Genomic DNA, 288,358 nt, shown 5'->3' with positions numbered 1-288,358 from the left:
ATCATTCAGGCGAGAAAAAACATCACGCAGATAGGCCAGTCGTATGAGAAACTCGCTATCATCAAGTGAAAATTATGGTCAGTAAAGAAAACTTTAAGCTCTCTCTCAATTAAAAAAAAAAACTTTGTCAATATTTTGTCCCTTGATAACCCGTGTTGTAAAAGCTTTACATGGCACCTGCCCATGTCATTGCATAGTGCAGAACATACACGAGAGTTCAGGGGCCTTGCTTGGACAAAGTGAACCTTTTCCACTGTAGTGTCCTAAATGTATTTCAAGCTGTCAGGCAGCAAAAGCCTCTCGTGGATGCTGCAGTGTACCCAAGTGGTGTCGGGAGCAACTGTTTGCACGTGTGTTACCACTCTACTATGTCTCCCTGTCATGGCTTTTGAGCCATCAGTACAGATACCAACATGAGCAGCAGCTATGTTTGGCTACATACGGACCGTTAGTGGAATTCCCGCGAGAGAGTAACGGTTAATGTGATTGGATGTTAATTATTTGACTCGGCTACCTGTATTTGACATTGTGTTGTTATTTCGCTAAACACAAGATGGTTTAATTTTATTTTAGGCAGTGAAACGAGGCTACTCAGGCGAGAAAAAAACCTCACCCAAATGTATATCCCCTTTGGAAAATATAAATGGACTGTTTGAAAATGCGATTTATTTTTTATTTTTTTTAAATGTGAATCACATTTTTATTTGGCGTAACCCCAACGGCATTGCGCGTAACCCTGGGGGTACAGTTTGGGAATACCTGTTATAGATCAACTGATGCTCAACCTTGGCTCATGAACAAGTCTTGAGTTACAAGGCGACCAATGTTCTTTAGAACTTTTAAATGAGCCTGTCAAAGCTGAATCCCTGGGATAGTCACAAAGTTAATTGCTTGACTGGGTGAGGAAATCTTTTATTAGGGTTTCAAGGAAGAAAGCCAGGATTCATATAACCTGAATGTCAAACACAGACCCAGACTGGTTTTATTGTGGGTGATATTTACCCAATAGACATGACAGCTGATGAACACATTCAATTTTACTGAACAAACATGTAGTGTTTAACAGTGTATGTCTGTATGTGTTGGTGTATTTGAACTGTATGTTGATACATTTAAGTGCACACATGTCTCTGTTTGTTCTGGCTAGCATCAGCTACAAAATAATTTACTGTCTTGAATTACATAAGAGAACCATATCAAGATACAGACAATTAATCAAACCTCTTGGCATTGATTTGTGAAACATTGTGTTCTACAATAAGGCCTAAGGCTTGCCATACATATTCGGAAATAATTTTTTGCATTATGAAATGCTGTAAAATAAAAGCTTCTGCAATGAAATACTGTTCCATGAGAGAAACATTTATTAGAGAAAGGAATCTACAAATTTAAAGTATCATATGGTGTTATTACAGTGTAGAGTCCACCATCTGAGTGCATCATTTGATGTGGTGATCACAGTTATGCAAACACACAAACGCTATCACCCGCTATCACCCGCCGCGCCTTGCCATCCCTTGACCTCTGACCTCTTACACTTGATTTTCTACAGTGCAGAGCAGCACCATTGTCAGTGGATGTGCTCCACTTGTGTCTCCTCTGTCATGCACCAATAGCCAAACACACAGCAGAGCAGCGCAGCAGAGCGGAGCAGCAGAGCGGAGCAGCAGAGCGGAGCTCCAGAGCGGAGCAGCAGAGCGTAGCAGCACAGCAGAGCACCAGAGCAGAGCACCAGAGCAGAGCACCAGAGCAGAGCACCAGAGCAGAGCAGCACAGCAGCGCACTCGTGGATTTTCACCAGGCTCATCACGCATGACCGATGAACGTGTCCTGGGAGGATAAGCACTGAATGCAAATATTTCCCCCTATAGTTCAAGGCAAATATTTCCCCCTATGGTTCAAGGCAAATGTTTCCCCCTATGGTTCAAGGCAAATGTTTCCCCCTATGGTTCAACGCAAATATTTCCCCCTATGGTTCAAGGCAAATGTTTTCCCATAGGGTTTACGTTGTCAATGAGAAGTTCATATGGATCTACATTATGTGGGTGAAGTTGTAATGATTTCAGGTTGAATAAATGGGCATGTGGTTGCCTGCCAATACAATAAGGTGGGTTGGGCTAACTGTGTGCTAACATTATAATGATGTGCCATGCAAAATGTAGTGTGCCCTTCAGAAATTGGAAATCAGAATACATTTTTCTGCTGGGCTGGCAATGACATCAACAGGAGTGGGTCACAGCTGTTCAAATAGATACGTCTCTGGGCAGTACAACCAGGAGCATGTTTGTATTGCCAAGGATGTGACATGAATAGGATGACTTACAAGGCCTGAGGCCAAGGTTTTTCAAGACAGAAGGACAAACACATGGACTCTCTTCGGCTGTTGTCTCCATTCGTGTTTCAACTCAATCTCCCGAATCACTGCAGAAAGCTCTGACTTAACAAGAGCAGAAACAAATGTGATTAGGTAATAAATGGGATTGGTTAAGATTGGTTAGGGTTGGGGAGGAATGCAAAACCAGCGCCTTTGTGTATGGAAAATCATGACCATTTTACACCCTAGGAATATATTCGGAACAAATATTAATTCAACCAAATGATATCTTAAGGGGAACATGTTTGTCACAAAGCAGAAACTGAGTAGGGATGATAGTTGACCTAGATAGCGTAGGGTAAAGCTCTGATGCACTAGTCTTGTTGTTAAGTAAGATGGAAGTTTTAAAGACATGTTATACTTAGTTTTTTAAAGTAACATAGTACATCACATTGTTATTGACAGCCAATGCTAATACCTTACAATACCTTATATGTTATAATATATGTTCTATAGCTCAGTGTTCTGGTTCAGTGCTTCGATAGAAAACTAGTCATATGCATAGAGGTTACGGTGGAATGATCAATAAGGACGAGGGGTGAAATGAAGCCATAAAATATTCTTATCTTGTATGCAGCTTTATTAACAGTTAATTGTTACACCCTCTTTGTCCTCTGAGGCCTATGCATTCATCACCCCACAATGGCCTTGCAAAGCTACTGTTGCCTTGCAAAGCTATTGTCAAAAATTAACTTCTGGCTCTAATAACCATTGACTTTGACTAAAACTAGTAAATAATTTACCCATGACATTAAAGGGGCAATCTGCTGTTCAAACAATAACCAAGCGAACGCCCCCAGCACTGATATGGTAAATAGCTGAGGGATGGGGGCAGGAGAAATTGTAACCACTCTCAAAATTATAGACAGAGCTATGGATGCAAGGACTGACCATCCATGAAATAACAAATACATTTTCAACCATGTTGTAAGGCTATAAAGTGTTTGTTTACAATCACTTTGTTTACAAACAATATAATAAATCAAGCTGATATTTTGGAATGATTGGGCATTTATAAGTTATATTCTTCAAGAACCAGTGGGTATATATCATGAATTTACAAGTCCAAAAATAGATGTAGCGATCACAGATTTCCCCTTTAAAGCAGGGAATACTGGTTTTATAATGTGGACAAATGATACACGTAATCTCCAAATGGCAATGACAGAGAACGACAAAAGAAATGACATCACATGAAAGTCACAGAAACAAAACAATGTTCTAGACATAATGCTCTGTGGAATGATTCATAGGACATCAAAATAGCTATTTGTGACTTGTTTGGGACCACCATTAAGTCACATAAATCACAAGAGTAGTCAATAGCTATCATCTTACAAGAGAAAAGCACATCTACTACACAGCGTCAATAGCTGCTGAGACTCCAATCATGGGCTTATTTCTTTCCATTTTCTATCCAGGAGAAACCAGATACCACACTAAAAACCCAAATTTGGTTTCTCTCGCAACCAAATAGTGACAAATGGACTGCTGGTGTGATTTCGGGCTTTCTTTCTCATTCATTAGTGTTGTCTACGTGCCTCATGGTAGAGCCACACCTCATAACCCTACTTGGAGGCGCTTTGTTGGGCTTGGAAAACACAATAAATAAAACATTATGGTCCAAGATGTAAACGATATGGCTGAGAACGCTCCGGTGCATTTCACCATTTGTTTATCTTATAGCTCACCATTTCTTTTACATTTTAGATTAACTCTATATATTGTTTAGAGCATAGCATAACCATTTAATCAACAGCAAATAGATGGAAAATGACACTGACTCTTGACGGTGATATCTACTGAGAGCACAAAGCATTAAGAATAACTTGCTTTTTCCATGACATAGACTGACCAGGTGAATCCAGGTGAAATCTATGATCCCTTATTGGGGTGGTAGGTAGCCTAGTGGTTAGAGCGTTGGACTAGTAACCAAGAGGTCGCAAGATCGAATCCCTGAGCTGACAAGGTAAGCATGTTGTTCTACCCCTGAACAAGGCAGCTAACCCACTATTCCTAGGCTGTCATTTTGTTCTTAACTGACTTGAGAATGAGAATTTGTTCTTAACTGACTTGCCAAGTTAAAAATATTGATGTCACTTGTTAAATCCACTTCAGTGTAGATGAGGTTCCCCATTCAAAGGCACTTAAATCTTTTGTCTTGCCCATTTACCCTCTGAATGGCACACATTCACAATCCATGTCTCAACGCTTAAAAATCCTTCTTTAACCTGTCCCCTCAACCTCATCTACACTGATTGAAGTGGATTTAACAAGTGACATCAATATTTTTAACTTGGCAAGTAGGTGCCAAGCGCACCGGTTTGTCTCAAGAACTGCACCGTTGCTGGGTTTTTCACGCTCAACAGTTTTCCGTGTGTATCAAGAATGGTCCACCACCCAAAAGACAACCAGCCAACTTGACACAACTGTGGGAAGCATTGGAGTCAATATGGACCAGCATCCCTGTGGAACACTTTCGACACTTTGCAGAGTCCATGCCCCGACGAATTGAGGCTGTTCTGAGGGCAAAATTTGGGTGTGGGTGCAACTCAATATTAGGAAGGAGTTCTTATTGTTTTGTATACACTCTTCAAAAAAATGTGCTATCTAGAACCTAAAATGAATAATCAACCATTATGGGAGACAGTGGGAATGGCCCGTCCGACGACGCTGCTACTAGTCCGTCCGGCGCTGCCGCAACTTCGGCAGCTGCAACTGGGCTGTCCGATGCCGCCACAATGGGTCCATCTGACGACGCAACTTCAGCAGCTGCAACTGGCTCATCCGATGCCGCCACAACCGATCCATCCGACGCCACTGCAACTGGCTCATCCGATGCCGCCACAACCGATCCGTCCGACGCCACTGCAACTGGCTCATCCGATGCCGCCACAACCGATCCGTCCGACGCCACTGCAACTGGCTCATCCGATGCCGCCACAACCGATCCGTCCGACGCCACTGCAACTGGCTCATCCGATGCCGCCACAACCGATCCGTCCGACGCCACTGCAACTGGCTCATCCGATGCCGCCACAACCGATCCGTCCGACGCCACTGCAACTGGCTCATCCGATGCCGCCACAACCGATCCTCCCGACGCCACTGCAACTGGCTCATCCGATGCCGCCACAACCGATCCGTCCGACGCCACTGCAACTGCTCCATCCAACACCGCCTCAACTTCGGCAACGGCAACTGACCCTACACCTGTCCCCTATTCCCAGTAATTAGTCATTGTATAAGTGTGCCCTTGGTTTACCATTGTCCTGTCGATTATTGTTACAATGTCCGTTGGTGCGTGTGAGTACCTGTGCTGTCTGTTTTGGGCTTTCGTTCCCTTGTGGATTGTGCAGATGATTACGGGTCTCGTCCCGTGTGTTAATCATTGTGTGCGTGTGTATTTATTCGAGGTACTCCTCGATCTTTTGTTTGGGTTTCAACCCTGTGTTTTGTGTATGTGTTTGTTTGGTCTTCGTCCCACTGCCCTTACACGGCACACCGTAATTTGGGGCTTAATAAAACCCCTTATTACGAATTCCTGCGTCTGTCTCCTTAATCTCTTCATGCCAACGTGACACCTACATAGGATCACTCTTATCCTTTGACTTAATATCTATGTGCTCAGTTGGCATCTTTTACTGCGTATGTGTTAAGAAAGCTTAAATTATCTTTTGAAATTTGAATCACCTTGTTTACAATTATTATTATATTTTACAGTATTATAGCCAGAGAATTAGGAATGGTTGAGCCCCAAAATATCCCAAACCTCTCAATGTTCACATTCAATAAGTGAAGCAGACTTTTCTCCTCAAACATCATATTCTACAGTTTATTTTACAACTGCTGTCCAGGGACAAAAATGGCAACTGGCAAATATCATGTATAGCCTACGCTCTCTGGTGTGAATGTCTCACTCTAATCCTGGGATATGACCCAGTCAGTGGAGCTGTGGCCCCTGTGCTGAAATTTGCACTGCAGCTGTCCCCCATGGTGAGTGCCCTTTCACGTTCAATCTCTTTCAGCCCTGGTTCACACAGCACCGGTCCAGCCTGGTCCCCACATTCTCCCTGCCTTGGGCTTGTTTTTAGCCTAGAATGCAGCCTCTGTCCTGGGAAGCCCTTCACAGCTTCCCCCCTGCCCCAGACTGAACATTTCTTTGACAGAACAGAACATTTCTCTCTGAGGCAGTAATGATCACCTTTCTGCAACAGTGCACATGCAGTATCATACTCCTATGGCATGGTATGTGAGACGCACTGTGAATGGATATGGATTTTGCAGTAAAGAGGCTTCACTGCAGTCCCTGGTTCAAATCCAGGCTGCATTGGCTGTGATTGGGAGACCCATAGGGCGGGCAACAATTGGCCCAGCATCATCCGGGGCAGGCCGTCATTGTAAATAAGCATTTGTTCTAAACTGACTTGCCTAGTTAAATAAAGGTTCAATACCATTTTTTTTTCAAGTTTGGTGGTTCAGGACAGAGTTCTTTGAATCATGATCTTCAGGACCAAAAGGGATGCTTCTGTTTTAACCTGGAACTAACAAACTTCATTCAACTAATCAAGGGCTAGATGATTAGTTAATCAGGTGTGTTAGTCCTGGGCTACAACAAAGTCTCTGTAGGTCCTCAGGATTGAAAGATACTGTTGTAGGAAAGGAAATAATGGCTGTATAAGCAGAAATGATTGTACGATAGATGCCACGTTGAATGAGTAAACATTTACAAAGCCCAATATGACATTGAACGAGGTGATTAAGGATAATTCTCTGTTAGCTGATGATTGCATGTACCTTGCAACATTTTTATAACATTTGAATATCATCCTGCACTGCATTAGAATGAAAACACCCCAGAGACGACAAACAAATCTTGGACCATGATGACATTTTGGATCAATAAGAGCATTGAGGAATTTAAATGAGCGTTTTCTCCACATCGCTGACGATTCACATATTTTCCATTAACCTTTTGATATCAACCCCAAGAAATGTATTAAACAGGAATGCTCTCATTGTGATATTAGCACAAATGTCACGGAAGCTATTAGAGAATAATTATCGACAGACAAAAAGTAATTGTACCCTTTTAAGATGCAGATGGGGATCTGTTCAATAAACAAGGTTACACTCTGTTTGATATCTTCCAACTGGTATTTGGATAAATTGGTGTTTTGTTGAAACATCAAAACATTTAAAAGGAATTCATTTTTGGTTATAACTTTCCTTGAATGTAGCCCTCAAGTGCTGCTTGCATTCATTCAAGCTAACATAGCTAACAAAATGTTCATAATTTATGTGAAGATAAGTGCACTAACATATTTCATTGGAGATGAAGGCTACGCTGTGTTGATTAATGAGTTCAAGGCCGTCAGTAACAGCAAGAAATTGAACTTGTCGGTTTTTTAATAAATGTTCAGTCGTAAACTGATTCCTTGCAACTCCAGCTTCAATAATGGACGTGTGCAGTTATGCTTTGTGACACTTAATCAGAAGTCTAGCCTAGTCTTCACCAATCAGCCGGAGTTCCTCCAAAAATGTGTTCACGACTGACTTGACACAAAATGAAGTATCTGTTATTGTCAAGACATTACAGTTGAGATAAATAGCAGAAATTATTGCAGTCGTTGGACACAATTTGAGCATGATGAAAAAGTGTATTTCATCTGATGTGTGCTGAGTGTACGATGGCTTGATAAGCTACAACTCTCTGCTGTCACGCTGCCACTCTCCTGTCCCCATTCCATCAGACAAGCCCTTAATATGCCCCCCCCCCCCCCCCCCACACACACGCAGGCATGCAATCCAGGCTGGTCACTAGAAACAAATGTCATTTTCGGATGCTTGAAAAGGTTCCGAGGACATATGCCGTCCTCGGGGTTCACCCACCCAAAAAACGCAAACTACACTCAATTGGCAATTGGCCAGATTTCTTCCACTAGCTAGCTCAGTTCAGGGTTAAGAAATTATGCCATTTCCGTCGACTGTCCCCCAGTCAAGGTCATGCTTCAGGGAGCTAGCTAACAGGTCCCTGAATGTCTCTCAAGCAACCCTGAACACCTCTCCTACCTAGAGTGAACCCCATTGAATACAATACATGTAACTTCAAAAGCACCTTGTGAGAGATGAAGGAAGGCTAAATGAGAATGAAAGAATCACATAAGAGCATGGCTAAGAGTGTTGTCTATACTGATGCAGCCATGTAGCCAACAGCCATACTGTACTGATACACAGTAGAGCAGTTAGCTGTGCCTCTCTCAGGCTATGTACTGCTCCCCTGTGGTTTGAAGCTGGTCTGAAGCCGTTGAGCCTCAGTGCCTCGGAGCATCTCTGTCTTCTGGGAGAGAACCAAAACCATGGCCCTGATGGGCTGTCAGCTGTCTGGCATCTGCCTCCCCCTGCCTGCTGGGTAAATTAGTCCTGCCTGTGGGGAACATGATAAATGGCCTCCATTTTTGCTGGGTTACCAGTGCCACATTCACCCATCTCAGAAATTCGGTACTTCTCCACCTTTTAGAGTACCTCTGCTTACCAGCCAGGGTGGAAAGTTAAAGGAACAGCCATGGGCATGAGTTTGGCCACATTTAGTGTAGAGATGTCCTATTAATCTCTTGGATTTCACTGTCAACAAACCAAGATGTTTGAATATAAAAAGCTTCTTATTTCCTGGGCTAGCCAGAATCAATCACACTCCCATCTCCCAGCACTGAAACAGCCTTTTACCTCAGCTCACCACAGCAGCAAAGAACTGCCACGGGCAAAGAGTTGGGCCACATTTAAGATTAATCGTATTAATCTCTTGGATTTCATTATCAACAAATATGTTTGGATATAAATACCGGTAGGGGTATTTATATAATGAAATGTTGCCCTTTCACGATGCTGAAGGCTTTGCGGTACTGTGTACCTTGCTACTTCTTTACAACCGTATCAAATACAACAATAAATAGCTTGCAACATTTGTTGTTGTTCACATCACTCTGACAATAATTGCAAACCAAGACTCTGTTTCCGATAACTGGTGATCACAAATAAATAAAATACCTCAACTTCTCAATGAGGACAACATTTCTTGTGAGCTAACAGTTGTAACAGTTCTGAATAATATTTATTCTACAGACAGAGTTAATTTCATCTGTTTAATATCTCCATCACCAGGGGCAGATAGACTAGGAGGCTAGACTATTTCTTTATACACAGTCTGCCACCAAAATTACCATGAGAGCTATTATCATGTTATCTTGGTCAGACCCATTCATCTAACTCTTTAGAGGTACAGTATAATGGGCTCAATATCTCTCCCACTGGTTTGATTGGCCTTATTATGGAGATATATTGTCCTTTTGCATTCCCTCTCTTTAAACCACTTCATCTTATTTGGGATATTGATGCAATTTTTCAGCATGAAGGTTAACCTACTTTTGGGGTCATATTATGTAACATGAATGCACGTAGTGTTTATAATGCACTTAGTGTTTATAATGTACTTAGTGTTTATAATGTACTTAGTGGTTATAATGCACTTAGTGTTGATAATGCACTTAGTGTTTATGTTTGCATTCTTTAGCACACCAAACATGAGGAGACATCAGAGATATACTGTTTTGGAAGTCAGGTTGAAGACTGTGTTTTTGCCCCATCTTCGAGAGAATACATTATTTAGATGCACTTTTCTCTCTCTGCAGGGGTTCTGGTGTTCTGATTTCGTAGAGCTGCTCTGTTTAAAACAAAATATGTTTTCTTTGCTTCACACTGATCCAAAAAGCCTTCTTTGAAGACTACATAAAAATAAGAACTTGTGAAAAGACTGGCATGTCTATAGTAAATTAGTTGAGGGTAGATTGAGAGGATGTGTAAAGGTAGGCTGATTACATCATCACTGAATATCAAACTTGAGCACAGCCATGACTTTTTCACACACTAACTTGTCTATCCTTTACTAGCCATATACTCATAGAGATATTTAATGTGCAATTCTCACTGCCAATTAGATATGATTCAGTCCAATATGTGGAGATCAAAGTATGGTAAAATTGCTAAGCATAATTTCTGTGTAATTGTGATGGTATATACAATTTCTGAGACTACTCGCTTAACTGTTATTGAGGCAAACATAACTTAATTTTTCTCATGGGTTTTAACACTCTAAAAATAATTGTCTTCTGCCTCATTCCAATTAAAAAATCAGAATGAGTTTTTGAGTGAACTCTTTATATCATGGACGAGGACGCAGACGAGAGCGTCGGCATTATGACAGCCAATCAACACCAATAATTTGTAGTCTTTTTCAGGAAGTAGGCTAGACCCATTACTGCAAAAGAGACTCTTTTTGTTTACCAAACCAAAGCAACATGTCCGACAAGTAGCTGCTAATGTTCACATACAGATGCCGGAATCTTAATTTGATCACATCAAATTTTCCTACGAATCACAAAATCACGAATGAAATACATTTACTGAAAACCTGCAGTTTCCTTTCTCTCCATGCATGGGCAGTCGAGACATTCAGACCAGTGCCAGCTATCAAAATCATCCTCCCTATTTAGATTGCTCAATCGCTAAAGCACCAGACAAAATATGAATATATTTCCTACTGCTAATGTAGGCATATAGATCCTATTACTGCAACATTCAAATGTACATAAAGGTATCTCAAATGCATCCACACACATCAACAACCTTAATAACACAAGATAGATATAGGTCTCTACTAGACATACAAGTGTCAAGTCTACCAGAAATGCAGCCGTACAGTAGGCTACACCTCGTAAAACCCTCGTAAAACTGACTATCCTACCGATCCTTGACTTCGGCGATGTCATTTACAAAATAGCCTCCAACACTCTACTCAGCAAACTGGATGTAGTCTATCACAGCGCCATCCGTTTTGTCACCAAAGCCCCATATACTACCCACCACTGCTCCCTGTATGCTCTCGTTGGCTGGCCCTCAATACATATTCGTCACCAAACCCACTGGCTCCAGGTCATCTATAAGTCTTTGCTTGGTAAAGCCCCACCTTATCTCAGCTCACTGGTCAGCATAGCAACACCCACCCGTAGTACGCGCTCCAGCAAGTATTTTCACCCCCAAAGCCAACACTTTCCGCCTTTCCTTACAGTTCTCTGCTGCTGGAACGAATTGCAAAAATCATTGAAGCCTTATATCTCCCTCTCTAGCATCAGCTGTCAGAGCAGATTTGATTTATTTTCACATTTATTTAACTAGGCAAGTCAGTTAAGAACAAATTCTTATTTTCAATGACAGCCTAGGAACAGTGGGTTAACTGCCTGTTCAGGGGCAGAACGACAGATTTGTACCTTGTCAGCTCGGGGGTTTGAAGTTGCAACCTTCCGATTACTAGTCCAACGCTCTAACCACTAGGCTACCCTGCTACCCTTACTGATCACTGTACCTGTACACAGCCTGTACACAGCCAATCTGTAAATAGCACACCCAAATACCTAATCTCCATATTATTACTTACCCTTTTGCTCTTTTGCACCCCAGTATCCCTACTTGCACATCATCATCTGCACATCTATCACTCCAGTGTTAATGCTAAATTGTAATTATTTCGCCTCTATGGCCCATTTATTGCCTTACCTCCCTTCTCTTCTACATTTGCACACACTGTACATAGATGTTTCTATTGTGTTCTTGACTGTACGTTTGTTAATGTATAACTATGTGTCGCTGTTTTTGTCGTACTTGCTTTGCTTTATCTTGGCCAGGTTGCAGTTGTAAATGAGAACTTGTTCTCAACTGGCCTACCTGGTTAAATAAAGTTGAAATAAAAAAATAAAATAAAAAATATACAGGATATGGATATATATGAAACTATAGCCTACTGTAGCCTATCAAAACTAACTGCACACAAAGGCCTATAAAATCAGATGTGAAGACCAGATGAAATTGAGAAAAGTGAGGTAGCCTATGGAATGGACTGCAATGGAGCATGAAAAAGAGTGACTCTGCCCATGATTTTTGAGATCTACAGTATATGTTATTGAAAAAGAGGACATCTTAAGGTTTCTAGCGAACCTAAGGTTATGAATCAACTCTCAAAATTTTGTTCAATTGTGGTCTGGGGTGGTCTAGTGGTTAGGACCGCTGCCTTCAGCACACACATGTAGGTCTACCAGGTCACCCTTCTGGCAAAAATAACTCAAACCCCCCGATTGACTTGACTTAGTTACACATTTCAAATATGGACAGTCCAGGTATATTTTACCCCCGATCTTGATAAATGACCATACCAGTCACTTGTATTTTAAATACAGTTGAATTTGATGGATAACATAAATAGGAAAACAAATAAAATAATAACTGTAGGCTACACCAACATTTGTTTCTATTCATACAAAGTGTCGGGTAAATTGCCACAGTAGATTTGCTGTGGTAAGCCAGGAAATACTTGTATTCAAATAGATAAATCGTCCTTAGTCTGTTCAAAAAGGACTACGTTGATCTGATGATAATTGCAACCAGAAGGCGGTAATGAGGTAATGAGGTGACCAATAATGGCTGCAATTGAGATCAGCTGTGCGTGTGAATTTAGAACATATTGATGGTTTAACGAGACATCAGCTGGCAATAATCTAGTGCCATCAATGGTTGTAATAGGCCACTTGTTATTTGAATATATTCCAATACATTTTAAATACAGCCTATCCATTGTCACATAATTAAAGGTGTGAAAACCGATTATAGGCTACTGTTTGTGTTTCCCTGGCTGAGCTAATGAGCTCATTTGGGACATCAGTTGATTGACAGATGTAGGCCTCCTCTAGAACTATAAACTTTCCTCCAGTGTGGATGCTATGCCATGTTTTATAGTTAGGCTGTGGATAATCTGTCAAATTACTGTGCATTCGGAAAGTATTCCGACCCCTTGACCTTTTCCACATTTTGTTACATTATAGCCCTATTCTAAAATGGATTAAATCGTTTTTTCCCCTCATAAATCTAAACACAATACCTCATAATGACAAAGCAAAAAACTGTTTTTAAGATTTTTTTCAAATGTATAAAAAAAACAATAACTGAAATATAAGTATTCAGACCCTTCACTAAGTACATTGTTGAAGCACCTTTGGCAGCAATTACAGCCTTGATTCTTCTTGGGTGTGACACTACAAGCTTGGCACAACTGTATTTGGGAGTTTCTCCCATTCTCCCAAGTGGTGCAGCGGTGGTGCAGTGGTCAAAGGCACTGCATCTCAGTGCTAGAGGCATCACCACAGACCCTGGTTTGATTCCAGGCTGTATCACAACCAGCTGTGATTGGGAGTCCCGTAGTGCGGCACACAATTGGCCCAGCATTGTCTGGGTTAGGGTTTGGCCGGGGTAGGCCGTCATTGTAAATAATAATTTGTTCTTAACTGACTTGCCTAGTTAAGTAAAGGTTAAATAAATATATGGTGGTGGCAGCATCTTGCTGTGGGGATGTTTTTCAGTGGCAGGTGTAACAGTATAGCTTCCGTCCCTTTCCTCGCTCGAACCAGGGACCCTCTGCACACATCAACCAGTCACTCACGAAGCATCGCTCCACAAAAGCCGCGGCCCTTGCAGAGCAAGGGGAACCACTACTTCAAGGTCTCAGAGCGAGTGACGTCATTGATGTTAACACAATTAGCGCGCACCACTGCTAACTAGCTAGCCATTTCACATCGGTCACACTCACACCCCTTTTGACCTCCTCCTTTTCCGCAGCAACCAGTGATCCGTGTCAACAGCATCAATGTAACAGTATAGCTTCCGTCCCTCTCCTCGCTCGAACCAGGGACCCTCTGCACACATCAACCAGTCACTCACAAAGCATCGTTACCCATCGCTCCACAAAAGCCGTGGCCCTTGCAGAGCAAGGGGTACCACTACTTCAAGGTCTCAGAGCGAGTGACGTCACCGATCGAAACGCTATTAGCGTGCACCACCGCTAACTAGCTAGCCATTTCACATCGGTCACACAGGGACTGGGAGACTTGTCAGGATTGAGGGAAAGATGAACGGAGCAAAGTACGGAGAGATCCTTGATAAAACCTAGCATTCAGGATGTCAGACTGGAGCGAAGGTTTTACCCTCCAACCGGACAACAATCCTAAGCACACAGCCAAGACAATGCAGGAGTGGCTTGGGGACAAGACTCTGAATGTCCTTGAGTCGCCCAGTCAGAGCTCGGATTTGAACCCGATCGAACATCTCTGGAGAGACCTGAAAATAGTTGTGCAGCGATGCTCCCCGTCCAACCTGACAGAGCTTGAGAGGATCTGCAGAGAATTTAAAAAAAACATTTTTTATTGAACCTTTATTTAACTAGGCAAGTCAGTTAAGAAGAAATTCTTATTTACAATGACAGCCTAGGAACTGTGGTTTAACTGCCTTGTTCAGGGGCAGAACAACATATTTTTACCTTGTCAGCTCAGGGATTCAATCTAGCAACCTTTCGGTTACTGGCCCAACGCTCTAACCACTAGGCTACCTGCCGCACCATGCATCAACGTAGGGATGGTGCCAGGTTTCCTCCAGACGTGACGCTTGGCATTCAGGCAAAAGAGTTCAATCTTGGTTTCATTGGACCAGAAAATCTTGTTTCTCATGGTCTAAGATTCCAAGTGGGCTGTTATGTGGCTTTTACTGAGGAGTGGCTTCCGTCTGGCCACTCTACCATAAAGCCTTGATTGGTGGAGTGCTGCAGAGATGGTTGTCCTTCTGGAAGTTTCTCCCATCTCCACAGAGGAACTCTGGAGCTCTGTCAGAATGACCATCCGATTCTTGTTCACCTCCCTGACCAAGGCCCTTCTCCCCGATTGCTCATTCTTGTTAGTTCCAAACTTCTTCCATTTAAGAATGTTGGAGAACACTGTGTTCTTGGGGACCTTCAATGTTGCAGAAATATTTTGGTACCCTTCCCCATATCTGTGCATTCACACAATCCTGTCTCAGAGCTCTACGGACAATTCCTACAACCTCATTGCTTGGTTGTGGGACCGTATATAGAGGGACCATATATAGACAGGTGTGTGCCTTTCCAAATACTGTCCAATCAATTGAATTTACCACAGGTGGACCCCAGTCAAGTTGTAGAAACATCTCAAGGATAATCAATGGAATTTTGATTCTCAACGCAAAGGGTCTGAAAACTTACATTACCAGTCAAGTTTGGACACACCTACTCATTCAAGGGTTTTTCTTTATTTTTTACTATTTTCTACTTTGTAGAATAATAGTGAAGACATCTAAACTATGAAATAACACATGGAATCATGTAGTAACCAAAAAAGGGTTAAACAAAGCAAAATATATTATATATTTGAGATTCTTCAAAGTAGCCACCCGTTGCCTTGATGACAGCTTTGCACACTCTTGGCATTCTCTAAACCAGCTTCATGAGGTAGTCACCTGGAATGCATTTCAATTAACAGGTGTGCCTTGTTAAAAGTTACTTTGTGGAATTTCTTTCCTTCTTAATGCGTTTGAGCCAACCAGTTGTGCTGTGACAAGATAGGGGCGATATACAGATGACAGCCCTATTTGGTACAAGACCAAGTCCATATTATGGCAAGAACAGCTCAAATAAGCAAAAAGAAATGACAGTCCATCATTACTTAGAGACATGAAGGTCAGTCAATCCAGAACATTTCAAGAACTTTGAAAGTTTCTTCAAGTGCAGTCGCAAAAACCATCAAGCATTATTGTGAAACTGGCTCTCATGAGGATCACCACAGGAAAGGAAGACCCAGAGTTACCTCTGCTACAGAAGATACGTTCATTAGAGTTACCGGCCACCGAAATTTCAGCCCAAATAAATGATTCACAGAGTTCAAGTAACAGACACATCTCAACATAAACTGTTCAGAGGAGACTGCGTGAATCAGGCCTTCATGGTCAAATTGCTGCAAAGAAACAACTACTAAAAGACACCAATAAGAAGAAGAGTCTTGCTTGGGCTAAGAAACACAAGCAATGGGCATTAGACTGGTGGAAATATGTCCTTTGGTCTGATGAGTCCAAATTTGAGATTTTTGGTTCCAACCGCTGTGTCTTTGTGAGAAGCAGAGTAGGTGAACGGATGATCTCCGCATGTGTAGTTCCCACCATGAAGCATGGAGGAGATGTGAGGGTGCTTTGCTGGTGACACTGTCTGTGATTTATTTAGAATTCAAGGCACATTTAACCAGCATGGCTGCCACAACATTCTGCAGCGATACGCCATCCCATCTGGTTTGCGCTTTGTGAGGTTTCCATTGCTAAGCTGTTATGCGACGGCAAAAGTAACAAAGGCCTACTGTACTTTCAGTTTGATGCCAGCAGTTGAAGTTGTCCTTGCTGTGAGGCTTTAATATTTAATTTCATAAAGCTGTCAAGATGTTTATGCAATTGAGCCTATCCAAAGATTATTTGGTTGAGCTGAGACACTTTTATTTGATGTGTAAAGTATCACACTATTCATTTTACATTGAAATAAATGCAATTGACTATATAAATTAAGAAAATATTTTACTTTCTGATGTATGAACTCCTCCACTCATTCAGTGCTTGAATCAAATGTGAAAGGGCAAAATTGCAAAGAATTTGCGGCTTAAAGTCCTTTAAAGTTTATAATTTCCGCCTCGAAATCTCTGACCTGAAGCACAGCATATAGAGTCTATTTTCTATTTCTTTGTTTGTTTTCTCTTTCATTTGTGCAATCAGTTAGCATGCCATCTACTGTTGCTTGTTACAGACATGGGATCGTAATTGAGCCAGTTTGATACAGCAGGAAAATAATCCTGCAGCAACGGGAAATGTAAATTATTATGTGGATTATAATTCATGTACATTTTTGTAGGGATTGATACATTTTTCGTACTGCAATCAAGTCTGAAATTTCAAAGTGTAAATTAATAACTTAGAAGCCTAAAGTGTGTGATCAAGTTAAGAGCCTACATCTGTAGGTCTGTGCATGAATCAATTTAGCCTATATTACCTTGTATTATTACTAATCATGTTTTATGTTGGATGTGCGCTCACAATCTAACTGTTATTTGCCCAATGATTTTCGTAAATAATTTCTTAATTTTTTTGCTTTCATTGAAGAGATAGAACAGTGTTGGAAAGACGGGGAAGATAGGGGGAGGTGGAGACAAAGGGCAGTGGGCCGGATTCGAACCCATGTCGACTCTGGCATACAGAACGTGTTTGGACCCTACAGGCACTGAGGCCACCAATAATTTATTCTATCTATTGCTTGCCTTGAACTAATGATAAAACAATTGATCCCCAAAAATATATGGATTTTCCCTAACAAAAAATACATCTACCCCCCTACAAATATGTCAAATTATTATAACCCACATAAGAATTCACACGAGACGCGCTGTAGCCTGCGCTAAGTCTAAGGCTACTTCATCTGATGGTCCTGCAGTAAAGGTACAATGTAGGTACCATTCTGCGTTGTAAGCAAACACCGCTTCCATCTGCCCCCTGGCAGCGATTCAAAATATCTATTTAGATTTTCAAAAACTCCTGCTGCAGGATTAGTTTCCTCCTGTAATGAAATGGGTCAGTTTAAGATCTGACAGCTGCAGGAAATGTTTGTTTCCTGATTCACCCACAAAGTCCTTCTCTCTCAGTGCCATAGACAGTGGCCGGGCCTTAGTAGCCTACATTTCCACCGAACAACCCTGGACATCAGCATTCAGTGGAGGTGTATGCAGCCAATCCAGATAGGGACGACATGGATGGACATGTTACAGCGTCAACTAGAACTCTGTGACAGACATTATATTACTCATTTACAGAGCAGCTGCCCTTATCCAAAGCAATTTCCATTGCTTACAATTTTCATACTGAACATTTTCAGGGCATATGGATGATTAGTGTATTAATCAAGGTTAATTGCTTCTCCCCTGGGTAAACCAGAAGTGTTCCCTCTGGGGCCCTGAGTTTTGAAACTTCAGACTACAGTCTTGACAAATCACAACACGGCTCATTGAAACTGCTGCATCTCAAGGTTACCTTTTTGACGCAGATACAAGTGGGGCTTGAAATTATTGACACCTTTTTTATGTAATCTGATCAAAGCACCGGTTCCAATCCAAGTGCCAATGCTGTGTAGCGAACTCCAAGCGTTTACATTTGTTGGATGACATGAAAATAGACCTCTTTGGCCACTTACACCAGTGGTGGGTTTGGCGTTGTAATGAGAACGCATAAGCAGAAAAGAACCCCATACCTTCTGCAAAATAAGATGCCGGATCTTTGATGTTATGGGGCAATTTTGCTTCCACTGGTCCTGGGGCCCTTGTTAAGGTCAACTTCACCCAGTACCAGGACATTTTTTGCCAAAAGCCTTTGCCAGGAGACTGAAACTTGGCCTCAAGTGGATCTTCCGGCAAGACAATAACCTCTAGCACACATCAACAGTTATCACAAAATCAACATTTTGCCCAATCTGAAACCCAATGAAAACTGAAAACAGTGGTTTGAATTGAAGAGGGCAGTCCATAAGCGCAATTGAATGATATCAAGGATCTGGAAGGATTCTGTATGGAGGAGTGGTCTAAGATCCTTCCCAATGTGTTCTCCAACATTTTAGATTAAGGCTCAGTGCCATTACCCTCGCAAGGTAAGCTATTGAAAGGTATTGAAAACAGTGGAGTCAGTCATTTTGTAAATTTGTTTTCATTTCTTGTTAAACAAAATATTTTTCTCTGAGGAATTGTATTTGTATAAAATAATATCATTTCCCAATTTCTTTGAGCATACAATATAACTCACTATTTGAATTATTTATTTTATACAGTCATTTTTGCTCATCTTTATCAAGGGTGTCAATAATGTTGGACCCCATAATACATTGACGTAAATTAGTACATAGAGTGCCGATTTTAGCCTGTAAATCTTGGTGGGGCAAAAAGAAAAGAAGTGGAATGCATGCTAGCAAAGCCACTACACAACACAGCACTAAACAATACAATTATTGCACTATAACGGTGACAGACGGTTCCCACAAACTGTTAGGGCCTACATAAAGCTGGTTCAACAGCAGAGTCCCAACAGCAGTCCCGACATCTTTCCACAGATACACCTGGCTATCAGCGGAGCCTTGTCTGGCAGCGAAACAGTTCATTCAGCCTCATTTACTGCCTTTAAAAAAACATCGCTGATTAAGTTGACTTGCTTAAACAAAAGTGGTTTCTAGTGACAATTGATATGAACAAACTATGGCATAAGGGGGTGACAAGCGGATAAGAGGCAATCTGTAATTTCGATTAAGACAATGAGCGAGCTAGGACGGACGTAACGTTAGTCAATATAACTATTTGATAAGCAACAGAATTCAGAACATGGGACATTCTTGCAGTGCTCTCCCTGTACACCAAGTCAGAACCATAGGTAAATAAAGGGGCAAATAAGCAGACAATGACAGCTCTTACAATATTCAATGGTTACATTTCTCTAAAACAGGTGATAGGCTACAGTAGAACAGTCAGAACAGTGGGCAAAATTAAGAGGGGTAAACATCTTACTACACAACATACACTTAGTATTACTTTCTTAGCTACAGTATACATATCTCACTGGCATATTACATAATTTATGAAACAGCATACAACACATTTTTGGACTCACATTGTTGTGTTCGGCTCACTTGAACAGGAAGGTGGCGAGGTGGTCCACCAAGTTAATAGTTGTTTTGAATGTGGCACAAATCATGCTTCATTGACAGCAGGCTGAAACACCTGCATTTTGGAACTGCCTTACTCAAGAAAACAAAAAAGAGACCATGTTTGTGTAAGGCTTTATTTACTCAAACACATATATTGTTTTTTACATTGTTTGCAAACTGATATGTGACATGTATTAATGCCATACTCATTCAAAGGTTTTTCTTTATTTTTACCATTTTCTACATTGTAGAATAACAGTGAAGACTTCAAAACTATGAAATAACACGTGTGGAATCATGTAGTAACCAGAAAAGTGTTAAACAAAGCAAAATATATTTAATATTTGAGATTCTTCAAAGTAGCCACCCTTTGCCTTGATGACAGCTTTGCACACGCTTGGCTTTCTCTCAACCAGCTTCACATTGAATGCTTTTCCAACAGTCTTGAAGGAGTTCCCACATATGCTGAGCACTTGTTGGCTGCTTTTTCTTCACTCTGCGGTCCGACTCATCCCAAACCATCCTAATTTGGTTGAGATCGGGGGATTGTGGAGGCCAGGTCATCTGATGCAGCACTCCATCACTCTCCTTCTTGGTAAAATAGCTCTTACACAGACTGGCGTTGTGTTGGGTCATTGTTCTGTTGAAAAACAAATGACAGGCCCACAAACCAGATGGGATGGCGTATTCCTGCAGAATGCTGTGGTAGCCATGCTGGTTATGTGTGCCTTGAATTCTAAATAAATCACTGACAGTGTCATCAGCAAAGCACCCACACAGGATAATGCATCCTCCTCCATGCTTTACAGTTGGAAATACACATGCAGAAATCATCCATTCACAAAGACACGACGGTTGGAACCAAAAATCTCCAATTTGGACTCCAGACCAAAGGACACATTTCCACCGGTCTAATGTCCATTGCTCGGGTTTCTTCTTTTTATTGGTGTCCTTTAGTGGTGGTTTCTTTACAGCAATTTGACCATGAAGGCCTGATTCACACAGTCTCCTCTGAACAGTTGATGTTGAGATGTGTCTGTTACTTGAACTCTGTGAAGCATTTATTTGGGCTGCAATTTCTGAGGCTGGTAACTCTAATGAACTTATCCTCTGCAGCAGAGGTAACTCTGTGTCTTCCATTCCTGTGACAGTCCTCATGAGAGCCAGTTTCAATATAGCACTTAATGGTTTTTGCGATTGCACTTGAAGAAACTTTCAAAGTTCTTGACATAATCTGGATTGACTGACCTTCATGTCTTAAAGTAATGATGGACTGTAGTTTCTATTTGCTCATTTGAGCTGTTCTTGCCATAATATGGACTTGGTCTTGTACCAAATAGGGCTATCTTCTAAAATGTATTCCAGGTGACTACCTCATGAAGCTGGTTGAGAAAAAGAGTGTGCAAAGCTGTCATCAAGGCAAAGGGTGGCTATTTGAAGAATCTCAAATCTAAAATAGATTTAGATTCGTTTAACACTTTATTGGTTACTACATGATTCCATATGTGTTATTTCATAGTGTTGATGTGGTCACTATTATTATAGAATGTAGAATATTGTAAAAATAAACTACTCTTGAATGAGTAGGTGTGTCCAAACTTTTGACTGGTACTGTATAAACTCATCAAAAAAAGAAACGTTCCTTTTTTCAGGACCCTGTCTTTCAAAGAGAATTCATAAAAATCCAAATAACTTCATAGTTATTCACTGTAAGGGTTTAAACACTGTTTCCCATGCTTGTTCAGTGAACCATAAACAATTAATGAACATGCACCTGTGGAACGGTCGTTAAGACACTAACAGCTTACAGACTGCAGGCAATTAAGGTCACAGTTATGAAAATTTAGGACACTATAGTGGCCTTTCAATGCAAATAGTCCGGGTAGACATTTCCTTCATTGTTCAGCAATCTTATGGCTTGGGGGGTAGAAACTGTTAAGGAGCCTTATGTGCCTAGACTTGGCGCTCTGGGTACTGCTTGCCGTGCGGTAGCAGAGAAAACAGTCTATGACTTGGGTGGCTAGAGTCAGATTTTTTGGGGTGCCTAATTAAGATCTTAATGGTGAATTCTCATGTTTTATTAGTGTTGATGTGATCAAAGACTTTATCAACTTCAAAGGTTTCATCGACTGAGTCAGAAGCAGTCAGTGGGTCAATTGGGGGGAATCATTGTCTTTTGAACCTGCAGCGTGAAACAATGAAGCTTTACACAAGCAGTCGTTACACTCAGAGAATAATAATCAAATATAGTATGGGTCATGGGTTTTTCACAATTTCAAAAGTAAGGGATCAGAAACTATAAAAGGTTTATTTCTGTGAGTTATTTGTTTATCCTCCATATCTGGTGTATAGGCAACTAGGGAAGTTCACCATTAACGTCTACAACTCTAGGTTTACTGTACACACTGACCACTATAAAGACTGTAGCGTACACAGGCACTATGCCCTCTGGTGGCCACTGGGCACACCTTAGCGCTGACCATCATCAATGGCTCCAGTGCAATGAGTAGTGGAGTGACTCACAGTAATGACTGCAGAATGTGGAATAAGGGGCAGTAGCAAGTAGGCCTAGATTATTGTAATCATTAACATAAAAATAATAATTTCTCACCATGATAGACATATTGAAATGGCTTCAAATAAAATCATGCTTTGTAAAAGCTCTAAGGAGATAGACTTATCTACTGTCAACCAATACCCTTGTCTGCCAAGCAAAACACTCCATACAGTATAAGTCCTAAAATATATAGAACATTGCCTACAAAAAGTACTTGAAAGGCTTCTTTTCAAAAATCACTTGAAAGACTTATTTTCAAAAAGTACTTGAAAGGCTTCTTTTCAAAAAAGTACTCATAGAAGCCTATATTGTGTCGATGTACTAATTTACGTCAATGTATTATGTATTAGGTCAATGTATTATGGGGTCTAAAATTATTGACACCGTTGATAAAGATTAGCAAAAATCACTGTATGAAATAAATAATTCAAATACTGAGTTATACTGTATGCTCAACAATTGGGAAATGATATTATTTTATATGCATACAATTTCTCAGAGAAATATATTTTGTTTAACAAGTAATGAAAACAAATCTCAAAAAGAAGGGGTAAAAATGATTGACTCCACTGTTTTCAATACCTTTCAATACCTTACCTTGCGAGGGTAATGGCACAGAGCCTTAATCTAAAATGTTAGACCGCTCCTCCAAACAGAATCCTTACAGATCCTTGATATCATTCATCTGCCCTCTTCAATTCAAACCACTGTTTTCAGTTTTAAATGGGTTTCAGATCCGGAGAATGGGGTGGAAGAATGTTGATTTTGTGGTACATTTTGATGTGTGCTTGGGGTTGTAGTCTTGCTAGAAGATACACTTGCGGCCAAGTTTCAGTCCCCTGGCAAAGGCATCCAGTTTTTGGCTAAAATGTCCTGGTAATGGGTGAAGTTCATGATGCCGTTTACCTTAACAAGGGCCCCAGGACCAAAGGAAGCAAAATAGCACCATTACATCAAAGCACTTTGAAGCCTTCTTTTCAAAGGCATGTTTTTAAAAAGCACTTTCATGGCTTATTTTTAAATGCTTCTTTTCAGAAAATACTTGAAAGGTGTTCTACCACAAGGATTTCAAGGAATGTCGGTAAGTTCCCAGGACGTCCACAAACCGTTAAATTGGATGGTGTCAATGGTGGCTGAACAGCTGCCTTATTTGATAAATGAGACATTGAGTGAAACTACTACGAGCAGCATCAAAGATTACTGGTGAGAACATCCAATGTCTGTCCGAACTAGGTGATGAGCTGGGCTGTGGCATGAGAAGACGCATTACGGCTTTCACTAGTGCTGGTTCAGCAGAGTGGCCAGGCCTCACTGGAGGAGCCTGTTAATTGGAACTGAGAGGATTGTCCTAAAATGGAAAGTTACGACAGAAGCCGCTGTCCATCTCTCTAATATTAGACCTCAGAGGAGTCTAGCGGCTGCATCTACCTGCACTAACAACCAGCAAAGACGTAGTGCAGAGCTCATCTTATCCAGAAGGTTCATGGTAGAGAAATAGGCTTAACTTCAACAAACAAGATAAAGTACTAATGCCAGCCATGTTGGTATGGTACGGTACAGTATCTCTCCCTGGGATCCATTCCCATGTTTAGCTGCTAATGTTTAGCTGATCCTTACAGATCCTTACCTTAGATCATGTATTTTTTTTTGCAGTGCAGTAGAGGGTCTTTATTGGGAAAGAAACAGCTTCAGAGCATCAGTATGAGAGAGCGTTCCCTTTCTTTGATTTCACTGTATAGTCACGTTCCTATGATCAACTCTGTTTCTCTACACAGAAAATGCACGCGTACACACGCGGTTAATATGCAGTGTGGTCAGTCATTCCTTTATTATAGTGGCAGCAGCCTCACAAAATGGCCTCAAGTCTGGTAAAGTAATCACTTCTGGCAGCTGGTCAGAGTAATGCTTCCTCTCTGCCGTAAATAAAGCAGACCCCTCTAATTGGGCAATGATTTAAGTCATTGTCCCGTTAGGAGGACAAGCAGGACATGGAAGGATTCATTGCTCTACAGTGTAACATCTCAAAGTGCTCAACATTACAGCTCAGTCAACCAGGTGTGTTTTGTCTCTATTGTACAACATAATTATTACTGTTCCTGGTATAGAGCTGAAAGAGGATGAACTCTTCTGTTTTCATGGGCATTATGACATTTCATGTCTTCCTACATATTTCAACATGTCCATTTCTCCGTGTAGGGTTTTAGGTTAGGCACAAACAAACCTTGACCCTAACCCAACAACCTTAACCTTCACCTTAATCCTAATACTAAAGCTAACCTTAAACCGTCTCTTAACTACTGTATGAACCTCATCTCTATCTCAAAACGTAACCAAAGGAGAGGGGAATGGGTAAATCCAGTGGGGTTAATGGGTGAATCCGGTTAGGTGAATGGGTGTATAGGTGAATCCAGTGGATGAATGGGTGAATCCAGTGAGGTGAATGGGTGAATCCAGTGTATGAATGGGTGAATCCAGTGTGTGAATGGGTGAATGCTGTGCTGAATGTAGCTGATCACTCACCCTCTGTGGTGGACAGTGAGCCTCCCCTGGAGCTTTCTCATCCCACTCTCACACAAACATGGATGATCACTTTAACTAGGTGATACCAGCTAGAGCCTGCTTACCCCACAGGCAGTAAGGGTGATCGCCAGTACACTCAGCATGCTTTCTACCAAAGCAATTTTTAATCTCTTTACTTTTTACTTAGAGTTAATTTCAGACTAAAGCCAATGTACTATACTAAACTTGACATGCTATGGTATTTTGGATGGTTGCAAGATATTTATTGACTGGGTGAAAAATCTGTTATGTGCACTTATCCCGAACTGCCCCTGTAAGTCGCTCTGGATAAGAGCATCTGCTAATGACAACTTAAAAAAAAAAAAATGTAATAAAGCACGTACAATTAATTGTTAATGGTAAATACATTGGGGCAAAAAAGTATTTAGTCAGCCACCAATTGTGCAAGTTCTCCCACTTAAAAAGATGAGAGAGGCCTGTAATTTTCATCATAGGTACACTTCAACTATGACAGACAAAATGAGAAAAAAAAATCCTGAAAATCTGAAAGACCAAGCCACGTTTCATCTTCAATGCCCTTGCTGGTGGAAGGAGGTTTTCACTCAAAATCTCACGATACATGGCCCCATTCATTCTTTCCTTTACAAGGATCAGTCATCCTGGTCCCTTTGCAGAAAAACAGCCCCAAAGCATGATGTTTCACAGTAGGTATGGTGTTCTTTGGATGCAACTCAGCATTCTTTGTCCTCCAAACACGACGAGTTGAGTTTTTACCAAAAAGTTCTATTTTGGTTTCATCTGACCATATGACATTCTCCCAATCTTCCACTGGATCATCCAAATACTCTCTAGCAAACTTCAGACGGGCCTGGACATGTACTGGCTTAAGCAGGGGGACACATCTGGCACTGCAGGATTTGAGTCCCTAGCGGTGTAGTGTGTTACTGATGGTAGGCTTTGTTACTTTGGTCCCAGCTCTCTGCAGGTCATTCACTAGGTCCCCCCGTGTGGTTCTGGGATTTTTGCTCGCCGTTCTTGTGATAATTTTGACCCCACGGGGTGAGATCTTGCGGGGAGCCCCAGATCGAGGGAGATTATCAGTGGTCTTGTATGTCTACCATTTCCTAATAATTGCTCCCACAGTTGATTTCTTCAAACCAAGCTGCTTACCTATTGCAGATTCAGTCTTCCCAGCCTGGTGCAGGTCTACAATTTTGTTTCTGGTGTCCTTTGACAGCTCTTTGGTCTTGGCCATAGTGGAGTTTGGAGTGTGACTGTTTGAGGTTGTGGACAGGTGTCTTTTATACTGATAACAAGTTCAAACAGGTGCCATTAATACAGGTAATGAGAGGAGGACAGAGAAGCCTGTTAAAGAAGAAGTTACAGGTCTGTGAGAGCCAGAAATCTTGCTTGTTTGTAGGTGACCAAATACTTATTTTCCACCATAATTTGCAAATAAATTCATTTAAAAATCCTACAATGTTATTCTCTGGATTTTTTTTCTTCTAATTTTGTCTGTCATAGTTGAAGCGTACCTATGATGAAAATGACAGGCCTCTCTCATCTTTTTTAGATGGGAGAACTTGCACAATTGGTGCCAGACTAAATACTTTTTGCCCCACTGTACATGTGTAAGATCTGTGAAATTGCATTTTGGTAGCAATTTCCCAAAGCATATCCTGACAAAAAAGTAAATCATATTATGTGAAGCTTCTATAAAATGTCTTGTCGCTGTAATATTGGTTAATATAATATTGGCTTATTGACAGTTACAAAGCAACACAAGTAGTCGAAAGCGCCTCACGGTCAAAGTTCAGTGTTCCCCTGGATGGATTTGTCCAGAAGAGGCTTATTTACGGCAGTAACATTTTTATAACAGGCTAGGGCTGGTAATCCTCTTGTCGGCTTGGGGAGCTGAGTGGAAACCACCACAGTACAGTTCAGGGTTCAGGTCCACACCAGCCCATTAACAGGAAGGAGGAGGAAGCAACAATAACAGAGCAGCTCTGCCACCTACCCAGAGCAGGGATAAAGCACATTGTGTCAGTCTGGGAGGTGGATGTCCAGTAGACCAGGGGTTCGCAAACTTTTTCACACGGGGCCCCCTTCCATCATTGGGGAACGTCCCCCCCCCCCCTGTGTGCACGCGTCACGTTCATTTCTATGGACACAAGCACTGTTGATGACACAAACTGTTCACACCACTCTTGTTGGTGGAGAGAATTTAGCAGGTTTAAAGCTTATTTCCTGCAATTCTACACATTTTGTCAAGGGCAAATGTTCTTGCAATTCTATACATTTTGCCATGTCTAACGTGTACTCGTGATATTTGAGTGACTAAAAATGTACAACAAAATCTATGGGATAAATAACCTAAATAAAAAACAGCTGACATGGGCTAGTTGATTTGGAATTTTAAAAGGTATGCAATGACTAACATGACAAGAGGAACTGATGATGCACTACCCAATTTCGAAATTGCATCTTGTGCATTCTAGTATTACCACTTTCAAGAGTACGTTTAAAGCCAGACTGAGTTTCTTAAAAAAATAACATCCTACAGCTCAGCAGCCTTGCTTGGCAGCCTGTAAATTTGGCACATCGAGGAGAATCTGGTCTGAGCTAGCCTGAACAGAGTGAGCATTGTGTGAACGGCACAGAAAATCTAGCCTGGTCTGGGAGCTGAGAGACTGAGGATCAGGGTGATAGGGACACTGACTGGCCACTATAGGGCCGTAAGTCGATGGGCCCTGCTGACTGACTGACAGATGAGGCTCCATAAGGGCCCTAACAGGATGAGGCTAGGCCACCACCACGTGGCCAGGGAGGGATTACGCTGAGCGAGCAGAAGGTAAACAGATTATTTCCGAAATGGAGCTTGCTTTTTGAATCTCGTCACCATTGTCACACTTATACCGACAGTGGAGTAACTTGGAGTTCCTTTCCAAGCCCTCTCACCTTGGCACCTTTTTCAATCCTTCGTCCAGGTCTGCAGGGATCATTGACTGACTCAACGATCAAACCAAGATTCTAACTCCAGGATTCTAACTCCATCTCCTAAAACCTAACTCTAGCCAAGACAATAGTGAACAACCCCTCTTTTGGCTCCAGAGCCTAGAGACTTTGTCAACAGTGACAATACATTTTTCGTCATGGACTCGAGATAAAGGTTTTCAGAGACTTTCCTTTTGTTTCCAAATGAAAACTTTTTGGCTCTGAAAGGACCTAAACTATTCCATCATGCATTTGAGAACGGGACTGTTCCTCACCCTATTTCTCTTTACACTTGCAGCCCCTCGAATCAAAGGTAAGCTCTCACACCAGGGACCTGTCTGGCTTGTTGTTTTGTTTCCTGTCTCACAGTGTAATTGAAGTGAAAATACAGTTGTGTTCTTTCACAATGATGGAGATATAGTGTGCATGCTTGAATACAGTACATTCTTGATGGGTCAGATCAGAAGGCAGAACCATTGTGATGGTATGGCAATTTTGACAAATTGACTATTTGCACATCTCTCATTAAAAGTTTATTCATACTGCAGAACTGAATGGAACCAACTTGAAAGCAAAGTGTATTTTAATAAAGTTTTTGACCTTCGTGCTGCATTGCGTAGGAGGACTTCCACAGAGAGCAGTGTGAGCCACTTGACTTCGACCTACACTCAATCAAGGGCAACAGCATTTACAGCTGCTTTAGCCAGCAAATACAGCATCAGCTCATCCTACCTGTCAAACTTGAATCCATGTGGGTTTTTTTGCATTGATTTGAATATACATTCCTATAAAATGTAATAAACATGGAGGACAAACTGTTAGGCCATATTATACAAGTCACTATTGGCTACTTTGAGCTAGTTGATCCCTATGGACACAATAACTAAAATTCTACAAAACTTTTCTATTAACCAACTTCTGTTGGGTCCAGATTTTGGCTGGATTGTGTCTTTGGTCCGTTCATTATCCCAAAAGAAACAAAGGCATTCTGTTCTCAGTGGCTCTGGACACTAATCTTTTCTGCCTTGTAGCTCTGTTCTGTGAGGCCCTCACTGTGGTGCTCCGCATTAGGGGACATTTCCCCTGCAAGCCCTCATGCTAGCCTATGTGCATTTCAGAATACTCATTCCTCACTGAGCACATTTCACATTGTGTCTTATTTGTTTTTCAAAATGTTCCCTAATTGGACAATAAATCTGGGTTTTGCGGCTAATGGTCCCCATTCTGAACCTAGCATTTGAACGTTGAAGTTTATTAGTGTCCAGTTGGGGTTGAGTGTTTGGGTGGTTGTGGTGGTGGTGGTGGGGGGGGGACATTGGGCATTGTCCCACCTTGGCATTGGGCATTGTCCCACCTTGAGACAAACAATGGATAACATTCTTGTCATAAATCTCTCTGTAACGGGCCAAATTGGGACCGGCGGCACCTTTGATCAAAATAAACATGGATCCTTATTACGGTTGGCATGTGTATGATATCACACTTCAATTAACCCAATGTTTCTGTGACAATGGGAACTGGATATCCGGATACTGGACAGTGAGAGACACAAACTATAATGTTGTGACTAAACAAGCTAGTTTTGGGAATTACCATTTCAAACAGCCTTGCCATTGCAGTGGATTAGCAGTGTCTGTCTACCGACCAACTCTGCTACTGAGCTTATACATGGTAATCTCTCAAACAAGGCACATTTTGGCCACCTCCCTGAGGTCAAAGTATAAGTGTTTATATCGTTTACACTGATTTCTTTGTGGCCTCTACTGCCTAATGCCGAGACATGGCAGGCAGATCAGATGAAGCCCCTAGCCTCTGTTAGGAACTCATTGCGCATGGGACTTAATGTCTTTAAAGGTCAAATACAACCGTTTTTATCTCAAAATCAAATCATTCTGGGACACAATTAAGTACCAAAAAATTAACAAAAATACTTCTTAGCAAAAAGCAATTTCTCAAGCAAGAATTTAGCTAGGACTGTCTGAGAGTGGTCTGTATGAGGGACCAGATTGGATGAGCCAAATGGGAGGAATATGTAACCTGAAAACAAGCTATTACTGGCAGAGAAGTTTGAAACTATTTGTTATTGGTCTATTAACTTATACCGCCTGGTGATGTCGCCAGGCAGGCCAAAACCCCATGCCTGCAAAACTAGCTGACGTTTTTGGCGGTCTTTTCAAACAGTTCATAATACACTATTATTACAACCTCATTGAAAAATATATATAAAACACAGGAAAATCCATTATTTACTGCACTTCCCCTTTAACAAAGCCTCTCTTTGAATGGAGTGACTGTATTCGCTGGCCTAATTTTCTTTCATAACACATTGGCACTACCTGCTGCGACGGACGAGACTGTGAAACGGGGGAAGTGGAGATCTTGTGTTTCCTGAATAGAGTAAAGCCAGCTAGGTCATATATAGCATTTCAGCAATTGGGGATATGTCTAATACGGCAATGATCTGAAGGACTCTGAAATAACATTGGTCAGTCATAATTGTTACAGTTAAGGTGGTCTAACCTGTTATTGTCAAACTATGTCATTCACAAAGGACCACTGAGCTATAGCTTTGTGTTGAGTCACTGTACAAGGATATGATGCCATTCAAAACAAATGCTGAGCATTGATGACTTTCAATAAAACACTTGCTCTTGACTCCCTTTGAAGATGCTCTGTATAACGCAACATGAACTAGTTCCATTGTGCTTTCAAAATTAGACTTAGTATCCTCAGATACTTCACCTTGCCACTTTAGTGTCTATTTATATCCAGTGACAGATAGGGACAGTTGTCCACTTAAAACACTGTTCAGTAGCCATTAGGTACAGTAAAGTATTTTAAGTAGCTACCATTTTACATAATATAGTCAGTTCAGGTTAGTCCTGAGATACTGTTTGGGAAAGAAACCAGCATACATCATGTTTTTTTTTTTTTTTTACCTATATTTAACCAGACAAACATAGCAAACGACAAAAAAGTTTTATTGTTACATACATGGCTACGTGCAGTGAAATGTGTTGTTTTACAGGGTAAGCCATAGTAGTACGGCGCCCCACGAGAAAATTAGGGTTAAGTGCCTTGCTCAAGGGCACAGACAGATTTTTCACCTTCTCAGCTTAGGTATTCGATCTAGTGACCTTTCGGTTATCGGCACAACACTCTAACCGCTAGGCTACACTATATTTAGGCATATTTGGCCAAAGAGGGATGCTAAAGATAACCATTTCTAATGTGTCTTTTGCAGACCTACAGGTCCAAGACTCGTTTGAAATCCGAGATGTCAAATACAAACACTTCCTAGAGAGTCTAAGACCAGTCAAACACACCACCAATGTCAAAATGATAAAGGACCTGGACAGGCAACGGACGAAGAGGTCGACGTTCTTCACCACGGGGGTGAAAATATGTCCTCAAGAGAAGATGAAGGAGGTCATCTCCAACCATCGGGCCTACTACAAACTTAGAGGTAAGGGCATGGTGCTAGCGGCGCGAAGGTTGTGGGTTCAATTCCTGCTGGGGTCACATGCGCTAAAAATGTATGCACTCCCAGTACTGTCACTTTGGATAAAAGTGTCTGCTAAATGGCATATAAACTCAGCAAAAAGGAAAAGCCCTCTCACTGTCAACTGCATTTATTTTCAGCAAACCTATACATGTGTAACTATTTGTATAAACATAAGAGTCAACAACTGAGACAAACTGAACAAGTTCTACAGACATGTAACTAACTGAAATGGAATAACATGTCTCTGAACAAAGGGGGGTCAAAATCAAAAGTAACAGTCAGTATATGGTGTGGCCACCAGTTGCATTAACTTCTTGATGACAGGGGGCAGTATTTCACATCCGGATATTTCACATCCGGATGAAATTCAACTGCCTGCTACTCATCCCCAGAAGATAAGATATGCATATTATTAGTAGATTTGGATAGAAAACACTCAGATTCTAAAACTGTTTGAATCATGTCTGTGAGTATAACAGAACTTATGTAGCAGCTGAAACCCAGAGGAAAAACCATTCCGTTTTTTTATTTTTTATTTGAGGTCACTCTCTTTTCAATGGGTTTTCATTGGGAATCCAGATTTCTAAGGGACCTTCATGCAGTTCCTACCGCTTCCACTGGATGTCACCAGTCTTTAGAAATTGGTTGAGGTTTTTCCTTTGTGTAATGAAGAAGTAGCCCTGTTCAAAACGAGGGTCACTTCAAGTGTACTGTTTGTTAGAGGCACGTGACCAGAAAGGTAGCATCAGTTTATTTTCTTCCTGTATTGAACACAGATCATCCCGTCTTCAATTTGATTGATTATTTACTTTAAAAAATACCTAAAGTTATACTACAAAAGTAGTTTGAAATGTTTTGGCAAAGTTTACAGGTAACTTTTGAGATATTTTGTAGTCACGTTGCGCAATTTGGAACCAGTGTTTTTCTGGATCAAATGCGGCAAATAAATGGACATTTTGGATATATATCGACGGAATTAATCAAACAAAAGGACCATTTGTGATGTTTATGGAACATAATGGAGTGCCAACAGAAGAAGCTCGTCAAAGGTAAGGCATGATTTATATTTTTATTTCTGAGTTTTGTGTCGTGCCTGCTGGGTAGAAATATGCTTCTCTCTCTTTGTTTACGGAGGTGCTATCCTCAGATAATAGCTGCGTTTGCTTTCGCCGAAAAGCCTTTTTGAAATGTGAGATGTTGGCTGGATTCACAACACGTGTACCTTTAATTTGGTATCTTACATGTGTGATTTCATGAAAGTTTGATTTTTATAGTAATTTATTTGAATTTGGCGCTCTGCATTTTCTCTGGATTTTGGCCAGTTGGGACTCGTCCCACATATCCCAGAGAGGTTGAGTACTGCAGTGCATCTCCTCCTCATAGACTGCACCAGATTTGCCAGTTCTTGCTGTGAGATGTTACCCACACTCTTCCACCAAGGCACCTGCAAGTTCCCGGAAATTTCTGGGGGGAAATGGCCCTAGCCCTCACCCTCTGATCCAACAGGTCCCAGACATGCTCAATGGGATTGAGATCCGGGCTCTTTGCTGGTCATGGCAGAACACTGACATTCATTTCTTGCAGGAAATCAACATTGTCATGCTGAAGGTTCATGTGCGGATGACCCTGCAGGAAGGGTACCACATGGGGGAGGAGGATGTCTTCCCTGTAATGCACAGCGTTGAGATTGCCTGCAATGACAACAAGCTCAGTCAGCAAACCATGCGATTATCTGAGGACAGCACCCCATCAAACAAACACAGACAATCATATTTCATCCCGCCAGGCGCGACACAAAACTCAGAAATAACGATATACCTCATGCCTTACCTTTGAAGAGCTTCTTCTGTTGGCACTCTAATATGTCCCATCAACATCACAAATGGTCCTTTTGTTCGATTAATTCCGTCGTTATATCTCCAAAATGTCTATTTATTTGACGAGTTTGATCCAGAAAAACACTGGTTCCAACTCACGCAACATGACTACAAAATATCTAATAAGTTACCTGTAATCTTCGTCCAAACATTTCAAACAACTTTTGATAAAATTAAATGTTAAATTAAATGTTCAAATAATCAATCAAATTTAAGTCGGCATAAACTGCGTTCAATAGCCGATAAAAACAAAGTGGAGCGAGCTTTCAGGTCGTGCGCCCCAACCATAACAGTTCACTAGACTCAACCCTCGTTCTGAACAACCCTACTTCTTCATTTCTCAAAGGAAAAACATCAACCAATTTCTAAAGACTGTTGACATCCAGTGGAAGCGATAGGAACTGCAAGCAAGTGCCTTAGAAATCTAGATCCACTTAGAAAGCCTATTGAAAAGAGAGTGACCTCAAATTCTTTTTTGCCTGGATGGTTTGTCCTCGGGGTTTCGCCTGCCAAATAAGTTCTGTTATACTTACAGAGATCCTTCAAACAGTTTTAGAAACTTCAGAGTGTTTCCTATCCAAATCTACTAATGATATGTATATCCTAGCTTCTGGGCCTGAGGAGCAGGCAGTTTACGTTGGGCACACTTTTCATCCAGACGTGAAAATACCACTCCTAGCCTAGAGAGGTTAATTGTTCATGATTCATTGAACAAGCATGGGAAACAGTGTTTAAAACCTTTACAATGAAGATCTGTGAAGTTATTTGGATTTTCACTAATTATCTTTGAAAGACAGGGTCCTGAAAAAGGGACGTTTCTTTTTTTGCTGAGTTTAAGGGTGTGGATCTAATGGGAACAGGAAAATATAACATACAGTGGGGAGAACAAGTTTTTGATACACTGCCAATTTTGCATGTTTTCCTACTTATTAAGCATGTAGAGGTTTGTACATTTTATCATAGGTAGGTGCACTTCAACTGTGAGAGACGGAATCTAAAACCAATATCCAAAAAAATCACATTGTATGATTTTTAAGTAAATAATTGCGGGCTTCTAAGTTATGGTTGAGACTTTACAATGTGGGAGAAGTTTGACTTGTGTTACGTATGCCTTTTGGAGGAGGGAACGCAACACCCCGCTACATCTCAACTCCCATGGAGAATTTTTTTTATGTGATCATAGGTGCGGGGAAGGACTACTGAGGCAGAGAAAAATACAGTTTACAGGGAATGTATTATTCCTAACACATGGTGATGTGGGGAAAAGGGGCTGGATGGAACCAAAGCAAAGGAAGTAAAAGTTAAGGAATCCCCTCTCCTACCTTGCCTGCCTTCCCACTTCTAACCTTTAGCACCACCTGGCGCGCTAACCGAGACAGGGAATTGCCATCCAGGTCTTACCTAGTGTGCATAAACAGATGAAATACTACAAGGTATGTAGGCCTGCAGGCCTCTTGCCTTAAAACTCATTCCCCTTCCAATACTCTGAAGGAGTGGCTACAAAATAATATCAAAAACACTTTTGCTGACCGCCACAACAACCAACACAGGACATAAAAAGAAGCTCTCCTCTTTGAGGAAGGAACACTGGCTTTTATCAAGCTGGAGGAGTTGGTAATTGAAGAAACAGCTGTATCCCCTGACGAGTGGGAGGGGTCAGAGCTCCCATCAGCGATGGGGCCGACCAGTCAGCTGCTTTAGGAATCCAGGAAGCCCTTTCCTTAAATAGACACACATACAAACCCACAACCACACAAAAACTGGGGAACGTAACACGTCCACCCCAAATTTGCAAACTCCCAGTTTTCAACAACAAAAACCAACACGCATCCCCAGTTACTAAAGCCGTGATAGAGCTTCGACAATCACGTTTGCCGAACCCTTCACATAGTGAATCTATAAATTGTATCCCTGTACAATCAGAGCCCAGCGCATAAGGCGGCATTCCTGATTGTACATTTGCCAAAAAAAACACTAAAGGATTATGGTCCGTGAAGACCAGAACAGGCAAGGCACTGGAGCCCACAAATACCTAATAAAAACTGTAAGGCCAGCAATAAAGCCAGAGTCTCTTGCTCAATGGTGGAGTACTTTGACTGACACGAGTTGAACTTACGGGAGACGAAACTGATGGGCTGATCCACTCCCTCATCTCCCTGCAAGAAAAGTGCACCCACCCCCACTACACTAGCGTCTACCTCCAACTTAAAAAGGTTTGTCAAAGTTGGGGGCGGCAAGCACTAGGGCACTACAAAGTAGGACTTTGGTGGACTCAAAAGCATAGTTACATTCCGGGGACCACATAATTGGTACTTTGGGACTAAGCAGAGATGTAAGGTACTACCATCAAAAAACTCTTACAGAACGTACGATTGTACCCTACCATCCCCAGCAATCTGTGCAACTGGCGGCGGATCGTGGGAGCAGGAAAAGCAACAATTGCTTCCACTTTGTCAGTTATTGGGCGCACTTGACCTCATCCCACCTGCTTCTCTAAGTAAGTCACAGTAGCCTTCCCAAACTCACACTTTGCCAAATTGAGGGTTAAAGAAGCATTCTCCAACCGCTGAAACACCCTTTTCAAGGTGGCGGGATGATCAGACCAAGTAGACAAATTAATCACCACAAGGTAAGCAGTACAATTTTGCACATTCGCAAACACAATGTTATCTAGGTGCTGAAAAGTAGCAGTTGCATTACACATTCCAAAGGACATCACAGTATATTGTACTAAGTTATCAGGTGTAACGAAAGCCGAGATGTCAGAAGCTCGAGAGGTCAGAGGCACCTGCCAATAACCTTTAAGCAAATCTAACTTACTTACGTAAGCAGCAGAGCCAATTCTATCAATATGCAGTCATCTAAGCGATGTAGAGGAAAAGAATCAGACTTTGTAACGGTATTTACGCCACGAAAGTCCGTACATAAGCGGGACGTGCCGTCAGGTTTAGGAATGATAATACACGGGGAACTCCAGGAGCTGTTACTGGGTTTGCCATGTCATTCTATAATAAATAAGCTACCTCACTTTTCATTACCTCCCTTTTCTTAGCGTTAACCCGGTACGGATGCTGACGTACAGGAGCAGCGTTCCTCACATCCACGTCATGTTCCAAGATGGATGTGCGACTTTGAGAAAAATATTTATCAATAGGATAAGATCATTAGTTTGATCGTTATCCAAATGTTCCATTTGCGAGGGTGACTTTTTCAGCATCGAATTACATAAGTGTTCACACCGCTGTAACGTATGGCTTAACTCCAATCCGTTCTCCTTATCTAAGTCCCAGCCAGGCTTCAGCACCACCGCAGCCACACCCACACTGGAGAGGGTGGGCAGGACTGGCTTACCTGAGGAGCTGTCTGGAGAGTCACTCATTTAATACGCTTTCAGCATGTTAACATGGCACACATGGGAAGAAGGCCTACGATCTGGGGTCTTTATCACATAATTGGTGTCACTGAGTTTCTATTCCACAAGATATGGCCCAGAAAAACGTGCCAACAGAGATGAGCCAGGGAATGGCAACAAAACTAAAACTTGATCCCCTGGTGCAAAAGAACAGCCAACAGCCTCTTTATCATAATGTATTTCATGCGTTTTCTGAGACGAGGAGAAAGACTCTTGGGCTAACACGCATGCGGCGTGCATTCTCTCCCGCAACTTACTGACACAATCCAACACATTTTTTGGGCGCTACTGGGTGTAGGAGATAGGATATGGCCTTCAAAACCTTTAGCGGCTCCCATGGGGTGTGTCCAAACACAAGGTCAGCAGGGCTGAACCCAAAGGATTCTTGTATTGTTTCCCTGATAGCAAATAGGACAAATGGCACACCCTCATCCCAATCAGTACTGGCATCCATGCAATACTTGCATAGCGTCGCCTTAAGTGTCTGATGTCAGCGTTCAAGGGCCCCTTGACTCTCCGGATGATACATACCGGAGACCTGATGGGAAATACACAGAGTCTTTAATACATGAGAAAAGTTTTGACACAAAGTTGGTTCCCTGATCAGTTTGGATTACTTTAGGGAGTCCAAACGTAGAGAAGAACTTACAGTTTGGAAATTGCTCCCTATGACGAACCAGACTTGTGGAGTTCTACACTTTTTTTCTGAGGTCTTGGCTGATTTCTTTTGATTTTCCCATGAAGTTTACATACACCTTAGCCAAATACATTTAAACTCAGTTTTTCACTTTTCCTGACATTTAATACTAGTAAAAATTCCCTGTCTTAGGTCAGTCAGGATCACCACTTTATTTAAAGACTGTGAAATGTCAGAATAACAGTAGAAAGAATGATATATTTCAGCTTTTATTTTTCTCATCACATTCACTATGGGTCAGAAGTTTACATACACTCAATTAGTATTTGGTAGCATTGCTTTTAAATTGTTTAAAACTTGGGTCAAATGTTACGGGTAGCCTTCCACAAGCTTCCCACAAAGAGTTGGGCTAATTTTGGTCCATTCCTATTGACAGAGCTTGTGTAACTGAGTCAGGTTTGTAGGCCTCCTTGCTCGAACATGCTTTTTCAGTTCTGCCCACAAATTTTCTATAGGATTGAGGTCAGGGCTTGGCCACTGTGAAGGCCACTGCAATACCTTGACTTTGTTGTCCTTAAGCCATTTTACCACAACTTTGGAAGTATGCTTGGGGTCACTGTCCATTTGGAAGACCCATTTGCGACCAAGCTTTAACTTCCTGACTAATGTCTTGAGATGTTGCTTCAATATATACACAACATTTTGCCATCTATTTTGTGAAGTGCATCAGTCCCTCCTGCAGCAAAGCACCACAACAACATGATGCTGCCACCCCCATGCTTCACGACTGGGATGGTGTTCTTCGGCTTGCAAGCCTCCTCCTTTCTCCTTCAAACATAACGATGGTCATTATGGTCAAACAGTTCTATTTTTGTTTCATCAGACCAGAGGACATTTCTCCAAAAAGTACGATCTTTGTCCCATGTGCAGTTGCAAACCGCAGTCTGGCTTTTTTAATGGCGGTTTTGAGCAGTAGCTTCTTCCTTGCTGAGCGGCCTTTCAGGTTATGTCAATATACGACTACTTTGTACCCGTTTCTTCCAGCATCTTCACAAGGTTCTTTGCTGTTGTTCTGGGATAGATTTGCATTATTCGCACCAAAGTATGTTCATCTCTAGGAGACAGAATGCATCTCCTTCCTGAAAGGTATGACGGCTGAGTGGTCCCATGGAGTTTATACTTGCATACGGTTTTTTGTACAGATGAACGTGGTACCTTCAGGCATTTGGAAATTGCTCCCTATGACGAACCAGACTTGTGGAGTTCTACACTTTTTTTCTGAGGTCTTGGCTGATTTCTTTTGATTTTCCCATGTTGTCAAGCATAGAGGCACTGAGTTTGAAGGTAGGCCTTGAAATGCATCCACAGATACACCTCCACTTGACTCAATGTCAAATAGCCTATCAGAAGCTTCTAAAGCCATGACATAATTTTATGGAATTTTCCAAGCTGTTTAAAGGCACAGTCAACTTAGTGTATGTAAACTTCTGACCCACTGTAATTGTGATACAGTTAATTATAAGTGAAATAATCTCTGTAAACAATTGTGGAAAAATGACTTGTGTCATGCACAAAGTAGATGTCCTAACCGACTTGCCAAAACTATAGTTTGTTAACAAGAAATTTGGGGAGTGGTTGAAAAATGAGTTTTAATGACTCCAACCTAAGTGTATGTAAACTTCCGACTTCAACTGTAACTAGTGCCTTCATCATAGGCTTAGCCGTTTTTGTACGGAGAGGGATAGTCTCTGGGTATCGAGTAGCACTGCACATTATTGTTGTAAAACTGGTTACCTGACCTGGTTTTCGGGATCGGACCTACACAATAGATTATCACTCAATCAAACGGTTCCCCCATCACAGGAATCGAGCAGAGCGACGGAAGAGGAACTGTTTGATTCGCTTTCCCAGTGAGTTGACATACATGACATGTTTTAAAAAATTGGACAACATCAGACCTGGCCAGAAAAAAGGACTCGGTTATAAGTCTTCGTGATCCCTAAATCCGGACCATGCCTGGTCATGAGCGAGTGACAGCACCTGCTGTCGGAACAGTGTAGGAACAACCACTTGAAACACTTCACTCCAGTCATTAACTGTGTTATGAGCTGTCCATTTAAGCATCAAAACTCCTGCTTTCATAAAGTAGGAGGTGTCACTAGTTTTACTTCCTCAATGGAAATTTCCAAAGCAAAACATTTGCGAAGACTGGTGTCTCCCTTTTGACATTCAATCACCTTCTCGGGGGTGACAGACACAAGAATGTCATGTAATTGGGGCGCAATTTTGTTTCCCCCTGCCTTAGTTTTTATGGGGGTAGAAACTGTTGGCCTTGCAGAAGGCATACTCGGTGCAATGTCTTCTACCTCAATATGCTCATTAAGGGAACTAGACAAATCCACCACATCTCCCAGCTTGCGAGATTGTGCCCTCTTTAACACACAAGCAGGAAAAACATGGGGAAATGCTTGAACCAATTTATCATCTGCAGTTTTGATTTCTGGGTTGTCTACTTCTAACACAGGAGTCACGTTACCACCAGCGATATCATTTCCTAGTAGCAAAGTGACTCCTTTTACTGGCAGTGTAGACACTCCACCAACACGGAAACGTCCTGATACCAAGTCTGACACTAAGTGGACTCAGTGTAATGGTACAGGTATGGTTTTTGTCTCTATCCCCTGTAATATGACATGCGAGCCACAATATTTCAGGGGACCAGGGTAAAGCATCAGTAACCATTACTGACTGCACCGCCCCGGTGTCTCGTAAGATCTGTATGGACTTTTGATCAGCTTGTTCTCCAGTTAAGGAAACGGAGCATAGATAGGATCCAGTTTCCCAAATGCTGAATCAATAAGTTGGTCCAACGGACGAGCCACAAACTGGACTAAATCCACGCTTTTTAATTTAGGGGATGGTGATAGGGACTGTTCTGGTTTATTTTTCAAAACCAGGCAGTCCGCAATCACATAACCCTTTGGGTGACAGTATAAACAATCACGGATTTCGTGCGAAGGCTTAGGGTCTTTGGAAGAAAATGACCTGAACGAGGCACTGATGACGTAATCACTCAGCCTTCAAAACGAGGTGCACCAAACACAGTCTTGTGTGTCAGAGCGTACTCATCTGCCAACACTTCTGCCTGAGCCAATGTCGCGACTTTCTGTTCATTTAAATGAACTACAATTATATCAAGCAGGTTGCTTTTAAAATCCTCCAACAGCATCAACTCCCGAATATCAGCAAAGGTGTTAGCTTTGCTGGCTGAACACCAGCGATTAAACAGAGACTCTTTGTCCCTAGCAAACCCAACAAACATACGTTTTTTTTGTGGTTCTTGAAGCGCTGCCTACAAGCTTCAGGCACCAACTCATAGGCCCGCAACACGGTTGTTTTAACTATATCGTACTGTAAATAGTCTTCCAGGGAGAGAGTGGCTACTACTTCCTGAGCTTTCCCAGACAATTTACATTACAACAGGAGCAGCCAAACCCTGAGTGGCCAACGCAGTGCAGCAGTCACATTTGCTTTGGTTCCATCAGAGAAATAGGAATCAACTTCCGACTCCCGAAATGGAGGGACTAAAGCAATATTTTTACTCACTTCAAAGTGGGATTGATGAAGGGCAGGTTGTGGAGTCACACTGGAGCCAGAGTCTAGCTCCAGTTGTCGGATCCTCATCTTGTCGGCTTCTATTTCCATTTTCCTAATTTCTAAATCAAATTTCAGCTGTCTAACGCGCTCTTTATCCTTTAGCTCCTTTTCCAAATGGGTCAGCCTCACCTTTAGCCTAGCGGTCCTGTCAGAATGACCGAAGCAGAAGATAAAGGGTCAAATCAGGACAATGTAAAGGGGGTACGAGCAACCCCTTCCTCCGCGCCATCCGACTTGGCATCGTTATGTCTTCCCGTCTCCTCTCCTGAAGCCGCCCTCTCCTCATCTTTCAACGAGAAAATGAGTTCTCACGAAACCCTCCCTGACTAGCACCAAAAGCTCAGCCTTTAGGGCTTTCTCAGGGACGAAGACCATAACGGTCAGCTATGGCGCAAAGTCTACTCTAGGCAACCCCACCTACTGATTAACAGAGGGAGCTTCAATAAACTTGAAGATGGCTGAGGCAGCCATTTTGTACACAGCAGCCTACTGAACACACATAAACTGAACAAGTCACCCAAACTCACAACCTTACCACCACACCCCAATCACCAATTACAGAGAGCTCAGAGCAGCGGGGTCCTGTGGATTTAATAATCCCGGATGAGCCCCCATTATGTTACGTACACCTCTTGGAGGAGGGAACGCAACACCCCGCAACATCTCAACTCCTGTGGAGTGAAAAAATGGTATGTGATCATAGGTGCGGGGAAGGACGACCGAGGCAGAGAAAAATACAGTTTACAGGGAATGTATTATTCCTAACACACGGTAATGTGGGGAAAGGGTCTGGATGGAACCAAAGCAAAGAAAGTAAAAGTTAAGGAATCCCCTCTCCTACCTTTAGCACCACCTGGCGCGCTAACCAAAATAGGGGATGGGCGCCCACGTCTTACCTAGTGTGCATAAACAGATGCAGGAAAGGAAGACCTAGAGGTACCTCTGCTTCAGAGGATACGTTTATTGAGTTAATTGCACCTCAGATTACAGCCCAAATAAGTTCTTCACAGAGTTCAAGTTACAGACACATCTCAATATCAACTTTTCAGAGGAGACTGTGAATCAGGCCTTCATGGTTGAATTGCTGCAAAGAAACCACTACTAAAGGACACCAATAACAAGAAGAGACTTGCTAGAGCCAAGAAACAAAAGCAATGAACAGTAGATCTGTGGAAATCTGTCCTTTGGTCTGATGAGTCCAAATTTGAGATATTTGGTTCCAACCGCCGTGTCTTTGTGAGACACAATGAACTGATGATCTCCCCATGTGTGGTTTCCACCGTGAAGCATGGAGGAGGAGGTGTGATGGTGTGTGTGGTGGTGCTTTGCTGGTGATACTGTCAGTGATTTATTTAGAATTTAGAATTCAAGGCACACTTGAACACTTTCAACAAGTTCTCAGCATATTCGGGAACTCTTTAAGACTGTTGGAAAAGCATTCCCCATAAAGCTGGTTGAGAGAATGCCAAGAGTGTGCAAAGCTGTCATCAAGGCAAAGGGTGGCTGCTTTGAAGAATCTAAAATGTAAAATATATTTTGATTTGTTTAACCCTTTTTTAGTTACTACATGATTCCATATGTGTTATTACGTAGTTTTAATGTCTTCACTACTATTCTACTATGTAGAAATGAGTAAAAATAAAGAAAAACCCTTGAATGAGTTGGTGTTTCCAAACTTTTGACTGGTACTGTAGATGTTCACTTAAATCCTCTCATAAGCTCTCGGAAAGTCATGCATTTGCAGATTTCATGCATAGATTCTGTTGAGTGACTGGCTAAATTCAGGGATGGAGTGACATTGAGGTGAGGGTATTCAAACAGTGAATATCTCATGGAAATAATAATTTCACTTTATGAAATGAAAATGCAAGAGAATGTCTCGAAGGCATAAACAAATTTGATAATTCAAATGGTTGTTGCTCCTCATAACATAAATAAATACAACAAAAGCTTTAGGGCTTTTTGTGATTCACGTTTCAAACATTCCAGACCATTAGGGACGAGTACATTTCATTCCCACATTATGAAGTGACATTTAACTGATACATTATTCAAAGCTGTTCAATCATATTAACGGTATGTGACAAAATAGTTTGTCCAAACCTAGGCCATAATGATTCCATTGTTGAGTCTCGTCTTACACGTATATGACAATGAGATGCGAAATATTGACTTGCCATTTAGTCTATATGATAAGAATTGTTCTCATACAGGTCTTTATTCAGCTGTTCTGATATGTTTGACTATACTTTTAGTTTGTCAGGAAGCGATATGGGAGGCCTTCCGTATCTTCTTGGACAGGGTTCCTAACTCCGAGGAGTACAAACACTGGACCTACGCCTGCCAGCATGGCTCTCTCTGTCTGGATGAGGTGGCCAGGAACTTCAGTAGTACCCAGGAACACATTGACATGGTGGCCAGAGTGAGTACTAAAACCTTCATGCATTCCCATGCATCATAGTAACAATAGTAAGATTGAGGGATAATAACAGTGATGGAGATATGTTATTCTATATTTAAAATGTGGGTGTCGGTTTGTTTTTTAGAGAGTTGCTGAACAGGAGAAGATCCAGAAAGAAAGGTAGGTAGGTAGAGAAAAGGTTGGAGAAATGTTAGATGTTATTTAGAGATATCACAAAAAGTAGGCCTACAATGTTTAATTCAAACTAATGCTCAACACCCTTCCAGCATGAATTTTCAACTGACTACCTTTTTTTAATCAATTGTATTCTAATTTAATATGGTGGTTGAAAACAAAATAGATGTTAAAAAAATGTAAAATCAATGTTTCATACCACATTGTTATTTTAGATTTCACAACAAAGTTCTAAAATGCTAGCAATCTCCAGAGACTAGACAAGCTTCTCTAAACATTTGTTCAGAAAGGTTTAAATAGTAGTAAAAAGTCATCATTACCAAAAAAACACACTGCTGCGGCAAGGATAATTATTGTTATTTTATTGTGTTATTTTTATTTATGTGGTTTTATTTTATTTATTTTTCAAATATGTTTTAACTTAAAAACAAAACTCAACATTGTTGGTTTAGGGTTTGTAAGTAAGCATTTCAAGGTAAGGTCTATCTATACTTGTTGCATTTGGCGCAAGTGACAAATACAATTTGATTTGATTTACCGTAATTGGTAGAAGGCAAAAACAGGTAAACTCAAATAACCCTCCTCAGCTCTCTAAACTGCCTGGAGCCTGTACATCTGGTGGCCTGAGTTGACATACAACTCTGACCTGACCCACCTTCTCTGTGCATCTCAGCCCAAACAACTTGGGTGACAGGATTATCATGGTAGGATTCTGGACCAAGGCCTAGAGAGCAAGAAACCCCCTTTTGACCTTTTGTACATTTCAGTGTGATTGTAAATGTTGTAAAACATCTATTCTTGATTTCCAGCGGTGAAGTACCAACAGCTGGAGGAACTGAGATTGAGAAATGTAAGTACTCCACATTCATCCATACAATGTGTTTAAATGTAATAATACAACATTCTGGAATTAATGCACAATGCTTTCTTTGTAGGCTCGAAAACTCCATCAGAACTGTTTAGCATTCCGAATGAAGCAGGGGACGTAAGTTAAATCATATTTTCCGAGAGCTACCTTGCCTTGGCTTTATAGTCTTCAATGAATGCTGATGGTTTCAATGATGGCCGTTGAAAATGACAATGCAATGCTGCTTTTGTTTTCCACAGATAACAGAGATTCCAAACATTGTACCAGATGATGTGGTTATTGAGGAGCAGATAGTGGAGTTCAGTGTCACCATAGCTGACCCTGGCTACAGTGAACTTCTTCTGAGAGACCCTGCAGCTCCCCAGTACCATGACATCACACGCAATCTCCACGATACGGTGAGGCGAACAGTCTTAAGTATGAACCAGTACATAAGCCTTTATTGCAGAGTTGGGTTTAGTGAATTACACAATGACTAAACTTGACTGAGGCCTGTTGACTCATTTTAGCTCCCAGAGCCAAGGCCTAGGCTTTAACTCAATGGGCTAACATAGGTATTGAGTCCCCCAGATGACTCAGGTTTGAAACCTGGTGTGATAAATTACTTATTAGGATTATTTTCTTATTTTTTAAAATCACATTCTTAAGGTAATGCTTTTTATTGAAGAACTGATTGTTGGCTACATAATTAGGTATGTCTTGTGTGGAACAATCCTTAAGAAGACTCATTGCATATTGATTTTCATAGGCACAGAGGAAGACGTGAGCAGTGATTTGAGATAATCACAAGCTCCTTCAGCAAAAACAGTATCGAAAGGATTGCAAATGTATTTTGCAGGCATACAACATTTGTGAATGACTATTTATGCCTTTTCCTAGTCTAGAATCTCTAATATGGACCTTTAATTAACTAGGCGATTCAGTTAAGAACAAATTCTTATTTACAATGACGGCCTACCCCAGCCAAACTCTAACCCGGACAACGCTGGGCAAATTGTGCGCCGACCCATGGGACTCCCAATCATGGCCGATTTTGATACAGCCTGGAACAAAACCAGGGTCTGTAGTGACGCCTCTAGCACTGAGTGTCTTAGACCACTGCACCACTCGGGAGCCCAAAATGAGCTTGTGAGCAAATGAGCTTGTGATTTTTAAGAAGCTTACGATAAGGGTAAATCAAACAGTGTATTGGGCAACATCAAAAGGCTGAGTTGGATTTGTAACTCCAGAAAGATAAAGTGTGTAAGTAAAGCTCATGAATGATTCCTAAAGAAAATGCAAGTCTGTTGACGGCACATAGATGATCCTATAGTGGGAGAGCCATTATATAATGAAAGTTATTTTTCTGTATTGGCTATATCTTTTCCATTCGTGTGATGTTATTTTGCTTACAATGGTTATTGCCCCAGAGAGAACGCTGCATGAATCGAAGAAAGATATGTTACCTAAACATAACCATAAAATGTATTTTCTCCACAGATGGTTCACGTTTTTGACAAACTTCCTGGGTATAAAGATCTTCGTGTTTTGGGATTTCGGTTGGTTGAATTTAGGTAGGTTGTTCAAGGAACTGTGAAAGTACTAACAAGTCAGCCAAATCTTTCATTCCATTGAACAGGCTCCATTAGACATACACACTCTCTGCACAGAGTAATGCTGTCTCATTAGCAAAGGAATAATAAAACAGTGTTCCATTAGTCAGAGGTCCCTCAAACTTTGGCATTTGCTATATTTGCTAAAATGCTTTGATAATAAAAGCTGTCAGAAATACATACTATTTCCCTAATATAAGCTCTGCTTTGTTGACAGATCTGATGATGTGTCAGTCCGCTATGCTGTAGTGTTTGAGACGAATGGAGAAGACCATGACACAGAATCTAAAACTACTCTAGAACCAGGCACAGAGACAGTTATTTACACAAACGGGCACAGACTGAAGGATCTGGTTTCCAAGGCCTTGAGCGAAGAGACATCCCTGCCTGTGGACATACAAACACTCAGTTTTGAACCTGGTAAGCTTCATTTAAAGCTCAGGTCAACTGGGATATAATCTTTGAAGAAACGCTAACTTTTATGTTTTCCCTTCAGATCCCACTGTTTCTCTACACAATGAGTTGGAAGCGACTACCTTGGAGACCTTGCTAGAGGAGGTTGTTGGGCACACTGAAGGTTTCTTACCAACTGTTGCTGTCGGGGAGGAATTTCTTAAAGATTTTACAGACACACCCGAGGAACTCACTGTTGTACCTTTAGGTGACTCAGTTACTGTTCTCCTCACTGAGGCTACCACTGCCTCCCCTGCCATTGAAGTAACTCCCAATTCTCCCCAAGAGGAACTTCGTGAGAGTCCTCCCTCAGAAGAAGTAGAGTTGCCTCCAGTGGCGGCTACAGATGAGATGCTTGAGGCAGAGGCTACAGATGAGATGCTTGAGGTAGATGCTACAGAGGAGATGCTTGAGATAGAGGAGCCTGCAGTGGATGTTACAGAGGAGACGACTGAGGTAGAGGAGCCTGCAGTGGATGTTACAGAGGAGACGACTGAGGTAGAGGCTACAGAGGAGACGATTGAGGTAGAGGAGCCTGCAGTGGATGTTACAGAGGAGACGATTGAGGTAGAGGAGCCTGCAGTGGATGTTACAGAGGAGACGACTGAGGTAGAGGAGCCTGCAGTGGATGTTACAGAGGAGACGATTGAGGTAGAGGAGCCTGCAGTGGATGTTACAGAGGAGACGATTGAGGTAGAGGAGCCTGCAGTGGATGTTACAGAGGAGACGACTGAGGTAGAGGAGCCTGAGTGGATGTTACAGAGGAGACGATTGAGGTAGAGAGCCTGCTGTGGGTTACGCGATTGAGGTGAGCCTGCAGTGGATGTTACAGAGGAGACTAGCCTGCAGTGGATGTTACAGAGGAGACGACTGAGGTAGAGACTACAGAGAGGACGCTTGATGTAGAGGAGCCTGCAATGGATGTTACAGAGGAGACTATTGAGGTAGAGGCTACAGAGAGGACGCTTGATGTAGAGGAGACTGCAGTGGATGTTACAGAGGAGACGTTTAAAGTAGAGGAGCCTCCAGTGGATGTTACAGAGGAGACAATTGAGGTAGAGGAGCCTGCTGTGGATGTTACAGAGGAGACAATTGCAGTAGAGGAGCCGCTGGATATTACAGAGGAGACGATTGAGGTAAAGGCTACAGAGGGGACTCTTGACCTAGAGGAGCCTGCAGTGGATGTTAAAGAAGAGACATCTGAGGTAGAGGCTACAGAGGGGACACTTGATGTAGAGGAGACTGCAGTGGATGTTACAGAGGAGACGTTTAAAGTAGAGGAGCCTCCAGTGGATTCTACAGAGAAGACGATTGAGGTAGAGCAGCCTCTAGTGGATGCTACAGAGCAGCCAATTGATATAGAGAAGACTGTGGATGCGACAGAGGACTACCTTTGGGTTTGGCCACCAGTTACAAGAATGGCTGTTACAGAACAGCCTACCACCAAAATGATTACTCTCTTCCCCCCTGAGGAAGATGCTGAGGAGACCCTCCCAACTGTTGAACCTAAGGAAGATGAAGGTAATGTTCTGCTTATAAACCAAGTGGCAAAATTTATGGAAGCATTTTTTGATTTCAATTTCAATCTTTTTGATTGAAATGGATTTGTATGTCATTTTCTGATATTTTTTATTTTATTTAAAAAGGACCCACAACTACTGAGGCGGCTTTAGAGAAGCAACCAGACGGAGACAATCAAATGATCACCACTACAGCATCTCTACACGTAGGATCTGCATCCATCGAAACATTCACCACTGTTACACAATCACCAAACATGCCTTTATCTGAGGATGATGTCATCCAAGCAGAGCCTGAGGAAGTCCCCTCAGCAAATATTCCCCCTGGACCTTCAGAAGGATGGGACACTCTCCAAGATGAGGAACCACTTGAGACGGACGTGGATATCTCTAATGACTCGGACATACAGGAGGATGTAGAAAAGGTAGAGGACGGTACAGAAGCCGCCAATACGCTGGACGAGTTTGGCAGTGGATTAGAAGGCCCATTTGAGTCCACCGCACCCCCAGCACTCACACACATGAACACTCCTTTAATGGCCAGTACTGGAAAAGCCAAAGAAATGGTGGTGTTCTTTAGTTTGCGAGTCACTAACATGATGTTTTCAGAGGACCTGTTCAACAAAAGCTCTCCTGAGTACAGGTCATTGGAGAATACCTTTCTTCAGCTGGTAGGTAAACACATATTTGTGCTCGATATTATCTCTCTGCATGCCTTGTTGTCATACCTGTATTTTTAGCTGCAAGCTCTTGTTTCAAACTGTTTGATAAGCTACTTGTGCATTAAGCAATGGTTGGATGTGTGAAGTGAAGTGAAGTGAACATTTAAGTAGCCCCAAGTGAGTAGGGGCTATTTTTGAAACTAGACAAGTGATGATGTAAGCCTGATTAAATTAATTAATGAATTAATGAATTAATTAAACCATACTGGTGCTATATGTTAACAGCCAAGTACATTGGGGTAGAGTTCTCAGATTTCATCAGAAGACCTGTCCATATAAAAAACTGGCTACATTTTGTTTTACTTAGAACCAGTTCTCTGAGCCCAGAGACTCGCCAAATCCTGGAGCCAGTAAATCTGGGACTGGGAGACAGAGGACGTTAGCTTCAATACCGGTATTTCCATATTGGAACTATTTCTTTCATGTCTCAGAGAGAGCATGGCCTATTTATTTTCTAAATGTTCTGTACATATCTCAAACATGTATTAGAATCTATCTTAGAATTTGCTTTCATTGACTAACATTTGCCTGCGAGTAGCACTTGACAAAAATTAACATCTCTACAACCACTGACTCATTTGTCAACGGTGTTTGGCTAAATGATACAGTGCCTTGCGAAAGTATTCGGCCCCCTTGAACTTTGCGACCTTTTGCCACATTTCAGGCTTCAGCCGTAAAGATATAAAACTGTATTTTTTTGTGAAGAATCAACAACAAGTGGGACACAATCATGAAGTGGAACGACATTTATTGGATATTTCAAACTTTTTTAACAAATCAAAAACTGAAAAATTGGGCGTGCAAAATTATTCAGCCCCTTTACTTTCAGTGCAGCAAACTCTCTCCAGAAGTTCAGTGAGGATCTCTGAATGATCCAATGTTGACCTAAATGACTAATGATGATAAATACAATCCACCTGTGTGTAATCAAGTCTCCGTATAAATGCACCTGCACTGTGATAGTCTCAGAGGTCCGTTAAAAGCGCAGAGAGCATCATGAAGAACAAGGAACACACCAGGCAGGTCCGAGATACTGTTGTGAAGAAGTTTAAAGCCGGATTTCGATACAAAAAGATTTCCCAAGCTTTAAACATCCCAAGGAGCACTGTGCAAGCGATAATATTGAAATGGAAGGAGTATCAGACCACTGCAAATCTACCAAGACCTGGCCGTCCCTCTAAACGTTCAGCTCATACAAGGAGAAGACTGATCAGAGATGCAGCCAAGAGGCCCATGATCACTCTGGATGAACTGCAGAGATCTACAGCTGAGGTGGGAGACTCTGTCCATAGGACAACAATCAGTCGTATATTGCACAAATCTGGCCTTTATGGAAGAGTGGCAAGAAGAAAGCCATTTCTTAAAGATATCCATAAAAAGTGTTGTTTAAAGTTTGCCACAAGCCACCTGGGAGACACACCAAACATGTGGAAGAAGGTGCTCTGGTCAGATGAAACCAAAATTGAACTTTTTGGCAACAATGCAAAACGTTATGTTTGGTGTAAAAGCAACACAGCTCATCACCCTGAACACACCATCCCCACTGTCAAACATGGTGGTGGCAGCATCATGGTTTGGGCCTGCTTTTCTTCAGCAGGGACAGGGAAGATGGTTAAAATTGATGGGAAGATGGATGGAGCCAAATACAGGACCATTCTGGAAGAAAACCTGATGGAGTCTGCAAAAGACCTGAGACTGGGACGGAGATTTGTCTTCCAACAAGACAATGATCCAAAACATAAAGCAAAATCTACAATGGAATGGTTCAAAAATAAACATATCCAGGTGTTAGAATGGCCAAGTCAAAGTCCAGACCTGAATCCAATCGAGAATCTGTGGAAAGAACTGAAAACTGCTGTTCACAAATGCTCTCCATCCAACCTCACTGAGCTCGAGCTGTTTTGCAAGGAGGAATGGGAAAAATTTCAGTCTCTCGATGTGCAAAACTGATAGAGACATACCCCAAGCGACTTACAGCTGTAATCGCAGCAAAATGTGGCGCTACAAAGTATTAACTTAAGGGGGCTGAATAATTTTGCACGCCCAATTTTTCAGTTTTTGATTTGTTAAAAAAGTTTGAAATATCCAATAAATGTCGTTCCACTTCATGATTGTGTCCCACTTGTTGTTGATTCTTCACAAAAAAAATACAGTTTTATATCTTTATGTTTGAAGCCTGAAATGTGGCAAAAGGTCGCAAAGTTCAAGGGGGCCGAATACTTTCACAAGGCACTGTACATACAGTACCAGTCAAAAGTTTGGAAACACTAACTCATTCAAGGGTTTTTCTTTATATTTATTATTTTCTACATTGTAGAATAACAGTGAAGACATCAAAACTATAAAATAACACTTATGGAATCATGTAGTAACCAAACAAGCGTTAAACAAATCTATATATAGCGACCCTTTGCCTTGATGACAACTATGCAAAGTCTTGGCATTTTCTCAACCAGCTTCATGAGGTAGTCACCTGGAATGCATTTCAATAAACAGGTGGGTCTTGTTAAATATTAATTTGTGGAATGTCTTTCCTTAATGCGTTTGAGACAATCAGTTGTATTGTGACAAGGTAGGGGTGGTATACAGAAGATAGCCTTAGCTGGTAAAAGACCATGTCCATATTACGGCAAGAACAGCTCAAATAAGTTAAGAGAAACGACAGACCATTATAACGACATGAAGGTCAGTCAATGTGGAAAATGTCAAGAACTTTGAAAGTTTCTTCAAGTGCAGTTGAAAAAACCATCAAGCGCTATGATGAAACTAGCTATCAGCTATGATGAAACTAGCTATCATGAGGACAGCCACAGGAAAAGAAGACCCAGAATTACATTAGAGTTAACTGCACCTCATATTGCAGACCAAATAAATGCTTCACAGAGTTCAAGTAACAGACACATCAAAACAGCAACTGTTCAGAGGAGACTGCGTGAATCAGGGCTTTATGGTCGAGTTTCTGCAAAGAAACCACTACTCAAGGACACCAATAATAAGAAGAGACTTGCTATAGCCAAGAAACCCAAGCAATGGACATTAGACCTGTGGAAATCGAAATTTGAGATTTTTGGTTACAACCGCCGTGTCTTTGTGAGACGCAGAGTAGGTGAACGGATGATCTCCGCATGTGAGGTTCCCACCATAAAGCATGGAGGAGGAAGTATGATGGTGATTTGCTAGTGACACTGTCTGTAATTTATTAAGAATTCAAGGCACACTTAACCAGCAATGGCTACCACAGCATTCTGCAGCGATACGCCATCCCATCTGGTTTGCGCTTTCTGGGACTATCATTTGTTTTTCAACAGGACAATGACCCAGTACACATGTCTTCACTATTATTCTACAATGTAGAAGATAGTAAAAATAAAGAAAGACCCTTGATTGAGTAGGTGTGTCCAAACATTTGACTGGTACTGTACCTGCAATTTCTGAAATGTATTTTTATTAATCAATGTAACGATATAACGATTTCTTTCATGTCTGTTCGTCTGAGTCTTTCAACAATGTTTTTGTTCTATGTTGTTGGTTTTGTCTAAGACAGTGACATTAGCCTTAATTCTGTGCATTCAGCTCAAGGTTTGGTTTATCTGGGTCTCATATGGTGATAAGAGCTAGCTAATGGTAATGAGGTTTGTTCATAATAAACCATGTCTACGGATGTGTATAGAATTTGTAAGTCTGTCCACCAAGATTTGCCAAAGTTGAATAAGGTAACGAAAGCTAAGAATGTCTGTTTCAGGTATGAAATGGTGTATAGGTATACAGTGCATTTGTAAAGTTTTCAGACCCCTTGACTTTTTACAAATTTTGTTACGTTACAGCCTTATTCTAAAATGCATTTAAAAAATCACTCATCAATCTACACACAATACCAAATAATGACAAAGCAAAAACAGTTTTTAGAAATTTTTGCAAATGTATTAAAAAAAATGGAAATATTACATTTACATAAGTATTCAGACCCTTTACTCAGTACTTTATTGAAGCACCTTTGGCAGCGATAACAGCCTCAAGTCTTCTTGGGTATGACATTGCAAGCTTGGCACACCTGTATTTGGGGAGTTTCTCCCATTATTTTCTGAAGATCCTCTCAAGTTCTGTCAGGTTGGATAGGGAGCATCGCTGCAGAGCTATTTTCAAGTCTCTTCAGAGATGTTTGATTGGGTTCAAGTCCGCACTCTGGCTGCGCCATTCAAGGACATTCAGAGATTTGTCCAGAAGCCACTCCTGCGTTGTCTTGGCTGTTTGCTTAAGGTCGTTGTCTTGTTGGAAGGTTAACCTTCTCCCCAGTCGGAGGCCCTGTGCGCTCTAGAAACTGATTTTCATCAAGGATCTCTCTGTACTTTGCTCTGTTCATCTTTCCCTCAATACTGACTAGTCTCCCAGTCCCTGCAGCTGAAAAACATCCCCCAAAAACATCCCCACAGCATGATGCTGCCACAACCATGGTTCACCGTTGGGATAGGTTTCCTAGCACCATTCTGGCCAAATAGTTCAATCTTGTTTCTCATTGTCTGAGAGTCCTTTAGGTACATTTTGGTAAACTCCAAGCAGGCTGTCATGTGTCTTTTACTGAGGCGTGGCTTCCGTCTGGCCACTCTACCATAAAGGCCTGATTGGTAGAATGCTGCAGAGATGGTTGTCCTTCTGGAAGTTTCTCCCATCTCCACAGAGAAACTCTAGAGCTCTGTCAGAGTAACCATCAGAGTGACCATCAGGTTCTTGGTCACCTCCCCCCGACCAAGGCCCTTCTGCCCCAATTGTTCAGTTTGGCCACACTCTAGAGCTCTGTCAGAGTGACCATCGGGTTCTTGGTCATCTCCCTGACCAAGGCCCTTCTCTCCCAATTGCTCAGTTTGGCCACACTCTAGAGCTCTGTCAGAGTGACCATCGGGTTCTTGGTCATCTCCCTGACCAAGGCCCTTCTCTTCCAATTGCTCAGTTTGGCCACCCGTTTCTAGAGCGCACAGGGCGTCCGACTGGGGAGAAGGTTAACCTGCCAAACTGGGGGAGAAGGGCCTTGGTCAGGGAGGTGACCAAGAACCCAATGGTCACTCTGACAGAGCTCTAAAGTTCTAGGAAGAGTCTTGGTGGTTCCAAACGTATTAAATTTAAGAATGATGGAGGCCACTGTGTTCTTGGGGACTTTCAAAGCTGCAGACATGTTTGTTGTTGTTGAATTTTTACCCCCTTCTTCTCCCCAATTTCGTGGTATCCAATTGTTAGTAGCTACTACCTTGTCTCATTGCTACAACTCCCGTACGGGCTCGGGAGAGACGAAGGTTGAAAGTCATGCGTCCTCCAATACACAACCCAACCAAGCCGCACTGCTTCTTAACACAGCGCGCATCTGTTACGCCCCTGAAAACAGGGGAGAAATAATCACGAGAGTGATACGGTGTTGTATTCTCAATTCAACGTTTAGTGTAATCATTTCACAAAAGTAACACATTACAAAACAACAGAAAACCCATTATACAAATAACACAGCAAAATATCTTATTAACAACGCACATGTTCATTCACAATCGACATAAAATGGCAGCTACTCTCAGTACGATGCTGTTCTTCACTTCAACCGAGCAGGGCTAATATTACTGTTACGGTTTTCTTCCATCGAAGGAGAGTGAAGACAAAAACACGAACTATACAAAAACAATAAACGTAACGTTTTTTTACGTTTTTTAAAATCTTTTTAACCTTAGATGTTTTAAGATCCTCACATACTATGAACTTACGAATACTTTTTAATGTATAACAGGCTATGAATATTTCCTTTAACCTGTCACACATCCAACCCGGAAGCCAGCCGCACCAATGTGTCGGAGGAAACACCGTGCACCTGGCAACCTTGGCTGGCGCGCACTGCACCCGGCCCGCCACAGGAGTCGCTGGTGCCCGATGAGACAAGGACATCCCTACCGGCCAAGCCCTCCCTAACCCAGACGACGCTATGCCAATTGTGCGTTGCCCCACGGACCTCCCACTGCAGACGTTTTTTAGTACACTTCCTTAGATCTGTGCCTCTACATAATCCTGTCTCGGAGCTCTACGGGCAATTCCTTCGACCTCATGGATTGTTTTTTGTTCTGACAAGCATTGTCAACTGTTGGACCTTATATAGACAGGTGTGCGTCTTTCCAAATCATGTCCAATCAATTAAATTTACCACAGGTGGATTCCAATCCATTGTAGAAACATCTCAAGGATGATCAATGGAAACAGGACCTGATCACAATTTCGAGTCTCATAGCAAAGGGTCTGAATACTTATGTAAATAAGCTATTTCTGTCCTTTATTTGTACATTTGCAAACATTTCTAAAACCCTGTTTTGGCTTTGCCATTATGGAGTATTGTGTGTAGACTGATGAGGAAAAAAACATTATTTTATACATTTTAGAATAAGGCTGTAACATAACAAAACGTGGATTGCCCTGTATGTCTATACGGGCAGCATTATGTCCATATGGGCAGCATTATGTCCATATGGGCAGCATTATGTCCATATGGGCAGCATTATGTCCATATGGGCAGCATTATGTCCATATGGGCAGCAGTATGTCCATACGGGTAGTAGTATGTCCATATGGGCAGCATCATGTCCATATGGGCAGCAGTATGTCCATACGGGTAGCAGTATGTCCATATGGGCAGCAGTATGTCCATACGAGTAGCATTATGTCCATACGGGCAGCAGTATGTCCATACGGGCAGCAGTATGTCCATACGGGTAGCAGTATGTCCATACGGGTAGCAGTATGTCCATATGGGCAGCATTATGTCCATACGGGTAGCAGTATGTCCATACGGGCAGCAGTATGTCCATACGGGTAGCAGTATGTCCATATGGGGGCAGCAGTATGTCCATACATATGGCAGTATGTCCATACGGGTAGCAGTATGTCCATATGGGCAGCAGTATGTCCATACGGGTGGCAGTATGTCCATACGGGTAGCAGTATGTCCATACGGGTGGCAGTATGTCCATATGGGCGGCAGTATATCCATGCGGGCGGCAGTATGTCCATATGGGTGGCATTATGTCCATATGGGTGGCATTATGTCCATATGGGCAGCAGTGTGTTGTGCTCTCTTATCACTTACGCAAGAAGACGAGAGATAAGATGTTGTTATCAATATCCAGGTTTAAGTCTTTAAAAACCACAGTGAGACAATTATTTACATCCATTGTTTTTTTTAGGAACATCCAACTATTGTAGACTGCTTAGAAATGTGCTTGGAATAATTTTGATCTTGTGCTCTGTAGCCTTTTGTTCTCAATATGCATCACAATGTTTGTATTAAATTCTGACTAGTGTGCATGCTTGCTTTAGCTTGCTACATACATTTGAAAGAGGCATTGTGGTAAAGGAATGTTTGGTCATTTTGGGTAGTTATTAAAAAAACACAAGCCACATTAAAATATTATTTTCATATGTTGGCTACTTATGTGTCCGCGTGTGTGAGTAGGACTGTAGAAGTGGATAAACTGAATAAGTTGTTGATATTGCTAAAGCAGGAAAGTCTTTTGTACAGTTGTGGGGTGAGACTTGCCAAACTCCCTCATTGCTAATATGTGGACAGCCCCGGGTTGGTCTGAATCATAGAACCCAATAGACTACTATAGACAATGTTACCTTCAGGGGGTTTATCACTGAGTAAGAGCCTTTAGGTAATGCTGGTTAGCACAGGCACCACACACATTTTACAAGAGTACTTTTTAGTGGTCTCAATCAGCCTAGTTCAACATAAGTCAATTGTGTTTTTGTGTGCACGGATATACGGTTGAAGCCAGAAGTTTACATTCACCTTAGCCAAATACATTTAACTCAGTTTTTCACAATTTCTGACATTTAATCCTAGTAAAAATGATTTGTCTTAGGTCAGTCAGGATCACCACTTTACTTTAAGAATATGACATGTCAGAATAATAGTAGAGAAAATGATTTAGTTCAGCTTCTATTTCTTTCATCACATTCCAAGTGGGTCAGAAGTTTACATACACTCAATTAGTATTTGGTAGCATTGCCTTTAAATTATTTAACTTGGGTCAAACGTTTCGGGTAGCCTTCCACAAGCTTTCCACAATAAGTTGGGTGTATTTTGGCCCATTCCTCCTGACAGAGCTGGTGTAACTGAGTCAGGTTTGTTGGCCTCCTTGCTCGCACACGCTTTTTCAGTTCTGCCCGCACATTTTCTATAGGATTAAGGTCAGGGCTTTGTGATGTCCACTGTAATACCTTGACTTTGTTGTCCTTAAGCCATTTTGCCACAACTTTGGAAGTATGCTTGGGGTCATTGTCCATTTGGAAGACCCATTTGCGACCAAACTTTAACTTCCTGACTGATGTCTTGAAATGTTGCTTCAATATATCCACATCATTTTCCTGCCTCATGATAACATCTATTTTGTGAAGTGCACCAGTCCGTCCTGCAGCAAAGCACCCCCACAACATGATGCTGCCACCCCCTGTGCTTCACAGTGTTCTTCGGCTTGCAAGCATCCCCCTTTTTCCTCCAAACATAATGATGGTCATTATGGCCAAACAGTTCTATTTTTGTTTAATCAAACCAGAGACATTTCTCCAGAAAGTACGATCTTTGTCCCCATGTGCAGTTGCAAACCGTAGTCTGGCTTTTTTATGGCAGTTTTGGAGCAGTGGCTTCTTCCTTGCTGAGCTGCCTTTCAGGTTATGTCGATATAGGACTTGTTTTACTGTGGATATAGATACTTTAGTACCTGTTTCCTCCAGCATCTTCACAAGGTCCTTTGCTGTTGTTCTGGGATTGATTTGCACTTTTCACACCAAAGTCCGTTCATCTCTTGGAGACAGGAAGTGTCTCCTTCCTGAGCGGTATGACGGCTGCGTGGTCCCATGGTGGTTTATACTTGTGTACTATTGTTTATACAGATGAACATGGTACCTTCAGGCATTTGGAAATTGCTCCCAAGGATTAACCAGACTTGTTCTGAGGCTGATTTCTTTTGATTTTCCCATGTTGTCAAGCATAGAGGCACTGAGTTTGAAGGTAGGCCTTGAAATGCATCCACAAGTACACCTCCAATTGACTCAAATTATGTCAAATAGCCTATCAGAAGCTTCTAAAGCCATAATTTTCTGGAATTTTCCAAGCTGTTTAAAGGCACAGTCAACTTAGTGTATGTAAACTTCTGACCCACTGGAATTGTGATGCAGTGAATTATAAGTGAAATAGTCTGTCTGTAAACAATTGTTGGAAAAATGACTTGTGTCATGCACAAAGTAGATGTCCTAACCGACCTGCCAAAACTATAGTTTGTTAACAAGTCATTTGTGGAGTGGTTGAAAAACTAGTTTTAATGACTCCAACCTAAGTGTATGTAAACTTCCGACTTCAACTGTACATGTACAGTATGAGATTTCAGGTACGTCTTTACAGGATATAGGCAGGATTACAGCTAATAGCATGGGTGATACAATTGGTTCAAGAGCACAAGAGAGAACAAGCTTTCCTCCCAATACAAATAGGTCGTAAGGAATTGGTACGTCATCACATTGTTTACGTTCAGCATTACCATTGCTATTTTGGACAGCCCTGCCTCCTCAAGAACAAACCATAATCACTTAAGCCCAACAAAGATAAACACTGCTTTCTTTTAGAGATCTGCATTCATACCAATTGCAATTGCAGCTAATGTTCTGAATCTCGTCCAACTTGCCCTACATCCGACGTCTATATTTGGTTTTAAGGCTTAGCTTGAGTTTGGTAGTGGGAAATGTTCTTGAATTCCACAGAAGTGCCTTAACTTTGTGTTATGTAACGTCCTCGGGCTTTAACATGGGATGGATATCAATACAAATTGGATTGCCTGCTCTTACTAACAGGGATCCAGACACTGCAGAGTAGAATGGAAGCGGGAGTACTGGAGGGCAGAAATCTACTGGTGCAGTCTTGAAATGGAACATGTTGTTTATGTAAGATTTACTTGATATTGTGATATAAAATACATAAAAACATAAGCCTGTCAGCTCATACTAATTCAAATCAAACCAAATCAAATTGTATTGGTCATATACACATGATTAGCAGATGTTATTGCGGGTGTAGCGAAATTCACAGCACAAAAGTTTGGAATACTATAGAGCAAACTTGTGTCACAATCACTTTCTACTATGCATTTAATGCATTGCAATGTTGTGGTGCAGGACGAAATGCAGGACAATTCCTGGATTTATCTATTAGAAAATTGTGAACTTCTGCTGCATTACTTTTAGAATATTTCATTCAATTTAAATAGGCAAGTCAGTTAATTCACAATTAAGTGCATCCAATAAAGTTAACCAGACGTCTTGTAATTTCAATCAGCTACATATCTAATAAAAACATCCATACTCCATCTCCAATCTTAAGTGGTTGCCCAAACCAGGGATTCAACATTAACCAGTGTGTCCAATTATTCTGCAAAAGAATGTTTTCTGCCAAAAACGAATGTGGTCAGAAGTTTGAATTGGTAAGTATTCACAATAGTTTTTGTAAGTATAGTTACTACTGTATGTTTTCATAATAGCTTAACTGTCCTTTAAATGGGCTAGCAAGACAAAGGTCAACAAATGTTTGAATTATTTCAATAGAAAGCTAGACTTGGTCAGTCAATGTAAATGCCAGTTATGGCAAGTTCTGACTAATTTCATTAGGTAGTTCCAGTTCAGGCCCATTTAAACGAAAAATCAATTTCTGTTAAACGTCGTACCCCATTTGTGATGTATCCTAGAGCCCCCATTGTCATACTACTTATTTTACTCCTGTCTCTACTGGTTTGTGTAGCAACCAATAATATTGGAAATGGAGGTTTAAGTAACTTCATAAAAAAATACTACCCATTTGTTTGATTAGAAAATGTTAACTGCAAAACATTTTCGATAATTGAGAATATGGTAGGGTGGTTTCACCAGGACATCCAAAAAAGAACCAGTAGATACACGTGTAACATCTAGACTAGTTTAAGCGAGTTTGTCATGCATCCTGGAAGTTTGTGTACACAATTTAATGAACTCAATACTAAGAAAAACTGTATTTTGATGACATAATATACTGTAAAAAGTATTATGTTATTTACTCAAATGAACATTGAAAGGTTATTGCTATACGCACCTAGTTTGTGCAAAGCAGGGGGTTAAGACTACAGCAACAGTGAGGATTGCGAACTTGTTGGATTTGAAATGCTGAGGTACATGGATGTACCTAAGCAATACCCCTGCTAGCAGCACGTTTGCTGGGGGCCTTACTACAGTATGGAGCATGGTGCTCTGCGAGGTGAATGAGGTTGTATGAGGCCCATAGGCTGTGTTTAGACAGGCAGCCCAATTCTGATATTTTTTTCACACTAATTGGTCTTTTGACCAATCACATCATATCTTTTCACATCAGATCTTTTTCAGAGCTATCTAATTGGTCAAAAGACACATTAGTGAGATAAAAAAGATCAGAATTGGGCTGTCTGTGTAGACTCAGCCATAGTGACCTGGCCCTGGTGATAAGTGAAGTAACCCAATCAGATACAGCTCCATAATGCCTCTTAACTCTTGGTATACAGGCATTGAACAGCTGCGTTAAAGCACCATCATGTTTCCTTCTCACAGTATTTGGTTTTCCTGTAGTTCTCGCTTGTCTAAATGCAGGTACCTTACTATTGAAGACGAGCGAGCAGCTATAATAGTGATGCTCAGTCTATTATTCTTGCTGGCAGTCAAGGTCATTTTTATAATTGCCAATCAGAAACTTTCAATGGACTCGGTAAATGGAGAGATGCCATAGATATGGCTAGAATAGAGAATTTGACAGATTTGAAGATTGTTCTGGTGGATTTGAAAACGGTTGTATTGTTGGTTTTTGTATTTGTTTCATGGACAGATTTTTGTTGACAGATTTGTCGTTGTACAGGTCTCAATGGCCTGGTCAGTTTCTTACATTTTAACCTTTTCTCTTTTAACTTGGAACTAACTAACTTCTTACAGAAGGGATACTAACTAATGCATGGTTTTGTGCTACATTTAGTAATGTTGATCATTTCAAGCCTGTAATTTGCATGGTTTTATTGTGATGAATGAGATTATGTATGCATACATTTTAGCAGTAAAACAATGTGCACTTCTGTTTAAATGACTCCAAACTCATAGTGTGAAGAGAGAGAAATATTGGATAAAACATTCATTTGAATTCAAATCTCTTCATTTGAATTCTTATACCCATTTTAATTCACGAGTCCTTCATGGGGATGGCATTGGTGATGGTTTTAAGATGACTTTCATGTAAAATACTGTATGCCAAATTGGCGTACTCTGTCCCAAATTACCATAACAATGGCCATTACATTTTTTAATTTAAATGGTGTTTGCCATAATGATGTCTTGAGGACTACCATGCCAACCAATACCATTTCCTCCTTAAAGCTAAAAGCGAATCAAATCAGATAGTTTTGAATGTCAACAGAATTACTAGTCAAATTACCGTGAGAGTGGAATCCCACATGTGAATGAAAGGGAAGTGCTGAAGCATCAAATGTGTGCTCTATACCCATTAATTTAGTTAATCCCCCCTCTTTTCCAGCTTCTCCCATATCTGCAATCTAATTTGACAGGATTTAAGCAATTGGAAATCCTCAACTTCAGGAATGGTAGTGTTGTGGTGAACAGCAAGATGAAAGTAGAAAAAGATGTGCCACATAACCTGACACAGGCCATTCACTGTGTGCTAGAAGACTTCTGCAACACTGCATCCAAACGACTAGACATTGAGATTGACAGTCGCTACCTGGACATAGAACCTGGTAAGCAATCTCTATATTGGCCTCAGAATGTGCTCACTGTCATAGACAGAAACAGCTCCTATCTAAATGATGGGGGCCCGGAGGATTAATTATACTTCTAGAATGCTCAATCTGGAAAGGCCAAAAGAATGCCACAGCAGCATAACTGCGTTGTCCTCTGCAGATGATGTCAAAAATCATTACTCTCTAGTCTCACAAGCACTTCCCTGGCAAAAACCTCATTACCTGCACCTTATTTAAAACAGACACCTTTATTCACATCAATCAACGTGCCCTCCAGTTTCTCCTTGGTCAGTGCTATCCGGGATTCTTGGGACGTTCCTACCCTAACCCCTAACCTTAACCATTTCATTTAAACTTCAATGTGGGGTATGGACATCCCAAGGATCTCCGATAACATAGGACCATTTGTCCTTTGCATGCGAGGACAATGAAGGAACAAATCGGGGAGAGAGAGAGGTGAACAGCATTTCATTAATGCTAATGAATTATCCTCTTGCTCATTTCAGCTGACCAAGCAGATCCCTGCAAGTTCTTGGCCTGCAATGAGTTCTCCCAATGTGTGGTAAACAGTTGGACCCAGGAGGCTGAGTGTTTGTGTGACCCTGGTTACAGCACTACGGACGGTCTGCCCTGCCAGAGCATTTGTAACTTGGAGGAAGAATACTGCTTCAACGGGGGCCTTTGTGACATCATCCAGGGTCATGGAGCCACCTGCAGGTAGCCACGAGCTAACCGGCCAAACAGAAAGCTACGGTCCTCACTTTCCACCAACTGAAACACTAGCAACATAGCTCTTCTTGATGTTGTATTGCACGAAAAATATATATATGAAATTCTTCAAGAGCTTTTCGGATTCAACAATGCTCCAGCACGTGCCCTAGGGCTTTGTTGAATCTGAAAGGCATTTTTGACATATTGAGATATAATTTTTTTTTTTTTTTTTACTGTAGTAGAAGGAACTATAGCCAATGGGGTTGACACTAATCCTGTTTTCTCTCAAACATTTTAGATGTCCTGTAGGGAAATACTGGCACTATCACGGAGTGCGCTGCAATGAGCTGGTGTCACTGCCTGTAGATCCAGCCATTTTCATAGCCTGCCTGGTGGGAAGCCTCACCTTGGTTTGTGCCATCATAGGCATCTTGGTATTCATAAACAAGAAATGTTTCGGGAACCGAAAGACTGTGACTTTGGTGTAAGCAGGCCTTTTTTTTAATAACCTTTTTAATTGTTTTAGAGTTTTGCTACAATAGCTAGTTATTGTTTTATAGCTTGGTTATTACGATCCTGTTATCTCCTTTGTGTTATAGGCATACAATTGCTCCCTATGCCTTTGAGAACACATTGAGAGTGAACCCTGTTTTTGAAAATGACGATGGCATCTTGACTCAAGTATCCAGCATAAGTACACCAGCACCCTCGAGTAGTGGTGCTGGTTCTTCTCAAACATCAGAGCAAGAAGCTTTTCGCGCTATTGAAAATATACATCTAAGTATTGAGGTAATCTGTATAGCTCAATTGGCCCCATATTCTAAACAAACTAATACCACTAATCCAAACCGTATGCAAACATCACCTAATGTTTACTAATTCCGCTTATGACAAATAATCATTTTGATTCACAAGAAACAACCTTCTATCCTGGCTATATTAAGAACAGGGCTGACAAAACAAGAAAAATTACAGCTTCTTTGTGATTAAAAGTAAAGCTTTAATGAAGTAATGTACTCACATAGGTTCTGTGGTACATCTTAAAAACTTCCAGAACAGATCACATAACAAAGGCTTAAAACACTCAGAGAGGACAATGCATTGCCTGAGGAAGACCAGTCGGCTGAAACATGGTGCGTTCTGAGTATTTCTAATATTATCTGTTCTGTTCTTTTTCGAAAATGCACCACAGGTAAATCACAGTACTGTTCTTCATTAAAGAAGCTCTCCTTGCTTTTACTTCGAATGATCAGCTCTTCTGCGCTCATTTTTTTCTTTGGTTAGTTCCTTCAGCAAATTCTGAAGGAACGCGTTTCTACTCCATAGTACAGTGAGGTATACTTTCATACCCTAAACCCATTCTATAGTATCCTCATTATTCAGTATCCATGAAATTGGATGAACCCTCAATGATAATGTAGAGATTAAAATGTCTGACTGTCTATCAATTCCTAAAATCTATGTGTATGCATTTAAATTCCCCTGCACATAATTGACCAGATAATATATACACTGCTCAAAAAAATAAAGGGAACACTTAAACAACACAATGTAACTCCAAGTCAATCACACTTCTGTGAAATCAAACTGTCCACTTAGGAAGCAACACTGATTGACAATAGATTTCAAATGCTGTTGTGCAAATGGAATAGACAACTGGTGGAAATTAAAGACACCCCCAATAAAGGAGTGGTTCTGCAGGTGGCGACCACAGACCAGTTCTCAGTTCCTATGCTTCCTGGCTGATGTTTTGGTCACTTTTGAATGCTGGCGGTGCTTTCACTCTAGTGGTAGCATGAGACGGAGTCTACAACCGACACAAGTGGCTCAGGTAGTGCAGCTCATCCAGGATGGCACATCAATGCGAGCTGTGACAAGAAGGTTTGCTGTGTCTGTCAGCGTAGTGTCCAGAACATGGAGGCGCTACCAGGAGACAGGCCAGTACATCAGGAGAGGAGGCCATAGTAGGGCAACAACCCAGCAGCAGGACCGCTACCTCCGCCTTTGTGCAAGGAGGAGCAGGAGGAGCACTGCCAGAGCCCTGCAAAATGACCTCCAGCAGGCCACAAATGTGCATGTGTCTGCTCAAACGGTCAGAAACAGACTCCATGAGGGTGGTATGAGGGCCCGACGTCCACAGGTGGGGGTTGTGCTTACAGCCCAACACCGTGCAGGACGTTTGGCATTTGCCAGAGAACACCAAGATTGGCAAATTCGCCACTGGCGCCCTGTGCTCTTCACAGATGAAAGCAGGTTCACACTGAGCAGACGTGACAGAGTCTGGAGACACCGTGGAGAACGTTCTGCTGCCTGCAACATCCTCCAGCATAACCGGTTTGGCGGTGGGTCAATCATGGTGTGGGGTGGCATTTCTTTGGGGGGCTCGCCAGAGGTAGCCTGACTGCCATTAAGTACCGAGATGAGATCCTCAGACCCCTTGTAAGACCATATGCTGGTGCAGTTGGCCCTGGGTTCCTCCTAATGCAAGAATGCTAGACCTCATGTGGCTGGAGTGTGTCAGCAGTTCCTGCAAGAGGAAGGCATTGATGCTATGGACTGGCCCGCCCGTTCCCCAGACCTGAATCCAAATGAGCACATCTGGGACATCATGTCTCGCTCCATCCACCAACGCCACGTTGCACCACAGACTGTCCAGGAGTTGGCAGATGATTTAGTCGAGGTCTGGGAGGAGATCCCTCAGGAGACCATCTGCCACCTCATCAGGAGCATGACATTACATCAAAGTTGGATCAGCCTGTAGTGTGGTTTTCTACTTTAATTTTGAGTGCGACTCCAAATCCAGACCTCCATGGGTTGATAAATTTGATTTTGAATTCAATTTGAATTTTGTGTGATTTTGTTGTCAGCACATTCAACTATGTAAAGAAAAAAAGTATTTAATAAGAATATTTCATTCATTCAGATCTAGGATGTGTTATTTTAGTGTTCCCTTTATTTTTTGGAGCAGTGTATATATATATATTGTATTAAAGTGATTTTCTGTAGAGATTCATTGTGGTGAGTCGTGATCAATACACCTCAAAAGATCCTTGGTTAATTTGAGGTCAGACATTTGAAGACTATTACAGTAGATGACTGTCAACAGGATACTCCATGTCAAACCATGCTGGTGAATGAGTAATAGAACCTTGTAGATGTCCAGTCAAACTCATGATCTTCTATGGAGCACTAATATTACCCAACCTTCACCCTCAATGATTTCTTCCCTTGAAATTATATTTAGTGCCAAACGCATGCCTGCATACCCCTTTAATACGCTTCTAGTGTGTTCCTTGTGACCCATGAACAGTGTAAAGCTGTGTTTATCTGATACTTTTCCCCAGATCCCCAGACAGCTCTACACAACCAGACCCGACAAGCTAGTCTCTGAAATGGTAGATTTCCATCACTGTATACCACACAACGAGGTAGGGGCGAAAATTCTGATCTTGGGCTCAGTTTGAATGTGTCATATTGTCTAAGGGTAGACGCAGAGTTGGGTAGGTTAAATTCTAAATGTAATCCATTGCAGTTACTTGCTACCTTGTCCAAAATTGTAACCATTAACGTAAAAGTAATCCAAGAAGCAATCATATCATTTTTCAAAATGATCTAATCTGATTACAATATTTTTTTCTGGTAACACAACTGATTTCAGCGACTGTTTTTTTGTAATCACATTGCATGTTATCAGTTACTCCCAAACCCTGCGTAGACCTCAGTTGTCCAATATGTTTATATATTGTATTAAATACTTTCTAGGAAAAGCATTTCAAAGCATTAGAAGGTAAGACATCAGTTAATAAGGTTGATTCTGATTTACTACTTAACCAAACCATAGTTCCTAATGCTGTTGAGTATGATTATGATTTAGAAAATGTCAAAGTAAATCACTGGCAGTAACATTGTCCATCTAACATGAGCATAATTACTTATTAATAGGAATAAAAATGATAATTGCAATATCACTGCATGCTAAAATGAAATTATTCAAATGATTGTGTGCAAGATAACCTATAAACATTCATAACATGTATTGTTTGTAATATAGTTAAATAATATGTAATTATGCTATATATAGCTGATGCTATTATAGCTGATGCTATAATCAGCAGCTTGAGAGTCATTAAAGGATCATTTCACAACATTTAGCACTTATGAATCTTTTTTAAAGTGGGTGTCAATAATGACATACCGGTAAGTATGTACTATTTTAATTGCGTTATATTTATATAATTTACTACTGTTTAGGGTATATTTCATGTGTCAATATGATTACAAATGTTACGTGCAATTTCTGACATAAAATAACATTTGATATACCCTTTTTTCCACTTTTCAGACGTGGCGACCACCAAATGAGTACCGAACCTGTTGCCTGTCAAGGGCATCAGAAAACGAATGCTTTGAGGTAACTGTTCTTTGATGGCTAATTTCTTGGCACCAAGATTCTTGGTTGCTTTGAACTTGAGCGGTATACTCGAAATATATCTTGTCTCTTGGAAATTCACGTCATGGCAGTGGACTCATCAATTACTGGAATTACTGCATACATTACATGGATAAGTGTACCTGGAATTGGATGTTACTGGAATTACTGCATACATTACATGGAGAAGTGTACCTGGAATTGGATGTTACTGGAATTACTGCATACATGGAGAAGTGTACCTGGAATTGGATGTTACTGGAATTACTGCATACATGGAGAAGTGTACCTAGGATTGGATGCATATTGCAGACGGCGTGTGGATATTACATGCTGGACTAGAAGGTTGTGTTAAGATATACCCTATCTATTTATACACAAGAGTATTTTCCTAACATTGAGTTGCACCCACCCCTTTTTGCCATCAGAACAGCCTCAATTCGTCGGGGCATGGACTCTTCAAGGTGTCGAAGGCAATCCATAGGGATGCTGGCCCATGTTGACTCCAATGCTTCCCGCAGTTGTCTCAAGTTGGCTGGATGTCCTTTGGGTTGTGGACCATTCTTGATACACACAGGAAACTAATGAGCATGAAAAACCCAGCAGCGTTGAAGTTCTTGACACAAACTGTCTCGCCTGGAACCTACTACCATACCCTGTTCAAAGGCACTTAAATATTTTGTCTTGCCCATTCACCCTCTGAATGGCACACACACATTCACAATTTGTCTCAAGGCTTGAAAATCCTTATTTAACCTTTCTCCTCCCCTTCATCTACACTGATTGAAGTGGATTTAACAATTGCCATCAATTTGGAATCATAGTGTTCACCTGGATTCACCTGGTCAGTCTAGGTCATGGAGAGAGCAGATGTTCGTAATGTTTTGTATATTCAGTGTATATTGAAGGCTAGGAATGTTTTTCAGATACTGTATATCCTTGACAAAGGGTGTTTTTCTTTCCTCACAATGAGGTATTTATTTACAAATTGATATACATGGTGGTATTATGACCTTAGATGAGATATTGCTTTAATGTTATTCTAACCTTTGTTCAGTGTCCCAAAAAAGAAAATGAATGTAAATGTTAACTCTTTTAACTTCATTCATGTTGTTTAAAGCAATACTCCTGTGTGTTATTTTAGTATAGTGTTGTGTAGATGCAAATGTAGTAGCAATACATCGGTGTGGAGAAAGTCAGTACTACAGTATACTGCTGTACAACACATTTCCACCAATCACGTGTGTTTTGAGTACAAGATCAAAAACACACTTGGTGGCTTCCCCCCCACCCTTTTACATTTAATATTGAAAAATAAAGTATTTTCCTACAATATCTTAATTTGTGGGGGTCAATTGGTTATTTCATTAAATTGCTCACAATCAAAATGTATTTCAATGAATTTTCCATCAACATTGTCAAAGTATTGTTATTTTATGATGATGATTATTAGAATATCCATTCAAAGTCTTTGGCTCTTTACTGCTCTTCACTTGGATCAAACAAACAGTCATCAGCCGTTTAGGAAATACAAATAGAAGTAGTCTTGCTATTAATTACAGTATACACAATAATAAAAGGTAGACTACATTTATTTCCTATATTGCAGTGCAACAATCAGCATACAATAGAAGTTAAATCTGAAATGGAAAAATAGCTACAAAGATTACACTGAGGAACGTGTAATGTCAACATTATTTCACTATACAGAAAATAAACAAGGATATCACTCTCATTATTAAATAGTTAATAAATGATAACTGCTGGTCCACAATGAGATGACGGACTCATAAGAAAGTCAAATATCAGCAAATGGAGTCAAGTATTCTAGATATCAAACCTGAAGGAAAAAAATAACACAATCACACGTACAAACGTTACAAATTTTCAACATGGTTATAGATGGGTTAGCAGCTAGCTGACATCATCACGAAAAAGATGTACGCGCGTTTCCATGGGGCAGTCGTCAGCAGTGTTTATTGTGATTCTGGACGGCCAGATTGCTAGCAAGAATGACAAACTGCCTTGTGTGAAATTGTAAGTGGCTCGTTTCATCTCGTTCTTGGTACCATGTCTTGTTTTGAGGTGTTTTGACTGATTTAATGTCAATAATAATATGGCTAGAATTCGCTAGCTAGCTAAACAACAACTAACAATGTATTTGAGAGACAAGTGGTCACTGTGCACATTTATGTTTTCAATAAACATTGGAGATGAAATATAGCTTACATGTTGTCAACAATTTAAGCCAACACCGTCTGTTTTGCCCCATTGGCTGTGCATGCATCAGTTTTGTTGCTAAACCAACCCATCTATTAAAATAGTTTGACAATTGCATTTTATGTTAGTGGTGAACAGAAAGCGCTTGGGAGTTACCTCTATGAAAATACATTTACAAATGCCTACAAATCCTATGATTGAAAAAATGTATAAACTTATTTTAAAAGGTCCACTGCAGCGGTTTTTGTCTCACTATTAAAATAATTTCTGGTAACAATTAGTACCTTACTGTAATTGTTTTCAATTAAAATGGTCAAAAATGAACAAAAAAATAGCTTCTTAGCAAAGAGCAATTATTAAGAAAGAATTTAGCTAGGACTATCTGGGAGTGGTCTAAGTAGGGAGGGGAAAACTGACAATTTGCTGTTATTGGCAGAGAGGTTTGGAACTCTCTTTCTTACTGGTCTATTAACTAATTCACCATTGAAGGCCACATGTACATCCCATCAAAACAGGCAAAAATTTCAGACGGTCTTTTCAAACATCTCTTACACATTATCAGAATTTTCACAGTATTATTACAACCTCATATTGTATCTTCGAAATATGTATAAAACACAGGCAAATCATGTTTTTGACTACACTGGGCCTCTTAAATGAGAAGTTCTTAGATGAGAATATATTGTGTCACCATGGCCTACAAATATAGTGCTTGAGGTTTCTTTCACCATGACATATTCATAGATAATAGGTAGACTCTACCACTGTGTGGCCTTCTCTGTCCCACTATTGTTTGTGGAGATATGTTCGGATGAAGGTTGGCTGCCGGGAAAGCTCAGCTATAATTAAATTACATTTGCATCTGACTGGATGTGTGCAGATACTTTTTCCTGTTTCTCCAACTGTGGCAAAAACAAAAAAATAGAAGATATTCTGAAAGTGTATATTTTCACAGAACCCCAAAGTGGTTTGTGCTCCACTTAATCTATGAGAGTTGTGGGTTAACAATGACATGCATAATTCAGTATTAGCTAAAATTAAGATGTTATTGTAGATACAGTATAAAAAATACAAATAAAGTGTAGTAACTAAATGTAACATGTCCCAGCATCACTGCAGCAACAAATAATCTGTTCTATTTGGACGATAACACTACTTATGACCTGCTTTATGCTGAAAAGGTAAACCCGAAATCCTAATTATACAACATAACATGTTGACACAATCAGTTATTCCCAGAGCCCATAAAGCCAAATATTGTAACATTTATTCAATCAAATATAACAGTTCCAACAGTGCTTCGTTTTCATTTAGCAATGAAACAAGGAAGTGCATCTTTGAAACGTGTCTCAATAATATCAAATAGTTTTAAGGCCTCGAAGTAAAGATTTCATTTAAACGTAGCCATTGCATGAAGACGGGATGTATATTGGTCTTTATTTTCACACAACAAAATAAACAAAACCCACAAAAATGACAAAAATCTACTTTTAAAAAAACACAACAAAGAACTAAGTAAAACTTTGAAATGCCCTCGGTGAGATGACTAAGCGTTGACTGAGTTTGGGAAACGCTGGGCTATCTGTGCACGTTTTGGTTTTAGCCCTAACATTACACAGTTGATTATTCGAATCAGCTGTGTAGTGCTTGGGCAAAAACCAAAACATGTACCCCTTGGTTTGGGAGACCCTGCATTAGCCTGAAAGGCTGCTATGATAGAGGGTGCTTCTGCTCTTTTCCCTTTATTTATTGCCTTCCTACTGAGCCTATGGACATGGGTGGTCCCTCTGGTTCACTGGAGGAGGTTCTGTAGCATGGCTGTGGCATACGTGGGCCTGGCCTGCTTGCTTTCGATGGCGTTTCGCAGGTATGTGATCCCGTCGCAGCGTTCCCAAATCTCCTCAAACTGCCGAGGCAGGATCTCAGCCCCTCTCTTCCGGGTCAGCCCGGTCTCTTCCAGGCTTAGCTCACACATCTCCATGTCGTCTTTCCCTGAGGATGGAGGGAGGGAGAGAGAGAGATAGAGAGACACTGACAGTCAAAACAGGATTTAATAGGGTAGGGAGAATGCATACACAGAGAATATATATGATTGAATAGGGATATTTTCAGGACACACGCACAAAACCATCTACTTGACACACTCATAATTACTGACCAACTAAATGTAATAACTAAAACATGCACTAATACATACTGCGCTTAGAGTTTCAAACACATCAATGTACATATCCAGAATATATCAAAGCTGATCCAGCTGGAGGGACCCACCTGCCACCAGCAGGATGGGCTGCTTGTCTGGGTGCAGTTCCAACTGCCTGGCGATCCAGGGCCCGTCAAAGTGGGAGTACCACCAGCCCTTCTTCTTGTTCTGGGGGTCCTTGTACTGGTCAGCGGGCCGGATGAAGGGAATGCGGAAGTATCGCTGCTGGCGGTTCATGGCCATCTCCTGCTGCTGGGTGGCCACGGCCGGGGCCGGATTCTGTTGGGCTGTAATGTGGCGGGTTTGACGTCATTATACTGCCAGATATGATATTATGTGATTACATTTGGAATTACGGGTGTTTTTGTTTCGTAAGAGGAGCAATCCTGTGTTGGTCCCGTGTGACTCAGTTGGTAGAGCATGGCACTTGCAACGCCAGGGTTGTGGGTTTGATTCCCACGGGGGACGAGTATGGAAAAAGAGTATGAAAATAAATGCACTCACTACTGTAAGTCACTCTGGAGAAGAGCGTCTGCTGAATGACTAAAATGTACAATTTTATACAGAGAAGAGTCCATTAATGTTTGAAGCAATTTCCTCTCTGAAGTTAAGACCATGACTGAGTTGAAGGGGTGAATCTTTGGGTGGTGGAAGTAAGCAAAAACATGAAACTCTGAAAATATGAGACATCAAAGATGAGATAAAATACACAAACACATGCCATGGGGGGAAGCCAGGTAAGCTGCTTACAAGGTAGACTTTCAAGAACTTGCTTCCTGAAGCCAAACCAAAGGCAAAGTAAATGGGACCTTCGAGAAAGCTTTCACATCAATAGAGACATATGCAAATACAGGGAAAGCAACTAAATCTGTCTGTTCCTGGGATGAAAAAGAAATGAAGGGCAAACAAAGGAGACTGTAGCTTTCATGTGCGTAAAGAATATATTTACTTTAAAAGTGTTTTTTGGGGTACGAGGTGAATGCATCATGCTTAGCTGGTTTCCGAGGCTGAGATGAATGCATCATGCTTGGCTGTTTTCAAATCAAATCAAATTTTATTGGTCACATACTCATGGTTAGCAGATGTTATTGCGATTGCAGCGAAATGCTTACGCTTCTAGATCTGACAGTGCAGCAGTATCTAACAGGTAATATCTAAAAATTCCACAACAAAACCTAATATCTAACAAATTCCACAACAAAACCTAATACACACAATCTAGTAAAGGAATGGGAGGAGAATATATAGGTATAAAATATATGGATGAGCAGTGACAGAGCAGTTAAGATGTAATAGACAGTAAAGAATAGATAGTGAAGAATACAGTATATACATATGAGATGAGTATTGCAGGATATGTAAACATTCTTAAAGTGACATTATTAAAAGTGACTAGTGGTCCATTTATTAAAGTGGCCAATGATATCAAGTCTGTAGGTAGGCAGCCGCCTCTCTGTGCTAGTGGTGGCTGTTTAACAATCTGATGGCCTTGAGATAGAAGATGTTTTTCAATCTCTCTGTCCCAGCTCTGATGCACCTATACTGACCTTGCCATCTGGATGGAAGCGGGGTGAACAAGCAGTGGCTCGGGTGGTTATTGTCGTTGATGATCTTTTTTGCCTTCCTGTGACATCGGGTGCTGTCGGTGTCTTGGAGGGCATGTAGTTTGCCCCGGTGATGCGTTGTGCAGACCTCACCACCCTCTGGAGAGCCCTGCGGTTGTGGGTGGTGCAGTTGCTGTACCAGGCGGTGATACAGCCCGACAGGATGCTCTCAATTGTGTACCTGTAAAAGTTAGTGGGGATTTTCAATGACAAGCCACATTTTTGCTGCCTCCTGAGGTTGAAGAGGTGCTGCTGCGCCTTCTTCACCACGCTGTCTGTGTGGGTGGACCATTTCAGTTTGTCCGTGATGTGTACGCCGAGGAACTTAAACCTCTCCACCCTTTCCACTACTGTCCTGTCAATGTAGATAGATAGGGGGCTGCTCCCTCTGCTATTTCCTGAAGTCCACGATCATCTCTTTTGTTTTGCTGACATTGAGTGTGAGGTTATTTTCCTGACACCACACTCCGAGGGCCCTCACATCCTCCCTGTAGGCCGTCTCGTTGTTGTTGGTAATCAAGCCTACCACTGTAGTGTTGTATGCAAACTTGATGATTCAGTTGGAGGCGTGCATGGCCTTGCAGTCGTGGGTGAACAGGGAGTACAGGAGGGGGCTGAGAATGCACCCTTGTGGGGCCCCAGTGTTGAGGATCAGTGGAGTGGAGATGTTGTTTCCTACCTTCACCACCTGGGGGCGGCCCATCAGGAAGTCCAGGACCCAGTTGTACAGGGCGGGGTCAAGACCTGGGGTCGATACCCAGGGTCTCGAGCTTAATGATGAGTTTGGAGGGTGTTGAATGCATCATGCCTGGCTGTTTTCCGGTCCGAGGTGAACACAACATGCTTGGCTGTTTTCCGGGTCCGAGGTGAACACAACATGCTTGGCTGGTTTCCAGGTCCGAGGTGAACCCTTCATGCCTGGCTGGTTTCCAGGTCCGAGGTGAACCCATCATGCCTGGCTGGTTTCGGGTCCGAGGTGAACCCATCATGCCTGGCTGGTTTCCGGGTCCGAGGTGAACACATCATGCCTGGCTGGTTTCCGGGTCCGAGGTGAATACTTGATGTCTGGCTGGTTTCCGGGTCCGAGGTGAATACATCATGCTTGGCTGGTTGGAGCGAGTGGTCATGGTAGTGCACCACTAAACCCGATGAGGCGTCGTGGCAGCTGAGTCTTATTGGACGGGAGCTACAGTAGGTTTTAGAGCCGGGCTTTTTAGAAAACTAAGTGAATGTCTGAAAAGAACATGTGGGTTATTTATAAAATGTGCATTAATCCTCCTCCATCATCATGAGAAGAGATGACGCCATGGAGACACCCCTGTTTTTACCATCTAGGGCTCACTGGTGCATTGCTGCTTTTTCTTGCTTCTATTCCATGTTAATACGACAGGAACGCAAATGACTATTTCCCATTTTAAAAGTCAAGTAGTGTTGTCATGATACCAGAATTTTGACTTTGATACGATTCAGTTTAAATATCACAATACTCGATACCATCATGATACTCGATACCAAACTGATACCACAGCAAAAAAAAAGAAGGCATATTAACCAAAGTGACAGAATGGCACTTGATCCAGACAGATAACTCTGCTCCCCCTACAATTGCTGGGCATCTTTTCGAGTAAATATCATTTCATTTGAAAAAGGTTACATCAAAATGTTTTAGAGACTGTTGATTAATTAATGCATACATGGCTATATAACTCATACACTCAATTTTACTTTGTTTTTTACCAATCTAACTACATAACAGTAATCATTTATTTGAATGGTAAATCTCTATTGATAAATTGGGTAAATCAAGGCCTATTCACATTACAGGTGAATGCATATTCAATAGTAGTCTGTGCATGCATTGAGTTACTGAGCTTGTTTTGGCTGATTTCATGGGGCTTCAGATGACAATCTGTTTCCCTTCCATTTGGGACTTGTGTTGTACTGATCAACATTTGCATAGAAATATCTTCTTTTAGAAAAGTGTGCCCTGGCTCTTTAACCAGTAAGAACATCATTGAGAGGGCTGGCCCGTCAGAGCCCTATTCACACACACAGTTGGTTCAATAGATAATCTTTGGAAGAAAGAGACTGATGAAGTGAATAAATAAAGTTTTGGTGGCAATCAGCTTTGAAATCAGCATATTTTGCGTTATGGTTTGCATATTATCACAAACAAAGTACTGATGTTCTAGTAAGGGAAGTTATCCTACAAAGCTGGAAGCTAACGGTATCTTCTTGCATTGTAACGTGTTCTAGGTGGTAAGGACATTGTTTTGCCAATAGTTTCAACAGTTCTACATGCTGTGTTGCATTATTCAAGTGTGTTAACGTCTGTGCAGCATGAGCGAGGAGCTAACATGATGCAGACACCCAGTGAAGGCTAAGTGGAGCATGAGGGAGGAGCTAACATGATGCAGACTCCCAGCGCAGGCTAAGTAGAGCATGAGGGAGGAGCTAACATGATGCAGACTCCCAGTGCAGGCTAAGTGGAGCATGAGTGAGGAGCTAACATGATGCGGCCCAGACTCCCAGTGCAGGCTAAGTGGAGCATGAGGGAGGAGCTAACATGATGCAGACTCCCAGTGCAGGCTAAGTGGAGCATGAGGGAGGAGCTAACATGATGCAGACTCCCAGTGCAGGCTAAGTGGAGCATGAGGGAGGAGCTAACATGATGCAGACTCCCAGTGCAGACTAAGTAGAGCATGAGGGAGGAGCTAACATGATGCAGACTCCCAGTGCAGGCTAAGTGGAGCATGAGGGAGGAGCTAACATGATGCGGCCCAGACTCCCAGTGCAGGCTAAGTGCAGGCTAAGTGGGAGCATGAGGGAGGAGCTAACATGATGCGGCCCAGACTCCCAGTGCAGGCTAAGTGGAGCATGAGGGAGGAGCTAACATGATGCGGCCCAGACTCCCAGTGCAGGCTAAGTGGAGCATGAGGGAGGAGCTAACATGATGCGGCCCAGACTCCCAGTGCAGGCTAAGTGGAGCATGAGGGAGGAGCTAACATGATGCGGCCCAGACTCCCAGTGCAGGCTAAGTGGAGCAGGCATCGTGCTTTTGACCTATAAGGGGGACATTGGCTGCTCTGATAGACAGACTTGATCTGTGAAACACATTTAACAAAAGTATTGTTTTACATGTTCTAGTATTGAAAAAGTAGCGAAGTTTCAGGAATATCGTGCAGAAAGAAATAAAAAACAGATGAAAGAAACTGATAAAAAAGGATGCTACTGTAGAAAACGCAGAGTCCTTAATGGACACAAATTGTGATAGCGGGGTTAAGCCAGAACGTGTTAATGTCTGAACACAATCCTGGGTTGAGGAGCGCAGTCTACAGTAGAAGCATCCCAGGACAGGGAATCTCACTCACCGTAGTCAGTGATAGATTTGGGGGCCCTCTGCTCAGCAGCTGTGTCACGTTTCTTGTTCTTGGATTTCCAGGCGTGGTAGACCTTGAGACGGCGATGGAACTCCTCCCTGCATGCCGCCAGCAGCTCAATATCTACACAGGGATGACAACAGTAGATTAAACATGCTTAAGGTTATAGGAGTAGGCCCTTCTATTTTATGCCACCATTAATGTAATTTCCGTGAAACAAATATGGACTATTTTCTATACCACCTTTACCAATAAAATATACACTGAAAAAAAAATAGATGCAACATGTAAAGTGTTGGTCCCATGTTTCATGAGCCGAAATAAAAGATCCCATACATTTTCCATATGACCAAAAGATTATTTCTCAAAAATGTTGTAAACAAATTTGTTTACATCCATGTTAGTGAGCATTTCTCCTTTACCAAGCTAATCCATCCACCTGACAGGTTTGGCATATCAAGAAGCTGATTAAACAATATGATCATTATTACACAGGTGCACCTGTGTCTATACAATGCCACAGAGGTCTCAAGTTGGAGAATGTAATTGGCATGCTGACCGCAGGAATATCAGCCAGAGCTGTTTCCAAAGAATCAAATGTTAATTTCTCTACCATAAGCCACCTCAAACGTCATTTTAGAGAATTTGGCAATACCTCCAACAGGCCTCAACCTCAGACCATGTATAACCATGCCAGCCCAGGACCGCCACATCCGGCTTCTTCACCTGTGGGATCGTCTGAGACCAGCTACCCGGACAGATGATAAAACTGTTGGTTGGCACAGTTGGCACAGTTTCTGACAAAACTGTCAGAAACTGTCTCACGGAAGCTCATCTGCATGCTCGTCACCTCACCAGGGTCTTGACCTGACTGTAGTTTGGCGTCAGTGGACAAATGCTCACCTTCACTGGCATGCTGGAGAAGTGTGCTCTTCACAGATTAATCTTGGTTTCAACTGTACCGGGCAGATGGCAGACAGTGTGTATGGTGTCGACAGTGTGTACGGTGTTGCATTTTATCGATGGCAATTTGAATGCACAGAGATACCGTAACAAGATCCTGATGCCCATTGTGATGCTCTTCATCTGCCGCCATGCCCTTCATCTGCCGCCATCACCTCATGTTTCAGCATGATAATGCACAGCCCCATGTCGCAAGGTCCCAGTTGGCCTGCATACTCAACAGACATGTCACGCATTAAGCCTGTTTGGGATGCTCTGGATCGACCCATATGACAGCGTGTTCCAGTTCCTGCCATTATCCAGGAACTTCACATATACATTGAAGAGGAGTGGGACAACATTTCACAGGACAATCAACAGCCTGATAAACTCTATGTGAAGGAGATGTGTCTCGCTACATGAGGCAAATGGTGCTCACACCAGATACTGACGGATTTTCTGATCCTCGGCCCTATTTTTTTTTTTACGGTATCTGTGACCAACATAAGCATATCTGCATTCCCAGTCATGTGAAATGAATAGATTGGGCCTAATGTATTTATTTCAATTGACTAATTTCCTTATATGAACTATAAGTCTTTGAAATTGTTGCATGTAGCGATTATATTTTTGTTCAGTATAATTTCTGTGAATCAAATGTGGAGTATTTTCTATACCTCCTTTACCAATAAAATGTTGGTTATATCGATATAGTTTGAACATTCACAACTGGCCCAATGGACAGTGAACAGGTAAGTCTACACTCACACACAGTCGTTGCCATGTTTTTTTATAGAACAGATATATCGATATGGGAAAATGCAAATGATATCGACACAGATTTTCCATATCGGTGCCCATCACTAGGTACACATGTAATAATATTCAAGGTAATCCTCAAATTTTAATCTGCACCGGTCAGGAAATGACAAACGTTCAAATTGGTGAGAGAAAGCTGCAACAGGATGGGTGTAAATAATTCAAAAGGGCCGTGGAGAACGTAACAAAATCGTTACAACCCTCCAGATTTAATTTCCATCACAATTAATGCATTAGACAATTAGCCAGTTTCCCATCCACTCATATAGGGAACTTCAGGGCTGTGAACTAAATTAATCGGGCTATTAGCAGAACTGTTGGTCCGGAGCGCTCCCTAACTGCCAGCTGGCCTATTCATCTGTTTACATGTGGATTCAGAAAGACGGTAGGACTCTCCTCCATGTTTTACTACTGAAGCTGCTACAGAGAGCAAAACCCTGTAATCCACCATAATGGTAATCATTTCATCGTCTGCCACCGGACTGCATCCTTATTAACGTAGCAGCTGTGCGTACACTCTCCCGTCGGCCCTGGTCGACAGTTTCGCCCGGCTGCAATCTCCTCGAAATGACCCTTTGGCTGTCCCTGAAAACTATAGGAGAAATCACACCAAGTCAGGAAATTCAAGAGCGGGGCGAAAAGAAAAAGAAACATACCACACTTTTGAAGAGGTTACATTACTGAAAACACGGCCAGATGTTCAATTATTAACAAAGGGGCTGAATTAATGATGGCGTGATTGATGGAGGTGCACAGAGCAGGGTCAAGAATCTCCCCGAGAGCTCAACACCTTGCCTGTTTCTCCCAGGGCTTTTTCAGAGTAGCATAGTGAAAGGATGGGGCCCCATGCTGTTAGTAGCCCTTCAGGGCTGGTAGTGGTGAGAGGGGTTGGGGGGAAAGTCTTACCGCACGAGGTGTTGATGACGTCCCGCAGCTCAGCGTATTTCCACTTGCTCAGGTCGTACTTCTTCACGCCACCGGCTTTGAGTGCCTGCACCTGTGAACCCCTGCAGTCTCGGCAAGCAAGGGAGAGAAGAGAGGAAGTCAATTTAATTGTAAACATGAACATCTGACAGGTCCGAGGAGTGGGACGTCTCGGAATCCCAGCTCGGATTGGCGCACCATAGTGCTGTGGTCATGTTCAGACACTAAACTATTGGTAACAATCAGAGAAGTTATCAAGTGCTAAGTTGGGGAAAAAAGGGGCAAATCTGTCTGAGGGTAGCCGGACTGCATGTATATGCCCATTTCACCCTATAACCTACTCCCTAGTCCCCACCCACTAGGGCTGTCCCCTACTAAAAAAAAAGAGAAAGTCTGGTCAAAATGTTAAAATGTGTATCTTTCCATATCTGTTTTACTAAAATCAACTATAAATGCACTGAGCTCATTGTTTGACGAAATAAGACAAATAACTCAGGAGGGAGCCAGAAATCAAGATAGCCAGTAGGAGCGGGAGGATGGTCAGGTTTTCGCAGGTTCTACTGTTTCTCTCCTGAAGTTGCAGGTAATACGCTACACGAGGAATCGGCAACCTTTCATGTGGAATTCCAATTTATCTTCCCATTTCTACCGATCCGCATGCCAGTTAGGGTTTTCATATGCACATTTTTGTGGAACAGTTTAATTTATAATAACGTCTTCGTATCTCAAAATCATTGTCATGTGGTTTATCAAAATTCTATCAAAATCTAAATGAAAATTATACAAACCTAAAAAGTAACTTCTATTGCCATTTCCAACTACATAAAAATAGCCTATAAAGTCAACAAATAAAAACATTGTAGCCTGCAGGGAAAAAATATCCTGATAAAAATAAATATTCTATAAATCACATTGGCTACATTGCAACAAACTTGAAACATTGTATTCATTAACTTGGGTCCCTCCAGAAGCGGGAGCTAGCAAACTTGCAACATTATAAAATATTCTGGGCCAGTGAGCTCGGGACAAAGACAGCTGTAGGCTATTTGCGCAAGGGATAAAAAGTAATTAGGTAGGCCTATTTTATGACATTTCCACTAGATCAGAGAGCTGGAAAGATTTATATGCCTACATTTGCAAGCGGGCCAGGTACCCTGTAGGCCTAATTCTATGCGTAGTCAGGTGCGTGTCCTTACTCAAAATTGACAGGAGTGCTCAAAACAAAATAATAAACCAAAATATTTCTCAAAAGTGTAGCATAGGTTGTGCACTCTACAATGTGTCCACATCGACAGTGAGAACAGTAAAATACTGGAATAATAATAAATTGAATGCCTTAACAGAAATAACCGTAAACAAACAAACATTGTAGAACAGAAATTATAGGAATTAATGGTAAATGTACTACTGGTGATATACGTAATGGAGAATTGATAGACACTAACTATTCACACAATAAAGTTATGAAAAAATGAATGTGCACAAATTTGCGTGAGCGTGCGCATTCTGGAGATGAAAATTGTACATCTCAGCCACACTCCGCTTCTTTGACTGTGCCATTCTCGTGGCCTCCACAACGGATTAGTGTCGGGCCTCCACAACGGATTAGTGTCGGGCCTCCACAACGAATTAGTGTCGGGCCTCCACAACGGATTAGTGTCGGGCCTCCACAACGGATTAGTGTCGGGCCTCCACAACGGATTAGTGTCGGGCCTCCACAACGGATTAGTGTCGGGCCTCCACAACGGATTAGTGTCGGGCCTCCACAACGGATTAGTGTCGGGCCTCCACAACGGATTAGTGTCGGCCTCCACAACGGATTAGTGTCGGCCTCCACAACGGATTAGTGTCGGGCCTCCACAACGGATTAGTGTCGGGCCTCCACAACGGATTAGTGTCGGGCCTCCACAACGGATTATTGTCGGGCCTCCACAACGGATTAGTGTCGGGCCTCCACAACGGATTAGTGTCGGGCCTCCACAACGGATTAGTCTCGGGCCTCCACAACGGATTAGTCTCGGGCCTCCACAACGGATTAGTGTCGGGCCTCCACAACGGATTAGTGTCGGGCCTCCACAACGGATTAGTGTCGGGCCTCCACAACGGATTAGTCTCGGGCCTCCACAACGGATTAGTCTCGGCCTCCACAACGGATTAGTCTCGGCCTCCACAACGGATTAGTCTCGGCCTCCACAACGGATTAGTTCACAGAGATGGGCGCGAATAAGACAGGTGTCTCATGTGCCCCAAAAAATGATATATTTGTTTTATACATAGTACCAGTCAAAAGTTTGGAGACACCTACTCATTCAAGGGTTTTTCTACATTTTTTGTACTATTGTCTACATTGTGGAGTAATAGTGAAGACATCAAAACTATGAATAAACACAATTGGGATCAAAAAGTAACCAAACAGGTGTTAAATCAAAATATATTTTATATTTGAGATTCTTCAAATAAGCACTCTTTGTCTTAACAGCTTTGCACACTCTTGCCATTCTCTCAACCAGCTTCACCAGGAATGCTTTTCCAAAAGTCTAGAAGGAGTTCCCACATATGATAAGCACCTGTTGACTGATTTTCCTTCACTCCGCGGTTCGGCCCATCCCAAACCACCTCAATTTGGTTGAGGTCGGGGGATTGTGGAGGCCAGGTCATCTGATGCAGCACTCCATCACTCTAATTTCTTGGTAAAATAACCCTTACACAGCCTGGAGGTGTGTTGGGTCATTATCCTGTTGAAAAACCAATGATAGTCCCAATAAGCCCTAACCAGATGGGATGGCATATCACTGCAGAATGCTGTGGTAGCCATGCTGGATAAGTGTGCCTTGAATTCTAAATAAATCACTGACGGTGTCACCATCAAAGCACCCCCACACCATAACACCTCCTCCTCCATGCTTTACATGGGAAATACACATGTGGAGATCATCCGTTCACCCACACCGCGTCTCATTAAGACATGGCGGTTGGAACCAAAAATCTCCAATTTGGACTCCAGACCAAAGGACAAATTTCCACCAGTCTAATGTCCATTGCTTGTGTTTCTTGGCCCAAGCAAGTCTCTTCTTATTATTGGTGTCCTTTAGAGGAGGTATCTTTGCAGAAATTCGTCCATGAAGGCCTGATTCACACAGTCTTCTCTGAACAGCTGATGATGAGATGTGTCTGTTACTTGAACTCTGTAAAGCATTTATTTGGGCTGCAATTTGAGGCTGGTAACTAATGAAATCATCCTCTGCAGCAGAGGTAACTCTGCGTCTTCCATTCCTGTGGCGGTCCTCATGAGAGCCAGTTTCATCATAGCGCTTGATGCTTTTTGCGACTGTACTTGAATAAACTTTCAAAGTTCTTTACATTTTCTGGATTGACTGACCTTCATGTCTTAAAGTAATGATGGACCGTCATTTCTCTTTGCTTATTTGAGCTGCTCTTGTCATAATATGGACTTGGTCTTTTACCAAATAGGGCTATGATCTGTATGCCACCCCTACCTTGTCACAACACAACTGATTGGCTCAAACGCATTAAGGAAAGACATTCCAAAAATACATTTTTAAGGCGGCACACCTGTTAATTGAAATTAATTCCAGGTGACTACCTCATGAAGCTGGTTGAGAGAATTTCAAGAATGTGCAAAGCTGTCATCAAGGCAAAGGGTGGCTATTTGAAGAATCTCAAATATAAAATATATTTTGATTTGTTTAACACTTTTCCATATGTGTTACTTCATAGTTTTGATGTCTTCACTATTAATTGACAATGTAGAAAATGGTAAAATAAAGAAAAACCTTTGAATTAGTCGACCAACAGTCTATCGACCAAACAATTGACCAGTCGACAAATTGGGGTCAGCCCTACCACCCACCCACCCTGAATCAGTGTGTTCCTGGGCTTACTTAAACCGTCTGCAGCCTTTCCCTACCCTCCTGCAGCGCTCTGCTGAGACCTCTAATTCAATAACCCGGCAGGCAGGACTTGGCCCCTATTTACGGGTGGCCCTCCAGGTCTGTAAGGGCGTCTATGGGCCAAGGCTTTGGGCTGCTGTAGAGGGATCCTTGGGTGTTCTGGTGCTAATCCAATAGCTGACAATAAGCTAACCTCGTGGGAGGAGGACCAGCCTGGGCAGATAATAGAGCGACAGAAAGATGACAGGGAGAGACAGTGGAGTGTGTGGTGGTGGCAGCTCGTGGGGCTGAGTGCTGGATAATTGACATGTCACCCCCTCAATGTGCTCCTGGTGTAACAGGGATTGATGGTGAGAGAGACTCTGAGGGGTGTTGGCCAACGTTGGAGGGATTAAGAGCTACTGTAACAAGGGCTTACAAAAGAATGCCTACTGAAGATGAGACGAGCAACTCTGATGGATGTCATGCCTTTAAGGAAGTTAGTTGTGTTCAAAGTGCTATAGCTGTTGTCAAACCACAGCGGACACAAAATCTGATTTTATCCTAAAATAGACACACACAATCTGATTTCAAGATGCAATACATTTAACAAGATAACACCCTTGGCAAAAATGTCTTCATTTCCTATTGCTCACTAGGATTTTTAACTATTTTATAACGAACAAAACAATGATTTTCGGAAATTATTTGTTTGATTAATTTGGATGATTCTGGTGATCGTGTGTGTATCTGGCAACAAACCATTTATCACCATTACCACCAAGCCAGAAGTTGACATGTTCAGGGCCATTTCCTATAAACACAATAATACCAGTGTACAAAAATGACTGAACATGGTCTCTGAATCATACATATTCATACACAGGTAACTGCCAAAATAAAGGAAACACTTAAGTAAATGAGGGATACAAAGTACATAGGTTGTTATCACTGTTCCTAGGCCGTCATTGAAAATAAGAATTTGTTCTTAACTGACTTGCCTGGTTAAATAAAGGTAAAAAAAAAATAAAAAAAAACATCTCAATACGGTGCAGAGCATTCAATTTGGCTGCTGGGGGACAAGGAGACCCCTAGCTCCGCTAAAACCATTGATAACAACGTGCCATTTTCATAGGAGTTTAATCTTATAAATATTTGGTTTTATTTTCATCACCTCTTTTAAAGAGCATAGTCAGATATATATATTTTTATTTTTCCATGCAAAATGGTGACGTTTTATTGATAACGACCTATTGCAAGCAGGTGCTTCAACAGACATGTGGTTCCTGAGTTAATTAAGCAATTAACATCCCATCATGCTTAGGGTCATGTATAAAATGCCCAGTTGCCCATTGTTTAAGCCACCATGGCTAGAAGAAGAGATCTCAGTGACTTTGAAAGAGGGGTCTTAAAGGAGCCTAGGGGGTTTAAAGTGTGTGTGTCTCAGTCACCAGATTTGACACTTATGGAAGATTCTGGACTGGCGCCTGAGACAGCGTTTTCCACCACCATCAACAAAGCACACAATACATCTTGGTGTCGCATCCCTCCAAAAGAGTTCTAGACACTTGTATAACAAGGCACATTGAAGCTGTTCGCCCTATTAAAATACACTATGTTGGTGTTTCACTTATTTTGGCAGTTACCTGTATCCGTAGTATAATAGTATTCCCCATTAGTCACGGAGACCAGGGAGGCTTCCACTAAGAGCTGTCTGTGCAGCCATCTGATACGTGATGTCAGCGCGTGTTGTGACAGTCTCACACTGTTGTGACACTTGTGGCGTGTTGACACCTGTGAGCGGTGGAATATGCTTAACTGTATCCCTCAGTGACCAGGTGTGAAGAAGTCACTTGATGGGTGAACAGGTACCTGTAGGCCAGGTGTTCAGGAAACACAAATACAATACTCCTCTGTTAAAACTGTAACTAACCATGACTAAAACTATCATCTCTATGACGGTAGGTGCTACTGATATCATTACAAGAGTGTTAAGACTGAGTACTAACTAACTAGTTATTAAGTCCTGTCACCAACGGTGGTTAGGAGTTAGTTCTACAGTACATCTCAACTGTGTAGTTGATTAGTTTACAGAGGGGAATGAGCATTGTGTGTTTGTTCAAGTAATTGTGCAAAGCTAGCTTTCAAAGATACAATAGGAATGGAAAATAAAATGGTTTTCCAAGTCAATAAGAACAAATACAATGTATGACAAAAGCCATAGAATATACATTGTGAATGCTTGAAGATGTTGCTGTCCATCAGCACTGCAAACAGAGGATACTGTATGATTAGACTGGGGCAACAGAATAACCATCAGACCTATTATACATTCCTGTTTAGATTTGGCACGTAGTGGTCATGGTCATATGTTTCGACAGGCTAATTATCAGACGTGCTTATCCCCTGGCCCTGTTGATTCATGCCCTGGACGGGGAACACAATGGTGGATTGAATCATGACTGGAACGCAGTGTTATTTGGTTCTATCCAATGTGAAGAATTAGATAATTAGCTTATTGTTTATGATGGCTTTGCATGGGCTGGTATAATCCTGGATCTAGGTTGATGAAAGATTAGATGAGGTTGAGATGAAGGATTAATGGGTTGTGTTAGGTTACTGGAAGAAGGAGGATATGCTATTGGCTAATGTCTTACATGGCTCTCACTGTGTTTGGATAGAGACCTGAGAAAGACCCATTGCTGGGAGAGGGGAGAACAAGAGGAGGAGAAAAGAGGTTACACATGCATGCAGTGGACAGTTGTAGTCTCCTTATGGACCTAAGAAATACAACAGCTATTTTTATTTGACGTGTTGAATCCTTTCAGCTCCTATTAACATTTCTGGGTTAAACAACAACCTTGGTTGGGTCCTGTAAAAACCTAAATCTAGGGCTTGAGTATTGACACGTGACAATATAATCATACTAACATATAGATGGACAGATAAGTGTGTATATCTGTATGTGTACCTGCGCAGACTGGGGTCCATCTGGGCCTCGTCGTTGATGAGTTCGGCTTCGCTCTGGGCGATCCTCATGGCCAGCTCTCTGTCTCTCCTCTCCTGCTCCAACAAGGCCGATCGCTGGACGTCCTCCTCCCGCTCCAGCGCTATCTGGATGTCCATCTCCGCCTGAACACAAACACACGTTCATCATCGTCACTGCATCATAATTCTCAACATCCCCATCGCATCATCATGAGTCGTTCATCTACAGGGCATACAATTCCTATATGAAAACCGCTATTGATGCGAAACATCACTAGAGCAAAGAATAGACTATCATTATCACAAACCCTCGACTTTCAAAAAGTTGACATTTAAAAAGTTAGGAAGAGTATTTATTAAATACCATAGATTCACATTTTCATAGTGATTTACCCGAACACGCCACTTTTAATCTTCAAACACAGCCAATAAACAACTCGGATGTTGTTCTTCTCACACATTTCAGGGGAGAAATCCAGAGACCTCTGTAGCCAAACATTAGAGCAGGGCCAGGGGCTGAGGGGCTGTGCCGGGCCACATCTACCCCATCAGTCTCTGTCCTGGGGAGCGATGGAGCCTCGATTAGCCCTGAGTGACAGGAGGAGAACTTAGGCAATAACATGGCCTGCTGTGTGGTAAGGCCTGATTAGATATATTATCCTGGTTGTAGCAGCTGCTATGAGTCTCTCCCTGTGATTTCACATCTAGACGACGCAGAAATGCACCCAGAAGGGCACCGAGCAGACAGAAGGGCACCCAGCAGACAGAAGGGCACCCAGCAGACAGAAGGGTACCCAGCAGACAGAAGGGCACCCAGCAGACAAAGGGGCACCCAGCAGACAGAAGGGCACCCAGCAGACAGAAGGGCACCCAGCAGACAGAAGGGCACCCAGCAGACAGAAGGGTACCCAGCAGACAGAAGGGTACCCAGCAGACAGAAGGGCACCCAGCAGACAGTAGGGCACCCAGCAGACAGAAGGGCACCCAGCAGACAGAGGGGCACCCAGCAGACAGAGGGGCACCCAGCAGACAGAAGGGCACCCAGCAGACAGAAGGGCACCCAGCAGACAGAAGGGCACCCAGCAGACAACCACAAAAACAACTTAAATCAGAGACTAAAGGTCAGTGGGAACTCTTAAGACATTATGAAGAAGTTGGAGGGCTGTTTATCAGCGGGCTGTTTAATGGCGCGCTATTAATCGGAGGGCTGTTTATCAGCGGGCTGTTTAATGGCGCGCTGTTTATCGGAGGGCTGTTTATCAGGGGAGATATAGTGGTGTGGGGGCTGTGCTTTGGCAAAGTAGGTGGGGTTATATCCTTCCTGTTTGGCCCTGTCCGGGGGTGTCCTCGGATGGGGCCACAGTGTCTCCTGACCCCTCCTGTCTCAGCCTCCAGTATTTATGCTGCAGTCGTTTATGTGTCGGGGGGCTAGGGTCAGTTTGTTATATCTGGAGTACTTCTCCTGTCCTATTCGGTGTCCTGTGTGAATCTAAGTGTGCGTTCTCTAATTCTCTACGTCTCTCTTTCTTTCTCTCTCTCGGAGGACCTGAGCCCTAGGACCATGCCCCAGGACTACCTGACATGATGACTCCTTGCTGTCCCCAGTCCACCTGGCCGTGCTGCTGCTCCAGTTTCAACTGTTCTGCCTTATTATTATTATTCGAACATGCTGGTCATTTATGAACATTTGAACATCTTGGCCATGTTCTGTTATAATCTCCACCCGGCACAGCCAGAAGAGGACTGGCCACCCCACATAGCCTGGTTCCTCTCTAGGTTTCTTCCTAGGTTTTGGCCTTTCTAGGGAGTTTTTCCTAGCCACCGTGCTTCTACACCTGCATTGCTTGCTGTTTGGGGTTTTAGGCTGGGTTTCTGTACAGCACTTTGAGATATCAGCTGATGTACAAAGGGCTATATAAATAACTTTGATTTGATCGGAGGGCTGTTTATCGGAGGGCTGTCTAGGTAGGCAGCAAAGAAAGCTGGAGAGGGAGAAACAGATTTTTGCTGTTCTAGAGAAGTTGCAGAGGAAACCTTTGACGTAGGTTGAGGTGGGAGCTTTTATCAGGCCTGGGCCTTTACCCCTGGTAGATTAGAGACCGTGTAGTGGTGGTGACCTCCAGGAGAGAATCACCAAGGCGATAATAGGAGGGTAGAGGAAGACGCAAAGGGGGGTAAAAAGGGCAAGAATAGGAGGGCAGGGAAAAAGGGGGGGCTGGCTGGTTGAGGGGCTCCAGCAGTCTAAGGCACTGCATCTCAATGCTAGAGGCGTCACGAGACACCCTGGTTCGAATCCAGGCTGTATCCCAACTGGCCGTGATTGGGAGTCCCATAGGGCGGCGCACAATTGGCCAAGCATCGTCCGGGTTTGGCTGCCATTATAAACAAGAATTTATTGACCAAATACTTATTTTCCACCATAATTTGCAAATAAATTCATTAAAAATCCTACAATGTGATTTTCAGGATTTTTTTTCTAATTTTGTCTGTCATAGTTGAAGTGTACCTATGATGAAAATTACAGGCCTCTCACATCTTTTTAAGTGGGAGAACTTGCACAATTGGTGGCTGACTAAATACTTTTTTTTGCCCCACTGTAGTTGGTATGCCTGCTGGCAAGGTTGGTAGACTTTAGAAAAGCAGTTAATAACACTCACATTCCTTTCAATCTTTTACCCAGATTTTACAGAGATGCATAGAAGCACATTTAGTTTATTTAAAAAAAGGAAAATACAGCATAATGATTATGGCTCTGAAAAAGTTGTTTCAGGTTTTTGAAAAACGCATTCTCTAACTTCCGGATGGGGGGCCTAGCCCCCCTTCGGCCCACTGCCCAGCCATCCTCCGGTACTTTGTGTCCACCAAAAATACATTTTTTTCCCCCAGATGTCAAAAGTGGTCTCCTGATGTGGTTTAAACATTGTTGTTAACTTAGAAAATCAAATGTAGTGGTTTTCCTATTAAAAAAGTGTGATTGAGAGGGAAACACAATGTTTTAACATGGGATTGGTGTCCCCCCCACGGGACGGTTGAGCTAACGTAGGCTAATGTGATTAGCATGAGGTTGTAAGCAACAAAAACAATTCCCAGGACATAAGCTTTCTGCCCATATCAGATGTCTAAATTCTTGTTAATCTAACTGTACTGTCAAATTTACAGTAGCTATTACAATGAAAGAATACCATGCTATTGTTTGATACAACATTTTGTACAGAAATGCAATGGTTCATTGAATCTGTATAAACTTTGTACATACTCTGCTGCCATCTAGTGGCCAAAATATAAATTGTGCCTGGGCTGGAATAATACATGATGGCATTTCTCATGCGTTTCAAAGATAGTTAAAAAAAAAAAAAAAATGCAAGTTTTTTTCTTTGTATCATCTTTTACCAGATCTAATGTGTCAAATTCTCATACATCAATTTCACATTCCCACAAACTTCAAAGTGTTTCCTTTCAAATGGTGTCAAGAATATGCATATCCTTGCTACAGGCAGTTAGATTTGGGTATGTCATTTTAGGCAAAAATTTGAAAAAAGGGGGGTACGATCCTTAAAAGGTTATTAATAAAATACATAATTCAGAGAACAAACATCGGTGGCAATACATATCTTAAAGTAAAACTGTAAAGACTTTAATCTCAATGGTCAGAACTAGAACCACAAGCATTTCGCTACACTCGCATTAACATCTGCTAACCATGTGTATGTGACAAATACATTTGATTTGATCAGGAAAATTTTTCTAAGTAAGAGAACATTAAACCTTTTTAACATTTAACCGTAATATCTAACAAGTAATATAACCTAACAATAGGCCTAGACAAGATCCAAAACATCTAAAAATACACTGAATTTAAACATATTCAGTAATATAAATATTAAAGTAATGTCTTTCTACACAATACCACAACTATTGTTTCCAATCTATGAGGTAAACTTGATAAAGTATTCAATCATTTCACTGTGTATTTCAGATGGAGTCAAGCCATTAGAATGTACCAGAGGCCAACAAAATACACCCCATTCTGCAAAAAATGTTGAACCACCGGCCCAGGGGTGGCCGGCTACTGTATGTACTTGTGGAAAAATGTGATAAATGAGGAAGGAAGAGGATTGATGGAGATGGAGAGTTGAGAACAGAAGAAGAATGAGAGGAAAAGGGAAGAAAGGAGGGGGAAAAGGGGGCCCGAGGCTGGGAATAGAGGGCAGAGGAGGAGAGAAAGAGGGAACAGCATATGGCAATACAAGACAGAAGAAAAGGGGGATGAAGGTAGGAAGGAAGAGAAAAGTAGAGAATGGGAATACAGGGTAGGAGAGGACAGGAGGGGGAATACAGGGTAGGAGAGGATAAGGGGGAATACAGGGTAGGAGAGGACAGGAGGGGAAATACAGGGTAGGAGAGGACAGGAGGGGGGAATACAGGGTAGGAGAGGACAGGAGGGGGAATACAGGGTAGGAGAGGACAGGAGGGGGAATACAGGGTAGGAGAGGACAGGAGGGGGAATACAGGGTAGGAGAGGACAGGAGGGGGAATACACAGGGATAGGGGGAGAGGATACAGGGGGAATACAGGGTAGGAGAGGATAAGGGGGAATACAGGGTAGGAGAAGATAAGGGGGAATACAGGGTAGGAAAGGAGAGACGACAGGCTGCTCCATAGTAAGAGACGACAGGCTGCTCCATAGTAAGAGACGACAGGCTGCTCCATAGTAAGAGACGACAGGCTGCTCCATAGTAAGAGACGACAGGCTGCTCCATAGTAAGAGACGACAGGCTGCTCCATAGTAAGAGACGACAGGCTGCTCCATAGTAACAGACTACAGGCTGCTCCAAAGTAAGAGACTACAGGCTGCTCCAAAGTAAGAGACTACAGGCTGCTCCATAGTAAGAGACTACTCCATAGTAAGAGACTACAGGCTGCTCCATAGTAAGAGACTACTCCATAGCAAGAGACTACAGGCTGCTCCATAGTAAGAGACTACTCCATAGCAAGAGACTACAGGCTGCTCCATAGTAAGAGACTACATGCTGCTCCATAGTAAGAGACTACAGGCTGCTCCATAGTAAGAGACTACAGGCTTCTCCATAGTAAGAGACTACTCCATAGCAAGAGACTACAGGCTGCTCCATAGTAAGAGACTAGAGGCTGCTCCATAGCAAGAGACTACATGCTGCTCCATAGTAAGAGACTACAGGCTTCTCCATAGTGAGAGACTACAGGCTGCTCCATAGTAAGAGACTACAGGCTGCTCCATAGTAAGAGACTACAGGCTGCTCCATAGTAAGAGACTACAGGCTGCTCCATAGTAAGAGACTACAGGCTTCTCCATAGTAAGAGACTACTCCATAGCAAGAGACTACAGGCTGCTCCATAGTAAGAGACTACAGGCTGCTCCATAGTAAGAGACTACAGGCTTCTCCATAGTAAGAGACTAGGCTCCATAGCAAGAGACTACAGGCTGCTCCATAGTAAGAGACTAGAGGCTGCTCCATAGTAAGAGACGACAGGCTGCTCCATAGCAAGAGACGACAGGCTGCTCCATAGCAAGAGACGACAGGCTGCTCCATAGCAAGAGACTACAGGCTGCTCCATAGCAAGAGACTACAGGCTGCTCCATAGTAAGAGACTACTCCATAGACTACTCCATAGTAAGAGACTACTCCATAGACTACTCCATAGCAAGAGACTACATGCTGCTCCATAGTAACAGACTACATGCTGCTCCATAGTAAGAGACTACAGGCTGCTCCATAGCAAGAGACTACTCCATAGAAAGAGACTACTCCATAGCAAGAGACTACAGGCTGCTCCATAGCAAGAGACGACAGGCTGCTCCATAGTAAGAGACTACAGGCTGCTCCATAGTAAGAGACTACTCCATAGACTACTCCATAGTAAGAGACTACTCCATAGACTACTCCATAGCAAGAGACTACATGCTGCTCCATAGTAAGAGACTACAGGCTGCTCCATAGCAAGAGACTACTCCATAGAAAGAGACTACTCCATAGCAAGAGACTACAGGCTGCTCCATAGTAAGAGACTACTCCATAGCAAGAGCCTACAGGCTGCTCCATGATAAGAGACTACTCCATAGCAAGAGACTAGTCCATAGCAAGAGACTACAGGCTGCTCCATAGCAAGAGACTACAGGCTGCTCCATGGTAAGAGACGACTCCATAGCAAGAGACTACAGGCTGCTCCATAGCAAGAGACGACAGGCTGCTCCATGGTAAGAGACGACTCCATAGCAAGAGACGACAGGCTGCTCCATGGTAAGAGACGACTCCATAGCAAGAGACGACAGGCTGCTCCATAGCAAGAGACTACATGCCGCTCCATAGTAAGAGACTACAGGCTGCTCCATAGTAAGAGACTACATGCCGCTCCATAGTAAGAGACGACAGGCTGCTCCATAGTAAGAGACGACAGGCTGCTCCATAGTAAGAGACGACAGGCTGCTCCATAGCAAGAGACTACAGGCTACTATCAGGCAAAAGGGTCAATATGTGATGGGAGTGAGCAGTGTTGGAGTGTCTTGTAGGAGAAGGGTAACAAAGCTCTCCTTTTCCACAACAAGGTCACTTCATTGGGGTCACAAACCTGCATAATCTTCTTTTCTTCCTCCCTCCTCTTCCTCTCCTCCTCCTCCTGCTTCCTCTTATGCTCCATCTCTGATTTCCTAATGAGAGGGGGCAGGGACGACAGAGGTGGTTAATGCTCTTATATGGCAAAGCGCCATGTTACTTTAGATCACAGATGGACATGCCTCTACCTGATCAATGTTCTCAATGACATGATCAAACCATGAACCATGTATAAGCTCAGTCTCTGAGCATCAACTCTGGACATATCCTGTTGGGGGTTTCTTTAAAATTGAGAGGTCATCATGCCAATGACTTCAACCAAAATATGAAGGGCTGCTTTGGTGCACTTGTGCAGGCTTTTATTCCGGCCCAGCACTAACACACTAGATCCAAAAGCCCTCCACTACCGAAATAGCCCACCCTAGTGCTAGCCCATTTATGTTCCGATCCCACCCTTACTTCTTTCTGTCGTTCTCCTCCTGCTGCCGTTGCTGGTCGTCCTCCTCCCTCCTCTTCCTCTCTCTTTCCATCTCCTCTTCGATGCGCCGCAACCTCTCCATCTCGTCTTCCTCCTGCTTCTTCTTCTGCATGGAGGAGAGCAGCTGCTCCAAGCTCTTCACCAGCCCCTGGTACTCCTGGTCAATCTCCTTCCTGGTCATCACTGTGGCCTAAAGGAGGGGGCATAGGTCAAAGGTCATAGGAGTGGTGTCCTAGGCCTATTCCCCCAAAAAACAATAGGCTAAAACAGAATTATTTGGACCTGTCTGTCATACAGCATGTCATGGTCAGTATTATAAACATATACAGTGCATTTGGAAAGTATTCAGACCAGTTTACTTATTCCACATTTTGTTACGTTACAGCCTTATTCTCAAATGGATTAAATAAAAAATGTTCCTCATCAATCTACACACCATACCCCACAATGACAAAGTGAAAACAGGTTTCCTCGAAATGTTTGCAAATGTATTAAAAATAAAACAGAAGTACTTTATTTACATAAGTATTCAGACCCTTTGCTATGACACTCGAAATTGAGCTCAGGTACATCATGTTTCCATTGATCATCCTTGAGATGTTTCTACAACTTGATTGGGGTCCACCCATGGTAAATTCAATTGATTGGACATGATTTGGAAAAGGCACACACCTGTCTATATAAGGTCCCACAGTTGACAGTGCATATCAGAGCAAAAACCAGGCCACGAGGTCGAAGGAATTGTCCGTAGAGGTCCGGGACAGAATTGTGTCAAGGCACAGATCTGGGGAAGGGTACCAAAACATTTCTGCAGCATTAAAGGTCCCCAACAACACAGTGGCCTCCATCATTCTTAAATGAAAGAAGTATGGAACCACCATGATGGTCACTCTGAAAGAGCTTCAGAATTCCTCTGTGAGACAGCACTCCACCAATCAGGCCTTTATGGTAGAGTGGCCAGACGGAAGCTACTCCTCAGTAAAAGGCACATTACAGCTCACTTGGAGTTTGCAAAAAGGCACCTAAAGGACTTTCAGAGCATGTGAAACAAGATTCTCTGGTCTGATGAAACCAAGATTGAACTCTTTGGCTAGAACCTCAGACTGGGGCGAAGGTTCATCTTCCAACAGGACAACGACCCTAAGCAAACAGCCAAGACAACGCTGGAGTGGCTTTGGGACAAGTCTCTGAATGTCCTTGAGTGGCTCGGCCAGAGCCCAGACTTGTACCCGATCTAACATTTCTGGAGAGTCCTGAAAATAGCTATGCAGTGATGCTCCCCATCCAACCGGACAAATCTTGAGAGAATCTGCAGAGAATAAATGGGAGAAACTCCCCAAACACACGTGCCAAGCTTATAGTGTCATACCCAAGAAGACTGTAAGGCTGTAATCACTGCCAAATGTGCTTTAAAACTTCTTAGGGCTGAAATCCCGTTAACGGGATCGATACGACAACAGCCAGTGAAAGTGCAGGGCGCCAAATTCAAAACAACAGAAATCTCATAATTAACATTCCTCAAACATATAAGTATCTTATACCATTTTAAAGGTAATCTTGTTGTTAATCCCATCACAGTGTCCGATTTCAAATAGGCTTTACAGTGAAAACACCACAAACAATTATGTTAGGTCAGAGCCAAGCCACAGAAAAACACAGCCATTTTTCCAGCCAAAGAGAGGAGTCACAAAAATCAGAAATAGAGATAATATTAATCACTAACCTTTGATGATCTTCATCAGATGACACTCATAGGACTTCATGTTACACAATACATGAATGTTTTGTTTGATAAAGTTCATATTTATGTCAAAAAATCTCAGTATACATTGCCGCATTATGTTTAGTAGTTCCAAAAACATCCGGTGATTTTGCAGAGAGCCACATCAATTTACAGAAATACTCATTATAAGTGTTGATGAAAATACAAGTGTTATGCATGGAACTTTAGATACACTTCTCCTTAATGCAACCGCTGTGTCAGATTTCAAAAAAGCTTTACGGAAAAAGCAAACCATGCAATAATCTGAGTACGGCGCTCAGAGAACAAATACACGCCATGTTGGAGTCAACAGAAGTCAGAAATAACTTAATCAGAATGCACTCCCAGGAATCCCAGTTCCACAATAAATGTTTGATTTGTTTGATAATGTCCATCATTTATGTCCAAATAGCTACTTTTGTTAGCGCGTTTGGTAAACAAATCAAAACTCAAAGCGCGTTCACTAGTTGCAGACGAAATGTCAAAAGGTACCGTTACAGTCCATAGACACTTGTCAAACGATGTATGGAATCAATCTTTAGGATGTTTTTAACATAAATCTTCAATAATATTCCAACCGGAGAATTTCTTTGTCTTCAGAAAAGCAAAGGAACGGGAGATACCTTTCATGTGAAATGCGCGTGACCAGCGCGTGACTGCTGCCAGACCTGACTCATTCCCCTCTCATTCAGCCCCCCTTCATAGTAGAAGCATCAAACACATTTCTAAAGATGGTTGAAATCTAGTGGAAGCCTTAGGAAGGGCAACATGACCAATATCCCACTGTAACTTCAATAGGGGCGGAGTTGAAAATCGACCAACCTCAGCTTTCCCACTTCCTGGTTGGATTTTTTCTCAGGTTTTTGCCTGCCATATGAGTTCTGTTATACTCACAGACATCATTCAAACAGTTTTAGAAACTTCAGAGTGTTTTCTATCCAAATAATAAGCATATATTTGCAACTGGGACTGAGGAGCAGGCAGTTTACTCTGGGCACCTTATTCATCCAAGCTACTCAATAATGCCCCCCAGCCATAAGAAGTTTTTAACAAAGTACTGAGTAAAGGGTCTGAATACTTATGTAAATGTGATAAGTTTTTAATTTATTTTTTACATGTCTAAAAAACTGTTTTTGCCTTGTCATTATCGGGTATTGCGTGTAGATTGATGAGGGGAAAAAACAATATAATCTATTTTAGAATAAGGCTGTTTAGTAACAAAATGTTGAAAATGTCAAGGGGTCTGAATACAATGTAGACAACATATGCCTTCATAGACTAAACCTTGTTAATCATTGGTTATGATTCCCAATATGTGCTACTACCGTCCCCATTAGCACTGCTGCAGACACAGGAGCGCACCGACTAACACAGACATTTGAGATATTCCCCATACACTGAAAAGACTATGCCAAAAGTAACATCCAATTCCCAATATCCCAGAATCTCATTTAATTAAATTTTTTCTCATTTAATCCTTGTTTCCTATACAAGTGGTGTAATTAAAACTGTCCGATTCCAGGAAGTGAGAGGGGCAGCCCTCCGCAGTGGGCCTGGCAGAAATCCCCTTGTCTGTTTAGGGTTGTGACACCCTCCAGATCTATTCAATAAGCTAACCAGAGAGACATCGACTCAGAGCCCCACCGCCACCTGCTACCACTGCTGCCCTGGTCACCTCGGTGTCACACCCTGTCTATCAGTGGGGGGTATAGGGTGGATTGATTTCCCTGACGTGGTTCAGACAGACACCACAGGGGGAAATGACAAGCTGACTGACAGCTATTGTTTATGACTATTGTATAATTCGGCTAGCGATGCTACGCTAGGCCCTTAGCGATGCTACACTAGGCCCTTAGCGATGCTACACTAGGCCCTTAGCGATGCTACGCTAGGTGCGTCATAAAGGGCTAGGAATAGCATCATTAGCTGGTGAACACAGCAGATGCCAATGGGCTAACAGAGGAGCGCAGGGTCGGGCAGACGCACAGAGGTGACTGAACTAGGGAGCGAGGGAGACAAAAAGAGGAGACTAGAAACATTTGCTGATGTGGAAAATGTTCTGCTGGGATGCCAGTCATCTAGTCTCCCGAGTGGAGACTGATGTTTCTAGCAGAGGGAGAGAGGGGAGTGTTCGATTAAATGGACAGGAAAAACACAGTATTTCTCAACCTCTTTCCCTGAAGAAATACAGCCAAAATGATGTAAAGTTTGGCAACTCATTTGAGAAATGAAACAGCAGGGACTGTAAAGCAGCACAAAACACACACACGATAACATAAGCACCACACACACACACACACACACAAACACGTACACATGGATTTTGTGCTGTAGATATGTGGTAGTGGAGTAGGGGCCTGAGGGCACACACTTATAGAGTGATGTGAAATCGGTTATGAATGTATTGTAATGTTTTTAAAATTGTATAACTGCCTTAGTTTTGTCGGACCCCAGGAAGAGTAGCTGCTAATGGGGATCCATAATAAATACAAATCCCTTACCATAAACCGACTGATGTTTATAGCAGAAGAATAGAGGGGAGAACCATTACCATATTTAGCCATTTTAAAGGATTATGGATCAAAACAACCCCAGGAAATGGCTCCCTGACAAGATGACAGGGAGATGAAATGAGATTAGAGAGAGATGTGATGAGATCAGCGGGATTAGATTAGAAAGTTAAGACATATTAGGGTGTGTTCGTAAATTCACTCTCGTAAATTAAGAGCGCTGTCAGATTGTCCGTTTGGAATTTCAGAGCGTTTCGCTCTCGGAGTGTTCAGAGCCACACTGGACGATCTGGCCAAAGAGTAGGGTTGAACCGAGCGTTCTGACCTAACAACGGCAATCAAGCACCCAAGCGAACTGGCTAAAGTTAGATAGCTTGATAGCTACTTCCAGACATAAATGAGAGAACACCTCACTCTGGATATTTTTCTTACCCTAGCAGAGCTGGTTAGGCTGTTCTCATGTTATCCAGAGCATTGGTGACTGTAACTGTGCTGCTGGCAACAATTTAATTACGTTTTTTTTGCCAAGGTTTACTGACACCGGTCATATTCAACGGGGTGTTGAGCGTTCGTAAATTCATCAGTTATTCCGAGAGCGAATTTATGAACGCACCCGGAGTCACCCTGGCCTCCTTGGTGTAGGATGAAGATGGCCCTAGACCAGTGTTCCTAAACTGGAGGCCCACGGGCTGAATTTGGCCCATGGGTGATTTTATTTGACCCCCAAGTTTTCTGAGCAATTTCAATTTTTACTTTTCGACATAAAAGTTTGTAAAAACACAAGCAAATCAGCTCCAAGTTATTTTAATTTCGGAAATCTGTTGCAAAAGTATTCCCACGCATAATAGAGTGATATGTGTATACAAATTAAGCAAGGTTTGAAATTATGTTTTAGGCAAATATCTCTTTGGGCTTCTTGTGGTCAATTTGCGGTATACAAATTATTAGTAATTATGTTCCGGCTCCCTGACCATCCACTCAAGAAAAAAATCGTTCTGCCATAGACGCTGGGTCCATTTTATATTTCTTCCACTAATGGCTAAAGTCCTAGTACAGTCCAAAAACATGATTTTCCTGTGCTTTATATGTATTTACACACACCGAGGTTGAAATAATACTGTGAAATTGTGAAAATTATGCTAATGCCCTTTCAGTATAAGAGTTGTTTGAAAAGACCGTCTGACATTTCAGCCTGTTTTGGCCTTACCAGGCAGTAAATTAGTTACAAACCAAGAAGAAAAGCCTCTCTGCCAATAACAGCTAGTTTTCAGTTATCCTCACTCAGACAACTCCCAGACAGTCCTAGAATGTTGCTAAGAAGCTATTTTTGACCATTTTAATTGAAAACTAAATCACAGTAATGTGTTTAATTGTTAGTCAGAAATTATTTGATATTGAGATAAAAACAGCTGCATTGGAACCTTTAAGGTAAGGAATGGGGCAGGGGAAGCTGATCAAAGATCTGTGCCTAGGAGAGCCCTCCTCACCTTGATATTGGCCATGAAGGTGTCGATGGAGGCCCCCAGCTCCTGGACCTGCTGGGCCATCTCCTGCTTGCCCTCCTTCAGAGCACCCACCACCTCGTTGAAGCGTTCCATACGCATCTTCAGGTTACGCACCTTCACCATGCCGTCGACGCTGTGGCCGTATGAGCCCACGCGCACACACACGTTAGTGTGAGCACGCTCGCACGTGCACATACACACGTACATACAGTCAGAATATCATGATAACAAAACAATTCAAAAAGCCATCACCCGGATGGATGCATTCACCAAAGCAATATATATTTTCCAAATGCAATACGGTGACAGAGCCGGCCACGAGTCACGGCTGAGCTCTCTAGATTGATTTGAACTTCTAACTGCAGAATGTGGAGAAGCCATCAAAAGGCACAGAGTGTGAAGCACTTTTAAACAAAGATAATGTGTGTGCGCGCAGGCGTGTGTGTGTGTGTGTACACCCACCGTGGCTTATGTTTCTTCTTACAGAGCCACATGCGGACGGTCTTCTGAATCTTAACAAGGGCAGAGGCACGATACTTCATCTTCTCCTTCACTGGGGGGGATAAATTGTCAAATCTAGTCAATGTAGTATTGTCAACATATCCTACATTACTCATCTCATATGTATATACTGTTCTATACCATCTACTGCATCTTGCCTATGCCGCATGGCCATCACTCATCCATATATTTATATGTACATATTATTATTCATCCCTTTACATTTGGGTGTATATGGTAGTTGTGAATTCGTTAGATTACTTGATAGATACTACTGTATTGTCGGAACTAGAAGCACAAGCATTTTGCTACACTCACATTAACATCTGCTAACCATGTGTATGTGACCAATAAAATTTGATTTGACTTGATATTGGGCCAATTCACACAGAGATAAAGCCACACACAACTCTTAATAGGGTTATTAAATTTGAATTTTTTGGGGGGGGAAATAAAATGGAAGAGCAGCCAGCCATCACAATGCATATATCCTCAGATATGGGATATCCTGACGGTGAAAAAAGCAGGTAACTGGTGGGCCGAGGCAGTCTACAGTTATTACTTACAACGTGATATCATTGATTTGATACTTTACCCTAATAAGCACTGCCGGTGCTGCACTTTGTTAAATGGGAGGGAAAATCAATATAACTTGGCACGGAGGGTAATCGTCCAAGGAACTGCTTTTAGTGTGAAAGATTGCTTCGAGCAATAGAAATGTGAAACATAAGAACTATGGTAGTAGAATACAGCTAACGGAGTGTGGTAATCAGTGTTCGACTAAATGGAGGGGAAAAAACTATGTCTCAACCTCTTGCCCTGTGAAGAAGTAGAGGCAAAATTATGTAAAGTTATGAAAAGTTTAACAACTCCTGACTCAGCAGAAATCATTTGAACCCTTTTCATTATATTGGCTGTTTTGTTTGAGAAGTTAGTTTGGTCTTTTCCACCATTTTAAAGCCCATGTAGGGACTGATGCTGCAAATTAGCTCAACCTAAAGCATGACGCTACAAATTAGCTCAACCTAAAGCATGATGCTACAAATTAGCTGGACCTAAAGCATGATGCTACAAATTAGCTCAACCTAAAGCATGACGCTACGAATTAGCTTAACCTAAAGCATGATGCTACAAATTTTCTGAACCTAAAGCATGATGCTACAAATTAGCTCGACCTAAAGCATGATGCTACAAATTAGCTCAACCTAAAGCATGACGCTACGAATTAGCTTAACCTAAAGCATGATGCTACAAATTTTCTGAACCTAAAGCATGATGCTACAAATTAGCTCAACCTAAAGCATGATGCTACAAATTAGCTCAACCTAAAGCATGATGCTACAAATTAGCGCAACCTAACACATAACACTGCAATTTAGCTCAACCTATAGCATGAGGGTGCAACGTGTCAATCTTTTCATTGTATCGGTCACTAACAACTAAATCCATTATTATTGTTAACTAGGAGGAGGGCTATTGTTCGAAAGTACATTGTCCAGCTCAGTGTGAGTATAAGTCAGGGGTGTTGACGTACATTTGATGACAGAAAGGGAGCACCACTGGACCTTCTTCCAACGGCTGACGACCAGCCACTGGTTGACCTTCTTCACCAGCTCTGCCAGGTGGTCCGGGTCCGACTTCATGATCTGGTCGAACTCCGCAAACTGACCACGAAGCAGGACATCAAGAGAATTACTCTAGGTCATTTGGCCCGTATGACATTCATGCACATTAAAAAGAGAGCTGAAAGCAGTGCTTACCTTCCCAGGGCGGAAGAACACTCTGGTCAAACCAAACTTGTAGTCATTCTCATTCAGCCCCAGCGCTTTGAACAAAGCCTGCAGAGGAACAAGAACAAAAAACCCCAGTCAAAGTCTTCTAAAAGTATAAACATCTGAATAATACAAGGTTTATATGAAATGGAATGCTGATCTTGGGGGAGCCACCCACCTTGCAGAAGAGCCTGGGGTCCAGTCGTGTGAGCTTGTCAGGCATGTACTGTTTGTACATGTTGTAGAGCTCATGGAAGGGAGCTCGGGAGGGGAAGCCTCCCTGCATCAAGTCCAGCACTGACACCATGCCTGGTGAGGAAAGGGGAGAGAATGGTGTTTGTGTACGTGTGTGTATCCGTAGTAATCTTTATAATGAACTACTGCATTATAAACTTTTTTCCCCCCGTGAATATGTTAATAATAGTTCTGCGAGTATGTTCTTCCTCTCCTAGCCAATACCTGAACACTGCAGCTGAGACAGAATCTGGGCTCCTTCAAACTGGTGGCTCACCATCTTCAAGTTGGGTTTCACACAGCGAATGAAGCTGGAGCCCTTTGAAAGACAGGTAAAACATATCTATCAGATGCCATCTGAGGCCAGTTGATGACTACCAGTGTGAGAGAGAGGACATCAGATATGGCGACACAGATACTCACAGTGCTGCGAAGCTTCTCCAGAAGTACATTCAACTGGGTCTGTGAAGGCAGGCAGAAAAAGAAGCGTGTTTAATACTTAGTCTGAGTCCCACCACACTGCACAACAAGGTCCTTAGGAGCACTTACAAACAAATTGGTCATATATTTGACGTTGCACATTTAAAACTGAAAAGAACATTAGTTATAATGCTGACATACCCAATAGAAAGTAAGACAGGTGAGGGATAACAGCATACAGAAAGACAAAAAAGATCCATGCATGAGGATTCTGCAGAAGCCACTTCAACTAAATTGAATGTTTTCGCAAATTATATAAAACATTTACTGAAACTGTGCTATGTAGATACTTTTATGCAACACAAGAGAATAACTATGTAAGACCCAACTTGGCAATGTTTCACTGGTGATAGTAGAGATTAATATTTTAAAACATATTAAAATAAAAAAATAAAACTTACCTATGTTCCCTTCCTCACAGCATTGCATTGCAATAGATTGCCTCACATTGCCTAACTTTTCCAATGTTATTTGATGTTTTATTAATAAAAGCATATCTGTTTGTAATCAAACTGAATAGATCCGCCTTGCTTTTTTCTCTACAATGCTACACTTAGGTAATTTTTTCATGTCTTATGTGATGAATTATTAATAAAAGCGTCAACTCAAGCATCCCCACACACAAACAGACCATACAGGAAGACAGGTGGTGGAGGAGTATGATAGGAAAACAGGAATGGGTGCTGTGTGTGCGCATCTACTGATGCAGTATTGGGTTATCGAAACAATCAACAATGACAGAGATGGCCGCCTCGCTTCGCGTTCCTAGGAAACTATGCCGTATTTTGTTTTGTTTACGTGTTATTTCTAACATAGGTACCCCAGGTAATCTTAGGTTTTATTACATACAGTCGGGAGGAACTACTGGATATAAGAGCAACGTCAACCATCATTACGACCAGGAATACGACTTTCCCGAAGCGGATCCTGTGTTTTGCCCACCACCCAGGAAAATGGATCGGATCCCAGCCGGCGAACCAAAACAACAGTGTTGTAAAAGGGGCAGACGAAGCGGTCTTCTGATCAGGCTCCGGAGACGGGCACATCGCGCACCGCTCCTGAGCATACTACTCGCCAATGTCAAGTCTCTTGACAACAAGATTGATGAAATCCGAGCAAGGGTAGCATTCCAGAGAGACATAAGAGACTAACGTTCTTTGCTTCACGGAAACATGGCTCACTCGAGACACGCTATCGGAGTCGGTACAGCCACCTGGTTTCTTCACGTATCGCGCCAACAGAAACAAGCATCTTTCTGGTAAGAAGAGGGGCGGGGGGGTATGCCTTGTGATTAACGAGACGTGGTGTGATCATAACAACATACAAGAACTCAAGTCCTTCTGTTCACCTGACTTAGAATTCCTCACAATCAAATGTCAAACGCATTATCTACCAAGAGAATTCTATTCGATAAAAATCACAGCCGCATACATCGATGGTCATGAACAAACTTCTATTTGACTCTATGTAAACATGAAACCACATATCCTGAGGCTGCATTCAATGTAGCTGGAGATTTTAACAAGGCTAATCTGAAAACAAGACTCCCTAAATTCTATCAGCATATCGATTGTGCTACCAGGGCTGGTAAAACCCTGGATCATTGTTATTCTAACTTCCGTGACACATATAAGCCCCCCCCCGCCCTCCTTTCAGAAAAGCTGACCACGACTCCATTTTGTTGCTCCCTGCCTATAACAGAAACTAAAACAGGAAGCTCCCGCACTCAGGTCTGTTCAACGCTGGTCCGACCAATCTGATTCCACGCTTCAAAATTGCTTCGATCACGTGGATTGGGAAATGTTCTGCATTGCGTCAAACACCAACATTGACGAATATGCTGATTCGGTGAGCGAGTTTATTAGCAAGTGCATCGGGGATGTCGTGCCCACAGCAACTATTAAAACATTCCCAAACTTGAAACCGTGGACTAATGGCAGCATTCACGCGAAACTGAAAGCGCGAACCACTGCTTTTAACCAGGGCAAGGTTACCGGAAACATGACTGAAAACAGTGTAGCTATTCCCTCCGCAAGGCAATCAAACAAGCTAAGCGTCAGTATAGAGACAAAGTAGAGTATGTGGCAGGGACTACAGTCAATCACGGATTACAAAAAGAAAACCAGCCCCGTCGCGGACCAGGATGTCTTGCTCCCAGACAGACAAAACAACTTCTTTGCTCGCTTTGAGGACAATACAGTGCCACTGACATGGCCTGCTACCAAAACCTGCGGGCTCTCCTTCACTGCAGTCGACGTGAGTGAAAGATAAACGTGTTAACGCTCGCAAGGCTGCAGACCAAGACGGCATCCCCAGCCGCGTCGTCAGAGCATGCGCAGACCAGCTGGCTGGTGTGTTTACGGACATATTCAATGAATCCTTATCCCAGTCTGCTGTTCTCACATGCTTCAAGAGGGCCACCATTGTTCCTGTTCCCAAGAAAGCTAAGGTAACTGAGCTAAACGACTACTGCCCCGTAGCACTCACTTCCCGTCATCATGAAGTGCTTTGCGAGACTAGTCAAGGACCATATCACGTCCACCCTACCTGACACCCATTCATCGACTACAGCTCAGCATTTAACACCATAGTACCCTCCAAACTCGTCATCAAGCTTGAGACCCTGGGTCTCGACCCCGCCCTGTGCAACTGGGTACTGGACTTCCTGACGGGCCCCCCCCAGGTGGTGAGGGTAGGTAACATCTCCACACCGCTGATCCTCAAAACTGGGGCCCCACAAGGGTGCGTTCTGAGCCCTCTCCTGTACTCCCTGTTCACCCACGACTGCGTGGCCATGCACGCCTCCAACTCAAATCATCAAGTTTGCAGACGACACTACAGTGGTAGGCTTGATTACCAACAAGACGGCCTACAGGGAGGAGGTGAGGGCCCTCGGGGTGTGGTGTCAGGAAAATAACCTCACACTCAACGTCAACAAAACAAAGGAGATGATCGTAGACTTCAGGAAACATCAGAGGGAGTACCCCCCCTATCCACATCGACGGGACAGTAGTGGAGAGGGTAGTAAGTTTTAAGTTCCTCGGCGTACACATCATGGACAAACTGAATTGGTCCACCCACACAGACAGCTTGGTGAAGAAGGCGCAGCAGCGCCTCTTCAACCTCAGGAGGCTGAAGAAATTTGGCTTGTCACCAAAAGCACTCAAACTTTTACAGATGCAAAATCGAGAGCATCCTGTCGGGCTGTATCACCGCCTGGTACGGCAACTGCTCCGCCCATAACCGTAAGGCTCTCCAGAGGGTAGTGAGGTCTGCACAACGCATCACCAAGGGCAAACTACCTGCCCTCCAGGACACCTACACCACCCGATGTCACAGGAAGGCCATAAAGATCATCAAGGATGACTGCCTGTTCACCCCGCTATCATCCAGAAGGCGAGGTCAGTACAGGTGCATCAAAGCAGGGACCGAGAGACTGAAAAACAGCTTCTATCTCAAGGCCGTCAGAATGTTAAACAGCCACCACTAACATTGAGTGGCTGCTGCCAACATATTGACTCAACTCCAGCCACTTTAATAATGGAAAAATTGATGTAATCAATTTATCACTAGCCACTTTAAACAATACCACTTAATATAATGTTCACATACCCTACATTACTCATCTCATATGTATATACTGTACTCTATACCATCTACTGCATCTTGTCATCTTTATGCAATACATGTATCACTAGCCACTTTAAACAATGCCACTTTTATATGTTTACATACCCTACATTACTCATCTCATATGTATATACTGTACTCGATACCATCTACTGCATCTTGCCTACGCAGTTCTGTACCATCACTCATTCATAGAGTGGGGCAAAAAAGTATTTAGTCAGCCACCAATTGTGCAAGTTCTCCCACTTAAAAAGATGAGAGAGGCCTGTAATTTACATCATAGGTACACTTCAACTATGACAGACAAAATGAGAAGGAAAAAAATCCAGAAAATCACATTGTAGGATTTTTTATGAATTTATTTGCAAATTATGGTGGAAAATAAGTATTTTCTAATTTTGTCTGTCATAGTTGAAGTGTACCTATGATTAAAATTACAGGCCTCTCTCATCTTTTTAAGTTGGAGAACTTGCACAATTGGTGGCTGACTAAATACTTTTTTTGCCCCACTGTATATCTTTATGTACATATTCTTCATTCCTTTACACTTGTATAAGGTAGTTGTGTATAAGGTAGTTGTTGTGAAATTGTTAGGTTAGATTACTCGTTGGTTATTACTGCATTGTCGGAACTAGAAGCACAAGCATTTCTCTACACTCGCATTAACATCTGCTAACCATGTGTATGTGACAAATAAAATTTGATTTGAGACAAGTTACCTTCTGTCCCTGGCTGATGCTATGCTTCTTCGTGACTTACTTCTAGCCCTGTGCTGCTTTCTAACTTTATCATACCCTTTTTCTAGCTGACTTTATCCAACTTTTTCCACAAAGGAAGGATTTCTCAGGAAAAGAGGTGGGAGACTGGAAGAGGCCTACAGGAAAGGAGGAATGGAAGAAGAGTGGCAAGGAGAACGGCAGGGTTGAGGAAAGGGGTTAGAAGTTCAAAAGGTAAAAGTAGGAAATTGTACACAGTTTTCTCTAACATTGTGTCAGAAAACATCTGAAATAAGCAATAGGGAAAATGATTAGACTACAAACTAAACACCAGGGTCTTATTCTGGATCAAAAAGGGACTTGGGGCCCGGCAGGGCCCGTCTGAATTTGAGACAACTTTAGAGGCCCCTATCTTGGCAAATTTCCTGCAAATCTACAATTTCTCCTTGGAGCTGAGAGAAATGCTTGCAGTTTAAAAGCACATTTCCTGCAGTTCTACAACTTTTGCCATGCTGCTGAGAGAAAATGTTGCAGTTTTAAAGCACATTTCCTGCGATTCAATTATTCTGGCTAATGCTGTGTTCTTTTGCTCAAACATAAAACCTATACTGATAAATTCATTGTTTTTATTAATTTTCAATTCTCCCTCACTGTCTTTTATTTTGGTGATTTTTAGTTCTCAAAGATTATATTCTTAAAAAATACACTGAAAGTTTTTACACTAAAAGTTTTTCCATCCCGAAAATGTATTTTCAGTGTTTGGACTTGGACGACCCGAAAAAACACTTACACAAATTAACTTGAACTAGAAGAATTCATTTTCAAATCAAAGTGACATCTCAGAACCAAATGCTGCTACAGTCTCTTTCCTCACCTTGAATTTGTTGCCCACACTGATAAAGCTGAGTTTGCCAGCCTTTTGTTTGTAGTCCTTGCTGTTGTTGGAGTTCTCAAAAAGCTCCCTCACAAACTTATCCTTGGACTCACACACCAGGCTCTCCAAGGACATATGGAGAGCATCATTATTCTTCTCTACAAACTGGGTCTGCAGACACACACACACACACGCATACACAAAACATTTCATTAACAGACATTGCCATGTGCGCTACTGCTAACAAGCTGAGAAGACTATTACCAGCAGCAGCTGTATATTGTAATGAAAACATTTATAAAACTTTTTTTTTTCTTCTTTTCTTTTAATGGTTACACCACGTTTGAGATTTAACGGAGTACAGGTTGACATAGTGTTATGAACCAATCATCCAAGAGCAAATCGACATGTAACCATCGACGTGCGTGACGGTTACCGTCTCGTAGCACACTGCTCCGGCAAAGTGTCTGACGATGAATCCTTCATCATCTCTGACGTTCCTGTGGACAGCCAGCTTGGACTTCCTCGGAACCTGAAGAGACAGCAGCAACATAATATATTATACCCTCTTTACATAATGTGTTGGTGTGTGTATATATGTTTTGCTGTGTCGGTGTGTGTGTGTCTCTATGTCGGTGTGCGCGTCAGTGTGTGTGTGTGCGGGCGTCGGTGTGCACATCGGTGTGTGCGCGTCAGTGTGTGTGTGTTTATGAATGTGTGTGTGTGAATGTGTGTGTGTGTGAATTTGTGTTGGTGTGTGTGTGAATGTGTGTAAGTGGGTTAGTGTTGGCGTGTATGTGTGTTGGTGTGTGTGTATGTATGTGTTGGTGTGTCTGTATGTGTGTGTATGTGTGTTAGTGGGTTTGTGTGTGTACGTGCGTTGTGTGTGCGTGTACGTGTGTGTGTGTGCATGTGTGTATGTGTGTGTGTACGTGTTGGTGTGAATGTGAATGTGTGTGTAGGTGTGTGTGGGTGTGTTGGTGTGTGTGTACATGTCTATAAGACCCTCATCAATTTGCATGACCAGCGCTAACAGTATGATTTTACATTGTGCGTGGATACTATTTATAAAAGGATACTCACCTAGCTCTGGTGGTATGGCATTATGATTAATATTATACATCCATAAACAACTGAGAGAATATTCTTCTCAATATGAAAGGGATGATTAATATCACCTAAAAACATCTGCAGCCGACCCAGTCTAATCCTTTGGTCTGAATTGATACCAATGCAGCATTTCAAACAGGATTTTTACACCTGTTAAAAATGTATAGAAAAAGGAACAAAAGTTCCCTAAGGGAATGGGGCTGCTGGTTCACAATAGTTCTCGTGTTTCACATAGAAAAAGTAGCAGAACGCCTATTATAAAACCATTCTGACCCCTAGGCATGAAGATCTGGTTAGACAAGGCAGTATCAGTTGACTAAAAGCTGAACCAAGGTCAGTTTAGCATTTTTCAATATAAACGATTCAAGTTAGGATCCAGGATGGGTAAACTGATCCCAGATACGTGCCTGCAGGCAACTTCTACCCAAAGCTCTCACCGTCAGTCTGAAGTGGTCTTTGTGCTTGCTGTGGATGGCCTCTGCAAAGTGTTGGTCGCTGGGCAGTGGTAGGCGGTTCTCTTCATCCAGAATGTCCAGGATGCCCACAAGCTTGGCTTCCACCAGGTCTATGGGAATAAATAAGATGCATTATTATGGATGCAGTCAGCAGCATGTTCAGTTCAAGTCCAATTATTGAGATAAGAAAGTTCTTTATTGATCCTAAAGAGGGAAATTAAATGTAAAAGTCCTGCGCTCCTAATGTTGTAATGCCATCAGCGTTTTTAAAAGTTTGTCAATGTCACTGTGTGAAGCCATATGCAAAATGTCCACCTGATGTGCACAATAAAGTTATATTCTATCCTATTCCAGAGAGGAGCGGTCGGTGAATCAATGTTCCCTTTCCCCGGGAACATGGACAACTTTTGTGTCTGTCTTTCACTGTGCGGTGTGGTCTGAGCCGTCTGGTTTCACTGTGCGGTGTGGTCTGAGATGTCTGGTTTCACTGTGCGGTGTGGTCTGAGCCGTCTGGTTTCACTGTGCGGTGTGGTCTGAGCCGTCTGGTTTCACTGTGCGGTGTGGTCTGAGATGTCTGGTTTCACTGTGCGGTGTGGTCTGAGATGTCTGGTTTCACTGTGCGGTGTGGTCTGAGATGTCTGGTTTCACTGTGCGGTGTGGCCTGAGCCGCCTGGTGTTGAAATTGGAGGCACATTGCCTTGTTTATCCAGATGTTCATCATAATACGTCCCAGTGAATTATTCATTCAGTTCATGATGTTTGGAATAGGATCTGACAGAGGCACACCAATACATTTGCATTATTAGGCACCTGTGCATAAATTGGGGGGAGATTGATGATATATTTAAATGGACATCCAAGCAGGTCATTTGCAAGTCATATAAACGTTATTCATGGCTGCCCGTTAACCTGGCAGCTGAATAATCATAACTCTGTTTGATATACAAATCTAAAATGGTTCACCTTGCCACCAATGGGACGTTTTATCCCATTCACTGGAGGTGGGGTTGTGAAAACACAGGCAGCGTGGCTGAGTCTCTCTCCCCAATTCAGGGGGTTCAAAGAACACTGACAGTCACTCATTACACTGACCGGTTCCATTCAGAGTCCTCAGCTATGGATTCTTCCTGGTTTAATGAGGAGCCACATGTTGTGGTGCCCTCAAGTCACCAGCACCGGATAAGTTATATTGTTAAGCCCACAGCAGTAGGGAATGAACCCAAACTGTTTTAGCCAATCTCAGTTTCTGGAAAGTGCGAGTGAGTAGAGTACCCTGGGCATTTCAGGTAAAAATAACAACCCAATGTTTACATCCCAGGACAAATTATCTAGCAACAGCAAGCTAGCTAGCTAAATTGCCATAAATGTTTAATGCTTTCGACCTGTCCCCAAATTAATATATTTGGTTCCGAGTTTGTTCTGATATTTCAACATATGTGTCCTTATCGTGTCTGGTGTGGGGGTACAAAATCAACATGTGCGGGCGGTTTGGCCAGCATGTTAAAAATACAGGGATTCAAGTCAATCATATTTCTATATTTCCTCCTGCTGCTGGAGATTTCCACTCCAATCTCTACAATGTGCACACTCACAATTCTCCTTGCCTCTCCTTCTGTTTGGTTCTTAGAGGCCACCCCTAGCCAGACCCAGATCCCATCTCTTTCCTTCTATAGCCAGTCCAGAAACAGATCCCATCTCTTTCCTTCTATAACCAGTCCAGAAACAGATCCCATCTCTTTCCTTCTATAACCAGTCCAGAAACAGATCCCATAGATCTTTCCTTCTATAGCCAGTCCAGAAACAGATCCCATCTCTTTCCTTCTATAACCAGTCCATAAACAGATCCCATATATATTTCCTTCTATAACCAGTCCAGAAACAGATCCATATATCTTTCCTTCTATAGCCAGTCCATAAACAGATCCCATATATATTTCCTTCTATAACCAGTCCAGAAACAGATCCCATCTCTTTCCTTCTATAACCAGTCCAGAAACAGATCCCATATATCTTTCCTTCTATAACCAGTCCAGAAACAGATCCCATCTCTTTCCTTCTATAACCAGTCCAGAAACAGATCCCATCTATTTCCTTCTATAACCAGTCCAGAAACAGATCCCATATAGCTTTCCTTCTATAGCCAGTCCAGAAACAGATCCCATATAGCTTTCCTTCTATAGCCAGTCCAGAAACAGATCCCATCTCTTTCCTTCTATAGCCAGTCCAGAAACAGATCCCATCTCTTTCCTTCTATAGCCAGTCCAGAAACAGATCCCATCTCTTTCCTTCTAAAGCCAGTCCTTACATTATGTTTGACCCTGAAGCTTACAGTACATGTACAGTATGCATCACCTAAAGACTTGCTGTCAGTGTGCGGTCTCATATATTAAAACAGCCAAATAGTTTAGAAGCTGCTCTTGGGGAGTTAGACTTCCCACCCTGATGAGTTGAGATAGATTGTATGAGAACCAAGTTCTGGGAAAAATCCTGGAATCTATGTAGATATATTGTAAGTGCAATATTATACATATTTTGGGGTTATGTAAGAGCTCCAACATAGAATGAAATATAGCATAGACATCTCAATGGGCTTCACAGTTTACTGCAGAAGAAATACACAACAAGATCTGTGTAATAATACATAGACCCATTTCCCTGCCAGCTTTGTCATGAGAAGTTGTGAGCGCAGTTCTGACCCAGAAAGGGGCGTGTTTACGGAGTCAATACAACAACATCCAACTTCAAATGCAGTTCTAGTTAACAAACACGTAATCAGATGTTTATCGTCTACAACATTGCAGATGTCTTCGGAGGATGGAATACCTAGCAAACTACCTCAATGTGTTGTGAAATGTCGTCGGAAATTAAATCTGTCATGAAATGTGATCCAAAATTAAATCTTGTGAATTATATAACGGTCGTAATTCTGCTGGACCGCAGGAAGAGTAGCTGCTACCTTGGCAACAGATAATAGGGATCAATAACAAATACAAATACCAAGCCAGCAAGGCAAGGTAAAATATCCCAAATAGAGCTATATAAAACCAGAAGAATAATATACCCGCTGATCATAGCTATAGTCATCCGTCTTGCGTTTCATGGTCATCACTCACTTAAGTTTGTCAAGGTCCCATCCCGACATCTGCATATTGCTATTCTGCTACATGGTTTTTTGACGCAAGAAAGAGTGCGCATCACTCAAATGTGACGTCTGCTTGTAAACAAAAAAATGTCTCTATGGAGTAAGGTGAAAATGGTTTGGCAGTGGCACCCACCTATACAGTCCTGGTTGTCGACATAATGAACTTCACTGACTCCCAGTCCCTCCTTCTGATACAGCTCTTGCTCCTGCAGAAAGAGTGGCAAGCCAACACTGAAGTAGGAAGATGTTTCTCCTAACCACTGATGCTGGCTGAGATCTTTTTTCATCCTCGTAATAGGGAGAGTGTATTGTTGGTTAAGGGAAAAGTAAACATTTCACTGTAAGATCTACACCGGTTGTATTCGGCGCATGTGACAAATAACATTTGATTAAGTGTAGATCTAGCAACACTCATGACTTACTGAATCAAGTACTGAAAATTGCTTTTTATTTCTTTATATATCTGGATTATTTCAGGCCAACGGACACAAATCTCTGTTTATCTAGTTCAAACGTTGTGAAAATCCCTTAAAATGATCAATTGTTAATTGGAGACTTTTGCAAATCAATGAATAAAACAGGAGTCCCCAGTAGAAAAGAGAAACACTCATCTCCACAGACAGAAACATTACCATTATAATGAATGTAACGTGTAGAGTGACTCTTCTATGGAGAGATCGCACAGGCTGTGTGTGTGTCTGTGGAGAGATCGCACAGGCTGTGTGTGTGTCTGTGGAGAGATCGCACAGGCTGTGTGTGTCTGTGGAGAGATCGCACAGGCTGTGTGTGTCTGTGGAGAGATCGCACAGGCTGTGTGTGTCTGTGGAGAGATCGCATCCTCCTGGGTCTTCAGTGGGAGTCCAGAGCTTAAAGAGCCCTAGCAACCCACCTGCGCGCCCCCCACAAGTCTCCATCAATCACTCACCTCTTTAAGTATGCGCTCGTTGAAGAACTGCTGCAGCTTCTCATTGCAGTAGTTGATGCAGAACTGCTCAAAGCTGTTGTGCTCAAAATACTCTGGGGGGGGAACATGAAAGTGTAAATGATCTGCCACGTCCAGTGTTGGAATGAAGAATGCTCTTCTTCAGGCAGTTACTGGTACTGTATATATCCAATTAAGTCAGGTAGTAAAGTTTTTAGAAAGATAATAGTTTATGTGAGGCCATGCAGGAAACAAAAGCCTACCAGATAAATGAATGGTCAGATGGCTAGATAGACAGACAGAGGGGGAAAAAAACAGAGAAACTCACTGCTCTAGAACGACATACTTACCAAAACCAGCGATATCCAGCACCCCAATGAAGTTGGAGGAGGTGTTGAAGGGGAAGCACTGGTTGACCCTCCTGACCACGTGATCGAAGAGGCAGCTGTACACGGCCTTGGCCAGGGCGTCCCGGGCATTGTTTGCCTGTTCCACCTTCAGAGGCACCCTGGGGGGAAAAGACAGCGGGGCACTGAGAAGCCAAAACTGTGACAAGGCTACTTCTTAGTAAAAATACACAGTTTTAATCAATGCAGCCATTTCTCAAACCAGGTTAATGTGCAAAGAAAGTTGGAGTTGTTTCTGAATTAGTATTTACAGGATGGTATAAGTGTGCTATTTTCTTAGACAAGGAGGTCTAGAGGTCAAAAGAGACGCTATTAGAAGTGACTGTACTCCCTGAACCCTGGCTCACTCTCATTACCATAGCACTCTACAACACCACTTGGCTTCAATTACTCAAAGTGGTTGAATAGTTCTTCTGAACTGAACAAGTTCAGCTATGGTGTAGTGCTCCTCATCCTGCACCCAGTCTCGTGGCTGGTATCTAACAAGGTGGACTGGAAAACTATTCAAAATGTATCCTGCTGTTTTTTCTCTCCTGAACAGGCTTAGAGCTTTAGCAGCAGGTTCAGAGCAAAGCGTTGACCTGTTGAAGTCAGGTCCAGATACCATTTCTGCTTACTTCCCACCCCAGTCCACAACATATCCTCATCTATAATCTATTCACGATCAGCCTCCTTAAAATGGTTCTCCATATAGACCTTAGCCACTCCATTTCAGATCCAAAGACACCAGCCACTCCACTCACACCCCCCGACCCCCATTCTCAACCTCCCCAGGAAAAGGCGAAGTGTCTGGGGCCCAAATGACATGGCCCAGCCCCCTTTCCGGGGTGGCAGGTAGCCTAGTAGTTAAAGTTTTGGGCCAGTAAACGAAAGGATCGAATCCCAGAGCTGACAAGGTAAAAATATGTTGTTCTGCCCCAGAACAAGGCAGTAAACCCACTGTTTCCCAGTAGGCCATCATTGTAAATAAGAATTTGTTCTTAACTGACTTGCCTAGTTAAATAAAGTTGAAATAAAACATTTAAAATCCACCTGCTTTCAAGGCACCAGGCTACCTCCCCTCCCCCCTCAGATACAGCTGCATTATTCATGGTGAGAAAAGACTGGGGCCCGGCTGCATCTGGGCCTGTTGAAATATTAATCCAGCCCTGTTACTCTTGGATGGTATCAATACAGCACCACTGGGCTGTTTCCTCCTAGGACCTCTGCTTTGAAATATCTGTCTAGGAACACTGTAGACTCTATTCTCGGCTGGCGTTAAGGAGGCACAAATGTCAAATTCGCATTAGTTTGCAATTTCATTGTGTAAAAACTGTCATTTTTCCAGCCCTTACGCCAGCTTCGTCAATTTACCTGTCTATCTGGAAGCAGTAACAATGAGTGGACGTTCCCCGTCTCTATATATTGGCTCTTTTTCCAGCTCCTATAAACAAAGTTTGAATGTGTGTAAAATCCTACATAGTCTACGCCTAATATTATATGCGTACAAGGAGTAATTATGGTGCCTGTAACTGTACTTAGACAGCCTTGTTTCGTTTTATTAGAATTATTCACTGTCTTTTTAGGTCTTATCAATAGTGAATTTAATTTTGCTTATTGAAAATGTTTGGCCTGTCCATAGCTCAGACATAACACATTTTACAGTAGGCCTATATATCAGTGTGCATGCCATTTTAACAATATATTTCCATATTGAAGCCATGCAATTACTGTTCAAAAGTAATTATACCATATTCAGCATATTTAGCAAATATGATAAAATACAGTAAATACACAACTTGAAGTAACCACACTGTACAGTGCAGTCGGAAAGTTCAGACCTCTTGACCTTTTCCACATTTCGTTATGTTACAGCCTTACTCTAAAATTGAATAAATACTTTTTCCCCCCTCATCAATCTACACACAATACCCCATAATGGCAAAGCAAAAGCAGTTTTTTTTATGCCGCAAATTTATGTTTAAAACCCCTCTGGAAATATCACATTTACGTAAGTATTCAGACCTTTTACTCAGTACTTTGTTGGATCACCTTTTTTGCAGCGATTACAGCATCGAGTCTTATTGGGCATGACGCTAAAAGCCTGGCACACCTGTATTTGGGGAGTTTCTCCCATTCTTCTATGCAGATCCTCTCAAGCTCTGTCAGGTTGGATGGGGAGCATCACTACAAAGCTATTTTCAGTTCTCTCCAGACATGTTAGACCCGGTTCAAGTCCAGCCTTTGGCTGGGCCACTTAAGGACATTGAGAGACTTGTTTCCCAAAGCCACTCCTGCGTTCTCTTGGTTGTGTGCTTAGGGTTGTTGCCCTGTCGGAAGGTGAACCTTCGCCCCAATCTGAAGTCCTGAGCCCTCTGGAGCAGGCTTTCATCAAGGATCTCTCTGTACTCTGATCCGTTCATCTTTCCCCTGATCCTTACTAGTTTCCCAGTACCTGCCGCTGAAAAACATCCCCACAGCATGATGCTGCCACCACCATGCTTCACAGTAGGGATGGTGCCAGGTTTCCTCAAGATGTGACGTTTGGCATTCAGGCCAAAGAGTTCAATCTTGGTTTCATCAGACCAGAGAATCTTGTTTCTCATGGTCTGAGAGTCTTTATGTGCCTTTTAGCAAACTCCAAGTGGGCTGTCATGTGCCTTTTACTGAGGAGTGGTTTCCGTCTGGCCACTCCACCATAAAGGCCTGATTGGTGGAGTGCTGCAGAAATGGTTAAACCACCTGACCAAGTCCTAAAGCAATGAGACTCCCTAAATCTTTCCCAGATTATTTCCAATCCCACATGGTATGACTCCACACACCAAGAAAATGCTACTCTCCTCAATGTTATCCTCACAAATAATCCTGATAGGCATCAGTCTGGTGTTTTCTGTAATGAAATTAGTGATCACGGTTTTACAGCCTGTGTTCATAATGGCTGTTCAGTGAAACGACCTAGTCCTGATTTGTCATACAGTAGACGCTTGCTAAAAAACTTTAATAAGCAAGTATTCCTTCATGAACTGGCCTCTGTAAAATGGTATAGAATCAGCTTGATCCCCTCTGTTGAAGACGCTTGGACCTTCTTTTTTGATATTTTCAGTGACATTGTTAACAATCACACCCCCATAAAGAAAATTAGAATTAAAAACAGGTTCAGCCCCTGGGTCGACTGTGATCTTGCAGAGTTACTCCACCTCAAGAATTGCATTTGGCGAAAGGCTCGGCACACGCATACTTAGGACTGACTGGCTCTCGTTCAGGCAAATTATAAATAAGTGCACTCAGGCTATATCCAGAAGGCCAAAGTTAGTTACTTTAAGGAGCAGTTCTCTCTCTGTGGGTCTAACCCCAAGAAGTTCTGGAAAATGGTTAAAGACCTGGAGAATAAACCCTCCTCCTCACAGCTGCCCATGTCCCTTAATGTTGATGTGGTTGTTTCTGACAAGAAATACATAGCTGAGCTTTTTAAATCACGACTTCATTTAAGTCAGGATTCCTATTTGACTCAGCCATGCCTCCTTGCCCATCCAAAATGTCTTCATCTCCCAGCCCTTCTAATGCGACTAGCCGGGATGCTCCTCCCTCTTTTTCCCCTGCCCCGCTACAAAGTTTCTCCCTGCAGGCAGTTACTGAGTCCGAGGTGCTAAAGGAGCTACTTAAACTTGACCCCCCAAAAAACATCTGGGTCAGACGGTTTAGACCCTTTCTTATTTAAGGTTGCTGCCCCTATCATCACTAAGCCTATATCTGACCTTTTTAACATGTCTCTCCTTTCTGGGGAGGTTCCCATTGCTTGGAAGGCAGCCATGGTGTGTCCTTTATTTAAAGGGGGAGATCAAGCTGATCCTAACTGTTCTAGGCCTATTTCTATTTTACACTGTTTATAAAAAGTGTTGGAAAAACTTGTCAATAATCAACTGACTGGCTTTCTTCATGTCTATAGTATTCTATCTGGTTTCTGCTCAGGTTATGATGTGTCACTGCAACCTTAACAGTCCTCAATGTCATCATTGCCTTTGATTATAAGCAATGTCGTGCTGCTATTTTTGTTGACTTGGTCAAAGCTTTTGATACGGTAGACCATTCCATTCTTGTGGGCCGGTTAAGGAGTATTGGTATCTCTGAGGGGTCTTTGGCCTGGTTTGCTAACTACCTCTCTCAAAGAGTGCAGTGTATAAAGTCAGAACATCTGCTGTCTCAGCCACTGCCTGTCACCAAGGGAGTACCCAAAGGCTCAAACCTAGGCCCCATGCTCTTCTCAATTTACATCAACAACATAGCTCAGGGAGTAGGAAGCTCTCCCATCCATTTATATGCAGATGATACAGTCTTATACTCAGCTGGCCCTTCCCTGGATGTTGTGTTAAACACTCTACAACAAAGCTTTTAGTGTCCAACAAGCTTTCTCTGCCCTTAACCTTAACCGTGTTCTGAACACCTCCAAAACAAAGGTCATATGGTTTGGTAAGAAGAATGCCCCTCTTCCCACAGGTGTGAGTACTACCTCTGAGGGCTTAGAGCTTGAGGTTGTCACCTCAAACAAGTATTTGGGAGTATGGCTAGACGGTACACTGTCCTTCTCTCAGCACATATCAAAGCTGCAGGCTAAAGTTAAATCTAGACTTGGTTTCCTCTATCGTAATCGCTCCTCTTTCTCCCCAGCTGCCAAACTAACGCAGATTCAGATGACCATCCTACCAATGCTAGATTACAGAGATGTAATTTATAGATCGGCAGGTAAGGTTGCTCTCGAGTGGCTAGATGTTCTTTACCATTCGGACATCAGATTTGCCACCAATGCTCCTAATATGACACATCACTGCACTCTACACTCCTCTGTAAACTGGTCATCCCCGTAAACCCGTCGCAAGACCCACTGGCTGATGCTTATTTATAAAACCCTCTTAGGCTTCACTCTCCCCTATCTGAGATATCTACTGCAGCCCTCATCCTCCACATACAACATCCATTCTACCAGTCACATTCGGTTAAAGGTCCCCAAAGCTCACACATCCCTGGGTCGCTCGTCTTTTCAGTTTGCTGCAGCTATCGAATGGAACGAGCTGCAACAACCACTCAAACTGAACAGTTTTATCTCAATCTCTTCATTCAAAGACTCAGTCATGGACACTCTCAATGACAGTTGTGACTGCTTTGCATGATGTATTGTTGTCTCTACCTTCTTGCCCCTTGTGCTGTTGTCTGTACCCAATAATGTTTGTACCATGTTTTGTGCTGCCACCATGTGTTGCTACCATGTTGTTGTCATGTTGTGTTGCTCCCATGCTGTGTTTTCATGTGCTGCTGCCATGCTATGTCGTTGTCTTAGGTCTCTATGTAGTGTTGTGCTGTTTCTCACCGTGATGTGTGTTTTGTCCTATTTTTATTCAATTGTTTTATTTTTAAATCACAGCCCCCGTCCCCGCAGGAGGCCTTTGCCATTTGGTAGGCCATCATTGTAAATAAGAATTTGTTCTTAACTGACTTGCCTAGTTAAATAAAGGTTAAATAAAATAAATACAGAATAAAATGGTCCTTCTGGAAAGTTCTCCCATTTCCACAGATGAACTCTGGAGCTCTCTGTCAGAGTGACCATCGGGTTCTTGGTCCCCTCCCATACCAAGGATCTTCTCCCCTGATTGCTCAGATTGGCCGGCGGCCAGCTCTAAGAAGGGTCTTGGTGGTTACAAACTTCTTCCATTTAAGAATGATGGAAGCCACTGTGTTCTTGGACCTTCGACACAATCCTGCCTCAGAGCTCTATGGACAATTCCTTCAACCTCATGGCTTGGCTTTTGCTCTGACATGCACTGTCAACTGTGGGACCTTATATAGACAGGTGTGTGCATTTTCCAAATCATGTCCAAATCAATTGAATTGACCACAGGTGGACTCCAATCAAGTTGTAGAAACATCTCAAGGATGAGCAAAGGAAACAGGATGCACCTGAGCTCAATTTTGAGTCTCATAGCAAAGGGTCTAAATACTTAGATATGTAAATACGGTATTTTTTGGTTTATGTTTAATGAATTTGCAAACATTTCTCTAAACCTGTTTTCGCTTTGTCATTATGGGTTATTGTGTGTAGATTGATGAGGATAATGTTTTACTTAATACGTTTTAGAATAAGGCTTTAAAGTAACACAATGTGGAAAAAGTCATGGGGTCTGAATACTTTCCGAATGTATTGTATTTAGTTCTAATTGGCCAGTGAGGGGTCAAGCCCCAACACACCTTCAACTTGTTTATTCATCAAAAGACAACCCTTTCGCGTCAGTTACTGCGCCCATTATTCTGGTTGTGAAATTAGCAAAAATATTTTAAACCCCCCTTACCTACTATAGCGCTACCGCCAGGGCTTAGATTTTCAATTTGTTCGTTGAGCCCTGAGTGTATACAAATACAAAACAAATAGTAATTTGTGAATGGCCAGAAATTAATATTGAGTAAGGATATTGAAATTATTGAGTGCTCATTCCACATGAACTTGAATGGAGAGTTGAATTGTGTGTATGGGTTACGTCACATAAACAGCTTTATGGCATACTCAAGACTAGATCCACAATGTACCAGTCTTAGTTAAGTTTTAAGCCTTCCCCTCTTATGCAATCCATCTATATAAATAAGGGCGGCTAAGCATGGCCCAAATGGGTTTAAGAGCCAACAGGACTATTACTGTAAACAGTATAGATGTAGCCTATACGATTAGCCCATCTTTAGCCTGTCTACTGACTGGGTCCATCGTAATGGGGAGACGTCAACATACGTAGCATCAAGACAGAGCATTACGCCACACAGTCACTGTATGGGAATACGGTATTTTCATGGCTGGCCAACAAAAAGTGTAATCTTTCATCATCTTTTCTCAGCTCCACATACCAGAGCCCTGCACTGAATTCTGAAACAGTTGAAACTCCCTCTGGCCCATTCCCCCGACACTTTGAAACACTTGAGGGGAGTGAAAAGTGTATCCGTGGGGGAGAAGGGTATGAAATTGGAATTCAGCGCTAATCTTCTTCACCACACCACAACGTTGACCCTGGCCTAAACTAGTAGATAAGGGCAGGATGTTAAGTGCAGCAGTAGTGGATTTACAATCAATTAGGATTTTACTATTTTATGGTCTTTGATTGTAAATTGGTGTACAATTCAGTTTATGACTGCGAGAAACCAATAAAATATACTCATCTAATTTAGAGGTATTCTTACTTGATAACTGTTCCTTTGGCGCCCCCTGCTGTTGTGAGCATGACCCTGGTGGTGAGGCTGACTCTCAGGTCTTCCTGGTCCAAACCCAGCAGGTCAGCACAGTAGGCTAATGTCGGACTGGACTGGTTCATCAGGATGCAGCCGCCTGGAAACACACACACAAGTAGACACGCATACGCACCACACACACACACACACACAGAAATGATTGGTGCGCACACAAAGAAGCGGGCAACTTCCATCATGCCACTTCAATTGGATTTCGGATGGATTCTACTTCTTTCTTTCTGCTGCCTAGTGCTTGAATACAGCATCTCACGGTGAACACAAGCCACACATTCTGCAGACGTAATGGCTTCATTGCAGGCAGTGAAGTCGGCCTAGATAATGTCCTGCAAAGACAGGAAGAGGGTGTGATGGAGGGAAATGGGCAGATGTATCCATTTCAGAGGAGCGAGAGCACCGTGCGATGTTCCAGGTAATATCTGCTCTCCAGGCAGTACTCTATTACATCATCCATCTTCAGCTTGAATCATGACTTTTCCTATCTGTCAGATGCATTTCAGCACTTCTGGGTCAGTTACATTATAGGAGAGTGGTTTCAGTTGAGCATGTTCTTTTCAATGGGTCTACTTCCAAAGTGGGACAGTGAGACCCGACAGAGAAGAATGTGTCAGCAAGGGGTGGGTAGTAGAGGAGAGGAGACAAGACAAGAGGAGAGTAGTATAGACGAGAGGAAAGAAGAGGACACTAGAGGCGACTAGAGTAGAGGGGACTAGAGTAGAGCCGAGGAGATTAGAGTCGAGGAGACTACAGGAGAATAGAGGAGACTTACAGGAGAGGAGAGGAGACTACAGGAGAGAAGAGAAGACTACAGGAGAGAAGAGGAGAAGAGACTAGAGGAGAAGAAAGAAGAGGTGAGGAGACTAGTGTAGAGGAGACTAGAGGAGAGGGTACGAGAGTCGAGGAGACTAGAGGAGTGTCGAGGACACTATTGGAGACGAGGCGAGAGGAGGAGGAGACTAGAGTCAGGGAGACTAGAGTAGAGGGGAGGAAAGAAAAGGAGGGGGAACTAGAGGAGAGGAGACTAGAGTAGAGGGGACTAGGGGAGAGGAGACTATAGCTAGCTTTTGTACATCGCGCAGTAATGTACAATTGACCTTATTTTAGCGCCCCAAAAATAATTCCAGGTCAACTGTAATATGAATAACATTGTAAAGCACAATTTCTCCCCTTTCCAGCAAAATCAATGAGGAGACCTTCATGCTGCCCATCACTGGATGATTGAAGAAGGCAATGAGCTCGGTCAAGTTTTTAAAAATGGCGGGTTGGGTAGCAAAACCTACTGCGTGATAATGAAAAGGGGAGATTAGCTGTGTGAGGAAACTGCTTTTTTCACCAGATCTGTCCAACTTATCACCTCTAAAATGTCTAATTTATAACACTATAAAGAGTTTATATAATGTGTCATTACATATCTATTTGAAGGTTTGTGTCGAATTTGAATCGGGTTTTTGGGCGGCGCTAAAGTTATCTTCAGAAGTAAACAGCGGCTGTCGCGGCTTTTAAGAGTCATGATGGCTTGCAGTGATGATGCAAAAAATGAATGCATTCAGTTGTACAATTGACTAGGTAACCCCGCCTTACCCTGTTCCTGTCCCTGTCTTGTTTTGTTTTTAATCTGCGAGAGAAGCGCTACACCTGGTGGAGAGAGGCTGTATGACACAGAATTAGTTGCATTATGCATGCTGTACATTACGTCATGACACATCACAATTTAACGTACAGCGTAGGAGGGGTCCGTTTTTTCAACAATTCTCCAATACTATCGAACCATTACCATGTCAATCAACGCTGTGTTGGCATCAAATTTTGATGCCAACACAGTCTCTACAGTCCCATTAGTTTTCATTGCAGCCTCATTTGAATGCCGCGGTTGCGCAAATTTGTACGGAATAGGGTGGGTCAACAGTAGAGGAGAGGAGAGTAGATGAGAGGAGAGTAGTGTAGATGAGATGAGATGAAAGGAGAGTAGGAGACAAGAGGAGAGTAGTGTCGACGAGATAAGAGGAGAGTAGATGAGAAGGGACGAGAGTAGTGTAGACGAAAGGAGAGGAGATTAGAATAGAAGAGAGTAGAATAGACTAGATTAGACGAGACCAGAGGAGAGGAGAGAAGAGACCAGAGGAGAGATGAGAGGAGACTAGAGTAGTGTACACGAGAAGAGAGGAGACTAGAGTAGAAGAGACTAGAGTAGTGTAGACAAGAAGAGAGGAGACTAGAGTAGTGTAGACGAGAAGAGAGGAGACTAGAGTAGTGTACACGAGAAGAGAGGAGACTAGAGTAGTGTAGACAAGAAGAGAGGAGACTAGAGTAGTGTAGACGAGAAGAGAGGAGACTAGAGTAGTGTAGACGAGAAGAGAGGAGACTAGAGTAGTAGAGACTAGAGGAGACGAGACTAGAGGAGACGAGACAAGAGACTAGAGAGGAGAGACTAGAGGAGAGGAAAGGAGGGAAGAGGAGAGGAGACGAGAGTAGTGTAGAGGAGAAGAGACGAGAAGAGAGTAGTGTAGAGGAGAGGTTGCGCAAGGTGGCGTGGGAGAACTCTGCGCCTGTATGTGTATCTGCGGGGACATTCTAATAGACGAGACGAGAGGAGACGAGACGAGAGGAAGGAGACGAGACTAGAGGAAGGAGACGAGACTAGAGGAGACGAGACTAGAGGAGACGAGACTAGAGGAGACGAGAGAGCTACACTAATGGGGCTTTCACACCAAACTGGTTTGGAGCGGTTTACCAAATTCCCCCCTTATTTCAGTTTGTTTGGGCTGGTATGAACACACTATCCACGCTCGGGAGCGCAGTAAACAACACACCATGGTTTGCTCAAAAGGGTGGTCTCAGTTTGATTCAACTCGTACCGGGGTTCGTTGCAGGTGAGAATGAGTTTCGTAAAAAACACAAGGGAAAAAAACAGTCATGCACTATTATTGGTTGTTTGACTGCGAGCATTTGATGAAATGCACGCAGCATCATATCTTGATATGGCTGAAACATTCTGAGTATAGCAGCACATTTATGAGCATGGATATAGGCTGCTGAATATAACCTATTCACATCGCATGTTGTTGGAAGATCAAAGCGAAAGTAATACGATGTTCGGGACACACAAGTGATTCTTCTTGACAGTCATAGATGGATTTAACTTTTTCATAGATGCATTTTTGGCCAATAAACAAATTACTAGCATGGACACGTGGTTTTGTTTAGGTGTTTTAGTTTATTTGACATTTGCCAATGTGAAACCAACCAATGTATTATTTAATGTAATAAATAACCAAACTGAATCAAACTATACCTCTGAGCTATGTGTGAAAACTCCTTAAGAGAGAGGTTGTGTAGGTAACTTGATTTACCCGATGTGCTCCCAGTCTCCTCAAAGTCGACGTTGCCCAGGTGCAGCACCCCGGCCACCACCCTGAACAGGTCCAGCTTCTCCGTGTCGTCCAGGCCAATCTTCTTCATGGCCCCGCACATCCTGTTGAAGTCTCCCTGGTCATCCAGCAGAAGGTCCTTCAGGGCACCCAGCTTCACATGCTGGAAGAAGGTGAGACTGGAGAGTCAGGATACTGCACCTGGGCCCGTATTCACAAAGAGTCTCAGAGTAGGTGTGCTAGGGACCTGATCCTAGATCAGCACTATTTGTGAATGCAGGCCCTGTACTAGTTTAGGTCAGGAGTCTTTCCAGCATCATGTGGCCTGACTATGGGAAAACTCCTGGTCCCTTGTAGGCTGTCATTAGTCGTGTGAGAGCCATCACACACACAGCAAACTATCCTACTGTATGAACAAGTCTGCAGTGATACAGTAGGCTTCACTTCCTGGGACGAAGTGGATTTATGCCCACTCTTCACAAACGCGCACATTGTGTAATCTGTCATTACATTAAAATAGCTCATTCTATTTCTCTTATGCATTTTTGCCTTTTCTTTCTAGAAGCATTATTCTGCACATGACTATATTATTATTTAGCTCCTTTGTTAGCAGTAAGCTACAGTTTACAGTCCTTTGTTAGTAGTAAGCTACAGTTTACAGTCCTTTGTTAGGAGTAAGCTACAGTTTACAGTCCTTTGTTAGGAGTAAGCTACAGTTTACAGTCCTTTGTTAGGAGTAAGCTACAGTTTACAGTCCTTTGTAAGCAGTAAGCTACAGTTTACAGTCCTTTGTTAGGAGTAAGCTACAGTTTACAGTCCTTTGTAAGCAGTAAGCTGCAGTTTACAGTCCTTTGTAAGCAGTAAGCTGCAGTTTACAGTCCTTTGTTAGGAGTAAGCTACAGTTTACAGTCCTTTGTTAGCAGTAAGCTACAGATTACAGTCCTTTGTTAGCAGTAAGCTAGAGTTTACAGTCCTTTGTTAGCAGTAAGCTGCAGTTTACAGTCCTTTGTTAGCATTAAGCTGCAGTTTACAGTTCTTTGTTAGCAGTAAGCTACAGTTTACAGTCCTTTGTTAGCATTAAGCTAGTTTACAGTCCTTTGTTAGCATTAAGCTAGTTTACAGTCCTTTGTTAGCATTAAGCTAGTTTACAGTCCTTTGTTAGCAGTAAGCTACAGTTACAGTCCTTTGTTAGCAGTATGCAGGCCTTTGTTAGCAGTATGCAGGCCTTTGTTAGCAGTATGCAGGCCTTTGTTAGCAGTATGCAGGCCTTTGTTAGCAGTATGCAGGCCTTTGTTAGCCGTATGCAGGCCTTTGTTAGCAGTATGCAGGCCTTTGTTAGCAGTATGCAGGCCTTTGTTAGCAGTATGCAGGCCTTTGTTAGCAGTATGCAGGCCTTTGTTAGCAGTATGCAGGCCTTTGTTAGCAGTATGCAGGCCTTTGTTAGCAGTATGCAGGCCTTTGTTAGCAGTATGCAGGCCTTTGTTAGCAGTATGCAGGCCTTTGTTAGCAGTATGCAGGCCTTTGTTAGCAGTAAGCTACAGTTTAAAGAATGGGTGGGTCTAATCTTGAATGCTGATTGGTTAAAACCGCATTCCAGCCGGTGTCTATTCCACAAGTTACCACCGGCTAAATCTATGACGTTAAAAATGCCTATTTACTCTGTTCCATCTGATCGTGCAATAAGCACAGCCAGGCACTGTATAAACATCTCCACTATAAAAAGCATCTAGACATTATCACATTTCTTTTAGACTAACATTTCGTTTTCAACACCAGAGATTTGTATAAACCTTGCTGTCTGTCCCTCCGTCATTTGCAACATTGTTTCAATATTCAAATTCGATCTCCAGCTGTCTCATAGTAATGAACGTGTCGGGAGTCTGGACGAGACACACACAGACAGACAGGCAGGCAGCGTTTCTCAGCCGGTCGAAATCATTAATCATCTGGCATAATTTTTATGGATCTATACAAAGAAATGTCAATTGAAAAAAGGTGAAACGAAGTGCAGCTAGTTTGCAGTCATTCCAGCTTCAGTTTGAAGTGATTGTGTTAGCTGTGTTGTTGGCTAGCTCCTCTGAGCAACAATGTCCTGACGAGTAAAGCACAATATCTATGCCAGGTGAAATCGAGCCTCATTAGCTCATTGTTATGGATGTATCCAAAAAACATCACTAGAAAACAGCTTAAACAAATGCAGCTACTTTTATTCTGGCTGCACTTTTTGACTTGGCTGTAAGTTAGCTGTAGTTGGCTAGCTAGCAAGCAAGTGATAAGAACGTCTCAGGCATAACAACACTTATGCCAATATATCCTCCAAACACCGGTTTCTCGGGCATTATCACTTAAATATACACTGAATGTACAAAACATTAGGAACACTAATGCTAACACTAACGCTAATATTGAGTTACATCCCCTTTCGCTCTCAGAACAGCTTCAATTCACCAGGGATGGACTCTACAAGGTGACAAAAGCGTTCCACAGGGATGCTGACCCATGTCAATTCCAATGCTTTGTTTCAAGTTAGCTGGATGTCCTTTGGGTGGTAGAACATTCTTAATACGAGAAATGGTTCAGCGTGAAAAACCCAGCAGCGTTGCAGTTATTGACACACTTAAACCGGTGCGTTTTGTCACCTACTACCATAACCTGTTCAAAGGCACTTAAATGTTTTGTCACCTACTACCATAACCTGTTCAAAGGCACTTCAATGTTTTGTCTTGCCCCTTCAACCTCTGAATGGCTCACATACACAATCCATGTCTAGGTTGTCTGAAGGCTTAACAATCCTTTAACCTGTCGCCTCCCTTTCATCTACACTGATTTGAAGTGGATTTAACAGGTGACATCAAAAAGGGATCATAGCCTTCACTTGGATCATAGCCTTCACTTGGATCATAGCCTTCACTGTTCAGTCTGTCATGGAAACTTACAGGTGTTCCTAATGTTTTGTCCCTCAGTGTAGTTTATGCCCAGTTCGGAAGGAAAATGCTTGTATGGAAAAAGTAGTTTCATATAATCTGTTGCACACATCAATGCAGTAATTTACTGGTCTATAGCCTACTCAAGAGTGAAACACTGTTTCTGTGCAGAGAATCATCGTTAACACCCACAAGCTAGAAACTCTGTTTAGTTCATTCTGTTAATGTTTTCCTTTGTTCATACTTCCCACATTGTGTCGGAGTGCCGTGTGTCCCGTCTGTGTCATTTGGGTTGGGCGTCAGGAGCACGCGCATCTACGCACACTGTAGCTGTGCGTGTGTGTACATGGAAGTGGTCACGTTTGTCTTAGACAGAATGTTTGTAAAGAGGTAATTACGAAGAAGCCAGGTACATTTGTATTAGCCAGGTGTTGGTGTTCTATTGCCCTACATATTGGTATGTTCCAGGAAGTGTACCTTGGGCTTGTTTTGGAGAGTAATTAAGTTCTGTTTTAGAATTCAAGTGGTTAGGCTCCTTGAGCCAGGTACACCCACAACTTGTAAGAGCTATGGAAGCTACAGGGTAAGCCTGTTTTAAGCTTAGTGCATATTATTATAATATATTTTTTAAACCTTTATTTAACTAGGTAAGTCAGTTAAGAACAAATTCTTATTTACAATGACGGACTAGGAACAGTGGGTTAACTGCCTTGTTCAGGGGCAGAATGACAGATTTTTACCTTGTCAGTTCGGGGATTCGATCTTGCAACCTTTCGGTTACTATTCCAACGCTCTAACCACTAGGCCACCTGCCGCATGGAGTTTGTTATTTTGTTTTGAGAAGTCTATTGTCTACCTGTTTTGTAAATATTCATCGCCGCTAGCACTATTGAACACTGAATAAATATGGACACCTTTGCACCAGAACTTTCGGCCGCCTTCTGAATATCTGCCCTTAAGACCGCATCTCTGCGTTACCTGTTTCACACAGACATATGAAATGCTCGCTCTCACTATCCCAGTATCAGAAATTAGACATCCACCACTGACAGATATAAGCAGAGGTATAGAAAAGTACAGTGGATTTGTGATCTGGTTTGAAGGAAGGCTGGAGGAAGCAGAAACAGAGGCAAACCAAAGCGAATGTCACAGTGTTACGTTGTTCAATACTACTACAGCAGGGATTTTTCTACTATTGAAATCCCAAATAGTCACCAAAAATATATATCTGGGATGGAAAAACACTTTCAGTGTAAACTAAGACTAAAACCAGATAAACTATGCAGAAAAGACAATGGAACTATATATATATTTTTTTTTAAATAATATAATCTTTCAGAACTAGCAATCACCAAAATAAAAGCGAGACAGTCGGGGAGAATTGAACATGTAAAAAAATTAATGTATATATAGTATTGATTTTGTTATAATGTTTGAGCAAAGAACACTTAGAATGGCACGACATTAGCTATAAAACTGAAACAATTTCTCTCAGCTCCATGGAGAAATGTGTAGAATCGCAGGAAATTGGCTTAAATATTAAAACATTTCCACTGACCAGTCATAAGTATGTATCTGTAACAATATCTACTTAGACTGAGAATACACCACACTGTGACATTCTGAGCCAAATAGAAACTAGACAACAAAGAAAAAATGGCAAAACCCCATCCATGCACATTGATAAAGAAACATGCTCTGCATAAGGTCCTGCTTGCACAACAATCCCATGCATGTGAAGCTGAGTCTCTCCTCAGGGTTTACATCGTGAATAATACACGGAGCGTCTCCTACAGAAAGCGTCATCACCTTATTATCCTGCATTACATTGACCCGAGGCAGGGCAAAGAGACGCACAACAACCTTGATTAGTAACACGCCAAGTGTCATGAGATCATTGCTCTCTCAACACAATGAGTAGAAGCTGTGAAAAAGTATACTTGGTTAATTGTCAAAATGGTAAAAACATAGACCAACTCAAACAGGTCTACATAGGAATATAACATATAACATTCACACATAGCCTACAAGAGATTGGCCAGACTTTCACCTGTGCCAATGTTTCTATTTCTTTTCCTTTTTTGTGCACAATAAATGTTTAATAAGCAAACAATGATACATGTTCCTACTTTACACAGTGACATTAATGTATTGGTAACATACCCGAGGGACAAAAATGGTGCGTTATTCTTATGAGAGTTAACAACACAATTAATCACATTTCCTGCATGGGCAAAATTAGAATTATTTTCACATCTGACATAATTTAATCAAAAAACACAGACCTCAACTAATTCCGAAACAACAAATTCTCATTTGATTTGGATTTTTTTTGCCCAATTTCCATACGTGCAATAATTTACTTAAGAGCTTTCTCTCATATCAATGTTCAGTGAGCGTACAGTACAATAACGTTTGCAACACAAGATGTTTATTTCTGAAGACAAACCTTGACAGTTTTGCATGAAAACCTGGCCCAAAAAGTCTATATATTTATACGACTAAATAAATGACTACTCAGTCCTTAAAGTTCATATTCACATTCAATTCAAAGCCATTTGTGGCCAAGATGATTTGGAATAAATCAAGCACTACCAGCTGTGAAGGCCCTGACTGGTCAGAGAGGTAAAACAGAATAGGCTGAAATGTACAGTACCTCAGGACTCTTGCGATTCTGCATGATCTGTTTGTCTGTGTCCTTGCTGGCAAAGTATCTTGTGCATCCTCGATTCAAATACTACGAAGACAAAGGAGAACACACACAAACAATTAGCATTCAACAAATAACATAAGTGTAGACAAACCATATAAGCCAAACTATGTGGGATATGTTTATAAAATTGAGAGATATAGACGTCGGCAGAACATATGACTTGAATGAGACTGACGACGACTTGGAACAAGAGAGTAAAAGTGGCTTATGTGCCAAGTGAATGAGGTAGCATTAGGGATAATAGTGCTTTTTCATAGCAGGTCTGGTCGTGTATACCTATCCTCAGCCAGTATCTCTGCTCTCTCAACTCCAGTATTGATGCTAATAAATTATTTGTTTAATTTAGTAATTAATTAATTTTGTAGAGTAACAATAAATTAAAACAGTGGCATTGCTTTTTGTCATGTTCAATGAACTATCTATTATGTAAAAGTGGCTTCACGGTTGGCTTGGTTTTAATAGCTTTGGAATTAATTGCCTCTGTTGATGTGACTGTCTCCGTGGAGACTTGATATAATCGTACTGTGAAAAATACCCAAAACAACAACTATAGTTGTTGAAGCATTGTTATAGCGTTGTTTAGAGCGCAGGTGAAATTAACCAAAGAATTGAGGTAATCCCCTAAGACCTTTAGTGTGTTAGTTCTAGAACACCAATCACAGTTCTATTACATCACAAATCCCATATTCACAAACATGCACTTAGTTACACTGGGGGCTCAGCTGGAACAGAGATATGCCTAACAAATACTAAGTAGGTGCAGACTCTCTCCACTTTCAAACAAGTAACAGACTTTAGTTCATTGGATATAGCACACATGACATCTCGTGGTCATGTAGAGAATAGCGTAACACTACTAACCAGACATAGGCCTGTATTTGGGTCAGTTGAGAACATGGTGGAAAGCCTCTGTTGTCTAGGACTACTTTTACACTATTTGGCAGTAAGATTATGTCAAGAGGAAAAATTAAGACAGTGAGGCCAAAACTTTGGTGGTTTACCCAATAAATTACTGGGAGCTTGTAATATAGTGTGCAACTAGTTATTTTTATAGCATACAGTTAATTTGCCATCAGTCAGCACCTCTACACTAAATAATTATCTCTGGGTGTGTGTCAACTCATACTTTTTAGTAGAAAATGTACAACTAAAAAATAAATAAAAAACACTGGAAAATGTCCACCAATGACACGACTGACGATTCAATGGAGTTTTTCCATTGACACAATTTGCTTCACGGTGGAAGAATTTGGCATTGGGATCTGTGTTGCTTCATTAGACAGGGAGAGGAACAGGCGACCATTAGGCAGGGAGAGGAACAGATGACCTCCCTCTCTCAAAGAACTCAGTGAGGCATGTGGAACAGGTCTATTTGCAGCATTCTTTCAAAAGGACTCATCCATCCATTCTCTCAACTTGGTATGCAAAGACTTGACACTCTCTGGTTACACTCTTCAGTGATACACCGGTCGTGTTCTCTCTCTCTGTGTGTGTGGTGTGTGTGTGTGTGTGTGTGTGTCTGACCCTGAAGCTATCAGGGGAGTCAAGGTGCAGCTTCTGTCTGATGTCTTCAGAGGCTCCGGCACATAGCCTGTAGAAGATGTGGTAGTTCCTCTCCTCTTTACTCTGCATGCAGATCCTTGACTTTTCCAGCAGGTAGTGGGACACGAAGCCACCTACCACATTATTCTGTTACACACACACACACACACACACACACACACACACACACACACACACACACACACACACACACACACACACACACACACACACACACACACACACACACACACACACACACACACACACACACACACACACACACACACGCCGGATGCATACACACATAAAATGTGGGCCGATGAAGCAACAATTAAATTGGCCAACACACTGCAATGCATTACGTACATTGAATTTGACCAAAATACTGAAATTCCTTATGACGAAAAAATGATGGCTAACCTTTTCATTGAAGTGGATTTCCACAAATTTTCCAAAACGACTGCTGTTGTTATTCCGGACTGTCTTGGCGTTTCCAAACGCCTCTAGCAGGGGGTTTGCTGAAATTCACAAGCACAAAATAAGTATTTGGGATCTCTTAAACTTTAGAAGAGAAAGTATGATTAGGAAGTTATATGTTAAATCCTACCTTCAACAATTCTCTCATCAATATCTTGCCCGGTGCCATATGATGTTGTCAAATATCTATGGGATGAATGTCAGATGAAGACTAACAACAATGCTACAGTATATGAAGTTAATGTTTGGATATGAGGTATACTACAGAAAACATGGCTCACTCATTGACAACCAATGTCATTATACACAACATGCTAAGTTTGGTTAAAGGTAGAATCAACTAGATGACATGGCAAAGAACTGTATCGCTTCACTCACACAGTTACACAATGCATTATGTGTATATGCAGTTTCAAAGTGGTAGCTACAGGACTAGGGCTGTTACGGTGACCATATTACCCCCAAACCGAATGTCACGATTCATGACTGCAGTCAAATTACACCTGACCGTTGAGTCGCGGTAATCTACTCCTATGTGCTCTGTATGGCTCTGATACGTTGGTATTACCCAACTCACTAACAACCACTAGGTCGGTATTCAGTGCTCCATTGTCTCTAAATCACTCTGACATCAATGCAAATATAATTGAAAATCACATCAAACAATTATCAAAACAGTATTAACCTTTTGAAATTCACTGCTATATTGTTTGACCTGTGATCGATCAACTTGAAGAAAAAAGTGCAACAGGTTGAAACTGAGTGGTGTTGGGTTCAGAGAATATGAAATATACTTATTCATGTCACTGATGGAGTGCTGAGGCTTAGAGGGTCTACACCAGAAGTTAACGGTTATAGGAGAAAAGGTATATAGTGTGTGGAACTAAGCTTGGAATGTGTTGAGTGCAGGGAAACCATGGATTAAGATGGAGGGGGGTTGAGGTCAGGTCACCTTATGGGAAAAATAAAAAGTAGTAGTAGTACTAGTGTCCTGCCTAGCAGTAAAGAACAATGTTTGTACAGACGGGTAGGAGGGGACTCAGCCTATGAGGAACGGTTAAATATCAGTGCTTGTCTGAATGCAGCTGTACTGACCCTCTGGGAAGAATTAAACTTGGTTAAGCTTTCATAATGTCCGTTGAGTGTTTTACTCTGAGAATTAGAACAGTGGAAGAAATGGTTGTTGTGGATCTTATTTCAATTCCAAACAACAAAATGGACAGCTTTCTCAAAGGTGATTATTAATTCAAAACATTTAAGTTTCCGCATGTAGAACACCCAGACCCATATTAGAGCTTATGCACACGCCTATAGCCCAAGCCCGAAAGAAAAGCCTGAATTAAAATAATGATTGTGCCTTTATACAATACATAGCCTAATAGACTACCGCATATTACGCAATGTAGAAAAACATATTTAAGATGTCTTCAGTACATTTGGTCTAGCCTATACAGGGCATTCGAAAAGTATTGCCAGCAGCATACCACCCTGCACACCACTGCTGGCTTGCTTCTGAAGCTAAGCAGGGTTGGTTCCGTTCAGTTCCTGGATGGGAGACCAGATGCTACTGGAAGTGGTGTTGGAGGGCCATTAGGAGGCACACTTTCCTCTGGTCTAAAAAAATATCCCAATGCCCCAGGGCAGTGATTGGGGACACTGCCCTGTGTAGGGTGCGGTCTTTCGGATGGGACGTTAAACGGGTGTCCTGACTCTCTGAGGTCATTAAAGATCCCATGGCACTTACCGTAAGAGTTAACCCCAGTGTCCTGGCTAAATTTCCAATCTGGCCCTCAAACCATCACGGTCACCTAATAATCCCCAGTTTACAATTGGCTCGTTCATCCCCCTCCTCTCCCCTGTAACTATTCCCCAGCTCGTTGCTGCAAATGAGAACATGTTCTCAGTCAACTTACCTGGTAAAATAACAGATAAACAAACTTTAAAAATTCAGACATTGACTTTTACCACATTTTGTTGCCTTATTCCAAAAAATTTATAGTCTCCCCCCCATTAATCTACACACAAATGACAAAGGTTTTTAGAAATGTTTGCAATGTATTAAAAATACAAAAAGTATTTGGACCCTTTACTCAGTACTTTGTTGAAACACCTTTGGCAGCGATTACAACGTAGAGTCTTCTTGGCACACCTGTGTTTGGGTTTTATCTCTCAGTCTTCTCTGCAGATCCTCTCAAGCTCTGTCAGGTTGGATGGAGAGCATCGCTGCACGGCTATTTTCAGGTCTCTTCAGAGATGTTTGATCGGGTTCAAGTCTGGGCACCAGCTGGGCAACTCAAGGACACTCAGAGACTTGCCCCGAAGCCACTCCTGTCTTGTATTGGCTGTGTGCTTAGGGTCATTGTCCTGTTGGAAGGTGAACCTTCTCCCTAGTCGGAGGTCCTGAGAGCTCTGGAGCAGGTTTTCATCAAGGACATCTCTGTACTTTGCTCTGTTCATCTTTCCCTCGATCCTGACGAGCCTCCCAGTCCCTGACTCTGAAAAACATCCACACAGCATGATGCTGCCACCACCATGCTTCACCGTAGTGATGGTGCCAGGTGCCCTCCAGACGTGACACTTGGCATTAAGGCCAAATAGTTCAATCTTGGTTTCATCAGACCACAGAATCTTGTTTCTCATGGTCTGAGAATCCTTTAGGTGCCTTTTGGAAAACTCCAACCGGACTGTCATGTGCTTTTTACTGAGGCCTGAATGGTAGACAGCTGCAGCGATGGTCCATAGAGGAACTCTGGAGCTCTGACAGTGACCATCGTGTTCTTGGTCACCTCCCTGTCCAAGGCCCTTCTCCCCCGATTGCTCAGTTTGGCCGGGTGGCCAGCTCTAGGATGATGGAGGCCACTGGGTTCTTGGGGATCTTCAATGCTGCAGAAAAGCTTTGGTACCCTTCCCCAGATATCTGCCTCGACACAATCCTGTCTCGGAGCTCCACGGACAATTCCTTCAACCTCATGGCTTTGTTTTTGCTCTGACATGTACTGTCAACTGTGGGACTTTATATAGACAGGTATGCCCCTTTTCAAATCATCTCCAATCAATTGAATTTACCACAGGTGGACTCCAATCAAGTTGTCGAAACATCTCAAGGATGATCAATGGAAACAGGATGCACTTGAGCTTAATTTTGAGTCTAATTTTGAGTTTAACTTTGAGTCTAAGGGTCTTCTGTTTTCATTTGCAAACATTTCTAAAAAAAACATTTTTTCTTTGTCATTATGGGTTATTGTGTGTAGATTGATGACGGAAAAAAATATAATTTAATATATTTTAGAATAAGGCTGTAACGTAACAAAATGTGGAAAAAGACAAGGGATCTGAATACTTTCCGAATGTATTGTAGCACAAAACAAACTCAAGTAATCACCTTTGAGTATGGACTGTAATATTATGCATACTGGAAGGACTGGTTACCGTATGCTAAGCTCCAAACTTTCTACCCATTAGTCTGGGAGAACACAGGCCTATGCGATGCTGTTGGTACATTGATTGTTCAGGGCGGCTTACAGAGTAGGCTAGTTAGCCTACAATTACAGTGAATTTGTATTTGATTTTGGATAGTCTAGTAATAAGGAATTTCCATAATTAATAGGCTGACATTACATTTAGCTACAGAATGTCTCGCCACTGTGCGTTTCCATCTCCTCCTCTCTCTCCTTCATTCCTTTCTCCAGCGTGCAGCGTGGGACTGTCAACAGTTTAATGACATTTGTTTTGTTGTGAAAACATGTTACTATCGATGTTCCCAAATAGATTTCACTTGGTTTCCCAAATTAAGCACTGGGTAGCTTCAGGAACAGGGTTGGAGAAACCATGGCATGCAGAGTTTGGGCAGAACATCACCTGTCGCACAGTGAGAGGCTGGCTGCTCCTCAAACAGTGGTTGATGCGTAGAGTGAAATAAGGGTTCTTATAACCCCAGACATTTCTATATGCAATCACTTGTGAAAGTAGAATTTTGATGGTTGCCACTAAAAAGAGGATGGTCTCAGCTTTCTACTGCTACTATATGCATTTCTTAGCTACTAATATTAAGCACATTGCTCCACTGTAAAACCGTAGTAGCATACACGGCATGATTGAAAAAGGAACCGGGAAGGCACAGCCTCCATTCACTATTCAAGTGCATATGGACGACATGTATTTTTCCCCCTGACACTGTTCCTGCCCATTTGATAATGGGGCATTCAAATCAAATTTCATGCCTTTAATAATATAAGATTAAATTGAGAATAGTTTGATGGGTGAGAATATGTTCATTTGAGAGAACAGCGTATTAAGCCTGAGGCCAGGAACAAAGCACAAGCTTTTTTGCAACTTTTTCAAATCATAAATATAGTTGATTCATGCAGCCCCAAGGTTTGTATAATTCACAACTAACGTTTCCAAATAACCCAATCTAGCATATAGGACCTATTTCAAATAACCACTTCACTCGCTGGGGAATAGGAAAAATATCTATTCTATTTCATTCAGCTAAGATCAATTATTTGTAACTTTTTGTATTGTTTGTTGGTTTGGTAATGCCACTGTCAGCCAGAAAAACATACTGAGAAGGATTATTACCACAGCAAGCAAGGTACTTGGAGTCAAACAGACAGGCCTGGATGAGATCTTTAAGGTCAGGGCCCTCCGTAAGGCTCACAAAATAATTTTAGACCCAAGCCACCCGCTGTACCTGGACTTTGAATTACTCCCCTATGGGCGCAGGTATAGGGGACCTCAGCAGGAAAAACAGAATGAGACAATAATTTGTGCCAGGTGTGATATCCCTCCTAAATAGCTCGGGCGAATGTTCCCATTGACCCTGTAAGGCCAGCAGGCTAGTCTTTTCTTCTTAAAAAAAAAAAGTTTTAATTCTTACTATTATTATTTTTTATTGGTGCGTAACTGTTACGAAAGTTGTTTTGTCAATCTTGTTTTGTATTTAAACACCACTTTAAATGTGTACATGACACTGCAACAAAACTTCCCCATGGGGACAATAAAGTCAGAAAGTAAGTTATATTCTTCTTACTACAAAATCATAATATAAAATAAATGACACAGGATTTATAAGCATATCTTGTCTGCTAAATGAACTAGATATTGGATATATTGTGAAAGTGTGTGTTAAATTGATTTATTAGTCTATTTTTAAATGTAGATGTTCCAAAGGCACGCATCTGCTGCTTGTATGAGTGGAGGCCTGGAGATGCTTAACATGTTTATGTTAATTAGCGGTCAATTACCGTGAGCCAGGCAGTCATTTGCATGACAGTTACCGGCTGACAAAGTTTCATGACCGTCACAGCCCTATACAGGACCAAAACATTGGCGAAGTTTAGCCTCGAGCTTAAGCGTTCTAAGTTGTTGTGGAAATTGCCTCAGTGTTTACTTTGTGCATGCAATGTAATCTTGTTGAGTCTACCTTTAAGATTATTATGGTTTTCTGTAATAACTAACACAATCATAGTGGTCCTTTAGCCCAAACCTGAGGACAAACTTGGTGTTTTCTGTCTTCCCAGCCCCAGATTCTCCAGACACTACGATAGACTGGCTCATCTTCAGGACTCTCATGTCCCGGTAGGCCTTGTCCGCTGAAAAATCATCAATCATGTAACGGATATGATGCTTTGACAACACCTAGCCTTAATTGAAATGTAACTCAAATATAGCCATTGCTTTAAACAGACTATATTTATGTCCAGAAACCAGGCAGTATAGCAGCCATTGTTGTAATAATAGATATGTGCGCTCACCGATTGCGTAGACGTGAGGTGGTAGAGTGCCCAGGGACCGGCCACGATAAGACTTGATGGTCTCTGGAACGTACAGTTTGGGGATGTCATAGTAAGGGTTCACAGCAATCAAGATGTTGGCGACGTATGTCTGTGTTGTTACAAAAAAAATCATCACATTAGATAGAGCAGTGGTTCTTCACCTTTTTCAGTTACTGTACCACCAAGTACATGTTGCTTTTCCTGCTGTACACCCTCATGAATTTTACCAATCTATGGTCTCATGAGTCTTCTCAAGTACCCCTTGTGGATAGGCCAAGTATCCCAGTGGTCCTAGTTCCTCTAGTTGAGAACCACCGACATTTTCACAACTTGATTAGAAACTAGGCCTATGACCACCAGATGTCTCTTACAGGAAGAGTGAGGTTCATCTTCAAGGCCTAGGATTAATGTACCATTGATTTGGAATGTCTTACATAGATCTCGTCTTTACTATACCGCACTCGGACGTTGTTTAAGAGCGTGCCTTCATTCAGGTACATAAGAGAACCTGAAAGAAAAACAAAAGTCGCTCGTGAGGAAGAATCCTTTAAAAAAGTTACATACACAAACCTTAAATCCATATCAACATGAGTTTAAAGGAAAGTTGTTTACATTTTAGTAATTTAGCTGATGATCTTATCCAAAGCAACTTACAGGAGCAATGTGCCCTTGATCAAGGGCACATTGGCTGATTTTTCACCTAGTCGGCTCAGGGATTTGTACCAGCAACCTTTGAGTTACCTACCCAATGGCCTTATCCACTAGGCTAACAGGCTGAGTACAAAATACACTTTGAAATATATATTATTCAATTATTGCACCCACACTGCTCACGTGCGACAACGAGCGTCTGCGTTGCCAAGGGCTAAAATAGAAGTCACTTCTATTTGTGACACAGATTGCGTTGCAAGTCCTGCCTCTCCCATCTTCTCATTGTTTATAGAAGCAGGTAACCACATGCCATCTCCTCATTGGTTATACCCATGTGGGTGACTGAAAAATGAACGGGGTCAGTGGCGATAATGCACCTAATTTATGAAACTTGCCAATCGCAATATAAAGTCAAGAGAAGAAAAAGCCTAGGAGGAGGAAAGATGACTAGAAACGATTCGGTTGACCGTTTTGTGTGGATTAATTGGCAGTGTAGAGGACCTTGTGCATTTCAGGTAAAATAACAACTCAAAGTTTATATCCCAGGACAAATGAGCTAGCAACAGCAAACTAGCTAAATAGGACAAATTAGCTAGCAAGTGAAAGCTAGCTAGCCAAATGACCATAAATGTTTAATGCTTTTCGACCTGTCCCCAAATTCATGTAATTGGTTCAGATGTTTGTTTTGATATTTTCACCTGCGTGTCGTGATCACGTGTGGTTTGGGGGGACAAAATAAATGTATGCACGATGGAGCACAATGGCGCACGCGTGCAGCCGGTTTGGGTTCCGTGTAAGTTGTGAGTATGAACTTACAGTTGTCCTCCATATGTTTGTTGACGTCTTCCTCAGCAGGGAACACTTGGTTCATAGGAGCCAGAAAGGTCTGCAACATCAAAAGCACTTCTGTTATACTAACATTAACATCTAAACATTCTCATGAGAAGTCTTGCACCAATTGTCGTGTATTTGAATAGCCAGTCCATTTAATCATGTCTCATAAGGGCCTACTGAAAACGTTCTACTTCAACCTGGTCATTAGCAATGCATTAACATAGTAACAAAAATCAACGTTTGAGTGTTTGTTGTCAAGTTCATCAATTAAGTCTCTGATATTTTCCCAGTAGGCTACTATACAGTCTGAGGTAATGGCAAAACGTTGAAAGGAACAAGCTGCTTGTGAGAGAAACAATGGGAGGGACATGGCAGGCTGATAAATAATTTGGTGGGAGGGAAACAGGATATGAGCTGTTTGTGTGTGTCTGGCTAGTGCTATGAGTTTAGATACAGCTCTGTACTGTTACTGTGGGAACAGAACATTATTTACAACACCCTACACACACCGTGACAGGCCTAAACACACCCTCCTGCCCAGTACATTTTATGAGTGCTACGAGTGTGTGTGTGTGTCCCCCACTGGCACAAACAGCATGTACGTGAAAATAAGCTTGAGCTTTTTGAGCCACAGCACCTAGCTACCAGCCCAAACAAAAATGGGTACAAAACTTCCCGCTAACAAGACATAGCCAGGATACTGCTCTGACAGAGAATTATGCTGGGCAGAGCTGTGGCTTTAATGAGCTCAGTGAAATACACTCAATGAGCCCCTGTATCCCTTAGTGACTGGTCCAAATCAAATAAAATTTTATTTGTCACATACACATGGTTAGCAGATGTTAATGCGAGTGTAGCGAAATGCTTGTGCTTCTAGTTCCGACAATGCAGTAATAACCAATAAGTAATCTAGCTAACAATTCCAAAACTACTACCTTATAGACACAAGTGTAAGGGGATAAAGAATATGTACATAAAGATATATGAATGAGTGATGGTACAGAGCGGCATAGGCAAGATACAGTAGATGGTATTGAGTACAGTATATACATATGAGATGAGTATGTAAACAAAGTGGCATAGTTAAAGTGGCTAGTGATACATGTATTACATAAAGATGCAGTAGATGATAGAGTACAGTATATACGTATACATATGAGATGAATAATGTAGGGTATGTAAACATTATATTAGGTAGCATTGTTTAAAGTGGCTAGTGATATATTTTACATAATTTCCCATCAATTCCCATTATTAAAGTGGCTGGAGCTGAGTCAGTGTGTTGGCAGCAGCCACTCAATATTAGTGGTGGCTGTTTAACAGTCTGATGGCCTTGAGATAGAAGCTGTTTTTCAGTCTCTCGGTCCCTGCTTTGATGCACCTGTACTGACCTCGCCTTCTGGATGATAGCGGGGTGAACAGGCAGTGGCTCGGGTGGTTGTTGTCCTTGATGATCTTTATGGCCTTCCTGTGACATCGGGTGGTGTAGGTGTCCTGGAGGGCAGGTAGTTTGCCCCCAGTGATGCGTTGTGCAGACCTCACTACCCTCTGGAGAGCCTTACGGTTGTGGGCGGAGCAGTTGCCGTACCAGGCGGTGATACAGCCCGACAGGATGCTCTCGATTGTGCATCTGTAGAAGTTTGTGTGTGCTTTTGGTGACAAGCCGAATTTCTTCAGCCTCCTGAGGTTGAAGAGGCTCTGCTGTGCCTTCTTCACGATGCTGTCTGTGTGGGTGGACCAATTCAGTTTGTCTGTGATGTGTACGCCGAGGAACTTAAAACTTACTACCCTCTCCACTACTGTTCCATCGATGTGGATAGGGGGGTGTTCCCTCTGCTGTTTCCTGAAGTCCACAATCATCTCCTTAGTTTTGTTGACGTTGAGTGTGAGGTTATTTTCCTGACACCACACTCCGAGGGCCCTTACCTCCTCCCTGTAGGCCGTCTCGTCGTTGTTGGTAATCAAGCCTACCAATGTTGTGTCGTCCGCAAACTTGATGATTGGTCCAGGACCTGTTTTGCTGTTAACCAGCTCATAACGGTTTCTGGTAAAAAAATATATACGTTTTTTTCTGCTAATTAGATATCCGTTGGGGGCTCGGACGTCAACTCTCAGTATTTTATTTATATATATATATATATAAATAAAATACTGAGAGTTGACGTCCGAGCCCCCAACGGATATCTAATTAGCAGAAAAAAACATTCCTTACAAATTTGTCAGTTAAACTGGAGATATCTGTGGTGGAAGGTGACAGAGATAGAGCGGTGTTTGTCAGACAATGAGACATCCTGAAAAGCAGTATTCTCACAAAATTGTCTGTAGCATTCAAATTGTTTGGCCTACAAGGTATTATAACCCCTTTATGGAAGGGTGAGACTCTTAACAAACACGATTTGCTCTACGACCCCCACAAGCATCTTGGGACTCATCTGAAGTCGGTAAAGCCGATCTGCCAACTTCTGTCTGTAGCGTCCAAACAGTTTGGGCTACACACTAATTCCTCTGTGGAAAGGTGAGACTCTCGCAAACATATTTTTCTCTAGGACGCCCACAGCCCTCAAAAGACTCGTCTGAAGGTCCCCTAGTACCAGCTGAATTTTTTTAATGGAAGTATACATATTATGGAGACTGTTTAGTGTCAAAAATGTATTTAATGTACAAAATTAATACATTCCTGATATCTCTCAGATACAAGCCATACAGTTCAGAACAAACTTCCTTTAGATTTTTTTTACCTGTTGTTCCATGTAGTGAATCTGTTATTCAATGCGTTTGTATGGGCTAATAGCAGTAAAGGCCAAATCAACATTTATTAAATAGATTGTATATATATATCTATAGAGATATATATACACATTTCAAGGGGTCTTGGTATGACCTTAAAACAATTCCATATAGCTTAGTAGAACCCCCCCCTCCCACAGACAGGGCTTAGACTGTAACAGGTTAAGGATAACTATAACCAGGGAGGGCACTAAGAGTTAGCTAACTAACTACTCTGCTGTTAGCTTGCTATACACCATACAGGCTTTTGTTGTTGTGAATATCAGGCTCATTCAGTGAAAGCAATGCACTGGGGAGTGACCTAAGGTGTAGTGCAACAGGTGGCTCCTTTTCCTCTAATGATCTTTCCCTCCCAGTAACACAATCACCACACCTGCTGCTGCTCACATGACTTATTGATTGCCTATGTTAGTGACACTGGTACAACGCAGGGCTGTTTTACATGCTCTCATATTGCTTACGTTTTACATATTATCGGTTTATACATCTCTGTAATTCAGGTTAGGGCTGGGCGATATAGTATGTGATTTAGAGTGATATTTCAAAATGCCTGTATCACAAGAATCCAGTTTTATTTTATGAGCATTTATGTCCATTAGTTCTCATGGCTTTTTTCTCGTCTCCTTCACTCCTCCTGCCCATTCACACACACACAAAGCAAAACAACAAAGATGAGATATCACTTCTTCCTCTCTGACGAGCAGTTTCAACACACCATTTGCATTTGAGGTTTGTCCAACAGAAAAATCGGTCATATGGACACAAACACATTCAAATAATGTCTCACTGTAATAGAGAAGTTAAAAAAGGTTAACGATACCCTTTTTATGTCTCAACTCCTCAAAGTGTGCACAGAGTAGACAATATTAAAACAGGAAAATCAATGATTCTAGAAAATTACTACTCAGTTTGTCGCACGCGGCATTGCGGTACTACATAGTGCTAGCAGCATTTTAGCTAAAGACTTATACTAGCCGTCTAGTCTTTTATAAATGTGCAATAAGCATAAAACACAATTATATAAGGAATTGGCAACTCGTTCTCATTCTGAGAAATAAGATGGGCCACTTGATTTCAACATTTGAACAAAGTGGACAGGCTAGCATGTTGTTCAAACAGTTGGAGACAGACAGAAGGGTGTGTTCATAACAATTCAACTCTTCTTCCTTGTTAGCTAGCAAACAGATCCAAGTTAGCTAAAACTTCAAATATAAAAAGATTAGCTGGCTACTCACTAGCACATGGTCTTGTGCTTGAGAGATTTAATTTTCTATAATGCCTGCTACAAGAAGTTAGTCATTATTAGGGAATGTGCATTATGGATGGTTCTGGTTAGATTTGTAGCAAAAAGGGCATTTTCATAGACTGACTTAAAAACCAGATCAATGATTGAAAAAAAGCAGGTTAAACCATTTGAATAAAATGTAACTATTAGTGGGTCTTATGGTTGTGGAAGGCTTATATTTAGCCTAGGTATAATTTCATGAGCCATGCATTCATTACATTATTGATGATTGAAATGTGGTATATATATATATATACAAATCAAATCAAGCTTTATTGGTCACATACACATGGTTAGCAGATGTTAATGTGAGTGTAGCGAAATGCTTGTGCTTCTAGTTCCGACAGTGCAGTAATATATAACAAGTAATCTAACAATTTCCCAACAACTACCTAATACACACAAATCTAAAGGGGTGAATGAGAATATGTACATATAAGTATATGGATGAGCGATGGCCGAGCGGCATAGGCAAGGTGCAGTAGATGGTATAAAATACAGTACATACATGTGATATGAGTAATGTAGGATATGTAAACATTATTAAAGTGGTGTTATTTAGCATTGTATAAAGTGACTAGTTATCCATTTATTAAAAGTTGCCAATGATTGGGTCTCAATGTAGGAAGCAGCCTCTCAAAGTTAGTGATTGCTGTTTAGCAGTCTTGAGATGGAAGTTGTTTCTCAATCTCTCGGTCCCAGCTTTGATGCACCTGTACTGACCTCGCCTTCTGGATGATAGCAGTGTGAAGAGGCAGTGGCTCGCATGGTTGTTGTCCTTGATGATCTTTTTGGTCTTCCTGTGACATCAGGTGCTGTAGGTGTCATGGAGGGCAGGTAGTTTGCCCCCGGTGATGCGTTGTGCAGACCGCATCACCCACTGGCGAGCCAGGCAGTTGAGGGCGGTGCAGTTGCCATACCAGGCTGTGATAAATCCTGACAGTATGCTCTCGATTGTGCATCTGTAAAAGTTTGTCATGGTTTTGGGTGACAAGACACATTTCTTCAGCCTCCTGAGGTTGAAGAGGCTCAGTTGCACCTTCTTCACCACACTGTCTGTGTGGGTGGACCACTTCAGTTTGTCTGTGATGTGTACGCCCAGGAACTTAAAAAGACCTTCTACCTTCGCCACTGCTGTCCCTTCGATGTGGATAGGGGGGTGCTCCCTCGGCTGTTTCCTGAAGTCCACGATCATCTCCTTTGCTTTGTTGACATTAAGTGAGAATGTTTTCCTGACACCATGAGTGCCCTCACCTCCTCCCTGTAGGCTGTCTCGTTGTTGGTGGTGATCAAGCCCACTACTGTTGTGTCGTCTGCAAACTTGATGATTGAGTTGGAGTGGTGCATGGCCACACAGTCGTGGGTGAACAGGGAGTACAGCAGAGGGCTGAGCACACACCTTCGTGAAGCCCCAATGTTGAGGGTCAGCGAAGTGGAGATGTTGTTCCCTACCTTCACCACCTGGGGGCAGACCGTCAGAAAGTACAGTACCCAGTTGCACATGTCGGGGTTGAGACCCAAGGGCCTCCAGCTTGATGATGAGCTTGGAGGGTACTATGGTGTTGAATGCTGAGCTGTAGTCAATGATAAGCATTCTTACAGAGGTATACTTTTTGTCCAGATGGGATAGGGCAGTGTGCAGTGTGATGGCGATTGAGTCATCTGTGTACCTGTTGGGGTGGTATGCAAACAAAACTCATTTAAATGAACAAAACTCATTTAAAAAAAATATTAAAACAAAAACTATTTACTAGACAAACATGAGGATAAAAAAAACAAAAGAATAAACAAAACTGAATGATTAAAAGCAAAAAGAAAGTGTTTTAAGATATTTTTAATATGTCCACAGTTTTGGCTCCCCTCAGGCAGGCTATTCCAGAGGCTGGGGGCATAATAACTAAAAGGCTGCCTCTCCATGCCTCCTGGTTCTAGGCTTTGGGATAGTTAAAAGGCCTGTGCCAGAGGACCTGAGGGACGTACTGGGTCCACAACTTAAAAGCATGTCTGACATATATTGGGGTGCACAATCAGTGATTGATTTAAAAACCAATAGAAGTATCTTGAAATTAAGTTTAAAAACTCACAGGCAGTCAACTCAATGCAGAGACCTTAAAACTGATGTAATGTGTGCTCTGTCTGGTCTTGGTCAGTACCCGTGCTGCATCATTCTATATGTTTGGTAGTTGACCAATATTTATTTTATTTCACCTTTATTTAACCAGGTAGGCTAGTTGAGAACAAGTTCTCATTTACAACTGCGACCTGGCCAAGATAAAGCAAAGCAGTTCGACAAACAGAGTTACACATGGAATAAACAAACATACAGTCAATAATACAGTAGAAAAGTCTATACACAGTGTGTGCAAATGAGGTGAGATAAGGGAGGTAAGTCAATAAATAGGCCATGGTGGCGAAGTAATTACAATATTGGAATTAAAGTAGAGATACTGGGGTGCAAAGGAGCAAGATACATAAATAAATGCAGTATGGGGATGAGGTAGTTGGATGGGCTATTTACAGATGGGCTATGTACAGGTGCAGTGATCTGTGTGCTGCTCTGACAGCTGGTGCTTAAAGCTAGTGAGGGAGATATGAGTCTCCAGCTTCAGTGATTTTTGCAGTTCGTTCCAGTCATTGGCAGCAGAGAACTGGAAGGAAAGGCAGCCAAAGGAGGAATTGGCTTTGGGGGTGACCAGTGAGATATACCCGCTGGAGCGCGTGCTACAGGTGGGTGCTGCTATAGTGACCAGTGACCTGAGATAAGGTGGGGCTTTACCTAGCAGAGACTTGTAGATGACCTGGAGCCAATGGGTTTGGCGACGAATATGAAGCGAGGGCCAGCCAACGAGATTGTACAGGTCACAGTGGTGGGTAGTATTATATGGGGCTTTGGTGACAAAACGGATGGCACTGTGATTGACTGCATCCAATTTGTTGAGTAGAGTGTTGGAGGCTATTTTGTAAATGACATCGCCGAAGTCGAGGATCGGTAGGATAGTCAGTTTTACGAGGGTATGTTTGGCAGCATGAGTGAAGGATGCTTTGTTGCGAAATAGGAAGCTGATTCTAGATTTAATTTTGGATTGGAGATGCTTAATGTGAGTCTGGAAGGAGAGTTTACAGTCTAAACAGACACCTAGGTATTTGTCCACAAGTAGTGGAGTAGTAGTGGAGTTTATACACAAGTAGTGGAGTAGTGATGCTGGACAGGCGGGCTGGTGCGGGCAGCGATCGGTTGAAGAGCATGCATTTAGTTTTACTTTGTAACGTTTATTGTCGGAAGGAGACCAAGGTGCAGCGTGGTAAGTGTTCATGATTCTTTAATTACTCAGAACACCAAACAAAAATAATAACGAATGTCATGTTCTGTAGGCTTCACAGAGCTAACAAAAAAACAACATCCCACAAACACCAAAAGGAGAATGACAACTTATATGTGATCCCCAATCAGAGACAACAATAAACAGCTGCCTCTGATTGGGAACCACACTCTGCAAAAAAAGAAAAAAAGAAATAGAAAACATAGAAATAAAGAAACTAGAATGCCCACCCTAGTCACACCCTGGCCTAACCAAAATAGAGAATAAAAGCCTCTCTATGGCCAGGGCGTGACATACTTGCATGTAAGAGCAGTTGGAGGCTGAGAGCAGTTGAAGCTCGTCTGGAGGTTAGTTAACACAGTGTCCAAAGAAGGGCCAGAAGTATACAGAATGGTGTCGTCTGTGTAAAGGTGGATCAGAGAATCACCAGCAGCAAGAGCGACATCATTGATGTATACAGAGAAGAGAGCCGGCCCGAGAATTGAACCCTGTGGCACCCCCATAGAGACTGCCAGAGGTCCGGACAACAGGCCCTCCGATTTGACACACTGAACTCTATCAGAGAAGTAGCATTTTCCCTGTTTTTTGCCCAAGTGGGATGCAACCGTCCCCTATACCATAAGAAGTTAAGAACACATTCTTATTTTCAATGACGGCCTAGGTACAGTGGGTTAACTGCCTTGTTCAGGGGCAGGACGACAGATTTTTACCTTGTCAGCTCGGGGATTCAATCTTGCAACCTTACAGTTAACTAGTCCAACGCTCTAACCACCTGGCTCACAAGGAGACTGCCTGTAACGCGAATGCAGTAAGAAGCCAAGGTAAGTTGCTAGCTGGCATTAAACTTATCTTATAAAAAACAAACATAATCACTAGTTAACTACACATGGTTGATGATATTACTAGTTTATCTAGCGTGTCCTGCGTTGCATATAATCGATGCGGTGCGCATTCGCGAAAAAGTACTGTCATTGCTCCAACGTGTACCTAACCATAAACATCAATGCCTTTCATAAAATCAATACACAGAAGTATATATTTTTAAACCTGCATATTTAGCAAAAAGAAATTCAGGTTAGCAGGCAATATTAACCAGGTGAAATTGTGTCACTTCTCTTGCGTTCATTGCACGCAGAGTGTTGTAATTGTCATTATTACAAATACATTTTTTTCTAAAATATTTTTTTAATATATATATATATATTTATTTATTTATTTATAAAATCGGCCAATTAATCGGTATCGGCTTTTTTTGGTCCTCCAAAATCATAATCGGTCGACCTCTAGTTGATGCACTCATAATCTGTAGCAACTTCATAGGTAAGATAGTGTTAATGCTTTCAGTTCTACCCCGTGCTATGGGTAACATGGTTGCAAAAAAATACAGAGCGGTGATCAGATAAAGCAACATCAACAATAGAGAATGTCTAAAGCCCCATGGTAATAACCAAGTCCAGTATGGCCAGTTATGGGTGGGCTTAGTAACATGTTGGATAAAGTCCAAAGAGCTCAAAAGATTCATAAATTCATGGGCTTTGGTGTCAGTCTCTTTGTCAACATGTATATTAAAATCACCCAACAATGACTTTATCATAGTTCAATGGCAGACAAGGACAATAGACAACAGTTCATTGAAATAAGTAAAGAAACAAACAAAGCTTATTTAGAGAAAACATGGAGATATACACTGGGGGGCTGTTTTGCGGACACAGATTAAGCAGGATCCTTGACGAAATTCCAATTTTAAACTGGATTATCTGAAATTGCATTTCTCAGACATGGTTTAAAATAGTCTCAGACTTGCCCTAGCCTAGATTTAAAAAGTCTGATGTCCAGAAGGACAATTAGAGTTAATCTAGATCTAAATGAAGGCTTAAATTAAACCTGGCCAGAGGCAGGCTTAACTTCAGATTAATGGATGTTGGCCGCCAGGTTGACCTTGGCAATGGAGGAGAATGGATTACCTGGACTATTTCAATGAAGATCAAAAAGCACCACCAAGGCCAGACAGAAGGGCAGTTATAGACATGAGCAAACTACAGAATTGTTTAGGATAAAATCAATTTGTAGTTCTCCAACACTATTGCACGTTGGACGAGTGTAACTCCTCCTTGAATGCTCAGCTTGAAGGAGGACAATAGTGGAATCATACTTGGTGACTAGGGGTATGCACAGACCAACTTCATGTTTACCCCCCATCTTTATGCAATAGGACATGAGCAAAAATGGTACAACCATGCTTCTATCTGCAAAAAAGGTGTAGTAGAGTCATTTCCAGAGTCTCAGAAACACATTGCTCTTTCAACCAAGATGCTGCTGTATTGTCATAATTGCAACAGCAGTGCTTGACAATTACCTCAAACAGCATGGATGACCAGATCCTCGCATTGAAGAGGATGACCCAGATGTTCCCATGGTTGAGGCAGACAATGACAGCAATGGACAAACCTGCAGAGATGCTTTTGCTATGCTGCACTTCTCACAACAAAGATAGCTCAAGCGATTGAAGCAAACAATGGCCATGGATAGGTATATAAAAAAAAGAAGATGTTTTTAATTCACAAAATGGAAATATCAGGACCCAGAACTGGTTCTGGTTTGAGAAGAACATTGGTACTGCTGCTGCTTCATGTTTCTCTTCTCATCCTTCATAGCCAACTCGACACAAAAGGATATGCTTTTTCATATACATCTCTTCTTTTAAATCCATTAGTTTCTCATGCATGCTCAGCCTCGGTCTTTGTTGCCAGCCCAGGTTAGTGACAATCTTCCCTCCTAGCTACTGCAGATGTAGCGGGTTGACCTTCATCCTGTTAGGATCGAACCCTTTTTTCTCTTTCAATTTGACATACCCAAATCTAACCGCCTGTAGCTCAGGACCTGAAGCAAGGATATGCATATTCTTGAAACCATTTGAAAGGAAACACTTTGAAGTTTGTCGATGAATAACATATTCAATCTGGTAAAAGATAATATGAACAAAAAAACGTGTTTATTTTTATTGTTCCATCTTTGAAATGCAAGAGAAAGACCATACATTCAGAGAGGACTATACTGTAGGTGTAATTTAGATTTGCCACCAGATGGCAGCAGTGTGCGTGCAAAGTTTCAGACTGATCCAGTAAAGAATTACATTACTGCACAATATTTTGTATGAAGTCTGCCAGGAATTGGCCTAAATGTGCCAAATTGGGCAATTGATACATGTTCAAGTCCATAAATATAGAGACCATACAAAAATGCTATGGTAATAAAAAATGTACATTTACACACTCCCAGGAATGTAATCATTAGCTTATATATTAACTTTCACACATCTAGATGGCCGAAGGGGTGGGTGTGGAGCCAGAGACAGCAGGGGTTCAAACTAGTTCAAACAGTTCCTACCTTTGCACATAAAATAAATGTTTATCAAACAAACCTGTACTACATTTTATCTCTGGGACCCTCAGGATGACAAATCAGAGCAAGATCACTGAATGTAAGTACATTATTTACCTTCAGAGGTGAATGTATAAAGCCAGTTGCCGTGGTAAGTGTGTTGTTGTTGTTGTGCACTCTCCTCAAATAATAGCATGCTATTTTTTCACTGTAATAGCTACTGTTAATTGGACACTGCAGTTAGAATAACAAGAATTTAAGCTTTCTGCCCATATAAGACATGTCTATGTCCCGGAAAGTTGGCTGTTTAAGACAAAGCTATGGTGATCTATCTCTAGAAAATGATTACATGGCTGCATTAGAGAACATTATTTCTTCAAGAGTTGAGTTCATAAGATACTTTTTATTATGGGAATGCAAGAGATGACTGACAACATTACATATTCCCTGCAGTCCTGAGATGGCACATGTTGAATGAATGTGTCCCCCATCTGAACATCATCGGGGATACCTTCCAGGGGTTGCTGGCTATCAATGATCCCGGTCAACAAGTACCCCAGCTCATCTGTCTCTGGTCTTACTGGGGGACAGCCACCAGTCTTGAAACACTCCCTACGAGCAACAGCATTTGTCTTCTTTAAGTACATTTGTATGTTTTTCCACAAGAAATTAAAAAGACAATAAAGGAATAATACTAGTAATTACGTATGATATTGATCGTGTTATATTTCTGTCACACGAATACATTTAGGCTCCACTGTGTTGTGTTACACAAGAAAACTAACATTTCAAAGTGACTGATTTGTAAAAGAGGACCGAGCACACCCCCATTCTCATCGACGGGGCTGTAGTGGAGCAGGTTGAGAGTTTCAAGTTCCTTGGTGTCCACATCACCAACATACTAACATCGTCCAAGCACACCAAGACAGTCGTGAAGAGGGCACGACAAAACCTATTCCCCCTCAGGGGACTGAAGATTTGCCATGGGTCCTCAGATCCTCAAAAAGTTCTACAGCTGCACCATCAAGAGCATCCTGACTGGTTGCATCACTGCCTGGTATGACAACTGCTCGGCCTCCGACCGCAAGACACTACAGAGGGTAGTGCGAACGGCCCAGTACATCACTTCCTGCCATCCAGGAACTCTAGACCAGGCGGTGTCAAAGGAAGGTCCTAAAAATTGTCAGAATCCAGCCATCCTAGTCATCGACTGTTCTCTCTGCTACCGCACAGCAAGCGGTACCGGAGCACCAAGTCTAGGTCCAAGAGGCTACTAAACAGTTTCTACCCCAAGCCATAAGACTCCTGAACATCTAATCAAATGGCTACCCAGACTATTTGCATTCCCCCCTTTACACCGCTGCCACTCTCTGTTGTTATCATCTATGCATAATCACTTTAATAACTCCTACATGTACATATTACCTCAACTAAGCGGTGCCGCCGCACATTGATTGAATCTGTACCCCCTGTATATAGTCTCCACATTGAATCTGTACCGATACCCCCTGTATATAGTCTCCACATTGAATCTGTACCGATACCCCCTGTATATAGTCTCCACATTGAATCTGTACCGATACCCCCTGTATATAGTCTCCACATTGAATCTGTACCGATACCCCCTGTATATAGTCTCCACATTGAATCTGTACCGATACCCCCTGTATATAGTCTCCACATTGAATCTGTACCGATACCCCCTGTATATAGTCTCCACATTGAATCTGTACCGATACCCCCTGTATATAGTCACCACATTGAATCTGTACCGATACCCCCTGTATATAGTCTCCACATTGAATCTGTTCCGATACCCCCTGTATATAGTCTCCACATTGAATCTGTACCGATACCCCCTGTATATAGTCTCCACATTGAATCTGTACCGATACCCCCTGTATATAGTCTCCACATTGAATCTGTACCGATACCCCCTGTATATAGTCTCCACATTGAATCTGTACCGATACCCCCTGTATATAGCCTCCACATTGAATCTGTACCGATACCCCCTGTATATAGTCTCCACATTGAATCTGTACCGATACCCCCTGTATATAGTCTCCACATTGAATCTGTACCGATACCCCCTGTATATAGTCTCCACATTGAATCTGTACCGATACCCCCTGTATATAGTCTCCACATTGAATCTGTACCGATACCCCCTGTATATAGTCTCCACATTGAATCTGTACCGATACCCCCTGTATATAGTCTCCACATTGAATCTGTACCGATACCCCCTGTATATAGTCTCCACATTGAATCTGTACCGATACCCCCTGTATATAGTCTCCACATTGAATCTGTACCGATACCCCCTGTATATAGCCTCCACATTGAATCTGTACCGATACCCCCTGTATATAGTCTCCACATTGAATCTGTACCGATACCCCCTGTATATAGTCTCCACATTGAATCTGTACCGATAACCCCTGTATATAGTCTCCACATTGAATCTGTACCGATAACCCCCTGTATATAGTCTCCACATTGAATCTGTACCGATACCCCCTGTATATAGTCTCCACATTGAATCTGTACCGATACCCCCCTGTATATAGTCTCCACATTGAATCTGTACCGATACCCCCCTGTATATAGCCTCGATATTGTTATTTTACTGCTGCTCTTTAAAACTACTTGTTACTTTTATTTCTTATTGTTATCTGTATTATTTTAAACTGCATTGTTACAAGGGGCTTGTAAGTAAGCATTTCACTGTAAGGTCTACACAGGTCGTATTCGGCGCATGTGACTAATAAAATGTGATTTGAATTGAAAAGTGGGCCAACAAAAAAATAGAGTATCTCACCTGCAGTTGTTCTAGCGTCCTGTTGTTTACTTTTTCATTTGGTTGAATTCATTAGGGATTATTATATATTTTTTGGGGGGTTGATGAATCATGCGGTTTGTTCTCCATAATTGGGTGGTTTGAGAACTCGCTTCAACAGGCTTTTTTCAAAGTCACTGAAATTCTTTGAATGTTTTCTTTTACCTCTGTCCATTGTTTGGTTTAGGTGACTTGCTCCAATTCCACACAATGCTTATGTATTAGCATCCCATTCCTGTTTTTTTTTAAACATCCTCAGGTCAGCACCAAGTGCACATCATTAATCTAATCAGGCTTCAAAAAGATTAACTGGTTGGTCCCTATTTACCTTAGTCTGGGACTCTCTAGCCTAGAACTAATTAATCTGAAGTTAAGCAATGTCTCAGAAAGCCATTTTTTTAATCTGAATTAATTTAAGTAGGATTAGCCCAGTCCTGATTTAAATTAAACACTGTCAGCGAAATGCTTCCCTCAATTGTGTCAAGTTGTCTGGATGTCCTGTGGGTGGTTGACCATTCTTGAAACACACAGGAAACTGTTGAGCATGAAAAACACAGCAGTGTTGCAGCTCTTGACACACTCAAACTGGTGCGCCTGTCACCTACTACCATACCCCGTTCAAAGGCACTTAAATCTTTTGTCTTGATTCAGGTCTTTCTGAAAGGGGAACCTTCATGGCTGCAGTGTGCCAGCCAATAATCTAACCCACACTGGCACCAAAAGTTCAGAGGTTAGCATTACAATATATATTATGTTATTCAGCTACTGACCCAATGATAGTTCTGGAACGTGTGTGGGGAGAGAGAGCAAAATGAAGGTTGTGTGATGAGTAATAATACAAAACATAAAACAGACACTCATTCCATGGAGGGCAGAGTCGAGTGTGTCGGTTTTTGATATTTCCTTTAAAATTGGAGTCCAACTATGACCTAGATGAGTTCCTAACTAATTAATGACCTTTAATGATCAATCAAATACAAGGGAGGAGAGAGGGGGGAAAAAGCAGGCACTCTGCCGTCCATGGAATGGGATTGACACGTGTTCTAAACTGTGCCGAATCGGACTGACCTTGCCCTTCTGGTTGAGTGGTTCGATGGCGAGGGTGTCAGCTCCGATATCCACAATCATGCCCAGCTGGAACCCATCGGTGGGGTGGGGCGCCCACACTGGCTTACCATCCTCCATGGCTAACCACAGCTACCTGGTGGGCTCTGCACTACATGAAGAGAAGAGTCAGGAAATAGAAGCCTTATAACATGTATGCCAACAACAAAATACGGAGTTTTCCATTGTGGGTTAGGACAGTTTAATAATGTATTACGAAGCTATTCATCTATAGACAGGTCTACCTTCTGTACATCCCTGATCGAATAAATATGCTATGTTCCATACTTCCTCCAGATAAACAAGAAGCCTATAAACACAATTGTATGAATGACAAAATTCATCCAACAATGTGAGTACGTGCAACCCTCGTGTGTGCATTGCTTTCCATCATCTTGTTATTCCCTTCATGAATGACTGATCCTGTAAATTGGGATAGGACAGTACCTACACATCTCTCCAAAATGAGGATTTGCCAATGGGAGAGGACAGGACTGGGGTTGAATATTTTCCTGGTGTTTTAAAAATGTTCCATCCCAACACTACATTTCTTCTCTCCTTGTTAATCCGGTATTTCCTGCAAAAATTGGAAGTCTCATTCTAAAGCATATAAATGTCTAGATTTGATTGGAGTTTTGAAATTAAATACTGATGCAAAATTAGCCCTACAATAAAATACATTTTATGAGCCCTACAATAAAATAAATGTTATGTACCTAAGACCAAAAAAATCCCAAATTATGTTATACAACACATAGCCTTCGATATAAAAAGTACCAGTCAAAAGTTTGGACTCCTATTCATTCAAGGATTTTTCTTTACTTTTACTATTTTCTTCATTGTAGAATAATAGTAGGCACCATGAGGAACAAGATTCTCTGGTCTGATCAATGCAAAATTGAACTCTTTCACCTGACTGCCAAGCATCAAGCTTGTAGCATCATACCCAAGAAGACTCGAGGTTATAATCGCTGCCAAATGAGCTTCAGCAAAGTACTTAGTAAAGGGTCTGAATACTTACATAAATGTGACATTTCAGAAATTACAAAAAAACTGAAACAGTTTTTGCTTTGTCATTATAGGGTATTGTGTGTAGATTGACGAGGAAAAATAATATTAATACATTTTAGAATAAGGCTATAAAATAAAATGTGGAAAAAGTCAAATGGTCTGAATACTTTCCGAATGCCCTTCATGGTTCTTATGTAAGAACAATGGTGCAACTTTAATACAAATGTTATTTTTACAAATGCACTTTCTCCCGCTTTGGATAGCGGTCCCTGTCCACAGTTCTAAAACATCAGTGCACTGTTGAATTTTGTCGCCTTTTTCTTGTTGCTATGTGCGTAATGGCAAAGTTAATCAGCATTTTGGTGTTGAGAACAATGCGGAGGAGCCGAAAACACAGCCCTTGCCTAAGAAAAGTGAGGAGCGAGGAAACCCCAACTTAAATAGGTCTGTAATCAACAGCCTAACTTAAATGTGCCTGACTTTATAAATCATCCATGTATATCTACAGAAATAAGACCTGCTTCGGTTACATGTTTGCGTGTTTGTTTAAAAGCCTACTGATAGCATGTGCTCCAAAGCCTCATGTCGGATAAAGCATTTTCACAAATGCGTCTATTTTTAATCTTTGCTATGCTGTAATAAAGGCTTTACACACACAGCCTTTTGGCAAACTCCAAGCGGGCTGTCAGATGTGGCGTAATATGCCAAATAAAAATATAAAAACGCAACATGCAAGAAATTCAAAGATTTTACTGAGTTACACTTCATATAAGGGAATCAGTCAATTGTAATAAATTCATTAGGCCCTATTCTATGGATTTCACATGATGAGAATGAGCCTTTCCAAATCATGTCCAATTGATTGGAGTCCACCTGTGGTATATTCAATCAAGTTGTAGAAACATCAAAGATGATCAATGGAAACATGATGCACATTAGCTCAATTTCCAGTCTCATAGCTAAGGAAGGGTCTGAATTACTTATCTAAATAAAGGTATTTCTAAAAACCTGTTTTTGTTTTGTCATTATGGGGTATTATGTGTAGATTGATGAGGGGAAAAAAATACATTATATAAATGTTTTCAAATAAGGCTGTAACATAACAAACGTGGAAAAAGGGAAGGGTTATAAACACTTCCTGACTGCACTGTATACCGGGGCGGCAGGTAGCCTAGAGATTAGAGCGTTGGACTAGTAACTGAAAGGTTGCCAGATCAAATCCCAGAGCTGACAAGGTAAAACAAATAGGCCAATAAAATGTTTGTGCAAAAATGAACATGCTAAGGCACTCCACATTCATACTCCATGCAAAACATCAACAAGCACAACCAACACATGTGATAGTGCTGATAGCTTTACTGTACACTTTGCAAGCCTTTAAGTGGTAGGCCTAATCCTATGGCGTAGGGTATACATACAGAACTGACCCATGGCTCTGCTATCCAATTAGTTTGTGGGATTGAGGTGCAATCAAAGTGCTGAGATAACCGGTTCGTTTACTCATCAACTTCTCTCACATGGATATTTTAAGTTAGGAAAAAGCCATTCGCTGCTGTTGCTGCTGTCAGCGAATGGCCAAAGAGGATTTCAAACCAATTACTTATGTCAGGAGTTCCCCTAGGGGTCAAAGATTGGGGCTGTACCAAATGATTGATGCATTAGAATAATTGATGTTGTAGTAATAGAAGGGGAGGGGTTATAAGACCCCTCCCTCCTTACATTTGTAGGGTGCTAGACTATAGATTAACAATGTATATACATTGAGGTTTTAATATTGTTACACAGTTGTTTTCTACTCACTCTCTGCCTCTTATAAAAAGAGACCACTGAGAAAAGTGTGACTGAGACAGAACTCTGCAGGGGAGTGTAGGAGATAAGACTAGTCAGACATTCCACTATAAATCAACTTGGACAATTACTGCTAAGCTTTTAGATAACACTAAAAGCCTTGTTTATATAGATGTGTAGGCATGGTTTTGGTCTCATGAGTAAAAGGTAATGACGTAGGCAGTCACAGGTTGGACTTCAGGTTTAATAAAAGCAACTTGAGACCTTTCCTATTTTGCAGAACATGCGTGCTATGTTCCTGATTGTCAACTTCTGTCTGCAATTGCATTAATACAAGGTTTTGAATGATTTAATTAAAGATAGTCATAATGCTAATTTCACCAATGAGCCAATGATTGACAAGGAACATGGAAACGAACCCCAACACTTACTATAAACGCAACATGCAAGAATTTCAAAGATTTTTACAGAGTTACGGTTCATTTTAGGAAATCTGTCAATTGAAATACATTCATTAGGCCCTATTCTATGGATTTCACATGAATGGTCACAGATACAGTACATAAAACAAAAATGTAGGGGGGTGAATCAGAAAAAGTCAGTATCTGGTGTGACCACCATTTGCCTCATGCAGCGCGGCACATCTCCTTCGCATAGAGCTCATCGGGTTGTTGATTGTGGCCTGTGGAATGTTGTCCCACTCTACCTCAATGGCTCTTCAATATGTGTACAGATCCTTGCGACATGGGGCTGTGCGTTATCATGCTGAAACATGAGTTGATGGCGGCAGATGAATGGCATGACAATGGGGAATCCTGCAGTCAGCATGCCAATTGCACGCTCCGTCAAAATGTGAGACATCTGTGGCATTGTGTTGTGTGACAAAACTGCACATTTTAGAGTGGCCTTTTACTGTCCCAAGCACAAGGCGCACCTGTGTTGCAACGGGTTGGAAACTTTCCAGTAAACTCTGGAATTGTCCTGTAAAATTTCCATGGGAAGTACTAGAATTTGGGGAATTTTGCTTAAATTCGTCAAAAAAACTAGCTTATAGCAGTTAACCTTTTTTTGTGAGATACATAAAGCAATTCTAGGTCTTATGGCATATTTTGGTTAAACTATCCCCAATTCAATGGAATTTCAACCCTCTGCATGCACAGTGCATTCTTCCATTCACATTTACAGCTGATTCTCAAGATCTTGCACACTAATGAGATGCTATTGAGCCCACACTACTATACTGTCTGAGCCAAGGACTACATGCTTTCTGGTTAGTTTTGATTACAATACTGGGTGGGTGAATATATTTTATATGACATACATCATTTTTGTTAACTAGTAAATAGTAGCCTACAGCAAAGTGTGTTTAAATTATTTCTAACTTAACAATTTATGCTAGTTAGTTTTTGCTAAGATGTGGGTTTTAGCTTGCTTGAGCCTAACTGAGGAGTGTTAATTCACCTGTTTCCATACATGTTTAATTTTAAAACATGTATCTTACAAAATGAGTTGTTTAACTGCTTAACTATTTACCTGTACATGGAATTGTATTTTTTTTTTTTTAAACTCCTTTTGTTTCTAATCTTTACAGGAAAAAGCCACAGGCACTGATGTGTTAAGACATTTCACTGCAGCTAATGCAGAAGGAAAAGCTGTGTACATTTGCAAATACTGTGCCAAATCATATGTGAAGAATACAACAAAGGTGCAAAATCATCTAGCCAAGTGCATAAAGTTCCCTCAGCACTCACAACCTCTGACAAAAGTCCCTCTACTTCTATTTGAGGTGAAAATGATGAATCAGACACCTTATCGATAGCAACAGCTCATGGCCCTCCTGAAATCAGAAGTGTTTTTTATTCAATGGAGGAACGTAGTCAGAGATATGCCGATGAATGTCTTGCTCGACCTGTGTATGCAACTGGTTCACCTCTGATGCTCACCGGCAATGTGTATTGGAAGAGATTTCTGAATGTTCTTCGCCCAGCATACACCCCACCAACCAGATATGCTTTATCTACTCATTTACTGGATGCAGAGTTCAACAGAGTTCAAGTGCAAGTCAAGCAAATTATAGGGAAAGCAGACTGTATTGCAATCATCTCTGATTGGTGTTCGAATGTTCGTGGGTAAGGAATAATTAACTACATCGTCTGCACCCCTCAACCAGTATTCTACAAGAGCACAGACACAAGGGACAACAGACACACCGGTCTCTACATTGCAGATGAGCTGAAGGCAGTGACCTTGGACCACAGAAGGTATTTGCACTGGTGACAGACAATGCTGCGAACATGAAGGTGGCTTGGTCTAGCCTTTTGTGACTAGGGGGCAGTATTTTCATTTTTTGAAAAATAACGTTCCCGTAGTAAACGGGATATTTTGTCAGGACAAGATGCTAGAATATGCATATAATTGACAGCTTAGGATAGAAAATACTCTAAAGTTTCCAAAACTGTAAAAATATTGTCTGTGAGTATAACAGAACTGATATTGCAGGAGAAAGCCTGAGAAAAATCCAACCCGGAAGTGCCTCATGTTTTGAAAGCGCTGCGTTCCAATGCGTCCCTATTGAGCAGTGAATGGGCTATCAACCAGATTACTTTTTCTCCCTATTCCCCTAGGTGTCTACAGCATTGTGACGTAGTTTTACGCATTTATGTTGAAGAATACCCGTAAGCGGTTACATTGCGCAACTGGTCACCTGATGGCTCCCAGAGTGATTCTCGCGTAAAATACAGAGGTAGCCATTATTCCAATCGGTCCTACTGAAAAACCAATTGTCCCGGTGGATATATTATCGAATAGATATTTGAAAAACACCTTGAGGATTGATTATAAACAACGTTTGCCATGTTTGTCGATATTGTGGAGCTAATTTGGAATATTTTTCGCGTTTTCGTGACTGCAATTTCCGGGCGATTTCTCAGACAAACGTGTAGAACAAACGGAGCTATTTCGCCTACAAAAATAATATTTTTGGAAAAAAGGAACATTTTGAGCCTGACAATGAGCCATCCTCAACAGGGTTGGAAAGTGACAGTGAAGATGAGGCCTCAGAGTCTGATGTTCAAGAGGTGGACATTGAAGAGGTCCAGGGAGAAGACATGGAAGCCTGAGAGGAAGACAACCAAAGCTTTATTTTCTAGACCATCATTTTACAGATGTTGAAAACGTTTTTGGGAGATGCGATGGCTCATTGGGGATCATTCAATATTCCCTTTTGTTGTTCAGTGAAATCATTCTCATGTGAAGAGTCAACTCATTTTAAAATAGTTACAAATTTAACGTTAATTATTTCCATTGAAAGGATTTAATAATTTGCAATTATGTCTACTTATGATAAGGTAAAAGCTTTGTTTCTGTCTCCATATGATATGGTAAATATATCCAATGCAAAAAACATCTACATTTAAATGATATTAATTTGCATATATTTCCGTTAATTCCCACAGAAAGTTTCCACCTCCGAATATTCCCCAAAATGACGCTAGCGTCCCACCTGGCCAACATCCAGTGAAATTACCGAGCTCCAAATTCAAAAACAGAAATACTCATAATAAAAATTCATAAAACATACAAGTGTTATACATCGGTTTAAAGATGAACTTCTTGTTAATACAACCACGGTGTCAGATTTCAAAAAGGCTTTACGGCGAAAGCATACCATGCGATTATCTGAGAACAGCGCCCAGTAGACAAATCATTACAAACAGTTTCCAGCCAAGTAGAGGAGTTACACAAGTCAGAAATAGAGATAAAATTAATCACTTACCTTTGATGATCTTCATATGGTTGCACTCACAAGACTCCCATTTACTCAATAAATGTTTGTTTTGTTCGATAAAGTCCCTGTTTCTATCCAAAAACCTTGTTTGCGCGTTTTGTTCAGTAATCCACAGGCTCAAACGCAGTCACAACAGGCAGACGAAAAATCCAAATAGTATCTGTAAAGTTCATAGAAGCATTTCAAACGATGTTTATAATCAATCCTCGGGTTGTTTTTAGCCTAAATAGTCGATAATATTTAAACCAGACAATAACGCTGTCAATTAAAAGGTAAACAAGAAAGGCGCGCTCTCGTCATGAAAAAGCTCTGGGACACTGTAGGGTCCACTCATTCAGAGTGGTCTTACTCCCTAATTTTTCAGAATACAAGCCTGAAACAATTTCTAAAGACTGTTGACATCTAATGGAAGCCATAGGAAGTGCAATTTGAGTCCTAAGTCAAATGATAATGTAATGGCATTCGATAGAAAACTACAAACATAAAAAAAATCCCACTTCCTGGATGGATTTCTCTCAGGTTTTCGCCTGCCAAATCAGTTCTGTTATACTCGGACATTATTTTAACAGTTTTGGAAACTTTAGAGTGTTTTCTATCCAAATCGACCCATTATATGCATATCCTAGCTTCTGGGCCTGAGTAGCAGGCAGTTTACTTTGGGAACTCTTTTCATCCGGAAGTGAACATAGTGCCCCCTACCCTAGTGAGGTATGATATGCCACACCTGAAATAAGCTACATACTTTGTGCTCTTTAAAGATTGACAAAACTGAAATCAAAATCAAATGTTATTGGTGACATTTTTTAGCCACAAGCAGACTTCAACATCAAACAGTACAGTAGAGGAGCATTTTGTATGAATCATAATTATTATTACTTAAAAAAATGGGCACAATGTTTAAATTCAGAGATGCTACGCTATAACATTGTAACATCTATATAATCAGTGCATAATTTTGTGTTCTTTGCTTATGCCATATCGATAGTGTCTGTTACACCAAAGTAACATACACTGCTTATCAAATTAATCATCACAACAAACCAGCCACCTAATACAGGTCCCATGTGGTTAGCTTCGACTCGAACATGTAATCCTCTTATGGCTCCTAAGCCCCAACGGAAGTGAGATATTTGTGAAGACTGTTGAAGTGTAATAAGGTGTGGTCAGCAGTCAGTCCTTGAAAATAAAAAACAGTCTGAGGAGAGATGCACAGACATAGACACCAGTGCGGTCATGGAGGAGACCAGGGTTCAAAGGTTAAGGTGTGTTTCCTGGAACACACATGCCTCCTGCCTACTTCTAGCTTCCTGTTCCCTCTATAGAAGAGAGGATATGGAAAATACATTGGGATATCTGCTCTGCTGCAGTCTGACCAGATGTAGGGAGGAGTACAGTGGTGCCGGGTGTGTCAGTGGCCAAGCAAGCATTACAACCTAAAGGAGCCCATACACGGCTCGTCAGAGAACTCTTTTTTTTTTTTTGAGCGGCATACTAGCAAAATCTGTTATTGTACAGAACAGAGAGCATTCATTAAGCACATTATGAATTAGCCTAGCGCAGCATTTCCCAAACTCAAGGGGTGGACGTTTTGGTTTTGGCCCTAGCACTACACAGCTGATTCACAACAAAGCTTGATGAGGTCATTATTTGAATCAGAGGTGTAGTGCTAGGGCAAAAACCAAGACCTGCACCCCCTTGCGGTCATCAGAACCGAGTTTGGTAAATGCTGGCCTGGTGCATGAGGACATAGGTCTCCAAGCGTAAATATTTTGATGGTTCTAGACACAGACTGCTGTTGATAACAAGCCAGAATTATGCCACTTCAATCTTTTTGTGATGCTTATTTTATGGTAAGTGAAGCATCATGGCATGCACATTTAGTTCAACCTACTTCCTAGCTTTGTCCAACAGCCATTGGCTGAAACTAGCTAGCTTTATTATGTCTAATACATTTAATGTGTACACATGCATAATTCTTGCCTGACAGCTTTAATCACGTTGACATTATACAGATGGATATTTAGTCAAATTTTGGAGCATTTATCAATCCAATACTAGCTATATTTACCAAATAACAGCAGGCAGGCTCGAGCTAGATAACGTTACCTTTAGCCCTGAACTATCACTAAACAGCCCAATAATAACCTAGCTATACAAATGGCAGGCATTAGCTATACAGCTAGCGTCTGTAGTTAGAAAGCAAGCTATAGCATTGTGAGAGACGTTAGGTCGGTTTATACTTGGTCTAACGACATGTCAGTAGACAATTAGAATACGACAAGTGTCGCTAGTCAAAACATTTCATTTTTACTCCGTTGAAATGTCTTTAGACAGTCTCTGCAACTGTCAGTTTCCTTGTTGCACAGACATGAAATAACTTAACGTCTCTGCGACTGTCGCAACTAGAGAATGATCAATAACCCGAGCCGCTATAAAGTCGGGCAAATATTGCTCTGCATTGCTCTCCTTGTCAGATATGACATTTTCTACTAAGCTATAAATGTGCATTGCCTTTGAGCTAGTTCTCATAGTAGCTTCAGAAAGTGATATGAGTGATGGAGAGAGATGTGAGGAGAACTGAAAAGGAACAGAGTTACGGCCTCACTCTATCCACTCATAGCAGTAAGCAAATTACAACGCGCCCAGTTTTACAAAGCACCCAGTTCTTGACAGATAGTTGAATAAGCCAATCGAGTCTTCCTGGCAGCTGAATTGTTTAGATGTGTCCTGGCAGCTGAAAAATATACACTGAACAAAAATATAAAAACGCAACATGAAGTGTCCCATGTTTCATGAGGTCAAAAAATAAATAAAAATGTTCTATAGCACAAAAATCCTATTTTTCTCAAAGTTTGTGCACATCCTTATTAGTAAGCATTTCTCCTTTGACAAGATAATCCATCAAACCTCGGGTGTGGCATATGAAGAAGCGGTTAAAAATCATTAACATTACAAAGGTGCACCTTATGCTGGGGACAATATAAGGGCACTTTAAAATGTGCAGCTTTGTCACACTACACAATGCCACAGATGTCTCAAGTTGAGGGAGCATGCAAATGGCATACTGACTACAGGGCTGTCGCCAGAGAATGTAACGTTTATTTCTCTACCATAAGCTGCCTCAAATATCATTTAAGAGAATTTGGCAGTACGTCCAACCGGCCTCACAACTGCAGACCACGTGTAACCACGCCAGCCCAGGACCTCCACATCCGGCTTCTTCACCTGCAGGATCGTCTGAGGTGGGTGGTGCTGAGGAGTATTTCTGTCTGTAATATAATCCTTTAGTGGGAAAAAAATATTTCTGATTGGCTGGGCCTGGCTCCCCAGTGGATGCACCCCTGCCCAGTAATGTAAAATCCATAGATTAGGGTTTAATGCAATGAAGTTGACTGATTTCCTTATATGAACTCAAACATTAATATCTAACAAATTATTGCATTTTGCTTTTATATTTTTGTACAGTATATATACACTCGATCACGGAAAAGGACGAAAAATATAGTTTCAGAAGCATCCGTGTTCAGAAATCATGACGATGATAATTTTATATTCTCAAACTAACAGCAGTGCCTATATGATGTCCTTCCACACAGTCATGACATGCTGGGAGTGATGCTTCTATGCAAATATTGATAAAAACATTTTACATAGTATATTCATATGTATATATTCTTATTCCATTACTTTACTTAGATGTGTGTATTGGGTAGTTCTTGTGGAATTTTTAGATTACATGTTAGGTATTGCTGCACTGTCGGAACTAGAAGCACAAGCACTGCCCTACACTCGCAATAACCATGTGTATGTGACCAATAAAATAGTATTTGATTTTTAAAATAAGTCCCAAATCTGTAGCACCACAGACGACTATGCCATCTTAAAATGTACCCAGTTTCTCAAGAGATTTACCACTCAAATAAAATTATTACTATTATGTTATGTAGTTAGATTACTTAGTTTTTACCCAAATGTATTGTTTGATTTTAAAATGTGTGCATTAATGCATTCATGGATTTCTGGGGAAATGTCAAAATGTTCTAATTCAATGATATTGAATATCGGCCATCTTGACCCCCCCCCCCCAAAAAAATGTTAGAGGCCCCCCCTAAAAAATCCATATCTGCCGTGGTTACTGGGCTGCTACAGCAACAAGACCAAATCCATCTGTGATGAGACAGTGCAGGAGTTCTAAAATGTTCAGATAGAATTACCTACTTTTATTCCGACACACTCATAACATTAGTTATTTTCTGTAAACTTACCATCATTACCTTGTAAATAATGATGCAAACTGGAAACCACATATCATGAGGCCACATTTATTGCAGCTGAGGATTTTAACAGAGCAAATTTGAGGAAAACGCTATTGAAGTTCTATCAACACATTGACTGTAGTAATCGCTCTGGAAAAACACTGGATCACTGCTACTTCCCCTTTCGAGACGCCAACAAAGCCCTCCCACGCCCTGCCTTTGGCAAATCAGACCACGACCCCATTTTGCTCCTCCCTACCTATAGAAAGAAACTCAAACAGGAAGTACCCGTGCTAAGGTCTATTCAACGCTGGTTTGACCAATTGGAATCCATGCTTCAAGACTGTTTTGATCACGCGACCTGGGATATGTTACATGTAGCCTCTGAGAATAACATTGACGTTTACACGGATACGGTGACTGAGTTCATCAGGAAGTGTATAGGGGATGAGGTTCTGTGACTATTAAAACTAGAGGTCGAACGATTAATCGGAATAGCCGATTAATTAGGGCCGATTTCAAGTTTTCATAACAGTCGGGAATCGGTATTTTTCGGGGCCGATTTGCCCCCCCCAAAAAATTTCACACCTTTATTTAACTTGGCAAGTCAGTTAAGAACACATTCTTATTTTCAATGACGGCCTAGAAACGTTGGGTTAACTGCCTCGTTCAGGGGCAGAATGACAGATTTTCACCTTGTCACCTCGGGGGAACCAATCTTGCAACCTTACAGTTAACTAGTCCAACACAATAACGACCTGCCTCTCTCTCGTTGCACTCCACAAGGAGACTGCCTGTTACCTTGGCTTACTGCATTTGCGTAAGTTGCTAGCTAGCATTAAACTTATCATAATCACTAGTTAACTCCACATGGTTAATGATATTACTAGACATTATCTAGCGTGTCCTGCGTTGCATATAATCTGACTGAGCATACAAGCATCGAAGTATCTGACTGAGCGGTGGTAGGCAGAAGCAGGCTTGTAAACATTCATTCAAACAGCAGTCTCGTGCGTTTTGCCAGCAGCTCTTCATTGTGCGTCAAGCATTGCGCCGTTTATGACTTCAAACCTATCAACTCCCGAGATGAGGCTGGTGAAACCGAAGTGAAATGGCTGGCTAGTTAGCGCACGCTACTCGCTCTGAGCCTTGGCGTGGTTGTTTCCCTTGCTTTGCTTGGGCAACGCTGCTTCGATGTGGTGGCTATTGTCATTGTGTTGCTGGTTCGAGCCCAGGGAGGAGCGAGGAGAGGGACGGAAGCTATACTTTTACACTGGCAATACTAAAGTGACTATAAGAACATCCAATAGTCAACGGTTAATTAAATACAAATGGTATAGAGGGAAATAGTCCTATAATAACTACAACCTAAAACTTCTTACCTGGGAATATTGAAGACTCATGTTAAAAGGAACCACCAGCTTTCATATGTTCTCATGTTCTGAGCAAGGAACTGAAACGTTAGCTTTCTTACATAGCACATATTGCACTTTTACTTTCTTCTCCAACACTTTGTTTTTGCATTATTTAAACCAAATTGAACATGTTTCATTACTTACTTGAGGGTAAATAGATTATATTGATGTTAAAATAGTTAAAATAAGTGTTCATTCAGTATTGTTGTAATTGTCATTATTACAAATACATTAAAAATATAAAAAAATATATTTAAAAAAAACGTTGGATTAATCAGTATCGGCTTTATTTGGTCCTCCAATAATCGGTATCGGTGTTGAAAAATCATAATCGGTCGACCTCTAATTAAAACCTACCCAAAACAGAAACCATGGATAGATTGCAGCATTCACAGAAAACTGTGGCGCACACCACATTTAACAATGACAAAGTGACTGGGGATATGGTTAAATACAAACAGTGTAGTTATTCCCTCCGTAAGGCAATCAAAAACAAAGTGGAGTCGCAATTCATCGGCTCAGACAAGACGTATGTGGCAGCGTCTACAGACAATCACGGACTACAAAGGAAAAACCAGACATGTCGCAAACAACGACTTCTTGCATGTGCATGAGCATGTGCAGACCAGCTGGCTGGAGTGTTTCCAGACATATTCAATCTCTCCCTATCCCAGTCTGCGGTCCCCACATGCTTCAATATGTCCACCATTGTTCCTGTACCCAAGAAAGCAAAGGTAACGGAACTAAATGACTTTCGCCCCGTAGCACTCACTTATGGGATCATGAAGTGCCTTGAGAGGCTAGTTAAGGATCAAATTACCTGAAACTTACCGGACACCCTAGACCCACTAATTTTCTCACCGCCCCAACAAATGATGCCAGCACACTACATTCATTGACTACAGCTCAACCTTCCAACACCATAGTACCCTCCACGCTCAACATTAAGCACGGGACCCTGGGTCTGAACCCTGCCCTATGCAACTGGGTCTTGGACTTCCTGATGGGCCACCCCCAGGTGGTGAAGGTAGGAAACATCACCTCTCCATTGATCCTCAGACCCCTCATGTATTCCCTTTTCACCATGATTGTGTGGCCACGCACGCCTCCAAATCAATCATCAAGTTTGCAGATGACACAACAGTAGTAGGCCTGATTACCAAAAATGACGAGACAGCCTACAGGAAGGTGGTGAGGGCCCTGGCGGAATGGTGCCAGGAAAATAACGTCTCCCTTAACGTCAACCAAATGAAAGATCTGATCGTGGACTTCAGGAAACAGCAGAGGGAGCACACCCTTGTCCACATCGACGGGGCCGCAGTGGAGAAGGTGGAAACCTTCAAGTTCCTTGGCGTACACATCACTGACCATACGAAATGGTCCACCCACACAGAAAGTGTGGTGAAGTGTGGTGTGGTGAAGTCGGCACAGTGTGGTGAAGTCGGCACAACAGCACCTCTTCAACCTCAGGAGGCTGAAGAAATTTGGCTCGGCCCCTAAAGACCCTCAAACTTTTACAGATGCATAATTGAGAGCATCCTGTCGGGAAGTATCACCGCCTGGTACGGCAACTGCACCTCCCACAACCGCAGGGCTCTCCAGAGGGTGGTGCGGTCTGCCCAACGCATCACCAGGGGCACAATGCCTGCCCTACAGGACACCTACAGCACCCGATGTCACAGGAAGGCAAAAAAGATCAAGGACATCAACCACCCCACTATCATCCAGAAGGCGAGGTCAGTACAGGTGCATCAAAGCTGGGACAGAGAGAGTGAAAATCAGCTTCTAGCTCAAGGCCATCAGACTGTTAAATGGCCATCACTAGCCGGCTCCCACCCGGTTACTCATCCCTGCAACTTAGAGGCTGCTGCCCTATATACAGTGCCTTCGGAAAGTATTCTGACCCCTTGACTTTTTCCACATTTTGTTACAGCCTTAATATAAAATGTATTAAATTGTTTTCTTCCCTTATCTATAAAAAAAATACAACTGAAAAATGACATTTAAATAAGTATTCAGACCCTTTATTCAGTACTTTGTTGAAACACCTTTGGCAGCGGTTACAGCCCAGAGTCTTCTTGGGTATGACATTACAAGCTTGGCACACGTGTATTTGGGGAGTTTCTCCCATTTTTCTCTGCGGATCCTCTCAAGCTCTGTCAGGTTGAATGGGAAGAGTTGCTACACAGCCATTTTCAGGTCTCTCCAGAGATGTTTGATCGGGTTCAAGTCCGGGCACTGGCTGGGCTACTCAAGGACATTGAGACTTGCTTCAACATAGGGATGGTACCAGGTTTCCTCCAGACGTGATGCTTGGCATTCAGGCCAAATAATTCAATCTTGGTTTCACCAGAACAGAGAATCTTGTTTCTCATGGTCTGAGAGTCTTTAGAAGCCTTTTGGCAAACTCCAAGCAGGCTGTCCTTTGCCTTTCAGTGAGGAGAGGCTTCCGTCTAGCCACTATCATAAAGGCCTGATTGGTGGAGTGCGCAGAGATGACTGCCTTTTTTGAATGTTTATGCTCTGACATGCTCTGTCAACTGTGGGATCTTATATAGATGGCTGTGTGCCTTTCCAAATGATGTCCAATCAATTGAATTTACCACAGGTGGACTCCAATCAAGTTGTAGAAACATCTAAAGGATGATCAATGGAAACAGGATGCACCTGAGCTCAATTTCGAGTCTCATAGCAAAGGGTCTGAATACTTATGTAAATAAGTTATGTTCATTATTTTTAATACATTTGCAAAAAAAAATCTAAAAACCTGTTTCGCTTTGTAATTTTAGGGTAGTGTGAGAAGATTGAAGAGGGGGGAGAAACTATTTAATCAATTTTAAAGTAAGGTTGTAAAGTAACAAAATGTGGAAAAAGTCAAGGGGTCTGAATACTTTCCGAAGGCACTGTACATAGACATGGAATCACTGGCCACTTTAATAAATGGAACACTAGTCACTTTAATAATGTTTACATAGTTTATACATATGAGATGAGTAAAGCAGTATTATATTGTACATTGCTCGTCTTAATATTTATATTTCTTAATTACATTCCTTTACTTTTAGATATGTGTATCGTTGTGAATTGTTAAATACTACTGCACTGCTGGAGCTAGGAACATAACCATTTTGCTACACCCACAATAACATCTGCTAAATGTGTATGTGACCAATAACATTTGATTTGTTGTGGGTTTATTTTCCTGTAATAATGAATAAAAAGTATCTAAAGTTATGACATTGTCAGCTATACTTGTCATTATTTGAACTGGCTAGCCAGTTAGCTGGCATCAACCCAAAACATTGCTTAGAAAGTTACTTTTAGTTGCCTGGCTTGCAAGGTTAACATTTACTAAATTCACTTTTAAATGGATGGGTTTATTTGTGTTAAAATAAAATATAAATATCCACTTAGAGGAAAAAATTGTAATCTGCTTTTAATAAAGTAGTACAAATTCATGTGAGTATGTTTGGGGAAAACATCCCCCCTCCAGTGGAGCAAAAAAGGGTTATAGATCAAAACCTCATCATGGCGAGAATATTCAGTGAGATGTGCAATGTCATTTGGTTCCATATATTTTATTTATTTAAAATAAGATACCTACACTTTAGCTTTTAGGAGTCAATTACTCAAATTTGTAAATACAATGCACTTTGCCCCATAGAAGGGAGTTTTGCCCCGACAGTAGGGCAAAACACACCCTTTCTATTTCATTAATTAATTCTGCCCACCTATTTCTCTTAAAAATCTGTTTGCCTAAGGATAGCCATTACACACACCATACCAAACGTTGCTTATTTCTGTCAGTAAATAGACCAGGGATCTCCATCCCTGTTCCTGGAGAGCAACCCTCCTGGATGTTTTCGCTCCAAACCCAGTCGTAACTAACCTATTTCAATTTATCATCCAGCTAATTATTAGAATCGGGTGCGCTAGATTAAGGTTGGAGCGAAAACCTACAGGACGTTCGTCTCCAGGAACAGGATTGGAGAGCGCTGAAAGACATTTTCCCCAAGTTACCTTACTGTATGGTATTTGGAGCACCGACAAAGTGTGATCTCGGCCGACAATAGAATGAAAGTTGTCGCGGTGACATCATGAACAAACGTTACCGACATGTCACTAGACCAACTGTAATTTGTTTTAGCCTATGCAAAGCAAAATACAAATGAATGCATATTGTATCACTATTTCGACTAATAGTTGCTGTAGCTAGCGATCTCTCACTGTTAGCTAACTGTGTTCGCTCCATCACAACATATAGCTAGCCCCCCTTCCAGCTAGCCACGAGCTAACAAGTGCAGCATACTAGTTAGCTAAATGGTTTGCAAGATATCTAAAAAGTGAGGGACTTACAACAATGTATCTCTCAAATGTTACGTCTGTGTTCTTGATGTGGCTCAACGAAAACGGGTTCAATTTCCCGCATACAGAATATCCTTGAGACAATATCCGAGCTTTTTCTCTTGGTACTCCGTCCAGCATTTAAACACAGCAGCAGGCAGCCTCCCCAAAGCGGAGCAGACTTCAGTCCAGACCAGCTGGGAGGCAGAGATGACGTCACGGGGAACGAACTTTCCAAGTGCAGGTGCAGCCATGTACAGTAACAACCATCGTCATTCTGCTCATCATACCTGTAGCATTAAAAAGGTATAAGTTATATTAGTTGTAACATGACTTGATAGTATTTGAATACGAATGCAGATGGATGATTATCTATATTGAAGGATATTTATTTACACTCGATAACAATAAAAGTAATGCATATCATTGGTTAATGTTTATATAGGAATGCTTTTAAATGATTTTATGCTTCCCCTTTTCACCAGATGAGGATGGAACTAAAGCACTGAGGGCAGATGAGACTGCAGCAAATTGGCATACAACATCAATGGTTACACACCTTTATTGAACCATGCGAACTTCAGACCCATAAATATTTGAGGCTAGTCATTTAAAACTTTATGAAGACATCCTATCCCCCATTGAAAGTCAACACTGGGTTTGTAAATCTAATTTGGACATCTGATACCCATTGTATCACATTTCCCATAGGTAGAACGCGTGTAAACATGACATGCAACATTTACATGTTTACTTTCTTTGCTCATGCTATAGTCCTGTCCTCAGTGTCCAGTTCACACATAAAAGACAACTACACATCTAATACAGCACAATGCTGGCCAAACAGTTGTTTAGGCCTATATTTTCTGCAAGTCGCATTTTCTGGGTAATTGACCACAAGGGTAAACCATTGGAGGAATGAACCTCTGTCCAATTGATTGAGGTCAGTGAGAACATCTTATTGACAACGACCCAAGGAAGAGTGGCCTTAACTCCTTACTTCATTTGCACACAAATCTTCTGTTGTATTATTGACTGTACGTTTGTTTATCCCATGTGTAATTCTGTGTTGTTGTCGCACTGCTTTGCTTTATCTTGGCCAGGTCACAGTTGTAAATGAGAACTTGTTCTCAACTGGCCTACCTGGTTAAATAAAGGTGAAATAAAAGGTCAAAATGAGGCTGAGAATAGAAGGAAAAGGAAGCATCGTCTTTCAGGGAGGGACTGTGACATAACTGGAGAGCTGAGCTGTTACATAGAGGCTGTGCCAGAGGAACAATTTAATCACATTAATAGAGCAGTACATCTGAGGCTGAGCTCCCATTGGCTGGTTGAGCCCACAGACTGTCATGCAAGCAAGGCTAGCCTGGGGAATCCCCCAGCCAGAGATGGGCGTGACCAAGGGACTAGACAGAGCACATGATGAAACTGCAGTTAAATTAATATCCCTCCTAAATTGGTTTGAACTCAGTGTACCAAAAGTCGTTTTTGCATAGGAAATGGGTTGCCCATCTGCTTCATAAAAGGACCACTAAACAAAACTTGGTCCTTAAACATTCACTTTAATAATGCTCACTGATCTTTAAGTGTTTTTAGGACACTTCATCTAAAGTTAACATTCATTATTAATTCACTCCAGATGCTAGGCTTCTTGCTCAACAGATTGGCAATCCAACAAAGTGTCCCTCACAAATAATTCAAGTGCTAGAAGAATTAAAGCTAAAAGGTTCCCTCTGAAGAGACGTTCGAAAAGGTACAAAACATGTTATAATTCAGACTAAAAAAAAAACTCAAAAACTCAAAAAACTGAAATCCAGTGAGACACAGGAACTAAAGGTGCTACAGTGCCTTCAGTAAGTATTCACACCCCTTGACATTTTCCACATTTTGTGTTACAGATGGAATAAAAAATTGATAACATGTTGATTTTGTATCACTGATTTACACCCCATAATGTCAGTGGAATGTTCACAAATTAATAAAAAAGGAAAATCTGAAATGTCTTGAGTCAGTAAGTATTCAACCCCTTTGTTATGGCAAGCATAAAAAGGTTCAGGAGTAAAAATGTGCTTAACAAGTCAGATAAGTTGCATGGACTCACTCTGTGTGCAATAGTGTTTAACATGATTTTTTTAAATGACTAACTCATCTCTGTACCCTACATATAAAAGTATCTGTAAGATCCCTCAGTCAAGCAGTGAATTTCAAGCACAGACTCAACAATGAAGACCAGGGAGGTTTTCCAATGACTTGCAAAGAAGGGCACATATTGGCAGGTGGGTTTAAATTATTATTTATTTTTTTAAATAAAAAAGCAGATATTGAATATCCCTTTGAGAATGGTGTATCAATACACCCAGTCACTACAAAGATACAAGTGTCCTTCCTAACTCAGTTGATGGAGAGGAAGGCAACCAACCACTCAGGGATTTTAGAGAGGCTGGACTGAGGGCATGTAGGCCTGTTGTAAGACCCAGATGCAGACAGTGTCGAAGTAACAAAACTGTATTACTAGAACAGGGGCAGGCAAAACAACAGGTCAAGGGCAGGCAGAAGTCAGTAATCCAGATTAGAGTCCAAAAGGTACAGAACGGCAGGCAGTCTGAGGGCAGGCAGAGGTCAAAACAGGAACTAGAAACAGACAAGCGCAAAGGGAAAACCGTTGGTATGCTTGACGATCAAAACGAACTGACAACAGACAGAGAACAAAGGTGTAAATACACAGGGGATAAATGCGGGGAGATGGGAGACAGGCACAAAGACAGGTGAACAGATCACACACACACAACTAGGCAGGATATATGCTTTGATTGAAACAAAATACAAAAAAGGCTAATAGTTTGTTAACACCATCTACTCTACTTCGCTCACGAAACAGTAATTCAAGATGATCGAAATGCATAGGCTATTCCCACTCAAATGCATAGGCTTTTCCCAATCAAATGCTATCTATGGATTTCAAATGACTGGGCAGGGGCACAGCCATTGGTGGACCTGGGAAGGCATAGGCACACCTACATCAAAACAATAAACATTATGTCAAGGATAGGATTTTCTCTACAGTAGGCTTTTTCTGAAATGGCAGTGAAGTAGCAATTAACCTGCATTTTCTAGGAGATATTTTTTTGCCCTTGGGCTATTCCTCCATTTGAAGATGTATTATAGGAATGTGTGCTACATTACAGATTTGAGATTGACAAGTGTTTGAAACCGATAATTATGTTTTAAATAAGGGAATATTTCATCATTGGGGATTATTCTGAGAAAGTACAGCAGAGGCAAATCCATGTTGGAAGATTCTGCTTTGGACAACCACTCCTGGAGAGAGTACCTGGCTAACCAAGAAGTACTCACCGCTGTCGATGACACCACTCCCCCCCACAAAAAAAAAAAACATATTGACATGAGATTGTTAACGAGAAAGCAAGAAACACATACCATGGCATCTTGTCATCAGACTCAATATGCAGGGAATTGGCATTTCCTATTGTCAACGGTCTATTTGCACAAAGTCGTGTCAGTCAGCACTACAGACAGAAACTGTTGGACATTAAAACATATCTTAAATTGAGGATATCCAAATCCATTACAGCCACCACACTATGTACTTTCACACACAAACAATAACCAATACATTTTTTTATTGGATTAACAAACAATGCAAACATTTAGTTAAGACTAAGACAAATGTGGATAGCCAGTTTGCTCGCTATCTTGACTTGGGTTGCGTTACGTACACAGATATTATTGCTGGATGACGTATCTTTGACTGTTCTTTCATTCATCTAGCAAATACTAGCCTTTTTTCATCCCAGAACATATCTGCAATGCTGAATATGACCGAAATGATTCGCACGAACACCTGTGACCACCTGTCCGTGGGTAGAGAGTCCGTTTAAGAACCAATAAAATGGCCGCTAACGACCAACTCCGCTCATCAGGAGCACCGGGCCATGTAAAATGAACTCAAATCTAGTCACGTTCAACGTTGATTCTATGCTTCAGAAGCCGCGTTTTGAAATGAAGACATTATTTTCTAGTGGACAAATTCATATTGGTCGCTCCCTGTTTGTTCCGTTTGCTCTGCTTGCTTCCGTTTGGTTCCAAGAGTAAACGGTAAACAATTTCCGTTGCAAAACGTTTTGCTACAGACCAAACATTTTGCAACGGAATCGTACTTTTTTTCTTCTTTTTTTTAATTACAACAAATCAATACATAAAGCACATGAGGGAACACAAGCATACATAGATTACAAACAACGGACAATCGCGCTAGGGGGTACAATATCACATTACAATTACACAAGGACCTTAAGGGACATGCATATACTTACAATTCTAACAGCTTTTTTGTTAGTAGAGCATTTAACCGTCTTAAAATACAGTTCAATTTCTTTTTGTAGGGTACGAAAATGTGGTTTTCTGTTTGTAAATTTACATTTGTGTATATGAAATTTGGCCAAAAGAATAATGAAATTAATTACATTAAAATGATTCTGCTTATTTCTATTGTATGTAAAGAATCCAAACAGTACATCTCTCCACAATAGTGTAAAATCTTCATAAATGTGTTCAATTATAAACCTACTGATGTCTTGCCACAGTTTTCTTACATGCATACAATGCCAAAAAAGATGCACAACTGTTTCTGGGTGGTCATTACAAAAGGAGCAATTGGAGTTGATGTTTTCCTTAAACTTCTTCATATAGTGGTTGGCAGGATAATATTTATGAATAATTTTAAAGGAAACTTCCTTAATTTTGTTAACAAGTAGGTATGTGTGTGGCAACATCCAAACTTTTTCCAACAGATATTATCAATAAATCCATTCCAATAAGGCATGACATAAGGTATAGATACAACATCCTGCTGAAACAAGGATCGTATCGCTCTGTTGTTGAATGGACCAAAAGAGAAACAAATCTTTCCTACTGATGAGTCAACAGGGTCAATAGAAGGTAGGCTCTGAGGGTCAGGTCTTGACATGTTCCTGAATAACATAGCAACACCTGAGGGAATGGCATCTAAAACAATTGCAAAATCTTTAGGTGTTACAGGGACCTTGTAAAGTGATAAGAATTTTTTATAACTGAGTAAAAGACCCTCTGCATTTACCAGTTGGCTCACCAATAGGATATTATTTCTGAACCAATATTCTAAAAACAGAGAGGTATTTTTATACAATATATCCCGATTATTCCATTTTTAATATCTGTGTGGAGAAAATTTGTGTTTATAAATTAAGGACCATGACAAGAAAACCTGCCGATGAAAAGCAGAAAGTTTCACTGGAATTTTGTCAATATTATAATTGCAAAACAACATGAAGTTAAGGCCACCAAAAGTAGAGAAGACATGATGAGGAATAAAATTCCAGATAGAAGTGAGTCTTCTTAGGAATTGTTTTATCCAATTGATCTTGAAAGTATTATTTAAAGTAGTAAAATCCAGAAAATTCAGTCCACCATTCTCATAAGTGTTCATTACAACAGTTTTCCTAATGTAATGGGTAAGGTTTCTCCAAAGAAAGTTGAAAAGCATCTGGTCTATCTCCTTGCTTATTTTACGGTCAAGATATAAAGATAGAGCACCATATGTTAGTCTAGAGATACCTTCAGCCTTGGTTATTAGGACTCTACCTTTTAAAGATAAGTCCCTCTGTAGCCATTGATTTAGTTTCTTCTGGGTTTTTTTAATAAGAGGGTTAAAATTTAGTAAGCCTCTAGACTTCTGATCCTTTGTAATGGTTATGCCTAAATATGTAAGTTCTTCTTTTACTGGAATACCATAATATGATGGTGTCACACAATCTTTGACAGCCACGAGTTCACATTTCTTAATGTTAAGATATAGACCAGACGCTTTGGAAAAGGATTGTATCACATTGATCGATATGGGAATTTGGTTAGCGTCTTTCAGAAAAAGTGTAGTATCGTCAGCCAGCTGGCTTATAATAATTTCTTTACCAGCTATGGAAATACCTTGTACAGGACTATTATTTAAAGAATTTGCAAGAAGTTGGGTGATTAATAAAAACAGGTACGGAGAGATAGGACAACCTTGCCTAATTCCTCTCTTTAACTCAAATCTAGGTGAGGTGCCATCTTTCAATTTGATAGAGCTGTTATCATTTGCATAGAGAGTCTTAATAGCCTTACAGAAAAAATCCCCAAAGCCAAGTCTCTCAAGGGAGTGGAAGAGAAACTGATGCTCTACTGTGTCAAATGCTTTATAAAAATCTAAAAATAATATGAAGCTATCCTCAGTTATTATGTCTGAGTAGTCAGGTACGTCTAATAGTAGTCTGACATTGTTAGAAATATGTCTGTTCCTCATGAAGCCAGACTGTGTTTCATCAATGATTGCATCCAGGACTTCTTTAATTCTTTTTGCAAGTAGTGAGGCTAATATCTTATAGTCATTATTAAGAAGACAAATTGGACACCAGTTATCGATGAGCAGCACTTCTTTTTTAGGCTTAGGTATCAGTGTTATTAACCCCTGACTCATTGTAGGAGGGAGAACATTGTTTTTAATACTCTCTAAAAAGACTTCAAATAGGAAGGGAGCTACTTGTTCAGAAAATAATTTGTAAAATTCTGATGTAATTCCATCAACACCTGGTGATTTATTGTTCTTTGGATGTTGATCACTGTTTAGATTCTATATCACTGATAGAGTGAACATTATTCAGTGAGTCAAAAAACAAATCTGTGGATTCCTGATAGCTCTACGTACTATACAGTTTTCTGTAAAAATTGCTGCAGTATTTAGCGATTAATTTTTGGTCATCTGTAATAACACCATCAATGTTTAACTTATGGATAGTGTTATTTTTAGAGTGAAATTTCTCAAGTCTAAAGAAATAGGATGAATTCTGTTCTCCCTCCTCAATCCATTTTTTCCTAGATCTAATAAAGGCTCCTTCTGCTTTTAATTTATATATATTATCCAGTTTATTTTGTAACTCAATTAGTTCCATCTTCTCCTCCCCCAAGAGGTCAGCTGGGGACCTCTGAGAAAGAGAAGTTATCTTAATGATCACCTTTTCCTCCTCAGCTCTTCTGGTCTTAGCAAGATTACTACCATATTTTCTAAGATATTTGGACACCTCAAATTTAAAGAGCTCCCAGTTCTTGCAATAAGATTTTTCTTCACAAGCCTTTTCCCAAAAGTGTGAGAGCAGATCTTTAACCTCAAATGTAACTATATCATTATTTAATAATGAGCTATTTAGCTTCCAGTAGGATGCTCTACCAAGGTTCGTATCAGGGGTAAATATTTTGATATCAATGTAAATAGCCTTATGGTCTGTGAGGGGAGTAGTACAAATATTTGTAGTAACACACTCACTATCAGTACATTTGGATATAAGCCAAAAATCTATTCTGGATTGTCTGGAGCCTGTTTTGTTACTCCAAGTGAATGATCTTTCGGCCGGAAACCTCGCTCTCCATATATCAGTAAGATCAAACTTTTCCATAAAAAGTATTAAACCCAAATTCTGATTGGTTGGCCTACCTGGGGGCCATCTATCAGTTGAATTATCTATTGTAATGTTAAAGTCCCCTCCTATCAATAATAACGAATTGGGAAATTTAGATAACCAATGAAGTATATGTTTCTCTATAGATTCAAGCAACGCATCATTCTCATGTTTGGTGTTGTACCCGTAGAAGTTTACAGTAATGAGTGTAATGTCATTGTAACTGATCACAAGACAAATAAAGTGACCAAAGGGGTCACTTTCCGAGTGTAGAATATTACCACCAAAGGTATTTTTCATTGTAGTGACACCAGCGGAGCGTTCAGATCCATCGGAAAGCCAAATATCGTTGCCCCACTGTGACCTCCAGAAGTTGGCATCAGCAGAAATTGAGTGAGACTCTTGAAAAAAGCAAAAATCTGTTCGAAATTGTTTAGCAAATAAAAATAAGGCCTTGCGCTTCACACTGTTTCATAACCCCCTAGCATTAAGAGATAATATAGACAAAGACAAAACAACAAAGATTATATAAAAGTATAAACTGTAGTAGGATGAGTCAAAGACGTAGGAGCAGTGAACGTAAACGATAAGGAACCGAGATCTGCACCATTTAAGTCAATTTAAAGTGAAAATAGCTTATTCCATAACCTTTGAAATTCAACTCAACTGGAAATTATGTTCAAGACCAAACCAAGGGTTCTTGTAGTAAGAGAGACTGAAAACCCTCTTTAGTGTAATCAGGAACTATTCTGAGAAATAAAACAACAAATAATAATTTAAATAAAAGGGTACCTACTATATTAAGTACATATGAAAACTGATCATAAAATAATTGAATAACAAAATGTTTTACATATAAACGTTCCTAAGACCTTTTTTGGAAATAAGTATTAATAAGTAAATAGAACAATAACCGTGTAAAGTCAGAGCAGACCTGTATGCCATTTAAAACAGCATCTTAGTTACTGTATTCATAAAACATAAATTCAGCTTTCAATCTTCTTCGTAAGTTTGTAAACAAAATAGGACTTCTGGTCATACAAGAACAAACTAATGAATTGAAATACCTGAGTATTCCTGTAAAATAGTCACCTGATGCTTGTTAGGTAAACCACATAAGGAAAATGAGAATACCATGGCTTGAAACCATCAACCTTGTTCCTTCTGGTGAGATTTTAGGGAGGAATATGGATTTCTGAACCGTTGATGAAACCTCGTCCTCCTACGAAGTAAGCAGCCTTCCCCTCACTTCGTGCTATCTTGATCGTTGGCCACAACTTGTTCCTTCTTTCTATGTCTTCCGGGCTGAGATGCTCGGCGAAACGCATACCATGGCTCTGAAGGAAGGCGTTCTTCCTAGCAGCTTTCCAGACAGCATCCCTGTAGAATCTGGTAGTGAATAGGATGATGATACCCCTGGGTCTTGAATCGCTTTGCTGTTGCTTCTTGCCGAGGCGATGTACAACGTCGATGGTATCACCAACTTTGTTCTTCTCTGCAGGCAAAACTTCTTGGCAGATACGGATAGCCTCTCCTCGCACATCTTCCTTCTCCACCTCTGGCAAGCCGTAGAGTCTCAGGTTCCATTTTCTTGTGTATTGTTCCAGATCATTGAGACGTCTATGGTAGACATTGTTATTCTTTTCCACCCTTTCCACATTTTTTTCAACTTTTGCCACTCTCGTTTTCACATCATTAATTTCACCACATGCAAACTCCAGTCTTTTTCAAGCCTTCGATAACCATGGTGTTCGCGCCTACCATTTTCTCAATGGCGTCACACCTGGAGTTGATGAGTAAGGAGAGGGTAGCCACGATGTCAGAGTTCATGTTGGGTTTTTTGGAGGGTGGAGGTTTGCACGGAGTAACCGGTAAAGAGGGGAATTCGTCATCTTCAGCATTCGAAAGCATGATATTATCCATAGGCCAAGTGTAGTTATGGCAGTTGTCTAAAAGCACGTTTCTCTCTTGTTGATTAGCAATAGAACGGCTAACTTTTTCCTTTCTTTTTTTGTCACGACTTTGCATGGACATGCTGAAATAAATGATCCAATTATCATTCCAGTCACAGGAAAGGTCTTATATCTTGAACAAATAAAGATAATAATGACTAAACTTTTTTTAATTTAAATTTTTCACAATCTTTCTGAAGTTTGGTACGGAGCTCGGTTAAAAAGCGTCTGTTCAAGCAGTCATCTTGGCACCGTCGCCCCCAACGGAATCGTACTAATGAATACACCCCAGATGTGGATGATGTCAGTGACCCCCACACTTTCCCATCCAATTATCTCTGAGACCCCGGCTGCCCCTGGCTTTATCTGTGAAACTGTTTATGGAAGGCCTTTCACACACACATTCTATGGTCCTGAGGAGTTAAAATGAAATCCTTTGAAAAGACCACCAGTGTGCAAGCCTCTTAAAACTCACGAGGACTATTTGGGAAAATCTTCAAACTGAAGCTACTTGCTGCTTTGGAATCTGGAAAACAACACAAAAGGTAGGTTAAATGTAGAATTATTGATGTGACTCCAGACCCACATGATTTGCTGTGTATGCCATGACAAAGCAAGCTTGGTAAAAAAAAAACAATTTGTGGGGTGGGGGGAATGTTGTTTGTATGTATGCGATCTGTCACAACACTTTCTTGTTTCATCTGGAATGTCCCAAGGCACTGTAAGGGAATTTCAGCCTGGGAAGAACATTTGATCATAGGTCAGGAAAAGTTGTCAATCACATTGTTTTGTACTGAGTGATGTGATAGTTGATTTGAGGTCTAAAAACAGTTGTTGTGATGTACTGTATGAAAGCAAACGATCAAATAGGCCTGAAGAATCATTGCTCATATCTGCAATAATTGTACTACGGTGCCAACCATGACATTGTATTTTCTCAATTGTCTGCCAATCAGTCTTACCTCGGCTCTCCTGGTGTCTCTTTGTGTGTGTGTTTGCCAGTCAGTGAATATCTAATTAAATGTCTTTCAGTCGATCAACTCGTCCATGTTGCAGGATGAGAGCAGAGGAGCTGATGCCTTGTGTTCTTATCACTCTGCTGGGGCTGACCCTGATGGAGTCAACTCATGGACAGCACATGTCAGATGAACCCTGCTCCGTCCAGATCCTCGTCCCAGGACTCAAAGGCATATACACTGAGTGTACAAAACATTAAGAACACCTTCCTTATATTGAGTTGCACCCCTCTTTTGCCCTCAGAACAGCCTCAATTCGTTGGGCATGGACTCTACATGGCGTCAAGCGTTTCACAGGAATGCTGACCCATGTTGACTTCGATGCTTTCCACAGTTGTTTCAACTTGACTGAAAGTTTTTGGTTGGTGGACCATTCTTGATACACCCAGGAGATTGTTAGGTGTGAAAACCCCAGCAGCATTGCAGTTCTTGACACACTCAAACCAGTGCTCCTGTCACCTACTACCATACCCCATTCAAAGGCACTTAATAAAAAATGTGGTCTTGCCCATTCACCCTCTGAATGGCACACATGCACAATACATATCTTAATTGTCTCAACGCTTAAAAATCCTTCTTTAACCTGTCTCCTCTCCTTCATCTACACTGTTTGGAGTGGATTTAACAGGTGACATCAATAAGGGATCCAGTTTCTAATGTTTTGTAGACACAGTAGAGCCCCACAGTAGAGGTGTCATAATACCCATAAAACCTAGAGGTCAAACAGGGAAATGGTTCCAATTGTTTTTCCAACGTTACATTTCCCCATACAGTGTAGTTTTTTTTAGTTTTTAGAAAAGCTTAAAATAAGGGCTGTGTTTTGTGTAGGCTTACCCCGGTGTGATGTTTTGATATCCGTGTAAATCTCTCTCAAACAAGGTGAGTTATCAATATATTTGGCTCTATTTACACTGATTCAAAAATACTTTTTAGCATCAAAGTATACATCAAAACTACAAATCCCTGCACATCATCTCTAGCTGACACCTTTACTAACAGGTATTGTATCAATTTCAAACTTGCACAAGATAGTTCACAGAATTGTCCATTTATAGAAATGTAGCCAATTTATTAATTACTACGTTTAGCTAACATTAGATAGTCAATCCAGAGATTCTTACCTTTGCCTCGATTCAACATGGCATTTGTAGTTCTTTATGATAGCCACATTAGCAGCTAATTAGCATTTCATTTTTGGGGTGTAAGTATAGGAGAATATATTGATAAGTCACCTTGTCCTAGAGAGATTTACACGGTTATCAAAACATCACACCAGGGTAAGCATGCACGAAACACAGCCCTAATTTAAATGTTTCTTAAATCCCCTGTGGGAAAAATGAATGGTGGAAAAACGATAGGAACCATTTCCCTGTTTGACCGCTTGGTTTTATGGGTATTAGGACTCAGACTGTGGTACTCTATACACTTATTCCAGAGTTGTGAGGTTGTTGATTCATGAATCTTTTTTTAATCTGTGAAGCTTTCTCTCCATTTGACAGGAGAGCCAGGAGAAAAGGGAGAGAAAGGGGCACCTGGGAGACCAGGAAGATTGGGTCCACTAGGGGAGATGGGTAAGCATCCATCATTGAAAATAGAAACAAATACAATGTGCAGTATTCTCTGTACAGGTGCTATGCTTCATCCCTCACAATATCACAAAATGTTGATGACTCATCTATGGAGGCTTGGGAAACTTGAGAAATATATTGATTTTAAATGTATGAGTGGTCATTTTTTCAGTTTCAGAGAATGCTGAGGGCAGTTTGAGAATTTGGTTGATCTTGTATTTGTAATGTATTTTACAAGAGACGAAACCATACAGATTTAGTTCAGAATGGTTTAAAATAATCCCATTTCCCTTAAGAACATGATTCTAGAGTTTATTTAATTGGACAGTTATTGTCTATAAACTAGGGTAAAGATCACAGTATGCACTGACAAGAATTTATCCTACAGGATGTTGTGATCTGATTACTTCGCTGCTTGGCAGTCCAGAGCAACAAAATGTTTACTTTAGGTCAGAGGTTGTGTGAGAAATGTTACCCAGAATCCCCTGAATCACTGACAGGTGCTGACTGCAGCTGTTGATGATGAATGATGCGGCTGACATCGAAGACAGATTAAATTCTCACATGGAGGCTTTGTTATTTAGCCCAATTATTCATTTGATTCTGAAATCAGTCACAAAAACCTAGTTACAGTAACACATGTTTCCCTGCAGGACATACTGGAGTTAAAGGACATAAGGGTATTATAGGACGTTATGGGAAAATGGGCCCCTGTGGAATCAAAGGTAGGAATAAAAAAACAGAAGAACATGCATTTACAACAGTGTTTTGGGATGCATTACCATATTTCCCATGTACTTTGACAATGTTTCCACACTCAGGTTTAAAAGGAGATATGGGGGATCCTGGGCCAATGGGCCTGAGTGGTGATCCAGGTACAACATGTATTTGTTTGGGGAAACATTACAGGTCTAGTTAACAATAAGTCCACCAAGAGTATGGAAAATATGCATTCCTTTTGTCTCATCAGGTGTTCCATGTGAATGCACACCCCTGAGGAAGATGATTGGTGAGATGGACATCCTAGTGGCCCAGTTATCCAATGAGATGAAGTTCATCAAAACTGGTACGCTTTTAGGATGTCTGGTTTATAGTAAAATATGAATGTTGAATTAGGAATTTCCAAAGAGTAACGCAGAGGTAAAGACATCAGTTTCCTTTCAGTATCACTCTCATCTATGACCATTTGTCTTTGTTTGCTTCCATTCCACAATGTGAATGCTGGGTATATATGTCAGTGTGATTATAGAAATACAAGTGCTCATTTTTCAGCACTGCCCTCCCCTGCAGCTGTCGCCGGCATCAAAGAGACCGACAGTAAGGTCTATCTACTGGTCAAGGAGGAGAAATGCTACACCGATGCAGAGGTCTATTGTCAGGGAAGGGGTGGACACTTGGCCATGCCCAAGGACGAGGGGGCCAACGCAGCCATCGCTGGGTACATCACTGAGGCGGGCCTGAGCCGGGTGTACATTGGCATCAATGACATAGACCGTGAGGGCCATTTCACCTACGTGGATCGCTCCCCCATGAGCACCTTCAGCAAGTGGAGGGAAGGAGAACCCAACAATGCCTACAGGGACGAGGACTGTGCTGAGATGATGGCGGCGGGGGACTGGACAGATGTGGCCTGCCATCCCACCATGTACTTTGTGTGTGAGTTTGACAAGGACATTGTCTGAGGGGAATTTTGAGAGTGGTAGTGAGTTGGAAGGGCAAAGGCCTCATTGGAGCTGCATGACAGAGAGAGGCTATAATTATAGAGAAGCCTTTTATAGTTATACAGATGATGTTCAGTAAGAAACATTATTTTGACACAGCTGCATTTGTTTAATCACCCACCAGTGCTAAATATCATTGTACAGTTTAGAATATTGTGTATAGAATACTGTGTATATAGTTGTGTAAAAACAAGGTTTCTTCTCAGTTTTTCCAGAATTCTGCTTTTTTGACTTGAAAGTTTGAATTGAATGGATGCAGTTTTTATAAACCTTTGCATTGAATGGCTACAGCAACATTTAATATGGACCATGCAAACTCAACAAAGTAGTGAGTAACTGTAGATGCAAAATGTATTTACTATTACCCAATACATGTTGGAAAATACACAAACATGTCTTGTAGTATGTTCATATTGTTGGTCTGTTATCTTTTTATAAAAGTAATTTCTTGGAAAGTGCACTTACAGGAACAATAGACAAGCTAGCTATGTAGGTTGGCATAGAGTAGTTGGGGATGGGCTTGAAAGTGTTTGTGAGGTCTGTCAGATGTCTTGACTTCAATGATGGTGCAGAGTTCATGTAGCTGACATTATCCAGATATTTAATGGTTTCTGGTATGTTATGGGATATTCATCAGCAAAAAACAGAAAGAAATAAGATTTTGGGACATATCATAATGTCTGTTTCACCAATACTGCATTCAGTTGTTGAAAGCCTATCTATTGTAAAATATGGACATGTATGTCCTTTTAACAGAACAGTGTCCTCAGGGATGCAGATGGTGAAATATGTGATTTGGTATTGCTCATTTGCCTGTAATGTACAACATAAACACTGATACTAATAGTAGTTCATTTATTTTTCTATTTACAAGTAAACGCTATGTAACTGTCCTACTGGTGTATTTTGTAGGTTACCTCCACCTAGTGGCTAATAGTGAAACACTCCTACCACTGTTCACTGTTGATCTCCTCACATAGAGCTATCGGGAATGTTACCAAATTAAAATGGAAAGATAAAGACACAAACCAGATGTGGCTATTTCTAGGAAAACATAATATACTGACACCACATTCAATTTCAACCGGCATACCTTGCATGTGAACCTATTAACTTATATAGACTAACAGGTTTATGATGCTTGCAGATCATCTACAATTTAATTTTAAAAATCCAGTCCTTATAATGACCTTTTCCTCTCATACCAATGTTAAAATATGTAACATGTTACTCTATAGGCATACCTCTTATTTTATTTAACTAGGCAGGTCAGTTCAGAACAAATTCGTATTTACAATTACGGCCAAACCCTAACCCGGATGACGCTCGGCCAATTGTGTGCTGCCCTATGGGTCTCCCAATCATGGCTGGCTGTGATACAGCCTGGAATTAAACCAGGGTCTGTAGTGAAGCCTCTAGCACAGTGCCTTAGACCGCTGCACCACTCGTGAGCCCCAAATTCGACCAGATACAGAAGCAAAAGGTCTGTCTGCACATGATGTAATCTGGTGAAAACATTTGAAAAGATGCCATGACCTTAAGGAGCAATTGAAAGGTAAGAAACAAAAATGACATGTGATCAGAAAATTGTAACAGTAATCGTTTGCAATGAGGACCAGATTCAAATTCTATTATACTGTAGTTCCATCTAACAACAGATCACCTTATTGTGATAGATTATGAGTGAGCAGCATTGGTAATCTCCTTCTGTCAGGAGCTGACAGTCTTAATAGGGGAATATTCATGTTGGAATGGTGCCCCTGACTGGAACTCCATATATTGGCATAGCTGTCTCATCTAAAAATGTATGTCGAATTGTGTCTTTGCAAGAACTCCATGTATGGGCCTGACAGGAACTCATTTTGTGGGCGTAGTAAATTGTTTGCTAAATGATTACATCTGAGTTCTATATGAATCAAGAGTTTTTAGGCTAGCACAGTTTGGTTTTCATCAGGTCGTCAATTGATTATGGATGCTTTGATTGCTGATTGCTTTTAAGACTGTGCCTGTTGATACTTTACAAGTGTAACTGTCTCAGAGGGTTTTGGGCTGGGGAATTGGAAACAAGGTAGCAGAGTAGGATCTCGGGGATCTAATAACCAAGCCATATGTGGCACTGGGGAATGTTCCTCCATGGTTCTTTCCAAGGCCTTATGAGAATTTGATTGTGGAATAGGAGTGGTGTGATGTTGGTAATGTAAGTACACAAGTAGATCAGTTTGTTGGTAATAATTTGTATTCCTTTTTGACAGTAACAGGTTTAGTAGTTCTGCCAATCCAGCAGCTGTTAATTGTTGAGTTCTAGCCTGAGAAAAATAAAGGTGTGGTCATACCTGTGGTCTCGTGTCTCTGTGGTGGTACACTGGGGGAGGTGTTGCCAGAAGATTCTGACCCTACTCTTACGCTTGTTTACACTGAGCTGCACTGAGGTCTGAACACAATGATGGTTACATTAAGGCACTGTGGAACTGGTGCTAGATATGGGTTGGAAAATGCCACTGTACTCAATGTTACCTTTATCCACACTGAAACATTGATTGAAATACAGCAAATGTTTTGGAAAACTGCCCTTTTCGCTCTCCAGCAAGCTAGTCACCACAGCCATTTTGGAATGGCAGTATCAGCTTCTTAGTAGTTCAATGCGACATGTCATTCCATAATGGCTACTGCTAGCTAGGATAAGGATGAAAAGGGCAGTTTTCTGAAAAAAATTAGCAGTATTTCAACTTTGTCAGTTTAGCAGACACTTATCCAAATGTGTCACATGTGCTGAATACAACAGCTGTAGACCTTACCGTGAGTTACTTACAAGCCCTTAACCAACAAAATGCAGTTAAACAAAATAAACTAATGTTTAAATTAATAAAACAGAATGAGGCTATATACCGGGGGTACCGGTACAGAGTCAATGAGCGGCTGTACAGGTTAGTCAAGGTAATTTTTACATGTAGGTAGGGGTAAAGTGACTGCATAGATAAACCAGCGAGTTGCAGCAGTGTAAAAACAAAGGTGGGGAGGAGGGGGTATTAATACAAATATTCATTGGTGTAAAGAACTTAAGTTCTACTTAAGTAGTTTTTTGGGGAATCTGTACTTAATTTGACTTATACTTTTGCAACACTTCATTCCTACAGAAACTAATGTGCTTTTTACTCCATACATCCATACACAAAAGTACTTGTTACATTTTTAATGCTTAGCAAGACAACATGCCTGGTCATCCCTATTGCCTCTGATTTGGCGGACTCACTAAACACAAATGCTTAATTTTTAAATGATCTTTGAGTGTTGGAGCATGCCTCTGGCTAACTAAAAAATTAAATTAAATTAAAATTAAAAATAAATTAAATAGTGCCATCTGGTTTGCTTAATATAAGGAATTTGAAATTAGTTATACTTTAACATTTGATACTTAAGTATATTTCCAACAAAATACTTAGACTTTTACTCTAGTGTTTTACTGGGTGACTTTTACTTTTCTGTTAAGGTATCTTTACTTTTACTCAAGTATGACAATTGGATACTTTCTCCACCACCGAAAATAGTCCAGGTGCCCATTTGATTAATTGTTCAGCAGTCTTATGGCTACGGGGTAGAGCCTTTTGGAGCTAGACTTGACGCTCGGGAACTGCTTGCTGTGCAGAAGCAGTCTATGACTTGGGTGACTGGAGTCTTTGATCATTTTTTTGGGCCTTCCTCAGATACCGCCTAGTACATAAGTCCTAAATGGCAGGAAACTTGGCCCCAGTGATGTACTGGGCTTTACGCACTACCCTCTGTAGCGCTTTACGGTCGGATGCCGAGTAGTTGCCATGCAACCGGTCAGGATTCTCTCAATGGTGCAGCTGTGGAACTTTTTGAGGATCTGGGGACCCATGACAAATCTTTTCAGTCTCCTGAGGGGGAAAAGGCATTGTGCCCTCTTCACCACTTTCTTGGTGTGTTTGGAGCGTGATCGTTTGTTGGTGATGTGGATACGAAGGAACTTAATTCTTGACCCTCTCCACTTCAGCTCCGTTGATGGGGGCGTGCTCGGCCCTGCTTTTCCTGTAGTCCACAATAATCTCCTTTGACTTGATCATGTTGAGGGAGAGGTTGTTCTCCTGGCACCACACTGCCAGGTCTCTGACCTCCCTATAGGCTGTCTCATCATTGTTGGTGATCAGGCGTTTCACCGTAGTGTCGTCAGCAAACTTAATGACGTTGTTGGAGTCATACTTGGCCACTCAGTCGTGGGTGAACAGGGAGTAAATCAAATCAAATCAAATGTATTTATATAGCCCTTCGTACATCAGCTGATATCTCAAAGTGCTGTACAGAAACCCAGCCTAAAACCCCAAACAGCAAGCAATGCAGGTGTAGAAGCACGGTGGCTAGGAAAAACTCCCTAGAAAGGCCACAACCTAGGAAGAAACCTAGAGAGGAACCAGGCTATGTGGGGTGGTCAGTCCTCTTCTGGCTGTGCCGGGTGGAGATTATAACAGAACATGGCCAAGATGTTCAAATGTTCATAAATGACCAGCATGGTCCAATAATAATAAGGCAGAACAGTTGAAACTGGAGCAGCAGCACAGTCAGGTGGAAGTTGAAACTGGAGCAGCAGCATGGCCAGGTGGACTGGGGACAGCAAGGAGTCATCATGTCAGGTAGTCCTGGGGCATGGTCCTAGGGCTCAGGTCAGTTGAAACTGGAACAGCAGCATGGCCAGGTGGACTGGGGACAGCAAGGAGTCATCATGTCAGGTAGTCCTGGGGCATGGTCCTAGGGCTCAGGTCCTCCGAGAGAGAGAAAGAAAGAGAGAAGGAGAGAATTAGAGAACGCACACTTAGATTCACACAGGACACCGAATAGGACAGGAGAAGTACTCCAGATATAACAAACTGACCCCAGCCCCCCGACACATAAACTACTGCAGCATAAATACTGGAGGCTGAGACAGGAGGGGTCAGGAGACACTGTGGCCCCATCCTCGGATGGGGCCACAGTGTACAGGAGTACAGGAGGGGACTAAGCACACACCCTTAAGGGGCCCCCGTGTTGAGGATCAGTGTGGCAGATGTGTTGTTGCCTACGCTTACCACCTGGCGGTGGCCCGTCAGGAAGTCCAGGATCCAGTTGCAGAAAGAGTTGTTTAGTCCCAGGGACCTTAGCTTAGTGATGAGCTTTGTGGGCACTATGGTGTTGAATGCTGAGCTGTAGTCAGGGATCAGCATTATCACATAGGTGTTCCTTTTGTCCAGGTGGGAAAGAGCAATGTGGAGTGCGATTGAGATTGCATCATCTGTGGATCTGTTGGGGCAGTATGTAAATTGGAGTTGGTCTAGGGTTTCCAGGATGATGGTGTTGATGTGAACCATGACCAGCCTTTCAAAGCACTTCATGGCTACTGATGTGAGTGCTACAGATTACCTTCACTTTCTTGGGCACAGGGACTATGGAGGTCTGCTTGAAATGTGGGTATTACAAACTTGGTCAGGGAGAAGTTGAAAATGTCAGTGAAGACACTAGCCATTTGGTCGGCGCATGCTCTGAGTACACGTCCTGGTAATCCATCTGGCACCGCGGCCTAGTGAATGTTGACCTGTTTAAAGGTCTTGTTCACATTGGCTATGGAGAGCGTGATCACACAGTCATCCGGATCAGCTGGTGCTCTCATGCATGCTTCAGTGTTACTTGCCTTGAAGCGAGCATAAAAGGCATTTAGCCCTTCTAGTAGGCTTTCCCTTTGTAGTCCGTAATAGTTTGCAAGCCCTGCCACATCTGACAAGCATCAGAGCCATTGTAGTAAGTCAGTCTTAGTCCTTTATTGATTATTTGCCTGTTTGATGGTTCGTCTGAGGGCATAGTGGGGTTTCTTATAAGGGTCCAGATTAGTGTCCCACTCCTTGAAAGCAGCATCTCTAGCTTTTAGCTCAGTGCTGATATTACCTGTAATCCATGGCTTTTGGTTGGGATATGTACGTACGGTCACTTTCGGGATGACGTCGTTGATGCACTTATTGATGAAGCCGGTGACTGAGGTGATATACTCCTCAATGCCATTGGAGGAATCCCGGAACATATTCCAGTCTGTGCTAGCAAAACAGTCCTGTAGCATAGCATCCGCGTCATCTGACCACTTCCATAATGAGCGAGTCACTGGTACTTTCTGCTTTAGTTTTTGCTTGTATGCAGGAATCAGGAGGATAGAATGATGGTCAGATTTTCCAAATGGAAGGCGAGGAAGAGCTTTATACGCAGCTCTGTGTGTGGAGTAAAGGTGCTATAGAGTTTTTTTCCCTTCTGGTTGCATATGACATCCTGGCAGAAATGAGGTAAAACGTTTGCCTGCATTAAAGTCCACGGCCACTAGGAGTGCCGCTCCTTGATGAGCATTTTCTCGTTTGCTTATGGCCTTATACAGCTCGTTAAGTGCGGTCTTAGTGGCAGCGTCAGTTTGTGCTGGTAATTAGACAGCTATGGAAAATAAAGAAACTCTCTTGGTACATAGTGTGGTCTACAGCTTATCATGAGGTACTCCACCTCAGACGAGCAATACCTCGAGACTACCGTAATATTAGACATTGCGCACCAGCTGTTATTGACAAGTAGACACACATACCAATCCCTCATCTTACCGGACTTAGCTGTTCTGTCCTGCCGATGCACGGAAAACCCAGCCAACTGTATATTTTCTGTGTCGTCGTTCAGCCACGACTCGGTGAAACTAAAGATATTACAGTTTTTAATGTCCCGTTGGTAGGATAGTCTCGAATGGAGGTCATCCAGTTTATTTTCCAGTGATTGCACGTTGTCCAATAGAACGGATGGTAGAGGCGGGTTACCCACTCACCGACAAATTCTCACAAGGCACCCTGATCTCCGCCCCCTGTATTTCCTTTTTTTCTTTGTGTGAATGACAGGGATTTGGGCCTTGTCTGGGAGCAACATTATATCCTTCGCATCGGACTCGTTGAGGTGAGTAATTGGTTGGTTAGGAGCCCGTAAAATTGCAGCCATCCCGCCGGGCGCCATTCTTACATCCAGAGCGATTTACAGTAATGAGTGCATACATTTACGTACTGGTCCCCCACTGTAATCAGTCCCACAAACCTGCCGTTGCCAGCGCCATGCTCTACCATCCGAGCCACACAGGACAACAGTGCGGATGTACAGTGCAGATGTACATTGCTCTGGAGCAGGTTTTTATCAAGGTTCTCTCTGTACTTTGCTCCGTTCATCTTTGCCTCGATCCTGACTAGTCTCCCAGTCCCTGCCGCTGAAAAACAACATGATGCTGCCACCACCATGCTTCACTGTATGGATGGTGCCAGGTTTCCTCAAGACGTCACGCTTGGCACTCAGGTCAAAGATTTCAATCTTGGTTTTATCAGAAAATAGAATTCTGTTTCTCATGGTCTGAGAGTCTTTATGTGCCTTTGGGCAAACTCCAAGCGGGCTGTCACGTGCCTTTTTCTGAGGAGTGGATTCTGTATGGCTATTCTACCATGAAGGTCTGATCGGTGGAGTGCTGCAGAGATGGTTGTCCTTTTGGAAGGTTTTCCCATCTCCACAGAGGAACTCTATAGCTCTACCAGAGTGACCATCGAGTTCTTGGTCACCTCCCTGACCAAGGCCCTTCTCCTCTCCCCCGATTGCTCAGTTTGGCCGGGTGGAAGGCTCTAGGAAGAGTCTTGGTGGTTCCAAACTTCTTCCATTTAAGAATGATGGAGGCCACTGTGTTCTTGGGGACCTTCAATGCTGCATACATTTTTTGGCACCCTTCCCCAGATCTGTGCCTCAACACAATACTGTCTTGGACCTCTATGGACAATTCTTTCGACCTCATGTCAAGGTTTTTGCTCTGACATGCACTGTCAACTGTGGGACCTTATATAGACAGGTGTGTGCCTTTCGAAATCATGTCCAATCAATTGAATTTACCACAGGTGGACTCCAATCAAGTTGTAGAAACATCTCAAGGATGATCAATGGAAACAGGATGCACTTGAGCTCAATTTCGAGTCTCAAAGCAAAAGGTCTGAATAATTATGTAAATAAGGTATTTCTGTTTTTGTAAACATATCTAAAAACCAGTTTTTGCTTTGTCTTTATGGGGTATTGTGTGTAGATATGCTGAGGATTTTTAAAATACATTTTAGAATACGGCTGTAAAGTAACAAAATGTAGAAAAAAATCAAGGGATCTGAATACTTTTTACATGGGCACTGTATCAGTGAGGATTAAGGTAACATTTGGAGTACAGTGGCATATCCCATCCCTGCATTGATTAATGTTTTCCAATCCATATCTTGCGCCTGCGCCGCAGTGTCTTAACCAGCAATTGCTACATCTATTTTTGGACTTATAAATTGATTATATGCACCTATTGATTCTTGAAGGATATAACTTATAAATGCCTCTTGAGCTGAGTTCAACTGTCGTACACCATCAGAACCCAAAATATGAGCTTAATTTACTCCAATGTCTATAAACAAAGTAAATATAAACAAACACTATATAGCCTCAAAACATGGTTAAAACTATAATTTTGATATCATGAATGGTCAGTCCTTGCATCCATAACTCTGTTTATTTGAGAGTGGTTACATTTCTCCATCCCCATCTCTCAGCTTTTACTGAAACAAACAGGGAGTATGTGTTATTGCTTCTACTGTTGATTGCTGCTTTAGGGTAAGGTTTAGGGTTAGGTTTAGTGTAGGGATGCCTCAAGGATTCTGGATAGCACTATCCAGAAGGATCCTGACTGGAGGAAGGTTACCGGAATGTCACGGAAGGTCCAGATTTCAGACTGACAGGTAGGCTACTCAGTCTCAATAGAGCTGAGTGCAGACTATATGTGATGGAACTGACTCCAGACAAGGTCACCAAATACAGCTTTGGAGTAATCTCCTCAGTTGACATCGGAAGTTTACATACACCTTAGCCAAATACTCAGTTTTTCACAATTCCTGACATTTAATCCTAGAAAAATATTCCCTGTTTTAGGTCACTTAGGATCACCACTTTACTTTAAGAATGTGAAATGTCAGAATAATAGTAGAGAGAATGGTTTATTTTGATTTTATTTCTTTCATCACATTCCCAGTGGGTCAGAAGTTTACATACACTCAATTAGTATTTGGTAGCATTGCCTTTAAATTGTTTAACTTGGATCAAACGTTTCGGGTAGCCTTCTACAAGCTTCCCACAATAAGTTGGGTGAATTTTGGCCCATTCCTCCTGAGAAAGCTGGTGTAATTGAATCAGGTTTGTAGGCCTCCTTGCTAGCACACGCTTTTTCAGTTCTGCCCACACATTTTCTATAGGATTGAGGTCAGGGCTTTGTGATGGCCACTCCAATACCTTGACTTTGTTGTCCTTAAAGCCATTTTGCCACAACTTTGGAAGTATGCTTTGGGTCATTGTCCATTTGGAAGACCCATTTGCGACCAAGCTTTAACTTCCTGACTGATGTCTTGAGATATTGCTTCAATATATCCACTTAATTTTACTCTTCATGACGCCATCTATTTTGTGAAGTGCACCAGTCTCTCCTGCAGCAAAGCACCCCCACAACATGATGCTACCACCCCCGTGCTTCACGGTTGAGATGGTGTTCTTCAGCTTGCAAGCCCTCCCCCTTTTTCCTCCAAACATAACGATGGTCATTATGGCCAACAGTTCTATGTTTGTTCATCACGCCAGAGGACATTTTTTCAAAAAGTATGATCCTTGTCCCATGTGCAGTTGCAAACCGTAGTATGGCTTTTTTTATGGCGGTTTTAGAGCAGTGGCTTCTTCCTTGCTGAGTGGCCTTTCAGGTTATATCGATATAGGACTCGTTTTACTGTGGATATAAACTCAGCAAAAAAAAAAAAAGTCCTCTCACTGTCAACTGCATTTATTTTCTGCAAACTTAACATGTGTAAATATTTGTATGAACATAAGATTCAGCAACTGAGACATACACTGAACAAGTTCCACAGACATGTGACTAATATAAATGGAATAATATGTCCCTGAACAAAGGGAGGTCAAAATCAAAAGTAACAGTCAGTGTCTGGTGTGACCACCAGCTCATTAAGTACTGCAGTGCATATCCTCGTCATGGACTGCACCAGATTTGCCAATTCTTGCTGTGAGATGTTACCCCTCTCATCCACCAAGGCACCTGCAAGTTCCTGGACATTTCTGGAGGGAATGGCCCTAGCCCTCACCCTCCGTTCCAACAGGTCCCAGACGTGCTCAATGGGATTGAGATCCGGCCTCTTCGCTGGCCAATGCAGAACAATTGTAGGCCTGCCTTACAACAGGCCTACAAGCCCTCAGTCCAGCTTCTCTCAGCCTATTGCGGACAGTCTGAGCACTGTTGGAGGGATTGTGCGTTCCTGGTGTAACTCGGGCAGTTGTTGCCATCCTGTACCTGTCCAGCAGGTGTGATGTTTTGATGTACCGATCATTTGCGGGTGTTGTTACAAGTGGTCTGCCAATGCGAGGACGATCAGCTGTTCGTCCTGTCTCACTGTAGCGCTGTCTTAGGCATCTCACAGTACAGACATTGCAATTTATTGCCCTGGCCACATCTGCAGTCCTCATGCCTCCTTGCAGCATGCCTACGGCACGTTCACACAGATGAGCAGGGACCCTGGGCATCTTTATTTTGGTGTTTTTTAGAGTCAGTAGAAAGGCCTCTTTAGTGTCATAAGTGTTCATAACTTTGAACTTAATTGAAGTTATTTGTATTTTTATGAATGATCTTTGAAAGACAGGGTCCTGAAAAAGGGCCCTTTCCTTTTTTGCTGAGTTTAGATACTGTTGTACATGTTTCCTCCAGCATCTTCACAATATCCTTTGCTGTTGTTCTGGGATTGATTTGCACTTTTTGCACCAAAGTACGTTCATCTCTAGGATACAGAACGCGTCTCCTTCCTGAGCGGTATGACGTCTGCATGGTCCCATGGTGTTTATATTTGCGTACTATTGTTTGTGTAGATTAACGTGGTACCTTCAGGCATTTGAAAATTGCTCCCAAGGATGAACCAGATATATGGTCTACAATTTTTTTTCTGAGGTCTTGGCTGATTTCTTTTGTTTTTCCCATGATGTCAAGCAAAGAGGCACTGAGTTTGAAGGTAGGCCTTGAAATACATCAACAGGTACACCTCCAAATGACTCACATTATGTCAATTAGCCTATCAGAAGCTTCTTTCTGGAATTTTCCAAGCTGTTTAAAGGCACAGTCAACTTAATGTATGTACATTTCTGACCCACTGGAATTGTCATACAGTGAATTATAAGTGAAATAATCTATCTGTAAACAATTGTTGGAATAATTACTTGTGTCATGCACAAAGTAGATGTCCTAACCGATTTGCCAAAACTATAGTTTGTTAACAAGAAATTTGTGGAATGGTTGACTCCAACCTAAGTGTATGTAAACTTCCGACTTGAACTGTACCTAGTTTCTATTTCTCCTTGAAGTCTTGAACGTTGATACTATTATCCATTTAACTTCTAGAATCCAGGCAAAGGTTTATCATTGTTTAATTCGAGATTGTCTCAACAACACTATTTTAAAGATTCAACAGGGCATCTAAAATGAAATCATATTGTAAACCAAACACAAATTCAGTACAATGTTGTATACGCATGGCACAGTTCTTTGATAAAGCACAGTATGAGTTGTCCCTTAAGCTATGAATAATGAACACAGAGATGATGAATTATGCATCCCATTGACCAGGAGAGTGTCTGGCAAAAACCAATTAGCTGCTGTTGTAGTGGTGAAATCTCTGGTTACCTCTGCAGTAAACAATTTGGACAGCACTGACTGAGGGGAGGGAAACATTGCCAGGTTATTCGGGTGGAAACAGTCATAACCATGTCCATGGGTGATGCTTTGTGGAAAAACTCCCACCTATTAATGTAATTATGGATTCCATCCACATGCGGTCATTTAAAAAATTTAATCAAAAGTCTGCAAGAAGTTTAACAGTTAAGATTGCATACGTTTGTAATCTATAATGCAATTCAAACTGGTAGGCTATTTGGTCAGACATTTTGTGATTTCAGGCAGATAGTCCTACTGCTACATCTGATTGGTGAAATGTAGTATTCAGTTAACACTTTGGTTTATCTGAAAGACCAAAGTAATAGCAATGACCACATTTGACCTCATTATGAACTGAACACACATGAGTGTTTCAAGTGCCTACAGAAGTTGAGGGCCCAATGTGCCATCATGGCATGGTTTATATTATGGTGAAATTATCTGTCACACATCGTTTCTTCTCACCTTTAAATGTCATTGAGCATTTTCAAGAATAACTTTAGAAATGAATTTAAGATTAACTAAATGAATAGATAGGATGAATACTGAAGCATAGGCTTGTTGTGCTTGATGGGGTCCCTTTTGCGGGATCCTACTTGATATACTGTATCATTGTATGTGGCCCATGGGTCACCAAGCATTTCTGGAGAACGCGCGCTTTCCCCCCACAGGTTTCCTTGGAAACACATCCAACAACATAAATTAGATTGGTGGTAGCCACAAGGCTAGACAGCTCTGAAAACAGAAACAACTCGGTTAACGAGGAACAACAGCACGTTTGTTGACCAGAAACATCTGTAACGAAGGATAGGCTTCTTGATAGGATGCGCACCCAAGTGGACGTCTGTCTCATCTTCAGATATCTATTTCTTTGCGAGAAAAATCTAATTCTCTAGCTAACGTTAGCTGGCTAACTACTAGCTAACTCTTGCCATTTTGACCTCGGTTCTGGAACGTTGTCTGCCACGGTTGTGATCACATTAACATGTCTGGGACTTCAGGTAGAGCGGTGCTCCCTCAACCTCCAACAAAAACTATTGTTGTCTACAGGAATGGGGATGCTTTTTTCCCTGGACGAAAGTTTGTTATAAATCAACGACAGATGTCAACGTTTGACAGCTTTTTGTGCTCTGTCACGCGTGGGGTTGAGGCTCCTTTTGGAGCGGTCCGAAATGTTTACACTCCAAGGGAAGGGCACAAAATCCATGACCTCGTCAACTTGCAGCACGGGGAGAGATATGTTGCAGCCGGAGGAGAGCGTTTCAAAAAGCTTGAGTAGGTACACTGTAATTAGCCGGGAATTATAAGACTGATGTTATTGTTAGACAGCCTTGTTGTTGTTGCTGGTGCAGCCAGCCATAAATAATCATGTTTAATGACTAGCTAAACCAAAATGCATGTAATTTGTAATGTAATCTACAGTTTTTCATTCTAGTTATTACCATATAACAACGAAGAAACCACAGAAAAAGAAGAATGAACAGGTAAGGCCACTAACTATACCCTCATCTTTTTGTTTTGTTAAATGTTTTATCACAAAGCTTTTTGAAAATCATCCATGTGTATGTTTGTTGTAAATTACTAATTAGCCTAATTGCTTTCGACTTTAACTGAACAATGGAATTGATATCTGATACCATATAGGCCACACCATTTCTTTGTCAGTAAAGGAATGCATGAGCACCTCTGAAAGATAGGCCTAGGCTATCAATGTTACACTCACACAATCATTTTACAGGATTGCAAGATTCTCGGTAATAACCATGTAATACAATAACCATTTTTATTTTTGTTGTTTGAAATTACAGATCCGACCTGTAGTTCACAGTAGAATAGTTGTTTCTGCTCGCTGGAGGAAAATAATAAACGAGTCATGCACTATCAAGTGAGTTTGTGTTTTCAAGTGTCCTACAATCATATTGTGCTGTTTGCAATGGGATGTAGGGAATACAAAATAGGCATTAACTCTTTTCACTTGTCTTATCATTCTATAATTGCCAAAACTAAGTAGGCCGAAATGTTTCTTGTCACATTATACTTAAGGAGATGTTATTTATTCTACTTTGTTAGATTCAATTGATTTATGTAGGCTAGTCCTACAACATTTCTGATGTTGAAAATGTCAATGATCATAACCATGTTAAAATCGCAAGCCCATAAAATGGTACTGAGTTTCATGTGTTTTTGTATTTTGTAGTGTTTTTACCAATGGAGATGTGTTGGTTCCTCCAGCTCGGATACTGATACCAAAGTATACTCTCACAAACTGGGAAAGTGTCTTGGCCATGGTGACCGAGAGGGTACATCTGCGCACTGGTGCTGTGTACAGGTAGGAAATAACTAATAATAGCTCTTTATGTTATAGATCATAATGTTTTTTAATTAAATGAAAAGTCATCCAACTTGTAACATTGACCTCATTTATGATTTACATTTAAATATTGAAAGGGCACACACCTAATATGTTGTGAAATCTGTTATGAATGTATTGTAATGTTTTTAAAATGTATAACTTGCCTTAATTTTTCTGGACACCAGAAAGAGTAGATGCTGCTTTGCGATCCATAACAAATACATGTTAATGATAATTTTTCTATGATAACTAGACTGTGCACATTAGATGGGACTACTTTACTTGGGCCAGAGGAGCTAGAGAACAACCAGTACTATGTTGCTGTGGGAGCTGAGAAGTTCCGCTTCTCGCCATACTTCCAGTGGGTCCCCAGCAGAGGAATCATCCGGGAGAACAGTCATCATGCGTAAGAAAAACGATGTATTCCTCTCCAGAAAAAGAAAGAATTCAAGTTTATGGAAGTTTATGTTCTGTTGGTTTCATTCAGATTATGGTGTTCTTCTTACTAATTAATAGATTTTCCTTAGAGTCAACAATGACAGTCTCCCAGTCCCTGTTCCCACAAGGAAAGGCAAACATGCAAAAGTAAGTAGGCCTACTGTGCAGCAAAAGTATACTAGTATACACCACATATAGTAGATGCTTGTATTAACCTCCCCCCATGAAATCATTAGATTCAGTCCAGGAGAAGCGAGAAAGAAAGACCTCCAGTAAAGAGTTCCATTTGAAAAATATCATGTTTTATCACCCTGAAGTAGGAAACAGCTGTGATCACAGTTTATCCTGCAATTTTTATTTCAAGGACATACTGTACAGTGTGACTGGAAATTGTCTTCACGCTTAGAACAGTGAACAATGTAAACGTTTTCTGTTGCGTACAGCATTTCAATTAAGATTTCCAGCGTGTGTTGTTCATGAGCCTTGCCGTGTGGGGGAGGCATTGAGTTACCATTGCCTTCCACTTTGATAGGTAACAGAACGAGCCTGGCCGTTTGATCAAGTAACAGCGAGTCTCATAGACTGAACATATTAACCAATGGACCATGCTGACAAAAAAATCGAAAAAAATGGAATTCCTCTAGAACCAGGACAATTTGTGTGCTGATTAGTAGACGTTGAAACGCATTGCAGTGATATGAGAAATGCACAGGGCCCAAGATGAGTGCCACGTACATACAAACAAGTGAAGAAGAAGAGAACATGCACACTCAGCAGACAGTTCGAGATCAGGCTATACGGGGAGATATCTGACAACTGATTTTTCTAACTACGAAAGGTGACAGTAACAGCATGGCATGTGTACATTTTTTCTGATATAGAAAAAGCTCAATTTATTTTAAAGATACACTATGCAGAAATCGCTCTCCCATTTCCTGGTTGCAATTTTTTAAATAGTTTGCCTAATTTCCGTTTATATGATAAAACAAGTAAGTATAGTGTGGAGAATCATTGTACCATCTGAACCGCTGTGAAATATATTTTCTATAACCAAAAATATTGTATTTTCAGCTGTTTGAAGCTGGTGTACAAAACCGACAGTAAAAGACTCAAAAACTAAACTTAAAAATGGAATGCATAGAAATAGCTCACAGAACAGCTGTACCACTTCTTGAACTTGCTTTCAATGAGAATGACAGATCTAGAAGTCACATTTCTATGTGAATTTTGTCAGGTCTCCCAAAAAGTCAGGTCAGGTATCCCATATTGCAGCTTTAACACTTGAAGTGCTGTCTTGTTTTCAAACTATAATAATGCTTTATCAATGGGATTGAAATGGCAAGAAAAAAAAAGGTCAGTAACAGGAGAAATGTGAATTGAGTTACCAGAGCTCCTTTTGCTTTTGGAAACAACATAAGTGGTCCTGCATAATTGTGTCAATTTATGTATTTTTCCCCCAATTGGTAGTTACAGTCTTGTCCCATCGCTGCAACTTCCGTACGGACTCGGAAGAGGCGAAGGTCGAGATCCATGTGTCCTCCGGAACACGACCCAACCAAGCCGCACTTCTTCTTGACACACTGCTCACTTAACCTGGAAGCCAGCCGCACCAATGTGTCGGAGATGACACCGTACACCTGGCGACCGAGGCAGCGTGCATATGCCCGGCCCGCCACAGGAGTTGCTAGAGCGCGATGGGACAAGAATATCCCAGCCGGCCAAACCCTCCCATAATTGTGCGCTGCTTCATGGGTCTCCCAGTCGTGACCGGCTGCGACACAGCCTGGAATCGAACCCGGATCTGTAGTGACACCTCAAGCACCCTGATGCAGTGCTTTAGACTGCTGCACCACTCGGGAGGCCGTGTGTCAGTTTTTCAATGCAGGATGGAATCCACAAAGAGCAGTTTGCACTGTTCATTCCACCAACCAGTGTAATTCTGTTGTTATTATCTGCCATATTTCATTGACCTACACAGAGGGAGAATGTCCTTTTATTATACACCAGAAGGGGGAAGCAGAGACACTGTTATGTCCTCTCTATCCCTCAGCCAGGGTTGTCACCAGTTACCAAAGCCACAAAGTCAAAATTGTCTATTGAAAAATTTCATGAATACTTTTTGGTCTTAATTTAAGGTTCGGCATAAGGTTGTCAGTGTGGTTACGGTTAATTTTAAGAAGTTACATTTTAGAAATAGTCAGGGTTTAGCCATAATTATGACTTTGTGTTTGTGGTAACTAGTGACGACCATCAGCCAGTTCATCCATTATTACTCATTGACTGGAAACGCTACCATACTTTTATGCTCCCTCATCACCTTACCCCTCATGAATTCGTAAATATGATTTGACCAGTTAATGAGGACGTTTCAGAAACAAGATTAATGGCAGAGAAATTGTCCACTGTAGTTAGATCTGTCAGCTGTTTAGCTTACTGATACACATACGTTTATAGGTTTTGTGTTCCTCATTCATTTTGGTTTGACCTCACAAAGCGACAAGAGACCTGATTTGAAATGCCTGTAAAATCTCTGTAACATCCGTTGTAGGCTGGTGTAAAATGTAACCTTTCTCGGGGCTCTGCAACCTTGCTTTGTGAGCATGGAGCATGGTGTCTGTCTGCGCCAGCAGAGCGTCTCGGTCATTTAGTACTGTACAGGGGCAGAGTAGTTACTGAAGTCTGCACTGAAGACTCTGCTTGCATCATGTGGCATTGGCAGTACAGTGTGTCCCCGTTGGCAGCCTAGATGCTGAGCTAGTTGTCTATGTGTGAAGATGACCAGAAAACAGGATTGGTTGGAAAAATGTATTTCCTGCATTGAGGTCCATTGAGCACAGTAACATAAGTGACGTCACACCGGCGCCAGTAGACGCAGTCACCTGGCCATATGAGAAGAACTCAGCGGACTACTCAGGGAGAGAGGAGCTAGAGTGCTCCCCTGACATCATCAGGTGACATCATCACCCCTTTCCAACTGTATCATTCCCATCCCATGTGACCTGATTCAGAGGAAGTGGTGATGCCCAGTGGGAAGCGTTACACCCTAGTTGCCTGCTGTTAATTTGTCTTCCCACTGAGGACCAGCCACTGGGAGTGGCTCTGGCTCTGATCCTATACGGTGGTTGGAGGTTGGCTGCTGCTGGCACTCTCTCATGCCAGCCCCCGCTATCATATCGTACTGTCCTCCCGTTGACTCCTACACTCTGCTTTTTGAGAGGGCCAGAGATTACACGCCAGCCGCCCTCTTGGGTCCTACTCAACATTGATTCCACACGACTCAGGTCTCGGCGGGGCCAGATAGACACTGTCGCCCCACAGGACATAGAAGATGTGTAATGCCAGCGGAAAAAGAAGCAGCAGCAATGACTTCAGCAGCTTTTTACATGGCTGAATTTTGCAGTTGTACTGTACTGTACTCCCAGAGCTCTTAACTGCACTGGAGTGCCCCTCCTCTCTCTCCTTGAGAAGGGCTCTTTTTTCTGCTGATTTAAAGAATTAGCATTTTTCTCCACAAGGCTTTAAAGATAAAAGTGTTTACCTTTTTTTATATTTCAGATGGGTTGTAAGATTTGGTTGTGGTCTTTTCAATACAAGCTACAGTACATCACTCTTTGAACTTTCCTGCAGCAGTCTTCTCATGTTGTTTTATTTTTGTCTCTAGCCCACCAACAGCTGTATAAATTCAAAACAACATCAACACAAACTTGGCCTCTGCATTAAAGAAAGCAAACAAGTAGAAAAAACACAGCCGCGCTATTCCCCAAACCACATGTTAACGGGATGGCAAACACCATTGCCCGGAGTGTGTTGTTGTGTGGAAGCTTGAGCTCAGTACACTGGCCCTCCAACCAGCCTTGGGATCAGGCTGAACAAAAATAAATCTGAAAAAAGGATGTCTGCTCTTCCTTTTCCTTTCAGAGGGAGACAGAGCTCACCTTGCTACCTACAAAGAGTCTGAGCAGCCTACTGTCTCAAGCATCACTCTGAACTCAGCTTCCCACTCACACCCCCCCCCTTTCTCTCCTCTGTCTCTCTCCCTCCCCCCGTACTTCCCTCCCTCTCCTCTCCCACCCAGCTCCCCAGCCCTTTTTTTTAATCAATAACCGTCTGCCGTCTTCTCTAAGAATAAGTTATTCCCTGCAACTCCCTTTCCCTTTAAGCTTGTTGGGATTTTCATTGTTTGATCTGGCTTGATAAATAAGATGAATGCCGTTAGAAATTCATGGCTGCCCTGTTTCATCAATAAATTATTAGTTTGCTGTGCTCCCCAGTGATTGATAGGTTCTGCATGGGATGTATTGGAACCAAATGAATTCAATACAGTGGGAGTCACTGGGGAGCCACAAAGCATATCAGCTCATGAAACATTGAGGTCAATGGAAAATGTAAAAAACAAAGAGGGGAAGAAAGGAAAGGGGGTACAAGTTTTGTACTAAAGCACATTAGACGTGTAACACAACATGTTTTAGCCTTTGAAAATAACAAGAAATAGATACATCTCAGTGAGAGAAAAAAACTTCTGTGGACTTCGGTTCAGATTCGATCCATGGTCTTTGCTTTGTGTAGTTTGCTCACACAGGCTCTGGAGATGACCTTGAGCACACAGCCAGGGGCCATCCCAAGAACGCCACAGAGTCTTACTTCTACGCCAAGCCAGAGAAAGAGAGAGAGACAGCCAAACAACAGAGGCAGGTGTCCAGACTCCCACTTCTTTACACAACAGGCGGTAAGTAGAGCATTTCCTATAGAAATGTCTTCCAATGTTTCATGTGTGTATCACTGTTTCGCTACGCTCCCCCTCTCTGTTCCTCGCTCTCTGTGATATCAATTGAACCTGTTGTTTTTGTTGAAGGGAAGATTTTCTTAGCACTCGGTGTGTGCATGTGTGGATACAGAGAAAGCAGAGGCATGTGGAAGTGTGAAGAGCTTTCTTTGAATTCCCAACCTGCTCTCCAAAATCGACTTCGTACATCAGGGGAACAGAACAGGTTTTCAGCCTTAGGAAGAATGTAACTCTTTACGCTGTGAATATTAAACCGAACCAAACTTCAAACACCATCCAGTGCTCTAAATCATAGATTCATTCAATCAGGCCATTTAGTTGAAAATGGATCCAGAAAAGCCTTGTTAACTATGCTAGGAAAACAAAATGCTTCGTATTTTCTCTTGATGGGGGAATCAAAACAATCATAAGTTATTCATCACAATAATATAGCGGAGAGATCATAAAGCTGACAAAATCCTCTGTTAGATTGATGGTATTTAGCATTGCGGCAATTACACAGTTTGATTGTGATACGTAAGCTATACGATACATAGTAATTGCACCAGTGGCCTTAGACGCTCAACTGTTCAATAGTTATTATGCCGGTGTCTCTTTACAGTGTCCGGACCAGAGATATACCATGACATCATACAATGAGTAATTGCCACCGTTTTAGCATCCTGCCATCATTTCACATCACACATTACAGCTGAGCCAGCAGTATCCTATGTGATGGAGTTGAATTTCCTTTCCTCCAATCACGTTGGGACAGCGCATTAGCGCCTGACTGGCTGTCTACATCCCCTGCAGACCTGGTTATGAGAGAGCTCCTCTCACAAGTCTCTGGCCACTTTTTGGACACTTGATCATCCCCTGGGGGCAAGAACCCTCCTCCTCATTAACTCATTACTAATGGTTGAATAAAATCCATAGGCTTCCTCTTAACTACATCAATCTGGCCTCACACACAAAAGCATGCATGCATGCAAACACACACACATCACTCTTACCGCACAGGGACAATCAGGGCCTATCAGGCAGTGGCTCGGAGCACTGTTGGCAAGCATTCGCTGTCAATCGCAAGAGAGGAGGCAAAGCTTTCGGCAGCAGATTTTCATCACTGGCTTTTTTTCTGAACTTGATATGGAAGGATTGATCCCCGCTGCACTCTGTGAAATCCAACACCGTCACACCGTGCAACATGCTTCAATTTGGTGACGTCCTACTGTAGTTGGTGGCAACACACAGTTACTGAACAAAGTTCAAATGGCTCTTGGTCCATATGTTATTTTAAACACAGACACAATTATATTTATTTACTACCAAAGGACAGTGTGGTGTGCATTACTCAAATGCATCAAGAGTCACTGTCAGAAACTGCTGTAGGAACATATCCTCACACAGGGAGGACAAACTTGTAGCGGAGAAGTCTTGGCTTGCACTCTAAATTAATTAATTTTTTGACAAGATCACTTCTGATGTGAAGGACAAATGGGAAAGAGAAGGAAAAAGAGGAGGTAATTGTGATCAATCACTTTTCTTAGAAGGCAGTGTGTTCCGTGCGAAAGACAAAAGAAGTGAAACTGTGGGAGCAGCTGAGGTCCAGGAAGATGGCAGAGTGATGGTGGACCTGCCAATTGACCAGGTAAAAAACAACCTTCATGATCTGCAATACCTGTTGCATATGGGTATGGCTAGTTGTAACTGACCATCAACAGACGACAAGACCAGTAATACAGATGTATGTTGAGCGGTAATTAGTTAAGAGATGGTTCCCCTTCCTTTCCCTGCCCAGGTTGAGGCCAAGGTAGTCCCGGAGGAAGAGCAGTATGTCCGGAGGAATTCTAGGCCGGCCGGTGAGACCCAGAGTCCCTACAAAGCCTTCCTCCAAAGCTCTGATGCATCCAGGAAGGTCAGTGGACTGGACTGCCACGTGGACAGTGTATGGCATTTTGGAACGAAGGGAATAAATTCATTCATGAATTAATGCATGGAATGGAATTGAAGAGGCAACTCCGGGATGCTGGCCTTCTAGGCAGAGTTGCAAAGAAAAAGCCATATCTCAGACTGGCCAATAAAAAGAAAAGATTCAAATGGGCAAAAGAACACAGACACTGGACGAAGGAACTCTGCCTAGAAGGCCAGCATCCCAGAGTCGCCTCTTCACTGTTGACGTTGAGACGGGTGTTTTGCAGTTACTATTTAAGCTGCCAGTTCAGGACTTTTGAGCCGTTTGTTTCTCAAACTAGACACTCTAATGTACTTGTCCTCTTGCTCAGATGTGCACCGGGGCCTCCTACTCCTCTTTCCATTGGTTAGAGACAGTTTGCGCTGTTCTGTGCAGGTAGTAGTACACAGCATTGTACGAGATCTTAATTTCTTTAGAAAAAATAGGCTGACGAGTTTCAGAAGAAAGAGTCTCTGTTTCTGGCCATTTAGAGCTTGTAATCGAATCCACAAATGCTGATGCTCCAGATACTCAGCTAGTCTAAAGAAGGCCAGTTTTATTGCTTCTTTGATCAGAACAACAGTTTTCAGCTGTGCTAACATAATTGCAAAAAGGGCTTTCTAATGATCAATTAGTCTTTTAAAATGATAAACTTGGATTAGCTAGCACAATGTGCCTTTGGAACACAGGAGTGAGTGATGTTTGCTGATATTGGGCCTCTGTACGCCTATGTAGATATTCCATAAAAAATCTGCCGTTTCCAGCTACAATAGTCATTTACAACATTAGCACTGTATTTCTGATCAATTTGATGTTGTTTTAATGGACCAAAAATGTGTTTTTCTCTCAGAAACAAGGACATTTCTAAGTGACCCCAAACTTTTGAATGGTAGTGTTGATAGGGGTTTAACAAGAGTTTTCTGTGTGTGTCTGTGTTCCAGGCCTCGGCCCCCTCGTCTGGTCGCGGGGAGTCAGGTAGAGGCACTGGTCTGACCAGCTCCAGAGACGGAGGACTAAAGTCGCCGCTGGAAGCTGAGCCACAGGTACACACACAACACACACTGAGCTTATCTCCTGCTTGCAGAATGAACAGAGTGATGCCTACTAGACTGGGAAAATGCAGCGTTGGCCCATCTTATTATATAACTTGTGTTAGTTAGATCCTTGTCCCTCGCATATTCTAGTTATTATGTAGGTCATAAACAAAAGTTAGAGCGCTGTGTTTCTGCACGGATGTGTGGTTTAGTGTCGCATGGTATACCGGTAGCACAGTAATATCACGGTACCAAAACATTATGATACCAACATTTTTAAATGCCGTAGTACCGTTTCATTTGATATACAACCAACTTTTTCAGCCCTACCGATTTAAGAACCTGCTGGCGCCTGTTAGAAAATGTTTATGAAGTCAGTTTTGTTTATTGATTCAGTTTAATTGAAGCAAAAGCCACTAACTAGTCTGTTGTATGAGCAGGTCTAATAATATCCACTTCACTTTCATGCGCACATCACGTGGCAACTGTAATCAACCAGCCCTCACTCACCTGCTTCCCTCAGCATCCCCTACCAGCCCTCACTCACCTGCTTCTCTCAGCATCCCCTACCAGCCCTCACTCACCTGCTTCCCTCAGCATCCCCTACCAGCCCTCACTCACCTGCTTCTCTCAGCATCCCCTACCAGCCCTCACTCACCTGCTTCCCTCAGCATCCCCTACCAGCCCTCACTCACCTGCCCTCAGCATCCAATACCAGCCCTCACTCACCTGCTTCTCTCAGCATCTCCTACCAGCCCTCACTCACCTTCTTCTCTCAGCATCCCCTACCAGCCCTTACTCACCTGCTTCCCTCAGCATCCACTACCAGCCCTCACTCACCTGCTTCCCTCAGCATCCACTACCAGCCCTCACTCACCTGCTTCCCTCAGCATCCACTACCAGCCCTCACTCACCTGCTTCCCTCAGCATCCCCTACCAGCCCTCACTCACCTGCTTCTCTCAGCATCCCCTACCAGCCCTCACTCACCTGCTTCCCTCAGCATCCCCTACCAGCCCTCACTCACCTGCTTCTCTCAGCATCCCCTACCAGCCCTCACTCACCTGCTTCCCTCAGCATCCCCTACCAGCCCTCACTCACCTGCCCTCAGCATCCAATACCAGCCCTCACTCACCTGCTTCTCTCAGCATCTCCTACCAGCCCTCACTCACCTTCTTCTCTCAGCATCCCCTACCAGCCCTTACTCACCTGCTTCCCTCAGCATCCACTACCAGCCCTCACTCACCTGCTTCCCTCAGCATCCACTACCAGCCCTCACTCACCTGCTTCCCTCAGCATCCACTACCAGCCCTCACTCACCTGCTTCCCTCAGCATCCACTACCAGCCCTCACTCACCTGCTTCCCTCAGCATCCACTACCAGCCCTCACTCACCTGCTTCTCTCAGCATCCAATACCAGCCCTCACTCACCTGCTTCTCTCAGCATCTCCTACCAGCCCTCACTCACCTTCTTCTCTCAGCATCCCCTACCAGCCCTTACTCACCTGCTTCCCTCAGCATCCACTACCAGCCCTCACTCACCTGCTTCCCTCAGCATCCACTACCAGCCCTCACTCACCTGCTTCCCTCAGCATCCACTACCAGCCCTCACTCACCTGCTTCCCTCAGCATCCACTACCAGCCCTCACTCACCTGCTTCTCTCAGCATCCACTACCAGCCCTCACTCACCTGCTTCTCTCAGCATCCACTACCAGCCCTCACTCACCTGCTTCTCTCAGCATCCACTACCAGCCCTCACTCACCTGCTTCTCTCAGCATCCCCTCAGAGAGGTTAAAACATGACCCATATTACCTGAGAGGCCTTCTTTTATTTTTATCGGGAGTCGCACGCATTTTATATAATTTCACAAACCATGTCGCAGGCTGTTTAAAACTAATCCTTGGTCGCTAATTATTGGTTGATAACAAACACCATTGTTCAGTCATGATACCTAGCTAGCTAACAACCTGGTAACTTGACAGTAGTTTTAGGCACATTTGATTTACACAGGAAGAAAGGAAAAGGGTCTGCTACTCATGAGATGTGCTTCAAAAGGTAGGATTCATATAGGCCTAATGTAAGACTAAACTATATCAAAATCTATTTATTTCTGCTGCTCCTTCAATTCTGTTTGGTGCCCAACATTTTAAAAGTAGGGAGCAGTGTGTTTGTTTGTGGGAGAGAGAGATTGGTGTGTTTTCATGAGAATGAGGGAGACAGTGTGTCAATGTTAACTGAAGAGTAAAGGTTTCATGCAGTGTTTTCCCCTCACTGACAATGATCTGCAGATCATTATGCATGTATATTCATCCTTCCAATCCTCCTGCCAAATTTTCCTTAGGAAGTTATTTAGTCGTCCAGTTTTTATTGTTATTCTTTTGTTTTTTTATCCTCTGATGTGTACTAAATTTGTTTTGTACTAACCTATGATGAAAATTACAGGCCTCTCTCATCTTTTTAAGTGGGAGAATTTGCACAATTGGTGGCTGACTAAATACTTTTTTGCCCCACTGTAAGTGTGAATTTCAGTGACAGGCTTTTGAAGAGTGTTTAGAAAACATGAGCAAGCGTCCGGGGAACAGGGCGAACAGGATGCTAGGCCACAAAAACAATTTGACCACGGTATTGCGATACTACTCGGTATCGTGACACTTGGCCTGGTATCGTATTGTTTCTAGAAATTGTACTCATTTTAATACACGTGTTCTGGTCTTATAAACTTTAAAGGAATTAAAATGGGGAGCCTCATAACAGTGATGAACGTACACAATACTTGGGTGATATTACTATTCCATGTAATTGCATTCAGCTTTGGAAATGAGAAGATATTGAGTCTTATTTAGGCAATCAATAACAGTGAACATTTTGTTTAATGAAAACGATCATTTCAGCCTATTGTAATCACACTTTAGTGAGATGTTTTGGTGTGATGATGATTCTTGCAGTGGTATGCACATTTGTAATAAAGATATTCTTATCAAAATCATTATTGACTTCGGGGGAGTTATTACACTGTTAAGGACCCTGTTAAAGATCACTAGCTTTATTCATTACTTATCGCATTTACTCATGAATGAATATTGCTGAATCAGAATGGCTATAGATTCTTGGAATGACCATTAGATAATGGGGAATAATGATATCTGGACTCAGCTAATTTGTGGTGTTATCTCACCACCACTGCACCAAACAACGTTTGACTTGACTTGCTGCAGCTGACAAGAAGTCAGTCTAATTGTAATTGGGGTATTTACACTTCTGTCCAAAATTCAATAGATACATCTACAGTGAGTGGTTTGAAATAGGGTTGGATGAAATTCACTATAGCAGTAAAAAATATACTTTATTTTATTAGTGTTAGCACAGGGAATTGCTGCTTTAAAAGCAAGGTTTGACTTCATGAAGTTTATTGTCGTAATTAGAGAAAACCCGAAGCATATTAATGTCACCCCTGGTGAATATATTTCATGTGTTTTGTAGCTACATTTTATGGGCTGAGATTTTTATTGGAGATTATATTATCAATATTATTTATGGAAGCTTTGATAGCAGTCAAACTCAGAGCTGATATTCTGGCCAAACAACATATTAATATTACTTACTTCTCTCCCTTTCTCTCTCCCAGTCTCCTTATGAAGATAAGCAGAGTGTTTCAGTCTGTCCTGCTTCTTCATCATCTAGTGTGAATGATAATAAAACACTACGGCCATGACTCATAGTTGAGCTGAGTTTGAAATAGATTACATCCCAGTCTGGCCACGCTTGTGAAATACCTCTCATGCCATATATATTGATGACCAAATTCAATTACATGATTGCATTCTCAGCCAAAACCTCTTCCCCCTCAGTTTAAATGATTCATTGCATTGGATTTAAATAGTGAATAGTTACAGTGGCAAGGTAGAGGTAATATTTGAAGGACCTCCGCTAGACAACATAAAGTGTTATTAGAATCAGCATGTTTGTCTGTCTGCCAAATGGTGACACACAATGTCTCTTGGGCATGACAACAGACTTCTGCAATAGACTGATGCGAAGGCCAGAACAGGGCAACCATCTTCTTTTTATTTTTTTGTATTTAACTAGGCAAATTAGTTATTTACAATGACGGCCTAACTACTAAAGTAGTTTGTTCGTGTTTGAGAGCTTGAGCCAATCACAGACTGAGCCGACTGACTGACTACAAATAATAACGAGCAGTTATTTTGAATCCAAGGTGATTTGTAGATCAGTCATTGTGCCGATGCCGACTGCAATGAAGTCGATCTCAAACATGATCATTGCGTTAAATTGACATATGTTGTTTCCTGATGGGTCTTTTGGAACACCTTCAGTTGAACATACCGTCAAATGTGTTCTCTTTATTTATATACAGTTTTCCTTTAGCCTAGAAACAATGTAGAAATAGTTATGGTCCGCTGAATGTTCATGCATGTTGAACAAAGGTAGAGTTGAATGAGCTTGTGTAATTGTCTGTTTTTAACAATCGTTTGTTTGATTTAACGATATTGGCTGATTTATCAGCCGGTCAGCTAAGCATTCTTTCTTAATTAATATTGTTAGAAATGCCAATAGGACTAGGCATGTTTTATCAGTCGTCTTCGTCTTAAGAATTTTGTGATAAGAAATCAAATAGTTATCGATCTTGCCATCGACCTCCACTATTCTTTACCAATGCAATTCCTTTTAATTTGTCTTGTCCTGTTTTCCTGCCTACTATTCCCCTAGCTTCTTAGGTTCGCTATTTGTAAAGCTTCTCCTCTCATGCAAGGTCAACTATAATCAACCCCAGACAATGTCACTGGCTTCTGCAGCAACCAGGGTATTCCTTTGGGGCTCTTAGGGCCCGCTGCATTCTACCATTCAATTACTGTTCATTAGACAGTGTACAGCCATTAATCAAACTGAGATGTTCTGCTATTCTTCAAAGGGCCATTGAACCAGGGAGGAAAAACACTGGCTGTTTATCCTTGTTTCCTGTTCTGAGATACTGTAGGAGCACAAAGAAGACACTCTGGGATTCCCACTCGATATGTCTGTTTTAAACTTCTCCTCCACACTACAGTCTCGGAATGTTAGATTAATAAACAGAGAGTGCTAGAGATATACAGCAGTATTAGGAGTCAAATAGATCATTTGGAGTAGTAACTAGACAGATTTAGTGAATGCGGCCCGTATGCATTGAATCTGACTGGATATGATATGAGGAACTGATTTATGTGCCTGTGTTCCAGGAGACTAAAGAGGAGGTGGAGGCAGTGTCGTCCTCAAATCTGTGCGGAATACGGTCACGGATGTCCAAGTTCTTCAAGGGTAGGTTAATCAAAGCATAGTAGCACCACAAGCTAATCGCCCCACGTTTCCTCCACAACACAATTGAACATAATGCGACCATAAGAAACCATAGAGAGACAACAAATACTCTCAGAGTTACCCGGTTTCCCCGTTGGCATGTCACCTAATCCTCAACTGCAGCTCTGCACATCTGGGAGAGCTACTGTACTTTATGGTTACCTTGTGGTTGAGAGGTTGATTTTAGTATTAAAGTTGCACTCTACAGAAATCGCTCAGCAAATTCCTGTTTGCTAAAACTCTAATAGTTTGCCTAATTTCAGTTTATGTGCCAAAATAAGCTAGTATTGTGCAGAGAATAATTTTATCATCTAAACCGCTGTGAAATATATTTTCCATAACCAAAAATGTTGTTTCAGCTGTTTGAAGCTGGTATACAAAAGTAAAAGACGCAAAAACAAAATTTAAGTACGGGAAGCATAGAAATAGTACACATAGAACATACACTACATGAGCAAAAGTATGTGGACATGTGCTGATCGAAACATCTTCCAGAATCATGGGCGTTGGTCCCCCCTTTGCTGCTATAACAGCCTCCACTCTTCTGGGAAGGCTTTCCACTAGATGTTTGAATGTTGCTGCAGGGACTTGATTCCATTCAGCCACAAGAGTATTAGTGAGGTCGGGCACTGATGTTGGGCGATTAGGCCTGGCTCGCAGTCAGCATTCCAATTTATCCCAAAGGTGTTCGATGGGATTGATGTCAGGGCTCGTGCAGGCCAGTCAAGTTCTTCCACACCGATCTTGACAAACCATTTCTGTATGGAACTCGCTTTGTGCACGGGGGCATTGTCATACTGAAACAGGAAAGGGCCTTCTCCAAACTGTTGCCACAAAATTGGAAGCACAGAATCTTTTATAATGTCATTGTATGCTGTAGCGTTAAGATTTCCCTTCACTTGAACTGAGGCATATACCGAACCAAGAAAAAAAAACACTAGACCATTATTTATCCTCCACCAATATTTACAGTTGGCACTATGCATTGGGGCAGGTAGCATTCCCCTGGCATCCGCCAAACCCAGATTCGTCCTTCGGTCTGCCAAATGGTGAAGCGTGATTCATCACACAAGAGAACGCATTTCCACTGCTCCAGAGTCCAATGGCGGCAAGCTTTACACCACGCTTGGCATTGCGCATGTTAATCTTAGACTTGTGTGCGGCTGCTCAGTCATGGAAACCTAACGGTATGGCAGAACGAGACCTAACGGTACCATGACAGAACGAGACCTAACGGTACCATGACAGAACATGAAACTCCTATGTCGGAGGATGTGCCTCATTCCCAGTTCAAATAACTTTCTCTAATTGGCCACAAACCATAGGCTGTAGGAGCAAGACCATTCAGTGGTCCAGATGTGTTCCAGCATTTGCCGTCCCGTGAGAATTCCTTAAGTGGCTAAAGGGAGAGAGAAAGTCCGGGTCCTTCGATGTGGTTATTTTCTGTCCCTGATCTGAGGTAGTACAGGTTGTCACGGGTACCAAGAACGTCACTACATCGTGTTGCTAACAGCAGGCGCCCATCTCGCTCACATGTAGCCGCGCTGTCAGCACACAAGGCAATTTACAGAAGCAATCTCATCCCCATTTATCTCAAATGTTTTCTTTATATTCACGTTTGTTTTATATTGACTGGACTGGAGGTCTGGCATGATGAGAGAGATGGGAATTTCAGCAAATTGATGGAAATTATGTCCTGTTAAGTTTGTCTCTCTGTTTGGAATGGAGATATTCCCGTTAGGGGTCCTTGGAATCGTGACTTCTCATCATTGGCATTGTGAACTCTAGACTCGTCCTTATTATACGTATGCACATTGCTGTTTATTGTCCTTATTTCTCAATGGGATGGAATGGCTCAGCTATAGGCTACTGTATGCCCGATATTCACAACATCAACCGATCTGTTCAGTAGCTCTATGCCACAACCACTTCAGAGCTGAAGTGCAGTGAAGGGTCATTTTTTAAATACAGGAAATACATGGGATCTACTGTAACAGTAAGGGAAATCTCCAACACTGCCTGACTGCTTTGTATCAAAAACTATACGTCTGTCTGTGCAAATATTTGTCCTCAATGGGAATTTTTCAGTTGGTAGAAATGGGTTGTTCTTGAATTGCGGTAGCATTTGGGCATGCCATTTTGGGAAAAATACACATTTTTTCTCATTTTCTTTATTTAAATGTATTTGGGTACATCTTCCCATTCTACATCAACTAATATGGCATCTTAATGACTTTAAATAATGTTAACCATTATGATAACATTGTGCCACCAGTAGATGTAACACGAATGATGGCAACACCTGAGAAATGTTTGGTTGAGGTTTTTCTTAAATGATGCTGAAATCATTAACCCTTTAAAAATGATTTACTAAATTTATATGATGAATAATTTTGCTCACAATGTAATTTCTGTTAATTTAAATGGACTAACACCAAGTTACACCAAATTGTCAATGGACTCCTCAAACGTATGACATACTAAAAGGGTGTAATTACCTAATAATTTCTTTAATATAGACTCCTTCCCCCTATTGTCACACCCTGGTCTGTTTCACCTGTCTTTGTGATTGTCTCCACCCCCCTCCAGGTGTCGCCCATCTTCCCCATTAGCCCCTGTGTATTTATACCTGTGTTGTCTGTTGCCAGTTTGTCAAGTCAACCAGCGTTTTTGTTCTCAGCTCCTGCTTTTCCCAGTCTCTCTTTTTCTCGCCCTCCTGGTTTTGACCCTTGCCTGTCCTGACTCTGAGCCCGCCTGCCTGACCACTCTGCCTGCCCCTGACCCCAGGCCTAACAGCCGACCTGTACCTTTGCCCCACCTCTGGATTATTGACCTCTACCGACCCTGAGCCTGCCTGCCGTCTGGTACCATTGCCACACCTCTTGTTTACTGAACCCTGCCTGCCTTGACCTGTCCCTGTTGGATTATTAAACCATTGATTATTCGACGTGTCTACATCTGGGTCTTACCTTGACCATTGATTATTCGACGTGTCTACATCTGGGTCTTACCTTGATACTTGATACCTATAACAGTTTGCCACTGGAGGGAATGCTTAAGGTCCTTGTATATCTTTGTAATGAGTCATTTTCAAGTCGGTAACACCAATGACAAAACCGAGGGACAGACATACTAGTAAATAAATAGAAAATATAGCCTTCTTTGTTAAGTGTTGGTCCCATGTTTAATGAGCTGAAATAAAAGATCCCTGAAATGTTCCATATGCACAAAAATCGTATTTCTCTCAGATTTTATGCGCACATTTGTTTACCCAGTGCCCTTCTCCAACTTGCTACTACGGAGGAGAGAACAGTGGAGACAGGAGAGACCAACTTTCAAGGAATATGTCTTTGCCCTCATCCATCTGATGCATTCCACCCCTATGGTCTATCCCATGGACACAATGACAGGGTGGTGGATTGTGTTCCCTGATATGCATACACCAACTGATTGACAGAGAGCGCCGGGCCCTCTCTATGCACTTATCTTCTCAACACACTGGAACATCCAGCTACTCCTCTGCGCGATATCAGAGAAGACCGTTGTCCCGGGAAACATCCTCGCATCTGCTGCACCAGTGCTGTCCCCTTAGTGTATCCCAAGTAACCGAGCAGTTTGTGTCACTTTATGCCTTGCTCTCCAAACCACCTAATGTGACAGTCAGTGCATTCGTAAAGTATTCAGACCCCTTGACTTGTTCCACATTACGTTACAGCCTTATTCTAAAATTGATAATTTAATTTCCCCCCTCATCAATCTACACTTAATACCCCATAATGACAAAGCAAAAACTTTAAAAAAGGGTTAAAAGGGTTTTGTAAAAATAACTGAAATATCACATTTACATAAGTATTCAGACCCTTTACTCAGTAATTTGTTGAAGCACCTTTGGCAGCGATTACAGCCTTGAGTCTTCTTGTGTATGACATTACAAGCTTGGCACAGGGGAGTTTCTCTCATTCTTCTCTGCAGATCCTCTCAAGCTTTGTCAGGTTGGATGGAGAGAGTCGTTGCACAGCTATTTTTACATCTCTAGGAGATATTTGATCGGGTTCAAGTCCCGGGCTCTGGCTGGGCCACTCAAGGACATTCAGAGTCTTGGCTGTGTGCTTAGGGTCGATGTCCTGTTGGAAAGTGAACCTTCGCCCCAGTCTGAGGTCTTGAGCACTCTAGAGCAGGTTTTCATCAAGGATCTCTCTGTACTTTGCTCCGTTCATCTTTCTTTGAAAAACATCCTCACAGCATGTTGCTGCCACCACCATGCTTCACCGTAGGAATGGTACCATGTTTCCTCCAGACGTGACGTTTGGCATTCAGGCCAAAGTGTTCAATCTTGTTTTCATTAGACCAGAGAATCTTGTTTCTCATGGTCTGAGAGTCTTTAGGTGTCTTTTGGCAAACTCCAAGCGGACTGTCATGTGCCTTTTACTGAGGAGTGTCTTCCGTTTGGCCACTCTACCATAAAGGCCTGATTGCTGGAGTGCTGCAGAGTTGGTTCTCCCATCTCCACAGAGGGACTTTTGTGCTCTGTCAGAGTGACCATCGGGTTCTTGGTCACCTCCTTGACCAAGGCCCTTCTCCCCCGATTGCTCAGTTTGGCCGGGCTGCCAGCTCTAGAAAGAGTCTTGGTGGTTCTAAACTTCTTCCATTTAAGAATGATGGAGGCCATTGTGTTCTTGGGGACCTTCAATGATGCAGAAATGGTTTGGTACCCTTCACAAGATCTGTGCCTCAACGCAATCCTGTCTCGGTGTTTTTTGATTTGGCTAGGTTTTTGCTCTGACATGCACTGTCAACTGTAGGACCTTATATAAACAGGTGTGTGCCAAATCATGTCCAAATAAATTGAGTTGACCACAGTTAGACTCCAATGAAGTTGTAGAAACATCTCAAGGATGATCAATGGAAACAGGGTGCACCTAAGCTCAGAGCAAAGGGTCTGAATACTTATGTAAATAAGGTGTTACTGTTTTTATTTTTAATACATTACAATGTTTTTGCTTTCTCATTATGGGGTATTGTGTGTAGATTGATGAGAAAAATGTATTTAATCAATTTTATAGTAAGGCTTTTTAATGTAACAAAATATGGAAAAAGTCAAGGGTTCTGAATACTGTCCAAATGCACTGTATGTGTTGTGTTAAGCACTAATTTTTATTTATTTAACTAGGCAAGTCATAGTATCCACGATTAGTGTCATCGATTGGACATTATATTTTATTGATATGTTTTTTATCTTTGTGATTTGATGGTTCTATTTCCGTATTTTGAGATGCTACTCGTTGAGATAAATGTCAGACTCAACAGGGAACAAGTGTTTGTTCTTTAAAAAACATAACCCTATGTAAATAGTTAATGGGTAGGCTACATGTTGATTATATGTGTGTTTTTCAGGAGTTTTTCTTTTTAAAGAGATCAGGGAAATGTTTTCCAGTTTACTCCATATTGGCTTAAATTCAGGTTTTTCTCTTCCCTCTAGAAAATCAGCTGTTATTAATTACTAGTAACTACATTATTTCTGTTGTCATTTGTCATTATTGTGTATTTTTTTACTTTACTTGTATTTGTAACGGATGTCGTCTGGAGATAGAGAGGAGGACCAAGGTGCAGCGTGGTAACTGTTCATAAGTTTCATTTAAGAAAGCACTGAATCAATACAAAAATAACAAAATTAATGAACGAAACAGTCCTGTCTGGTGACATACACACGTAACACAAAGACAGAAAATAAATACCCACAAAACCCAGGTAGAAAAGGCTACCTAAGTATGATTCTCAATCAGAGACAACTAACGACACCTGCCTCTGATTGAGAACCATACTAGGCCGAACACAAAAACCAACATAGAAAAACAAACAGACTGCCCACCCCAACTCACGCCCTGACCATATAAAGACAAAACAAAGGAACTAAGGTCAGAACGTGACAGTATTGCTGTGTTATAATGTTGTATAATAATGTTGCATAATCACCTACGCCTGTAATAACCATGGAAATTAAAAACAAAAAGTGAGAAGTATACCCATGCTCTACCAAGTTTTTCCAGCACACAGCTCTGACCTATTACAGTAGCTATGTTGGACTATTACAACAATGTGTATGCAGTTTGCTTAGTATTCAAACAGCCTCATTCTTACGCTTCAGTGGAATAATGGACTACATTGTCCTGCTATTAAAATAATGTGTATACTGTATATATCATTAGGCTGTATGTATTTTTACATAAAAGCCTATTGTAAATAAGTATTATTGTAGCCTCACCATCTTTATTGCAAAATAAATACAAGTACACACACCTGTAAGCTACATATTAATTTAACAGAGTTAATAAACTGCCCATTGATCAGCACAGCAATTGATAAAACAGGAACATGTTTACAGACCAAGTGTTTCTGAGCTTATGTAAATATTACATGGGTAAGCTAACGGTTACATAAATCAGGAATGCAGACAGGCTCTATATACCTCTATATAAGAGTGACTGTGTCCAACCCACCAACACCTGGTGTTATGTTGGGCACCTACTGACCCAAAAAATATCAAATATACTGACATGTATTGCTAAATCAAAAGGTTTAAGGAAATAAAGGCAGGCACTACATTACTACAATAATAAAAAAACATGATGGCCTTATATAAGTATGAAGGTAAAGCTTGTTTTCATATATAGTGGGGCAAAAAATTATTTAGTCAGCCACCAATTGTGCAAGTTCTCCCACTTAAAAAGATGAGAGAGGCCTGTAATTTTCATCATAGGTACATTTCAACTATGACAGACGAAATGAGAAAAAAATATCTAGAAAATCACATTGTAGGATTTTTAATGAATTTATTTGCAAATTACGGTGGAAAATAAGTATTTGGTCAATAACAAAAGTTTATCTCAATACTTTGTTAGATACCCTTTGTTGGCAATGACAGAGGTCAAACGTTTTCTGTAGGTCTTCACAAGGTTTTCACACACTGTTGCTGGTATTTTGGCCCATTCCTCCATGTAGATCTCTTCTAGAGCAGTGATGTTTTGGGGCTGTTGCTGGGCAACACAGACTTTCAACTCCCTCCAAAGATTTTCTATGGGGTTGAGATCTGGAGACTGGCTAGGCCACTCCAGGACCTTGAAATGCTTCTTACGAAGCCACTCCTTCGTTGCCCGGGCGGTGTGTTTGGGATCATTGTCATGCTGAAAGACCCAGCCACGTTTCATCTTCAATGCCCTTGCTGATGGAAGGAGGTTTTCACTCAAAATCTCACGATACATGGCCCCATTCATTCTTTCCTTTACATGGATCCGTTGTCCTGGTCCCTTTGCAGAAAAACAGCCCCAAAGCATGATGTTTCCACCCCCATGCTTCACAGTAGGTATGGTGTTCTTTGGATGCAACTCAGCATTCTTTGTCCTCCAAACACGACGAGTTAAGTTTTTACCAAAAAGGTATATTTTGGTTTCATCTGACCATATGACATTCTCCCAATCTTCTTCTGGATCATCCAAATGCTCTCTGGCAAACTTCAGACGGGCCTGGACATGTACTGGCTTAAGCAGGGGGACACGCCTGGCACTGCAGGATTTGAGTCCCTGGCGGCGTAGTGTGTTACTGATGGTAGGCTTTGTTACTCTGGTCCCAGCTCTCTGCAGGTCATTCACTAGGTCCCCCCGTGTGGTTCTGGAATTTTTGCTTACCGTTCTTGTGATCATTTTGACCCCACTGGGTGAGATCTTGCGTGGAGCCCCAGATCGAGGGAGATTATCAGTGGTCTTGTATGTCTTCCATTTCCTAATAATTGCTCCCACAGTTGATTTCTTCAAACCAAGCTGCTTACCTATTGCAGATTCAGTCTTCCCAGCCTGGTGCAGGTCTACAATTTTGTTTCTGGTGTCCTTTGAAAGCTCTTTGGTCTTGGCCATAGTGGAGTTTGGAGTGTGACTGTTTGAGGATGTGGACAGGTGTCTTTTATACTGATAACAAGTTCAAACAGGTGCCATTAATACAGGTAACGAGTGGAGGACAGAGGAGCCTCTTAAAGAAGAAGTTACAGGTCTGTGAGAGCCAGAAATCTTGCTTGTTTGTAGGTGACCAAATACTTATTTTCCACCATAATTTGCAAATGAATTCATTAAAAATCCTAAATGTGATTTTCTGGATTTTTTTTCTAATTTTGTCTGTCATAGTTGAAGTGTACCTATGATGAAAATTACAGGCCTCTCTCATCTTTTTAAGTGGGAGAACTTGCACAATTCGTGGCTTTTTTGCCCCACTGTAATAAAAAAAATATATGTATTGAAAAAGGTAGCGGAATGAGATTGGAATGGTGCGTGAAGAATATATGTGGTAGAAATCACATTTTTGTGGGTGCACTTCCTCTAAAAGTATGATTTAGGCTGTTTGAGAATGTTTGACTCCTAAGCAACCTGCATACCCATTGTTTTAAGTAATAGACCAGCATAGCTACTGTAGTAGGTCAAAGCTGTGTGCTGGAAAACTTTAAGTATTAGCGGATTAGGCATTGGGTTGTTCATGTGAATTTCCTATCTTTTTTTGGCTTCAGTCAAATAGCTACTTCTTCTCACTTAAAACATTGTTTATTTTGTATTTTTTAAAATTATTATTAAATTATTTTGTTCCATTTCTAATATAAAAAATAATATATAGATATCTCTAAATGCCTAAAACATGTCTTTACACATCACTACAGGGACAAGCCAATTTGCTTACCCCAAGTACTTTAAACAATGCATAAGCATACAATTTTGCAGTATAAAGGACTTACATTATGTTTTATCAATATAAGCCAAAACATGTACGATGTGTAACTCTGTACCGGCACCCCCCTGTATATATTGTTATTTTTTGCTGCTGCTATTTAATTACTTGTTACTTTTATCTCTTATTCTTATCCGTATTTTTAAAAAAAACTGCACTGTTGTTTAGAGGCTCGTAAGTAAGCATTTCACTGTATGTCGCGCCCTGACCTTAGTTATCCTTGTTTTCTTTATTATTTTGGTTAGGTCAGGGTGTGACAAGGTGGTTTGTTTAGTTTTTGTATGTCTAGGGGTTTATATGTCTATGGTTGCCTAGATTGGTTCTCAATCAGAGGCAGCTGTTTATCGTTGTCTCTGATTGGGAACCATATTTAGGTAGCCATATTCCTTTGGTATTTTGTGGGTTGTTATTCTATGTTTAGTTGCCTGTCTGCACTAGCCATATAGCTTCACGGTTCGTTTTGTATAGTTTTGTTCAGTGTTCGTTCTTTTCTTAAAAGAGTTATGTATGCTTACCACACTGCGCCTTGGTCTCCTCTATACGACGACCGTGACACTATAAGGTCTACACCTGTTGTATTCGGCCCATGTGACTAATAAGATTTTGATTTGAACTATTTGTAATTTAAGTGTTTTTCATGGTTTCAAAGTCAAGGGACGCAAGTCCGCCGCAATTAAAGAATGACCCAAATAGGAAACCTTATTCAGTTCAGCAAATGTAAATACACCTTCAAAGTGCTTTTTCTTATTTGCTTCCGGGTTGGATTAGGTATATTGCCTCTATACTAGTGCATTCTGTCCTGGGTTTCTGTGCGTAACAGTAGACACTAGTGTTCATTTTGCTGGAGATTCTCCTTCAAAAGTTATTGGCAACATGAACAATGGTCTGTCTATGGATGGTGATTATTAGAGCTTCTGACAGAAGTTGTAAAGCATTGTGATTGATTGACGAAATGAGATGTGTGCAGTCATGGTATATTGTCTCCCTTGCATGCACACACTACATGCAGTTGTGTGTCACATACGTTATTCCACACAACCAAATGAATGTGTAGTAAATCATTTGTCTGGACCCGTGAGTAGTCTCGAATGACGACCTTTACGCCTATTTCACTTTTACTCGTATTTATGTAAATCACATCGGTATTGTTCTGTTGTTCAGGGTGTCATATTCATCGAAGGTCATGATGGTACTGTTTATTTGAGACAAAAACATGTAGTTTTTTACAGTATAACATTTTACAGTATAAAAACAGGTTTTCTGTTAATTCTCCAATGATTGTAACAGTCCTTTTCCCTTTATTTTTCTACAGAAAAAAGAAAAAAGTGACCAGTTTCCAGACCAAAATGCCATTTATTCAGTCAGAGGTAGGTTGTGTGCTTATGTTGGCATTTTATATGTTATTAATTCCAGTCTGCATTACATTTACAGACATATTGTTGGTGCCATTCATATGTAAAATATCCAGCGAATATATCAAATTGTTGTGAAGCCATTCCACAAAAGAGTTCATGTTATTTGTGACACACTGGTAATTGCATGTTCCATGGGTATTTGAACACACAGTCCATTTCACAACATGCCTTTTCATACTCATTCATCCAAGTTGAGTACTGGTCAGAGCAAATAATATCCCTATGGAATTGAATACTTCTTCCCATTCATCATATACATGGCATGAAAGGCCCTTCAAAGCAGCTCCACTAGCAGTATGTTTTCAACATGGAAAAATAAAAAGTTCCAAAGACCGTGTGTGGAGAATTTGCCATTGTGATGTGAGGAGGAGAGAGGGGATGTCTGCGTGTGACCTCCGCTACCATTGTGATGACGGGTCTCTGTGAAGTGCACCACTGGCCAGTTACACGTTAACCTTGATTGCCAGTTTGCTCTGTTCGCGGTCCGCTTTGAACCGCATCTCAAGATGAAAGCCAACCTTGTCCAGTGTGTCCATCCATTGTGTCTACTGTTATAGCTCTTTATTGCAAAAGAGCTGGCCCTCATTCCCGCAGGAGGCTTTTTGCCTTTTGGTAAGCCGTCATTGTAAATAAGAATTTGTTCTTAACTGACTTGCCTAGTTAAATAAAGATTCAATAACATAAAAATAAATAAATAAATGGTCTCCAGGTGCCATCAAGGGCCTTCAAGACTTTAGCTACCATGCTGCGATGAGCATTATGTATCATGTATCATACAATGAATCTCCGACGTCAGCCCCATCTCTGTTCCTTCATTTTAATTGAATGCCGTTTTTTTTTTCTCCTGTTGACAGACTGTGGTAAACCTATTGTAACAACATATGGCTTGGTTGTGTTTTTGGATGCACTTTGATGTGGGCGGATCCTGTGGTTCTGAATGTATCAGTTCTCTGTTTTCTCTTGCCCTATACAGAATTCTAAGAGCCAGAATCAGAAAGTCCTGTAGTAACAGGAGCGGTCGAGGACAGCGTACCCCTTACGAGACTCCCACGTACGAGATTAAAAAGTGTTTTAAACCAAATAAAAATGTTTGTGTCTTGACAGCCCCACCGTGGATATAAGGCCTCTTATTCCATAGACTGTATTGCATAATTATGTATGGTCTATGAATATTGCATGACGCCTCACACTGAGCGCATGGTAAAATGCCTAATTGCAGAGTTTAATTATTAAGAAGCAAAGGTCCTTGGCGGGTTACACAGAAGCACTTTTGATCAATTATTTTTGGTGTTTTTTCTGATGAATTATTTTTGGGCTGGTGCCTCAGCAGGCCTAGTGGACAGTGTAACCGCTCTTGAGAGAGACTTAGCCTCCTGTGGAGAGGAATTACTATGCTGATTAAAATCCGGTGGAATCAACTAAAAACTAATGATATTGAAGTGGTCGAGGGGATCAAGCAAATTTCATTCCTCTCAGTCAAGGCTAGTAAAATACAGAGGCACCTTGGTGGGGAGAATAAGAGCTGCTGGTATTGACCCTCAGGGCACTGGTTTAATTTGTCCATGTAACATGAGAGAGAGATAGAAACAGTGGTGTTTGCCTGAGTGCAGAATAACCTACACTGAGTGCACAAAACATTAAGAACACCTTCCTAATATTGAGTAGCACTTCCCCCTTTGCCCTCAGAACAGCCTCAATTTGTCGGGGCACATGGACTCTACAAGGTGTCGAAATCGTTCCACAGGCCTGCTGGCCCATGTGGACTCCAGTGCTTCCCACAGTTGGGTCAAGTTGGCTGGATGTCCTTTGGTTGGTGGACCATTCTTGACACTCCTGGCACCTACTACCATACCCCGTTCAAAGGCACTTAAATCTTTTGTCTTGGCAGTTCACCCTCTGAATGGCACATATACATAATCCATGTCTCAAGGCTTAAACAAAAATGTTCAATATGTTTCCTCCCCTTCATCTACACTGACTGATGGTGGATGTAATTAGTGACATCATTAAGGGATCATAGACTGACCAGGTGAATCCAGGTGAATGCTATGTCATGGAGTGAGCAGGTGTTCATAATATTTTGTACTCCCCAGTGTATGTTGTAAATATAATGTATTTCCTGACACTGTCCTGAGCAATACTTAGCAATCAAGGACAGAGAAAGGAAACCACCTTAGAGCAGTTTTCCAACACCAATGTGGAAAAAGCTATAGATTATATCTACACATCAAATGAAGACTCCTGTGGTAATTTTGTATTTTGTACTGACTTACACTATTTCCCGCCCCAAATGAATAACGTGCTGTGCATGGGTTGTTCTATTCCTTATGTCCGCAGTGGTTGGAGGTAAGGCATTACTTCTTTTCAAGTCTTTTCACTTTTTTGTGAACTGGAAGAGCCCATCTAAAGTCCCTTTTGTGCATCCATTAGCCTTTTCACTGTCATCAAATACAAAATAAATAGAAGCCACATTGAACTGTAATGGAGGTCAAATTTGAGACAACCGCTGTTTTGAGAGCCCCTTTTTTCACAGTTAGCTCATGTTGCAACTTTAAAGCATATCTCCTATGACTATAAAATAAGAATCATGTTGACAGCTGACCCGTAATACTCAGTGCCACACAGTCTATCCACAACAAGCTACTTCAAGCTACGGCACTGTGAACACTACAATAGCTTCAAACTCTGAGTAATGGATCAAAGAGCTCCTGCAAAATGCATTGCAGTCTCGCACTCCAGTCAAGCTTCTTTTTGCAAGACCAGCACAAGTAAATGAATAATTTATCAGGATCAATGGGAGGATTACTTTGAGTGTCAAGCAGTGTGTGGTGTGGCTAACTCTCCTATACCCTGTCTGTCAATGACGTGTCAGTCTTCTTATAGTCTACAGGGTACCTAGACATGCTACCTACTGTACCTAGACATGCTACCTACTGTACCTAGACATGCTACCTACTGTACCTAGACATGCTACCTACTGTAGCTATCCACTTCCTTTGTGTGTTTTTGGACAACCAACTATTCTGTGACAGGGCTCAAGGCCTTGTTTGAGTTGATCCAGTATGTCAAGGAACTGCTCCGTAGGGAACAGTTTGAAGACATCCTGACAGAATGTTTGGTTGTTCCAGTTTGAACTGAAAGGGATTTTGGAGCAGGATAACAAGAAATAGAATCGTGACAAAAAGCTAAGGGCAACACATTTGTTAGAGTCAACATCTAACCAAGGCATTTACTTAAACAGATCACTGGGTGACTGATTCACTCAGTAATACATGGCCGCCCGCGGGAAGATGTTTTGGATTCGTCATGCTTTCGTCGAGTTTTTTTCTCCGCTCATACAGGAGTAATAAAGGCCTAGTTCTCTCATTTTGTGGGTTGTTTTGTATATATAGTTAAGCAATAAGGCACGAGGAGGTGTGGTATATCACCAATATACCACAGCTAAGGGCTGTTCTTAGGCACGACAATCAAATCAAGTTTTATTGGTTACATACACATGGTTAGCAGATGTTAATGCGAGTGTAGTAAAATGCTTGTTCTTCTAGTTGACAGTGCAGTTATCTAACAAGTAATCTAACAGTTCCCCAACTACCTAATGCGGAGTGCCTGGGTACAGCCCTTAGCTGTGCCATATTGGCCATATATCAAACTCCCTTATTGCCTTATAAACTGGTTCCAACAGAATTAGAGCAGTACAAATAACTGTTTTGACATACCCGTGTAATGAATACTCGGGGAGAAAAAGTTATAGATTCACGCTCAGAGCGCGGCAGGTGTTTATTTCACCTTCACAGAAGGCCGGAATCATGGTCGCAGGCAATGTTCATACACAGGTAGGCAAACAGACAGGTGACTCAAAACTAGGACTGAAGGCTACAACGGGTTCTCACGAACGAGCTAGGATAAGGCTTAGTAGAGTCAAAACCGACAATACCTTACAAAGGCACAAACAGAATGAACTGAACTAAATAAGGAGCTGATGAGACCAGGTGAGTAACTAACAGGTGAAATCAATGAACAAAAATGAAAGACAGGGCTACGTTCAAGAACACAAAGAAACAGAACACAAGGTTGACTAAGAAAATAAATACAGAACCTGTGGTATACCACAGCTGTCATCAGCCAATCAGCATTCAGGGCTGGAACCACCCTGTTTATAATTACGTATATATAAATATGTTTTAAAATTTATTTATAATTGATTTAATTGTCAGGGGTGCTTCAGCACCCCTATTTCCCGCAGCTATGCATCAATATCCTACTCTCTCTGGCTTCAGTCAATGCGTAGGTCCACTAACTAGCAGCAGTGACATTTTAGAAAGCAACAAAGGATAAACCAGTATCAAGATTGAAAAAAATGATGGATCAAGATATAGTTGTAGTACTTGCGTGCATGGTTGGGGAGTAAATGATTACATTTAATCAATTAAACACAAAAAATATAACTGGAATCAGTTACGTTACCAGCAGATTACAGGTACTTTTGAAAAACTGGACGATTACTTCTTGGATCACTTTAAAATTGAGAAAGGATGTTTAGAAAAAAAAACATGAAAAAAAAGAAAAAAAAAGCACAAGTTTAAGTTTGTTCCACCTGAGCGAGTCTTCTTCTAATACCTCTTAAGGGGAAAGTAATCATAAATTAATCAGATTACTTTACTGAGTTTGGGTAATCCAAAAATTACCTTACTGATTACAATTTTGGACAAGTAACTAGTAACTGTAAGGGTTTACATTTAGAAAGAAACCTGCAGTGTGTGAGTGCACGCGTGTGTGTTTGTGATACGCGCATGCGTTTTACAGTAGCTCTCTGAAGGGCCTTAAGTGGTCCTCCTAGCAGGCGCTCTTACAGTTTTACAGTAGCTCTCTGAAGGGCCTAAAGTGGTCCTCCTAGCATGCTGTCTTACAGTCACAGTTTTACAGTGGCTCTCTGAAGGGCCTAAACTGGTCCTAGCAGGCACTCTTACAGTCTTACAGTAGCTCTCTGAAGGGCCTAAAGTGGTCCTCCTAGCAGGCACTCTTACAGTCTTACAGTAGCTCTTTGAAGGGTCTAAACTGGTCCTCCTAGCATGCGGTCTTACGGTAGCTCTCTGAAGGGCTTAAAGTGGTCCTCCTAGCAGGCACTCTTACAGTCTTACAGTAGCTCTCTGAAGGGCCTAAAGTGGTCCCCCTAGCAGGCTGTCTTACAGTCTTACAGTAGCTCTCTGAAGGGCCTAAAGTGGTCCTCCTAGCATGCGGTCTTACAGTAGCTCTCTGAAGGGCCTAAAGTGGTCCTCCTAGCAGGCGGTCGTACGGTCTTACAGTAGCTCTCTGAAGGGCCTAAAGTGGTCCTCCTAGCAGGCGGTCGTACGGTCTTACAGTAGCTCTCTGAAGGGCCTAAAGTGGTCCTCCTAGCAGGCACTCTTACAGTCTTACAGTAGCTCTCTGAAGGGCCTAAAGTGGTCCCCCTAGCAGGCTGTCTTACAGTCTTACTGTAGCTCTCTGAAGGGGCTAAAGTGGTCCTCCTAGCATGCGGTCTTACAGTAGCTCTCTGAAGGGCCTAAAGTGGTCCTCCTAGCAGGCGGTCGTACGGTCTTACAGTAGCTCTCTGAAGGGCCTAAAGTGGTCCTCCTAGCAGGCGGTCGTACGGTTTTACAGTAGCTCTCTGAAGGGCCTAAAGTGGTCCTCCTAGCATGCGGTCGTACGGTCTTACAGTCCCAGTCAACTGACATCATCCAGAGGCACCAGGAGCCACTTCATTTTTCCATCGCTCTCTTTCATCCGGCGAGCTACTGCTAATGGCTGGAGGCTCAGCTAAAAGCCCCCAGTGTGATAAGATGTGAGTCTGAGAGAGAGACAGTATCATTGGGCCAGCTACAGTATGTACTGATTATTCTGTGATGAGGAAATGGTCTATAAATAAACCCAAATGGAAAAAGGCTAGATGATATCATCTGCAGATTGCTGAGTACAGCGACGGGAGAGAGGGAGGGGTGTGTGGGGAGACGGCGACTTCTCTGCTTCCTCAAATAACTTGACCTTATGGTAGAAGTTAAAACTGGTGTTAGTATGGCTAGTTAGCAGCATTGGGAATCATGGGAGGTAGTGTTGTAATAAATATAATTAGATCTTTCAAGGACATTCCACCTATCCATAGAAAGTGTTTTGACAGTAGGCGACACATATACAGCACAATATATACATGAGACAGTAACCCTCCTAAATTTCTGATGATCCCTTTGAAGTTCCACCTGTAGCAAACCAGGGCCATGTTCAGTATGAAAACATTCTTGACATTGCAGATAGAAATACCACAAATAGAGCCAACTTGATTCCTTATTCTACATGTCAGAGATGCATGTTTGTTCTAAATAGCACAATTATATCTGAACGTTCCAAAACATTGTGTTCTGCTGAATGCCACCAAAGTATGTGGTCCAATGAATGTGGGTGGTGGGCCGCATGCACCTCCTAATTGGCCATGAAGTTCAAACAGGTGAGGCTCGATAAACGTTTGCCTTTTGGGTTCCTAGACGGTGCATTTTGGCAGGAGAGTGGTGGTCTTGAAGACGTAGATATTCACAGGCATACTACTTGCCCCCCCTCCCCTCGTTTGACTTGCTCAGCTTCTAATGATGTCTGCAGAGGGAGACACTGGTCCAAACAAGGCAACAGTAAATATGTATTCCCCTACGAATGATGCAGCGCCCCCCTTGGGCCAATCAGTGTAATTTTGTAAATGCTGCATCTCTATCAGAAGACCTATTATTGAACCAAGTTTCATCAAAATCAGGCCAGTGGTGTTTGAGATGTTATGTGGATAAGCTAGACTCATATCCCTGAGCATTTGTGTCATATTTCAGCGCTCTGAGTCAAACAGATCAAGAGATATAAACATATGCCTGTTATAGTGCCACCGTTGGTTTGCTGACAACGTCACGAACATTATGAGCACGCTTCAATGGGGCAGTTGTTGTGATTTTTATTTGTATTTATTTATATATTTTTATTTTTTACACCTTTATTTAACCAGGTAAGCTAGTTGAGAACAAGTTCTCATTTGCAACTGCGACCTGGCCAAGATAAAGCATAGCAGTGTGAACAGACAACACAGAGTTACACATGGAGTAAACAATTAACAAGTCAATAACACAGTAGAAAAAAAAGAGTCTATATACATTGTGTGCAAAAGGCATGAGGACATAGGCGAATAATTAAAATTTTGCAGATTAACACTGGAGTGATAAATGATCAGATGGTCATGTACAGGTAGAGATATTGGTGTGCAAAAGAGCAGAAAAGTAAATAAATATAAACAGTATGGGGATGAGGTAGGTAAAATTGGGTGGGCTGTTTACCGATAGACTATGTACAGCTGCAGCGATCGGTTAGCTGCTCAGTTAGCAGATGTTTGAAGTTGGTGAGGGCGATAAAAGTCTCCAACTTCAGCGATTTTTGCAATTCGTTCCAGTCACAGGCAGCAGAGAACTGAAACGAAAGGCGGCCAAATGAGGTGTTGGCTTTAGGGATGATCAGTGAGATACACCTGATGGCCACATAGCTACCAACAATGACAAAAAACGGAAATATGGGGAATCGTAAGTGACTCGTTTCAGCTATATGGTTTCATCTTGTTCTTGGTACCATGTCTTGTTTTGACTGATTTCTTGTCAATTCTTATAGTACCAGTCAAAAGTTTGGACACACCTACTCATTCAAGGGTTTATCTTTATTTATTTTACTATTTTCTACATCGTAGAATAATAGTGAAGACATCAAAACTATGAAATAACACAAATGGAATCATATAGTAAGCAAAAAAGTGTTCAACAAATTCTTCAAAGTAGCCACCATTTGCCTTGATGACAGCTTTGCACACTCTTGGCATTCTCTCAACCAGCTTCACGAGGAATGCTTTTCCAACAGTCTTGAAGGAGTTCCCACATATGCTGAGCACTTGTTGGCTGCTTTTCCTTCACTCTGCGGTCCAAACCATGTCAATTGGGCTGAATTCTAAATGAATCACTGACAGTGTCACCAGCAAAGTACCCCCACACCATCACAACTCCTCCTCCATGCTTCACGGTGGGAACCACGCATGCGGAGATCATCCGTTCACCTACTCTGCGTCTCACAAAGACATGTCGGTTGGAACTAATAATCAGAAATTTGGACTCATCAGACCAAAGGACAGATTTCCACCAGTCTAATGTCCATTGCTCGTGGTTCTTGGCCCAAGCAAGTCTCTATTTATTTTTGGTGCCTTTTAGTAGTGGTTTCTTTGCAGCAATTTGACCATGAAGGCCTGATTCACACAGTCTCCTCTGAGCAGTTGATGTTGAGATGTGTCTGTTACTTGAACCCTTGTGAAGCATTTATTTGGGCTGCAATTTTTGAGGCTAGTAACTAATGAACTTATCCTCTGCAGCAGAGGTAACTCTGCGTCTTCCTTTCCTGTGATGGTCCACATGAGAGCCAGTTTCATCATAGCGCTTGATGGTTTTTGTGACTGCACTTGAAGAAACTTTCAAAGTTCTTGACATAATCTGGATTGACTGACCTTCATGTCTTAAAGCAATGATGGACTGTCATTTCGCTTTGCTTATTTGAGCTGTTCTTGCCATAATATGGACTTGGTCTTTTACCAAATACGGCTATTGTTGTATACCACCCCTACCTTGTCACAACACAACTGATTGGCTCAAATGCATTAAGAAGGAAAGAAATTTCACAAATTAACTTTTAAAAAGGCACACCTGTTAAATAAAGTGCATTCCAGGTGACTACCTCATGAAGCTGGTTGAGAGAATGCCAAGAGTGTGCAAAGCTGTCATCAAGGCAAGGGTGGTTACTTTGAATAATCTCAAATATAAAATATATTTGTATCACTTTTTGATTTCTACATGATTCCATATTTGTTTTTTCATAGTTTTGATGTCTTCACTATTAGTCTATAATGTAGAAAATAGTCAAATTTAAAATTAAAATAAAAACCTTGAATGAGTAGGTGTGTCCAATCATTTGACTGGTTCTGTATATGGCTAAAACTAGCTAGCTAGCTAACCAACAACTGTCTCAATGTATTTGAGAGACAAGTGCTCATTGTGCAAATATATTTATGTTTTCAATAAACATTGGAGACTAAATATAGTTTACATCTTGTCAATAATCTAATACAACCTCGTCTGTTTTGCCCCATAGTTGTGCTTGCATCGGTTTTGTTGCTATACAACCAACCAGTCTATATGTTGAATCTTGACATTTAGTTTATCAGTTCTGTCTACGATATCGTGTGACTAACGTACGAACAAACGTACGAACAAGCGTATGAACAACTGTACATACGAACGGACGAAGAAAGATCCACAGTCCCCTCCCCTATTTCATTGTGAGGGACAATTAAAGTCTGCAGAGGGAGCCACTGGTCCAAATGACCTCCCTCCCTCTCTCTCTCTGTCTTTCTCTCTCTCTCTCCTCTTCTTCCTTCCTTTTTCTCAACGCAGGGCAGGCTATCTCAGAGTTACTGTCCTTAGTAAGATGCATTGATGCCGGTGTTCCAAGGGTAGATGGTCATTATTGTTCCTCTGTGTGTCATCCAGTACACATATAGACTATATTAACATCCAGCCTGCTTGTCAGAGCTGATTGACATTGCTGGGCCTGGGGGACATTACAGTAGCCTTAGTCTACCACATCATTACATCTGTGGAGTGTTTTGTAACTAACTGCAGGAGTGGTCACTCCTTTTGGGGGGAGATAGTATAGTTGGCTATAGTAGGCTGTATAGGACATGCAGTGCTCAAACACATGATAGTTCACTGATGGATTCTCTTACACATTCAATAGAAAAGTTATTGTGCAAAATGCAGGTTGAGAGGTGGATTTAAAATGCTGAGACAAATGGATTGATTTAAAACCACTAGTACTATGAACTGTACTTGTTATGCTATATAACACATGTTTACATATTCTATTTGGTGTTGACAATATGTAGAATGTTGCATGATACCCTCTTAATTCTGTGAGCTTTTTGACTGATTTTCACCATAAGGGTTAGACTGTTGCCTTGCTCAGCATGCTGTTAACATTTTCACTCCCTCCCAATAATACCTCTGATTGGCTACCATTTTGCATAATGTGTTTTTGATAGATTCATTTCATTGAATCACTGTGATAAACTTTTATAACAGCTATCATTTACCTGCAGCATGTGTAGACCTCTTTAGGAGATCTACGCTAGATTTTCGGCAATGATCTAAGGCCTATAAATCACACAGCATATATAAATGATATCCCAAGTCCCCAGCTATATTTCCTTTGTGGGGTGCATATGTAAATTTAGCCAGCCCCAGGCGGTCATATGATATGCTATGCTCTGTGAAATTGCCATCTTTGTCTAGAATGCCTACCCCCAACCACTACCACCATTACCTTCATTTCAATCTCAGCATGCAATCGGAATATCGTCCCTTAGCTATTCCTAACAGATCTAATGAATGTATTGCCCCAAAGGTGAATGCCATAATTGATTAAAAACCACAATGTTTTCGCCTTGGCTGGGTGCTGGACGTGTGGAGACATCAAAGTCGTGCAGCACTCCACGCGCCGGCTCTATTTCATCCTGTTTAATGAGCAAACGGCGAGAGTGCTTCTGGGTCACTGTGGGAACATGCCCGGCGAGGTCACTTCAAAGGCGCGATAATGAAGGATTAAGTGTAAATCACAGTGATGGTTTTGTCCCTGCGTTACATTTCCCACTGTCTCTGTGCATTTGATTAACAAATCATTGCAATATGATCTGGTAAAATGTGTCCTCTGTCATTTTCCTTGTCCATCTTACTCTTCATAAATCCATAATATCCAGATTAACGGATACACAAAGTGGGCAATGGACCTTTTATAAAGCCCTGATGATTTTCATGAAATATCCTTTCTTTACAGCCCTATATCTCTTTGGTGTATTCATATTTTAATGTAATGCTGTGCTCACATCCTTATTTGCCTCTTAGGGGGTTGTTGTCAAATGATAAGGACAGGATAGAACAGAAGTGTTTTCAAAATAGTGGCCTCCCACTTTATCCATCCAGTCTGTTTTAGTGCTCCTTTATCCAAGAGGAGTGGTTGACAGCAGGACAATATGGATATATTACATATCCTAACCATGGTCCTCTCCTTCAGTGTGTAACCCTGACCATCTCTCACCTTGGCCCTTCCAGTCCTTCTCGTTAGGGGGTTGTCCATAAGTGCAGCTGAAGTGATTTATGCACCTGTAGGCCCTCCGAGTGCACTCTACCAGAGAGCCACTCTTGTCAGCAAACACCCCAAATGATATGAGGAGGCTATACCCTTGAAGGGGTTTCTTTAAAAAATAGGTGCCTCTTGGGATAATTATTCAGTCAAGTGGTTGTTTATGACACGTCTTGTTAAAGTGTCTAAAACTATTATGGATTTAAGCGTTGGTTATGACCATGGTCAAAGACATGGTCGAGGTTTTTAAGATGGTTCTAAAACATAACAGGCGTTAATCCGGATCAGCCCTGATAATAATCTTTACATTTACACCTATAAACCACGGCAACAGCATTTATATTCCAGGATACATACATTAATAAGATCAACAGTATGTCAGTATCCATACAGGCATGTTTGACAGTTTTAGCTTCGCAGTGATTAGTGGAGGTTGTAACAGGCAGTTGAGATTGGGCAGTCTCCCTGGCCAGAGGGGGAAATCAGGCTCATTTAGCTGCAAGCTCTGAGGTGGCCCTTATTTCACCTGAGCCCTCTAATGTTTAATTGGCCTCATTATGTAATTAACTTAGAAAATGTACCTCTTCTCCTCAAGGGCACAGCGTTAAACAGTAGCAGACCAAGAGGCGTCCCAAAGTCACTCCATCCTACACACCACAGTGTCAGCATGTAGGCCTACAGATGTACTGTAGGACTTTAATTGTATCAATATTTTGTTGCTGAACATTTTCCTACACAGCAGGAAATACAAACTTGGAGTGTATTCAAGGTTTGTAATTTCCACTTTAAAATGTCAGAATTGATTTGCCCTAATGAAAAAGGTATCAACTACTACAAAAAATATATATACATTTGATTCCACATAATAATTCCCCATTTCCTGTTGCTGCAGGATTATTTTCCTGTTGTAACAAACTGCCTCAAATTAGGATCCTGCATCTGTGTATAAGAGCTGTTGCTGGACATTGGACCTGAAGTTTTAGGAACATTTCCTAAGGTCTCGGCAATATTGTTTTGGACATGTAGCTACAGCTCTTTGTTTTGTTCTCTATTCCCAACAGCTTAACCCTGTGATGAATGTGTTATATCAACCAAATAACCGATAACAAACCTAAGGAACTGCAGCACAAGTTGGAGCTCAGGCTAGTCCTATATACTGTAGCTACTGCAGGAGTTCTGTAATGTAATACTGATGTCTTCTGGCCCTTTGGAGAGTGTAGTGAATTTCTGTGTGTTTTAGGATTTTTATTCTACAGTCATCGTAACAAGGACAAACACTACGGTAGCGTCAATGGCGCCCCTGAACCGACAGATCTATGCACACCATATTGTCAAATATCCTTGAAAGGCTGCAGTCTTGTCTGATATTGGTTGCATATATTCTTTTTTTCTCCTTTGGGGAATAAAACAAATTAATGATAGATGAAACAGAAAAGGCCACGATATTAATCTGTGTTGTCGTCATTGAATTATCTGTCCTCTGTGAATTCACAGATGAAATGACAAAGTGCCAATTTAACCAGTTCACTTGTTATTCGCCAGCAAAGTTATTGGGGTGCTTCCTGTTTTAATGACCACTGGCACAGTTCTGTGAAAGCCCAGCGACGGGGGCTGGAGAAGAACAGCTTTACAAATGGGATCCATCATTTTTCATGCACAGAGTGACATCCTCCCGTCAGCCAGTTTCGCCCCAATAGCTTCTCCCCGGGATCACTCATATCTGCATTAGAGACCTTTGTTAAAGGTCTCATCTAAATGCATTGAAAAATGCCTTGCTCTCCTGTGTACTTCCAGCTGAAAAAGCAATGGGTTGGTTGTGTGTGTTTGTCTGTCTGTCTGTCTGTCTGTGTGTGTGTGTGTGTACGTGCTCGCAGTGCTGAAATTTGCTGACTTTGCTCAAAGTTAGCACTGGGCCAAAGCAATATGGTGTCACTGAACCCTGGCTCAAAACAACATGAGGAAAACAACAACAAAAACCACATATGGGCTTTTAGAGGACAGGGTTCTCACAGCAGTGCATACAGGTACAATTGAGCAATGAATTGTCAACTTAAGAAAAAGGCCTAGCCTATTATTTGTTTCAAAATTGCTCCAACTTTTGCATTTATAGCACAGCAAGTAATGTACCTGTAATGTAATGTACCAGATGGTGTAGCGAAATGCTTGTGCTTCTAGTTCTGACAGTGGAGCAATATCGGTAACAAGTAATATCTAACAATTTCACAACATATACACACAAATCTAAGTAAAGGAATGGAATTAAGAATATATAAATATATGGACGAGCAATGTCAGAGCAGCATAGATTAAGATACAGTAGAATAGTATAGAATACAGTATATACATATAAGTAAAGTGACATTATTAATGTTAGTCAAAGTATGAGGGGTACATTTAGACAAATCATGATAATATAATGAGGAAAAGTATTTTATTTTTTAAATCATTGGCATGTAAAATAAGACTATGAATATGCTCAGTGTCTTAAATAATATTGGTTTGAGTAGCTACCCGTTAACCAAAACACTACAGAGGCACTTATTTTTATTTGACTAAACCCCATCTCAAAAGTATCTCCTTAAATTAGCCTATACTTGACAATAACTCTGCTTTTCCCTCTGGTCAAAATGAGAAATTGGCTGTTTCTGCCTTTCTATTTCCCAGAGCAGAATGAGACAGAAGTGATCAAGTGTTCATCTGCGTTTTAAGGTAATAATGTCACTGTCTAGCCACCATTTTCTCTCCTATGTAACAAGTCTATGGCTTAATTTCTCCTCTGATAAAAGCACCCTTGAGCTTCAAGGGGCCTCACTGATGCACTTGATTTGAAATTGCCCCAACCTCTCTGCCCACTAATTTCACAACACTTAGAAGTACCTGTAGCCACTGTAAAATACCAAATAAAACCCCAACCCTGCACTCAGACAATCCAATAAAACAGTTATATATAGGATGCAAATGTATGTCGAACATTTCATTAGGATGAACTAGGTAGTTAGGCTATATGTTCTGGCACACTTGGAAGATATATTAAGAATAGTAATTAACAAACCTGATAATTCAGAGTATCCTGAAATGGACTAATAATGTGGTGCTGGAGGACATCCCTGCATTAGGGTTCCATAGGGACCCCGTGAGGGCCTTCTTCAATAAATCCTTAACATATAGTTGTGCCTTTTGTACAGTTTGGCCATGTTATCCCTAACACAACAATATTGAAATCCACTTTCAAATGACATTGGAGTTAGTATTTTATCTTGACCGTATTCATATTATCACAATGGTTACTCGTTACATGGATGGTAGTTTGGCCGAAAATGTTAACAATGTTTCCAATTTCACTAGAGCCATCTCTCATTGACAGTCACGTCCTTGAAGGAAATTTTGAAAAAAGCTCTTATCAGAGTTTGTGAAATGCTGTTGGTTTTTCTGTTGTAAAAAAGAAGAGATTAGCGCCAATAGTTACCAACAATGATCATCTGTTTTGTAGACAATAAATGTAAGATAAAAAAATATTAAAATAAATGCAAAACCTGAACATGCATCAAAAGAAAGGATAAAGTCACCCCCCCTTCTATTTTGAATATACTTATCAGCACTTTACTACTTTATCCTGTGAAGTGGAAATATCCTTTTTTTTTTTCAGCTACAACTCCAACAGAGAACATCCAAACACCAAAACGTGGAGAGAGGTTGGATGAGAAATCAGTGCAAGGGTCACTGACAAAAGAAATGGGATTTTACCCAGACCGTGTGCCTCAATACACAACTCTCCCAATAGCTCTGTACCAAAGGTAAAGGCGCAGGCTTACAGCCATGTCCAACCTATCATTATTCCTCATAAATCCCAAAGTAGCCCAGTCCACTGCCTCTGACAGCATGACTGATGAGTTTTCCGTCGTGAATGTCAAGAGAAATGGTCTCCCGCACCTCATCTCCCCCCAGTTCTCATTGTGTGTGAGACTTTGGGTTTTATGGAGAAATACAGCCGTTGTGATGAGCATTTCTCAGCGATAATGAAGGTTATGTTGATGTTGCTGTCAGGTTCTTACCAGCAGGCTGTGCCCTGTGTGGAGACATTGTCCATTCAGGCATTTCCTCTGCCCATATATATTTATCTGAGCCCAGGGATAAATAAGCATATTTATACATATTTCTATATTTACATTGTGTCAATGTGGTTATCTAGCACCGGTTTCACTCATGAATAGAAATATCAAGAACTAATCAAGTCAAATAGCACCTTTAACAATGCTATTCCCATATGAGAAACTGCGTATTCAAAGCATTTCCCCCCTTTTCCTTTTGCTCAAGTTTGCTTTGCATCAATCCTTGTTATCCATCATGTAGCTAGCTAGTCTGTGTAGATTATTACACTATTTTTCATTCATGTTTTTTTAAGTACATTTCACCTGAGCTAAACACGAGATGCACATTTGAGATTAAATAGGATGAACTGAGATGAACATCTCTTGATTAAAGATTTACCCAGCACATAGCTTAACCCATGTTTTGAATATCCCACTGATTTCACGACCACCTCATCAAAGATAGTGCTCTCAGAAGGGCTGTAGTCTTCGGAAGGTAATGTACGGATTTGACTTACTCCCCTGCACTCTTTTCACGCAACAGCTTGCCAGCGGATCCTATGGATAATGAGAGCTGATCCAGGTTATAGCAATGGCTATTAACCCCAGCAATTGCATATCTATGAAAGCTTTCATCCAGTGATTATGTGCAAGGACTTGACAGATTTCCTTTGAGATTAGTCTCATATACCTTTGTTAGACGGCAGTCTGCACAGATCGTTTTTTTTCCTGAAAGAAAGTCCCCCTCAGCTCTTAGGTTCTTCTTCTGGGGCGCTGTTACACAACTGATAGGAATCCGGGCAAAAGTGTTTGTTGACTGTGAAAAGAGAGAGAGAGGCAGAGAAAGTGAGACACAAAGAGACAGAGAGAGAGGGAGTGCAGCTCAGCACTGTGGTAAATGTCAAGGATGATGAGGTCATTCAGGCTGGCAGCGCTGTTGCTATTAAGACAGCAGTTGGCCTCGCATGGCATCATCACAAACTCTGAGAACCGCATTGAGACCCAATAATGCATGCTTCAGAGACTTGCTCCTCTCCGAGTCCCGCTATGTTTCACCTGGAAATTAGATTTGCATGTTATCTTTGAGAACATCCTCCCTCATCACCCTGATGGCAGCGTCAGAGTAGGTAAGGGTCAGGTGCCCCACTGTGCTGCTGCTGTTAAAGCAATTAGAAATGGACTCAGGCTTTAGAATGTTGTGCAAAACATTTTACTTTGTGGCTAGATGAGGGCTTCTGAAATGATGGACTCGACAAAACATTCAGAAAATACACTTTCTTTGTTTTTCAAGTTCGTGTGGCATCTATGGCACTATCTTCTAAACAATGGACCTAGAGTTGCATATAATATTGTGCAACTTCAACATGATCTAAATTGTGCTGTCAGTAAACATAAAACTACAAGTTACTTTCAAAGAAAGGATACAGAAAAACCTGAAGAAGTGTTTATCCTCACTATTGCACATAAACATGCTGGCACCTTTTCATAAGGTAGCTGCTCGAGCCAGGCTTTATCTGTTTACTGAGCCTGCATAGGATTCTTTCATGGGCTGTGTGCTGGCTAGCCTTTCGTATGCGTGCCTCTCATTGGACACTTAATCAATAGCTGTCATCTCCAAGTCATCCTTCAAAGTAGACCCCGTTCTCAGCCTGCCCCATAATCCGTCTCCATATAGAGCTATTTGAATTTGTATTACACGTTAAGAGACCTTCTTTACCATCAGACAACTTAAAGGATTGTTTAAGGACCTTCAGTATGTAGTTTCATAAGCACCAGACCTGCTTTATAAAAATCCATACACTGCCTGAGGTCCTGAGGCAGCCTGGTGACAGAGGAAAGAGGACGTGTGGAGAATCCTAGTTCTCGCACCTAGTCCTCCCACCCAAAGGCAATTTCAGTGTCTCGATTTTTCTGATTGTTTTGTAAAAGTGTTTTTTATTGGTGTTTTTCTCCAGCTCCTGTCTGTCTATTTGTTTTGGGTTTAAGGAGTCGACAATCATTTCTGGCATTTTCCTCATGGAGGAGAGTGTTTATAAGGCGTTTCTAAAACTGACCTACTCCAGACTGCAGAGAAAGCAACGAGTCCGGTGGTCGTTTTGGATTCAGAGTGAGTGTACTGCACTCCAACATCACTGGCAATGGCTTGTGATTGTACTCTGTGAGTTTATCTGAAGTAACCACTGATCGTATTCTCAAGGCGAATTCTGTAAAGGCATTCTTCCAAGTGATTGTTCTGTGTAGTTTGTGAGTTTATCTGAAAGAGCACTGATAGCATTGGAGACACAAGGCCTGTATACATTCTGTTTAAATGAATATTTGGTTTTCAATGTACTCTCAGTTCCCTACAACACAGCGGTCTCTGCAGTATCAGGTGTTCACTGATCCGTCGACCCGACACAGTTAAAGAAAACTGTTTTCCAGAATAGATCGTTTAAATCTGAATGGAAGAGTAATTGGAGATCATTGGAAACGAATGCGCCAATAGTCATTGGTGAGTTGCTCTGCCTCCACCACAGAACCCTAGACCACAGAACCCTAGACCACAGAACCCTAGACCACAGAACCCTAGACCACAGACCCTAGACCACAGAACCTAGACCATTGACTAGACTACAGAGAGAGAGTAGAGGCAGGCTGTCTGTCAATCAACCAGCGTTTTGCCCGCGTCGCACCTTCATTTAATCACTGTTTAATTACTGCCATCCCCAGAGGAGCTCAGCTGGGTTTGGTTTCGGAGGTTTCCCTCTTCTTCTCTTCCCTCTCCTCCGTCTCTCAGCGCGTATTTAGCCCTTGGACACTCTCTGAAGCAGGCCACTCAGTCTCTAAAGCCTCAGCAGTATTTCAACCTTACCTCGGGGCCTCAGCACATCTGCTGATGATAATGTCAAGGGCAAGCAAATATGCATATGTGTGATGAGAGTTGCCCGCAGGAGGATAGGGGAGCCCAGCGAGCGCATACTGGGACAAGCTTGGAAACATCTTGTATTAACTCCTCCAGCTCCTCCAACCCCTTTCTCCACCCCCACCTCCTCTACCTACCCCTTCTCCACCTCCTCCCCCATTCTCCACCACCTCCCTCCCTTCTCCACTCTGCTACTGTACTACCACTCTCATGTGTGAGGATTATGTACTATGGCAAATCATCCACTTACAATCACTGCTGGAAGGCCACGGTGGGGGATGGGTGAGGGGAACAGGTTCATACCGGTACTGTATAATACACCCATATCTACACCCATATCTATGCCAAACGCGTTGGACATTTGGCAGTTGGATTACCAGCTCTACCGCGGTATTGTACATGTACACGGCCACAGCGCCCGGGGAATAACTCACGTTTAGCTCTTAAGCTACAGCAATCAATATAAATTTAGCATGGTAATGATCATGCACTGGGGGTATAACTCTCCAGTGCCCTGCCTCTTCTCCTGGTACAAACTGCTGCGGTAGGAGACTACACAATCCCAACAGGCTCAGAGGCACTGACATACCACAAACCCCCACAGCCCCTGCAAGGGGGCCCCCAAAACACCCCTTTCCAACCCCAAAAATGCGTCACCAACCTCCACAGATAGCATATTCCAATACCAAAAATGTTTAGAATGACAGGAAATTAGCTGTAAAACCGCAACATTTTCTCTCAGCCTCACAGCAAAATATGTAGAATAGCACGAAATTTGCTTTAAAAATGCTAAATTCTCTCAGCCTCATGGCAAAATATGTAGAATAGCATGAAATTAGCTTTAAAAATGCTCAATTCTCTCAGCCTCATTGCAAAACGTGTAGAATAGCACGAGATTAGCTATACAAAATGGCACATTTTTGGACTGAGTGTCTCCATCCATCGTCTTGAAGAGGAGTTATTTTTTTATTTGTTGTATTAAAGATACCATTCCTGTGTCTGAGGGACACACACAACTTCACATCTTAAGAAAAAGGTTTCAAACATGGTTCTTCAGCTGTCACCCATAGGAGAAACCTTTTTGATTCCCTTCTGGGTTCCATGTAAACTCAGCAAAAAAAAGAAATGTCCTCTCACTGTCAACTGCGCTTATTTTCAGGAAAATATGTAAATATTTGTATGAACATAACAATATTCAATAACTGAGACATAAACTTAAGTTCCACAGACATGTGACTAACAGAAATTTAATAATGTGTCCCTGAACAAAGGGGGGTCCAAATCAAAAAGTAACAGTCAGTATCTGGTGTGGCCACCAGCTGCATTAAGAACTGCAGTGCATCTCCTCCTCATGGACTGCACCAGGTTTGCCAGTTCTTTCTGTGAGATGTTACCCCACTCTTCCACCAAGGCACCTGCAAGTTCCCGGACATTTCTGGAGGGAATGGCCCTAGCCCTCACCCTCCGATCCAACAGGTCCCAGACGTGCACAATGGGATTGAGATCCGGGCTCTTCGCTGGCCATGACAGAACACTGACATCCCTTTTTTGCAGGAAGTCACACACAGAACGAGCAGTATGGCTGGTGGCTTTGTCATGCTGGAGGGTCATGTCAGGGTGAGCCTGCAGGAAGGGTACCACATGAGGGAGGAGGATGTCTTCCCTGTAACACACAGCGTTGAGATTGCCCGCAATGACAACAAGCTCAGTCCGATGATGCTGTGACACACGGCCCCAGACCATGACTAACCCTCTACCGCCTAATCGATCCCGCTCCAGACTACAGGCCTCAGTGTAATGCTCATTCCTTCAACGATAAACACGAATCCGACCATCACCCCTGGTGAGACAAAACCGCGACTCGTCAGTGAAGAGCACTTTTTGCAAGTCCTGTCTGGTCCAGCAACGGTGGACATAGGGCGACGGTGCCCATAGGCGAAGTTGTTGCCTATGATGTCTGGTGAGGACCTGCCTTACAACAGGCCTACAAGCCCTCAGTCCAGCCTCTCTCAGCCTATTGCGGACAGTCTGAGCACTGATGGAGGGATTGTGTGTTCCTGGTGTAACTCGGGCAGTTGTTGTTGCCATCCTGTACCTGTCCCGCAGGTGATGTACCGATCCTGTGCAGGTGTTGTTACATGTGGTCTGCCACTGCGAGGACGATCAGCCGTCCATCCTGTCTCCCTGTAGCGCTGTCTTAGGCGTCTCACAGTACAGACATTGCAGTTTATTGCCCTGGCCACATCTGCAGTCCTCATGCCTCCTTGCAGTATGCCTGAGGCACGTTCACACAGATGAGCAGGGACACTGGGCATCTTTCTTTTGGTGTTTTTCAGAGTCAGTAGAAAGGACTTTTTAGTGTCCTAAGTTTTCATAACTGTGACCTTAATTGCCTACCGTTTTTAAGCTGTTAGTGTCTTAACGACTGTTCCACAGGTGCATGTTCATTAATTGTTTATGGTTAATTAAACAAGCATGGGAAACAGTGTTTAAACCCTTTACAATGAAGATCTGTGAAGTTATTTGTATTTTTATGAATGATCTTTGAAAGACATGGTCCTGAAAAGGGACGTTTCTTTTTTTGCTGAGTTTAGAACCCTCTGTAGAAAAGGTTCTACCTTGAACCAAAAAGGGTTCTTCAAAAGGGTTCCCCTATGGGGACAGCCAAATAACCCTTTAAGGTTCTAAGATAGCACCTTTTTTCAGGGTTTAGGGCTCTGTTCTGCTCCACTATTTGCCTCTACTTGGGATTACAAACGGCGCACACACAGACAAACAAGGCTGTCTAGAGACAGCACCATTTGTAAATGGAAGTGCCTGTAAATGTGTTCCTCCTTAGACCTAGAGAAGGGGATATTAGCTCGTGTTAAGCATGTAAATGGGACAAAGTCAATGTGTTAAGGTGTGTGTGTGTGTGTGTGTGTGTGTGTGTGTGTGTGTGTGTGTGTGTGTGTGTGTGTGTGTGTGTGTGTGTGTGTGTGTGTGTGTGTGTGTGTGTGTGTTTGTGTGTGTTTGTGCGTGTGTGTGTGTTTGTGCGTGCGCATGTGTCTGAGTGATGGACAGATGAGGTGCGGTCTCTGAGGAGATGGACTGTGATGACTATCACTCAGTGTGTGTGTGTGAGAGAGAGACAGCAGTGGCTCCTGGGTTCAGTCGCCAGTGTTGACAGGTTTATTATTGTGGGTTTCTTAGTATGGATGGATATGTAGTCAGAACATGGAAGCCTCAGTGTTTTTCCATATTTCATACATGATGGATACCAACACATCACAAACATATGCTGTTCTATTCTGTGAATCATTTGGCTAATTTTCCTAGTGGATTAATTTATTTCGATAACGACACAAGAAGATAAGTGAATTACGTTAGTAGTTAGCTAGTTGTGTTACAACCCCTGCCTCATTCGAATCTACTTCATATCCATTAACCATTAAGTCAGTGTACATTTACAATGGCTAGGCACATTTACAGCCCCCAAGAAACCAAATTGGCTGCAGATTTGTGTCAAGACTAATTCCGTTAGACCAGTGAGCCAAAGGCCGAATGCCTAGCCAGGAAGCGAAGGCCCTTAAAACCTCTTACATGTAAAGTCCCCTTACGTGGTTCTGGTACCGGTTCCGACCAACATTTCAGCTTTAAAATTGTCTGTAGAGCCCCTGACCAAGCACATAACTGGAATCCTTACTTTGAAGTGCAGCAGGTGAGAGTGGTTTCATCCCTCTAGCACAATCAGTGATCAATTTATTGCCAACTTTATCAAAGTAATCTAAAATATATCATCGATTTTAAACAAAAAGCACTTTTTTTCACGTAGCAAGCAAAGTGTTTGTGTTGTCCAATCTACATGGTAGTAGGTAACTCAGACAGATGATATAGTTGGCATGCATCTAGTTAGTCTATTACTCAGCGGTGCCGGCAGTAGCTCGCCTCGGCCTCCTCACCTAATTGGCTATCAATTGAAAAAATGTTTAATCATCTGGGACTGGGATGGAGAGTGAGTGAGTTGTTCAAGATCGATAAACAAAAGGCAAGACCAAGTGGTGCACAAAAACGCCCTCCAAATGTTTTATCTGATCAAGCTCGTGTCAAATTACCGAAGATTTCAACATCAGCAAAGCTACTACATCGTCCTCGACTGATAAAACACCATGGCAGCTGGAAGCTAGTAGGCCTTATGCAGAAGCTGGCTCTAGCAGCCTTACAGTCCTGACAGAGACCTCACTACCAGGCCCGGCAATGACAGTGGCCTTGCTTTTTCTTCCTCCCCTCGAGAATAGAGATAGTTGCTCTAGTGAGATTTTCGGCCCTCCTTCCACTCCTCCTCCTCTCCCAGAAAACCAAGCTGCCGACTGCCAGATACCCAGCGGTGCTCATGAGAGTGACCCCCCCTTCTGTGAACACTGGTAAACATAGAGAGATGAGACGAATTGCCCTTACAGCGTGTAGTCCGAGTTTCAATATGTAATATAAATAGGCTACCAGCTAAATACTGTATATAGCTATAGATAGGCTAGTAGGCTATCTGCATTGTCTGCATTATTAAATAATCCCTAGTGAGCTGTTGTTTTGATGGTGGACTGGTTGTATTATTTGGCATTAATAGACTGTTTTTTCCCAAGCTTGAGAGAGCGCGAGGACTGCTAAGCCTGCCAAGGTAGGCTATAGGCCTACAGTACAGTTGTACAGTGCATTCAGAAAATTGAGACCCTTTGACCTTTTCAACATTTTGTTACAGCCTTATTCTAAAATGTATGAACTAAAATAAAATCCTCATCAATCTACACACAATACCCCATAATGACAAAGTGAAAGCAGGTTTTTAGACATTAAAACATTTATTAAAACATAAAAATAGAAATATCTTTGAAGTCGGAAGTTTACATACACCGTAGCCAAATACATTCAAACTCAGTTTTTCACACTTCCTGACATTTAATCCCAGTAAAAATTCCCTGTTTTAGGTCAGTTAGGATCACCACTTTATTTAAAAAAAAAACAAGCCTTGAAGTTGATGGAATTGTCCGTAGAGCTCCGATACAGGATTGTGTCGAGGCACAGATCTGTGGAAGGGTACCAAAACATTTCTGCATTATTGAAGGTCCCCAAGAACACAGTGCCATCCATCATTCTTAAATGGAAGAAGTTTGGAACCACCAAGACTAGAACTGGCCGCCTGGCCAAACTGAGCAATCGGGGGAGAAGGGCCTTGGTCAGGGAGGTGACCAGGAACCTGATGGTCACTCTGACAGAGCTCCAGAGTTCCTCTGTGGAGTTGGGAGAATCTTCCAGAAGGACAACCATCTCTGCAGCACTCCACCAATCAGGCCTTTATGGTAGAGTGGCCGGGCGGAATCTACTCCTCAATAAAAGGCACATGACAGTTCGCTTGGAGTTTGGCAAAAGGACTCATAGACCATGAGAAACAAGATTCTATGGTCTGATGAAACCAAGATTGACGTCTTTGGCCTGAATACCAAGCGTCATGTCTAGAGGAAATCTGGCACCATCCCTACGGTGAAGCATGGTGGTGGCAGCATCATGCTGTGGGGATGTTTTTCAGCAGCAGGGACTGGGAGACTAGCCAGGATTGAGGGAAAGATGAACGGAGCAAAGTATAGAGAGATCCTCGATGAAAACCTGCTTCAGAGCGCTCAGGACCTCAGACTGGGGCAAAGGTTCACCTTCCAATAGGACAAGAACCCTAAGCACACAACCAAGACAAGGAGTGGCTTCGGGACAAGTCTTTGAATGTCCTTGAGTGGCTTAGCCAGAGTCCGGACTTGAACCTGATCGATCATCTCTTGAGAGACCTGATAATAGCTGTGCATCAACGCTCCCCATCCATCTTTACAGAGCTTGAGAGGATCTGCAAAGAAAAATGGGAGAAACTCCCCAAATACAGGTGTGCCAAGCTTGTACCCAAGAAGACTCTATGCTGTTATTGCTGCCAAAGGTGTAAAGGGTCTGAATACTTATGTAAATGCAATATTTCAGTTTTTAAAAATCTGAAAACCTGTTTTTGCTTTGTCATTATGGGGTATTGTGTGTAGATTGATGAGGGGGGAAAACTATTTAGTTCATTTTAGATTAATGCAGTAATGTAACAAAATGTGGAAAACGTCAAGGGGTCTGAATACTTTCCGAATGCACCGTATACTGTATATATAATAAAAGGTTATTGGTTACTGAGTAGTATGCTGTTGCATTGAAAATTCATTTTACAATCTGCAATGTTTGAATTTCCCAGAGACACAGAAGAAGTGTCACACCCTGACCTTAAAGAGCCTTTTTATGTCTCTATTTGGTTTGGTCAGGGTGTGATTTGGGGTGGGCATTCTATGTTTATGTTTTCTATGATTTTGTATTTCTATGTTTTGGCCGGTTATGGTTCTCAATCAGGGACAGCTGTCTATCGTTGTCTCTGATTGGGAACCATACTTACCATGACAAGAAGAGCACTTATTTGGTTTGTAGTTAATCCATGAGGTGCTCTTTGATCTTGGAATGAACTGGAGGCCACAAAAATGTGTTGATACTGGATAGTGAACAATGCTGGAAAAGCCTTTGTGCAAAACACACTTCCAGAAGTAATCAAGGAACTCTCATGTAGTTGAAAAATGAAAAATCCTTTATTGTTTTATGGCTTATGCATGGAAGTATAACAAAAACACAGAAGAGTTGTGGCTACAACAGCCTTCATCATGGTGACAACAAAGAATAGTGGACAAACAGGTGTCAATCCCAACTCTCACAGGAAGTGACTCGAATCATTTCCATATGTAATTGATAAAGGAAAAAACTTGGGGGAAAAACACAAAAAAACAACCATGCAAGATGCAAAGATAATCAAGACAAATGTGGCATAATGAAAATGCTATATCATAAAAGGAAAACACAAACTATTTACACATGAACTCATGTTACTAAACTTGCTACCAAAACAAATGGAGAAGAACAAAATCAACCACATATCTGTTACAGGAACGGAGAACAATACATTCCCTAATTTAGACCTGGCACTTAGTTCAAAGATCCAGAATGTTTTGCGTTGTCAAATCAAAATGCTGTAACATACACATTATACACACGCACGCCTGGATTCTGTGTTGTAGTAGTGGATGGAGGGAGGGAACACACTTAATGTGTCGTGAAATGTTTCAAATGTTTATTATAGTGTATATTACTGCCTTAATTTTCGCTGGACCCCAGGAAGAGTAGCTGCTGCCTTGGCAGGATCTAATAGAGATCCATAATAAACCCCAGGAAGAGTAGCTGCTGCCTTGGCAGGATCTAATAGGGATCCATAATAAACCCCAGGAAGAGTAGCTGCTGCCTTGGCAGGATTTAATAGGTATCCATAATAAACCCCAGGAAGAGTAGCTGCTGCCTTGGCAGGATCTAATAGGGATCCATAATAAACCCCAGGAAGAGTAGCTGCTGCCTTGGCAGGATCTAATAGGGATCCATAATAAACCCCAGGAAGAGTAGCTGCTGCCTTGGCAGGATTTAATAGGTATCCATAATAAACCCCAGGAAGAGTAGCTGCTACCTTGGCAGGATCTAATAGGGATCCATAATAAACCCCAGGAAGAGTAGCTGCTACCTTGGCAGGAACTAATAGGGATCCATAATAAATACAAACATGTATCCAATAAAGCCAAGATAAAGGCTTCTACAAGCACTAGAACCACATGATCTGATAGCCTATCAACATCTCAATTTCAGAACCATGGACACTTTGTGAGTGGCTGATGCATTAAATACACATTTTTTTCATGGCGGGGAAGGAGGGGGATGGGGGGGGTCCAAACTTTGCGGGTGTCCCGAGAAATTGCCAGTGTCAAAAGAGACCTTTAGCAAATATGCAAATTGTCTCTAACTCTAAACATACAGTTATATGGAAGGTGAAATTGTTTTATAGTTTGATTATACTATATTTAGAAAGCACATAATTTCAAACCTTATTTATACAGTTTTGTTGAATAGGAATATTCATATTTTCATATCTGTATCATATTTGTACTGTGTACTTGAGCTTGTGTCCTCAAAAGTGACTACACCTCAGCAATTAATAACTATTTTTACCAGAAAGGGGAGATTTTAACCTTTCTTGAAGTATGCAGAATTACTAGTTATTGTTTATGGCCCTCTGATGATAAATAAATACTTTTGGAGATTACGTAGATTACATTTTTAGATTACATTTAGTTACATGTAATTGCTTAATGCAATTGACGACCTGCTGTCCCTGACGTTAACAAAGATAGAACAGGAAATTAAACCCTCACTTTCCAATTGTAATGAGATCGTATCCATCAGGCCACTGTTTACCCCGCAATCAGATCAAACGATCAAATTGAAGCTCAATCAGGCTCGCGCTCCTCGCAATCTCTGCAGCCCACCGGCATCACTCTTCTAAATGGATGGGAAATAAAATGGGATTTAAATAAAGACTCTATATGTTAATGGTGATGAGGGTTAGAGTTCCCTGGTGCTATACATTCTATGGAGAGAGAGAGAGAGAGAGGAAGAAGAGAGACTGCTTAGTGGTCTGTGTGTCTCTTGTGAGAGTTTGTAGAGCTAATGTAATATAAACATTAAGACTTCATTTTTAATGCTTTACAAAGTGCCTGACCAACATTCAACATGTTGACCTAAGCAGAAAATTTGGCACACACACACACACACACACAGCATGGATTGGAGAGTGACCACTAGAGGGGAGTAGCAACACAGAGGATGGGCCAAGGCCAGACAAAGCAGCCCACCAAGGGGTTACAGATGAAGAAATACATTATCATTCATTTCACTTCTCTTTATGATTACTGAGTTTTTTGTGTGTCTCCTTTAAGTCTATCATGTCTAATATAGATGGGGGAAAGCACTATAGATGGAAAAAGGCAACGCAACACTGAATGGACTGGGCTTTTATAGGTAATAAGGATCCTGATCAAAGTTTCACATTACTCAGGTGTAACCTTTTTTGCACTAACTCTTTTCACTCATCACATACGCTGCTGCTACTGTTTATCTATCCTGTTGCCTAGTCCCTTTATCCCTACTTTATCCCTACCTACAGTACCAGTTTTTTTTTTACTATTGTCTACATTGTAGAATAATAGTGAAGACATCAAACCTATGAAATAACACATATGGAATCATGTAGTAACCAAAAAAGTATTAAACAAATCAAAATGAGATTCTTCAAAGTAGACACCCTTTGACTTAATGACAGCTTTGCACACTCTTGGCATTCTCTCAACCAGCTTCATGAGGTATTCACCTGGAATGCATTTCAATTAACAGGTGTGCCTTGTTAAAAGTTAATTTGTGGAATTTCTTTCCGTCTTAATGTGTTTGAGCCAATCAGTTGTGTTGTGACAAGGTAGGGGAGGTATACAGAAGGTAAAAGACCAATTCCATATTATGGCAAGAACAGCTCAAATAAGCAAAGAGAAACAACAGTACATCATTACTTTAAGACATGAAGGTCAGTCAATACGGAACATTTCAAGAACTTTGAAAGTTTCTTCAAGCGCAGTCACAAAAACCACACGTTCATTTGAGTTACCAGCCTCAGAAATTGCAGCCCAAATAAATGCTTCACAGACTTCAAGTAATATACACATCTCAACATCATCTGTTCAGAGGAGCCTGCGTGAATCAAGCCTACATGGTGGAATTGCTGCAAAGAAACCAATAAGAAATAGAGACTTGCTTGGGCCAAGAACCACGAGCAATGGACATTAGACTGGTGGAAATTTGTCCTTTGGTCTGATGAGTCCAAATTTCAGATTTTTGGTTGCAACTGCTGTGTTTTTATGAGATGCAGAGTAGGTGAACATATAATATCTGTATGTGTAGTTCTGACCGTGAAGCATAGAGGAGGAGGTGTGATGGTGTGGGGGTGCTTTACTGGTGACAGTGATTTATTTAGAATTGAAGGCACACTCAACCAGCATGGCTACCACAGCATTCTGCAGCGATACGCCATCCCATCTGGTTTGCGCTTATTGGAACTCACATTTGTTTTTTGAACAGGACAATGACCCAACACACCTCCAGGCTGTGTACGGGCTATTTGACAAAGAAGGCGACTGATGGAGTGCTACATCAGATGACCTGGCCTCCACAATCACCCGACCTCAACCCAATTGAGATGGTTTGGGATGATTTGAACCGCAGAGTGAAGGAAAAGCAGCCAACAAGTGCTCAGCATATGTGGGAACTCCTTCATGACTGTTGGAAAAGCATTCCAGGTGAAGCTGGTTGAGAAATTGCAAGAGGGTGGCTACTTTGTAGAATCTAAAATATAATTTGATTTGTTTATCACTTTTTTGGTTACTACATGATTCCATATGTGTTATTTCATAGTTTGGATATCTTTGATGTTCTACAATGTAGAAAATAGTAAAAATAAAGAAAAACCCTTGAATGAGTAGGTGTGTCCAAACTTTTTACTGGTACTGTATGTACAGTTGAAGTCGGAAGTTTACAAACACTTATGTTGGAGTCATTAAAACCCGTGTTTCACACCCTCCAACAAATTTCTTGTTAACAAACTATAGTTTTGGCAAGTCGGTTAGGACATCTACTGTGTGCATGACACAAGTAATTTTTCCAACAATTTTTACAGACAGATAATTTCACTTAATATTCACTGTATCACAGTTCCAGTGGGTCAGAAGTTTACATACACTAAGTTGACTGTGCCTTTAAACAGCTTGGAAAATTCCAGAAAATTATGTCATAGCTTTAGAAGCTTCTGATAGGCAAATTGACATCATTTGAGTCAATTGGAGGTGTACCTGTGGATGTATTTCAAGGCCTACCTTCAAACTCAGTGCCTCTTTGCTTGACATCATGGGAAAATCAAAAGAAATCAGCCAAGACCTCAGAAAAAAAAACTGTAGACCTCCACAACTCTGATTCATCCTTGGGAGCAATTTCCAAATGCCTGAAGGTGCCACGTTCATCTGTACAAACAATAGTAATAACATACAATAATAACATACTTTGGTGTGAAAAGTACAAATCAATCCCAGAACAACAGCAAAGGACCTTGTGAAGATGCTGGAGGAAACAGGTACAAAAGTATCTATATTCACAGTAAAACGAGTCCTACTTTGACATAACCTGAAAGGCCGCTCAGCAAGGAAGAAGCCATTGCTGCAAAACTGCCATAAATAGCCAGACTACGGTTTGCAACTGCACATGGGGACAAAGTTCATGCTTTTTGGAGAAATGTCCTCTGGTCTGATGGAACAAAAATAGAACTGTTTGGCCATAATGACCATTGTTATGGTTGGTGGAACAACAGGGAGGATTGCAAGTCAAATAACACCGTCCCAACCGTGATGCACAGGGGTGGCAGCATCATGTTGTGGGGGTGCTTTGCTGCAGGAGGGTTTGGTGTACTTCACAAAATAGATGGCATCATGAGGAAAGACAATTATGTGGATATATTGAAGCAACATCTCAAGACATCAGTCAGGAAGTTAATGCTTGGTCACAAATGGGTCCAAATGGACAATGACCCCAAGCATACTTCCACAGTTGTTTAGTGAAATGGCATAAGGACAACAAAGTCAAGGTATTGGAGTGGCCATCACAAAGCCCTGATCTCAATCCTATAGAACATTTGTGGGCAGAACTGAAAAAGCGTGTGCGAGCAAGGAGGTCTACAAACCAGACTCAGTTACACCAGCTCTGTCAAGAGGAATGGGCCAAAATTCACCCAACTTATTGTGGACAGCTTGTGGAAGGCTAACAAAATGTTTGACCCAAGTTAAACAATTTAAAGGCAATGCTACCAAATACTATGTATGTAAACTTCTGTCCCACTGGGAATGTGATGAAAGAAATACAAGCTGAAATAAATCATTTTCTCTACTATTGTTCCCACATTTCACATTCTTAAAATGAAGTGGTGATCCTAACTGACCTAAGACAGGGATTTTTTTTACTAGGATTAATTGTCAGGAATTGTGAAAAACTGAGTTTAAATGTATTTGGCTAAGGTGTATGTAAACTTCCGACTTCAACTGTACTGTACATACAAAAATATGTGGGCGCCCCTTCAAATGAGTGTATTCACCGATTTCAGCCACACCTGTTGCAAACAGGTGTATAAGCAATGCACACAGCAATGCAATCTCCACAGACAAGCACCATATGGCAGTCTGACGGACAAATCTGGTTTTGTCGGATGCCAGGAGAACACTGACTGTGTTCTGCCCCAATGCATAGTGCCAACTGTAAAGTTTGGTAGAGGAGGGATAATGGTTTGGGGCTATTTTTTATGGTTCAAACTAGGCCCCTTAGTTCAACCGAAGGAAAATCTTAATGCTACAGCATACATTGACGTATGATTCTGTGCTTCCAACATTGCAGCAACAGTTTGGTGAAGGCCCTTTCCTGTTTCAGCATGAACTTTCCTCTTTTCGTGCACAAAGTGAGGTCCATACAGAAATGGTTTGTCCAGGTCAGTGTGGAAGAACTTGACTGGCCTGCACAGAGCCCTGAACCCAAACTCATCAAACACCTTTGGAATGAATTGGAATGCCTACTCTGAGCCAAGCCTAATTGCCCAACATCCGTGCCCAGCCTCACTAATGCTCTTGTGGCTGAATGGAAGCAAGCCCCTGCAGCAATGTTCCAACATCTAGTGGAAAGCCTTCCCAGAAGAGTGGACGCTGTTATAGCAACATAGGTGGATCAACTCCATCTTAATGCCCATGATTTGGGAATGAGATGTTTAACGAGCAGGTGTCCACATATCGTGTATCTACCTCAATTACCTAGTACCACAGCACATCAACTCGGCACTGTACCCTGTATATACAGCCACATTATCGTTACTCATTGTGCATGTATTCCTCGTATTATAATTGTTCTATTATTTATTTAAATTTTCTCTGAATTGTTGGGAAGGGCCGTAAGAATTTCACTGTTAGTCTACACCTGTTGTTTACGAAGCATGTGAGAAATACAATTCTATTTGATTTTGATTTGAGGTTGCACTCAAGAGAGGGAACAAGTGCTCTGTTGCACCATGCAGCTCACTAAATTGCTAGATCAGCTAATCAGAATTCGACTGGAATACGAAATTAGTTGAGAGCAATTGAAGACAGATTTCAGGGAATCCATCTGGATACCTATCCCACTCCGGCTCTTTGCTGTAATTTATGGGGAATCTTATAAACATTTTTTATAATATGTGTAATAGTGGGATACTTAAAAATGAAGTCTAAAAGGCCCTTGGATGCATTGAGAAATTACTGTGAGAAGTACACTACCCATTTAGTTTCCCCTCTCGAAGGGTCAGGTATGGTAGGGCTTGATGTACTCATATTCATGAAAAACAGTGCATGGGGGACATTAACAGCATCTGTTTAAGATAAGTAGTTTGCAATCCAATTACACTCATCCTCTACTAGATGGCAAGATACACATTGAGCGTCTGCCCCTCCCTGAAAAAGGTTGATTAAAGAGTACATTAGTCGGAAGTAACTAGGAAGTAAGCCCACTCCAGATGGATAAAACCACTGATTAATAAAATATAATATCTCAAAGCAGTGTTGTAGTACTCTAGTACAGGACTCGGACTTGGCTCGGACTCATGACTAGTGACTCGACTTGGACTATATCAGTGGGGACTCAGACTTGACCACTTGTGACTATCTTTTGCATAATTTAATATACTTGGTACAACAACAAACGTTATAGAGCTGTATAATCTATTTAGCCTGACAAATGTGCAACACTAATTAAATGTAGCTTATTCAATGGTTGGACAGCAACTTTAAGCACTAGGGAAGAGTGGGGTAAGCACTAGGGAAGAGTGGGGTAAGCACTAGGGAAGAGTGGGGTAAGCACTAGGGAAGAGTGGGGTAAGCACTAGGGAAGAGTGGGGTAAGCACTAGGGAAGAGTGGGGTAAGCACTAGGGAAGAGTGGGGTAAGTTGATTGAGCCACCCCTTGTTTCTAGGAAACCATCAACAAAATGAATCATGTGACCAAATATTTAGGAAGAGGTCATCATTTCATGGAGTCTGTGAAGGAAGAACCCACATGGAAAAAGCGGCAAGCTAGGTCCGAAAACAGATTTTCACAAAATTATTTGTCAAATTATTAATTGTGCTTGTATCTAAACCAAAGTACATTGTTTTGTTCATCATTTGGGGTCTCTTTAAGCTACAATATGAGGTCCTAAACCAAGCATGAAAGTGCATCCTTGTAGCTGTGTAGACTAATATAGTCAAAATGTTTGCCTTGGGGTATACAATGTGTCATGCATATGAACTCAAGTTAGTGCATTTTTATTGTTACAGAGCAGACATCATCATGCCCCATGTATACAAATGTAAAACAAGCAGGAGTCTAGCCCCCCTCGAGGTTCTTTAGAGAGCAGCCAAGGAAGTGAGAGAAGGGAAGAAGTCCATTTGAGCAGCAGCAAGGGAGGAAATAATTGACTGAATGACACTGAAGAGGTACACTAACAGAAAAGGAAGCGAGCATGTACCTGTGTGAAAGAGAGGCTATGATAGAATACCAGAGGAACACTAACAAAACAGGAAGCGAGCATGTACCTGTGTGAAAGAGAGGCTATGATAGAATACCAGAGGAACACAACATATTTTCTCATGACTTGGAGTCTGAGCTTGATAAACATATCAAGAATCTCGCGGACCAGATTAATGGGTTTAGTAGTCTCAAATGCAGAGAAGGTGCCTACAAATTGGCACATCGAAACAATATCCCTGGCTCGTCCTACTATAGCTCCTCCCACCAGCCTCCTCTGCCATGAATTCAACTTTGGCCGACCAGCACCATCCCCCACTGTCACAGGACACCATCACCCACTTACCCCAAGGTGGCTCAACTTACCCTATCCCTATGCTCAATTTATACCATATCCAGGGTAAGTTGTGCCAAGTGACCACTTTTTTTGGACAAGCAATGTTTTAAAAACTGTTAACATGATTTCTGATTATTTCCAGGGATACACAACATCCTGAAATATATGTAGATATCTTTGTTAGAAAGAAAACTATATTTCCTTGACTCAGTGATGCTGAATGTAACAAATGGCTCAACATACCCCACTCTCCCCTACCAAGAGACTTGTGACTTGACCCGTGACTCAAGTATAAAGGACTGGGATTTGGACTCTAACACTAGGGACTTGGGACTTGACTCGTGACTCGTGACTCGAGTATAAAGGACTGGGACTTGGACTCGAACACTAGGGACTTGAGACTCGACTCGGGCTCGAGGTTTAGTGACTTGACTATATCACAGTGTGTTAGATGATAAAAAACACTTATTTGAAGGAATGCAATGGACTGGAGATTTCTAAAGAAAAATCCCGCTGTTCTATATGTGTTTTTACATACAGCATATTATGGCGTGGAGTGTATGAATCCTTGCTCAATGTTCATGTGCCCGCTATTAAAGTCAATAAGACAATTATACACTCCGAGTTGTGACAATCAATAAGCATGACTTAAGTGGTTAGTTTAGAATTCTGCCAGTAGTACTTTAGTGTCCGTTGAACAATTTTATTTTTATTTATCTAACTTATTTTTCTAAAAACTGCATTGTTGGTTAAGGGCTTGTAAGTAAGTATTTCACTGTTGTATTCGGCGTATGTGACAAATAGAATTGTATTTGATTTGAAATCTATTTTAAATCAAATATCATGTTCAGTCTTTACCCCAATAGCACCATTCAGTTTTCATCCTCTCAAAACACATTCATGTCTTACAGTTGCCTATAGTGCAAACATCAGGCACATCGTCAATTTGGCACACAGCAGCAAGACTGATGTTATTTCCCCTAGGACTTGAAATCAGACGTTTTAATGATCCTCCAGGGACTTATTTGGCAGACGAACATCCAAGCTGACTATACTGTAACCTCACTGACTGCCACACTGCCTACCAGACAAAAAAAACACCAACGTCAAACTACCGTCCTATCCCCCTAATACACTGTGATATCAGGATATTTTGAGAAATTATCCATCTTAAAGTTGTCATCGGCCCCAGCGATCACATTTAAGGAGTGATTACTGTCCCAGTCAAATGTCAGTAGTGATGAAGACCACAAAGAAGAGCATGACGATTATTAGTCCCCAAAGCCTGGAAGGTATAATATGTTCCGTTTCTCTCATTCCCGGATGCGTTTTCACTCTCCACTGCTTTGTTATGCCTGTCTGCTTCCAGTGTGTTACGCTGTAAAGAGTCCCCCTGCGACCGACAGGTGTCTGGTTCCGATTCCCAACAGCAGACGTGCCCTACTACTACTAGAGGCAGATTGCCCATCTGAGCGAAATTATATATATATATATATATTGTTTTAATACCAGTGCAGAGGCCTTTAGTGATGCATTCTACAAAGAAATGATACAACAGCGAAAGAATGATAGAGTAGTATTAGCCATTTCTTCATAAATGGAACATTGGATTTATTTTTTATTTAACTAGGCAAGTCAGTTAAGACCAAATTCTTATTTACAATGATGGCCTACACCGGCCAAACCCTAACCCAGATGATTCTGGGCTAATTGTGCGCTGACCTATGGGACTCCAAATCAAGGCTGGTTGTGATGCAGGCTGGAATTGAACCATGGTCTGTAGTGATGCCTCTAGCACTGAGATGCAGTGCCTTAGACTGCTGCACCACTTGGGAGCCCCTTATGAGAGAAGGCATCCATATGGTATGATTTCTCTGACATTTTAGAGACGCTTTATTCTAAATTGCATGGATGCATTGGGCGCTTCAAGGCAACTCATAGATGTTTTAAATTAATAAGGTCACTATTGGGCAAAGACAATGACCGTCTACGGCAAAGACAATGACTGACTACGGCAAAGACAATGACTGACTACTGCAAAGACAATGATTGACTACTGCAAAAACAATGACTGACTATTGCAAAGTAGTTAGAGTAGTTTCTGGCAGCTTTATTTAAAAGTTGATGTTTATTTGACACAAACGGATGGATTTTAATTAGGCTACACATTATCACTAGCTCATTTGATTGGACATGTGAAATAGATGCTTATACATTGGAACATACGTTTTCTAGTACATTGAAAAACTATTTTCTTATAGACATCTGTAATAGTGGGGTTAACCTCAGGGTATAGTAATGTGATTAGCATAGGAAGTCATTCCACCTCCATTACAAAATGGTGATAGAAACACAAGAAACTGATTAGGTAGGAACAAGCCTTTTGTTCATTTATATTTCATATAGCATATGAAATAGTAATCTGACCCATACAGTAGTTCACAATGGCTGATAGAACCAAACCGGCCTACTTCCATAGAATTTTTAGTCCAAATGCTTAATTTCAAAGGAATCATTGATGTCGAGTGCCTGAAAATGTATAGGTCTAACCCATTTACAAAATACATTTGCACTAATAAAATCAAATATCAAATATGGGTGACAGTATGAACATTTTTTTCTTAGATATCTTAGATCAGCCCAGTCAATCTAGCGTAATGTGAGGTGTATTACGTATTGACTGTATACTGTATATCTGTCATATAAAATGGCATGCTTTTAGAAGGGAATCACATAAAATATCATCTGTGTTTGACAGTGGAGTGATGTTGGTTGAACCCCATGCATTAGACATGTTAAGTTCCGTCACTTCCAATATAGTCTTTACATTAGCTAAGTAGCTAACACATCACTTCTCCTTTTAAGCATTTATGAGATCATTCACTTAATTTGGATATTTTTGAAATATTCAGCAGGAAAAATATGTCACAAGCGCCTTATGTTAAGTAACACATATCCTCTCTTTTTAATCACTATGAAGTATATATAATTGGAAGGAATAATATATTAGAAGTGCCATATATTCTTTGTAGTAAACATCTGTTAGACTGCCGTTGCCATGTATAGAGATAACCATAGCTGCACAGTGGCGTCTGATTCCCCAGTGTTCTATATTGCCCCAGCAAGGTGAATGAGCATACTGACATCCATTGACTTTGACCCTCCAAAGACATTTACATAAAGAAAACACAAACCCAGTCTGTAGATGCCCTCATAAACATGACACGTGTGACGTGACTGTCAGACTTGGACAATGTCACTGTCACTTTGTGTGTCTGTGTGTGTGTGCGTGTGCGTGTGTGTGTGTGTGTGTGTGAGAGAGAGAGAGAGAGAGAAAGTGTGTGTGCCTCTATGTGTGTGTGATGTGTCTGTCAGATATGGGTTGTGTCAGTGTGTGTGCATGCACGTGTGTGTGGTCGCGGTGTGACAGCAGCCTGGGGTTTAATTGGCCATCTTAAATATTCATGGGGACGTTGTGTGGATAAATGAAGGTATAAGAACACTGTGAAATCTCCAATAGGTCAGGTGTCGCTGACTCCTCTGGATCCAATTTACTGTATGATCTCACATACAGTCGAATGTCAATTAATATGTTAACGGCATTAAAAGAAACCCTAATGGCATTTATGCAGTAATATAGATTAAGATGGGTACACTAAGACCTCAGGAAAAGACATTGCTTCATAAAATGAGCTGCTTTTTAGAAAGGTATTTTATTGTAATGTGAATTGCTATTTCAACACCTCTTTCCCTCTTTTCACTCACTCTTTATCCATCACACAGTAGTCCCAACTACACAGTAGTCCCAAGGATACATCCAGTGATGCCTCACTAATCAAACCACATCAGCGCTAGCTAGCTCTTTTGCGAAGGTTAGCATTCCAACTCCTCCATTTTCATCACTCTTTTTCGTGGGATATTTGACGATAATTAACCCTGAATCCAACAGAGACAGGTCACGGGGAGATTGATGGTCTGGTCGGCCCACAACACCTGTTCTACTAGGAAGCTCCCAGTTACCAGAATATGACCGCCCGAGCCCGGTGCAATAATGTCAAAGACAAACACGCACACTGTTTGTTTTGTATTGGGCAACGGTGTGACCACAACCACTGAGCTTGGTCATTATTTCAACTGGGACTGGGCTGTTCTAGGGGGCATGCACCAGAGGAACTGTTGTCCAATTAGAAGAAGTGGCCATTGGCACTATTATGTCTACAGATTTTTGTTTTGCAAAGCTGCCCTTCTTGAACAGGTCTCCCTTGAGAAAGACTTCTTCTGAACTCAATGGCACTTCCTGGTTAATTACAGGTTAAATAAAATGTGGAGGAATGTCTTGTGGTGTCTAAAGGTATAGTGGACCCCATAAAACTGTAATCTTGGTCTATAAATTCTGTTGATTGCAATTGGTTCACGTTTCCCGGCCAAGACAATCATCATGATGTTTAGTTTCTTGGCTCTCAAACGTACAATCACCCGATCTGTGGATACATTTGATGATGACTGAACTGCATGTCCTCTAGTCTACTACCACACCCAAACCCCTGAAACTACCCACAATTAGCTAGCCTAGCTCTGTCTTGTGCCAATGTTTATCGGACAGTTTTGCGCTGCAGATGATTACTGCAGTGGAAATAGAGCATCATGCTCATGACGAATGGCATTTCTAGACTGCACACACAGCCTCCATTCTGCCGAAGAGGTTAATCTACACTCCCTTCATCTCACCTCTCGCCTCCACAGTATGTAGCTAGGTTCCTGGCTGGTCTGCCTGCACAGCAAGGGTAATGCCTCTTATCATGTTGAGTTGAAAGAAATCGATAATAAGAAGATTGTGGGAGCTGTACTGTTAGATTTCAGTGCAGCCTATGATATTATTGACCATAATATGTTGTTAAAAAATTTATGTGTTATGGCCTTTCAACCTCTGCCATATCGAGGATGTAGTGCTATCTATCTAATAGAACACAGAGGGTTTAATTTAATGGAAGCTTCTCTAATGTTAAACATGTAAAGTGTGGTGTACCGCAGGGCAGCTCTCTTGGCCATCTACTCTTTTCTATTTTTACCAATGACCTGCCCCTGGCAATAAACAAAGTCTGTGTGTCTGTGTATGCTGATGATTCAACCCTTATGATTAAACCACAGCTAGTGAGATCACTGCAACCCTAAATAGAGTTTGACAGTTTTAGAATGGGAGGCTAGTAATAAACTAGTCCTGAACATCTGTAAAAATATGAGCATTGCATTTGGTACAAATCATTCCCCAAGTTCTAGATGTTGGATAATAAATAATGTGGCTGTTGAGCAAGTTAAGGTGACTAAATTACTTGGTGTTACCTTGGATTGTAAACTTTAATGGTCAAAACATATTGATTCAATGGTTGTGAAGATGGGGAGAGATCTGTCTATAATAAAGATATGCTCAGATTTTTTGACACCACACTCCACAAGGCAAGTCCTGCAGGCTCTAGTTTGATCTTATCTTGATTATTGTCCAGTCATATGGTCAGGTACTGCAAAGAAGGACCGAGAGATACTACAGCTGGCACATCTGCATGTCTTGCACAATCAGAGGGCTAATATCATTATTATGCATGCTAGTCCCTCTTGGCTAAAAGCAGAGGGGAGACTGACTGCATCACTTCTTTGTTTTTATAAGAAACATTAGTGTTAAAAAATGCCAAATTGTATGCATAGTCAAATTACACTTTTCACAGTCCCCAAATCCAAAACAAATTCATGAAAACATACAGTATTATATAGAGCCATGCATAATTGCATGGAACTCCCTTCCATCAAAGATTGCTTACATGACAGCAAAACTAATAAAAAAATAAAAGCTAAAGAAACACTTCACTGAACAATTTATCTATACCTACCCAATGTTTTTACATCTTTGAGGGGAGTGAATGCGAGTGGCCAGGGCTAGCAAGAAATGGGATGCAAGTTTAGGAAAGGATATTGATTGCAATAACTGGTAAGGGACTCCCCATCCTGGTTGTCTAGGTCTTAATTGAAAGGAAAAAACTAAACCCCTCAAACAATAGGCCCTCCATGGAATGAGTTTGACACCCCTGGACTTGAAAGTATTCAAAACTACCAAAATCTAAATTTCCACAAAAACTCATTTTTGTTACATTACCCCAACAATGAATCGTTGCAGAGGGCGTTTCGGGGGGAGAGAAATAAGTAAATGCAGCAAAGTGCTGTGGCTTCTGTTGAGCTTCGTGGGTGACTATTGTCGATGTGTTCAGAGGGCCCCTACAGGCCTATTATTTGGGACAGCAGGTAGCTTAGTGGTTAGAGTGTTGGGCTAGTAACTGAAAGGTTGCTGGATTGAATCCCTGAGCTCACAAGGTAAGAATCTGTTGTTCTGCCCCTGAACAAGGCAATTAACCCCGTGGTAGGCTGTCATTGTAAATAAGAATTTGTTCTTAACTAACTTGCCTAGATACATTTAAAACGTTTTTCATTTTTCATAAACAGAGGAACCACCAAATGCACACAACTAACAATGTACCCCAAAGCAGATGTACAATGTTGTTAATTTATGGAGGACTGAGCGAAACAGGCAGATGGAGCAAGAGAAGGTGGCCTGTTGTGGGACTCTGTTCTCACCTCACACACTGAAATCCACACTGGCACACACGGCATGCACACACACGCACACATATACAGGCGCGCACACTGACACACACTCATGCTGGCATACGCGCAAACACACACACACACACACACAAACACGCACAAATGCACACACAACTCCTTAGGGTACGACCGGACCGGTTTTAGAACCTGCAGTTTAATGAACTGACTTCATGCAGCTGGACATGGGAGAGGCTACAGGGAAGAGTCACGCTTCATTCTGGCTAACCATATGTATGCATGAATATGCATGTGAATCTGTCATACAGACAACAAGCAGGACGTATATGATGCCATAGGTCACTAATGTGAGGCGTGGAAGTGGCTCTCTGCTGGGCAGGCATCAGTACGCGTGGGTGGACTGAGAATCATGGAAATGTAGTCCTTGACTCACTTTTGGAGGACAACGTTGATTGAGAAATTTTACCACTTATGATTTTGCTGAGAGTTCGAGGAAGCATTGTTATATCGGGAAAAAGTAGCAAACCGGCAGTATATAATAAAAAAAGATGATATACAGTATAATACATATAAAGTATGTATATATATTGTATTGTCACATACACCAAATAAGTGTACACTAAAATGTTGTTTTGCAGGGTCAGCCATAATATTATGGCGTCCCTGGATCAAATTAGGATTATGTGCCTTGCTCAAGGGCACATTGACCGATTTTGACACTGGACACCTCAAAGGTTGGTTAAGACTGTCCCTGTGTTGAATTTGTACAATTGACTCTAAACTGCACATTTTGAGTGTTGCAGGAATAACAAACGATCACGTAAATGCTCCTCAAACTACACTGTACTGTTTTTTTTTCTCCCTATTGTGGATAGGCATTATTACATTTTTTTCTGAGGATTCAAGCTGAGACTCTTATTTGCCACAGACTATTGGTTTGCATTACTGTTGTACAACAACTGCTGCAAACATTGCAAAACTACTTGACTGAATCATAGCCTTGTGTCAGGGCACAGGGTTTTTTCAATTGGATCATTGCTAAACGTGTCTCATCAGATTCTGAATGCTTTAAGAAAAACCTTTCTAGCTACCAGACCAGGCTACTGTAGCACAAATATCCCCATCTTGTTAACTATTTATTTCCAGTGACATTGGCCTAGCATTACGCCCAATGAAAACACATGTGTCCCCCGGCATGCTCCAGACTGTACTGTCCCACAGTCTTTCTGGCGTAAATTCCCCACTTAAAATTTCATGATCTCCGCACTGCAGGATGCCACTTCCATCATGAAAGAGTTCTCGAACCTAATAACCGTAACTATTCTGGCAGAGCCATCAAAAACCTATTTGTTTCAACAAAAAAACAGTTTCCCCCCAATGCAATACTGGGTAATAATACCGGATAGGGTTTAAGAGCAATGAATTGTGGAATTATCATTTTCTCCGATCCCTTTCCTTTCTTTCTCATTCACTCTCGCTTTCTCTTTCTTTCTCTCCCTCTTCTCTCCCTATCCCCGAGATCATTATATTAAACACTTAATTATTCATTGGTAATGCCTGTCATGGTGAAATATTCTCCTCTGCCAATCTGAATGCATCAAACTCCCTTTCTCCTCCCCACCCGAGGTTAATGGCAAAGCCCTCACTTGCATTAGCTGGGCTAAATGCGGTGCACCTCATAAGTCAAAGTTCCCTAAGTGAACAGTAGAAGAAGTCTCAGGCCGGGACAACCTGTCTCCTTCACAGCAGGAGGTCAATGAGATCATCCATAGGGATGGGCTGGCTGGACATGGCACACACAGGTTCCAGATCACACCCTTATTGTCTTCTCTTTAGTATGGCAGACCCAGGTAGCATTGGTAGATGGGATTGGGTGATTGGTCATGGGGTGAGTAAAGGGAGGACAGAGGATGCTTGCTCTATTTGACAGTACAGCCCGCACATGTAAGGGACCCTAGGAACGGTGCTATGACTAAATGATGAGAAGAATGACATTAGTAATTCCCAAGAGTATCTGCAATTCGGGCGGACATCAACAGTATTAAACAGATTAGGGGAGATAGTGATGACAAGAATCTCGCAGGTCTGATGGGAAGATGTATTGGGGGCCCTTATATTAATACACTCTGGCGGGGCAATATTTCCCAAGCAAATATGCAATGTTAACAAAAATGATAGTTTTGTGCACTTAGCAAATTGCATGTTGATTACATCTCCGAGATACTGCTGAAATGAAATGCACTTTATCACTGGTTAACAGGGTATTACACATAATATAAAACCCTTACGGAATAAAAATGCATGTATTTAGGTGTGTGCCAATAAAGGAAAACGCTGACACCTGGGTAAACATTTCACCAGCATAGCATATTTTCTCACAACAAATAAAATGAGCACCAGAAACAATACATTTAATTTTGAAGGAAGGTCAATCTGCAATCTGTCCAAAGAAAATGACTCAGGAAATGGGGTAACGGGTTTGATTTGATTTGATTTGAAAGGGAAGCCAGAGATTAATAGTTTGTCTTAAAAGCCAATATTGATCATTATTTTATCCACTCCTATTACCTCGTTAAACATGTATGACTTCATGTCAGCACATTATTAAAGCCGCCAGCTAAATCCACCCTTCATGCATACACTTTCTGGCCTGTACGAGCTCCACCATTGGGGCATCTGGTAGAGGTTCTGTAGATAAAAAACAGTTATTGGGATGGTTTACACTGTGTTTCAGCAACAACATGCTTGCATGTGCAACTGCATCTCAATTAGCTGAAAACTCACATGTCCACCTAATTCCCTCTCCTACATAAAACCTTTTAATCATATTTCAAGAGTTTAGAATCACGTCACTTACTTTGTGTGCTTATGACTTAAAAAACACTCAGCACCTGTGTTTCAATTGAATCCATGCCTCCAAATCAATATCATCCACCTTATACATTTTTACAGCGTCTGAATATCACTTCCATACTCTGCCGCTCATTAAGAAAAGGACGGCGAGAGAGAGACGGTGGAATTCCTCGGGGGGCCCACAAAAATACCACAGCTCCCGTAAATAATTTGTTTGTTAATATCATCTTTTCACAGTTGACTCTCCCCGCCGCCGGGCTCATTTCGGGGCCATCTCATCTCATTAGAGCAGGCAGGGTCTTACTAAGATGGCACCATGACAAAACAACAGTCTGAAGCTGCTCAGGAGTAGAAACAGGTGGGTGTGGGCGTCCCAGCCTGGCAGCAGAGAATAGTTTTTTTCTTGCTTCTCTCTCTTCCTCTCAATTCAATTCAATTTAAGGACTTTATTGGCATGGGAAACATATGTTTACATTGCGAAATCAAGTGAAGTAGATAATAAACAAAAGTGAAATAAACAATCAAAATTAACAGTAAACATTACACTCACAGAAGTTCCAAAACAGGTCACAAATCTTGTTGCTATGATGACACATTGTGGTATTTTACCCAGTAGATATGGGAGTTTATCAATATTGGGTTTGTTTTCAAATTCTTTTTGGATCTGTGTAATCTGAGGGAAATATGTGTCTCTAATATGGTCATATATTTGGCAGGAGGTTAGGAAGTGCAGCTTCAGTTTCCACCTCATTTTGTGGGCAGAGTGCACATAGCCTGTCTTCTCTTGAGAGCCAGGTCTGCCTACGGCGGCCTTTCTCAATAGCAAGGCTATGCTCACTGAGTTTTTACATAGTCAAAGCTTTCCTTAAGTTTGGGTCAGTCACAGTGGTCAGGTATACTGCCATTGTGTACTCTCTGTTTAGGGCCAAATAGCATTCAAGTTTGCTTTGTTTGTTTGTTAGTTCTTTCCAATGTGCTAAATAATTATCTTTTTGTTTTCTCTTGATTTGGTTGGGTCTAATTTGGTTGCTGTCCTGGGGTTCTGTGGGGTCTGTTTGTGTTTGTGAACAGAGACCCAGGACCAGCTTGCTTAGGGGACTCATCTCCAGGTTCATCTCTGTTGATGATGGCTTTGTTTTATGGACGGTTTGGGAATCGCTTCCTTTTTGGTGATTGTAGAATTTAGCGGCTCTTATCTGGATTTTGATAATTTGCTAATTCTGCTCTGCATGCATTCTTTAGTGTTTTACATTGCACAGACCACACAACCATAAAGGGCAATGGGTTCTATAACTGATTCAAGTATTTTTAGCCAGATCCTCACTGGTATGTCAAATTGTATGTTCCTTTTGATGGCAGAGAAGGCCCTTCTTGCCTTGTCTCTCAGCTCGTTCACAACTTTGTGGAAGTTTACTGGTATATATATTTTTTTTTGTCTGCTCTAGGGCAACGTTGCCTAGATGGAATTTGTATTTGTGGTCCTGGCGAATGGACCTTTTTTGGAACACCATAATTTTTGTCTTACTGAGATTTACTGTCAGGGCCCAGGTCTGACAGAATCTGTGCAGAAGACCTAGGTGCTGCTGTAGGCCCTCCTTGGTTGGTGATATAAGCACCAGGTCATCAGTAAAGAGTAGACATTTGCCATCAGATTCTAGTAGGGTGAGGCCGGGTGCTGCAGACTGTTCTAGTCCCCTTGCCAATTCTTTGATATAAACAGTTGAAGTCGGAAGTTTACATACACCTTAGCCAAATACATTTAAACTCAGTTGTTCACAATTCCCGACATTTAATCCTAGTAAAAATTCCCTGTCTTAGGTCAGTTAGGATCACCACTTTATTTTAAGAACGTGAAATGTCAGAATAATGGTAGAGTGAATTATTTATTTCAGCTTTTATTTCTTTCATCACATTCCCAGTGGGTCAGAAGTGTACATATACTCAATTAGTATTTGGTAGCATTGCCTTTAAATTGTTTAACTTGGGTCAAACGTTTTGGGTAGCCTTCCACAAGCTGTCCACAATAAATTGGGTGCATTTTGGCCCATTCCTCCTGACAGAGCTGGTGTAACTGAGTCAGGTTTGTAGGCCTCCTTGCTCGCACACTTTTTTCAGTTCTGCCCATACATTTTCTATAGGATTGAGGTCAGGGCTTTGTGATGTCCACTCCAATACCTTGACTTTGTTTGTCCTTAAGCCATTTTGCCACAACTTTGGAAGTATGCTTGGGGTCATTGTCCATTTGGAAGACCCATTTGTGACCAAGCTTTAACTTCCTGACTGATGTCTTAAGACGATGCTTCAATATATCCACATAATTTCCCATCCTCATGATGCCATCTATTTTGTGAAGTACACCAGTCCATCCTGCAGCAAAGGACCCCAACAACATGATCCTGCCACCCCTGTGCTTTACGGTTGGGATGGTGTTCTTCAGCTCCCAAGCCTCCCCCTTTTTCCTCCGAACATAACGATGTTCATCATTGTCACGCCCTGGTCAAAGTATTTTGTGTTTATCTTTATGTATTTGGTCAGGCCAGGGTGTGGCATGGGGTTTTTGTAATTGTGGTGTGTTTGTCTTGGGGTTTTGGTGGTGGTATTGGGATTGTAGCTTAGTGGGTTGTCTAGCAAGGTCTATGGCTGTCTGGAGTGGTTCTCAATCAGAGGCAGGTGCTTATCGTTGTCTCTGATTGGGAACCATATTTAGGCAGCCATATTCTTTGAGTTTGTCGTGGGTGATTGTCCTTAGTGTCCTATGTGTACTCGTTGTTAGTTTGCACCAGATAGGCTGTTTCGGTTTCGTTTATTATTGTTTTTTGTAAGTTCGTGTTTCTTTGTTATATTAAACATGGATCGCAATCGACACGCTGCAGTTTGGTCCGACTCTCCTTCATCACCACTAGAAAACCGTTACAGAATCACCCACCACCAACGGACCAAGCGGCGTGTCAACAGGCAGGAGCAGCCGAAAAAGGAGATGCTCACCAAGGATTTCTGGTCATGGGAGGAGATCTTCGACGGGAGAGGACCCTGGGCTAAACCAGGGGAGTGTAGCCGCCCAAAGGAGCAACAGGAGAAGAGGCAACAGAGGCAGCAGCAGCAGGAGCAGCAGCAGCTACAGTGGGAGAGGTTGCACCACCTGGAGTTATGGACATGGGAGGAGGAATTGGACGGTAAAGGACCCTGGAATGAGCCTGGAGATTATTGTCGCCCCAAAGCCGAGCTGGAGGCAGCAAAAGCAGAGAGGCGGCATTATGAGGAGCTAGCACGGCAGAGCGGATGGAAGCCCGAGAGTCAGCCCCAAAAATTTCTTGGGGGGCTTACAGGGAGTATGGCTATGCCAGGTAGGAGACCTGCGCAAACTCCCTGTGCTTACCGGGGGCTGGAGAGACCGGGCAGGCACCGTGTTATGCTGTGGAGCGCACGGTGTCTCCAGTGCGGGTGCACAGCCCGGTTCGGTATATTCCAGCTCCTCGTATCGGCCGGGCTAGAGTGGGCATCGAGCCAGGTAAGGTTGGGCAGGCTCGGTGCTCAAGAGCTCCAGTGCGCCTGCACGGTCCGGTCTATCCAGTACCACCTCCACACCCCAGCCCTCCGGTAGCAGCTCCCCGCACCAGGCTTCCTGTGCGTGTCCTCGATCCAGTACCACCAGTTCCAGCACCACGCACCAGGCCTTCAGTGTGCCTCGCCTGTTCAGCGCAGCCAGCGCTTTTCTCCTCTCCTGCGCTGCCGGAGCCTCCCGCCTGTTCAGCGCAGCCAGAGCCTTTCTCCTCTACAGCGCTGCCGGAGCCTCCCGCCTGTTCAGCGCAGCCAGAGCCTTCCTCCTCTACAGCGCTGCCGGAGCCTCCCGCCTGTTTAGCGCAGCCAGAGCCTTTCTCCTCTCCTGCGCTGCCGGAGTCTCACGCCTATCTAGCGCTGTTAGAGCTTTCCTCATCTCCAGCGCTGCCGGAGTCTTCCGCCTGTTCAGCGCAGCCAGAGCCTTCCTCCTCTACAGCGCTGCCGGAGCCTCCCGCCTGTTTAGCGCAGCCAGAGCCTTTCTCCTCTCCTGCGCTGCCGGAGTCTCACGCCTATCTAGCGCTGTTAGAGCTTTCCTCATCTCCAGCGCTGCCGGAGTCTCCCGCCTGTTCAGCGCAGCCAGAGCTGCCAGTCTGCATGAAGCAGCCAGAGCTGTCAGTCTGCATGGAGCAGTCAGAGCTGTCAGTCTGCATGGAGCAGTCAGAGCTGTCAGTCTGCATGGAGCAGCCAGAGCTGTCAGTCTACATGAAGCAGCCCGAGCTGCCAGTCTGCATGAAGCAGCCAGTCTACATGGAGCAGCCAGAGCTGTCAGTCTACATGAAGCAGCCCGAGCTGCCAGTCTGCATGAAGCAGCCAGTCTACATGGAGCAGCCAGAGCTGTCAGTCCGCATGGAGCAGCCAGAGCTGTCAGTCCGCATGGAGCAGCCAGAGCTGTCAGTCTGCATGGAGCAGCCAGAGCTGTCAGTCCGCATGGAGCAGCCAGAGCTGTCAGTCTACATGAAGCAGCCCGAGCTGCCAGTCTGCATGAAGCAGCCAGTCTACATAGAGCAGCCAGAGCTGCCAGTCTGCATGAAGCAGCCAGAGCTGTCAGTCTGCATGGAGCAGTCAGAGCTGTCAGTCTGCATGGAGGAGCCAGAGCTGTCAGTCTACATGAAGCAGCCCGAGCTGCCAGTCTGCATGAAGCAGTCAGTCTACATGGAGCAGCCAGAGCTGTCAGTCCGCATGGAGCAGCCAGAGCTGTCAGTCTACATGAAGCAGCCCGAGCTGCCAGTCTGCATGAAGCAGCCAGTCTACATGGAGCAGCCAGAGCTGTCAGTCTGCATGAAGCAGCCAGAGCTGTCAGTCTGCATGGAGCAGCCAGTCTGCATGGAGCAGCCAGTCTGCACGGAGCTGTCAGTCTGCACGGAGCTGTCAGTCTGCACGGAGCTGTCAGTCTGTAAGGAACTGCCAGTCTGCAAGGAGCTGCCAGTCTGCAAGGAGCTGCCAGTCAGCACGGAGCCGCCAGAGCGGTCAGTCTGTAAGAAGCCGCCAGAGCTGTCAGCCTATATGGAGCAGCTAGTGCCGCCAGTCTGCCCAGCGCCGCCAGTGCCCCCAGTCTGCCCAGCATCGCCAGTCTGCCCAGCGCCATCAGTCTGCCCAGCATCGCCAGTCTGCCCAGCATCGCCAGTCTGCCCAGCATCGCCAGTCTGCCCAGCACCGCCAGTCTGCCCAGCGTCGTCAGTCTGCCCAGCGTCGTCAGTCTGCCCAGCACCGCCAGTCTGCCCAGCGTCGCCAGTCTGCCCAGCGTCGCCAGTCTGCCCGGCGCCGCCAGTCTGCCCGGCGCCGCCAGTCTGCCCGGCGCCGCCGGTCTGCCCAGCATCGCCAGTCTGCCAGACTCTTCCAGATCTGCCAGTCAGCCAGACTCTTCCAGATCTGCCAGTCAACCAGACTCTTCCAGATCTGCCAGTCAACCAGACTCTTCCAGATCTGCCAGTCAACCAGACTCTTCCAGATCTGCCAGTCAACCAGACTCTTCCAGATCTGCCAGTCAACCAGACTCTTCCAGATCTGCCAGTCAACCAGACTCTTCCAGATCTGCCAGTCAGCCAGGATCTGCCAGTCAGCCAGGATCTGCTGAAACCACCAGCCAGCCAGGAGCTGGTAGATCTATCTACCTGCCTGAGCTTCCTCTCACTCCTGAGCTTCCTCTCACTCCTGAGCTTCCTCTCACTCCTGAGCTTCCTCTCACTCCTGAGCTTCCTCTCACTCCTGAGCTTTCTCTCACTCCTGAGCTTTCTCTCACTCCTGAGCTTTCTCTCACTCCTGAGCTTTCTCTCACTCCCGAGCTTCCCCTCAGTCCCGAGCTGCCTCGGTCCCGAGCTGTCCTTCAGTCCCGATCTGTTCCTCAGTCCAGTGGGGTTCTGGGTGAGGACTACTAGGCCATGGTCGGCGGCGAGGGTGGACTATCCAGGGACGAAGGGAGAGGGGACTAAGACATTAAAGGAGTGGGGTCCACGTCCCCGCGCCGGAGCCGCCACCATGGACAGACGCCCACCCGGACCCTCCCTATTGTTTTGAGGTGCGTTCGGGAGTCCGCACCTTAGGGGGTTCTGTCACGCCCTGGTCAAAGTATTTTGTGTTTATCTTTATGTATTTGGTCAGGCCAGGGTGTGGCATGGGGTTTTTGTAATTGTGGTGTGTTTGTCTTGGGGTTTTGGTGGTGGTATTGGGATTGTAGCTTAGTGGGTTGTCTAGCAAGGTCTATGGCTGTCTGGAGTGGTTCTCAATCAGAGGCAGGTGCTTATCGTTGTCTCTGATTGGGAACCATATTTAGGCAGCCATATTCTTTGAGTTTGTCGTGGGTGATTGTCCTTAGTGTCCTATGTGTACTCGTTGTTAGTTTGCACCAGATAGACTGTTTCGGTTTCGTTTATTGTTTTTTGTAAGTTCGTGTTTCTTTGTTATATTAAACATGGATCGCAATCGACACGCTGCAGTTTGGTCCGACTCTCCTTCATCACCACTAGAAAACCGTTACAATCATGGCCAAACAGTTCTATTTTTGTTTCATCAGACCAGAGGACATTTCTACAAAAAGATCTCTGTCCCCATGTGCAGTTGCAAACTGTAGTCTAGCAGTTTTATGGCAGTTTGGGAGCAGTGGCTTCTTCCTTGCTGAGCGGCCTTTCAGGTTTTGTCAATATAGGACTTGTTTTACTGTGGATATAGATACTTTAGTACCTGTTTCCTCCAGCCTCTTCACAAGGTCCTTTGCTGTTGTTCTGGGATTGATTTGCACTTTTCACATCAAAGTATGTTCATCATCCTGAGCGGTATGACGGCTGCGTGGTCCCATGTTGTTTATACTTGCGTACTATAGTTTGTACAGATGAACGTGGTACCTTCAGGCGTTTGGAAATTGCTCCCAAGGATGAAGCAGACTTGTGGAGGTCTACAATTTTTTTTCTGAGGTCTTGGCTGATTTATTTTGATTTACCCATGATGTCAAGCAAAGATGCACTGAGTTTAAAGGTAGGCCTTGGAATACATCCTCACGTACACCTCCAATTGACTCAAATGATGTCAATTAGCCTAACAGAAGCTTCTGAAGCCATGACATAATTTTCTGGAATTTTCCAAGCTGTTTAAAGACACAGTCAATTTATTGTATGTAAACTTCTGACCCACTGGAATTACAGTGGATTATAAATGAAATAATCTGTCTGTAAACAATTGTTGGAAAATTACTTGTGTCATGCTGATGTCTAACTGACTTGCCAAAACTATAGTTTTTTAAGTATTTTGTGGAGTGGTTGAAAAACGAGTTTTAATGACTCCAACCTAAGTGATAGTAAACTTCCGACATCAACTGTATGTTGAAGAGGGTGGGGCTTAAGCTGCATCCCTCTTTCCACAGCTCTGTGGAATGAAATGTGTGTGTGTCTTGCAAATTTTACCCTGATTGAGGACAGCTTGGCTGTCAAAACGTTTGACATAAAAATGTTGTATCTGAGCTCCTAGAGTGTGCGGCTCGCCTTTATTTTCAAGTTTTGCCAATTTTAACCACACACTTGTTGTTTGTGTACATGGATTTTATAATGTTGTACGTTTTTCCCCCAACACCACTTTCCATCAATTTGTATAGCAGACTCTCATGCCAAATTGAGTCAAAGGCTTTTTTGAAATCAACAAAGCATGAGAAGACTTTGCCTTTGTTTTGGTGTGTTTGTTTGTCAATTAGGGTGTGTAGGGTGAATGCGTGGTCTGTTGTACGGTGATTTGGTAAAAAGCCAGGTTGCTGTTGACCCATATCCCACAGTTGTTATTGGGGTCAAATGTATCTCCACTTTTGTGGATTGGGGAGATCAGTCCTTGGTTCCAAATTTTGAGGAAGATGCCAGAGCTAAGGATGATGTTAAAGAGTTTAAGTATAGCTAATTGCAATTTCTTGTTTGTATATTTTATCATTTAATTGAGGATACCATCAACACCACAGGCCTTTTTAGGTTGGAGGGTTTGTATTTTGTCCTGTAGTTCATTCAATGTAATTGGAGAATCCAGTGGGTTCTGGTAGTCTTTAATAGTTCATTCTCTCTGTCTCTCTCTTTCTTCTCTCGCTCTCTTCTCTCTCTGTTTTTCTTCTATCTCTATCGCTCTTCTTCCTCTCTCTTCAGGTCTAGATGAAGATGATGCCATCATGCTCTTCGCACCAACTCTCTTTCACCAAATCCAGAGTATGGAGAGTCTTATACACTGCTCAAACACTAAAACTGGAACACTAAAACTGGAACACTAAAATAACACATCCTAGATCTGAATGAATGAAATATTCATATTAAATACTTTTTTCTTTACATAGTTGAATGTGCTGACAACAAAATCACACAAAAATGATCAATGGAAATCAAATTTATCAACCCATGGAGGTCTGGATTTGGAGTCACACTCAAAATTAAACTGGAAAACCACACTACAGGCTGATCCAACTTTGATGTAATGTCCTTAAAACAAGTCAAAATGAGGCTCAGTAGTGTGTGTGGCCTCCACGTGCCTGTATGACCTCCCTACAACGCCTGGGCATGCTCCTGATGAGGTGGCGGATGGTCTCCTGAGGGATCTCCTCCCAGACCTGGACTAAAGCATCCGCCAACTCCTGGACAGTCTGTGGTGCAACGTGGCGTTGGTGGATGGAGCGAGACATGATGTCCCAGATGTGCTAAATTGGATTCAGGTCTGGGGAATGGGCGAGCCAGTCCATAGCATCAATGCCTTAATCTTGCAGGAACTGCTGACACACTCCAGCCACATGAGGTCTAGCATTGTCTTGCATTAGGAGGAACCCAGGGCCAACCGCACCAGCATATCGTCTCACAAGGGGTCTGAGGATCTCATCTCGTTACCAAATGGCAGTCAGGCTACCTCTGGCGAGCACATGGAGGGCTGTGCGGCCCTCCAAAGAAATGCCACCCCACACCATGAGTGACCCACCGCAAAAACGGTCATGCTGGAGGATGTTGCAGGCAGCAGAACCTTCTCCACGGCGTCTCCAGACTCTGTCACGTCTGTCACGTGCTCAGTGTGAACGTGCTTTCATCTGTGAAGAGCACAGGGCGTCAGTGGCGAATTTTCCAATCTTGGTGTTCTCTGGCAAATGCCAAACGTCCTGCACGGTGTTGGGCTGTAAGCACAACCCCCACCTGTGGACGTCGGGCCCTCATACCACCCTCATGGAGTCTGTTTCTGACTGTTTGAGCAGACACATGCACATTTGTGGCCTGCTGGAGGTCATTTGCAGGGCTCTGGCAGTGCTCCTCCTGCTCCTCCTTGCACAAAGGCGGAGGTAGCGGTCCTGCTGCTGGGTTGTTGCCCTCCTACGGCCTCCTCCACGTCTCCTGATGTACTGGCCTGTCTCCTGGTAGCGCCTCCATGCTCTGGACACTACGCTGACAGACACAGCAAACCTTCTTGCCACAGCTCGCATTGATGTGCCATCCTGGATGAGCTGCACTACCTGAGCCACTTGTGTGGGTTGTAGACTCCGTCTCATGCTACCACTAGAGTGAAAGCACCGCCAGCATTCAAAAGTGACCAAAACATCAACCAGGAAGCATAGGAACTGAGAAGTGGTCTGTGGTCACCACCTGCAGAACCACTCCTTTATTGGGGGTGTCTTGCTAATTGCCTATAATTTCCACCTGTTGTCTATTCCATTTGCACAACAGCATGTGAAATTTATTGTCAATCAGTGTTGCTTCCTAAGTGGACAGTTTGATTTCAGAGAAGTGTGATTGACTTGGAGTTACATTGTGTTGTTTAAGTGTTCCCTTTATTTTTTTGAGCAGCATATGTTTTCAGCTGAAGCCACTCATTGGGAATAGTGTTGCATCCTTACAGTAAATAAATACATTGAAATATATTGTATACTGTAGAAGACGACCAATCGGTTAACTTTTTTCAAGAGGCCATGCTATGGAGTCAATATACTTAATGTAAGCAACCGGGGTGAAGTAATGTAGGGGCTTGGTTCAGTGGCACACCAAAAACCATTGTGGGCTGTTCAATCTCCGTTAATGTGGTCACACAGGTTTAAGTCATTCATCAGCCCCTAGGATGATGCAATTATTACCTTCTCCCTTTACTGATGCTTCCTTTATTTCATGCAGAAAACAATATTTATTGGCTACTGCGATGCATTCATTTTCGACTGTGATCTTGTACTAAATCACCTTGTGTGTAACCTTATAATGATGATGAGCGCATTGTCTAATAACGTAGTCATATTACTCACTTCTCCTCCCTCTGTAACGCTACACGCTAACCGTAAGGCTGATTTCTCAGGTCATATATAGCTATATTTACTGTCACAGCTTACTTAAATAATCACTTGCACGTCGGAACACATTATGGCCCTCTGTCAAGGTAATATCACATTGTCAACGCTGTTGGGAAGCAAATATTAAACCATAGATCAATGTTTAACAATTTATAAAGGACTGAATGCGAATGTCACCGTTTCCATTACTAGTGGCCTTTGGCTATATTATAATAATTTAATTCCGCATATCAGGGAAAAGCTTTTATCATTATTGCTTTTTTTTATGTCTAAAAGGATCATGGCAACATGTATTATGTACAGTATGTCTGTTTAAATGGGACATGGCACTGATTGAACAATTGTGCGCCATACCTTTGCACACAGTTGGCTTGTTGTCAGGCAGAGCAGAGTAGATGGGACATGGTAATAATGATTTCCTCTGATGTATTGCCATGTTGCTTGCAACAGTACAGGATCTGCGTTTCCTACAGTAAATGTAGTTTTCCGATGTGCCTGGTGTTCCTACAGCCTTCAGGGCGGGTAGGTAGTCGTTAAGGGAGTGCCTTGGGTAATGCTTCCTTCCTGATGGCCTGATCCAAATCCTATACCCCTGCTGTTGCTGTGCATGAGTGGAGAGAAGCTCCTCTCCTCCCCTATATTCACATCCTTATCATAGGTGATCTCACTCTGGGTCCAATGAACCACTTGTTGGAAAATCCCTCCACTCCTCCATCCCTGATTCTGAGTCAGGGGCCTGGTGGGTGCGAGGGGAGGCGACGCCCCCCCTGTCTGCCCATGGGATCAACCAGGATCAACGGTTGCTGACTGGGCGCTCTGCCTGCTAGCCGCTGGGAACCTCCAAGTGAATCTGATTAATTCTCTATGGAAGAGGCGTTGGAGACAGGGTCAAAGCATGGCAGCTTGGATTACCTTGGAAGAAGAAGAGAACGAGGAAGGTTTGAAAAAAGAGGCATTTGTCTCTCTCAAACAAGCGGTTGTGGGCTAACAAGGGGTAAAATTGAAAGATGTGGAGAGAAATCTCAATTTCCCCTGTCAAATCAGCATGATACCTGGCCCCTGGATTTAATTGGTCGAGACACCTCACCTAATCCCCGAGTCGGTAGGCTCCTTGGAACCTTGGAGCGGCATGGCCCTTAAGCTCCATTCGTCAATGAGGCAGACAAAAAAGTCAAAAGAGGAAAGTTGATAAGAAAGTTGATAAGGAGCCTGAGTAGAGTTTCACGTTACTTAAAAGTGCACATGATCTCTGGGCACCTCGGTGACCTTTGGTGACCTCAGAGAATGGCATCTTGTTAGAGGCACATCAGGTCCCTTATGCTGGATCTTCCTCTGACCAGAGGAGGGTGTGTGAGAAGGATGCTACAACAGCTGTATTACCATCCAAGATAGGAGTGCTTCTAAGAGTGTTGGAGATCTCCTGATACTTGTGTAATGGCACACTGTTTGTTTTTCACTTAAGAGCAATTAACTATTTTTAATACACTTATGTAAATACAACAAGACAACGGAGCCACTTTGGTGTTAAAAAAATGTTTGTACGGCACTTCAGGGATTGTATGTGTGGCAAAACTGATTTATTCATATTTCTTTCTAAACAGGGTTGTGATTGCTTTAGGTGATTACATTGCAAGTGAATGCATAAATATTTATTATTGCTTTTAAGACATTTTAAGGCTATATCACGCTTCAGGAGAAGACCCAGATGCTGACAGTTTCAAAGTAACAAAAGTTTATTACAAAAACTGGGGGGCAGGCAACGGACAGGTCAAAGGCAGGCAGAGGTCAGTAATTCAGAGCAGAGTCAGAAAGGTACAGAACGGCAGGCAGTCTCAAGGTCAGGGCAGGCAGAGGTCAGTAATCCAGGGTGGTGTGACAAGGTACAGGATGGCAGGCAGGCTCAGGGTCAGGGCAGGCAGAATAATCAAACCAGGGAAAGCTAGAAAACAGGAACTAGAGAAAGACAGGAGCATGGGAAAAACGTTGATAGGCTTGACGAAACAAAACAAACTGGCAACAGACAAACAGAGAACACAGCTGTAAATACACTGGGGATAATGGGGATCAGGGAGATCAGGGTGTGACAGGCTAACCATTCTCTCCATTCATATATAAATCTTCTTATGGGGGCAGTATTGAGTAGCTTGGAAGAATAAGGTACCCAGAGGTGCTCAGAGTAAACTGCCTGCTACTCAGTCCCAGTTGCTAATATATGCATATTATTAGTATATTTGGATAGAAAACACTCTGAATTTTCAAGAACTGTTTGAATGATGTCTGTGAGTTTAACAAAACTCATATGGCCGGCAAAAACCGGAGAAAAAATCCAACCAGGAAGTGGGAAGTCTGAGGTTGGTCGTTTTTCAACTCATTCCCTATGGACGATACAGTGGGATATTGGTCATGTTGCACTTCCTAAGGCTTCCACTAGATGTCAACAGTCTTAGAACCTTGTTTGATGCTTCTACTGTGAAGTGGGGGCGAACGAGAGGGGAATGAGTCAGAGGTTTGCCAGAATGCCTTGAGCTCATGACGCTCATTCATGTGAGAGCGAGCCCTGTTCCATTGCATTTCTACAGACAAAGGAATTCTCCGGGTTGGAACATTGAATATTTATGTTAAAAACATCCCAAAGATTGATTCTATACTTCGTTTGACATGTTTCTACGGACTGTAATGGAACTTTTTGACTTTACGTCTGCTCCTAGTGAACACCCTTCGTGAGTTTGGATTTGTTTACCAAACGCGTTAACAAAGGGAGCTATTTGGACATAAATGATGGTCATTATCGAACAAAACAAACATTTATTGTGGAATGTTGGGATTCCTGGGAGTGCATTCTGATGAAGATCATCAAAGGTAAGTGAATATTTATAATGTTATTTCTGACTTCTGTTGACTGCACAATATGGCGGATATCTTTTTTGGCTTGTTGGAGCTCTGAGCGCCGTACTCGTAAGCTTTTTCCGTAAAGCTTTTTTGAAATCTGACACAGCGGTTGCATTAAGGAGAAGTGTATCTGAAGTTCCATGCATAACACTTGTATTTTCATAAACATTTATGATGAGTATTTCTGTAAATTGATGTGGCACTCTGCAAAATCACCAGATGTTTTTGGAACTGCTGAACATAACACGAACAACACATACGGCAGGGGGTGGCAGGGCGGCAGGGTAGCCTAGTGGTTAGAGCGTTGGACTAGTGACCGGAAGGTTGCAAGTTCAAACCCCTGAGCTGACAAGGTACAAATCTGTCGTTCTGCCCCTGAACAGGCAGTTAACCCACTGTTCCTAGGCCGTCATTGTAAATAAGAATTTGTTCTTAACTAAGTTGCCTAGTAAAAAAAATAAAAAATACATGTATTGTGTAGCATGAAGTCCTGTGAGTGTCATCTGATGAAGATCATCAAAGGTTAGTGATTAAAACTGGCAGGCGCTTCATACAGTCAAACTTAACGCAAGACTAAAAAGTGTAACTTTTTGATGTGAGAGTACTATTCAAACTATCATCAACTTGTTATTAAGATGTGTCAGGCCAAAGACCATTGGTCCAAGAAATAGTTCCTAAATGTTTGGCTAACAGGGGGCACTCTCTGGGTCTCATAATATTCCCACCTAGCCATCAAACATTGAAATGTAATCAGCGCTCCCAGTCTAACTTCACATAAAAACGTGTTAAAGTTCATTTCTATGATTATTAAAGCAAAATATTATTTCATGAATATTTAATCTCCACCTTTAATAGTGAAGAATACAACATTGCCTTATATAGATCACCACTGTCTGCACTATTGTACATTACACATTGATTTAGAAGACAGAATATCTGTACTTTAGGTTTTGCTAATTAGCACTCTGTGATGGTTAAAGCATGACTTGAGCCTCTTGATTAAATGACATAGGCCTTCATTAGGAGAAACATTCCCAGTGTTTATAACACAAGCCTATATTACATGCAGTACAGCTGGTTGAGGACATGTAGCTGTTAGGGTGATAGTTTGGTGATAGTTGTTTATGGATGTTTGGTGATATTTGTTTAGGGGTGTTTGCTAATAGTTGTTTAGGGATGTTAGGTGATATTTGTTTAGGGGTGTTTGGTAGTGGTTGTTTAGGGATGTGCTAGTTGTCTAGGGATGTTTGGTGCTAGTTGTTTAGGGATGTTTGGTGCTAGTTGTCTAGGGATGTTTGGTGCTAGTTATTTGCACCCCTCTGAGAATGGAGCTCAACATGTAGCAGCCTTGGGGATTTCCATTTTGAAATTATGAATAATTTGACTTAAATTGAATTACACATCACAAAATCCACTGCTATAGCTATTGACAGTGCAACTAGTTAACTGTCAGGGTGGCATAGGGAAACACATCTTAGTTGGTAGAGAATGGAATGAAAATAAACCCATGTCAGCCATGGTGATTATTTTCTTCATCAGAACGAGTAGGTGGCATTTATGACATGCATACAAATACAAACAAGCTACCTTGGTAAACAAAATATAATGTACCTCACATTTCTGTTTGACACTGTTTCTAGATGGATCTCATTGGTTATGATTTAATTTATGCGTGAAGACTAGAATGCAAACCTAAAAATGATTATTGGACATAATAGGCATGCAAATTGACTTTGGAGACATGGCAACCCTCTTGGATACAGCCTTGCAGCAGTACTCCATTAGTACTGCATTGTATCCCTCATAGCCATGTTTTAATTCTATTGTCCCTGTCGTTATTGTTATTAGCGTGCATCTCTTCTATTTAATGTCTCTGTATGCCACTGTGATGAGAGGTATAACTGTGTGCCAATCCTTAAGAAAAATAACACCCTTAATTATTCTGGTATTATAGTTATGCTGGCGATTAACGCTTGACTTCACAATTACATACTTCATTTGATTGCTTTTAGCGGCGGGATACAATAGGTTGTTTGCTATCGACATCAAGCATTGCACAGTTATGTATTGAGAGGAGAGGCAATGTCAAGGTTGAATACTCTGCTATCAGGAGTTAGGCTGCAACTACAGTGAATTCAGAAAGTATTCAGACCCCTTCACTTTTTCCACATTTTTGCTACATTACAGTCTTATTCTAAAATGGATTCAATAAAAATCCTCATCAATCTACACACAATACCCCATGATGACAAAGCAAAAACTGTTATTTAGACATTTTTGCAAAAAAAATAAAAAATAAAATGAAATATTGCATTTACATAAGTATTCAGACCCTTTACTCAGTACTTTGTTGAAGCACATTTGGCAGCAATTACAGCCTTGAGTCTTCTTGGGTATGACGCTACAAGCTTGGCACACTTGTATTTGGGGAGTTTCTCCCATTCTTCTCTGCAGATCCTCTCAAGCTCTGTTAGGTTGGATGGGGAGCATCACTGCACAGCTATTTTCAGGTTTCTCCAGAGATTTTAGATCGGGTTCAAGTTCGGGCTCTGGCTGGGCCACTCAAGGAAATTCCGAGACTTGTCCCGAACCCACTCTTGTGTTGTCTTGGCTGGCTGCTTAGGGTCTTTGTCCTGTTGGAAGGTGAATCTTTGTCCCAGTCTAAGGTCCTGAGTGCTCTGGAGCAGAATTTCATCAAGGACCTCTCTGTACTTTGCTCCGTTCATCTTTCCCTCGATCCCGACTAGTCTCCAAGTCCCTGCCACTGAAAAAAAATCCCCACAGCATGATGCTGCCACCACCATGCTTTACCGTAGGGATGGTTCCAGGTTTCCTCCAGACGTGACGCTTGGCATTCAGGCCAAAGAGTTCAATCTTGGTTTCATCAGACTAGAGAATCTTGTTACTCATGGTCTGAGAGTCCTTTCGGTGCCTTTTGGCAAACTCCAAGCAGGCTGTCATGTGCCTTTTACTGAGGAGTGGCTTCCGTCTGGCCACTCTACCATAAAGGCCTGATTGGTGGAGTGATGCACAGATGGTTGTCCTTCTGGAAGGTTCTCCCATCTATACAGAGGAACTCTGGAGCTCTGTCAGAGTGACCATAAAGTTCTTGGTCACCTCCCTGACCAAGGCCCTTCTCCCCATTTGCAGAAAATTCTCAAAACCTGTTTTCGCTTTTTCATTAGGAGGTATTGTTTGTAGGTTGATGAGGAAATGTTTTTTCTTAATACATTTTAGAATAGGGCTGTAACTTAACAACATGTAGAAAAAGTCAAAGGGTCTGAATACTTTCCAAATGCACTGTATCTCCTTCTTCTCATCCTCACATCCATACGCAATAGAGGCATGCAATACTGTGAAACTCCTACATGTATAAATACATATTTAAATTATTTTTCAAAATGAGTGGGCAGGGAGGGTAACTTACAATGTCACAGTAAGCCAATGAGTGTGAGTGTGAGTGAGTGTGTTTTTGAAGACTTTATCCTTGATCCCTGCATAAGCATTCATTTCCCTCAATTGGTCATTATACAGTTGAAATTCTTCAACCTTAATACGACAGATTCCTGACACCTTAAGATGAAGTGTACTGTATGGCTGCCGTCTTGCGAGCTCCAACCAAACATTGCTAATTGTAAATATGTTATTGGCACTTGCCCTGGAACTGACCCTGTATATAGCTTAATTACTTTCTTGTGTTCTTCTTAATTCTATTTCTCGTGTGTTTTTGTTCTACTTTTAATGATTTTTTTTATAGTACTACTGATATTGATTGCTGCTGTCACGTTCTGACCTTTATTTCCTTTGTTTTGTCATTATTTAGTATGGTCAGGGCGTGAGTTGGGGTGGGTAGTCTATGTTTGTTTTTCTATGATTTGGGTATTTCTATGTTTCGGCCTAGTATGGTTGTCAATCAGAGGCAGGTGCCATTAGTTGTCTCTGATTGAGAATCATACTTAGGTAGCCTGGGTTTCACTGTGTGTTTGTGGGGGATTGTTCCTGTCTGTGTTTGCACCAGATAGGGCTGTTTAGGTTTTCACAGTTCTTGTTTTGTTAGTCTATTCATGTATAGTTTTCTTTATTAAAGAACCATGAATAGAAACCACGCTGCATTTTGGTCCGCCTCTCCTTCAAGTCAAGAAAACCGTTACAGAATCACCCACCACAACAGGACCAAGCGGCGTGGTGACAGGCAGCGGCAGCAGGAGCAGCGAAAAGAGGAATGGACATGGGAGGACGTTTTGGACGGCAAGAGTATGGACTATACTACTTGGGAGGAAATAGACAGGTGGGTGGTCGACCCAGGAAGAGTGCCGGAGCCCGCCTGGGATTCGCTGGAGCAGTGCGAAGAGGGGTATAGGAGAATGGAGTTGGAGAGACAAGCACGGCGGCGCGGTAGGAAGCCTGAGAGTCAGCCCCAAAAATGTATTGGGGGGAGGGCACACAGGAAGTGTGGCGAAGCCAGGTAGGAGACCTGCGCCAACTTCCTGTGCTTACCAGGGGGCGAGAGAGACCGGGCAGGCACCGTGTTATGCGGTGGAGCGCACGGTGTCCCCAGTGCGGGTGCATAGCCCGGTGCGGTACATACCAGCTCCGCGTATCGGCCGGGCTAGAGTGAGCATCGAGCCAAGTGCCATGAAGCCGGCTCTACGCATCTGGTCTCCAGTGCGTCTCCTTGGGCCGGCTTACATGGCACCAGCCTTGCGCACGGTGTCCCCGGTTCGCCTGCATAGCCCAGTGCGGGCTATTCCACCTCGCCGCACTGGCACGGCGACCGGGAGCATTCAACCGGGTAAGGTTGGGCAGGCTCGGTGCTCAAGAGCTCCAGTGCGCCTGCACGGTCCGGTCTATCCAGTACCACCTCCACACACCAGCCCTCCGGTGGCAGCTCCCCGCACCAGGCTTCCTGTGCGTGTCCTCGGCCCAGTACCACCAGTGCCAGCACCACGCATCAGGCCATCTGAGCTACCCGTCTGCCCAGCACCGCCAGTGCCGCCAGTCTGCCCAGCGCCACCAGTGCCGCCAGTCTGCCCAACGCCACCAGTGCCGTCAGTCTGCCAGGGGCAGCCAGTGCCGCCAGTCAGCCAGGGGCCGCCAGTGCCGCCAGTCAGCCAGGGGCCGCCAGTGCCGCCAGTCAGCCAGGGGCCGCCAGTCAGCCAGGGGCCGCCAGTGCCCCTCAGCCCAGAGGCCGCCAGTGCCCCTCAGCCCAGAGGCCGCCAGTGCCCCTCAGCCCAGAGGCCGCCATAGCCCCTCAGCCCAGAGGCCGCCAGAGCCCCTCAGCCCAGGGGGCACCAGAGCCCCTCAGCCCAGAGGGCGCCAGAGCCCCTCAGCCCAGAGGGCGCCAGAGCCCCTCAGCCAAGAGCCCCTGCCCCTCTGTCCAGAGCTTCCGCCCCTCTGTCCAGAGCTTCCGCCCCTCTGTCCAGTGGGGTCATTGAGAAGGGTTGCCATGGTTAGAAAGCCACGGAGGCGGACACTAAGGCGGACTAAGACGATGGTGAAGTGGGGTCCGCGTCCCGCGCCAGAGCCGCCACCACGGACAGACGCCCACCCAGACCCTCCCCTATAGGTTAAGATTTTGCGGCCGGAGTCCGCACCTTTGGGGGGTACTGTCACGTTCTGACCTTTTATTGTTTTGTCATTATTTAGTATGGTCAGGGCGTGAGTTGGGGTGGGCAGTCTATGTTTGTTTTCTATGATTTGGGTATTTCTATGTTTCGGCCTAGTATGGTTGTCAATCAGAGGCAGGTGTCATTAGTTGTCTCTGATTGAGAATCATACTTAGGTAGCCTGGGTTTCACTGTGTGTTTGTGGGTGATTGTTCCTGTCTCTGTGTTTGCACCAGATAGGGCTGTTTAGGTTTTCTCACGTTTATTGTTTTGTTAGTCTATTCATGTATAGTTTTCTTTATTAAAGAACCATTTTGGTCCGCCTCTCCTTCAAGTCAAGAAAACCGTTACAACTGCATTGTTGGGAAAGAACAAGCAAGACTGTACTAGTGCACGTGACAATAAAAACTTGAAACACCTACTCACATACATACCGCATGAACAATGTGTCTCATAGGAAATGCTTTGATGTGGAGAAAAATTATTTGGGAAAATCCTGATTTACACCTGACCATAAACTATGCCGGCTATAATAACCCAAACCTTAACGTATACCAATACCGACCATAAAGATGAACCTAACAAGTAAGTGACATTGTATTTTATATGTTGCTTTAATTCAATTCAGACCTAATTATACTGTGGTATACACCTGGCACTTGCACCCCACTACCACATTCCACAATGTTTAATATCTTTGGCTCTGCATCAAAGGCTGGTTTTCATGGTATTTGGCATTGAGCTATCTTAGAATGGGCCACATTAAAAAGTATCCCTCTTGATCTCCACATAAGAGGATATTCTAAGTATCAATGTCAAAACCAACACCTGGTCAAAATTATGAACATGTAGAGATTAGTAGGAGAGGCTGAGAAAAACATGACTTTTAAATTGTACCAAAACACAGGTAAACAAAAAATTCATACCTGAAAGTTTAATATACAGTAGGAAATGCATATCAAGTAATGTGTTAGCGCTTTATCTGTTCCCTTGCCTGCATGCACTCTCATCCCTTAATCTGTTCCCTTGCCTGCATGCACTCTCATCCCTTAATCTGTTCCCTTGCCTGCATGCACTCTCATCCCTTAATCTGTTCCTTTGCCTGCATGCACTCTCATCCCTTTAGCTGTTCCCTTGCCTGCATGCACTCTCATCCCTTTATCTGTTCCCTTGCCTGCATGCACTCTCATCCCTTTAATCTGTTCCCTTGCCTGCATGCACTCTCATCCCTTAATCTGTTCCCTTGCCTGCATGCACTCTCATCCCTTAATCTGTTCCCTTGCCTGCATGCACTCTCATCCCTTTATCTGTTCCCTTGCCTGCATGCACTCTCATCCCTTTAGCTGTTCCCTTGCCTGCATGCACTCTCATCCCTTTAGCTGTTCCCTTGCCTGCATGCACTCTCATCCCTTTAGCTGTTCCCTTGCCTGCATGCACTCTCATCCCTTTAGCTGTTCCCTTGCCTGCATGCACTCTCATCCCTTTAGCTGTTCCCTTGCCTGCATGCACTCTTATGGATCGTTTTAACATAATTTTATATTATATATTATATCGTATCAATGACTTTATGCTATAGCCATTTGAACCACACCTTCAGCTACACCTACATCCAAAAGAACAGAGTATCCCCAAGGCTACAGTCAACAACACAATACCATGTTGGAGAGAACCTGACATGAATGCTGTTTGCTTGCCAATGTTATTACAGGCCAAATTGGGTTCAGATATTGCTAGTTAGCACACCAGATGCTGAATTCAATAAAACACTTTCATTATACCTGATGGAGGAGGTGAAACAGACAAGTGAAGGGTATGAGCCAACATTCAAATGAAAACAAGATCAATACACACTGTTCACAGATGTTCATTTACATTGTTTACTAACTACCATTTCACTTACTATTTCACTCCTATTTATTGTCATATAAATGGCTAGGGACTGGGGCGTGAAATTGATCTAAGGTGACGGTTGTGCTACTGTAGTGTATCCAAATGAAATTCTCTAGATTAATGAGCGGCTGAAATGTAGAGGTTATTTGGGTTAGACCCAAAGGTTTAGTTGCTAGGGAGGGAGTTGATGGAAAACAGTTTGCACTCCCTCAGTAAGTTTTTCAACCTGAACTTGGAGTGATAAAGCGTCTGTATGATAAAGTGGCAGCCTGTATGATAACATTTGGAGTGGGGTGCTGCTACAGACTAGAGGCAAGTCCTGGGGTGTAACGTTGTACGCTGAGAGTGGGGAAGCAAGTTCAGGAAGTGAATACATTTAATTAATAAATGAACAAAACAAGATACACAAACAGCGCACCGACATGAAACAGCAACAATGACGACTGGCGAAGAAACCCAAGGGAGTGACATATAAAGAGCAGGTGATCAAGGAGGTGATGGAGTCCAGGTGAGTGTCATTATGCGTGTAATACGCTGGTGACAGGTGTAACGAGCAGCCAAACGAGCAGCCTGGTGACCTAGAGGCTGGAGAGGGACACAAGTGACATGGGGCTTGGAGAGGCAGCGGTTAGGTCCAGCTTTAAAGAAAGGCCTTTATTAAAATTATTAAGAAAGGTTCATCCTTTGTTAAAAATGTATATTTTTGCCTTTATACAGATTAGAAAGTCTAATTTCCGACTAATTGAAGATGAAACTTTGTTTAAAGTACCGTCCTTTCTTAAACAAGCCATATAAAGCGGGTTACAAAGCTGGTTTTCCTCCAGAAAACAGAAGAAATATCACAAACATTTTTGGGTTAAATTCAAATATACTTATTCATCAAATTTTGGGGGGAATTAAAAAAAGGTATTATATTTATTAATGATATGAATAGAAACGGTGTAGTTATGTCACATATGCAGCTATTGAAAATATATGTGAACGTCAACTCAATCCAAACTTACAACTGACTGATTGCAGCATTACCACAAAAATGGAGGAGGCAAGTGGAAGAGGGAGAAGGTAGGGAACTTGGCTGAAAATAATTGGTATAAATAGAAATATATACTGTACCAGTTTAATTTGAGGACAAAGATGTTAGCAGCTGCGCCATACAGGTTGTAAAATAAATGGGAAGAGATTTTTGCTGTACCGATTCCATGGCACATGGTTTATGAACTGATACAAAAAACAACACTTGATTCAACACTTTGAATTTTTCAATTTAAATTACAATACAAAATTCTGCCACCAGCAGAATGCTATATATAGGGCATACAACAATCTCAGTTCTGCGAAGAGATAATCACTAGATCATTTATTCTGGTATTGCCCCTATGAAGCTTGTTTATGGTCACAGGTTCAGGAGTGTTGAAAAATCACAACGTTCACTTTAAATGAACCTTCCAAATAGCAGTGTTGGGCGATCTGGAAAGCCATAGTAAATCAATCAATAATATAATAATACTGGTGGGGAAGGTTTTCATCTTTAGCTCGCAATCTGTACATAGTATGCGATTAGAAAGGTAAAAAATGTATGTAAAACGTCACAGCACAATTGAAAACTATATGGCACAAAGAAACCAAATGAGGGTGGCCAATGATGATCGGTGGGATGGGTTGAGAGTGACTGAGGGTTGGGATTAAAGAGTTTATGTTCGATAATGTATTATTGTTATGTGATTCTGTATGTAAATGTACTATGATTGTAAAATGTATATGTAAAATGTATATGTAAAATGTATATGTAAAATGTGTATGTAAAATGTATATGTAAAATGTGTATGTAAAATGTGTATGTAAAATGTATATGTAAAATGTGTATGTAAAATGTATATGTAAAATGTGTATGTAAAATGTATATGTAAAATGTGTATGTAAAATGTGTATGTAAAATGTATATGTAAAAATGTGTATGTAAAATGTGTATGTAAAAAAATGTATATGTAAAATGTGTATGTATAATGTGTATGTAAAATGTATATGTAAAATGTGTATGTAAAATGTATATGTAAAATGTGTATGTAAAATGTATATGTAAAATGTGTATGTAAAATGTGTATGTAAAATGTGTACGTAAAATGTATATGTAAAATGTGTATGTAAAATGTGTATGTAAAATGTACAGTGCCTTCGGAAAGTACGTGACTTTTTCCACATTTTGTTACGCTACAGCCTTATTCTTAAATTGATTAAATAACAACATTTCCTCAGCAATCTACACACAAAACCCATAAATAAATAAATAAAAAATGTTTTTTAGAAATGTTTTGGCTATTTAAAAAAAATGGGCCTTGGTCAGGGAGTTCAGGGAGGTGACCAAGAACTTGAACTGGTCACTCTGAGTCCCTCAAGAGTCCCTCTATGGAGATGGGATAACCTTCCAGAAGGACAACCATCTCTGCAGCACTCCACCAATCAGGCCTTTATGGTAGAGTGGCCAGACAGAAGCCGCTCCTCAGTAAAAGGCACATGACAGCCCGCTTGGAGTTTGCCAAAAGGTACCTAAAGACTCTAAGACCATGAGAAACAAGACTCTCTAGTCTGATGAAACCAAAATTTAACTATTAGGCCTAAATGCCAAGAGTTACGTCTGGTGGAAACCTAGCACAATCACTACGGTGAAGCATGATGCTGGCAGCATCATGCTGTGGGGATGTTTTTCAGCGGCAGGGACTGGGAGACTAGTCGGGATCGAGGCAAAGATGAACGGAGCAAAGTACAGAGAGATGAAAACCTGCTCCAGAGCACTCAGGACCTCAGACTGGGGCCAAGGTTCACCTTTCAAAAGGACAATCACCCTAAGCACACAGCCAAGACAACACAGAAATGGCTTATGGACAAGTCTCTGAATTTCCTTGAGTGGCCCAGCCAGAGTCCGGACTTGAACCCGATTGAACATCTCTGAGAGACCTGACAATAGCTGTGTTGCAACGGCTCCCCATCCAACCTGACAAAGCTTGAGAGGATCTGCAGAGAAGAATGGGAGAAACTCCCCAAATACAGGTGTGCCAAGCTTGTAGCATCATACCCAGGAAGACTCGAGGCTGTAATCACTGCTAAAGGTGCTTCAACAAAGTACTGAGTAAAGGGTCTGAATACTTATGTAACTGATGATGATGATTTTTTTATTATAAATGAATAAACAGTTCTAAAACCTGTTTTTGCTCCGTCATTATGGGGTATTGTGTGTAGACTGATGAGGAAAAAAGCAATTATAAATATATATGTATATATAGTATATCTATTTAAAAGAAAGGCTTTCATCACAATGTTTTGTATGCAGGTTGTAAGTAATACACATATTTCAAAATGCAATATACTAACCTTTTTTTGTTAGAGATAAAATGTGAAACAACTTGACGTTGACCTGTTCATCATCATGTAAGTGTATGTCATCATATGTTTTATATTGCCTGCTGTGGCAAATTGAGTTACCTTCTCAAATATTATGCAATTAGAATTAGAATTTGAGCATTGCTCGTGCTGTAGAATGCACTGTAGGTTGTCTAAAACCCATCAACAAAACACAAAATTACCTCTAAAACTTAGGCACCTTGAGCATTTGTCACAATGCATGATACTGTTAAACACAGCCACCAGTCATCAACCATGCACCAGAACATT

At 42.0% G+C, this 288,358-nt stretch overlaps 6 protein-coding genes across 11 annotated transcripts; 5 read left to right on the top strand and 1 right to left on the bottom strand.

The window, feature by feature from the left end:
• Positions 1-5,013: 5,013 nt before the first annotated feature.
• Positions 5,014-47,478, top strand: LOC112262214 (interphotoreceptor matrix proteoglycan 1-like). Its single transcript, XM_024437916.2, has 11 exons — positions 5,014-5,603; positions 6,318-6,370; positions 31,346-31,567; positions 43,445-43,611; positions 43,736-43,770; positions 44,595-44,635; positions 44,721-44,770; positions 44,893-45,051; positions 46,133-46,206; positions 46,463-46,665; positions 46,742-47,478. The coding sequence occupies exons 1-11, from the start codon at positions 5,014-5,016 to the stop codon at positions 47,476-47,478; spliced, it is 2,331 nt and encodes a 776-aa protein (XP_024293684.2).
• Positions 47,479-47,539: 61 nt separating this feature from the next.
• On the top strand, positions 47,540-49,457 carry LOC121847765 (interphotoreceptor matrix proteoglycan 1-like). The gene is made up of 3 exons (XM_042330433.1): positions 47,540-48,219; positions 48,345-48,889; positions 49,248-49,457. Exons 1-3 carry the CDS (start codon positions 47,616-47,618, stop codon positions 49,455-49,457), a joined length of 1,359 nt encoding a protein of 452 aa, XP_042186367.1. The 5' UTR covers positions 47,540-47,615.
• An 11,735-nt stretch (positions 49,458-61,192) lies between these two features.
• On the top strand, positions 61,193-67,358 carry LOC112262337 (interphotoreceptor matrix proteoglycan 2-like). The gene is made up of 6 exons (XM_024438009.1): positions 61,193-61,752; positions 62,262-62,472; positions 62,765-62,950; positions 63,066-63,255; positions 65,811-65,894; positions 66,809-67,358. Exons 1-6 carry the CDS (start codon positions 61,623-61,625, stop codon positions 66,890-66,892), a joined length of 885 nt encoding a protein of 294 aa, XP_024293777.1. The 5' UTR covers positions 61,193-61,622; the 3' UTR covers positions 66,893-67,358.
• Positions 67,359-68,469: 1,111 nt separating this feature from the next.
• LOC112262033 (unconventional myosin-VI) lies at positions 68,470-170,030 on the bottom strand. 3 transcript variants are annotated; one of them, XM_042330154.1, is made up of 33 exons: positions 169,832-170,030; positions 153,183-153,325; positions 138,482-138,551; positions 137,449-137,522; positions 136,994-137,123; positions 136,726-136,831; positions 131,368-131,423; positions 131,181-131,278; positions 130,740-130,904; positions 129,159-129,239; positions 123,561-123,741; positions 120,145-120,289; positions 112,897-113,054; positions 112,550-112,641; positions 111,758-111,830; positions 108,465-108,592; positions 107,354-107,449; positions 106,918-107,088; positions 101,641-101,679; positions 101,443-101,536; positions 101,162-101,292; positions 100,972-101,049; positions 100,746-100,875; positions 99,173-99,263; positions 98,693-98,843; positions 92,915-93,123; positions 92,472-92,550; positions 85,849-86,009; positions 85,535-85,579; positions 78,970-79,070; positions 76,294-76,425; positions 71,387-71,605; positions 68,470-71,107 (listed from the first exon to the last, which is right to left on the bottom strand). In XM_042330154.1, the coding sequence occupies exons 2-33, from the start codon at positions 153,297-153,299 to the stop codon at positions 70,908-70,910; spliced, it is 3,801 nt and encodes a 1,266-aa protein (XP_042186088.1). In that variant the 5' UTR covers positions 153,300-153,325; positions 169,832-170,030; the 3' UTR covers positions 68,470-70,907. The 3 variants fall into 3 exon arrangements, with proteins under 3 accessions (XP_042186088.1, XP_042186086.1, XP_042186089.1); XM_042330152.1 differs by having other exon boundaries at positions 153,183-153,330; positions 169,832-170,029; XM_042330155.1 differs by lacking the exon at positions 85,535-85,579 and having other exon boundaries at positions 153,183-153,330; positions 169,832-170,029.
• Positions 170,031-178,290: 8,260 nt separating this feature from the next.
• On the top strand, positions 178,291-185,897 carry LOC112262335 (collectin-11). Of its 3 annotated transcripts, none has more exons than XM_024438006.2 (7): positions 178,291-179,803; positions 180,315-180,445; positions 181,774-181,845; positions 182,496-182,567; positions 182,664-182,717; positions 182,813-182,908; positions 183,115-185,897. In XM_024438006.2, exons 2-7 carry the CDS (start codon positions 180,316-180,318, stop codon positions 183,522-183,524), a joined length of 834 nt encoding a protein of 277 aa, XP_024293774.1. In that variant the 5' UTR covers positions 178,291-179,803; position 180,315; the 3' UTR covers positions 183,525-185,897. The 3 variants fall into 3 exon arrangements, with proteins under 3 accessions (XP_024293774.1, XP_024293775.1, XP_024293776.1); XM_024438007.2 differs by having other exon boundaries at positions 180,291-180,445; positions 183,133-185,897; XM_024438008.2 differs by having other exon boundaries at positions 180,291-180,445.
• A 10,180-nt stretch (positions 185,898-196,077) lies between these two features.
• Positions 196,078-272,280, top strand: LOC112262334 (doublecortin domain-containing protein 2-like). Of its 2 annotated transcripts, none has more exons than XM_042330151.1 (13): positions 196,078-196,650; positions 196,811-196,859; positions 197,184-197,260; positions 197,573-197,704; positions 197,982-198,134; positions 198,256-198,313; positions 202,733-202,892; positions 204,476-204,576; positions 204,727-204,843; positions 205,821-205,922; positions 211,148-211,226; positions 221,341-221,395; positions 272,149-272,280. In XM_042330151.1, exons 1-12 carry the CDS (start codon positions 196,361-196,363, stop codon positions 221,355-221,357), a joined length of 1,335 nt encoding a protein of 444 aa, XP_042186085.1. In that variant the 5' UTR covers positions 196,078-196,360; the 3' UTR covers positions 221,358-221,395; positions 272,149-272,280. The 2 variants fall into 2 exon arrangements, with proteins under 2 accessions (XP_042186085.1, XP_024293773.1); XM_024438005.2 differs by lacking the exon at positions 272,149-272,280 and adding an exon at positions 222,417-222,552.
• Positions 272,281-288,358: the final 16,078 nt, after the last annotated feature.

Source organism: Oncorhynchus tshawytscha, linkage group LG11, assembly GCF_018296145.1.
Source record: "Oncorhynchus tshawytscha isolate Ot180627B linkage group LG11, Otsh_v2.0, whole genome shotgun sequence".
Lineage (NCBI taxonomy): Eukaryota > Metazoa > Chordata > Actinopteri > Salmoniformes > Salmonidae > Oncorhynchus > Oncorhynchus tshawytscha.
Note: the sequence above shows the minus strand (reverse complement) of the source record. Positions and strands in the feature narration are given on the sequence as shown.

Bases quoted from the DNA above. Each gene is read 5' to 3' on its own strand.
- LOC112262214 (XM_024437916.2), top strand. From the start codon at position 5,014: ATGGGAGACAGTGGGAATGGCCCGTCCGACGACGCTGCTACTAGTCCG. The intron at 31,568-43,444 runs GTAAGGGCATGG...CTATACTTTTAG, and splicing joins GGCCTACTACAAACTTAGAG to TTTGTCAGGAAGCGATATGG. The intron at 45,052-46,132 runs GTGAGGCGAACA...TTTTCTCCACAG, and splicing joins CACGCAATCTCCACGATACG to ATGGTTCACGTTTTTGACAA.
- LOC121847765 (XM_042330433.1), top strand. From the start codon at position 47,616: ATGGATGTTACAGAGGAGACTATTGAGGTAGAGGCTACAGAGAGGACG. The intron at 48,220-48,344 runs GTAATGTTCTGC...TTATTTAAAAAG, and splicing joins TGAACCTAAGGAAGATGAAG to GACCCACAACTACTGAGGCG. The intron at 48,890-49,247 runs GTAGGTAAACAC...TGTTTTACTTAG, and splicing joins AGAATACCTTTCTTCAGCTG to AACCAGTTCTCTGAGCCCAG.
- LOC112262337 (XM_024438009.1), top strand. From the start codon at position 61,623: ATGAAAGTAGAAAAAGATGTGCCACATAACCTGACACAGGCCATTCAC. The intron at 61,753-62,261 runs GTAAGCAATCTC...TGCTCATTTCAG, and splicing joins CTACCTGGACATAGAACCTG to CTGACCAAGCAGATCCCTGC. The intron at 62,473-62,764 runs GTAGCCACGAGC...CAAACATTTTAG, and splicing joins GGTCATGGAGCCACCTGCAG to ATGTCCTGTAGGGAAATACT.
- LOC112262033 (XM_042330154.1), bottom strand. From the start codon at position 153,299: ATGGAGGATGGTAAGCCAGTGTGGGCGCCCCACCCCACCGATGGGTTC. The intron at 137,523-138,481 runs GTAAGTTCATAC...TTTTTCTTTCAG, and splicing joins CAAACATATGGAGGACAACT to GTTCTCTTATGTACCTGAAT. The intron at 71,606-76,293 runs GTGAGTGAGATT...GCCACATTACAG, and splicing joins CAAATCTATCACTGACTACG to CCCAACAGAATCCGGCCCCG.
- LOC112262335 (XM_024438006.2), top strand. From the start codon at position 180,316: ATGAGAGCAGAGGAGCTGATGCCTTGTGTTCTTATCACTCTGCTGGGG. The intron at 180,446-181,773 runs GCATATACACTG...TCCATTTGACAG, and splicing joins CCTCGTCCCAGGACTCAAAG to GAGAGCCAGGAGAAAAGGGA. The intron at 182,568-182,663 runs GTAGGAATAAAA...TTCCACACTCAG, and splicing joins GGGCCCCTGTGGAATCAAAG to GTTTAAAAGGAGATATGGGG.
- LOC112262334 (XM_042330151.1), top strand. From the start codon at position 196,361: ATGTCTGGGACTTCAGGTAGAGCGGTGCTCCCTCAACCTCCAACAAAA. The intron at 196,651-196,810 runs GTAGGTACACTG...TTTTCATTCTAG, and splicing joins GAGCGTTTCAAAAAGCTTGA to TTATTACCATATAACAACGA. The intron at 204,844-205,820 runs GTCAGTGGACTG...TCTGTGTTCCAG, and splicing joins GCTCTGATGCATCCAGGAAG to GCCTCGGCCCCCTCGTCTGG.